This window comes from Schistocerca americana, chromosome 2 (genome assembly GCF_021461395.2).
Source record: "Schistocerca americana isolate TAMUIC-IGC-003095 chromosome 2, iqSchAmer2.1, whole genome shotgun sequence".
NCBI lineage: Eukaryota > Metazoa > Arthropoda > Insecta > Orthoptera > Acrididae > Schistocerca > Schistocerca americana.
Genome location: NC_060120.1, coordinates 591,570,284 through 591,791,925, shown reverse-complemented (window position 1 = coordinate 591,791,925; position 221,642 = coordinate 591,570,284). Strand labels below are relative to the sequence as shown.

The 221,642-nt window shown below is 38.7% G+C and overlaps 1 protein-coding gene across 2 annotated transcripts; it reads right to left on the bottom strand.

Moving 5' to 3' along the window:
- Nucleotides 1-29,297: 29,297 nt before the first annotated feature.
- LOC124596021 (esterase FE4-like) lies at nt 29,298-179,629 on the bottom strand. Of its 2 annotated transcripts, none has more exons than XM_047134980.1 (11): nt 179,600-179,629; nt 179,012-179,155; nt 134,431-134,565; nt 121,631-121,781; nt 112,372-112,557; nt 72,223-72,422; nt 67,671-67,836; nt 36,670-36,851; nt 30,392-30,524; nt 30,121-30,241; nt 29,298-30,012 (listed from the first exon to the last, which is right to left on the bottom strand). In XM_047134980.1, the coding sequence occupies exons 3-11, from the start codon at nt 134,473-134,475 to the stop codon at nt 29,859-29,861; spliced, it is 1,338 nt and encodes a 445-aa protein (XP_046990936.1). In that variant the 5' UTR covers nt 134,476-134,565; nt 179,012-179,155; nt 179,600-179,629; the 3' UTR covers nt 29,298-29,858. The 2 variants fall into 2 exon arrangements, with proteins under 2 accessions (XP_046990936.1, XP_046990935.1); XM_047134979.1 differs by lacking the exon at nt 179,600-179,629 and adding an exon at nt 179,431-179,538.
- Nucleotides 179,630-221,642: the final 42,013 nt, after the last annotated feature.

Below are 221,642 nucleotides of genomic sequence, written 5' to 3'. Positions count from 1 at the left end.
ATACCCTGGTGATGATATAACTGTAACATCAAATCTCTGCTGTATTGACTCTCTGGCCACATATCTCATGCAGATCCATTAAATATAAACAGATGATACCAGCAGTAATTTAGATGTTAAAATACATGTTGTCACATTAAGTGAAATGAGCTGCTCTTTCAGTATACTATTCTCTGTATGCTGTAATCCATAAAATTTGGCTGAATTCACATACGCCAACAGAATTAGGATACACAATCCTTTTGATTCTGAAGGGGCCAACATAGTAATGATTAAATTATTTAATTTCATATTTTATGTTTGAAGATTTTGCATGAGATTTGATGAAATTTCAATCATTTGTTACTCGTTAAAAGCTTCACTAACTTATCATATCTCTGTATGTGAACATTAGCTTCCTAATTCGTGTGGTCTAATACTTGTTGCAAGATTTCATCATAAGATTTTTTTATTTTATTTTCTTTTATTTATTTATTTTTTGAAAAGGGGATGGGGGTGTTTGTCACCTACTGTTAAAAAATTTTGGGTGACTTTTGATAGAATTAATTATGCATGGTGGCATAAAAATGCTCTCATGGCTTAACTGTTGATCATTGTTTCAAAGTCTTGAAGTTTCACATACTGATTCTTACGGTGTTTTCCATAGTATTAATGAAATAATCTTCCAAGTTCTTGCATAACTCATTCTACTGGATTCAAAGTTCTACAATAAGTAGAAATTAAAATTTGCTTCTCACCATGATTATCCATGAAACTCTTCCATAATTTTGATCTAAACTGTGAGCCAATATTGCTGAGGATGCATTCTGGTTTGGTCATATTCAGAAAATAATATTTTAATTTTTTGATCATTATATAACTGTTAAGTTTGCACAAAGAATAAAGATGTACAAATTTTGAGAAAAGTTCTAGTACTACCACTATGTGCATAAAATTGTCTTTATATCTTTGTGATAATTGTAGTTTTTCTGTCTGATCTCATTGAGGCAGTATAATTTTGCTAAAGCACATATATCCAAACAAATCTGATGATCCATTTTTCTTGTCTACTTCATGGATGGCAATATAATAATTCCTATCTGACCACTCAGTGATTGTGTAATGTGGCTTTTTTTCCATTTCTCAATCCACAGTTTAATGGTTTGCTCACAGAGTAGGATAAGGTCTGCTTCTAAACATTTCATGATCCTTCAAATGCCAGTAATTTTATTCATTTTTTCTGCTGCCACTGCTTGGTGAGTAACTTTTCTATCTGTCCAATTATATGATCTTCTGAAAACATGATCACTTTTCTTAAAATGTGATACCTTGCAGGAGGTTGAATATTTGTGTATCATGTTTTTGTGCCTTGCAAAGCACATCACAATTAATGTCAACTGCAAGTGCATGCATTCAATTGAGGTAGTCCTCCATGACATTTTCAGTGCCCTTGATGTCTTAGTGTGTGACCAACTGAGTTTAATTTGGACAAATATGTGTTGCACTTGATGGGTATATGCAAGTGACATTTGCAAAAATATCATGCTGAGATATTGGCATAATTCATGATAATTTGTAGGCCACTGAAGCTGAAGAATGAGATACATGCAGTGGCTTGTGGGGTAAACCCCTTTATGACTTACAGAATGGCCCAGAAATATTACTTTGAATTTACTAAGCTGGCATTTGTCATAACGTACCACTACATCACAATGCTCACGAGTCTCAAAATGAGAGACAGAAGTTCTTTGTATTTCCACAGCAAGACTAAAAATACCAAGATATCATCCAAGTACACATAACAGCAAGGGAACTTGAAGAGTTGCAATGTTTGGGATGCATTTTTAAAACCATAAGGCATGAACCAAAATTCATAGAATGAAAACAGGGTGATGACTGCTGTCTTGGATATGTCCTTAGTAGACAAGGAAATTTACAGGCAAGCTTTTCTATGATCTAGAATACCAAAGCACTTGCTAAGTAAGGTATGAGTAAAATTTTGAATGTTTGGTATTGGGTAGGTCGCAGGAACAGTGCATGTTTTGGGAGTCAATCCCTTTTTTTATGGGGGGGGGGGGGGGGGGGGGGAGGGGTAAATGAGATGTATGGGCAAAACACACAATCTGTCAGACTGATGGACAATGATAGCTTGCAGCAGTTCACTGATAGCAGTTTTGGCTGTTACTAGGTTATTAAGGGCTAGTTCAAGTACTTTGTGACAGACCAGAGGGCTGAATGTATTACTGATTTTATACACAGTGTCATGTTGAATACCATTCTGTTTAAATGTCACACATGTCCGCCCCTGGTAGCTGAGTGGTCAGCGCGATGGATCGCATACCTAACAGCCTATGTTCAATTCCCGGCTGGGTCAGAGATTTTCTTCACTCAGGAACTAGGTGTTGTATTGTCCTTATCATCATCATTTCATTGCCATCGACATGCAAGTTGCTGAAGTGGCATCAACTTGGAAAGGCTTGCACCAGGCGAACGGTCTACGCCGACGGGAGGCCCTAGCCACATGGCATTTCCATTCCCAATGTCACACATGGGTCCTGGTGGGCTATGGTACCATAAACTGAAGAGACATGCACACTGTGAGAAAAATTCATTGTATTGGCCCTTGTGTGTTTGGTGTATCATGTGTTACATTCTGTCTTAGCTGTATGTGTCTGTTGCTGATGTCATGCTTGTTGCTTCTCATTCATGTTGCTTATGCTGAAGCAGTGATGCTTGTCCTGTTTGATGTGTTGGAGACAGGAACATGCAGTGGCTAACTCAGCTCCTAAAGAAAGAACTGTGGACTGCTATTCATGATGCTCATTGCATAGTCTGTTTCTCCTTTCTCACTTCCTCATAGCACATTGTCATCTTTTGTATCTCTGAATCTAAGGTCTAACAGTCATTGAGTAGTGGTACAGGGTTGTCATGTGTGCAGCATGAGGAAAGTGCTTGCAAAGAGTGTCGTCTGAAGCTGGCCATGAATATGGTGGTGAACTACCATGGACGCCTCATACTAATTCTCCACTGTTGGTTTAGTGAAGAGTTCCTCGTGCTAAATCTGAGAAGAGATCTAAGATACATAGAAAATATGTACCCAAGATTGGCTCACAAAGATCTGTGACCAAGAACAGTTATAAAAAATTTTCACGTGGGCTGAGGTCTGTGGTTTGTGTTAAAGTTCCATAAAGAGTGACAGGAGAGTCATTTGTCACACACAGTTAGACATTCAGTGAAGGAATCTCCATTTTTGATTCTGCCTTGGAATTGTGCTGGCTCCCAAGTTGGTGTCCATCAGAAAGTTTTGATTTCTTAAGTGATCTAGCACTTATGAGACTACTGCTGTCACTTAAAACCAGGACAACACAGAATTAGACCACATGTTTTGACTGTAGGCAATCTAGAGCACTTATTGTAGACCATGTACTGCACAGTGTAGTGCAGTTGCACACATTGTCACTGAGGTGAATGTGGAACCAACACAACCAAGGTCACATCAGCTCACCTGCCAGTGGAGACTTGTCAGCAGGGGATGTGGTTGTTGTGGCAAGTTGGAGATCATTGCTCTCATTGTGGGGGCTAGTGAAGTTACTCCCAAAAGTGTCTGGAACTGCTCAGATCATTTTGACTGCTCATGGATGCAGCTGGCATTGAGCTTCAGGAATGTGCTGGATGCAACCATTCCTCTCCAAAATGTTTGGGTATTGTTGATATTGGGAAGTAGCAAACAGGGTGTCAGCCAGAACTTATTTGCATTTGACTGGGTCACTGTCATGCATGATCATTGCCAACTGTATCTCCAATGGTAGTTTGATGTGCCATAGCCACATAGTGCATTGTCCGGCATGAGATTAAAATTGATTAATGTATGGAAGTATCACCAGAGCTGACTTGGTATCTTGTTGCTAATCATTCATTGTAAATACTTGTTGTAACTGCTGTTCTGGTGTCTTAGAGAGCTGATGAAGCAATGCTGTTTGGCGGCATTGTATTTGCCACAAACTGGAGATGTGTGTGCATGACATCAATGATGGTGTGGGAATGCTCTCCAAAGCTGCATACTCTTCGAATGGATGCACCTATCTACAGAATGCACCAACCACAAATAACATTGCCTTGTTTCATTTCATCGTTGTTTTACAATTGGAAACCTGTACCTATTTCTTCATTATTGTTTCAGTTAATGCCATGATAAGTTTTGGTGTCATATGTCCAAGTGAGCAACAGTTATACAAGATAAACAATGAGCCAGATGAGAGAAAAACGATCTATGCAAGAAAAAGGACCAGATTACAAGCTAGCTGCAAAATCTCACAATGAGACAGTTATCTGCAAAATAATTAATAATCAAATAGGTCCTAGGCTGGGATCTGATGCAGTGTGCTTTTTAATGCTCTGTGTGGGTCACTACCGTGTGCTAATGCTTGTACATGGCAACAGAGTGATATAATGAAAGTGTATTTTATTATTATTTAGTTAAAAAGTGATTTAGTTCATACAGTATAAGTTCATTATACCATTGTTTAATTAAACTGAGATTAAACTGTAATTTTGCTCATATATGTTTACCATAATAAATAATGACAGCTATTCTTTGTATGTGTACAAAGTATGCCATGCGGCCACTTGTCTTTCGAAAGTCAGTACACCCACTTGAGGGACAATAGAGTGACAACCATGCAAGTGTCATAAAAGATGATGTTGCTTGTAGAATGTATTTGATGATTGTCAACCATGTTGCCAGATCCAGATGGAAGGACATCAGTTTAGGCTGAAAGTTTCACTGAAAATTTATCGTAGATGCAGTGGTACAATTGGCCAGAGGCAACAGCAGACAAAATGGATGGTAAACTGACAGTCTTCTTGCCTGGCACATATGGCTGGGCCATGCATGGGTTACAAGCAGTTATGACAGGATTGTGGCCATCATGGATCGACAGGTAAAACTGAACAATTTGCTGCTGCATAATATGAAAACATTCTGTGGAATACTGACTTATTGTTGGGAAGACAGATTAAACTTATTACCAAAGTAACTGAGAAGATCAAAAGTCATTGTACATCATTCACATGTACACAGGTCATGGATCATGTATCTAGATTGTTGCCACAGTGACCTCTCATCTGCATTTATCTGCCACCTCACCTGAACAACACCCCACCTTCTACATGCTCCCCAAAATCCACAGACCAAGCAATTCTGGATGGCCCACTGTAGTTGACTAGGTGCTCCCACTGAAAGAACTTCTGCTCTTGTTGACTAACATCTCCAACCAATTGCCCAAAACTTAACCTACCACATCAAAGAAATTAATCACTTTCTCCACTAACTCCCAAATAATCCTCACCCCTTACCTTCTGTATGCTTACTCAACATTGTTGGTGCCACCTAGTGATGAAGCAAGCTGTGACCTTTTAACTTCCTCTCTTGTTTTTCCATCTGCCTCCTTAAATTCATTTTTTCATTTTTGACTAATTACTATGAACATAGATGAGTATAATCTGCATTTCCATAAAAGAGAAAAGTTGGCCATTAGTCTTAAAGAAATATAGCACCAGCACTAATTTTGTGCTTAATTTTGTGTATGTAATTAATTTCCTAATTTATTTTGACCATTCCTAGTTAGCACCTTTGTTATAGGGTGAAATCAGTAATTGCTTTTTGACCTAGATTCTATTGTTGACTTAAAAACAAATATAACTATAAACAAACAATATTACTATAAACTAACTATAAACAAATATAACTATAAACATAAATATAACTATAAACATCTGGAAGAAGATCTACTAGGATTCTTAAATTATTTATTTGGCTCCATTCGAAAACATATCAGAAAAAGCCAGCCCTTACTTAATTCCAAATTAATTACCAAGTTTGTCAAAAGTATTGTTTATATAACTACATCTGTTAATTTCATTAGTTAAACAAATAATTCAGCATAAGATTGGTGGTAGAGGAAACTGTTAAAAATAAGGAACTTTTTGATGCATTCAGTTAATTGAATGAGTTATGCTTTAATTGTAATTTCTGTAAATTAAACATCAAACAAAATATAGTTTCAGTACCTATTATTGTGAGGATATATAAAGGCCTGATTTTTGATCCTGAGACAGTCAGTCCACAGCTGATTTTCAGACGGGAAGTCTGTATCAGTTAGAGTAACAATAATGCATTGACTTAACAGTGGAATTAGTGTAAAACAAATAGGCCATGTGTTAAAACAATGACAGTGTCTGTTCAATTTATTTGAGACATAGTGTCACACACACACCTTATTATTCTGCAAGAACTGTGAACTGTGTGGTTAGTTATTTACTGCTCATAGATTTTCAACAGCAAACTATTGTAGCAGTCTGCAGATGTTTGCCTGCAACCTATTAACGAGACTTATCATTTACCAATAGTGAACTGGCCATATAACTGTGTAATATTTGGGGGTTGTGAACAGTGAAAGCAAAGAACTGTGAAACACAACTGTGCAACTCTCGGCTCCATCATTTACAGTAGTCCAGTAGTCAGTGTTGAACTTCCACCTCCAGTTTTTCAGCCAGTAAGAAATTGCAGTATATTGATACTGAGAACTATCATTGAACACCTATAGCAGGTGAACGTCACAGCCTCCCTATACACCAACGTCCCTCATACCCGTGAGCTTGCCACTATCAAACAGTCCCTCAGACTTCAAACACACTGCTTCATCCCTCATACACCTTACTGCTGTGTCCTGACACCCAACTAATTTTCTTTTGAAGGGAAACTATACAAACAAATCTGCGGCACAGCCATGGACATCAACATGGCACCCTCCTATGCCAACCTGTTTATGGACCAACTGCAGGAAGCCTTCATAGTCTCTCAAAACTGGCAACCACTGGTCTGCTTCAGGTTCATTAATGATATCTTTATGATATGGACTCAGGGTCAAGACACCCAATCCTCATTCATTCACAAGTTCAACACCCTATCTCCCATCTGCTTCACCCAGTTCTCCTCAACCCACCACACCACCTTCCTGGACATTGACCTCCATCTCTCTGATGGCTCCATCCACATCTCTGACCACATTAACATTTGGATGCCCAGACTTTGCCTAACCCCTCAGTCGCCCAGAGGGGTCGTTTTGACCCCTACCATTTTTTTCTCAGTTGTATTTATGGTAACTCTAGGATGAAGGGAAGACATTACTAGCACATTTTTTGCTTTCTTTCCTTGATAGACTGTCAAGTAAATATCATCATGTTCTAAAACTTTTGTGGAATACAGAGGACTCTTCAAGGACTTCAGAGCATGTGGTATTTCTATTCTTGCTCTATTTACTGTTGATACAATGGAGGTTGATTTTTCTTTCAATTTTTTGGCTATTTTGAGTGAAGTGAAGTAATTGTCTGTGGTGACATTTCTGTCTTTGCCCAGAAATGGCTTCATAAGATGCTTCACTACATAATCTGAAACCCTTTTGTCTTGGAATTGTGCAGTATCCTTCCCAAGATAAGGGAAACCATTGATTATATACTTGCTTTCAATGTAACAAGCTAACCACTATTTTTGCCCATACTTGTCAGGTTTAGAATCCATGAATTGTGCGAACGGGCACCTAGTTTTACTTGGGAAGAGCTGCTTGTCTTTTATGTCATTTCCAGGTTTGTAACACATTGAACAGTTTTCCATGAATTTGTTCCAGGTAATAGTAACCAACATCCCTCATACCCATGACCTTGTCACTATCAAACAGTCCCTCACACTCCAAACACACTGGTGCAAAGATTGGCAACTTGCTATAAATGTTCAAATATGTAAAATTGTACACAAAACAAAAAATACAGTATCCTATGACTGTAATATCAATGAGTAACTGTCAGAGTCAACCAACTCACACAAATGCGTAGGTGTACCTTTTTGTAGGGATATGGAATGGAATGTTCACTTACACTCATTCAAGGTTAAAGCAGATGGTAAATTTCAGTTTATTGGTATTGTAGAATACTGGGAATGTGCAGTCAGTCTACCAAGGAAATTGCTTACAAATCACTCATATGACTCATTCTAGTATATTGCTCAAGTGTGTGGGACCCTTAGTAGATGGACTAACAGGGCTATCAAATGTCTACAGAGGTCAGCATAAATGGTCACATGCTTGCTTGATCTGTGGGAAAGTCTCACAGAGATATTGAAGAAACTGAACTGGTGCACTCTTGGAGATAGATGTAAACTATCCCAAGAAAGCCTACTAACAAAGTTTCAAGTGCCAGCTTTAAATGATGGCTCTAGGTGTATGGTACAACCCCTATGTATTGCTCACCTAGGAATAATGAGGATAAGATTAGAATAAGTGCAGCACTCACAGAGGTATTCAAACAATCATTCTTTCCATGCTCCATATGTGAATGGAAGGAAGAAATCCTAATAACTGGTACAAAGGGATGTACCCTCTGCCATTCACTTCATGATGGTTAGCAGAGTATAGATGCAAGACCTGCCCAATCTGCCTATACACCACTTCCTACTCTAGTCCTGTCACAGGCTTATCCTACCCAGTCAGAGGCTAGCCACCTGTGAAAGAAGTGTTGCAAACACCACACAGCTTTTTATGTCAGTATAGCTACCAACCAGCTGTCCACTAGGATGAATGGCCATTGCCAAACTGTTGCCAAGAACCAAGTTGACCACCCAGTGGCACAACATTCAGTAGAGCATAACATGATCATTTTCAGTGGCTGCTTCACAACCCAGACCATAGGCTATCTGTATCCTTCCCTCCACCAACAGCATTTCTGGATTACATAGATGGGAGGTATCCTTACAAAATGTCCGACATATCCATAACTGTCTGGCCTCAATCTCTGGCAACCCTGTATTCCCACACCCTCCTCCCAACAGTCTCCCTTTCCTTCCTCCTGTCATCCACTCAGAATTCGTGTCTCCACATCACCTTCAGCATGCACCATCACCAACAGCTCCAACAACTGCATATCACATGCCTAGCCAGTGCAACCACCATCAATCCCTCTCTCAGTGCTAACAGGCAAACCTGCTGCCGCTGTTCTGAGCCACTAACCACCCACCCCCAACCCATTTCAGTGCCTCCTACCCCTCTCTTCCTCTACCCACACCATCCAGTACAAAACTCACCCCAACCTAGTCCACCAGATGAAATGCTACACTGGCAGTGTGTGTGTGTGTGTGTGTGTGTGTGTGTGTGTGTGTGTGTGTGTGTGTGTGTGTGTGTGTAGTTATCTGCCTGTATTTGTACTTGATTACTCTGAAAGCTAGGGATATGCCTGTCAATCACTCAAGACTTCTGATTTTTGGTGAGTGGTCTCATTTACTCCAAAACATATGAAAACTCAATGATTTCACTCATTGTAGGTTTATAGCAACCCAGGGTGAATGGGGCCACTATGTTGTAGAGGCAATGGAGTGGCAGGTGGTGGAGGCAGTGAGGTTGGCCAGGAGTGCCTAGGAAAATTCCACTGCAATATATAACATTGTTGCTTAATCTTGAGCTACAGCGTTGAAGTGTTGCAATGCCCGTAGATACACTATCTGCAGCTGTGTGATCTACCAGCAATGGCATTGACATCAGAAGGTTGAGTCAGTGCACTGGACATCTGATGTCCTTACTTCACTAAGCAGTGTGTGCCAGAGTGAGCACTATGTGACCCTGAATGAGCAGTGCCAGTGATCCATACATCCACTGAATTCTCAAAGGTAGCCACTGCTACTGGATTAGAAGTTCACCCTGGTATGTAAGGATGGCAGCAGTACTGCCCTCTGTTGTTGTGTCATATTATTTTTTTCATTATTTTGTTTTTGTATATGAAAGCTATATGTAAACTAAATAGGTTGTACAGAGCACCAAAAATATTAATTAATGATTTGGTTTGTGGCAAGGGTAATGTTTTGATACATCTGTGTGAAATAAGAAATACACTCTTCAATTTGTTAATTCCTGTATCTGCACCCAATTTGTTACTATAAGTGGTAGTGTGCAGACATATGATTGGATCCATCATACTAGCATTGTTAAAAAATGTGTATTTCAACCGTGCATTAAAAGTGGTGTAAAAGTTATTATAAAGGCAAAATTTACTCACACATTTACAATATCCAGCTCTGTCTGTTCATCATTTTGCTCACTGCTGAGATCCTGCATCAAGAGGTTCGGAGAAGACAAAGAAGAATTTACACTATATTGGGAGGAGCGATCCTGCATCGACACTGTACAATCACAACTAAACACAATAGAATTCATGTGAAGCAGTATGTAATGCAAATTATGAATATTGACTTTGAATGTACTGGTACTGAAGGTCTGTTGATATTGGTATCAGTTAAAGTTCACCCAGGATTGTGCTCAGAGTCATAAATTACCTTCAGACATCTTTCAACTACTCTTTCCAATCAATTTTTCCAATTATTCAAGAAATTATTAATCAGTTATCTCCCCCCAAATATATATCACTATTCAGTGGCAACCATGACAGGATGGCACCGAGCAAAATATGAACAGACCTTTCAATTGATGAGATAAAAGTTTTTGAGACAAATGATTCATTTATTGTTACAAGAACCTAATGAAACTTTGATTGCATTTGTTACATGTCCACGAGATTGGGATTCATAAAAACTTGAAGGAGCCAATTAAAATTAAATTCTGCCTACAGACAAGATGCGCTGAGAATACTGATTCCAGCAGTTAAAGTAAGAAGCTGCTGTGCTGTACTTGTATATGCCCACGCTTGGTTCCATCTGTCTGGTAGTAGATAATTTCTTATACTTCCAATTAATATCCTTTACAGAAAGTGGAAAACACAAAAATTTATATAAAGTCATCATTAAAGTGCAAGATAAATCATAAAATTCTGTACGACTGTGTCAGATAGTAACCAGGTTTATTAGTGAATACGCAGGTAAATCTCTTTTAATTGAAAAGTATCGATATAGACAAAATTTGATATTTCAAATTTTTTTTCATAATTTTGTTAAAAACTGTCCACAATCGAGACAAAGGAAATAGCCATAATTGAAAATCCATAACAAAATGCAATATGCCAAGATGTTGGAAATCCAAGTTTGGCAACAGTTGAAGGTACATGCCAACTTGTGAACTGGTCAATGGCAATCAAAACAATGAGGCTGGCATTAATCATGATGTCACTCTTATAACACTCGATGAGACAGTTTTTCTGTTCTCACCAGGAAATACTTCTTCAAATAGTGAAACTGGAGGGCACGACAGCAAAAATTCCTTTGATTACTTGCTCTTGGCATCACAAATGCAAGAACAGGAAACAGTTCATAAAAACACTGTAAATATTAGTGGGATGCACAATATGACACAACTCATGCAACAAATAACACAACAGTTTATGAAACAACAGAAATATCAGAAAAGTGTAAACCGAAAACTTAAGGGCATGACACAACAGTTCACGAAACATCAGGAAAATACAGGACAACAGTCTACACAGCAAAATCAGGCATTTAACGATTTCAGTAATAGTATTAGTCAACAGTTCAGCGAGGTGAGCAAAACGATATGCACTGAATTCCCTGATGAACTATCAGGGAAGTTGACAGAGCTAGGTAAACAACTAAAGCAAGAAATAATTACCAACGTATCCCACAATTTAAACATGTTAATGGAAAAAGTATAATTCATAATCAATAAACAGGAACAACTTGCAGGTGAGTTACAAAGCCTTAGTGAAGCATATTCTCATGTTCAGGAGACACAGACACAAGTGGATGTGTCAGTAAAAAATATGACAGACACAGTCAGCAACCTACAAGACTTGCGAAAACTTACCTATAGAGGTACAAAAGTTAAGTCTAAAAGTGGATCAGTTAAGTTTAGAGTCAAAATTTGCCAAAAAACAGAGAGATAAGATATGTGCAGATGTAAAGGAAATAACTGAAAAAGCTGAAGCTGGGATGCTGGATAAGGGCAGAACCCTTGCTGAAACGGTAGTATCAGTGTGTAAGATTTATGTAGATAACAATAGAAAAAGCTCTAAAAGAGAAAGAAATTCAATTTCTAGCTAAAATAGATTCGGGTTTTTAAGGAACCAAAGGAAAGGTTATGAGGCAGTATTGTTAAAACTATTGACATTCCAAAACAACATTTGACTGACAACAAACCCATGCTTTTAGAGAAGATAGATACTTTCACTGGTTCTGCACAATATTTGGCTAGCCTGTTGAAGGAGATTAGTGAAGGTTGCAGAATGCAGCAACACTTGCCAGCAGCTGTACCTATCGAGCAAGCACAATTGCTATGCACTACGCCACAAGCAAATATAAACACGCCTGTCACTGACAGTAAGTTGTGTTTGTCAACATTACTTGCAGGTGAAGGATTACTGAGGCATAGACAATTTGAGTGTTTAGTTCTGAAGGTAAAAGACCAAACCCTGTGGTATTTATCAGAGCATTTTGTAATGTTTTACCTCTTAGCGGGACTAAATCCCAGAAAATTAGATTTATTGTTGGATACACAGAGGGTATGTTCTGCTATGGGCTACAGACTTGACGAAACGTTGCCACTACTATGAACAATCTGAGAGAGCCTTTCTGGATAAATATTGGTCTGAGACCATACAAGAGAGGTTCAGGCATGAAGTATTCAACCCTGCTCCTTTCAACAGTAACCATGGAAGCTTAAGCAGCTATTTTGAAAAATATTTGAATAAAACCAGATACCGGACAACCCTGGTATCCAAGTAGTACTGAAAATTTGAAAGGGCCATCTTCCTGCCCACATTGGGGAATAACTCATTACCATTCCAGAACATGACACCAAAAACTTTATATCTGTACTGGATTCAGCAGATTTGATATACGAAGAGAGACCAGTACAACCCAAGCCTGCTAGTAGGCAGATATTGCCACAGAGATTTACGGACCAACAAGTGAATAGCTGATTCATAGTACAATATGGATGGCAACCTTACCTCACACAGACCTATGATATTGGTAACAGTAATCACAATGGCAATGGCAAAAGCTGTAAATTCAAGGGTGGATACAAAAGTAATTGGCAAAAATTTAACAAAAACAACTACAATGGGCAAGTAGGGTATGGCAGCCTGTACAATGTGTTCAGACACAAGCTACTGGCAATAGCCAGCCAATTGCTTGGCAAGCACAAAACATTAACAGACAGCCAAATAATTAACAGACAGTAGTTTTAAGACTTTCCTTGCAGTAGAACTGGGTAAGTGTAAGATTGAACAAGCATCATACACTAAATTCTTGGGAGTATGGTTTGATGAACACTTAAGATGGGAGAAACATGTAATATCATTGAACAAAAAATTAAGTCAAACATGTTATATACTTATATAATAGAGGGAAACATTCCACGTGGGAAAAATATATCTAAAAACAAAGATGATGAGACTTACCAAACAAAAGCGCTGGCAGGTCGATAGACACACAAACAAACACAAACATACACACAAAATTCTAGCTTTCGCAACCAACGGTTGCCTCATCAGGAAAGAGGGAAGGAGAGGGAAAGACGAAAGGATGTGGGTTTTAAGGGAAGGGTAAGGAGTCATTCCAATCCCGGGAGCAGAAAGACTTACCTTAGGGGGAAAAAAGGACGGGTATACACTCGCACACACACACATATCCATCCACACATACACAGACACAAGCAGACATTTGTAAAGGCAAAGAGTTTGGGCAGAGATGTCAGTCGAGGCGGAAGTAAAGAGGCAAAGATGTCGTTGAAAGACAGGTGAGGTATGAGCGGCAGCAACTTGAAATCAGCGGAGGTTGAGGCCTGGCGGATAATGAGAAGAGAGGATATACTGAAGGGCAAGTTCCCATCTCCGGAGTTCTGACAGGTTCGTGTTAGTGGGAAGTATCCAGATAACCCGGACAGTGTAACACTGTGCCATGATGTGCTGGCACCAAGGCATGTTCAGCCACAGGGTGATCCCCATTACCAACAAACACTGTCTGCCTGTGTCCATTCATGCGAATGGACAGTTTGTTGCTGGTCATTCCCACATAGAAAGCTTCACAGTGTAGGCAGGTTAGTTGGTAAATCACGTGGGTGCTTTCACACATGGCTCTGCCTTTGATCGTGTACACCTTCCGGGTTACAGGACTGGAGTAGGTGGTGGTGGGAGGGTGCATGGGACAGGTTTTACACCAGGGGCGGTTACAAGGGTAGGAGCCAGAGGGTAGGGAAGGTGGATTGGGGATTTCATAGGGATGAACTAAAAGGTTACAAAGGTTAGGTAGACGGTGGAAAGACACTCTTGGTGGAGTGGGGAGGATTTCATGAAGGATGGATCTCATTTCAGGGCAGGATTTGAGGAAGTCGTATCCCTGCTGGAGAGCCACATTCAGAGTCTGATCCAGTCCTGGAAAGTATCCTGTCACAAGTGGGGCACTTTTGTTGTTCTTCTGTGGGAGGTTCTGGGTTTGAGGGGATGAGGAAGTGGCTCTGGTTATTTGCTTCTGTACCAGGTCGGGAGGGTAGTTGCGGGATGCGAAAGCTGTTTTCAGGTTGTTGGTGTAATGGTTCAGGGATTCCGGACTGGAGCAGATTCATTTGCCACGAAGACCTAGGCTGTAGGGAAGGGACCGTTTGATGTGGAATGGGTGGCAGCTGTCATAATGGAGGTACTGTTGCTTGTTGGTGGGTTTTTATGTGGACGGACGTGTGAAGCTGGCCATCAGAAAGATGGAGGTCAACGTCAAGGAAAGTGGCAAGGGATTTGGAGTAGGACCAGGTGAATCTGATGGAACCAAAGGAGTTGAGGTTGGAGAGGAAATTCTTGAGTTCTTCTTCACTGTGAGTCCAGATCATGAAGATGTCATCAATAAATCTGTACCAAACTTTGGGTTGGCAGGCCTGGGTGACCAAGAAGGCTTCCTCTAAGCGACCCATGAATAGGTTGGCATACGAGGGGGCCATCCTGGTACCCATGGCTGTTCCCTTTAATTGTTGGTATGTCTGGCCTTCAAAAGTGAAGAAGTTGTGGGTCAGGATGAAGCTGGCTAATGTAATGAGGAAAGAGGTTTTAGGTAGGGTGGCAGGTGATCGGCGTGAAAGGAAGTGCTCCATTGCAGTGAGGCCCTGGATGTGCGGAATATTTGTGTATAAAGAAGTGGCATCAATGGTTACAAGGATGGTTTCCGGGGGTAACAGACTGGGTAAGGATTCCAGGCGTTCGTGAAAGTGGTTGGTGTCTTTGATGAAGGATGGGAGACTGCATGTAATGGGTTGAAGGTGTTGATCTACGTAGGCAGAAATACGTTCTGTGGGGGCTTGGTAACCAGCTACAATGGGACAGCTGGGATGATTGGGTTTGTGAATATTAGGAAGAAGGTAGAAGGTAGGGGTGCGGGGTGTCGGTGGGGTCAGGAGGTTGATGGAGTCAGGTGAAAGGTTTTGTAGGGGGCCTAAGGTTCTGAGGATTACTTGAAGCTCCACCTGGACATCAGGAATGGGATTACCTTGGCAAACTTTGTATGTGGTGTTGTCTGAAAGCTGACGCAGTCCCTCAGCCACATACTCCCGACGATCAAGTACCACGGTCGTGGAACCCTTGTCTGCCGGAACAATGACGATGGAACGGTCACCCTTCAGATCACGGATAGCTTGGGCTTCAGCAGTGGTGATGTTGGGAGTAGGATTAAGGTTTTTAAGAAGGATTGAGAGGCAAGGCTGCAAGTCAGAAATTCCTGGAACGTTTGGAGAGGGTGATTTTGAGGAAGAGGAGGTGGGTCCCACTGTGACGGAGGACGGAACTGTTCCAGGCAGGGTTCAATTTGGATAGTGTCTTGGGGAGTTGGATCATTCGGAGTAGGATTAGGATCATTTTTCTTCGTGGCAAAGTGATATTTCCAGCAGAGAGTATGAGTGTAGGACAGTAAATCTTTGACGAGGGCTGTTTGGTTGAATCTGGGAGTGGGGCTGAAGGTGAGGCCTTTGGATAGGACAGAGGTTTCGGATTGGGAGAGAGGTTTGGAGGAAAGGTTAACTACTGAATTAGGGTGTTGTGCTTCCAGATTGTGTTGATTGGAATTTTGAGGTTTTGGAGGGAGTGGAGCTGGAAGTGGGAGATTGAGTAGATGGGAGAGACTGGGTCTGTGTGCAATGAGAGGAGGTTGAGGTTTGCTGGAAGGGTTGTGAAGGGTGAGTGAGTTGCCTTTCCGGAGGTGGGAAACCAGGAGATTGGATAGTTTTTTAAGGTGGAGGGTGGCATGCTGTTCTAATTTGCGGTTGGCCTGTAGGAGGATGCTCTGAACAGCAGTGTGGATGTGGGAGAGGAAAGATTGAGGACTTTTATTAAGGATAGGAGTTGACAGGGTGCGTTCATTGGCTGAGTTGATGTGTAGGTGAAGGATTAGATGGGTGAGGGCAATGGATTGTTCAGTTTGGAACTGGTATAGGGACTGATGGAAAGAAGGGTTGCAGCCAGAGATGGGAATTTTAAGTGTGAGGCCTTTGGGGGTAATGCCAAATGTCAGACAAGCCTGAGAAAATAAAATATGGGAGTGTAAACTGGCTAGGGCGAAGGCATGTTTGTGGACGGAATGTAAATAAAACTTAATGGGGTCATTGTGGGGGTGTTGTGTGGGTGACATGGTATTAGAAGGTGGAAAGTTAACATGAGGCTGAAATGAAAATGAAAATAAAAATATATGGGGAGAGATAAAGGTGAACTAGAAAGCAACTGGAGATCTGGTGTGAAAAAAGGCGAAAAAGTATTGGTTAAAGCTGGGCTATATTGATCCTGTGGTGAACTTCGGTTGGTAGACAACGACGTGCATAAAGGTTAGGTGGTTGTGTTGCCGCCAAAACACGTTAAAGGGTGTAGAAATTCGGGAAAATTTCAAAAAAACTACGTGTAAATGTATTAAAAGGAGTGGTTTTGTGGTGGCAGATTATGAAAATGAGGTTAACAATTGTCTGACGAAGAAATAATGACGTTAAATTCTGTGGGAAGCGGCTAAAAATGATCAGTGATGTGAGAAAAACGGAAATGGAAATAAAGCAAAAGTTATTTGAACTAGCCGAAATGGTTGTTTAATAGGTGAAAGGAACTGTTTGTGAAACCAAAATGTCTTTGAAAACAAATGCAGAAATTTCAGACTTAAGAAACACATTTTTGACTGTTCAAACTTCTTGTGTGCAGTAAGAAATGTTTGGTAATACTGCCACAGCAATTTTTCATGGAATGGATTTGTTGTGACAGCAGTTACAAAATAAAATTAGAGGTTTTCCATTAGTAGTACATAAATCTGAACTATTGATCAAAGAAGAGAAGTATGATTCATTGAAGAAACAGGGGGTTGGTACACATCAGAATGTACAAAGGACTGTGGATGAGGACTACCAAATGATATGAGTAATAGAGAGAAAATATAGTGACTGATGACCTAGCAGGTAATGTAAAAAGGTGGGGTTTGAAAGACACCACTAACATGATATTTGTAGAATTTAAAGATGAATTTTTGGAAGAATTCTGGTGTATCCAGAAACAAGACAGTCTGTGATTCAAATTTGTCATCATATGAATACCCAATAATAATGGAAGGCATTCCATGAAAGACTTTTGTGAGCCATGGTTTTAAAAACTTGAATACCAGGAAGACAGAAAGTCTGAATCTGAGATGGTATGGGAGTTTTGAAAAAAAAAAAAAATTTCCAAATAACTCAAAATGTTACACTGGGAGTAATCATAAAATGTTCAACAAATTTTTAGAAAAGCCGGAGAATGAAGATCGTTGAACAGCTCGTGAACAACAGAATTTCAGGCTGGTGAATCTGTGAGATAGGGGTGGCCAGAATGTGATGAGAGGATGTGGTGTAGGTAACTTTGCTACTCATGGACAAGATAACTTCCAAAATAATGAAGGAGTGCACAGTGATTAGGAAAACTAGTTTCCACATACACAGATGCAAATAAAAGTGGTTTGCCTGAAGACAAGAAAAAAATATGTGTTTTTGAGATAATGTTAGGGGCAGGAGGAAAAGCGTTGTCAGAATGGAAAATGGTTTTGAAAGAGGAGCTATAATCAGAATACAATAGGAGTGTAAACATTGTATTTAAGTACAGAACTGTTTATACAAGACCCATTTCAAGGAAAGAGCTGTGAATCAGAATTTAAGGCAAATGATAAGTAGCTGGTTGAAGAAAGGTATCTGTGAGAGGGTAGGTCAGAAGTACTGTTAGAAAGGCATGTTGGTGTTTCTCATGGATGAGGTGGAGGAGGAGGAGGTGGTATTTGTCAAGAAATTTGATCAAATGTATGACATGTTTCAAAATTGGGAAAACAAAGAAGGTAGTGACATGAAGGGGGCTCCTTCAGTATTGAAGGTAAGTGAGGAGGAAGAGACGCACAGCAAAAAGATGCTTGCTAGAGATGATATAGATGAAATAACCCCATTCCCACATTATGTAGAAGACACAATTCAGTTATAATGATAACTTTTGAAGAAGCAAACATGATCCAAACATAAGATTAGTGGAAAGCCATGCTGATTTCAATGTTTATGAAGTAAAGGTATGCTAATTGAGATGATTGAATTAGTGGTAGTGGTGACAAATTTATATTCCTGAACAAGAAATGTGTAATGAAAGAGACAAAAAGTGAATGTGCTCTAGAGTATAGTGAAAGTGAAGTAAATGCGGTGTCTAATGATGAAGTGACAACTTTGCCCCAGAATACATATGTTATTGTTGATATGATACAGGCAGATGTAATAACTATGTGGGTGGATGATAGTGATATAATTTACAATTCTTATGGTTTTGTAATAGGAGTGTGTGTTCAAGAAAGAGGCATACAGATTCACTGACGATCTTGCATTATCATTTCAGAATACGAATAAGGAAGTCCACCATGTTGTTGTTGTGGTCTTCAGTCCTGAGACTGGTTTGATGCAGCTCTCCATGCTACTCTATCCTGTGCAAGCTTTTTCATCTCCCAGTACCTACTGCAACCTACATCCTTCTGAATTTGCTTAGTGTATTCATCTCTTGGTCTCCCTCTACGATTTTTACCCTCCACACTGCCCTCCAATACTAAATTGGTGATCCCTTGATGCCTCAGAACATGTCCTACCAACCGATCCCTTCTTCTGGTCAAATTGTGCCACAAACTTCTGTTCTCCCCAATCCTATTCAATACTTCCTCATTAGTTATGTTATCAACCCATCTAATCTTCAGCATTCTTCTGTAGCACCACATTTCGAAAGCTTCTATTCTCTTCTTGTCCAAACTATTTATCGTCCATGTTTCACTTCCATACATGGCTACACTCCATACAAATACTTTCAGAAATGACTTCCTGACACTTAAATCTATACTCGATGTTAACAAATTTCTCTTCTTCAGAAATGCTTTCCTTGCCATTGCCAGTCTACATTTTATATCCTCTCTACTTCGACCATCATCAGTTATTTTGCTCCCCAAATAGCAAAACTCCTTTACTACTTTAAGTGTCTCATTTCCTAATCTAATTCCCTCAGCATCACCCGACTTAATTAGATTACATTCCATTATCCTTGTTTTGCTTTTGTTGATGTTCATCTTATATCCTCCTTTCAAGACACTGTCCATTCCATTCAACTGCTCTTCCAAGCCCTTTGGTGTCTCTGACAGAATTACAATGTCATCGGCGAACCTCAAAGTTTTTATTTCTTCTCCATGAATTTTAATACCTACTCCAAATTTTTCTTTTGTTTCCTTTACTGCTTGCGCAATATACAGATTGAACAACTTCGGGGAGAGGCTACAACCCTGTGTTACTCCCTTCCCAACCACTGCTTCCCTTTCATGTCCCTCGACTCTTATAACTGCCATCTGGTTTCTGTACAAATTGTAAATACCCTTTCGCTCCCTGTATTTTACCCCTGCCACCTTTAGAATTTGAAAGAGAGTATTCCAGTCAACATTGTCAAAAGCTTTCTCTAAGTCTACAAATGCTAGAAACGTAGGTTTGCCTTTCCTTAATCTTTCTTCTAAGATTAGTCGTAAGGTGAGTATTGCCTCACGTGTTCCAGCGTTTCTACCGAATCCAAACTGATCTTCCCCGAGGTCAGCCTCCACTAGTTTTTCCATTCGTCTGTAAAGAATTCGTGTTAGTATTTTGCAGCTGTGACTTATTAAACTGATAGTTCGGTAATTTTCACATCTGTCAACACCTGCTTTCTTTGGGATTGGAATTATTATATTCTTCTTGAAGTCTGAGGGTATTTCGCCTGTTTCATACATCTTGCTCACCAGATGGTAGAGTTTTGTCAGGACTGGCTCTCCCAAGACCGTCAGTAGTTCCAGTGGAATGTTGTCTACTCCAGGGGCCTTGTTTCGACTCAGGTCTTTCAGTGCTCTGTCAAACTCTTCACGCAGTATCATATCTCTCATTTCATCTTCATCTACATCCTCTTCCATTTCCATAATATTGTCCTCAAGTACATCGCCCTTGTATAGACCCTCTATATACTCCTTCCACCTTTCTGCTTTCCCTTCTTTGCTTAGAACTGGTTTTCCATCTGAGCTCTTGATATTCATGCAAGCGGTTCTCTTTTCTCCAAAGGTCTCTTTAATTTTCCTGTAGGCAGTCCCTATCTTACTCCTCATTAAATAAACCTCTACATCCTTACATTTGTCCTCTAGCCATTCCTGCTTAGCCATTTTGCACTTCCTGTCAATCTCATTTTTGAGACGTTTGTATTCCTTTTTGCCTGCTTCATTTACTGCATTTTTATATTTTCTCCTTTCATCAATTAAATTCAATATTTCTTCTGTTACCCGAGGATTTCTACTAGCCCTCGTCTTTTTACCTACTTGATCCTCTGCTGCCTTTGCTACTTCATCCCTCAAAGCTACCCATTCTTCTTCTACTGTATTTCTTTCCCCCATTCCTGTCAGGTGTTCCCTTATGCTCTCCCTGACACTCTGTACAACCTCTGGTTCTTTCAGTTTATCCAGGTCCCATCTCCTTAAATTCCCACCTTTTTGCAGTTTCTTCAGTTTTAATCTACAGGTCATAACCAATAGATTGTGGTCAGAGTCCACATCTGTCCCTGGAAATGTCTTACAATTTAAAACCTGGTTCCTAAATCTCTGTCTTACCATTATATAATCTATCTGTAACCTTTTAGTATCTCCAGGATTCTTCCATGTATACAACCTTCTTTCATGATTCTTAAACCACGTGTTAGCTATGATTATGTTGTGCTCTGTGCAAAATTCTACCAGGCGGCTTCCTCTTTCATTTCTTAGCCCCAATCCATATTCACCTACTATGTTTCCTTCTCTCCCTTTTCCTACACTCGAATTCCAGTCACCCATGACTATTAAATTTTCGTCTCCCTTCACAATCTGAATAATTTCTTTTATTTCATCATACATTTCTTCAATTTGTTCATCATCTCCAGAGCTAGTTGGCGTATAAACTTGTACTACTGTAGTAGGTGTGGGCTTTGTATCTATCTTGGCCACAATAATGTGTTCACTATGTTGTTTGTAGTAGCTTACCCGCATTCCTATTTTCCTATTCATTATTAAACCTACTCCTGCATTACCCCTATTTGATTTTGTGTTTATAACCCTGTAGTCACCTGACCAGAAGTCTTGTTACTCCTGCCACCGAACTTCACTAATTCCCACTATATCTCACTTCAACCTATCCATTTCCCTTTTTAAATTTTCTAACCTACCTGCCCGATTAAGGGATCTGACATTCCACGCTCCGATCCGTAGAACGCCAGATTTCTTTCTCCTGCTAACGACATCCTCTTGAGTAGTCCCTGCCCGGAGATCCGAATGGGGGACTATTTTACCTCTGGAATATTTTACCCAAGAGGACGCCATCATCATTGAATCATACAGTAAAGCTGCATGCCCTCGGGAAAAATTACGGCTGTAGTTTCCCCTTGCTTTCAGCCGTTCGCAGTCCCAGCACAGCAAGGCCGTTTTGGTTACTGTTACAAGGCCAGATCAGTCAATCATCCAGACTGTTGTCCTTGCAATGAGAGTGAAACAAAGGCTAGTGAGAATGATGGGGAAACATGCTTACTACATGATGCCTTTATGGAGGTAATTGCTGCTCATGAAGATCTAGTACTAATACAAATTAAAGCTGATGAAACAGAAAGACAGAAAACTGATAATGTTCAACGGAGAGAAAAGGCTGTAAAAGATGTAGAGGAGAAGATGATGAAGACATCTCCGGGTAAGCATTAAGCAGGAAAAGTTGAATGGATTTCAAGAAAAGACCTGGCAATGGAAAAGGAAAGTGAGGACATCAAGAAACATAAAGAGTGAAACTGACCAGAGAATTAAGTTCTACGAAGAACTGGAAAACAAAATGGTCCCACCATATGGAAAAAGAATAAAATATGTTGAAGAAATAAGGTGGGCAGATGGGTCATGAGACCCAAATGTCATTAATAAAATTTCCTTGATATAGTAAGATTTAATGTCAACCAAAATGTTAAAATTGTGCTTTTTGCATAAAGAAACAGTTAAAACAGCTTAAAAAATTTATGGAAGAGTTAATTGAGTTCCCTCCATGTACAGAAAGTAATGTTGATGAAGAAAAAAAGTTGCTTAAAATTCAGATGAGTAAGCAATCAGAAGCTAGGATCCATAGGCATAATAAAAAGCTAAAGGGTACAAAATTGAATATTTTGCTAACATAGGTTTGGTTAAGACTCATGAAAAATAAAGTGAGATCAACCACAAAATAAGTAAGTTCAAATTCATCTATAGCAGTCCATTTGCAATTGTAAAATCTCCCAACACAAATACATGCTACTTAGCATTTCCTATAACAAGGAAAAAATTGAATATTACAGATAAAAGAAAATATGAACGAAGAATCAATAGTTTTGCTTCTGTCATAATGATGCATTTTAAATATAAACTTTTTGATCAGTTAGTGGTATTAGATTGCCCACTACCAATGTAATGTTTATTTTATGTTTATTGGAGAAAGAGTTGATTATATGAAGCTATATATTAATAATGTGAGTGTGTACCTGCAACTGGTGAGCCAAAGGCTGTTAACAAGTAGTTGCAGCACAAGTTTACCCTTAAAAAGAGTGGTAGCACAGAGCTCAGATTCTCACAGCTAGTCAGTCAATAAGGGAAGGTGAAAGTTGTGATGGACAATACACAACATCTTAGATTAGATTAGATTAGATTAATACTTGTTCCATAGATGATGAATGTGACACTTCGTAGTGACGAGGAACGTGTCAGGTTAATAAAAGATGTCTGTACAAGATATTACATTACACAAAAATTGCACATGACACTAATGTGAAAGTTTTTTTCCCTTAATTTATATCTAAAAACTCAGCCAATGAGTAGAAGGAGTTGACATCTAGAAATTCTTTTAATTTATTTTTAAATGTTAGTTGGCTATCTGTCAGGCTTTTGATGCTGTTTGGTAGGTGACCAAAGACTTTTATGGCAGCATAATTTACCCCTTTCTGTGCCAAAGTCAGATTTAACCCAGCATAGTGAAGATCATCCTTTCTCCTGGCGTTATAGCTATGCACACTGCCATTACTTTTGAACTGGGTTGGATTATTAACAACAAATTTCATAAGTGAATATACATACTGTGAGATTACTGTGAGGATCCCTAGATCCTTAAATAGATGTCTGCAGGATGACCATGGGTGGGCTGCAGCAATTATTCTGATTACACATTTTTGAGCAATGAATACTTTTCTACTCAACGATGAATTACCCCAGAATATGATGCCATATGAAAGCAGTGAATGAAAGTAGGCATAGTAAGCTAATTTACTGAGATTCTTATCACCAATATTTGCAATAACCCTAATAGCATATGTAGCTGAACTCAGATGTTTCAGCAGACCATCAATGTGTTGCTTCCAGTTTAACCTTTCATCAATTTTGAAAATTCTACCTTAGCTACAGACTTGTGTTCAAAGTCTATATTTATTACTGGAGTTGTGCCATTTACTGTACGGAACTGTATATACTGTGTTTTATCAAAATTTAAAGAGAGTCCGTTTGCTGAGAACCACTTAATAATTTTGTGAAAAACATCATTTACAATTACATCACTTAGTTCTTGGTTTTTGGATGTTATTACTATACTTGTATCATCAGCAAAAAGAACTGACTTTGCATCTTCGTCAATGAGGAATGGTAAGTCATTAATGTATATCAAGAACAGTAAAGGACCGAAGACCGAACCCTGTGGTACTTGATAGCCCCCCAGTTTGAGGAATCAGCTGTTGTTTTAACACTACATGAACCACTTATTTCAACTTTCTGCATTCTTCCAGTTAAGTATGAATTAAACCATTTGTGCACTGCCCCACTCAAACCATAATAATTTAGCTTATCTCAAAGAATTCCATGATTTACGCAATCAAAGGCCTTTGAGAGATCACAAAAAATACCAATGGATGATGTCCAGTTATTCAGAGCATTTAATATTTGATCAGTGAAAGCGTATATAGCATTTTCTGTTGAAAAGCCTTTCTGAAAACCAAACTGACATTTTGTTAGTACTTTATTTTTACAAATATGGGAGGCTACTCTTGAATACATTACTTTCTCAAAAATTTTTGATAGAGCTGTCAGAAGAGAGATTGGGCGGTAGTTGTTGACATCCGACGTATCCGCCTTTTTATGCAATGGTTTTACAATGGCATATTTCAGTCTATCGGGGAAAACACCCTGCTCCAAAGAGCTATTACAAACGTGGCTGAGAATCCTACTTATCTTTGGGGAACAAGCTTTAAGTACCTTGCTGGGAATGCCATCACTTCCGTAAGAGCTTTTACTTTTCAGTGAGTTTATTATTTTACTGATTTCAGAGGGAGAGGTTGGTGGAATTACAGTTGTTTCAAACTGCACAGGTATGGCCTCTTCGATTAGTAGCCTTGCATCTTCTAATGAAGATCTAGATCCTATTTTCTCCACAACATTTAAAAAATGATTATTGAAAATATTTTCAATTTCTAATTGTTTGTTAATACACTTGTCATTCAGTTTTATGGCACCAAAGTCTTCCTGTGCTCTTGGTTGCCCTGTTTCCCTTTCAATAATATTCCAAATTGCTTTAATTTTATTATCAGAGTTACTGATCTCAGACATGATACACATGCTTCTGGACTTTTTAATAACTTTTCTTAGTACCGCACAATAGTTTTTATAATATTGAACAATTTCGGGGTCAGTACTCCCTCTTGCTCTTAGATACAGTTCTCTTTTTCGGTTGCAAGATATTCTTATTCCCTTAGTTAGCCAAGGTTTTATATATGTTTTCTTGGAATTATGTTTAACTACACTCCTGGAAATTGAAAGAAGAACACCGTGAATTCATTGTCCCAGGAAGGGGAAACTTTATTGACACATTCCTGGGGTCAGATACATCACATGATCACACTGACAGAACCACAGGCACATAGACACAGGCAACAGAGCATGCACAATGTCGGCACTAGTACAGTGTACATCCACCTTTCGCAGCAATGCAGGCTGCTATTCTCCCATGGAGACGATCGTAGAGATGCTGGATGTAGTCCTGTGGAACGGCTTACCATGCCATTTCCACCTGGCGCCTCAGTTGGACCAGCGTTCGTGCTGGACGTGCAGACCGCGTGAGACGACGCTTCATCCAGTCCCAAACATGCTCAATGGGGGACAGATCCGGAGATCTTGCTGGCCAGGGTAGTTGACTTACACCTTCTAGAGCACGTTGGGTGGCACGGGATACATGCGGACGTGCATTGTCCTGTTGGAACAGCAAGTTCCCTTGTCGGTCTAGGAATGGTAGAACGATGGGTTCGATGACGGTTTGGATGTACCGTGCACTATTCAGTGTCCCCTCGACGATCACCAGTGGTGTACGGCCAGTGTAGGAGATCGCTCCCCACACCATGATGCCGGGTGTTGGCCCTGTGTGCCTCGGTCGTATGCAGTCCTGATTGTGGCGCTCACCTGCACGGCGCCAAACACGCATACGACCATCATTGGCACCAAGGCAGAAACGACTCTCATCGCTGAAGACGACACATCTCCATTCGTCCCTCCATTCACGCCTGTCGCGACACCACTGGAGGCGGGCTGCACGATGTTGGGGCGTGAGCGGAAGACGGCCTAACGGTGTGCGGGACCGTAGCCCAGCTTCATGGAGACGGTTGCGAATGGTCCTCGCCGATACCCCAGGAGCAACAGTGTCCCTAATTTGCTGGGAAGTGGCGGTGCGGTCCCCTACGGCACTGCGTAGGATCCTACGGTCTTGGCGTGCATCCGTGCGTCGCTGCGGTCCGGTCCCAGGTCGACGGGCACGTGCACCTTCCGCCGACCACTGGCGACAACATCGATGTACTGTGGAGACCTCACGCCCCACGTGTTGAGCAATTCGGCGGTACGTCCACCCGGCCTCCCGCATGCCCACTATACGCCCTCGCTCAAAGTCCGTCAACTGCACATACGGTTCACGTCCACGCTGTCGCGGCATGCTACCAGTGTTAAAGACTGCGATGGAGCTCCGTATGCCACGGCAAACTGGCTGACACTGACGGCGGCGGTGCACAAATGCTGCGCAGCCAGCGCCATTCGACGGCCAACACCGCGGTTCCTGGTGTGTCCGCTGTGCCGTGCGTGTGATCATTGCTTGTACAGCCCTCTCGCAGTGTCCGGAGCAAGTATGGTGGGTCTGACACACCGGTGTCAATGTGTTCTTTTTTCCATTTCCAGGAGTGTATTTTCTTGGGAAAACAATTTTCAAATACCCTTAAAAATGTATCGTGAAATAAGTTATATTTCGAGTTTGCATCGGGTTCCTTATACACTTCATCCCCGTCTAGCTGCTGTAGGCTTTCCCTAAAGTTTGCAATATTTATATTGTTAATTGAACTCACTGCTTTGAAAGTCTGATTTTATATACTGCATGGAGCTATGTCATGTACTGTAACTAGCTGAGCACCATGATCTGAAAGACCATTCTCAACAGGATAAGCATTTATGTCCTTAAACTTATCTTGGTCTATAAAAAAGTTATCTATCAATGTACTGCTGCTCTTTGTTATCCGAGTAGGAAAATCAATGACGGAGCTCAAATTGAAAGAACTGAGTGATACTACAAGGTCATTCGTCGTATTACACTCTTTCAGGGAATCAACATTGAAACCCCCACAAATGATAATTTGCTTCCCCCTGTCTGACAGATAGCACAACAAAGCATCCAAGTTTTCTAGAAATAGCTGGAAATTCCCTGAGGGGGACCTATACACTGTTACAATTATGAAAGTGCCATCGTTTAGTTTAAGTTCAGTGGCACATGCTTCCATATGTTGCTCTACACAACATTTTTTAGTTTCTAAATTTTTACATTGTGGAAGCTTTTGACATATATTGCAACTCCTCCTCTCATCATATTATCTCTACTTACATGTACAGCTTATTTGTACCCATTGATGCTAACCTTTTGCATATCAGTGACAATGTGATGCTCAGACAGGCATAGTACATCTATTACATTCTGAGTTTCTATGTCTTCTAAAGAAAGCAGAAGCTCATCAGTTTTATTCTTCAATCCCCCAATATTTGATGAAATATACTAACATTATTTTTCACTTTACTTTTGTGAGTATCTTGAACATTTTTAACATCTTTAGTACTTGCCTGGCTGAGTTTCCCACTGGACACTGATCTTACACTAAAAAAGAGTTTCCACCATGAGATGTAGTTCCTCCCCCCTTTAAATTTCCTGCTATCAGCCCAGCCAGTTTACCCTTCCCTTTCTTGTTGAGGTGTAGGCCATGTCTAGTAGAGTCCCACCTACAGAGTGAATCAACAGGAACCACACCAATGTGTGACCCTGCACCAGATCCAAGTAGCCGTTCCAACTCCAAATTAACTCTCCTGACAGAAGAGCTCAAATGAGGTCAGTCGTGGCGCTCCAGAACCGACACAAACCCAACACTGGTATGACTCGATGTTGATGCAATCTTTGCCAGGTCACACTCTATGCTGTACCCCGGATCTCTGTCAATACTGTTGCCCGGCCCACCCACAATAACCCTGGTATCTTCCTTAGTAAAGCCTCTACATAGTGAACCTAAATCCTCTGTAACCTGCGCCAGTCCAGCACTAGGTTTGAAAAAACTTGTGACCTGGTATTCTGACCCTAATTCATCCTGCAGAAGTTGGCCCACACCCCTTGCATGTGAACTACCTAGCAACAAGACTTCCTTTCTCTTTGCAGACTTCCCTACATTCTTATTCAATTTGCTGCTGAAAATTTGTTGAGCCCTGTCTACATCTACTTCTGTGAGAGGCTCATCAGTTTCTGACTGAGGCAACAGGTCAAACCTATTTTGTACATTAATAATAAAGCTGTCAAAAGAATTTCTTGGCCTGTTCCTTATGCCTGTTGCCACTTCCCACCCCTGTTTACCCTCCCCCCTTAACCTGCCCAGTTCTCGCCTAGCGTCATCTAACTCAGCCTGAAGGGCAGCAATTTTCCCCTCCTGTTCCACAACCTTTCCATCTCTGCTGCATAGCCTACAGAACCACTGATGAGTCTCGCTCATTTTCCCAATTCCCATGCCACTACAATCACCCCAATGAAAGAAGTTACTACATCCATCACACCAACCCCCGGAGCTAATGATTCTTTTTTATTTTATTTTTTTATTTATAAACCAGCAGGCTTAAGTGCAGAAAAGATGAAAGAGGAGGAGAAGGAAGAGGAAGAGGAGGAGGAGGAGGAGAAGGAAGAGGAGGAGGAGGAGAAGGAAGATATGTACAAGACAACAGGAATAGTACAAAAATAAGAACACTAAGCAGACAAAACTGTATTTGCATGCTGCTGCACAAGTGACCATAAAATTCTTCCTCCAATTTTTCTCAACAAAATGCTGATGAAATTCAACAACATACAGTCCTGTGTATTACTGTTCCTTACTTCCGAATTACTTTTTATGAATCTTAAAATCTCCGTGAAATCACTGTACAGCTAGGTTACTAAAATAAAAATTAAAACATTTTAACTTTTTTCATGTTGACACATGGACCCACCCACTTTGTGCAAGGTAGTCTACTATCACCTAAGTGCAATCACTTTCACCAGAATAATAGGTACCATTATGCCACATCTGATAATGTAATTCCTGACCATTACATGTGAGTTCTTACAGGCTCATTCATTGTGGGGATAGGATAAAAATAGCGAACAGTGCTCACAACATATTGAATAAAGAATGAAAAAAATATAAGGTATAAAAAATTAATCTTTATTATATTTATTACACATTTTATGAATTCAAACAGTCTTTGCATTAAGTTGTCAGATGTTAGTTGGCAATAATGAACAAATTATACTTAATATCAAATTGTGATACTTGAAGGCAGGATTGGGTCATCAAGAGGGGCAAAAGAGAATGAAAATTATGCTAGCTTGGGGAAGAAATCCATTGTCAATTTTTTTGTGTTTGCCTCTTGACGACTCAATGCATGTGCTGTTTGGTAAGTATTTGTGATAGCTGAAACATATTTACAAGAAATTATGTAGCTCATTCATATAAATAATTTTAAAAACTGTGCATTTCTCCATCACAATACCTTATTTTTAGTGTGAAAATAGTCATTTCTGTTAGGTATAAAGTAATTTTAACTCATGAAGACAACAAATATACAGAATATATAAGAATGGAAAATGAATCTCTATGTTTGCATATAATGTTAAAATAATGGCAGAGGAAGGGTGAATGATATTAATAAATACATCACAGTTTTGCCAATAACTAAAATGACAACAAAAATTAACAATATTTCACATATATTCAGCTTTTTCTTATACTCATTATTTTCATTTTGTATGTTTCCTTGAACAATTTATCTATGGCATTACAGTGTGCCAGAAATCCATTCTTTCCTTGTTCAGTCCAGTCCCAGTATAAAGAGGTGAAACAAACTCTAAATAATTTGTGTTGTTTGTTTCATACTGATACCAGTCTTCTGTAAGTAGTTCATCAATAACTGGAGTTGGATCACTGCAAAAAGAAAATAAGAAGAGTAAAAAAAATTAAAAATTTAGTTTTAAGTTTCAAAAGTTGAATCATTGCTTTGATTCTGTTTTGATGAAGTGTTTAGTGACTCACCCGTATTTCACAAAATTGGCCCACATATGAAGCAATTGCAGTCCAACTTTGTATCCAGCAGAATCTGGTTCAAGATTAACATAGTTTTTTGCATATCTTGTATCATCCCCATGGCAAGCTCCTACGAGAATGTACAGCATTTATTGTTACAATTATATATTAGGAAGAAGTATCATAAGATATGGACACAAGCTACTCAACTTCTTTAATATGAGATACATGTACAAAAAAATAAATTTATATAGGTTTGGTGCTTCCAAGGACAATTTACCTGGAAAATCAGGGTATACATTGAGTGGTCCGTTGAATGAGAACTGATAATAGTACACAGGTTCCGGAGAACTTCTACTCATGTTACGTATAACAGTATCTACTCCTTCCGTAAAACTAAGATCTGATGCCAACTGTAAACAAAGGAAAAATTTTAGTATTATTAACAAAATGCTGCAGACAAAACTGAACACTGGAACCAAAATAAACAATATCATGATCAGTGCAAAATCCTGCCTAACAAGAGAATTCAAAATTATGATGTGATGTTATTTGCATTAATTCTTTCAAACATTCACACATCATGTTTCATAAGTTCCATCATCTTAGAGAACTTTACAGGATGTGAAATGAGCTGGTTTACACATTAAGAGATAGAAGAGGCCTCTGCAGACTATTCATGTAAGGTACATCAATAATCACTTATGATCAGTGTTAATCTACTCTCACTGATAATTATCAAAATAACTTCCACAGAACTTTAACAGCAGTCATGTTCCACACAGAATGTGCAGCTGAGTTTGGACTCCTTTTAAAAATAATATCCAACAGGTCTCTCAAATAAAAAATTGCCTTATGGTTGGAAGAAAGCATGGGCCACACCCTTCCACAAGAAAAGTAGCAGAATTGGTATACAAAACTACTTTTCATTGTAACTGAGAGCCATCTGTTACAAAATCTTAGAATGTCTTCTGAGCTAAAAAGTAATAAGATATCTTAAAAAGAATAGTCTTCTCCATGCCAGCCACCAAGGATTCCATAGACACCAGTCATGTAAAACACAACCCTCTCTTTCTCATATGACATCGAGAAGTTCATGACTCAGAGCACTCAGATGGACACAGCTTTTCTTGAATTTCAATGGGCATTTGACCCAGAGCCACACTGACACTTATTAATGAAAATCATCAACATATGTTGTTGAAACTTTATACATGATTAAATTTGGGTCCCATGCAGTTCAGTTTATGTATGCATTATGTCACAGTCGGTGTTAAAAGTAACCTCTCACTTTCTACAGCTCATTCAGTTATCTGTAAGGAAGTGCTTTCTGTAAAGAGTTGTGCTAATTATAGTCAATTTTTTTTGACATTAACTTGCATTGCTCAAGACGACTTTGCCATGGCACAAAATTCTATTGCTTTATGCAATATATAATCATTTAAATTGTAGTCCAACTTTTATTTCTCAAAAACAAAAGAAATAATTTTGATTCAATTTCTGAAAATCCTTTATTTAATACAATTAAATATTACAGACTTTAACCAATGCAGAGGTAAAACTTGGTTTACCCAGAATGAAGAAACTGACTTCAATGGGCTGCAAAAGTACAAGCTCATTAATTCCCATTATTGAATGTCCAGTTGAGATATGTGAGATTAGCTTCAAATAAATACATCAGAACGTGCCTATGACATCATTCAAAGGACCTTGAAAATTATTTTGCTATAACTGAGATTTTTATTTTCAGTCTGTTGTGGTGGCAAATGGAAAACAACAAATTTATTTAGACTTGTTTCATTTTACATACAGAATTAAAATTTAAGCTTACATAAATACAGTTCATCCAGCAGTATGTTGAGTTCTCACCAGATTTATTTACTTAGGAGTTGTGATGAAGCAAACTGGGATAATTTTACTTCCCTTGTTGTTTTGCCATCTGCCTACTTAAATTCGTTAAAGTAGGTGAAACACTACAGAGGTAATTAATCAGTCATTTTACTCTGCTGTCTATTTGCCCAATACACACTTTCTAAATGATGTTGTATGTTCATTATTTCATTTGCAATTTCACTGCTTCATCCCCCAGCATCATAAAACATGTTCATAATTCTAATGGTTTCTAAGGCATCATTCACAGTAGGGATAAGCACTTTCTTTCTTTCTTTTTCCTCTTCTTCTTCGTCTCCATCGCCATCTTCACCAACTTCATGTTCACTGTTGCCCTGATTCTACACATTGCTTGCTATTTCGTCTTCAGTTTGCACTTTGCTTGTAGCAAGGCCATCATCTACTGTTGCATATATTTCATAGTCACTCTGATTGAGATATCACAGTTGATTCCTGGCAGCAATGCAGATAGTGGCAGATCATCAGTGTCATTGAATGTGTCTTCAGTTAAAGGTGGCATTTATTCCTTCAGTTGTGATTCCTGTATGACAGAAACAGTTCTTTAATGTTTTGGGCTGTGGCCCAGCTCCAAGCTTTGGTAATGCATCTCATCACATCCATCAGTGTAATAGAACAATCCTGCTTTTTCTAAATGTATTGTATCATTTTCAGTAATATAAACTTATGATAGTGGCATTTCAGACCTCTAATTACTCATTCATCCAGGAGTTGCAATAAACTTGTTGTACTAGCAGGAAGTAAAACAAGTTTAATATTTACCAGATGAAAGAGTGTGGGATGATGGACAGTTGTCATCAAGAACCAGTATCTTCATTTTCTGACTTCTAAGCTCCCAGACCCAACACTTTATCTCAACTTCGAAGAGTTCAGAGGTCATCCATGACTTTTATTAGCATTGTAGTGCACTAGGAGAAGAACCAGTATCTTCATTTTCTGACTTCTAAGCTCCCAGACCCAACACCTTATCTCAACTTCGAAGAGTTCAGAGGTCATCCATGACTTTTTATTAGCATTGTAGTGCACTAGGAGATTTTTTAGATGTTTAAAAACACAAAGGACTTTTCAATTTACCTATCATGAGCAATTTTTTCTTCTCAGTTCCATCTATGTTAGCACAAACCAGAACTGTTATTAGTGTTATTAGTTTTAGATAACTTACCACAAACACATTTTTTACCCTTGAATTTCAGAGCTTAGTCAAGTGTCAGTTTCAAGAACATGCCAGTCTCATCTGTGTTAAATATGTCATAGTCTGCATATCCTTCACAAAATATAGGCCACATGGTAGTGAGCCATTGTTTGATTGTTTCAGTATTCACACTGTTGGCTTCACCACTCACTTTGCCAAAAGTAGTACTGTGATGTTGCTTGAATCTGTCAATACAGCCACTGTTGCACACAAACTCCTCATCTTTTAATTTATTGGCAATTTTTTTTGTTTTCACCATAAGGAGAGGCCCACTAATGGGTACATTGATGCTTCTCTGTTGCTTAAACCACTTAAGCAGCATTTCATACATTTCGCTTCATTCAGCTTTTCATAACCACTTAATTTTAGATCCGTTTTGTTCAAACACATTAACAATTTTATCCTTGTTCTTCCAGATCATTTGGACTATGGAATTTATGAGGCCAAATTGATGACACATGTCAACCTGTTTAGCTCCATTCTAGATTTCTTGAATCGCTTTTACATTTTCTTCTACTGTCAAAGCTTTTACTAGTAATCCTGTTCTAAATTCCCACACACTTCATAACAAATCGTCATGGGAAGTGGCATCACTTACACTGTTCATTAGTTCTGTGACTGTCACCACTACTGCAGTATGAATGCACTAGGGTAACAATAAGCTTATGAATCTATACTACACCTATTGTTGACAGAAGGGCAGAGAGAAGAATGTGCCAGGTTGCCATATAACAACAATAGATTTCCTTATACAGTACATTGATTCTCTGAAAGTCTTGTTGCAAAATGAGGCTGATATTGACACTACATATGATGTGCATGTGTATATATTTTTCACATTAAGCAAGAATGAGAAGTATGTTCCTTACGAGAAATATGGCCATATCACAGAAATCAGGATGTTATAGCCAAGTTGTCATTGTAACCAATTTCATTATAAGAAAGTTCAATTGTATTAACTTGCAAAGATGATAAAACAAATTTTGACAATTTTAAAAGATTTTACTATGAAATGTATACAAGACCAAAACTGCCATGAGATATATTGTCATTTGTCAACTGTTGAGAATATTTGAAGTTTATAATGCCAGTCATTGTATCACAAATTAATGAATGAAATTGTAAAAGATATTAAACAAATTTAAAAAAGGACTGGTATGATGAAACAGTCCACAGTGACAGCAGATATACCATCTATACAATTCCTGTCTACTGAGGTGGGCTCTGTTACAGTTATCATATTTTGACATTATGAATAGTTCATGGGTGAATGGCCAGATGTTGGTGTTCAATTGGCACAATATTTCAGCAAGCAACCACACTGCCATCATCATAAGCACACTTGATGTTGGGAATGTGGTTGCTTTCTGAAATACTGAACATGTTGGACCCTGACACTGAGCTGTTCATCTATGAGCTATTTCATTACAAATTATGTCAGGAGAAGTTGAAGAGTCATGCTCCGATGTTACTCAATACCAAAATTTCCTTAACTGTGACTTTTCTGTGGCCAGATGGTCAGCTTTGAAAAGTCATTTATCTAGTCATAAAATTAATTTCTTGTTTTAGTGTCATTGTCCTCGGAAATTCATGTATAGCATCAGTTAGCATTTGCTACATTTTGCTAGTCTATAAAAATCATGTACACATCTGCATATGCAATGAAGCCACACACCAAGTTCATGGTTATATTTCATGTTAACAGAAGGATGTGTAAGGAAGCAATGTTTATATGTCACACCATATCAACAGTGGTGTGGTGGCTGCACTGTCAGTACCTGTTACTCTATTTCCTTGGATAAGATGGAAATCAGCATATACTCTTTAGGAATGGTAATAAATAGACTGCTTAATTTATAATGAAGTCCTCTATTAGGTATTACACTGAAGAACCAAAGAAACTGGTACACCTGCTTAATATAGCGTAGGGCACCTGTAAGTACAAAGAAGTGGCACAACATGATGTGGCAAGGACTCAACTAATGCCTGAAGTAGTGCAGGAGTAAATTGACACCATGAATACTGCAGGCCTGTCCATAAATCCCTATGAATACAAGGGGGTGGAGATCTCTTCTGAACAGCGTGTTGCAAGGTATCCCAGATATGCTCAATAATGTTTATGTCTGGGGAACTCGGTGGTCAGTGGAAGTATGTAAACTCAGAGGTGTGTTCTTGGAGCCACTCTGTAGCAATTCTGGACATGTTGGGTGTTGCCGTGTCCTGCTGAAACTACCTAAGTCCATTAGAATGCCCAATGGACATGAATGGATGCAGGTGATCAGAGAGGACACTTCCATACATGTCACCTGTCAGAGTCATATCTAGACATATCAGGGGTCCAATATCACTCCAACTGCACATGCCAGACCCCATTATAGAGCCTCCACCAGCTTGAACAGTCCTCTGCTGACATGCAGGGAACATGGATTCATGAGGTTGTCTTCATAGCCATACACATCCATCCACTTGATACAATTTGAAATGAGACTCATCCAACTAGGCAACATGTTTCCGGTCAACAGCAGTCCAACGTTTGCATCAGACGGATCCAGGCAAGGTGTAAATCCTTGTGTTGCACCATCATCAAGGGTACATGAGTGGCCCTTTGGCTCTGAAAGCTCATATCATTGATGTTTCATTGAATGGCCCACACAATGAAACTTGTTGATGGTCCAGCATTGAAATCTGCAACCATTTGTGGAAGGGTTGCACTTTTGTCACTTTGAATGATTCTCTTCAGTTGTCATTAGTCCTGTTCTTGTAGGATCTTTTCCTGGCTGCAGCAATGACAGAGATTTAATGGTCTCCTGGATTCCTGGTATTCATGGTACACTCATGAAATGGTCATACGGGAAAATTCTCACTTCATCATTACCTCGGAGATGCTGTGTCCCATTGCTTACAAGCCAACTATAGCACCACATTCAAACTCACTTAAATCTTGATGACCTACCATTATACCAGCAGTAACTGATCTAACAACTGCACCAGACACTTGTTGTCATATATAGGCAATGCTGACAGCAGTGCCGTATTCTGCTTGTTTACGTATCTCTGTATTTGAATAGGCATGCCTATACCAGTTTCTTTGGCATTCCAGTGTCGGTGGTAAATGTTCATTACAATGGACAAGAAGAAAAAAATTATACATGGTTGATGCATGATAGTTTCAGCAGTATGTGTTTTAAGTTACGGGGCTAATTGCATGAAAATTATACCCTATACAATAGAAATGTACTCTACACATTCTACATTGTTATCACAACATGCCTATTTGTCATAAAAATGAAATTATATAGCTATTTGAGAAAAAGTACTTTTGTTTTAAAATTCAGTACTCTATTACATAGTAAATTACAAGATACCTTTTATTTATTTTACTGTGCAAACAACTGATTCTAGAAATAAATAACACGATGTATTTCTTGCCACATCAAATTTTAAAGAGTATAGGTTACCTTGGCAGTTGAGTCATTAAGTTGTAAAGTAATTTCATTGTCACCATAATAAAATTGTCGAATTTCTGCAGAGACTCTTAACTGCTCTTCTCTGCTTGACAGTCGGAGCTCATGAGCAACATAAGCATCAAAGTTGTCATTCAGATTCTTTACATCTTCTTCAGATGCAAATACACCACCTTCTGCAAAATAAAAATTCTGTATAATTAATGTTAATATTAATTAAGTTACTATCCTATAAGAAGTATCACTGTCATAAACAACTAATTCTAATGTGCTAGAATATTTGATAGAGCATATTTGTATGGAATTTAACTGCAAAGATCACAAACAAACTCTATAGGATTTCAATATGTAAACATATTACAAAGTCTATAAATAGAAAGCAGCTGCAGTAATTGAAGAGCATTATTTTCTTACCCAAAGGTGATTGCAAGAAAGAATATATCAATGATATGAGCATTTTGAAAGCTGTCTCTTGTATTTACACTACTTAAATGCCACTATTTTGCATACATGTTTAGCAATGTGTGATCTAACTTGTAGCTTCATTTATTTGGATACTAGCCTTTTCTCCATGGCTTTGCCCAAGTATGTATTACACACATGTACTGAACACACCTCATCCTCCTCCTCCTCCTTCTCCTCCTCCAAACCTCTCTGTGTCCATGTCTTCCTCTCTCTATCTGACCATGTCAACCTCCAGCCTCTCTCTGTCTATCTCCTCTTCCCCACTCTCGCTGTCTCTTCATTTCTGCCTCCCCCACTCTTTGTCCAGTTCCTCCAGCCCCTCCCTCTGACCATATCTTCCTCCCCCTGTGGTCCAACCACATCGTTCTCCCGCTCTCTCTTCCATATCTGTCTCCCATCTACCTTTTTCTCCTGCCCAGAACCCTCTACACTTTCCACTTACCTTATGCATCAGGCCCATCTCCCCTCTCTCTTTCCATCCCCCCCCCCCCACTTCATCCCTACCCTCCTCTATCCATCTCAGCCTGTTCCCAGCCATGCTTATCATCATATGTATCCCGTGAAATATAGTTCAACAATGCAGGCTGATACTTCTACAATAACACACCTGTCATGCAAGACAGACTACACATCATGGGCTTGAAAATAATTTATTTACCCCTCATGTGCAAGCCACCATGGAAAGAAAGTCAAAGCAGACTGATAGTACTCCAACACAATGTGCTTGGAGGTGTACATGTCCAGTTCCTGACAACCATTTCTTGCCATTCAAATGCAGGATGTGCTTCAAAGCAGGCTGATTTGGCATGCCGATACTGTTCCTACACAACATGCCTGTTTTGAAGGGCAGCATGTATGCCAGGGGTTGGAGAAAACACGTTTTTCCCTGTATATACACGCATCTGTTGGAGCTAAGAGGTAATAAACCCCACAGTGCTGACACTCATGAGGCCTGCTGTTTCTGTGCCAAATTTGACTCAAATTGCTCTTTAGGTTTCACACCTACATTCTGCTTTATATGTATAACAGACCGATTCTACATAAACTTACAGAAAAAAATCACAACACAAATAAATAATTAATGTAGAGTAATGAAATTTTCAGAATACATTTGTCTAGGTAACATTTGTCTAGGTAACATCTACATCGCAAGATCACATGTTAATGTATGTGTGAGATAAGCCATTGCAAATGTGCAATGTTGGTGCATTAATAATTGGTGTAACCACCAGAATGTTTAATGCAAGCTTGCAAACATGCAAGAATTGTGTCATACAGGTACTGGATGTCAATTTGGAGATGGAGTTCCAAACCTGTGGCACTTGGTCAGTCAATACAGGGATGGTTAATGCTGTTTGTGGAAGGTGCTGGACTTGTCATTTGATAAGGTCCCATATGTGCTCAATTGGAGACAGGTCTGGTGATCAAGAAGGCCAAGGCAACACGTCAAGATTCTGTAGAGTATATTGGGTCACAACAGTGGTATGGGGATGAGCATTATCGTGTTGGAAAACATCCCCTGGAATGCTGTTCATGAATGGCAGCACAACAGGTCAAATCACCAGACAGACATACAAATGTACAGTCAAGCTGCACAGGACAACCATGATAGTTATCCTTCTGTTGTATGAAATTGCACCATGGCTGATAACTCCAAGTATAGGTTCAGTGTGTCTAGCACATAGCCAAACTGATCACAGCCCTCAACTGGCCTCCTTCTAACAACCACACAGCTATACTAACACCAAGGCAGAATCAGCTTTCATCCAAAAACACGACAAACCTCCACCCTACCCTCCAATAAGCTATCACTTGAGACCACCGAAGTCACAAATGGTGATGGTTTGGGGTTGGTGGATTGCAGGCTTGGAGCTGTCCTTGAAGTAACCAATTTGTAAAAGTTCATTGTGGCACTGTGGTGCCAGCTGCTGCTCAAATTTCTGCTGCAGATGAAGTACAATATGCCAGAGCCATATGCTGAACACAATGTTCTTCCAACTTGGTAGTGTCCTATTGCCATCTGAAACCTAGTCTTCTTGTGACCATACATTCTCGTGACCCCTGCTGCCAACATGTGCAATGGTCACAGTCCTGCCAAGTCTTTCTGCAATATTCCAGAAGAAACATCCAGCTTCTCATAGCCTATTACTCAACCTCGTTTAAACTCAGTGAGGTGCTGATAATGGCATCTTTGTCATCTCAAAGGCATTTTTGACTGACATCATCTCACCAGATTCAATCTCAAAGGTAACTAATGCTCATGACCATTACATTATATATTTAAAGCAAATCTGATTTGCATCCTCATAGTGGCACTGCTAGTGGCACTCTTATATTAATGGTTGTATTGAATCATATTATTTTTCTTTCTTTCCTTTTCTTATATATAATCTATATGTAAACTAAATGAGATATAAACCAGACACACTGCCAAAAGTAAATTAACAAGTTGTTTTATGGCAAGGATAATGTTTTGATACATCATTAAATATCTGTATAAAATGAAGTAAGAAATATGCTCTTCAGTTTATTAATTCATGTATCTTCAGCCTTTTGTTTCAGGAAGTGGTAGTGCATGGATGTATGCTTGGATCCATTGCACCAACATTGTTAAAAATGTGTATTTTAACCACTCATTAAAAGTATCAGAGAAAGTTATTAGAAAAGGGATATTTATTCATATGGTTATAAGTTCAACTCCTATCTGTTCATCATTTCACTCACTGCCAAGATCCTGCACCAAGAGGTTCCAGGCAGACAAGAATAATTAGCGCCATATATGGAGGAGTGTTCTTGCATTGACATTGTCACACTCAAGACTTAATACACTGGAATTAATGTGAAGGTAATGACTAAGACTTGATAGGCACTTGGTTTACTTATACTAAAAATATTGTACTTTGTGTGTTTAAGAACTTCTAGACAGTTCAACAATTTCAATGGTTTCAGTGATTATTTGGTAATGCACACTACTGCAAGCAGCAGTACATAATGCAAATTATGTTAATTGACCTTGAATGTAATGATATTCCAGGTCTGTTGATACTGATATCAGTTAATGTTCACCCAAAATTGTGCACAGATTCATAAATTATCTTCAAAACTTTCTCAACTATTCTTTCCAATCAATTTTTCCAATTATTCAAGCAATTATTAATCAATTTCGATTCCACATCCCTATTCATGGTGGCCTATTCCGTGCCAAGTGGTCTAATATCGAGAAATGTTCCCACATGACCATAATGGATTTTGATGAAATTTTGTATGATCATTCACACATGCTCTCAATGAACACTGGTAAAGCTTCAGTTTCAGAAATTCAATACTTTCGGACATACAGTCACTTGTTTAAGACCATAGCAAAGCTTTCTATAGTGTGTCCTTGAATTTTCAGCAACTTTGAGATGAGATATCTCTGTAAGTATTTGCATGAAAGAAACAAAACTTGGCCATCTTATACAACGTTGTTTAGAGCTCTTTAAAGTAAAATATTAAGAAAAGGATTTCTGAGCAATTTTCATATAGATAATTTGAGGCAAAGTTGGGCGAAAAAATTGCTGTTTTAAAAAAAAATGCGAACTTTCGTTTTTTATATCTCCAAAAGTAATTGTGGGATGTACATGAAACTTTGCACACCATCACTCACCAACACAAGGTCTTAGAATATAAAATTTCATTCTCCTATTGATTTCCATTATTTCACAAATCTAGGGTAAAGTTGACGATTTTTCAAAAAGTGCTAAAAATGGGTATTTTTAGTCAAATTTCTCAAAAAAGTGTTTCCTTCAAACTCTTCTAAACTATGGTCATTAAAAAGAGCATATTCTAAACTATCTATAAAAGTGGATTTGGTTTTGCAATGCAAGCATATAAGGCCCTAAAAAGTAGCATCATCAAAGAGGCGCACTGGAAGTTTGAACACATTTTCCTGGCATTCAAATTATATCTGAAACCTTTTATTATGACTAATAAATGTTTATTAGTGCCTTGAATAATTGAAATAAAAAGATCTGGTAAATAGGCAATGAAACTGTCATAAAAACTTGAAAACTATGAGAAGTAGCCCTTCTGCTTTTATCATAAGTGTTCGTCTGCATAAAACTCTTCTCATTTGAGAAAAAAAAGAGAGATCATAAAGAATTCAATGAATAACAGCTTCATATTTTTTGTACTTATCAAAATTGTAAATATTTACAAGTGGAAAATGAAGACCTAATTTTTGGATTAAATTGTATAAAACATTTTTCCAATAAAGAATCGGTTTGCTTGAATCATGCATCAAGTGATGTAAATTTTCCAATCAATATTGCAGAGATTTTAATACCTAGGTGTTGTAGCCTGTGAATTTTTGTCTTAAAGTTATTAGGGAAACATGTGAAATTGCTTGGTTAAACATCTAAGAGTTTTAATTTTGTATTTAATCACACTTAAATGTAGCCTACTGCCTTGGTCAATAAGTAACCACTAGTTTCACAGAGAAAATTCAAAAGATTCACTGTTTATAGAAAATATAATGGCAACAATTACTTTAACAATCAGATTGTTTCATTATTGTGAGCCTTGTTTGAACAATCTGTATTTCAGTGGTGTGTTTGCAGCATAGTGAGTGGGTTCTCTTGACTGAGTGTGGCTTTTATTTATTTATTTATTTATTTATTTATTTGATTAGCCATCCGTAGACATTTTGCAATGTATGGATGTTGTCAGTTTGGATACAGTGATTTTTGCAGATACATTGACACTTTTATATGCATTTACAGAGTATACAAATACAATGACATTTATCACTTAAATTACATTCAAACAATTAAATATTCACTTATTGTTTAGAAACAGTGTTCCTGAAAATATAGTTTAAGGGTTTTCTGTAACAGTACATGTTGTTAATTTCTTTGATGTCCTGTGCAGCTTGTTATACATTTACAGAATATACAATACAATGTCATTATGTCACTTAAATTACATTCAAACATTTAAATATTCACTTACTGTGTAAAAACAGTGTTCCTGAAAATACAGTTTAAGAGTTTTTCTGAAACAGTACATGCTGTTAATTTCTTTGATTTCCTGTGGCAGCTTGTTATACAATTTTACACCCTGATACAAGAAACTTTTTTGGGTCTTATGCTTGTTTCTCCTATCTAGATGAAGGCAGTGGCTTGTTCTTGTGCTATAGCTGTGTAAAATGCTGTTTGTACTATAATTCACTATATTTTTCTTTATATATACTATAGTGTGGAACGTAAATAAACAGGGAACAGTTAGAATACCAAGTATTTTGAATAGTTCTCTGCAGTGAGCCCACTTACTGCTTTTAGTTATAATTCTCACTGCTCTCTTCTGCACTTTAAAAACTGTTTGTAAGTTGAGTACATTATTTCCCCAGAAAATTATCCCATAGCTTATGACTGAATGTACATAGCTAAAATATACAGTTCTTAGACATTCATCGCTGCATACTGAGGAGAGAACTCTAAGTGCGTAACACGTTGTAGATATCTTTTTTGTGAGTTTTTTAACATGTTCACTCCACCTAAGCTGGCTGTCAATATGCAACCCTAGGAATTTTGTGGTGGGCACTTCGTCTACAGAGGTGTTATGTAGCTTTAACTTTAGGGGACTGTTTTTTCTGTTTATTCTAAAGCGTATGCTATTTGTTTTCTTAATATTTAAGGTCACTTTATTCTCTGTAGACCATTTGTAGACATCTTTCAGTGATTCATTACAATTTTCCAACATTTGTGCTGATGTCTCACTGGTGATTATAATATTGCTGTCATCGGCAAAGAATATCTTCTCTCCATGTCGGATATATTGTGGAAAGTCATTTATATAAATCAAGAACAACACCGGACCCAGCACACTTCCCTGAGGGACCCCAATATTAATATGCTGTGGATCTGACAGGTGTTTTTCTATGAACTTTGATCTACTGGAGACATGCGAGATCTCTACCCACTGTACTCTATTTTTAAGGTATGAATGGAACCATTTGTTGATTACCCCTCTTACTCCTAGTGCTTCTAACTTAAGTAATAGATTCTGGTGGTCAACTGTATCAAAGGCCTTTGACAGGTCAAGGAATATGCCAGATACATAGTTGCCTTCATCCAGTGCTTCTAGAACCACTTTAGTGAAATGTGCTATTGCCATTTCTGTATCTCTGCCTGGTCTGAAACCAAATTGGTCATTTGAAAGAAGGTTGTATTTGTTTAGATAGCTCATAAGTCTGCTCTTCATTATGGACTCTATTATTTTGGAAAATGATGACAGTAGGGCAATTGGCCTGTAGTTCTCAATGTTTTCTACATCATCTTTTTTGTGTAGAGGTAAAATTTTTGCATGTTTCAGATAATCAGGGAAACAACCGGCTTTGAAAGATTCATTTATGATATTGGTTAGGGGGGGCTTTGATACTATTTATGCATTTTTTCAGCACAGACATTGGAATTTCATCTAAACCTGCTGAATTTTTGCTCTTTAATTTCCTTACCACATTACATACTTCTTCCTCAGTAGTGGGTAGCAATACCATTGAATTTGATGTATATTCCCGTGTTCGTGGATTATGAGATTTTGAAAAAATTTCCGGTAACTTTGTAGCTATACTACTAAAGTAAGAATTAACAAAGTTTGCTAGTTCTTTTGGGGTACTTGTTAGGTTTTCTTTGTTCCTGATTTGGGTGTTTATTTGCCTTTGTGTTGCTGTTCCTGTCTCTTGTTTCACTATAGTCCATGTAGCTTTACTTTTATTTTTAGCTAGATTTATTAGTCTATCATTGGCCTTTTTTTTTGCAACATTGAGCACCTTCCTATAGATTTTTTTGTAGTTTCTGTAGTAATGAAGAAAATCTGGATCACTGTTGTTGTTTTTTTATAGAGTTTAGGTATTTAAAAGTTTGGGCAGATTTTCTAATTCCTGTGGTAATCCACTTATTTTTGGTGGATGTTCCAGTAGAACTTAGTGCTTTGGGGAAGGCTTCTTCGAATATTATCTTAAACTCCGACATGAATTTGGAGAATTTCTGATTCACATTATTTTCTGAATATACTTCTTCCCATCTTTCATGTCTTGTTAAGTGATTCGTAAGACCATCAAAGTTTGTAATTTAATTTACAAAAAATTGTTTTGATTGTGTCTTTTATAGCATATATCTCTTACTAGATTTTTTTCATTGGTATTATACATTTTGTATAATTTCATTCAGTAGCAATTTGTCTGAAATTTAAACAGATTATAATTTGCACTTAGAGGTCAAATACATTATTTAGTTACCGATTAGAGATGGATGCAGAAGGGAACAGCACACCTTCCTGCTCAATTGGGCAAGGAGATAGTGGAACGAAGTGTCATGTCACTTTCTTTGCCAAAAAAGCTGCTTTAAAATGGTTTGCAGATTTTAGTGATGAGGAAAAAGAGTTGTTGGTCCAATGTTCTGAAGCAAAGCTGGACAATACCTCTCAAGTTTGCCTACACCATGAAGCCCTGTTATTGGCACAATATGAGAGGTTACAAAAAAATGCTTCAATCCCTTTGGGAAGGTGAATCATAATGTTAAGGTAGGAATTCACACTCTTGATACTGAAACAGCTAATAAGGCTTCTGATATGTTGAAGAAGCAGCTTCTTAATAACATAAAGCCAGGTCAGAAAATTTGTCTGGCTCGCAGGACTACCTTAAATAAACACTTGGACGAAGCTTTATCAGCCTCATCATCACATTCTGAAGAGGACTTTACACCAAAAGAAGAATTAAATAGTAGCTTATTGTCTATCGGTATATCACCCGTGAAGAGAACAGTAAGCTACAGAGATAAGCACCAACATGTGAAGAAGAAAATTGAAAAGGCTCAAAATGGTGTTTAAAAACAGAATTGTAAATGCAATGGGAGTTAACCGACAAACTGAAGATGCTAGTGAAATTAAGGAATGTGGAAACTGTGCCAAGATGCAGAATGCAATTCATAAAGAACAGATGCAAATTTTAACCTTGGCACCTGTAAGTTGTACAGTCAGACAAACAGCAGCTCAGTTCGGCATGTCCGAAAGAATGGTGAAGAATGCTCGGAAGCTTAAGAGAAGGGCATTCTGGCACTTCCCGAAAATAGGCAAAGCAGGAAATTACCAGCAAAAGTTGCTAGTAGAGTGCAAAATTTTTTGAAGATGATGAGTATAGTAGGGCGTGCCCTGGAAAAAAAGATAGTATTTCAGCTAGACTTTTAGATAGAAATACATGCATGCAGCAAATATTGTTACTTTGCAATTTACGGGAAATGTATGTTATCTATAAGAATATAAATAGTCCAGAAATAGGGCTCTCAAAGTTTTGTGAACTTAAACCCAAATGGTGTGTAACAGTAGGATCAGCTGGAATGCTTGCAGTTTATGTCTGTGCAATTCACCACAATGTTAAGCGTATGCTTAGTGGAGCTGGTATAAGTGAAAATTATAAGGAGATTCTCAGCAAGGCAGTTTGCAGTTTGAACTCTAAACAGTGCATGCTACATCACTGTGAAAGGTGTCCTGGGCCCAAAGCTATAGCATCTGAACTTGCCAGCTATCTCCTAGGTCATGAGCCACATGAAGTTATTGTGTTTAAGCAATGGATACATACTGATTGGGCCACACTGGACTTGAAGTAAATGGTAGTGGATGAATTTATTGAAGATGTAAAAAATAAAATATGGAGTCTGTCATCCCATCATTACATTGCCGAGCAAGAAAGCTTGCATCTTAAAGGCCTTAAATGTCATCTGAAAGATGAAGAGCTTGTTGTCCTGATGGATTTTGCAGAAAATTATTCTTTTATCATTCAGGATGCTGTGCAAGGCTTCCACTGGGACAATAGTCAAGCAACAATTCATCCATTTGTTATCTACTTCCGTCAAAATGAGAAAGTACAATCTTTAAGTTTTTGCATTATCAGTGATTGTTTGCGGCATGACACTATTACAGTTCACGTTTTTATCAAGGAGCTCATCAAATATATAAAAGCACTGTTTGTCCAGATATCCCACATTCATTATTTCAGTGATGGCTCCAAGTGCTCAATATAAAAATTTCAAGAATTTCCAAAATTTGTGCTATCATAAAAGTGATTTTGGAATGACAGTCGAATGGAATTTTTGCTACTAGTCATGGGAAATCACTTAGTGATGGGATTGGAGGTACAACAAAGCAGTTAGCAGCAAGAGCAAGCTTGCAACGGCCACTTAATGGACAAATTCTTACCCCCCTGGATCTGTTTCACTTCTGCTCTTAAAACATTAATGAAATTAAATTTGTTTTCGTCAGTAAAGATGAAATTGAAAAAAATATTGTGTCACAAGATGAGAGGTTTAAACTTGGACAAACAGTTGCAGGCACTAGAGAAAATCATCACTTTTCACCTATTGACGAAACAACAATTCAGGTCAGCAGAGTTTCAAATGATTGTTCATCTTTTCTAGCTAAAATGGGTCACAGTAATGAAGGAGGTATATTAATGTCTGCTCTCCAACAAGGACAATATATTGCATGCATCTATGAAAACGTGTGGCGGATTGGGAATATCTGTGAGACCTCCACAGAGCAAAGGGATGCGTCAATAAACTTTATGCACCCACATGGTCCAGCAAATTCATTTTATTGGCCACCAGGAAGTGACAAAAGCTGGGTTCCAGAACACCACATTATTGCAGTTGTTCCAGCTCCATCAGTAAATTCATCTGGCCGGCATTACACCATTCCTCTTGATATTCATCAGAAAATTAATGTAGCATATCAAAAATTGAAATAGGTTAGAGGAAACAATCTAAGGAACCCAAGAGTGCCTTCTAATTTTACACAGGGCACTTAAATAATTTTACTATCAGGCTTGGGAAACCGTGTAAAGAAACCCTTATCAGGCTTGGAATCCTTTGGTAAAGAAACCCACCCGTGGCTGTTGTTGCTAAGCTATCGGGCGTGGCCCCTATGGCAATGGGAATGCTGGTTTTCTCAGGTGAAATGAAACTAGCAGTGGTTAAGCCATCATGGACCATAGCAACTCATTTATACACTTCTTTTCCATCAGTAAGCTGGTGTTGTTCATTAAACAGGCAACTAATAATTAGATGATTATGCAAATAAATTTTACGATTTACATTCATCCTTAATAATAATTGTGTGTGTGTGTGTGTGTGTGTGTGTGTGTGTGTGTGTGTGTGTGTGTGTCTGTCTGTGTGTGTGTGAGAGAGAGAGAGAGAGGAGAGAGAGTGAGAGAGAGAGTGGGGGGGGGGGGGGGGGGGGAGGTGACAATTAAGAAATAACATTGTTGTTATTTTTATTCTTTTGCTATTCGGACTTAAGCTAGGTCCTCTTCATCAGGACTTCTTATTTCACTTATCCCAGACATTAATAAACTTATATAAGGCAAAATAAAAGATTTCAGATATAATTTGAGTGCCAGAAAAAGTGTTGAAACTTACAGTGCGCCTCTTTGAAGATGCTACTTTTTTGGGCCTTATATGGTTGCATTGCAAAACCAAATCCACTTTTATAGATAGTTTAGAATATGCGCTTTCTAATGACCATAGTTTAGAAGAGTTTGGAGAAAACACTTTTTTGAGAAATTTGACTAAAAATACCTATTTTTAGCACTTTTTGAAAAATCATCAACTTTACCCTAGATTTGTGAAATAATGGAAAGCAATAGGAGAATGAAATTTTATATTCTAAGACCTTGTGTTGGTGAGTGATGGTGTGCAAAGTTTCATATACATCCCACAATTACTTTTGAAGATATAAAAAACGAAAGTTCGCAATTTTTTAAAAACAGCAATTTTTTCACCCAACTTTGCCTCAAATTATCTATATGAAAATTGCTCAGAAATCCTTTACTTAATATTTTACTTTAAAGAGCTCTAGACGTTGTATAAGATGGCCAAGTTTTGTTTCTTTCATGCAAATACTTACAGAGATATCTCCTCTCAAAGTTGCTGAAAATTCAAGGACACACTATAGAAAGCTGTGCTATGGTCTTAAACAAGTGACTGTATCTCCGAAAGTATTGAATTTCTGAAACTGAAGCTTCACCAGTGTTCATTGAGAACATGTGTAAATGTTCATACAAAATTTCATCAAAATCCATGAGGGTCATGTGGGAGTCTCTAGACCACTTGCACCCTGGTGCAAAATTTGAATAGACATAATATTTCAGATGTAGAGACATGCCTACCAACTTTCATTTATGTCATACAACTCCTTCTTGATGCTGCATCCATTGGTGTAATTTCATTTTGTAAATTAACTTCTAATGTTCAGTATATTTAACAAATGATAATGATTTCTGTTGATGTTTTTGTTAAATCTATTACAAAATTTCATACCAGAATTATTTTGGATTTTATGTAGTTAACTGGAGACTTTAAATTCATGTTAAGAAAGAAAAAGTGATGTCACACTGTCATGAAAAAGGATAAAAGTAGTTATTTAGTTGACATATGATAATAATCAGTGTATTTGTAGCAAAAGGTTACTCTGTTGCACAAACAAATAGACAAAAATTTTCAAAGGCCTGTTAAATTCTGTTACCTCGAGACCTGGATAACAGACTATACACTACTACAGGCTGTAATACTACTAACATCTAGATGAGAGTAAAAAAAAAAAAAAAAATTATTAGAACAGCATTGAGCCTTATGAACTATGAGTGTGACGCATCAGTTTCATTAATAGTTTTGTCCTATGGTCCTACGTTTTGCTTGATATGGAGGCTTCAGTGACTGTCCTGTATGTTTCCTAAAAAAGTTTGTGTACATTACCATTCCTCATTTCTTTCTTATCTGAATAAAACTACAGTATATACTCTGTAAGCAATCATATGGTCTATCGTGGAGGGTGTCCTGTACCACTAGTAGTCATTCCCTTTCCTGATCCACTTGGAAATGGGTTGAGGAAAAAAACAGCTGTCTGTATACTTCTGTACAAGGCCTAAGTTCTCTTATTTCCTTCATGGTCCTTCTATGAGATGTACGTTCATGGTAGTAGGATCATTCTGCAGTTAATCACAAATGCTGGTGTTGTAAATTTCTTGATAGTCTTTCTGTACATGGTCTCGTTTGCAAATGAACCATATTTTCCGACAATTCTCCCAATAAACAAAAGTTGACCATCTGCCTTTCTTAGAACTGACCTTGAGTGTTTGTTCCTTTTTTTGGAAAACTGCGATGTTATCCCAGCAGCACTAATTCTATGTTAGAACACTACAGGATTGCTTTTCCTGCTCATCTTTGTTAGCTTAAATTTTTCCACATTTAGGTTTCAGAGGTTTCAAAATCTTTAGATCCCAATTCTTTGTTATTTAGTAATTTAATAGGACATGGGTTCTGCCTCTTTGCAAATGCACTCCTTTTTCTTTTTAGCAGTGAGTTTGGAAAAAGGTAGAATCCATATCCTATAATTTAACTGCAAATGTGGAAAGAAAGGACAAGAGCTGCATATCCAAAAGATGAATATTAATAATTTAAATACAGTCATTTTTCAAATGAGTTAATCAATCATTTAATAAACTGTTCCTGAATAATTACCTTGCACACTTTCAAATGTGAAGTATATAAGCTATTCTCATTCAGATTAACATTTCTCTTTCACCCTATCAACAAATTCATCTTGACAACTTTTCTGTGTTCCTACTTGAACTTCATTTCTTATGAGGAAGATTCAAACATGCATAATAATGCATATGCAAAACTGTGATGTTTACAACATTAAATATTGGACACATTTGTCAATAAGGACATTTCTAAACAATAAGCATGTTTTTAGTCTGTTGATTGCCATTTTATTATTTATTGATTACTAGCTTTAGGAACTACAGCTTATCTTTATATCAGTTGTAGTGACACAGTAACCCAGCTTACAGAAACACAATTGTTACTATGTCACAGATATTAAAACCAAACTTGTATAAAAAACAGCATAGCAATTTTGTTTTTATTGTGTATGACATTGAAACTGTTGTGTTTGTTTAAGAACAGTTACTGTGACAATACAGATGATGTGAAGATAGACTACAGTGTCAGAAGCCAGTAATAAATAAGTAACATTACAATCAACACAGTGAAAATAAATGTATCTACAGTTTGTGAAATAAATTACAAAAATATAATTTATTCTAAATTTGAGTGATTGTAATAAAAATAATTGATTAACATTCCAGAATAATATAGCAACATCACTAAAGAAAGTGAGGTTTTTGTAATATGATTATACATAAAGTCAGAAGTTTTCTTATGCCATAGAAGTCAATGGGACTTTCATTCTGGATTATTGCCTCTCATGCTCCATTGATCCAAGTGCACAGTTCTCTAGTACTGATTGATAAACAACAATAATAGCTAGCTGTTTAGTGACAGTATTGCATACAGATAAAATATATAGTACACCTGAGGAATGGATAATTTACATGAAAAGAGGCACTGACTGTTACCTCAAAATGCTTGGAGATGTTGCAAAACATGTCACCAAGATGCATAACTGAAACACCACCAGAAGCATCCTGCAGAAATTATATGACTTTTGGTTTCTACAGTTCCCTTGATGTTGAGTTTGTTGTTGGGGAAACCACCAAGTGATTTGAGATTTCAGTGCCAATGTACACCAAATACCATATATATGATAATGGTAAAAGAACTGCAGTGTTCTTTGAATGCTTTTTTTCTAAATTTATATAACAGTATTTCTCAATGTGTTACCTTTTTTCCTTGTGATTACTATCTGCATTCACTGGACACCTCTTTTACACTTTGATGTGGCCTACATTGACATGTTATGGTCATTGCTGAGTATCTTTGAATTCTCTTGATGACTGCTGCCAGGTTTAGCTGATAAGAACTTCAAATATTAGAACAGTGACATAGAACATCTTGTATGCCATTTCTTCACAGGTACACCATATTAACCCCCCATCACCACCTTCACACACCCCTACAAATTTAATTGTTTCATTTATTTCTCCTACTACTGATTTCACATTTTTATTCAATTTCATACTTTGTTGTAGTGTTACCCCCAGATATTGTGTTTTAGTGCTCCAAAACACTAGGCTCATAATCACTTGAAAAACTATAGTGTTTACCTATTGTAGATGCCCATGTTATATTATTTTGAATATCTGTATAACTCTCAAATATGTGTTAGGCCTACAGCAGCTAAATTTAATGAGCTCAGAATACAATCATATTTCTTTGGCTGCTGTACCTCAGATCTTTTTAAACAGTAATAGTATTAACAGGATGACTCTACCAGCATTGTGGCCTAGGTAACACAATATTTCAAATATGTGCAACACTGCTAAGCTGATTTTGTGTGTATTTTGTTTTTGACAGTGCCACTACATCTTCATTATATTAGGACAGCTATGCCTCATCATATTTTAAGGGCAAGTTTTCCACTTTTCATTTGTCACAATGTAATATTTTAAGGCGTAAACTATCCATTATTTGTATTTAGTTTTCCCATTTTTCTGTAGATCTGAAGATAGTCAGGCATTTCCCATAAATTATGGTCCAGTGGGTGCAGAGCTGGAGCCTGGTTGTGTCCAAGAGTTGTTGCACCACACTTGAATCAGGCAAATTTGGTGAGCAAGACATGCATGCGAGTTGATTATCAAACTCCTCAAACCACTGTAGCATGATTCTGGCCTCGTGAAATGGATAGTTATCCTGTTAAAAATTGTCATTACCATCAGGGAAGCCATTAAACATTAAGGGATGCAAATGGTCCACAACAATGTTCATATGGGCTGCAGCTATCACAATAGCTCTGATTACAACCACAAGTCCCATGAAAACACAGCTGAATGTTCTCCATAGCTTAATAAAGCCCCCACTGAATGCATCTGTGATATTATGGTTTTGAGAAGCTGTTTGTCTGAGACATGGTCGGATACAACCATCAACCTGGTGGAATGAGAAAAAGGATTCATTTAACAAGGTGACACATTTCCATTGGCCCATGGCCCAGTCTCAATGATCTCAGATCCAGTGCAGCCACAATTGACAATGTAATTTGATCAACATGGGAACAAATGGTTGTCATCTGCACCAGAGCCCCATGTTCAATAATATGCAGTGAATGGTGTGCGGCAAAGCACTTGGACCTGCATCAACATTATGCTCTGTCATCAGATCTTTCATCTGTCATAAATCTTTCTTTATCCTGATTTTCACAGTGGACAAGCCACAAACCTCTGTCTTCTGTGCCATACATGCTCATGACAGTAATGTATGTACAGCTGACCAGCATCAGGCACCAGGCCATTATAATTACACCTTGCAGAGTTGTACCTTGTATAATCACAAGAATGATTCCCCATTTCTCTCTACGCTGCTTTACTTACTTGCATTGCTGTGTCAAGGGCAAACATAAAACAAAGTTGGAGGGGGAAGTGGGGGGAAGATAAAACATTCATATTTGGAACCAGTCTTCTTAAATGCTACTAGTATTCATTCATTTAATCATTCACAAATTTTGTTCTGTCAGTCCTATCATGAAGGAGAGCCTTCAGCTACTTATTAACATACGGAAGTAACAACTGCTGGCTATCTCTGTAAAGTATATTAATAACAAACTACAATTACTCAAACTGATAATTATGGCAATTACTTCTAGCTTACTTTATATACACTTATGGTAAAAAAAATCACAACATCAAAAAGTACTTAACGTAAAATAATGAAGTTTTGGGAATAAATTTGTCTAGGAAACCTATTTAAGTGATTAACATTGCAAGATTACAGGTTAATGTAGTAAGTCATAATGGATGTGAAATGGTGGTACACTGATAACTGGTGTAACTACCACAAAGTTGAATGCAGGCATGCACAGTGTTGTACAGGTGCTGGATGTCAGCTGCTAGGATGGAGTTGCAAGCCTGTTGCAACTTGGTCAGTCAATATATGGACAGTTAATGCTGTCTGTGGATCACACTAGAGTTGTCGTCTGAATGTCTCATATGTGCTGAATTGGAGGCAGATCTGGTGATTGAGCAGGCCAAGGAAATATGACAGCACTCTGTAGAGCATGCTGGGTTAGAACAGTGGTATGTGGGTGAGCATTATCTTGTCAGAAAATCCCCTCTGGAATGCTGTTCATAAATGGCACAACAGACTGATCCACGACATATAAATTTGCTGTCAGGGTTAGTGGGATAACCAAGAGTGTGTTCCTGCTGTTATATAATATCACACCCTGGACAATAGCTTTAGGCGTGTCTAGCATGGGGAAAAGTTGGTTACAGGCCCTCAACTGGCATCATCAGACAGCCATCAGTGGCACCGAGGCAGAATTGGGATCAGTGGAATACCTGCTACAGGTCCTCTGGCTTGGAGCTGTCCTTGAAGTAACCAATTTGCAGCAGTCATTGTGTCACTGTGGTGCCAACAGCTGCTCACATTGCTGCTGTAGATGTAGTAAGATACACCAGAGCCATATGCCAAATGCAATGGTTTTCCAACTTGGCATTGCGACGTGACCATCTGGAGCCTGGTCTTCTTGCATCTGCACATTCTTGTGACCACCAATGTCACCAATCAAGTACAGTGGCTGCATTCCTGCTAAGTCTTTCTGCAGTGTCACAGAAGGAAAATTCTGCACCTCACAGCCTATTACATGACCTTGTTCAAACTCAGTGAGATGCTGATAATGGCATCTTCGTCACCTTAAAGCCATTCCTGACTAACATCAACCCACCATGTCCAATCTCAGAGGTAACTAATGCTCATGACCACTACAACATGTATTTAAAGCAAACTTCATCTGAATCCTTGTAGTGGTGCTACTAGCACCACTCTTACATGATTGGTGCAAAATCTGAAAAGACATCATCTTTCAGATTTATAAACATGCTTACCAATTTTTTTAACATCACAGAAAATGCTGCAGGGTAATTTTTATTGTTTACAGTTGTTCTACTAGAATTGCATGTATTAGATCATGTCTTCCATTCTCAGTAGATAGCCCATAACAGAAGCCAGACTGGGCTGTTGTTATAAGGTTGTTCTCAGAAAAATGATTCAGTATTCTGTGGTAATCTGGTTTCTCAAAATTTTTTGAGAACATATGAAAGAGGAAGATTGGTCTACAATTAGAGATCAGTTTGCTATCTCCACTTTTGCATACTGGTGTTAGTACTACATGCTTCACTCTTTTAGGAAAAGCTCCTTCACCTGTCAGTTGATTTCAAAGGCAAATGAAGGATGGCACTACCAACTCAAAGCAACTTTTTAGTACTTTGGTTGGGACATGTTAATAACCAGAAGATTGACATATGGTTTTTGTGAGCTATTGGTGTGGGAGTATGCACTGCCTGTCTAAGTATTCTATAGGGACCATAATATCTGCTATTTTCAGCTACTGTTAAGAAGAGTTCATTGAATTTAGTAGCCAACGATTAAAATTTTGTATCTTCTGTCTCACTGCTACTTAGCAAAATAGCTTATAATGCATTTTAAGTCATGATTACAATTAATCTCCTGCATTAAATAAACATCTCTCTTTCTAGTACAATATGTTTTAATCCCAGAAGGCAGGCAACCTTCTCAGATTCCACTGTAAATAACCCTGACTCATTGTGCAGAAAAACTGGATTCAAAATATTGTAAGAATATTTTGAGGAAAAAAGTTGTCATCAACCATGTGCCCTCGATACACTTCTTTCCATTTTTCATCTTGTAAATTGTCTCAAAATTGTGTGGCTGAGTTAGCATTTAAATGTGAAATTTTACTTTTTGTTTCTAAGTTAAACATCCCTGATGGGGGTCAGTTATTGTAGCCATTTGACCATAATGGTCAGATAAATCATTTACTATGGGTTTCACATTTATTGTACTAAAGACAAATGCATTTACAAATAAACCAGATATCCACCCATGTCAAACTCTTTAAAGAGCCAAAATTCTGTGTATAAATCAGCTTTTTTACAAAATTGTAACGAGCAATACACTTTTTTGCTTTCAATATTTTGTGGATGCTGTCAGGAAAAAAGTTTCAAATGTGCAAAACTTGTTGAAGTCGCTAAGTGCTCTCATTCTCAAACACTTTAAGAATATAGTCTGGGTACTTTGCATACCATGAGTTATGTTGTCTCAAGACAAATACCCAGTTTCTAACTTTAGTACTTGACTTATTGCATCATCTCTTTTATGTAAGATTATTCTCTTTAATTAGTAGAATATGACAACATTTAAAAATTTTTAATTTAATCAATAATTAAATGAAATACTGAAAATCAATTTTTTTGCCCCTAGAAGCCTTTAGGCAGGTAATCTGCAACTGGGTGTCAATTTTAGCCATTTGGTAATATAGATTATGAATTGCTGTTGCACTGTATCCTCCTATTCTTGTTGGGAATGTCACCATAGAAGTCAAACCAAATCTGGACTGCATTAATCCTCAGTACTCTTGTTTGGAACTATTCAGGATGAACACTATATTGAAATCCCCACATACAAGCATTTCCAGTAATTACTACTAAGTCTTTTTAATTGTCCCTTGAATTGCTTAATAAAGTTACCATTTACTGCTGGTGGCATATAGATTATCAGAACTACTATCTTGTAGGTTGGCAAGTATGTTACTGAAGCAGAACATTCAAGTAAGTGTTCAGCACAGTATTCAATAATGTCTATGGCATAGGACTTTGTAGTGCCTCAAGAATTTCAGCGTAAATTCTAGAAACACTTGGCCTTCAGCCATCTCAAACACCCGATATTTTAGGTACGACTGCGGGAGAGTGAAAAACATTTCTACTGATCCACCTGTTTCTATCTGCAGATCGGAAGTTTGTTATTAGAAGACTGTAAGAGGGGCAAGTCACTGATGACAACAAGTGTTTGCTGCCAGCATCACAGAAGATGGGAGGAGAACTCAAGGAATAATTATGTCATAATAATTGTGTTGGATTCTTTGATGTGTTAGTCTTTGTGGTGATTGTAAAAAAGACTATTTAACAGTTGAAGACAGATTGCTGTGCACATTCCTGTATTGAACTCGCTTGAGACCAGAGGCTTTTGAATTACTTCATGTCTTGGCTATGAACAAAACAAGACACATGTATGCTATTTGGATATGTGTAAATGGGTCTAACGTGTAAGGAATAAGTTAGTTTTTAGAAGTTATTATCTGTAAAAGTTGAAAATGTAAAGTGATTGATCCTGAAAGTATTATACGAGTACCAAAATTATTTCAAGGACAGAGAAGTATTTTAATAAATTCCCTTAACCCGCTAAAGTCTTCAGAGAAGAAGCTTGTGGGAGATCGATATAGCTGATTACTGAGGGAAGAGGATTGGCTACACACAGTTTTAGTCGTGGAAAATATCAATAGAGAGGTGTTGTTTGGCATAGACTGGCTATCAAACTTTATCTTCATACTGAATTTTGAGGAAAATCTTCATTATTTTGGAATAGTTGATGATAAATATTGTGTAAAGTTTGTGATGGACCACTATAATGGTAAACAAGTAACTGAGAATCAGTGTTTATGATTAACGGCTACAGCGCAGTTGTCACCAGAGATTGAAAACGCAAGTCATGCATCACACCGAGCTGACATACAAAACAAAGTAAATGAATCCCCAATGTTAACGAACAACCAAAAACTGGAATTATCTACAATTCTATTGGAATATGGAATGGTATTTTCTGATAATCTGGGTAGTATTAGTGACTATGTATGTAAATTTAAGATCAAAGATAATACTCCATTTTTTTGTAGACCCTATCTGATACCGGTAAGCCTGAAAGGAGTGGTTAAGGAAGAAATAGATAAGATGATTGAAAATAAAATAATAGAACATAGTACGAGTGTTATGAATAACCCTTTAGTAGTGGTAAAAAAGGCTACAGGAGGTGTGCGGTTAGTGCTGGACACTTGGACTTTGAGTAAGCATATAGAGATGGAACGAGAAAGACCAATTAACATTGATGAATTACTGTCCAAATTTGAGAAAGCACAGTATTTTAGCATGATGGACCTGACTGCTGGGAATTGACAAATTCAGTTACATCCTGATTCAAAGAAGTGTACAGCGTTTCTATTTGATGGGAAATCATATCATTTTAATGTGTTACTATTTGGACTGAATATCTCAGTATCCGTGTTTATACGCACGCTGCACAAGGCGTTAGGAAGGGAATTGTTAAGAGAATTAATAATATATGTGGACGATAGCCTTATAATCTCTGCTACATGGGAAGAACGCCTTAAGGAAAACCATGAAAAAATTTAAAGAACAAGGTATTACAGTAAAATTACCTAAATTGCATTTTGTGAGGCAAGAGCTTAAGTTTTTAGGGCATATTGTAGGAGTACAGGGAATTAAAACCCGATCTGGAACATATAAAGGCCATTAAGGAGTGTCCACCACCTCAAAACAAAAGACAATTGAAAGGATTTATTGGAATGGGCAGATATTATATATGATATATATGAAGTCATGAGCCGAACAACCCAAGACTTCTGAATTTATTACAGAAGGGAATCCCATGGAGTTCGGACCAAGAGGCTAATGATGCATTTGAAGATGTGAAAAAGGCACTAGTAGAATCACCTATACTATACTATCTGGTTATGGGTGAGCCATTTAAAATTTCAACAGATGCATCTGACAATGGTATAGCAGCGGAACTTTTTCAAGGAGAATGGAGTCTGGAAAGTACAAATCACAGATCTATAGCTTTTGCTAACCGAAGTCATAACAAACATGAATTAAACTATACAGCTACAGAGAAAGAACTTTTAGCGTTAGTATGGAGTATCCAAAAATTCCAAATGTTAGTATTGGGGTCAGAGATCCATATTCAGGGTGGTCCATTGATAGTGACCGGGCCAAATATCTCATGAAATAAGCATCAAACAAAAAAACTACAAAGAACGAAACTCATCTAGCTTGAAGGGGGAAACCAGATGGCGCTATGGTTGGCCCACTAGATGCTGATGCCATAGGTCAAACTGATATCAACTGCACTTTTTAAAAAATAGGAACCCCCATTTTTTATTACATATTCATGTAGTATGTAAAGAAATATGAATGTTTTAGTTGGACCACTTTTTCCGCTTTGTGATAGATGGTGCTGTAATAGTCACAAATTTATAAGTATGTGGTATCATGTAACATTCTACCAGTGCTGATGGTATTTGCTTCGTGATACATTACCCATGTTAAAATGGACCGTTTACCAATTGCAGAAAAGGTCGATATTGTTTTGATGTATGGCTATTGCGATCAAAATGCCCAACAGGCATGTGCTATGTATGCTGCTCGATATCCTGGATGACATCATCGAAGTGTCCAGACAGTTCGCCGGATTGTTATGTTATTTAAGGAAACAGGAAGTGTTCAGCCATATGTGAAACATCAAACATGACCTGCAACAAATGATGGATGATACCTAAGTAGGTGTTTTAGCTGCTGTTGTGGCTAATCTGCACATCAGTAGCAAACAAATTTCACGATAATTGGGAATCTCAAAAACGTCGGTGTTGAGAATGATACATCAACATCGATTGCACCCATATCATATTTCTATGCACCAGGAATTGCATGGTGATGACTTTGAACATCATGTACAGTTCTGCCACTGGGCACAGGAGAAATTATGGGACAATGACAGATTTTTTGCATGCGTTCTATTTAGTGATGAAGCGTCATTCACCAACAGTGGTAACGTAAACTGGCATAATATGCACTATTGGGCAACTAAAAATCCATGATGGCTGTGACAAGTGGAACATCAGCAACCTTGGTGGGTTAATGTATGATTCAGCATTATGGGAGGAAGGATAGTTGGCCCCCAATTTATTGATGGCAGTCTAAATGGTGCAATGTATGCTGATTTCCTACACAATGTTCTACCGATGTTACTACAAGATGTTTCACTGCATGACAGAATGGCGATGTACTTCCAACATGATGGATGTCCGGCACATAGCTCATGTGTGGTTGAAGCGGTATTGAATAGCATATTTCATGACAGGTGGATTGGTTGTTGAAGCACCATACCGTGGCCCACACGTTCACCTGATCTGACGTCCCCGGATTTCCTTCTGTGGGGAAAGTTGAAGGATATTCGCTACCGTGATCCACCGATAATGTCTGACAACATGCGTCTGCACATTGTCAATGCATGTGCGAACATTATGGAAGGCAAACTGCTCACTGTTCAGAGGAATGTCGTTACACATATTGCCAAATGCATTGAGGTTGACGGACAGCATTTATTGCATTGATGTGGTATTTACAGGTAATCATGCTGCAACAGCATGCATTCTCAGAAATGATAAGTTCACAAAGGTACATGTATCACATTGGAACAATCAAAATAAAATGTTCAAACGTACCTATGTTCTGTATTTTAATTTAAAAAACCTACCTGTTACCAACTGTTCGTCTAAAATTGTGAGCCATATGTTTGTGACTATTACAGTGCCATCTATCACAAAGCGAAAAAAGTGGTCCAACTAAAACATTCATATTTATTTATGTACTACATGAATATGTAATAAAAAATGGGGGTTCCTATTTAAAAAAACGCAGTTGATATCCGTTTGACCTATGGCAGCACCATCTAGCGGGCCAACCATAACGCCATCTGGTTTTCCCCTTCAAGCTAGATGAGTTTCACTCTTTGTAGTTTTTTCATTTGATGCTTATTTCGTGAGATATTTGGCCCAGTCACAATCAATAGACCACCCTGTATATACAGATCATCAAGCTCTATTTTTTTTAGTGAGTAGTCGCTTATTACATAGTAGATTAATGCGGTGGATGTTGTTTCTGCATGAATATGACATTAAAATACAGTATGTAAAAGGCTCTGAAAATATTGTACCTGACACTTTGTCTAGATTACCTCTAGATATGAAAGATTTAAAACTTACAGAAGGACCCAATGTAATTTTTGAGATAAATTTTATAACAATAGAATATCCACACAACAGGGTACAAGAAATGGCTCAAAGAATAACTGACAATATCCATCATGATTCATACTTTGCATAAATGTATGCTATGTGTAATAGAAAATCTTTACCTCCTAATCAAGCAGAGAAATGGAAAATTATAGGGCAAAATTTATTTTTGAGGGACGGTGGTGTTTATGCATACACGGTATGGACACTTTGGAATAAAAAAGTGTACAGCCCACATGAACAAGTTGTATTATTTTAAAAAGTTGGGACATAAGGTAGCATCTTTAATTAGTACTTGTGAAACCTGTCAGAAAGTAAACGAGAGTAACACTCATGTTAGATACAAAATGTATCCAATCATCCCTAAGGCATTACACGATCTTACAGCAGCCAACTTCTTCAAACCAATTCCGAAAGGAAAAGGAGGAGTCTTGTACATTTTTGTCCTCATAGAGTGTTGGTCTAAGTATGTCTGCCTAGCAAATACACCAACAGTGATACACTGTCTGCAACAATATTTTCTCGAGGTGGGCAAACCAAAACGAGTCCTCTCCAATAATGGACCAATATTTGTTAGTAACAACTTTAAAGAACTCTCAGCATGGGAAGACATTCATCAGGTATTAATCTCCAACTATAATCTGTCTTCTAACCTGAATGAAAGGGTTATGAAAGAAATTGGGAAATTATGCCATACATACTGCCATGAAAAACATACGTCATGGGCAATGAAAGTTAAAGACTTTGAGCTTATTTCAAATGAATTACCACATTTTTCAACTGGATTAACACCTTTTGAAGTAATAGGTAAACCCTTTGTGGGAAAACCCCTTGTTAAATGTTTTACTTGGCCAGAACAACCTACTGTTGATCACCAACTTAATCAAACAATAATTTCTAAGAACTTGGTTGAGAGAGCACAACGAGTGAGTAAATATAACAAGAAGGCTGTCAAACCTAAGTATAACATTAATGACCTAGTCTTAGTAAAACAGAATTTTCAGAGCTCTGCCTTTTTTTCAAAAGTATGAGGGACCTTACCGAGTGCAAACGGAGGTACATCCAAAAGCCTTAGTTTTAGTGGATCCTCTAACAGGATCAGAAAATGAAAATACAATGTAAAAGACATAAAGTTGTATATCCTCTAGTGATGTTAACGTTCTGTCATCTGTGTTAACAGGCGGAGTGACGACCATCGGATCCCTAGTTATTTTCGGTGTTTCTTCAAACTTCGTTTTCCTGCATCGAATTCCCTTAAATTCTTAAACTATTGGTAATCTATTCTTGAATTTTTAAACTATCCTATAATTTTAGTATGTAGGAAACTGGATATGACAACAAGATTAGGACCAGTTTAAGAGAATCACAGATGAACAGTGATCTCTAGACATTAAATGAAACAAATAGAATATAGTACTAGTATATAGATAATACCATGGTACTATTCAAACAAAGTGATACCCAGACATCATAAACTGAATGGAGTACTTTATATGTGTATGAAATATAGTGTAAAGTGAATAACTAAACAATTATGTTATCTTAGTGTATAATTTTCTATTTTTGTAGAATAGTTTTATACCTTTTGTGAGATGTAATGTAAATGGGAGGCTTTGTATCACTTTTGGAAGGTGTGGGTAGTGTAAGTACAAGCATGACTAACACTAATCACACACACCACTTTTCAGACAACCCTCGCAGACAAGTGTAACTGATTCTTCACCATTCGCCATTCCATAGGTGCTGCTAAGATTTTTATTTGAGGGCTTCAAAGGTGACGGTGAGAATGACCATTCTGTAGGAAACATTTAACATCATACCTCCTCGGCTTCTCACTCAAGTACCAGCAAAGTAGTGATCCTGGGGAAGGGGGATGGGAAGGGTTTTCCTGTCTTTGGGGCTGTCTTCTTTCTCTTCTTCGACCTTAGCCACCAGTTCTACTTTTTCCTTTCTTACTTCTCATCTGAGTACTGGTCTACCTTTCCCTCTTTCTGTATGCATATACTTCTATCGCTGAAGTCCTTCTTATTTTCCATGGTTTCCAGTAACCTTCAACTTATTTCATATAAGTAGGCTGAAGAATCAGGATACACAAACACACATCTTCATACACACAAAGATATACTTAAGCACAAACAGAAGAATTATGAATTAGAAACCTGAAGTGATGTCAGAACCGCCGAGGGATTTGGGGAATAAAGATATATGTACATCTGAGGCGATGCACATATTACATTGTTGATGTGTAATGGTTCTGCATCATTATCTTTTTGTCACATACATCCGAGTTGGTGCACTTATTACAGTGTTGATATGTGATGGTTCTGCATCGTTATTTTTTGTTGCTCTCAAAGATATATTTACATGTGCCATGCTAGTACTTTGAGAAAAGGCATAATATCAACTGGGAGTTGGTGAATACAGGTAGACATAGCATCTACTATGTGTGGGCATGATATCTGTTTATATGGTGAAAGTGAGGAGTGAAAGAGGACTCTGGGTATTAGATGAAGTATTAGAAAGTGGAAAAGAAGAGTAAAGTAGCTTTCTAATTTTACCAGAGAATATTTAAGAATAGTATTCATAAAGGTGTATGCTAGGGTGATGAACTAGGAGGCCTACTCAAGAACGATACCAAGGGTGCACTCGACATTCATTGGATGAGAAAAAGGGTGGATAGGCAGACCTATGAAAGGCTGACCTATACTGCATGAACAGGGGCACCAAGAAGGGGATTGACCTGCACCATAGGAGGATAGGAATAAGAAAGGGGTGTACCTACCAAAACAGAAGGAGAAAGGGTATTCCTAGGATCAACCCATGTAAGATATAGGTACTGTTTCTAAAGGGAAAACTGCAGTATTGTGACAGATACCACACGTTTAAAGGGATGAGTCTGGTAAGTTTGAATTCTATGCATCAATAGCCTTATTACATTTCAGGTTTACAAATGTCCAAGAAGATAACATTTTTATTCTACCCAGAGCTCTTCCAGATTACAATAAGTAATGAATAAGTACATTCTTAGGAAAAATAGTTTGGGAAGTATGAACAAAGTAGCATAGTATTCATGAGTTATGTGCACCTGGAATTTATGACTGTAAGAGGAATAGAAAACAAAGATTTTTTTTTGGAGATTGAAAAGAGCTAACTCACAACGTGGATTGAAAGGTTCACATTTTGTAATTGTGGTAAAATCTGCATGGTTATTAGTAAAAAAGAGAGGTACTGTTAAAAGATAAAGAATTATCATCTTGTGTAATATTATTGTACATAATGAATATGTATAAAATATTATGTGTTCGAGCTAAGGGAAGGAATATGTAGTGCCTCAAGAATTTCAGTGTAAATTCTAGAAACTCTCAACCTTCAACCATCTCAAACATCTGATATTTTAGGTACAAGTATGGGAGAGTGACAACATTCCTACCGATCCACTTGTTTCTATGTGCAAGTTGGAAGTTTGTTATTAGAAGACTGTAAGAGGGGTGAGCCACTGACGACGACAAGTGTTTGTCGCCAGCGTCACAGAAGATGGGAGGAGAACTCAAGGAATAATTATGTTGTATTCTTTGATGTGTTAGTGTCTGTGGTGATTGTAAAAAAGACTATTGAACAGGTGATAGATTGCTATGCACATTCATTTACTAGACTTGCTTGAGACTAGAGACTTTTGAATTACTTCTTGTCTTGGCTATGAGTGAAACAAGACACATGTATGTTATTTGAATATGTGTAAATGAGTCTAATATGTAAGAAATAAGTTATCTTGCAGAAGTTATTATCTGTGAAAGTTGAAAATATAAAGTGATTGAACTGGAAAGTATTATATGAGTACCAAAATTATTTCAAGGATATAGAAGTATTTTAATAACGTCTATGCAGGACTTTATTCCACGTTTTTGAGTTTATAGCCACTAATGTCACATTTGCTATTGTTGTTGTTATTATTATTGTGGATTTCAGTCCAAAGACTGTTTTGATGCAGCCCTCCATACTACCCTATCTATGGAAGCCTCCTCATTTTCTAATAACTACTGCACCCAACACCCTTCTGAATCTTGTTATTATAACTACTGAGGCAAAAAGGTCTTAACTGATGGACAGACAGACAGATAATAATTGACAAAAATATTTTTATCATTTGATATAATTAAAAATTAACAATTTTCAGATTTTTGCCCTTATCAGTACTGTGAAATTTAGTTTCTTGCCAAATTTCACGATTCTAAGCCAATGAGAACTACCTTATGAAGTATGTAGAGTGAGTTTGAAGTAGCCGAATATGTGACAAAAATGGCCATATCTATTAATTGAATTAACTTAGAACCTTACATTTATTACACTGCTAAGGGATCCTAGACTTAAGTGAGTGACAAATTTCAACTTGATATGTCTATCAGTTCCCGAGAAAAAGGGTTTATAACAGCTGGACAGACAGACAGAGAGCAAAGTGATTCCATAAGTTTCCATTTTTACTGACTGAGGTATAGAATTCTAAAACAATAAATGACTTGTGAAACCAGTATGTAGTTTATGCAAGTAACTTTTACATTAATAAATTTTTCCCACATAAGATGATTATTCTTGTGCATGATTAAACTGCCACAACTGAAGAGTGTGAGATGAGATGAAGTATAAAATGTGCCATTTCTTTAAATGAGATACAGTAATGCAACACATTATTGTTATTCCCTAAAGTGATGGGAAGCGCACCACTGCTCTATACAAATAGCGCTTTGGAAAATATTGACCATTTTTTACAATGCAGTCACTGTATCATGGAATTGTGTGTATGTGTGTGTGTGTGTGTGTGTGTGTGTGTGTGTGTGTGTGTGTGTGTGCGTGTGTGTGTGTGTGTGTGTGTGTGTGTGTGTGTCAACAAATAACTTTTAGACTTCCTGAAGGGAGAGGAATGTAGGGGGAAACAAACACTGCCTCCTCTCACATGGCCAGCAGCCCGCAAACATGTTGCATTTTTCTGTGAAAGCAGAGGTGACACATGGTCACAGGGCCTCCCAATTCATTATTGTATTGTAAGAGTCTTACTCAAATCCTATGATGTACCATGATTACTCTCTTCACTCGTTCAAAATAAGAAAATAAAATAAGAAGTAACACACAACACAAATCAAAGCAAGCTCAGAAAGCATTCAGTAATGACTACAGGACTATTGCTCACATAAATGTAAAATGTTGGAGCTGGATGTCTTATATGGGTGTAGGAGCTTCAGAATGTATCCACGTTAAGTTCAATTCAGCATGCTTGAACATTTTCTTGAAAATGAAATCATCCTTGGAGCTTGACTTTGGTACCCCAAAAGATGTCTCATTTACTAACATTGGAAAATCCAGCATAGAATATAACAATATAATGAAAAGGATTCTTGTTATTCAGCATACAGTGGAGATGATGAGTTACAGAAACGTACAACAAAAAGACTGTTGAAAAGTTAGATTTTGACCAACAGATTGGTTCCAGCTGCCAGAGACAGTGGTCATGTGTGTGTGAGTTGTGTTTGTGTGAATTTGTGTTTATGCATGTGTGTGTTGTCTATTTTTGACAAAGGGCTTGTTGGACAAAAGCTAACTTTCCAACAGCCTTTATGTTGTGCCTTTCTGTGACTCAGCACCTCCACTATATGATGAGTGACAACTATTCTTTTCAGTATATTGTCACTTACCAACATGATAATCATCCATCACACACTCGCATTAGTGTTCAGAACTGGTTTCAAAGGAGGCAGAATATTATTCAGTGCCTTCCATGACCTTCAAAGTCACCTGATCTCAATCCCATACAGCACATATGGGCTCAACTTAAGAAGACTTTGCAGGACAATTGGCCTCCCCTCCAGGAATCATGAATGTTCTATGGGATTTGGTTCATTCTTCATGGAAGATAGTTGCTGTGGATGAGGAGTTTTTCCATAGATTTGTAAATTCGGTGTCTCGAAGCATCCAAGTTGTTCTTGATGCCAATGGCGTATGGACAAAATACTGAAGCTATACATAGCCTACTCTTCATTTTGTTTTATTTCATTTTTCTATAAAGGGTCTATGCAGTTATTAGTCCAACAATATTTATTTCAAAATACAATCTACTTGCTATTGTAGTATTTGTACTTTTATGGGAGGTCAGATGAATATCACTCTTTAAAGAAGGTCATTTGTATTTTTATAGGAGATCATATGAATATCACCTTTCAAGGAAGATAATTTTTATTTTTATTGGAGGTCAAATGAATATCACCCTCTGAGGATGATTATTTTTTATTGTTACTGGAGGTCTGAAATATTACCTTCCAAGGAAGATTATTTTTAGGCATCAAATTCACAAACCAACATTAGTTATTTACCAAAGGGAATATTGAAAAAAGAAAAAATAGAAAATATAATTTAATAACAAAAAGTAAATAAAGCAGAGAACATTTGTGATGCACTAAAAAAGAAAACGCTGCAGTGAGATTTGAACTGACACATACTACAGCTACCAGTACAGTAAGCTGACAACCTACCAAGGAGCTACTGATTTTCTCTTATTTTTAGCCTAATAGATGAATAGGACTATTGTAGTTGAAGAAGGAATATTAAACTAGAAATAAGAGATATTGGAAGGCAGATCCAACTGCTCATGTAAATTGCTCCATAGGGACTTGATAAAACATGCCAATCAGCTGATACATTTCTCTTAGCTGAAAACTATAGAGACACCAGGTGATGGTCGAAGTAATTACAAATAAATACATCCATTTTCAATATTTTTACTATGACCATTTTTCTGGTTGTTTAACAATTAGGCCATTTTAAAATGGAATCTTTTGAAATAATGTGAAACCTACAAAAGCCTATAATTGCACAATTTGTCATGAATTAAACTTTAAAATATTAATTGCACAAGTATAAGAAAACGAAAATGACAATTGAATCCAGTTAGAACAGTTATATAATCGAACACTCACCGTTTATGTTTGTATACCATCAGCCTATCCATCAGCCATTGAAACACACATGAAATGATCATCATTGTAGTAATACTACCAATGTGGAGTTCTTATATATCAACTATGTCTACGTGATTGAATAATGATTTTCAAAAGAAATGATACGATGTGTTAAACTGCAATGAATCTTGACATATAGTCTGTTCTACCTATTATACTCCTCCTATTTGATGATGTTAACAACAAGCTGAAGCTCCACAGACCACTAGAGTTGTGAACATTGGCACTTATGAACTAGGGCATGTGCAATGCTCTGTTCTTGGACTCTAAATTATTTGGGCTGGGCAAACCTTTTGCCTTTCATTGGACATCCTCCCTAGTCTTATGAAATGTAAAGTTATTATCACCTGAAGATGCACTTATAATCATGTGTAACCTTTTTTATTGCCAAATAAAGAGAGCTCATGTGGCACTGAAGAATTTTCATTCATTTTCACAAAGTTTTTAAAGCATTTTTTAGGATTATTTTGGAAAGTTTGGAAATTTCTTTACAATAACAATGCTTAATTTTATTTGTTATATAATTATGAGACCAGAGTGTTTTGTGAACACTTATTAATAAAAACAAAGTTTAATTACTTAAAAGGATATTACCTTGTGTCCTAGCCAGCAGTTCATAACTTGTTATGCCTGCCAGATAAGGTACATAGTTATAACGTCCCTCTGCCATTAATATCCGTGGTTCCTCTGCCAGAAAAGCACCTTCATGTTCTGGTTCCAGAGTTGGTACCCATATAGTCATAAAGAAAGTTAGACGGTCCTGAAACATACGTTGTGCTAGATGGTAAGATTATTCTGAGATGTTTAAGCACATTACAGCTCATTACTGAAATTTATTTGCATTCCTCAGTTACAACCAATGACTCTTGCACTATTTTCAAACCTTACAAAGTTGGAAGTAATAATTAAAAATGATTTGTATTAGAAGTAACTCAATGAAGAGACTAGATTCCCTACAATGAGTCCACACATTAAAAAAATTGCTTGCATTATGATTCCTACAGTTTTTCCAAGGTGTATATTGTTCAATGTTTTGATTTCTGCTGATCATTAAAACTGCAACACCAGGGGAATATCAAATAACCAAATTTTACTTATTGTGTCTATGCAATATTACATTTTTGGCGCAAAATTTAGCATAAAGAGCCACTAACTCTTGCAATAACAATAGCTCTAACCTACATGGGTACTGATTCTAACTGAGGTTGAATGACAGATATGAGTATATTATTCCATCCTGCTTCAACCCTATACAAGGGCTCATCAATTGCACTGGCTGTTGAGTGGCGGCCTACCTGATTCTCAGCAAAGTTAATCAGGCCTGAACCTCCTTGGAGTATCTACTCTCCATCCATAAAATTCTCCTGATCTACAGTCCCTACCATTACATTTCCCAGACTGAAATCTTTGCCCTCCAGGAACTAAAGCAGCATGCACAATTCAGTCTGAAAACACTGTCTAATCTGTTCCCTGGAGACATGCAACTTGGACTGCTGCTACACACCACAAGAGTCTTCATTGAACCTCCTCCACATTCCATTGCAGTTGCCATATCCTGCCTTGCAGACCTACTATAGTTAGCACACTGTCAGAAGTTCCTTGCTGCACCCTACAGAACTCGGAGCTTAAACAGACCAACAATACACTCATGAACCTGTCCTCCAAAAGCTCACTTCCACAGAAGTATTGGTCCTTTCCAAAGGTCTTACCTTTTGCTCCACCAAACATCAATCATGCTATGAATGTTGAAGACCTTCCCTCCTTCTCCTGGTCTCTACTATGGAAACACTTTTTCATCACTATCCATACCAACCAGACTCAATCCAAAACCAATACTGAACCCTGTCTATGCAGTTTACTTCTCCATCAAACTGTTATCCACCCTCACTGTCCTCAGATCATCCTCTATTGATTTTCCAGAATTTTCTAACCGTGTGCCTTGCCTCACCATCATTCTGAGAATCATCCAACATGGAAGCCAACCTCACATCTGCAGAAAGGACTGCAATCCACTACCTAAAAGCTGAAACCACCCTTAAACAGCCTATCAACAACAGAGGTTCCACTCCTTTGGTTATGAACCACTGGGATTACATTGCAAAGGACTACTCCATCTGTCATATATGCCCATTTTTAAGCCCTTCCACAATGACCCCATCCCAAAAATCCAGCAGAACCTTAGGTACATCCTAGAACCTCTCCTAGGAACCCAGGAATCTCTCTCTCTCTCTCTCTCTCTCTCTCTCTCTCTCTCTCTCTCTCCTCCTTTCTCTCTCTCCTCCACTCCCTGTATTCCTATCTTCTGCATGCTTCCAAAAGTTCACAAAATCACCCAGGACACTACATTGTGACCGGTTACTGTGCCCCTAATCTCTGGACCAACACCTTCAGCCTGCAACCTACCATTGTATATAAAAAAATTTCAACCAGCTTCTTCACCAACTCTCCATAATTTCCATTCCTTTACCACCTACAACTCACTTCTCATTGTTGATGCCACCTCCTCTCGCAGCAACATCCCCAGTACCTATGGCCTTCTCATTATTGATTACTTCCTTTCCCAACTCTTGATTGACTTCAAGCCTACAACCACCTTCCTGGTCACTATGACCAGCTATACATTCAACCACAATTATTTTTCCTATGAAGATATCACCTCAAACAAATCCATGGTACAGCAATGAGTACCTGTGTATGCCATTCTATGGTAACTGACTCATGGTCCATGAAGAGGAAACCTCTCTAACTGACCAGAATCCTCAACTTCTTACCTGGTTCAGATTTACTGATGACGCCTTCATGATCTAGACCATGGGTGATGTCACTCTATCAACATTCCTCCAGAGCTTTGACATTTTCTCCACCTTAGTGTCACCTGGTCCCCATCAGCCCAACAAGCCAACTTCCTTGATGTCAACCTCTACCCAAAGGATAGCTGCATCAGTACCTCTGTCCATCTCAAACCTACTAACCATTATCAAGACTTCCACTTCAACAACTGTCATCCAGTCTCCATCAAGAAGTCCCTTGCATGTAGCCTAGCCAACCGTAGTCATAACATCTGTAGTGACAAGCAGTCCCTCTCCAGATATGCCAACTTGTCTGGAAACTGATCTCCCATGCCTTATCTCACTAGTCACCACACTCCCATGGAGCATTCCTTGTCATGACTCAGTACTGTCCAGGACTGGAGCAACTGACTCACATTCACCACCAGGATTTCAGCTACCTCCTATCATGTCCTGAAATGAAAAATATCGTTCCCCTATCCTCCCAACCATTCCCACCATGGTATTCCTCCATTTGCCCAACCTACACAATATCCTTGTCTGTCCTTACTTCATGCCTGTTCCAACTCTTTATTTCATGGCTCATATTCCTGCAATAGACATCAATGCAAGACCTATCTCATACATCTTCTCACTAGCACCTACTCGAGTCCTGTCACAGGCATTTCCCGCTCCATTGAAGGCAGGGCTACCTCTGAAAGCAGCCACGTGATATAGGGGGCTTGTCACAGCAGCCAATGCGCTGGAAGTAAATACAAGCTTTTGCTCCATCATCCTCTGCAAAATGGCCAACTGAAAGTGTGCACTCAGTCGACATCAATGAAGGAAGTTGGCACAGTGCAAAAGAGAATTTATTTTCCCTGTCACTCCTCCTCCTCCTCCTCCTCTGCCTCCTTCTAGGTCCTTCTGGTTTGTTTGCTGACCATTAGTTGTTGTCCAGTATTGAATTTGTTCCACTTGATCCATCTATTGTTACAATCTACAACAATCAAAAGTGACAACATATTGCTGCCCACTGGGGATGAATCATGCAGCATCTGCTTTCCCAAATCAAGGTTCTCACAGTACATTCTTTACACAAGAGCAACTGGAAAGCTAGGGAGCATTACTTTGATGGCAGAGCATCCCTATGAATTGGGCACTTGCGATCAGGCCAAAATGAGATTCTTGAAAACTGTGTATGTTGCCCATTCTGTACGTGACTTTCACACCAGCACCTGACACTCCAGTCATGGAACAAGCCAGTCTTTTCCATACGAGGTAGTGACAGCAGTGTTCCCGTTCAAACATTTCAATCGTCACTAGTTTCCAGAATGAGATTTTCACTCTGCAGCGGAGTGTGCACTGATATGAAACTTCTGGCAGATTAAAACTGTGTGCCGGACCAAGACTTGAACTTAGTTGTTGTCCAGTATTGAAAATCTCATCCTGGAAACATCCCCCAGGCTGTGGCTAAGCCACATCTCCACAATATCCTTTCTTTAAGGAGTAGTAGTTCTGCAAAGTTCGCAGGAGAGCTTCTGTAAAGTTTGGAGGTAGGAGACGAGGTATTGGCAGAAGTAAAGCTGTGAGGACAGGGCGTGAGTCGTGCTTGGGCAGCTCAGTTAGTAGAGCACTTGCCTGCAAAAGGCAAAGGTTTCAAGTTCGAGTCTCAATCCGGAACACAGTTTTAATCTGCCAGGAAGATTCATATGACTGTACACTCTGCTGCAGAGTGAAAATCTCATTCTGGAAACATCCCCCAGGCTGTGGATAAGCCATGTCTCCACACTGTCCTTTCTTTAAGGAGTGCTAGTTCTGCAAGGTTCACAGGAGAGCTTCTGTAAAGTTTGGAAGGTAGGAGACGAGGTACTGGCAGATATAAAGCTGTGAGGATGAGTGTGAGTCGTGCTTGGGTAGCTCAGTTGGTAGAGCACTTCCCGCGAAAGGCAAAGGTCCCGAGTTCGAGTCTCGGTCCGGCACACAATTTTAATCTGCCAGGAAGTTTCATGTCACTAGTTTAATTGCTCATGTGTATATTACTACACCATTATGTTATAACAAATACTGCTGTTAACATGTACAAGTTTAAGTTAAGTTTATACTCTAGCTTGGGATGCCTGAACCACCATAACAATCTGAATAAATCTGCTGACTAAAAACAAATAAAATCAATTGATTTATAAGGTAGTGCACCCATTGTGTTCAGGGAAATAAAGCTGAGGAACTGCAGTGGAAATTACTCCAGCTCATTATTGTTATAACTGACATATGTTCTATACTATGAAAATTAATACTGATTAAAAGCAAACTCCTCTCTATGGATTTAGAGTGGAGTAAATTTCAAGTATAGAAAAAAAGAGATCTCTTGTCATTACCTCTTCAGAGACACCCACAGACTTGTATTTTACCAGTTCTTCTGCTTCAACATTCATCAGAAAATTCATTAGATCTGAAGTGTTATTTGCTTCATATCCCAAATATGAAACATAACGGAATGTCCGATCTGTAATATTTTTTTTAAATGCCCAAGGATTGATTGCACATCCACTTTGTGATATAGCTTGTTTGAAGAGGCCTGTGAACAAAAAACACTTTCTATGAAGAACAAACTATAGACTCCTTTTGAAGAAATACTGAAACTGCAGTTGTTAGTATTTGTGAACTTAACTATAATGTTATGTACCTTTACATTTATATTTGTATGAGTTATGTTTTTGCCCCGGAATATGTTCTTGCTTTAGTACTCACTCCACCAACAATATTATCATTATTTACCTTTGCTCTTTTTGATAAAATTCTGATAGACACATTTGGCTCATTTTCTCTGGATACTATTTTCACATTTTTATGCAGCCCATCTGAGATTTTTACAGTATATAGTAAATAATTATTAATGTACATGACCTCTCCTGAATTCCTTGTGACACTGCTTTACTATCATTTAGAGAACCAGTATTTTTTGCAGCTTCTCAGTGTTATGCAACTCTTCAAACTTAGTCTCCCAGAGATGCTGACAGTAGGAAACAATCAGAATTCTGAATTTTTGCTACTTCTTCTCTATCACTGTGATATGTATTTACTCAATTACTCTGACTGATCTCATACAAAATCCTTTTCAACATAAATTGAGTGGCAATAAATGTTTACACAAAAAAACTCAATCATTACTTATGAGTATATCTTGATTTAGCAACTTACATGTTATATAAACTACTATAAGATTTTTTCTTCCACAGTAACACTAAATCTCATTATTATTATTCACGTTTGGGCCCTACTGGACCACGCGAAGTACAATCACGGGGCATTCAGTTATTTTCTTTTAGACTTTCTCTCTGCCCAAATTGTTTTCATTCTCTCGGAATGAGCTCTTTTCCTTTCATCAGACCATGTGGTTCCAGTTTTCTTTGGTTTTTCAGCTTGACCAACTACCCAGTCATGAATTTTTTGCCCAAATAATTTTCTGTCTTGAATTTCATCTTGTTTTATATCTGCCTCTTTCATGTCCTCTTTTATAGCAGCAATCCATTTTATTGTCTCAAATTTAGCTTTGCTTCGATTTTCGTAGAATTCCACTACTTGTTTAGTTAGTCTGGTAGCATCCATTCTTTTAATATGCCCATAAAATTTTAATCTGCGTTTTTTCATATCCGAATATATGGTGGTGTATTGTTGAATTTCACTATTTGCTATTAGCCTGTATGTTCCTTCTTCAGTATATTTTGGACCTAGAATTTTTCTGATTACTTTTCTTTCTCTTTTTTGGATTTCTTGAATGTCCTTTTTTCTGTTTAAAATTAGCGTTTCAGCCCCATAAAGGCACTCTGGTTTTATGACCGTGTTGTAATGTCTCAATTTAGAGTACCTTGAGAGACATTTTTTGTTGTAGATGTCTTTTGTAAGTCTAAAAGCTGTCTCCATCTTTTGACAACGAATTTCATTTCCAATTTTTTCTAGACCAGTCTCTGAGATTGTTTCACCTAAGTATTTGAATTGCGAAACTCTTTTGATTTTTCCATACTTAGTTTCCAAAAGTTTGGGTGCCAGTTTGTTGCTAGTCATATACTGCGTTTTTTCAAATGAGATTTGGAGACCTACTCTTTCTGCTGTTTCTTTAAGAATTTCTATTTGTTTCTGAGCAATTTGGATGTCCTGCGTTAGAATAACCAAGTCGTCTGCAAAGGCCAAACAGTCTATTCGAATATTTGTTCGTCCTAATTTCACTGGTTGGTCAATTTTGAACTCCAATTTTCGTTCGCGCCACTCTTGTATTACTTTTTCTAGAACGCAGTTCAATAGCAACGGAGAGAGTCCATCACCTTGCCTCACGCCTGTTTTTATTTCAAAGGATTCTGAAATTTCTCCTCTGAACTTTACTTTTGATTTTGTACCAGTTAGCGTGTCTCTGATAATTGCCGTGGTTTTAGGATCCAGGCCTTGTTCTTTCACAATTTGGAAAAGAGATTCACGATCCACTGAGTCATAAGCCTTTCTAAAATCTACAAAAGTACAAACTAGTTTTTTACTGTAAATTTTTTGATGTCTGAAAATTAGTTTGAGGACTAAAATCTGTTCTGGGCAAGATCTATTTGGCCTGAAACCTGCTTGATATTCGCCAATTTTCCATTCAAGTTGTTGTTGTGCTCGGTTCAGAAGACATTGAGAGAGGATGTTGTATGTGACTGGAAGAAGAGAAATTCCTCTGTAATTATTAACATCAGTTTTGTCTCCCTTCTTATGAAGTGGGTGAATCAAGGCGGTTTTCCATTCATCAGGAATTTTTTCAGTTTGCCAAATGTTTTGCATGATTGAAGTAATTTCTTTAACGGTTTTTGGACCAGCTGCCTTTAAAAGTTCTGCAACAATTCCATCTTCACCAGATGCTTTGTTGTTTTTCAACCTATGAATTTCTTTAATGATTTCCTCTTCATTTGGTGCAAGTGAAACTGGATTGCATTGTTGGGGAATTTTTGGTGGAAATCTTTCTGTGGGCTCGGGGCAATTTAGAAGATTCTTAAAATATTTAGAAAGTTCTTTGCAATTTTCTTGGTTGTTAAGAGCCAACTGTCCATTTTCCTTCTTGAAGCAAAGATTCTGGGGTTGGTACCCCTTTATTTTGGTTTTAAAAGTTTTATAAAAATTTCTGGTATTGTATTTCTGAAAATCTTCTTCAATTTCTAAGAGTTGACTATTCTCATATTGTCTTTTTGTTTGTCTAATTAGTTTTGAAGTGTCTTTTCTAGTTGTCAGGAATGTATCATATGTGTCTTCTGTCTTGTTGCTATTCCATGCTTTAAATGTCTCTTGTCTGGCTTTGATTGCATGATCACAGTTTTCATTCCACCAAGCATGTTTCTTGTGTTTTCGTAAAGGAATTTGATCTTGAGCTGTTTTGATAATCTTGTGTTTGAGTTGTTCCCAATTTTGTGCACTTGTTTTGTCAAATTCGTCTGCTAATAATGATGGTTGAATTTTACTGGTGTCAAATTTGGGGATTAATGGTGTCCTTTTGTTGAAATTTTGGGGTTTTAGCTTTAGTTTCACATGGGTTAAGTAATGGTCTGAGTCAATATTGGCGCCTTTACGAACTTGAACATTTAAAATTTCTTTGTGACATGGATACGAGATTGCAATATGGTCAATTTGGAATTGACCTATGCCCTTGTTAGGTGATCGCCATGTCTTTTGTTTTGAAGGTTTTTTCTTAAAATGACTTGACATAATTTTGAGATTGAAATTTCTGCAAAATTCTACCAGCCTCTTTCCATTTTGATTGGTCCATTTATGTGCAGGGAAATCACCGACCGTTTTTCTAAATTTTCTCTCTTTCCCTAACTGTGCATTAAAATCACCCATTAAAATCTTTACATAATTTTGAGGAATTTTGGAGACTGTATTCTCTAACACTTCCCATGACTTATTTACTTTTTCTGGATTTGTTTTATTCTCCTGGTTGATAGGCATGTGTGCGTTAATTAAACAGTACATTTTATTTGCACATTTCATGGAAATTGTCATTAGTCTGTTGTTTACTGGATTTACTTCGATTACGGAGCCAAGAATGTCTTGCGAAATTATTTATATTTACAATATGATCAAAGTTTATGCAAATCTTAGGATGCAACTCCATTAGTTTTGTGTCCTGGAAGATACAAAAACTTTTTTCCACAAAAACTAATTTCACAACTCTCACCTCCTCTCTCTCTCATCTATTATAGGAAGTACATTTCTCAGTAGTGTCACTGTCATGAATGGTGAATTATTACAGGGGTGAGAGCTGAACTGCATCTATGGAGGATAGCTCAACCAACTGTGTAAGTTTTATTACTTCAGAATAAATTAAATTTCCTTCTAACTACTCATTAGGAATTCAGCTTCTCACATTACTTAAAAATAGGTCAATTCTCTGTCATATGAGGCAACAGAACTTTTCATAGGTAAGTTAGAGATTTTTCCAATAAGAGTTAGATTAGATTAATACTAGTTCCATGGATCATGAATACGATATTTCGTAATGATGTGGAACGAGTCGAGTTTTCCAATACATGACATAATTAGGTTAATTTAACAACATACTTAAGTTAATATAACAACTTTTTTTTTTTTTTTTTTTTTTTTTTTTTTTTTAAAAAGTGCAAAGTTTTCTGTGTGGTACCCTCATAATCTATAAATGAGTAAACATGCTGTTTTCTAACATTATGTTAAAGTTTATGCACATTAAACAATATATTCTTGCATCATGTACTGTTATCAATATGATATTATATGTTAACACATATTTGTGTTGTATTATTATCTGATTGAAGTCCCCCTTGGGTGGCATGCAGTGGTTAGAGTTTGCCACTAGATGCCTTTACGTCACAACAAGTATGGCACCTAGCTTCCAACTCCAAATAAACTGCATAAGGTGTCCCTCAGAATAAGCAATCTTCAGGTTTTCCAATGAAGAATATCCAACAATAGAATTATGAAAACATTTTGTAAGATATGAGCAGATTATTTTTTAGAGTCTTGAGAATACTTTTATACTAAACGTTTGTTTGTACAGGTTCATACGTAAAAAATGTTCTTCTTTATACAATCCAGGGGGAATTTATTTTACAAGTGTGGAATAATAAGTAATACTTCAAGATTAAAACTGAATTAATACACATAAAAACTATTTCATGAATTTGCAAGCCAGAGCCCTCCCATGTGGCAAATTTTACCACAAGAATTAACTATGGTTTTGTTCAGCACATATCCTCTCAAGTGGCAGCTCTGTTGTAACATACCAATCTAGGAGGAAAGAAGATTGAATCAAAAATTTAAATATAAAATTCAAATAATGAAGAAGAATTTTGCTACAAGAATACTGAAGAATAATTTCTCTACAATTCATTTTATCAAAACTGGGGATTATTTCATTACGTTTGGAAGACAGTTGAATCATCAACTGCTGAAACCACATAAATCAAAATTTCAAATTTCACTTTTTCACTGAATATCACATTTAAGTCTATAGCCAATCATCTGGTGCTGAAATGAAACATATCATGGTACTAGAAATGATAGAAATGGAGGTGCATTTTACACTGTTCATTGCTGAAAGCAGATATGACACTGATTTATTTCATTTCAACATGCATTGCTTACATCTGTGCAGAAACTGTTGATTGTAATCTACAGTTGTTGACAAACTTTTTCTTCTTCTTTCTTGTTGCATCAGTAGTCACCATTAGCACTCATTCTCTTTGATTTGAGGAGATGTTGAAATATTACTATGGCTCCAAAAAGGAAGAATAACAATGCATACTACGATAAAAAAAGGTAACAGCAGCTACTACAAAAGGATTGCCTTTTCAAAATCACAAAGGAGATTATGTCCCAGGGAAAGCAGTTAGAGAATTATGTAGGTACATATTAATCCTACTTAGAACAGTAGTATGAAATGCAAGAGATATAAATAGGGGTAATATTGATCTTTATATGCAACACTACCTTTTGCCTATTAATATCCTTTCAGGTGCAAACTGGAATGTTGTGCTTCTACTGACATATTTTAATGTAATGATATTTTGGGAGAATTTATTGATCTTCTTGTCAAATACACCCAGGACTTACAGCGATGTGACTTTGTGAAGCAAAACAGAGGCATCCTCTGAAATTTTATCCAGAATGTGGCGAAAAGGGCAGAGATGTAATGTTTCTTTATCATGTAATGCATGAAAGTGAATGGAAACTAGTTTGCAAGAAGGTGTTCCTAGATGTACACTCAGAGACAAATTTATGAATGTCTTGTATATGTAATTTACTCACAGTATGATCAATGAGAAATATGCAGATTGTAAAGTAAAGTGTGATGTTTATTACAATTATTATCAGAATAATTTTAATTATTGCTTTGGCAGACCCCAAGTAGATGTCTGTTGAAAATGTGAAGAGCCTGAACTCAAACTGTTTATAAGTGCCAATGTTCCATATTTTATTTTATTTTATGCAAAATGTTCTGCTTCCCATTCTATATTCTAGTTGTACCAACTGTGGGTGTACAGTTTCAGAACACAATTTGAAAGCTGAGTCCTGCACCATGTACTAGGATCAAAAGGATCTACAAAATAAAGGTGCTAATGAACCAGCATCTCTCATTTCTGATTGCACAAAAAATGATTTCAGTAGGAGTGTGATTGTAATCCTTTAGTTTTACAATGTTGGTGTCAGCAAGAACAAAAATCAGACATTTATAAGCATATTAATGGGGATGATTCAAGAAGGAATACTCAATACACAAATTTCCAGAGAGTGCCCACTCACTCCTTCCTTGTGATCATGGCTTCAGACAATATAAGAGGAAAATAATAATTAAAAACACTCATGATTGCATTTACAACTGCATGAAAATATGAAACTAATAGTAGCCAGAAAAACAAATGTGACAGTATAATCAATAATACTATTATTAACAATTAATTAATAATACTAGATTTTGTCAAAGAGTGGACCACATATTCTAGAAAAAGTGCTGTTTCATGTGAAACATGAGAGAACAATGTGATTAAAAAATATTCTTTATTCTCAACAGCTTCATAGAAATACAGTACTTTGAAATAAGAGAGGTGGTTGGGCTTCTGTACATTGACAGGATAGCAAGACATACTTTTTGTTTAAGAAAAGCGCATGAGGCCATCATTCCAGGACTAATGGATAGTGATGCAAGGCCTATTCAACTTACCTATTTTCAGAATGAAGATGGAAGATTTTGACAAAGTAAAACACCTACAACTGTCCTTATGATTTGTTTTATTTTGTTGCAACCAGTTTCAACACTTCAATGTGTCATCTTCAGGCTGTTGTTGATGCGGTATGGGTTGCTATGATCCCTATATATATATATATATATATATATATATATATATATATATATATATATAAAAAAACAAAGATGATGTGACTTACCATACGAAAGTGCTGGCAGGTCAATAGAAACACAAACAGACACATACATACACACAAAATTCAAGCTTTCACAACAAACTGTTGCCTCATCAGGAAAGAGGGAAGGAGAGGGAAAGATGAAAGGAAGTGGGTTTTAAGTGAGGGGGTAAGGAGTCATTCCAATCCTGGGAGCGGAAAGACTTACCTTAGGGGGAAAAAAGGACGGGTATACACTCGCACACACACACATATCCATCCACACATAGACAGACACAAGCAGACATATTTAAAGACAAAGAGTTTGGGCAGAGATGTCAGTCGAGGCGGAAGTGCAGAGGCAAAGATGATGTTGAATGACAGGTGAGGTATGAGTGGCGGCAACTTGAAATTAGCGGAGATTGAGGCCTGGTGGGTAACGGGAAGAGAGGATATATTGAAGAGCAAGTTCCCATCTCCGGAGTTCGGATAGGTTGGTGTTGGTGGGAAGTATCCAGATAACCCGGATGGTGTAACACTGTGCCAAGATGTGCTGGCCATGCACCAAGGCATGTTTAGCCACAGGGTGATCCTCATTACCAACAAGCACTGTCTGCCTGTGTCCATTCATGCGAATGGACAGTTTGTTGCTGGTCATTCCCACATAGAATGCATCGCAGTGTAGGCAGGTTAGTTGGTAAATCACGTGGGTGCTTTCACATGTGGCTCTGCCTTTGATCATGTACATCTTCCGGGTTACAGGACTGGAGTAGGTGGTGGTGGGAGGGTGCATGGGACAGGTTTTACACCGGAGGCGGTTACAAGGATAGGAGCCAGAGGGTAGGGAAGGTGGATTGGGGATTTCATAGGGATGAACTAACAGGTTACAAAGGTTAGGTGGACGGCGGAAAGACACTCTTGGTGGAGTGGGGAGGATTTCATGAAGGATGGATCTCATTTCAGGGCAGGATTTGAGGAAGTCGTATCCCTGCTGGAGAGCCACATTCAGCGTCTGATCCAGTCCAGGAAAGTATCCTGTCACAAGTGGGGCACTTTTGTCGTTCTTCTGTGGGAGGTTCTGGGTTTGAGGGGATGAGGAAGTGGCTCTGGTTATTTGCTTCTGTACCAGGTTGGGAGGGTAGTTGCGGGATGCGAAAGCTGTTTTCAGGTTGTTGGTGTACTGGTTCAGGGATTCCGGACTGGAGCAGATTCATTTGCCATGAAGACCTAGGCTGTAGGGAAGGGACCGTTTGATGTGGAATGGGTGGCAGCTGTCATAATGGAGGTACTGTTGCTTGTTGGTGGGTTTGATGTGGACGGACGTGTGAAGCTGGCCATCGGAAAGATGGAGGTCAACGTCAAGGAAAGTGGCATGGGATTTGGAGTAGGACCAGGTGAATCTGATGGAACCAAAGGAGTTGAGGTTGGAGAGGAAATTCTTGAGTTCTTCTTCACTGTGTGTCCAGATCATGAAGATGTCATCAATAAATCTGTACCAAACTTTGGGTTGGCAGGCCTGGGTGACCAAGAAGGCTTCCTCTAAGCGACCCATGAATAGGTTGGCATACGAGGGGGCCATCCTGGTACCCATGGCTGTTCCCTTTAATTGTTGGTATGTCTGGCCTTCAAAAGTGAAGAAGTTGTGGGTCAGGATGAAGCTGGCTAATGTAATGAGGAAAGAGGTTTTAGGTAGGGTGGCAGGTGATCGGCGTGAAAGGAAGTGCTCCATTGCAGTGAGGCCCTGGATGTGCGGAATATTTGTGTATAAAGAAGTGGCATCAATGGTTACAAGGATGGTTTCCGGCGGTAACAGACTGGGTAAGGATTCCAGGCGTTCGTGAAAGTGGTTGGTGTCTTTGATGAAGGATGGGAGACTGCATGTAATGGGTTGAAGGTGTTGATCTACGTAGGCAGAAATACGTTCTGTGGGGGCTTGGTAACCAGCTACAATGGGACAGCCGGGATGATTGGGTTTGTGAATATTAGGAAGAAGGTAGAAGGTAGGGGTGCGGGGTGTCGGTGGGGTCAGGAGGTTGATGGAGTCAGGTGAAAGGTTTTGTAGGGGGCCTAAGGTTCTGAGGATTCCTTGAAGCTCTGCCTGGACATCAGGAATGGGATTACCTTGGCAAACTTTGTATGTGGTGTTGTCTGAAAGCTGACGCAGTCCCTCAGCCACATACTCCCGACGATCAAGTACCACGGTCGTGGAACCCTTGTCTGCCGGAACAATGACAATGGAACGGTCAGCCTTCAGATCACGGATAGCTTGGGCTTCAGCAGTGGTGATGTTGGGAGTAGGATTAAGGTTTTTAAGAAGGATTGAGAGGCAAGGCTGCAAGTCAGAAATTCCTGGAACGTTTGGAGAGGGTGATTTTGAGGAAGAGGAGGTGGGTCCCACTGTGACGGAGGACGGAACTGTTCCAGGCAGGGTTCAATTTGGATAGTGTCTTGGGGAGTTGGATCATTCGGAGTAGGATTAGGATCATTTTTCTTCGTGGCAAAGTGATATTTCCAGCAGAGAGTATGAGTGTAGGACAGTAAATCTTTGACGAGGGCTGTTTGGTTGAATCTGGGAGTGGGGCTGAAGGTGAGGCCTTTGGAAAGGACAGAGGTTTCGGATTGGGAGAGAGGTTTGGAGGAAAGGTTAACTACTGAATTAGGGTGTTGTGCTTCCAGATTGTGTTGATTGGAATTTTGAGGTTTTGGAGGGAGTGGAGCTGGAAGTGGGAGATTGAGTAGATGGGAGAGACTGGGTCTGTGTGCAATGAGAGGAGGTTGAGGTTTGCTGGAAGGGTTGTGAAGGGTGAGTGAGTTGCCTTTCCGGAGGTGGGAAACCAGGAGATTGGATAGTTTTTTAAGGTGGAGGGTGGCATGCTGTTCTAATTTGCGGTTGGCCTGTAGGAGGATGCCCTGAACAGCCAGTGTGGATGTGGGAGAGGAAAGATTGAGGACTTTTATTAAGGATAGGAGTTGATGGGTGTGTTCATTGGCTGAGTTGATGTGTAGGTGAAGGATTAGGTGGGTGAGGGCAATGGATTGTTCAGTTTGGAACTGGTATAGGGACTGATGGAAAGAAGGGTTGCAGCCAGGGATGGGAACTTTAAGTGTGAGGCCTTTGAGGGTAACGACAAATATCAGACAAGCCTGAGAAAATAAAATATGGGAGCGTAACCTGGCTAGGGCGAAGGCATGTTTGCAGAGGGAATGTAAATAAAACTTAATGGGGTCGTTGTGGGGGTGTTGTGATGGTGACATGGTATTAGAAGGTGGAAAGTGTAAGATGAGGCTGAAATGAAAATGTTGCCAGCAGTACAAGATAAGCACATAATGTGTTAGTACTCCAACCATCAGCTGCCAATATCAACTTAGTTGGCAGTTGATGGTTGGAGTGCTGATGCATTATCTGTGTATTCAGGAATGCTGGAAACTGATGTGATACATATAGAAATCATATCAATCCATACCACATCAACAATAGCTTGAAGATGATGAACTGAAGCATTGAAACTAGTTGCAAACAAAATAAAATAACATCCTAGGGATGGCTGTAGGTGTTGTATTTTGTCACAATAGTAAATGGTCGTTGTCTCAGAAATCTCCTGCCAAAAGGATGGACATACAAAAGATGGAAGATGTGAAAACAGTCATTGAATATGTGCCTGCTGCAATGTGATCATTCAATGAAAAATTGCTTTCTTGGCCAGTGATGGGCTAAAGTCATAGCTAATCCACAGTTAACTGTTACTGTTGTTAATAATAGTTGGTGCTTTTTTGTCATATCATGGCAATATATATTTAAGTGTTTGTAAAACTGATTCATAAAAAAAGAAAATAATGTGTTTGTATTGTCTGTCAGTTGTTGAAACCAATAAGTTAATAATCTTTGAAATCAACAAAAAGCAAAATGATGTACATTAAGTTGATTATTTCTCTTTCAATGAAAGCACAATAAAGTCACTTTCAGTTTCAAATAATTCCCGTGAAACCATAATAATACATATAAGTGACAGTATACGGTTATTCACATCTCATGAAAAATTTAAAAATGTGACTTACTTGACTTCAGAAATTGATATTTCAGTTACTGAGTGGAAACAATGTCATTGCATGTGTGAATGCTTTAGTGCAGTGAACAAGGATAGCCAACTGTACTAAATAAAAGAAACAGGAGGTTGTTTGATAACTTCAATAATACAACTGAATACTGGTCTTTACATCTCATTTCTACTGAATTACGAGATTAATTGGCATGAACACTGAAAAACTGTGATTACATGATGTGCTTTGTGAATATATAAAATTTCAAAGTGATATAATGTTTAATTGTTGCATCAAAAGGTTATTAAGAGCTATATACTAGAACTGAATACAATTTTCAGATGTCTATTATCACCTACAAAGAAGAAACAAAAGTGAATTTTTCTTGACAACATTAATCAACAAGCTGTTGTGAAGTGAATCAACAAGAAACAAATATGCCATTAGCCTTATCAAATGACTTTCGACATCAAACAGGAATTATATGGAACTTTTTAAATACATTGAAGCAACTATAAATGGTTCTCAAGAAGAATTTAACAAAAAATTGCATGTGAAAAGGAAATACAGAAGATTCATGTGCATTACAATTTCAAGGAACATAAGCTGAATCTGTAAGAAGATCAACCAGTTGGCAGCCTGCATTTTACTATCATCAACTTTTACGTGACATGACCAGGAGATGCAGTAAGCAGTAATCATGTAGAAACAACACTAAGAGCAACAAGTTATCAAACAGCAACAGTGGCCGAGGGTGAGTCAGCACTGTAGATGACAAGCAGCAATGGCAGACTGGATGTGCTCAACATCAACAGACAGGTAGACACAGACTGTGCATAACATAAGACATCCCAGTGGTGTATGTTTCATGAAAATCCAGTGGATTCACTTTGTTTAATGTATGTTACATTGTGACACAATATCTAAACTGAAAATCATACATCAATGGTGATTGTTTTAGCCAAACACCAGTTCACTCCATATTCTCTGGCCACGATCATGGAATTACTGAACTTTGAAGTATCATAATAAATGTGATCAATAACAAAATGATAACCACATCATCATCAGACTGTGGTATGAAAATTACATTTTGAAATAATCCATTATATTTAAGCAATAATTCATTATTTGAGAACAATCGCATAGCAAAAAAAAATATATTTTATTTTTTATCTCCTCTCTCTCTCTCTCTCTCTCATGGATTAAAATCGCTTGCTTGTGACCATCTGTACATGCATGCTAATCTCAGCAATTGCTGTAGGGATTTTGATGCAATTTTGCCTAATAAATACACTGATTCTCAAGGAAGATTTGTATATATAACCTACTCATATTTATTATACACTGTCTGAAATATGATGAGTTAAAGTCAAGTCCTGAAATGCTATGAGAACACAGCATGTACATTCTGATTCACATTTGGTGTGGTAGTCTAGAGGTAGAACATGTGGGATGGAATCCTAACTAGGTCACTTTTCTTCACTTTGCCTTTTAACCTATATTCACCTCTCAATGATGTGGAGATACGCATTTCAAAATATGATGGCAATTTCAGACTGACCACTTCTACTTTCCTCAGATGACAGTTTGTCATCCACTATGCTCCAGCAAGCGCCTTCAAAATTTGTGTTAACTGGAAACCATTGTGAAATACTTGGTTAGACTTCACACAGCTACAATGGTTGCCCAGAAAGTAATGCACCACATTTTTTCTCAGCTGAAAAGAATGCTACAAGTGTGAAACATTACATACATATTATTTGAAAGCTCCTGAGTGAGCATGCCAAGTTTTTCTCACTTCCGGCAGATAGCTTAGCTGCAGGACAGTTACAACATGGCATCTGTAAGTGATGTTTGTTACAAGCAATGTGCCGTCATTGAATTTCTCACTGCAGAGAAGGAAACTGTAGGGAATATTCACAGACACTTGTGCAAAGTCTATGGAGCATCTGCTGTTGACAGAAGTACAGTTAGTCACTGGGCATAGTGCGTGAGGTCATCAGAAGGTGGTTCGGCAGAGCTCCATGATTTGCAGCAGTCAGGGAGACCATCCATGGCTGTCACAGCTAACATGTTGCAGTGGGCTGATGTTGTCATTTGTGAGGATAGACACATTACAATTTGGCAGTTTGTACTGCATCTGTCAGTCCACAAAGGAAGTGTGGATGCAATTACTTACACTCTTGGATATTCAAGGATTGGTGCCAACGGGACATACATGCCCTGGTTTCGCGCTGGAGGAAGACCATAGAACACGATGGAGATTATGTGGAAAAACAAGGTGTGCAGATAGAACACCATTCTTTTGTGTGTGTAATTCTCATAATGTTCAATAAACAGTTACTGAAGAAAAAGATGCAGAGCATTACCTTTTGGACAACACTCATACAAAGAAACTAAAAAAATTACTTCGAGCTTCAGGATATTTTAATCAAAGATTGATGCATGAGTACACTCAGGATTTTATTAATGGTGATCTTCAAAATACAATTTACCGTTATTTTCTATTACTTTCCTTTGATTTTTAGGATTTAATGAGCTAGCTAGTTTGCCTAAAAACAGTATTAATTACAAAACATCAGTTGTTTCAGATTTCACTGTCACTGTTCATAGATAAACATATATCTGATTACTATCTCCCTGGTTAAGCAGATAGCAGATGAAGAAGATATAAAAATAAAGGAAGTATTCTTACAGCAATGACAAAAAAATGTTAGCAATACTGGAACTCATTTAATTTCTGAATACTTAAGATCATTAGTTAAAACACTGTTACTAGAAAAGAATCCCACATTTAAGCAAACTAGCCAGTGTAACTCAATATAAGTTGTAATTAAATCTACAACTGCTTTTTAAAATGAATTTCCCCTTCCATTCAGTTATTCAGAAACATATATCTTTAATCGTAATATGAAAATCTAGTAAACAAGAATATTTTAATTCAGTTTTCATCATTGTACAATTATTCAAAAAAGCTTGTTGGAAGCCATTTTAAGTCAGTCTGCAGTGAGTTTGAAAGGAGCAAGACCTATGTCAACTGATGTGGGGAAATAAACCACAGATAATCTAGTATCAATAGCAGTTTGGAAAATGTAGTGAGATTTATCTACATTCCATGTCTGGGAGGTTATTTAATAATCCAGTGACTCTTTTAAATGATTAATTGGACAGTGAATGTATAATTAATTTTATGGACTGTGTTAATCTTCCAATAATAGTTAATGCTAGGTGTGACAACAGGGTCAGACTGTGATATTTCCAAATGATAATTACCGTGCACTTCGTGTTGATAATGATTTAACTGCTAGATCTGGAAGACACTATGTTAAGATTATAATTCTGTGATTACATTAAGTATTTGTTCACCACATTTGAACCTTTCTTAATAGTTACATCAGTGTTAGGTTAGTGCACTTTAACAGCATTGCAGGGCATCACTGCATTATGTAGCCTTTACTCTAATTATAATAGATGGGGCTCAATCTAGCAACAAACAGTGGTTCAGTCACCATAAAGGCAAGTAAAGTGTCTAATCTGCAAATATGGTGTTCAAATTTAATGATTTCTGTTACTCAATGCCCCTAGACTAATACTTATTTCATTCATCTTTTCAGTGGTACAAGGATTGAATTGGGCCAATTCTCCTGCATTTTCCTTTGTAAAGGAACACTTGAAAATGTAGCTAAGCATTTCAGCTTTTGCTTAGCTACCCTCGACTGCAGTTCCTGTCTCTTTCACTAGGGACTGGACACTAACTTTGGTGCCACTAACAGCCTTTATGTACCACCCGAATTTCTTTGGGTTGAGTGAAAGATCACTTGACAATATCCTGCTACAATAGTCATTAAAGGTATCATACATTGCTCTCTTGACACCCAAATGTTTTTCATTCAGAATCATTCTATCTTTTCTCTACACTTTGTTTTACACTTATTATGCAGTAATCTCTCTTTCTTCAGAAGCTTTTTTACAGTGTCTGTATACCATGGAGGTATGAGCTGTTATGAACCGTTCTACTGCATATATACCTATCCAGTGTATAGTCAACTATTCTTTTAAACTTCAGCCAGAGCTACTCGACATGGTCCTGCTCTCTGCTGAAAGTTTCAAGTTCCTAATTGAGATATGATACTACTGATTTTTTATCTAGTTTACTGAGAATATATTCTCTCTGCTTGTTTTAGTTGTCATTTGTACTTTGATAATCATTGTTGCCACAACCACGTCATGATCACTGATACAAGTTTTGATGGAGACATCCTCAAAGAGGTTGTTGCCATTAGGTCCAATTCATTTCCATCATGAGTTGGGTTCCTAACTACTTATTCTAGCTAGTTTTCAGAGAAAGCATTTAGTAAAGTTTCGCAGGATGTCTTTTCAGGCCTACCACTGACAAAACTGTAATTTTCCCAATTAACTGTTGGATGATTAAAATCTTCACTGATGATTACAGTATGATTGCAAAACTTACATATGAGTGAACTGAGGTTTTCTCTTAAGTTTTCAGTTACATCAGGAGATGAGGCTCGTAGGTGACAGAAGGATCCAATTATAATTTGATGCACACCCCTGTTAGTGAGTCTTGCCCAAAAAATCTCTTGTGCTGCTTCAATTTCCATCTCAGTGGGTTTGAGTTTCTTGTCTACTGTGACAAATACACCACCTCCATTTCCCATTTGTTCCCATTTGCCTATCCTTTTGATATACACTTAAATTTGCCCCCTAAAATCTCACTGCTATCAATTTTGGGTTTCAACCAGCTTTCTGTACCTAGTATTATGTGAGCTTCACTGATTTTCATGAGCACTTCAAAGTCTGGCATTTTGTTGCAAATGCTGTGGCAGTACAACATTAGAATTTTAATACTCTCACCTGTGGGAGGCATTTCTTTTGATTTTACATGGATACTTCTGGGTTTCCTACAGCTATCATTATCTGGATTGAAAGAAGAGTCACCTCATCTGAGAAAAAAAAAGCCTTGTGTGTGTCCCACATACAATCAGCTACCTGAGTTACAGCCTCTGAAGTGTAGTGTACACTTGACCCATTTAGGGGGCCCACACAGTCTCAAACGTGTTGCACAAGTCGAGGAAGTCCCAGCCTAGCTTGTTACAGAACTTTTGAAGTCTCTGGTTCAGTTCTTCCACTTGACCCAGAACCAAACTGCTGCGATCAGTTCTGGGGACAATGCTGAAAATTATGAGCTCTGTTGAAACTCCATGCACAAGGCTTGTTCTCTCAAACTTCTATGCTAATCACTGGAATGACTCATGAATGACTTCAGTGCTGAGATGACAGGTATCATTTCTTCTAAAATGTGCCACAATCTACAGTTAGTTGCATCCTGTTCATTCAATGGCTGCTGGAATATCATCTTCAACATGTTGAATGAGGCATCCAGGCATACACACACCTGCACCTGGTGTCCTTTCCTGTCTCTTGCTCCCATTTTCCTAAGAGGTACAATCATTTGCAGTACGTTTGAACTGACAGTGATTAATAAACACCTACCATTTTGGATTTGCCTCCTTCTGCCCTTGGATAAAACAGGCTTCCTCAAAACAAGTGAAGTGAGTGCCACTGGCTCAGTTTCAGTTTCAATGAAAGGCATCACCTCAAACTTCCTGTACAAGATACCTAGATCAACCACTGACATGTCATTCACAGTCAAGAGGATGAGTAATGATATATTCTGTACTTTCTACAAAGGAGATAGGATCCATGGGAGAAGATAGCTTGAGGTACCTCTGGTACAGGTATCAAAGGTACACAACTCTCAGGAGCTCTTCCAACACACCAATCCACATCAGCTACCAATTGTTTGACAGTAGTCAGGGTGATTTCCAACTTCTTACAAAAGTCAGCTAACTCATTTTGGCTGGTGCAATGTATTATAAGGCAGTGAACAACTATCTTTAAATTAAGCCCACAGATTATCTTTTAATCTGTTGAGCTAAAAAGCTGCTAATTCAGTATAAGCACTGAAGCAAATACAAAAAACGATATTTCTATTAATGCAACACAAAAATCTGTGGTAAAAACTAACAGTTTCCTAAAACGTTTTTATGTTAATTAAATGTGTTAACAAACTTGAAAACAGAGTTAATTTATGATAAATGCAGATAATATGTGGGGGCTACTCCTCTCTGAGGGAAAACTATATGTAACACTGTATGTTAACTGAAAAATCTGCTACAGTAACTAAATCACAAAGGCCGATTTGCTACAAATTTCTTGAAGATTATGCAAAGAGAAATTCTCAAAAACACACATTTATTTGCATCAATATAAAATGAGGTTCAGAGGTGATGTTTTCTTTGGAAGAACTATGAACTACAAACACTGATTTGTTATGAAATTAATTACATAACCAAAATGCTGGTACCGGTAGCTTATGAAAATATAGTGTTTCTCACATAATTCTACAATGACATTAGAGAATGATTGTTTTGAACAAGGGTAGGTCTACTGTTCTCAAGAATTTTAAAAGAGCACAATTAAGTTTAAGCCTACAATTAATGATAACGGTATGAGTTTATCGCGGCACTCGCGAATGTTTGAGATTTCACAATATACTAGTATCACAGTACAAACTGGTATTGATACAATAAGTGAAATATTATGCAAAAACGACATGAACAGTAAAATATGTAAATCTAGAATTTTAAATCAGCAGTTGATCTTGACATGCAGTCTCACATAAAGTAAAATTCCCAGGTTGGCTTTTATATATAAACAAAAGTTTGTATTGCAAGTGTTTTTCACTTATCTGATTCTGTACACAGTTCCACACTGGCGTGCCAAAGAAGAACACTTTAGTGTGAGTTTATCTTGATCAAAATTGCTAAAATGCACAACTGTATCAAACAGGAATGGTAGAGAAACTATTGCAATGAGAGGATATTTGGCAAAAGAACTGGCCTACCTATATATTTGACTTAAATTCCATTAAGCATATGTGGAATCCATTGGGCAGACATTGTTCAGAATGTCCACATGCATCAGTGACCATCTGGCAGTAGTCAATTGTGCTGGTGGAGAAATGGAATGCCCTACCACAATAATAGCTTACCAACCCTGTGGTTAGTATGGGAGCACATTGCAGAGCATGCTCTGCCATGTGTGTGATCACATCCTGCTGAGAACCATATCCCAGCAGTTATAATGTAAAGAGGCCATCATGTTTCATGATTACTTGAGGATAATTATTGTCTTTGAATAAAAGTGTCATTTTTGTTTGTCTTATTGTGTATTTTTTGCATATTTTTCAGTTATCTCCCGGACTGTAGCAATTCTTTCTGTGTTTGTTCCAAGTTCTATCAAGCTACTTAGCAATAACACATCATCCAAATGTTACTTTTATCCTTAAGTTGTGTCATCAGTAAACATTACAGTTTTTGAAGAGCCCTCCAATGTCTCAGATAAATCATTTATGTAGATAACTAACACAATAAGGCCAGGCACTGAACTGTGTTGCACAAAATGCTGAATACTTTTGCAGCATGAATTTAATCTTATTCCTGTGTTGTTGTTGTTGTGGTCTTCAGTCCTGAGACTGGTTTGATGCAGCTCTCCATGCTACTCTATCCTGTGCAAGTTTCTTCATTTCCCAGTACCTACTGCAACCTACTCCTCCTGAATCTGTTGAGTGTATTCATCTCTTGGTCTCCCTCTACGATTTTTCCCCTCCACGGTTCCCTCCAATATTAAATTGGTGATCCCTTGATGTCTCAGAATATGCCCTACCAACTGATCCCTTCTTCTAGTCAAGTTGTGTCACATATTTCTCATCTCTCCAATTCTATTCAATACCTCCTCATTAGTTATGTGATCTAACCATTTAGTCTTCAGCATTCTTCTGTAGCACCACATTTCTAAAGCTTCTATTCTCTTCTTGTCCATGTTTCACTTCCATACATGGCTACACTCCATACAAATACTTTCAGAAACGACTTCCTGACGCTTAAATCTGCACTCAATGTTAACAAATTTCTCTTCTTCAGAAACTCTTTCCTTGCCATTGCCAGCCTACATTTTATATCCTCTCTACATCGACCATCATCAGTTATTTTGCTCCCCAAATAGCAAAACTCCTTTACTACTTTAAGTGTCTCATTTCCTAATCTAATTCCCTCAGCATCACTCAATTTAATTCGACGAAATTCCATTATCCTCATTTTGCTTTTGTTGATGTTCATCTTATATCCTCCCTTCAAGACACTGCCCATTCCATTCAGCTGCTCTTCCAGGTCCATTGCTGTCTCTGACAGAATTACAATGTCATCAGCGAACCTCAAAGTTTTTATTTCTTCTCCATGGATTTTAATTCCTACTCCAAATTTTTCTTTTGTTTCCTTTACTGCTTGCTCAATATACAATTGAATAACATTGGGAGAGGCTACAACCCTGTCTCACTCCCTTCCCAACCACTGCTTCCCTTTCATGCCCCTTGACTCTTATAATAACTGTTTGGTTTCTGTACAAATTGTAAATAGCCTTTCATTCCCTGTACCTTACCCCTCCCACCTTCAGAAGTTGAAAGAGAGTGTTCCAGTCAAAGTTGTCAAAAGCTTTCTCTAAGTCTACAAATGCTAGAAACGAAGGTTTGCCTATCCTTAATCTATTTCCTAAGATAAGTTGTAGGGTCAGTATTGCCTCATGTGTTCCAACATTTCTAAGGAATGCAAACTGATCTTCCCCGAGGTCGGCTTCTACCAGTTTTTCCATTCGTCTGTAAAGAATTTGTGTTAGTATTTTGCACCATGGCTTATTAAACTGATAGTTCAGTAATTTTCACATCTGTCAACACCTGCTTTCTTTGGGATTGCAATTATTATATTCTTCTTGAAGTCTGAGGGTATTCATCTGTCTCATACATCTTGCTCACCAGATGGTAGAGTTTTGTCAGGACTGGTTCTCCCAAGGCTGTCAGTAGTTTCAATGGAATGTTGTCTACTCCCGGGTCCTTGTTTTGATTTAGGTCTTTCAGTGCTCTGTCACACTCTTCATGTAGTATCATATCTCCTATTTAATCTTCATCTACATTCTCTTCCATCTCTATAATATTGTCCTCAAGAACATTGCCCTTGTATAGACCCTCTATATACACCTTCCACTTTTCTGCTTTCCCTTCTTTGCTCAGAACTGGGTTTCCATCGGAGCTCTTGATATTCATGCAAGTGCTTCTCTTTCCTCCAAAGGTCTCTTTAATTTTCCTGTAGGCAGTATATATCTTACCCCTAGTGATATGCTCCTCTACATCCTTACATTTGTCCTCTAGCCATGCCTGCTTAGCCATTTTGCATTTCCTGTCGATCTCATTTTTGAGATGTTTGTTTTCCTTTTTGCCTGCTGAATTTTTATATTTTCTCCTTTCATCAATTAAATTCAATATCCCTTCTGTTACCCAGGGATTTCTATTAGCCCTCGTATTTTTACCTACTTGATCCTCTACTACCTTCACTATTTCATCTCTCAAAGCTACCCATTCTTCTTCTACTGTATTTATTTCGCCCATTCTTGTCAATTGTTCCCTAATTCTCTCCCTGAAGCTTTCTACAACCTCTAGTTCTTTCAGTTTATACAGGTCTCATCTCCTCAAATTCCCACCGTTTTGTAGTTTCTTCAGTTTTAATCTAATAGATTGTGGTCAGAGTCCACATCTACCCCTGGAAGTGTCTTACAATTTAAAATCTGGTTCCTAAATCTCTTTCTTACCATTATATAATCTATCTGAGACCTTCCAGTATCTCCAGGCTTCTTCCATGTATACAAACTTCTTTTATGATTCTTGAACCAAGTGTTAGCTATGATTAAGTTATGCTCTGTGCAAAATTCTACCAGGTGGCTTCCTCTTTCATTCCTTAATCCCATTCCATATTCACCTATTATGTTTCCTTCTCTTCCTCTTCCTACTATCGAGTTCCAGTCACCCATGACAATCAAATTCCTGTGTATCATTTGTCAATGGGACCTTCTGTTTTCTATTGTTGAGATATAATTCCATCCATGGAAGGGGAAGACACTTAATGCTGTATAATTTTAGTTTCCCTAACAGAATTTCATTATCTAGAGAACAAATGGTCTTGACAAAGACGCAGAAAATACTGACAGAGTAATTTTATCATTTAGTTCAAGCAGAATTGATTTTGTGAGATCGTATATTGTCTTCTCAATACAAATCCTTTACAAAAGCTAAACTGAGGTGTTGTTAAGAACTTATTCTCAGGAAGACAGTTCAATATTTTGTCATAAACTATTTTCTCAAACACTTTTGAGAACACAGTAAGAAGGGACAATTGGTCTATAATTATATCCAGTTGCTTATCTCCACTTTTGTATATCATTGTTACTACTGCATACTTCACTCCTTCAGGAATTAAACCTTCTCTCTCCAGGTGTATGATGCTACAGAGTCAGCACAAAATATTTTACTTTGGCTGAGATACCATCATAGTCAGAGCAGTTACTACTTTTTAATGACCTAATGATTTTTGTGATCTCTCTAACAGATGAATTGGAAATACTGATGTCTGTTGGTGGTGAATGCATTGCCGGTCTAAGCAATTCTGGACCATTTTTCCCTCATTTTTTTCAGTTACTGTTAGAAGGAATTCATTGAATTTAGTAGCCAATGATTAAGTTTGATACCCTCTGTCTCCCTGCAGCTGTCGTCTCAGAGTTCAGTATAATTTGCTTTCCTGAGTTTCTTCATTTTTTGCCTAATAATTCTCCATATTGTCTTTGCCTTATTCTAGGAATTTGCCTTGTTTTGGAATTTTATTTATTTATTTTTTTGGTACATAGTTTTCACCCTCTTCATGACAAGCTCAATAATTTTACAAGACTGTTTGTAGTGCATGTCTAAGTCTTGATTAGAGCTCATCCTTTGTATTAAATAATGCCATCTCTTCCAAATACAATATATTTTGAAATAAAAAATGTCACTGACTGTTGTAACGAATTTGTAATGTTGACAGAATATTTTAGGAAATAATGGAGTGGGTTCCTGTTGTCATGTCCTAGTTCATGAACCGTGGGCAATGTATGAGTGGCCAAGTAAGTGGCCCTGACAGTCAGAATACCAGTTACTTTGGAATAAGGCTGGCCATCTCAGACATATTCTGAGTGCTCAGATGGCAAAGACTGCCAAACCCACTGGTTAGTCCCTCAACCTTTAGGGGTAAAACTCAATGGGACCTGGGGCAAGTAAGGCTAGCAATCTGCTTCCCTGGTACTTTAAATATTATGCTGGCAACAATCAGAGCAAAATGCCTTGGACCTTTGGAGGTGATGGAGTCCCACCTCTAATTAACAAACCAGGGACTCCTAAGATACGACTTGGCAAACAAATGGTAACGAGATGGGGAGCTGTTAATATCAATGGGGGCTGCTCTGGGAAGAAGGTAGAGCTGGCAGAGGCTGCAAGTAAGATGGGGTTAGACGTTTTAGCTGTTAGTGACATTAGGGTAAGGGGTGAGAAAGAAGAGGAAGTGGGAGAATACAAGGTTTATCTGTCAGGAGTCAAAGCAGGAATAGCACAATGGGGTGTAGGGCTTTACATCAGGAAAGAAATGGAACCCAGCATAGTAGCAATAAGGTATGTAAATGAACAACTGAGGTGAATAGCTTTGACAGTGTCTAGCAAGAAAATTAGGATTGTGTCAGTATATTCACGTTGTGAAGGGACAGATCAAGACAAGATGATAATTTTTGTGACACACTCAGTGATGTAGTTGTTAAAGGACAAGGACAGTGTTCTGCTCATGGGTGATTTTAATGCCAGGATTGGAAATCAAACAGAAGGGTATGAAAAGGTTATGGGTAAATTTGGAGAGGATATGGAGGCCAACAGGAACGGGAAACAACTCTTGGATTTCTGTGCCAGTATGGGCTTAGTAATCACAAACTCCTTTTTTAAACATAAGAACATTCACTGGTATACTTGGGAAGGCAGGGGAACCAGATCTGTCACTGACTATATAATAACAGATCAGGAATTCAGGAAGGCTGTAAGGGACACACGTGTATTCAGGGGATTCTTTGATGACACTGATCGCTATTTAATCTGCAGTGTAATTGGTATTATGAGGCTGAAAGTGCAGGAGGTAAGGTCCATATGTAGGAAGATAAGAGTGAAGAAAATTCAGGATAAGGAAATCAGGCACAAGTACATAACAGATATCTCAGAAAGGTACCAGTTAATTGAATGTAGTCAATTACAGTCATTGGAAAAGGAAATAAACACCTGTTTATTTTCCACAACACTTATTAACACCCCATGGAATCCATTTAGGAGTTTCTAATAACACTAACAAATACTTATGAACAGAATCTATACAAATCTCTGCTCATTGTTAGTTACCCTGTATGGCAGCTGTTGTGATCTTCCAGGAAATGCAACTTCACCCACTAGGAGCACTGCTTGATTTTTCCATTTCCAGATAGCATGTCCTGACCACTTCTTTTATGTAAATGAAAATAATTGTAGTGATCTCACATTTATGAAGTGGAGTTAATTTCAGTTTATTATATAAGAAGTCTTTGCAGGCATTAAGTGGCCTTTTATTTAAAATATGTTTCTGCAAACAATGGCTAAGAAGTGTTTAATTTGTAAGTGTGATGTTGTCTGTGACCTATGTAGTGTTGGTGCTAAACGATGGGATTGGTAAATGTGCTGCTCTTTATTTTTGTAGCATATTGTAAAGGCATGTAATTGTGTTGCAGTCACTCAGTGGTGAATTAATGAATGATCGTAAGGTTGCTGCAGTTCTCTCATCATTAACAGTGTTACTGGTAGGCTACATAAATCTTTTTGATTCAGGAATTGCTGCCATATTTAGAGTGGGCTGCACTGATTGGAGCCACTTACCACACATGCAAGTAAATCTTCCAAGATAAGTGTGAATATGACTGATGGATTAGGACTGATTATTTGGAAGTCTAGAACAGTATTCAGGTAGAATTCTTTGCTTGACTTATGTTTAAACGCCTGGGTGACCTATTTCTGTTGCATACAGATGCAATTTAAGCCTCTGGGTCTCTTCAGATATTGGGAGAGCTGAGGTTGGGGTGATGCATTTGATAACCATCACACTGTGACAAGTATTCTATACAGTGATCATTGAGGTAATGACATTGATATTGTCAGATACATATTGACAGCATGTTGGGATAGTCTCTTCAGTGGGGTAGACAGTTGACAGATCCAGCTGGAGGGATTTTTTGCATAATGGCTCACTTAACAACTGAAAATATGTACTCACTTAATCAACTGAAAATAACTCCACTATATAAACATGAGATCAGTGAAGTTATTTTGTCTACTTACATAAGGCAGGATATGCTGGGGAAATTTATAGTCTGTGTGTCAAATGAAAATCAAGCAGACCTCTCAAGTTTCCCACTCAATTTCCCTTCATCAGTGTAGAATATTGTGCATAGGTTTAAGCAGATTCTGTCCATATATGATTTTTGTGTTATTAGTAATTCGTACCTGTATTCTGTGTAGTGTTAAAGCCTTTTGTGGAAAATAAATATTCTCTGGGCATGACTGCACACTGTGTCACCAGTAATTCATACAGTACACATTGTGACATACTTAGAACCAATTTAATGGGATAGATAGAATGAGGAATCACCTGCTCAATCTTCAGTTTGATGACCTGTGAAACAGGGAAATGTATGACCACAATCCTGTGACCTACCTTCCTTCACACTTCTACCTCACATGTCCCCTCCCCCCAACCTCATTCACCCCATTACACCCCCAGAATATGATTAATCCCTTAATATGGCTTCAGTGCACTTAGACATGGTATGCACATTTAATATTTGTTTTTAACCCACTTTATATGAAGGTAAACATTCATTTTACACCATTAAACAATATTTTCAATAATTAGTGATTCATCTATCCCCTGAAATGTGTAAACCATCATACCTAGAGAAAAACTGAATAGGGCCTTTTCTGTAGGAAATTTAATGTAGTGCACTTTTGTACTGGAAATCACTTTAGACAGAAGCTGCAGTATTTATGTTACTGGAGACAATTTAAAAAGTGACTTTTAATTCCCCCCCCCCCCCACACCCACTCCCCCTCCCACCCAATCACAATGCTCACACCCCAATGGTCAGGATTTTTAGTATGTTGTTTAGGCCACTCCCTCCTAGCACTGTGCAAAAATTTGCAACTACATGATTTTTTCCCCTAATCAACCTATTTTGATCTTTGTTGTCTGGGCTAGATTGCTGAGTGGGAAGAACAATTGTCAGTAAGCCTCTGTATTAGCTCAAATTTCTTGAATTTTCTCATTATGGTCATTTTGCAAGATGTATGTGTGAGTAAATGACACGTTGTCCAGCTCTTCCCAGAAAGTACTCTCCCAAAATTTCAATAGTAATCCTCTCCGTGATGCACAATGCCTCCCTTATAGCATCTGTCATTGGAGTTTGTTGAGCATTTCTGTAATGATCTTGCACTGGCTAAATGATTCCTTGTTGAAATGCACCATTCTCTCTACCTCTTCTGTCAGTTCTACCTGGTAAGAGTCCCAGATTGATTAACAACACTGACAAACCAGTGAAACAAGTACCCGATAAGCCACTTCCTAGGTGGATGAGTTACATCACATTAAGATTCTTTGTATGATTCTGTTTAGCATCTTCTTTTCCTAATGTTTATTTCACTTAAGGTTGCTCCAGATAAATATTCCCAGATATTTAACAGCAGATACTGTTTCCAGTAATTTGTCATCAATAGCTGTATAGTAGTGGATTTCTTTTTCCATGTATCTTACATTTATTTATGTTCATGGTAAACTTCCAGAGCCAGCATCATTCATCAATCCTCTGTAAGTCATTCTGCAAATCAATATCATCTTCTGGCATTGCTACTTTTCTGTAGGTAAATGTATAATCTTTGTACAGTCTTAAATAGCTTCCAATACTTTCTACTAGGTCATGTATATACACTGTAAACAGTAACAGTCCTATTACACTCCCTTGTGGTATTCCAGAAATTACCATTATATCTGTTGATTTTGAATCTTGTTTGGTTAAAAGTGACATGTTGAGTTCTATCTGCAAAGAAGTCTTGAATCCAGTTGCAAATCTAGTCCTGTTCTTTTTTTCTCACTAAACACCAATGTGGAGTGGTGTCAAATGCCTTCCTGAAGTCAAGGAACACTGCAACAACCTGAGCTCCACTGTCAAAGCACTATGAATCTCGTGGAGGAACAGAGTAAGCCGACTTTTGCAAGATCTCTGTTTCCAAAACCCATGTTAATTTTTATAAGAGGAGATTTTCATTCTCCAAAACCATCATAATTCTTGAGCACAAAAGCATGTTCTGTAATTATGCAACAGATGGACATCAAGAATACAGACCTATAATTAAGTGCATCTGTCCTAAGACCCTTCTTGAAAACAGGAATGTCCTGCATTTTTTTTCTAGCAACTAGCTCTAGGTTCGGCCCCCCCCCCCCCCCCCCCATGAACCATAGACCTTGCCGTTGGTGGGGAGGCTTGCGTGCCTCAGCGATACAGACAGCAGTACCGTAGGTGCAACCACAACGGAGGGGTATCTGTTGAGAGGCCAGACAAACATATGGTTCCTGAAGAGAGGCAGCAGCCTTTTCAGTAGTTGCAGGGGCAACAGTCTGGATGATTGACTGATCTGGCCTCGTAACATTAACCAAAACGGCCTTGCTGTGCTGCGAATGGCTGAAAGCAAAGGGAAACCACGGCCGTAATTTTTCCCGAAGGCATGCAGCTTTACTGTATGGATAAATGATGATGGTGTCGTCTTGGGTAAAATATTCCAGAGGTAAAATAGTCCCCCATTCGGATCTCCCGTCAGGGACTACTCAGAAGGACGTTGTTAGCAGGAGAAAGAAAACTGGCATTCTACGGATCGGAGCATGGAATGTCAGATCCCTTAATCGGGCAGGTAGGTTAGAAAATTTAAAAAGGGAAATGGATAGGTTAAAGTTAGATATAGTGGGAATTAGTGAAGTTTGGTGGCAGGTCGAACAAGACTTTTGGTCAGGTGAATACAGGGTTATAAATACAAAATCAAATAGGGGTAATGCAGGAGTAGGTTAGTGCGGGTAAGCTACTACAAACAACATAGTGAATGCATTATTGTGGCCACGATAGACACGAAGCTCACGCATAAAACAGTAGTACAAGTCTATATGCTGACTAGCTCTGCAGATGATGAAGAAATTGAAGAAATGTATGATGAGATAAAAGAAATTATTCAGATAGTGAAGGGAGACGAAAATTTAATAGTCATGGGTGACTGGAATTCGATACTAGGAAAAGGAAGAGAAGGAAACGTAGTAGGTCAATATGGATTGGGGGTAAGAAATGAAAGAGGAAGCCACCTGGTAGAATTTTGCACAGAGCACAACTTAATCATAGCTAACACTTAGTTCAAGAATCATAAAAGGAGGTTATATACATGGAAGAAGCCTGGAGATACTGACAGGTATCAGATAGGTTATATAATGGTAAGACAGAGATTTAGGAACCAGGTTTTAAATTGTAAGACATTTCCAGGGGCGGATGTGGACTCTGACCACAATCTATTGGTTATGAACTGTAGATTAAAACTGAAGAGGCTGCAAATAGGTGGGAATTTGAGGAGATGGGACCTGGATAAACTGAAAGAACCAGAGGTTGTAGAGAGTTTCAGGAAGAGCATAAAGGAACAGTTGACAAGAATGGGGGAAAGAAATGCAGTAGAAGAAGAGTGGATAGCTTTGAGGGATGAAGTGGTGAACGCAGCAGAGGATCAAGTAGGTAAAAAAACAAGGGCTAATAGAAATCCTTGGGTAACAGAAGAAATATTGAATTTAATTGATGAAAGGAGAAAATATAAAAATGCAGTAAATGAAGTAGGCAAAAAGGAATACAAAGTCTCAAAAATGAGATCGACAGGAAGCGCAAAATGGCTAAGCAGGCATGGCTAGAGGACAAATGTAAGGATGTAGAGGCTTACCTCACTAGGGGTAAGATAGATACTGCCTACAGGAAAATTAAGGAGAGGTTTGGAGAAAAGAGAACTACTACTAAGAGTATCAAGGACTCAGGTGGAAACCCAGTTCTAAGCAAAGAAGGGAAAGCAGAAAGGTGGAAGAAGTATATAGAGGGACTATACAAGGGCGGTGTTCTTGATGACAATATTATGGAAATGGAAGAGGATGAAGATGAAAATGAAACGGGAGATATGATACTGTGTGAAGAATTTGAAAGAGCACTGAAAGACCTCAGTCAAAACAATGCCTCGGGAGTAGACAACATTCCATGAGAACTACTGACACCCTTAGGAGAACCAGTCCTGACAAAACTCTACCATCTGGTGAGCAAAATGTATGAGACAGGCGAAATACCCTCAGACTTCAAGAAGAATATAATAATTCCAATCCCAAAGAAAGCAGGTGTTGACAGATGTGAAAATTACCAAAATATCAGTTTAATAAGTCACGGCTGCAAAATACTAACATGAATTCTGTACAGACGAATGGAAAAACTGGTAGAAGCCATCCTTGGGAAAGATCAGTTTGGATTCCATAGAAATATGGTAACACGTGAGGCAACACTGACCCTATGACTTATCTTAGAAGCTAGATTAAGAAAAGGTATACCTACATTTCTAGCATTTCTAGACTTAGAAAAAGCTTTTGACAATGTTTACTGGAATACTCTCTTTCAAATTCTGAAGATGGGAGGGGTAAGATACAGGGAGTGAAAGGCTATTTACAATTTGTACAGAAACCAAACAGTTATTATAAGAGTCAAGGGGCATGAAAGGGAAGCAGTGGTTGGGAAGGGAGTGAGACAGGGTTGTAGCCTCTCCCCAATGCTATTCAATCTGTATATTGAGCAACCAGTAAAGGAAACAAAAGAAAAATTCAGAGTAGGTATTAAAATCAATGGAGAAGAAATAAAAACTTTGAGGTTCGCCGATGACATTGTAATTCTGTCAGAGACAGCAAAGGACTTGGAAGAGCAGTTGAATGGAATGGACAGTGTCTTGAAGGGAGGATATAAGATGAACATCAACAAAAGCAAAATGAGGATAATGGAGTTTCGTCGAATTAAGTCGGGCAATGCTGAGGGAATTAGATTAGGAAATGAGACACTTAAAGTAGTAAAGGAGTTTTGCTATTTGGGGAGCAAAGTAACTGATCATGGTCAAGTAGAGAGGATATAAAATGTAGACACAATGGCAAGGAAAGTGTTTCTGAAGAAGAGAAATTTGTTAACAATGAGTATAGATTTAAGTGTCAGGAAGTTGTTTCTGAAAGTATTTGTATGGAGTGTAGCCATGTATGGAAGTGAAACATGGACGATAAATAGTTTGGACAAGAAGAGAATAGAAGCCTTTGAAATGTGGTGCTACAGAAGAATGCTGAAGATTAGATGGGTAGATCATGTAACTAATGAGGAGGTATTGAATAGGATTGGGGAGAAGAGGAGTTTGTGGCACAACTTGACAAGAAGAAGGGATCGGTTGGCAGGACATGTTCTGAGGCATCAAGGAATCACCAATTTAGTATTCGAGGGCAGCGTGGAGGGTAAAAATCGTAGAGGGAGACCAAGAGATGAATACACTAAGCAGATTCAGAAGGATGTAGGCTGCAGTACATATTGGGAGATGAAGAAGCTTGCACAGGATAGAGTAGCATGGAGACCTGCATCAAACCAGTCTCAGGACTGAAGACCACAACAACAATCACTAGGCACTCTTTGTTGCTGAAGTGAACTACAATGGACTGCTGCTATATGGGGAGGAAGTCCTTGTGCATGACCTTTGTAGAATCTTGCAGGTATCTCGTCTAGATTTGATGCCTTTCCACTACTAAGTGATTGTAGTTATTTTTCTATTCCATGATTGTTTATCTTATTATCTTCTGTTTTGATGTTTGTACAATGATTGAAAATAGGGACTGTTTTACTGTCTTCTGTGGTGGAACAATTTTGGAAGACCAAATTGAGTATTTTGGCTTTCTCTTTGTTATCTTTCATTTCAGTGTCAGTATGGTTAGACTGACAGAAGAGATGATTTCAAACCACTTTTATGTTAGACTAAAACTTCTAAGGGTTTTTAGATGGATCAGTTGACGAAATTTTACTTTCAAAGTCACTGAATGCTTGTCTTATTGCTCACCATATGCTCATTTTCACTTTGTTCAGATTTTGTTTTTCAGCCAGGTTTTGACTTCTTTTGAATCTGTGATGAAGCTCTCTTTGTTTATGAGACAGTTTTCTAACACAGTTATAATCCACATTGTATCTTTCCCATCTCTTAAGACCTTGCTCAGAACATACTTGTCTAACACACATTGAACAATGTTTTTCAATTTTTTCCGTTTGTTCTCCACATCTTTGTAACCTCTCGCTCTGGCTAAGCAAAAATATTTTCCTATCCTTCTTAACCATTTCTTGTAGTACCCATAGTTATAGTTGCTATTGCATTATGATCACTGTACTTTTGTTAACTGATTCAATAAATTCAGGTCTCTTTGATATTAGTAGGTCTAAGACAATACCTTCTGAACTGATTCTCTAATTATCTGCTCAAAGTAATTTTCAGACAAGACATTCAGAAAAATATCATATGAATCCTTGTCCCTGGCACCATATTAGATAGCATCTAAATGTGGCACGCTGAAGCCATCATCTGTTACAATGAGATGACCAAAAAGTTTTTAAGCATATTCTGCAAGTTCTCTCTGAAGCACACTACCCCTACAGCTCCTCACCCATGCAGTCTATAAAAGCGTCTGATTACCATTTTTGACTGACCTTTGATGCTTAACTTCACCTTGGTTAGTTCGCACTCAGAATCCACAATAACTTTGCTAGATATTATTGAATTTTGTACTGCAACAAATACAGTGCCACCACTGGTGACTAACCTATCCTTACAATAAATATTCCATTCTGAACTTAGGATTTCATTGCTATTCACTTATATTTTTTAACCAATTTTCTGTTCCTGATACTATCTGGATGTAATAACATTCAATAAGTGACACCAATCCTGAAACATATCTTCTCCACGGATTTTAATATCTACTCCGAATTTTTCTTTTGTTTCCATTACTGCTTGCTCAATATACAGATTGAATAGCATCGGGGAGAGGCTACAACCCTGTCTTACTCCCTTCCCAACCACTGCTTCCCTTTCATACCCCTCGACTCTTATAACTGCCATCTGGTTTCTGCACAAATTGTAAGTAGCCTTTCGCTCCCTGTATTTTACCCCTGCCACCTTCAGAATTTGAAAGAGAATATTCCAGTCAACATTGTCAAAAGCTTTCTCTAAGTCTACAAATGCTAGAAACATAGGTTTGCCTTTTCTTAATCTTTCTTCTAAGATAAGTCGTAAGGTTAGTATTGCCTCACGTGTTCCAACATTTCTACAGAATCCAAACTGATCTTCCCCGAGGTCCGCTTCTACCAGTTTTTCCATTCATCTGTAAAGAATTCACGTTAGTATTTTGCAGCTGTGACTTATTAAACTGATAGCTCGGTACTTTTCACATCTGTCAACACCTGCTTTCTTTGGGATTGGAATTATTATATTCTTCTTGAAGTCTGAGGGTACTTCGCCTGTCTCATACATCGTGCTCACCAGATGGTAGAGTTTTGTCATGACTGGCTCTCCCGAGGCCATCAGTAGTTCTAATGGAATGTTGTCTACTCCTGGGGCCTTGTTTCGACTCAGGTCTTTCAGTGCTCTGTCAAACTCTTCACACAGTATCTTATCTCCCATTTCGTCTTCATCTACATCCTCTTCCATTTCCATAATATTGTCCTCAAGTACATCACCCTTGTATAAACCCTCTATATACTCCTTCCACCTTTCTGCCTTCCCTTCTTTGCTTAGAACTGGGTTGCCATCTGAGCTCTTGATAATCATAAAAGTGGTTCTCTTCTCTCCAAAGGTCTCTTTAATTTTCCTGCAGGCAGTATCTATCTTACCCCTAGTGAGACAAGCCTCTACATCCTTACATTTGTCCTCTAGCCATGCCTGCTTAGCCATTTTGCACTTCCTGTCGATATCATTTTTGAGACGTTTGTATTCCTTTTTGCCTACTTCATTTACTGCATTTTTATATTTTCTCCTTTCATCAATTAAATTCAATATTTCTTCTGTTACCCAAGGATTTCTATTAGCCCTCGTCTTTTTACCTACTTGATCGTCTGCTGCCTTCACTACTTCATCCCTCAGAGCTACCCATTCTTCTTCTACTGTATTTCTTTCCCCCATTCCTGTGAATTGTTCCCTTATGCTCTCCCTGAAACTCTTTACAACCTCTGGTTCTTTCAGTTTATCCAGGTCCCATCTCCTAAAATTCCTACCTTTTTGCAGTTTCTTCAGTTTCAATCTGCAGTTCATAACCAATAGATTGTGGTCAGAATCCACATCTGCCCCAGGAAATGTCTTACAATTTAAAACCTGGTTCCTAAATCTCTGTCTTACCATTATATAATCTATCTGATACCTTTTAGTATCTCCAGGATTCTTCCAGGTATACAGCCTTCTTTTATGATTCTTGAACCAAGTGTTAGCTATGATTAAGTTATGCTCTGTGCAAAATTCTACAAGGCGGCTTCCTCTTTCATTCCTTCCCCCCAATCCATATTCACCTACTATGTTTCCTTCTCTCCCTTTTCCTACTGACGAATTCCAGTCACCCATGACTATTAAATTTTCGTCTCCCTTCACTACCTGAATAATTTCTTTTATCTCGTCATACATTTCATCTATTTCTTCATCATCTGCAGAGCTAGTTGGCATATAAACTTGTACTACTGTAGTAGGCATGGGCTTTGTGTCTATCTTGGCCACAATAATGCGTTCACTATGCTGTTTGTAGTAGCTAACCCACACTCCTATTTTTTTATTCATTATTAAACCTACTCCTGCATTACCCCTATTTGATTTTGTATTTATAACCCTGTAATCACCTGACCAAAAGTCTTGTTCCTCCTGCCACCGAACTTGACTAATTCCCACTATATCTAACTTTAACCTATCCATTTCCCTTTTTAATTTTTCTAACCTACCTGCCTGATTAAGGGATCTGACATTCCATGCTCCGATCCGTAGAACACCATTTTTCTTTCTCCTGATAACAACGTCCTCCTGAGTAGTCCCTGCCCGGAGATCCAAATGGGGGACTATTTTACCTCTGGAATATTTTACCCAAGAGGACGCCATCATCATTTAATCATACAGTAAAGCTGCATGTCCTCGGGAAAAATTACGGCTGTAGTTTCCCCTTGCTTTCAGCCATTCGCAGTACCAGCACAGCAAGGCCGTTTTGGTTAATGTTACAAGGCCAGATCAGTCAATCATCCAGACTGTTGCCCCTGCAACTACTGAAAAGGCTGCTGCCCCTCTTCAGGAACCACTTGTTTGTCTGGCCTCACAACAGATACCCCTCCGTTGTGGTTGCACCTACGGTACGGCCATCTGTATCGCTGAGGCACGCAAGCCTCCCCACCAACGGCAAGGTTCATGGTTCATGGGGGGATTTTATGTGTTATACTCCCTATTTTATGAGCGTTCATCTGCTCCTGTTGCTGTGTTAGCCTAATTTTATGTGTCATGTCTGTGGCTGTGTCCAAGTGTGTGTCCTGCTAAAGATTGTGTTGCCATGTTTGTTGTGTGTCTGTTCAAGATCTGCTGTATGGATTTTCTTTTCTATAAACATCACACAGTATTCTTGAAACCTTATCAGCAATGCCTAGATCGCACCATTTGTCTGGATCTCATAACATTTCTGTGATTTTACTGTATTCTGTTGTAGGTCTTACATGTGTGAGGCTGTTGCAACATAATTCCACATGTTCAGGAGACCAATACATGTCACGTGTGCATGTAGTACTCTGGCTAAGGTCCACATGGTTCAAACTTGCTGGATATGGGCAATGGCAGTCAAAAAGTGAATCTGCCACAGCCTGAATATGCATGCTTCATCCTCAGTCATTCCCATATAGTTAGGGAGAAGGAGAAATGTGACAACCTCTGTCAGTTGTCTCCCACTCCCATTGCCATGTATCATGGGGCCAGCTGTTTAAGTGATTCTGGGGTATTTAAGTGATAATGTATTCTGTTATAGACCTTGCATGTGTGTGGCTGTTGCAACATAATGTCACATATTCAGAAGACACATACATGCCACGTGTGCATGTAGCACTCTGGCTAAGGTCCACATGGTTCATATGTGCTGGATATGGGCCATGGCCAGTCAAAAAGTGAAACTGCCACAGGCTGAATCTGCATGCTTCATCCTCAGTCATCCCCAGATATTGAGGGAGAAGGAGAAACGTGACAGCCTCTGTCAGTTGTCTCCCACTCCCATTGCCATGTATCAAGGGGCCAGCTGTTTAAGTGACACTTGTCTACAAAGTTTTCCCTGTTTTAAACCTTGTCATGTTTTCCTCTTTACCCAATATTCTACTGCTCTGTGGCAGATAGTGATGTCAATGGGGCAAGACCCCAGAACCACACACAAGGCTTTCACTGAGTGGTGCCAAAGGCATCCGACATTCTGAGCAGTATGCTCCTCTGGCCTTAACTCGCTGTGTGTCTGTAGGTCAGCAGGCTCAGGCAGTGCACCCATGCACTTGCTACAAAGCATACTGTGGCTTCCAAGGCAGCTGTGTGACACATATGTAGTGTCCTTAAAGGTAGCCTGTATAGTGTGGTGTTTAGCCTTCAATCTTGTGCATCACTTTTTTCACTTTGTCAATCACCAGCCTGGTCTGCACATTGAAAGTAAGTTGTTCATCAATATGTATTCCTAAATACCATTTTACTTGTTTCCTCTTTATGTTAACGTTGTCCAGTTTAACAATTGGGTTCCATTTCAATGCCTTTTTGTTTGAAACTATTCTGAATTTGTTTTGGCTTCACCAAATACTTGTACTAATGGGAAGTTGTGTAGTTTTATTGGTGTGCTTGTGAGTTTCTGAAAAACAATTAATAAGTCATCTATATAAATATCTAACCCATTTACACTGACATCCACAGCCATGTTTCTTAGGAGTGTCCTAAAATATTGGTCCACAAATTGAGCTTTTTGAGCATCCTTTTGGTATTTTCTTGACTGTTTTCTGGTGCCCTGCTCCCCACTCTGAAGTCCTATTTTTGTAGTACTCTAGTAGGCTATCATACTGGGCAGTTGCTAGTTACATCTCCCTCAACTTTGTGAACAATGCAGGACACCAAAGTTTATCAAAAGCACCTGCAACACTGATTAAAATTGCAACTTCATATTTATCATTTGTTGTGTGTATTATTTCTAATGTCTGCATTGTCTATTGATCTTTTTACCCTAAAATAGTATTGGTGTTGACTTAGGCCAAAGAGCTGACTGCATGATTGTAGTCGATCATGAAGGAGCTGCTCCCGTACCTTAGCCAACGTCTTTAGGAGGCAGACTGGCCTGTGTGTTTTGGGGTCAGTTGGGGCTGTGTCCTCTGAACAAGAACTTTGAACTTGCTTGGTAGTTTAATCATTAAAAACCATTCCCTTTTGTGAGATCATATGTTTTGAAGTAATGCTATCAGCAAGCCACACATTAGCACAATTAGTAACCAAAATATTCCTCATTTCTGCACTCATTGCTTGATGTTCAGATTCTTGACTTTCTCTTCACAACTTCATCAGTCTTTTCTTACACTCAGCCTTATAATGACATTTCTTATGACAATAATAGTACTCAGTACTCTTCTTATTCATAGAGCCTTTGCTTGAATTGCTTTGCAAACATTGACCCTGACTTTATCTTTTATTATTACCATTAACAGCAGTGAAATCAGTTGGTGTTTCTTCAGTTTGTGACAAATGGTACTCTTATTTCAATAACCTTGATGTTAAATTATCAAAAGTCTGCTTGCCTTCATCACATGAGTCATATTTTCCAGAAAGTCCACCTAAAACTTTGAAAATCTTGTCTGTATCTCCAACAGGTTCACCAACATCTGCAAGAGACTGTACTAATGCTTCAACTTTATTTATATGTTAAGCTGTAGTATTACAAAGTGGCATCATAATTAAAGAACTGTTGTTTCAATGCTACTTTATTTATTGCAGAATGATGGTCATGAATTATCTTATGCCAATTCCACTGTGCACATGATATGGCAGTTTGCAGCTGATCATTCCATACCAGATGAAATAAAGTGCATTGTTTTTGCATTAAGTTTATTCCAAAAGTTCTGTGTATCTGTATCTTCAACTGACCTTATTTTACTTATGTCAATGGCATCTATCAATTTCTCAGTTCAAAAGATAATTTTCATTTGATATTTTTTTAACTGAAAATTACTTTCATCAAATTTTTTGATACTGAAAAACTTTGTTCATTCCATCTTTTGCCTTTTCACTTTCAAAGCAAAACTCTCAGCGTAGCTGAACATGCTTTGGAGACTTCATTGACAGGAAGAAAATAAAATGTTATCCCAGTACTTAACACTTTTTTCTCAACCCATAACCAGTTGGACAGGCTGTAATTAAATTATAACAGTATATAATGAATGAGATTTATTTTTTGGATAAAAACAAAGACACTCAAACACAAGAAAGACAAAATTTCTTAGGAAAAAAATGCAAATGTATTCAATGGAATGAAGGACTGTGTTCTGGCCAGAATTGGCAAAAATAATAAAACATGACATACAAAGACATTATACTTGCACACAGACATGCAAAAGTAATCATAACAACAAGCTATTCCATGCAGCACTTCAAAACCTCCTACACAGTGCATACAAACTGCCAAAAACTTATAGAGAGCTACCCCTCTGATTTTGCAGCTGTGTGTCATAGCAGGCCTCCCCGCAGATGAAGTGTATTGCAATGGTATTTTCACCATCAGTGAGAGATAGTAACTCAAACCTATTATCAAGGGGGATGAATGAAGAACCTAGAGTTCTTCCTTGTCCCTGTGGTTAGTACATTGTCTATCTGAACAGTAGGCAAACAATATTGAATCATCTTTGCCAGTCCTATTCAATTCCAAAATCTGTTAGTCTATGAGATACAAGTTGCCTTTAAGAACTGAACCTACAAAACCCAAGAAAGTGATTTGTGTTATAATGAAAAAGAAAAACCTGGCATAAAATTTATTGTTTCCTTAAAGCTATATTTTGCCTCTCCAGTAATTGGCAAGGTTATGCTCACTGGCAGATTTATTTACACACACACACAAGCCACCTTCCTGGATGTTGACCTTCACCTCAGAGATGGCTACATGAGTATCTCCATCCATATCAAACTTATTAAACAACCAGCAATACCTCCACTTCGACAGCTGCCACCCATTCAATACCAGGAAGTCCCTTCTGTACAGCCTAGCCACCCATGATCATCGCACCTGCAGTGACGAGCAGTCCCTCTCAAAATATACCGATTGTCTCACTGAAGCCTTCACTGACCATAATTATCCTCCTAACCTTGTACAGAAACAAATCTCCCGTGCCTTATCTTTTGAGTCTCCCACCACCTCCCAAAGTCCCACAGTTTGGCCACAGAGGAGCATTCCCCTCGTAACTCAGTACCATCCGGGACTGGAGCAACTGAATTACATTCTCCGCCAGGGTTTCAGTTACCTCTCGTCATGCCTGAAATGAGAAATGTCCTGCCCACTATACTTCCCATCCCTCCTACCATGGTATTCCGCTGTCCACCGAACCTACACAATATACTCGTTCATCCTTATGCAACATCCAATCCCCTACTTCATGGCTCATACCCTTGTAATAGACCTAGATGCAAGACCTGTCCCATACATCCTCCTAAAACCATCTACTCCAGTCTGGTCACTAACATCACCTATCCCATCAAGGGCAGGGCTATCTGTGAAACCAGTCATGTGATTTACAAGCTAAGCTGCAACCTCTGTGCTGCATGCTACATAGGCATGACAACCAACAAGCTCTCTGCCCGCATGAATGGCCACCGACAAACTGTGGCCAAGAAACAAATGGACCACCCTGTTGCTGAACACACAGCCAAACATGATATCCCTCATCTCAATGACTGCTTCACAGCCTGTGCCATATGGATCCTTCCCACCACCACCATCTTTTCTGAATTGCGCAGATGGGAACTTTCCCTGCAATACATCCTACATTCCTGTAACCCTCCTGGCCTCAACCTTCGTTAGTCACTGTCCTCACCCATTCAGCCCTCTCTCTGTTCCCATTCCAGCACTACACAGCTGTCATTTCACCACCACACCCAGTCTTTTAATTTCTTTTATTTCTCTCTTTGCCACTACTTCCACCTCCCCTCTCCGCACCTTCTCTCCTGCCCTCCACCTAAACTGCAACACTTGACTGTCTGCCACTCCCACCATACTATCCCTCCCCCTCCCCACCCCAGCCTTCTCTTTACCTCCACCCAGTCACCACTCCCTTCATGCACTGGTGCTGCTGTTTGCAGGGTAGTCTCAGCTCTCTGAGACCACAGGTGTGTGTGCAAGTTGTGTTTATGTGAGTGGGCGAACATTCCATGTGAGAAAAATATATCTAAAAGCAAAGATGATGTAACTTACCAAGCGTTGGTATGTTGATAGACACACAAACAAACACAAACACACACACAAAATTCAAGCTTTTGCAACCCACGGTTGCTTCATCAGGAAAGAGGGAAGGAGAGGGAAAGACGAAAGGATGTGGGTTTTAAGGGAGAGGGTAAGGAGTCATTCCAATCCCGGGAGCGGAAAGACATACCTTAGGGGGAAAAAAGGACAGGTATACGCTCGCACACACACACACACACACACACACACACACACACACACACACACACACACACACACATCCATCCACACATATACAGACACAAGCAGAAATTTGTAAAGGCAAAGAGTTTGGGCAGAGATGTCAGTTGAGGCGGAAGTACAGAGGCAAAGATGTTGTTCTCACAAGAAATTAAAAATTTGCAAATCAATATAAGTATTGCGTGTCACATTGTGGAACTCACAGTTCAATATCTGCAAAAGAATAAAAAGAATCAAACTGAAATATCTCCAAAGGCATACTGATTTCCATAGCAAGATAAATAAATTATGAGGACAATACTTCTTATAATTAATCATCAAACTAAGAGTTGTATTCCTGTATTAATACAGGGGAAGAATCCTTACTAATGGTTATGTACTGCCTGAGCAAGACAGTCAAAGCAGACACCTGAGTGAAGCAGCACTATCTTTTTTAAGATAGCTTTCATTTAGATTCCTTTGAAGAGAAGGAAGAGAAGTGAAGTTCAACTCTCCACCAAACCGTCCTTATTTTGCTTCCCGATAGTGGCCATAAATCCCTTCAGATTAATGCTGGAATAGTTCTTTAACAAAGCTATGGATGGTTCCTCACCTTCACTTGTACACTTTTCCTGAAAATTCCATTATATCAGCTGTTTGGTAAATTATAGCATTCCTAGGTTTAAATAAAACAGTAAATTGTGTCCCTGAATCCATACAAAATCAAAGATAAAGTGAAATATGGTTCACAGGATATTCCATAAAACAGAAAATAATAAAAATATGAAGTAAAAGAAAATTCATATAACTGACAAAATAAACAGATAGTAACAAGTCATTTCTTATTGATCTTTTTTTAAATATTTTTGCAGTGTATTTCTGGCTCCAAAAAGCAATTATAACCTTATAATTTCCAAGAATCAAGGACACCCATACCTGGGGCCAAGGGGGGAGGGAGGGGGCAAAGTCCTCCCACACCTCAGCTCTCCAGGAAGGAAAAAAAAAAAAATGTAGTCAGGTGTTTTTCTGTCAAGAAAATTATTTAAAAGTCGGACCTAGACAGATTTTTAATAGTGTCAGAACTGAAACTTTTTTATGGCTACTTACAACTTAGTATTTGTCTTGCAAAATATTAAATATGCTCCATTCCCACATTTTTAGACTCCTCCCCCCCCCCCCCCCCCATCTGCAAAAAGAACTTATGTATTCTTCTGAATGCTGAAATGTGTCTGTCAAACAAAAATAAGTTACACGCCATTCTGTTGCGAAATACATATCTTCCAAATTTTAGTTATGTACCTTTTGACATGGGTGACAGCACAAGGAAATGTACTGAGGCTCCTCCAGCACTTTGGCCATTAATGGTAACATCATCTGGATTGCCGCCAAATGCAGCAATATTTTGTTGTATCCACTGGAGTGCAAGGACCTGATCCTTCATACCCAGGTTTCCAGGTAGCAGTAAGTCACCTGTACTCATGAATCCTGTTCATAACAAAAGTACTGTCAGTATGAAGCAGTTAAGTGTTGCATATCAACACCATTACACAAAAAAAACACCTATCAGGTACACAACCATTGAGAAACTGGTTGCAGATACAGCAAAAGGTTGATAATAAACCTAACATTCTCAGAATGCGTTTTTGTCTTTGCAATTCAAAGGAAAAAGGAAGAAAGATCAATATGTAGAAGAAGTATCTCATAATGAACAAGGGGAAAAGTGAAAAATAGGAAAAAACATTTGTTGTATTCCAAGGAATTTCATAATTAGCAATGAGATACAGGTGCACTTTTGGCAGATTTGGCTTGTGGAACAAGTTTATTAAATAACAGTTATCACTAGCAAAGACTAGAATATTTAAGTACCAACAAACAGAGCTGGAGGGGATGGTCAGTTGGTTGGCTGATTTGGGGAGGGGACCAAACAGTGAGGTCATCGGTCCCACAGTCTAAGGTGACAGAAACCAAGGGAGGAACAACACAAACAGCACAACCCAAACAAGGGGAAGGGAAAACAGGCAAACAAAGAGGTAAAAGTAACATCACAACATCACGGCAGTAGGAAGAGGATAAATTGGTGGGGGGAGGGGGGGGGGAGTGGGAATGGTGAGAGTAGGGGTGCCCCAGAAATGCTATGCGTGTTGGGGAATCAGCACCACTATTGACTCTTCCTGATAACCACACCATACCATAATCACAACATGATGAGGTCAAGATCAGAGGAAGAAGACACAGGAAAACGGGAAATAAAACAGCCCAAATGACCAGATAAAGCATAGGGAAAAAGAGGGCAGAACCCTGGTGGTGTGGAGGCAGAGCCAAGGCCTCCATAACCAACACCAACATTACTGAGGGTCCACAATTCCAGAGGGAAATTCAGAGACTCAAACCTGGGAGGGCAAACCACTTTCTTGGGGGGGGAAAAAAAACAAGGAGACATGTAACCATATAAGGGTCATCCACTAACACCCGGGCAAGGGTGGGAGGGCATATTTAGTGTGAAGGACCAAAAGGTGGGAGCAGTCCAGTAAAATATGGATCACCATGAGGGGTAGTCTGCCCTGGGACTACAAAGGGGAAGAGGCAGGGTGCAGCTCACTATGGAGTAAAGAACTATGCATCAGCCTAGTATTGCAGATGTGAAGACAGCAGAGTATAGGAGATTCCCACTGGGAGAGTTGGAGGGAAGAATGTCATGTGGTGGGATTCTCTTTGATTGCACAAAGTATGTTAGACAGAGGGGTAGCTCCCCCAAGAGTCAGCCCCAGATTGAGCAAAAGGGATTTGACATAAAGACACAAATCTATCCCCAGAGGGGTCGCAGAGAAGGCGGGCCACCCACTGAAGCAGGAAATCAGCAAGTTCATTACTCAGGATACCCATGTGGCTGGGAACTGAAAGAAAATCAGCTGAACAAAAAGTATCACCAAGAGCGGCAAGAAGATCATGGATGGCACACACCAAGGGGTGGTGGGAAAAACACCAAACAATAGCCTGAAGGCCACTCATTGAGTCCATAGATAACAAAACTCAGGTGAGGCACAACCATTTAATAAAACAGTGGGCTATCAATTCTGGAGTAAACACCAAACACATGGCAGGCAAAAGATGATGTTCCATGCCAACAGAAAATGTAAATGCATTTCCCAATTGATTGGTGAATTCAGAGCCATCGGTGTAAAAGCAATGGCATCCAGACTCATGTAAGGGCAGACAGAACAAACAATGGAACACCACTGGAGCAATGGTGACTTTCAGACACCAGAAGAGATCCATCCAAATCTGCAGCTAAGGAACTAACCAAGCTGGGGTGGTCAGGAGAGAATATGGGAAAAGGACAAGAAGAGAGATGGAAATCATGGCAGAGAGAAGCAAAGTAGAGCCCAACTGGTAAACCCAACAGAGGACAGACAGCAGGTGAGCAATGTCCCAAGCCACAAAAAGAATAGAATAGGAGGGATGAGCAGGGGAAGAGTGGGCAGCAATGGCATAGGCAACCAGGAGCTGGGACCATCAAACTGAAAAGGGATGGACCCCAGCATCAACCAGAAGACTTTTCACAAGACTAGTGCGAAAAGCACCATTGGCTAAATGGACACCACAGTGGTGGATCAGGTCCAAGAGAAGCAGTGTGGAAGGGGAAGCTTACCTATAAACTTGACAACCATAGCCCAGATGAGACAGAACTAAGGGTCAAACAATCTGCAGCACCAGATGTTTGGGCAAGGAAGCGAAGGACAATGAGTCTAAAAAAACAGCCAAGCTTCAGAACACAGATATGGGGCAACCAAGTAATCTTGTTGTCAAAAGGAAGATGCAAGAAATGGAACAGGAGGACCATGATCAGGAGTTGGGTGTTGAGGTAGAGCTTGAGATCATGATAGACCATAGTACGGTGGCAGAAATGCATCACCCTCAGCTTAAGGGGAGAGAAACAAAAACTGTGCAAGAGTGTCCACATGGAAATGCACTGGCTGGCACCCTTGAGCTGTCATTCTGCAGAGACCACTGAGTTGGAGCTAGCCCAAATAGAGAAATTATCCAAATACAGAGCAGGAGGACCAACAGGCCAGTGGAAGCCAAAAGTCCATTAATAGTAGTGAGAAAAAGAATGACACCTATTATGCCATCCTCCTGGGTCTGTGGAGAGCTGAGAACAGTGCCAATAGGAAATCTGAACAACCAGTGGGACAGGAACTGGTGAATTGAGTAGAGGCCTCAAAGACCCACTCATGCAGTGCAAGTAGGATGTCATGGTACCAATCTGTGTCATAGGCATTATGGAGATCAAAGAAATCTGCAACAAGATGGCAGTGCTGAGAAAAGGCCTGCCAAGCTGTGGTTTCCAATCAAAGCAGATGATCTATCAGAGACAGTTTCTCCCAAAAGCCCAACTGGTAAGGAGATAAAAGGTCCTGAGATTCAAAGACCCAACTGACTAATGAACCTCCATCCATTCAAGTAATTTGCAGGGGACATTGGTCAGACTGATGTGTTTATGATGGATTCTTGGCATGCTTGTGGTCAGGAACACATACATGGAGACCACAATGATGCATCAGGTCCAAGAGAAGCAGTGTGGAAGGGGCAGCTTATCCATAAACTTGACAACCATAGCCCAGATGAGACAGAACTAATGCCTGATCATCTTTGGCATGGAGATGTTTAAAGGTAATAAGGCAGTGGAGGACGGTGCTGCTTATGGTGGTGCCAACTACCTTATCAGGGTAAAATGCCTTGGAGCCCAAATATGGTAAAACACCTGGAGGCAATATTATCATTGTGAAGAAGTGATGTATTAAAGCAGTTGGTTATGGGTGGAATCAGGGGCAGGGGCTGAATCATGGGAAGAAGACAAGACCAGAAGAAGTTCCCATTCAGTAGAAGCTTCATTGTAGCATTCCGTATGACAAACGGTAAGACGTAAGTTGTAATCTTCAGACCACTGTTTCTGAACAAGAAAGATGCTGGATATGAGGCTGACACTCATGCTGAAGCTGTCACAAAATGGGTTGTGAGATGTTCCACAAGAAATGATGGATCCATACAAAGGTCACCTGGAAGGGCAGGTCTCAGAATAGAAGACTGCTACTGACGAGCCTGGGGTATGGATTGTAGCCCACACGCATAATGAAGGGACATAAGAAACTAGCACTTCCTTGCTCTGTTTTATTATGTAACAGTCTTTGGCATGAAGATGTTTAAAGGTAATAAGACAGTGGAGGACAGTGCTGCTTATGGTGGTGCAGACTATCTTATCAGACAGACCATGGATGTCTTCATCAATAAAATCTGACAAAGAAGTTGTAACTATGACCTGGGAGGTATATAGGGAACAGTCAGCATGATGGAAAGCCCAGTGGGGTAACCTCGCCATCACGAAGCAGGAAGAGAATGCGAGAATCAAAAGGAAGTGGTCATTGTCACAGAGGCAATCATGTGGTGACCAGTGTAAGGAAGGAAGAAAGGAAAGGTAAGTGAGCAAAAGATCCATGGCAGATGAAGTTCGATATGTGGAACTAAAATGAGTGGGGGACCCATCATTAAGAAAGTACAAGTGTTGGACCACAAGAAATTAGTCAATGAGGAATCCCCAGCTAGATGAAAAAGCACTGCCCCACAGAGAGTGATGGGCATTAAAATCCCCAAGGTGGAGGAAGGGAGGGGGGAATTGTTGGAGGAGGGCAGTTAGAGAAGGAGGTATAGGTGGCCAGTCAGGGGTGAGACAGAGATTACAAACTGTGACCACAGAGTCCAAGTGGATCAGGATGACAACTGCTTCCATTGTGGTCCAAAAGGGGATCCATATACTCACAACATCCATATGAACTAAAATGTAAACACCACTGGAAGCCCTCAAAGGGACCATCTGGTTCTAATACAAAGCATGGAACCCATGAAAGGTCAGTAAGTGAGCATCACTATAATGAGGTTCCTGGAGAATGAGACAAACTGCTGAGTAAAAGGAAATAAGCATGGAACAGGGATCCAAGTGGCACATGAATGGGCTGGAGCCAATCAATCCACCAGGTCACCATCCATCACATCAAGGATGAGATGACACCCATTCATAAGAAGTCAGACTCAAGCTGCAAGGGGGGAGATGGCACATCCAGGGGCATCAAGTGGGCCTATTCCTGGGACTTAAGTTTCTCCTTCTTCTCTTCCATAGCTCAAGGAAGGCAGAGCATAGAAGGAGATTAGACTTCTACAAGATTCGGAACTGAAAGAGAGTGGGCAACACTGAGACACACAGACTGCAAGCCCCTCGGCTGAATAGTGGCAGCGGGCCTCTGTCCTGGGAAATTCCAGGGTAGTGGTCCTGTGAGGGAGCATCAACACTGGCAGGTACTAAAAAGGGGAATACTTCTGTATCCAGGAAGCAGGAGCGGCACCCAGAGGGGAGGGTGTGGGAACTGCAGGGGATGGGGAGAGGAGAGGAAGGCAGGACTTGAGGGAGGAGGAGGAAAGGATGTAACAGAGGCAAAGTTAGATGTCATCGACACAGGGTGAAGTTGGTCATATCTGTGACAAGACTCAGTGTAGGATAGATGATCAAGAGATTTATACTCCTGTATCTCCTTCTCCTTCTTATAAGCCAAGCAATCTGGCAAGCATGGGGAGTGATGGTCATGAAAATTAACATACATAGGCTGCAAGACACAGGGGCTCCCCTCATGGAGTGGATGTGCACATTTACCAAATAGAGTATCCGCCATACAGCAGGAAGACATATGCCCACAACACAAGCACAAAAAACACCTCGTGGATGGACAGACATATGCCTTCATAAAACATTGTTAACATATAACCTTGACCTTGTACAAGAGGGTATCTCCCTCAAATACCGGAATAAAGGCATGGGTACTGGCGTCATTCTCCTTATGACCTTTCTGAACACACCAAACAAAACTAAAGCCCCGTCATTCCAGATTGGCCCAAACCTCTTCATCAGTTTAAAGGGTGAGGCCCCTATGAAGAATGAGTCCATGAACCATATTCAAAGGCTGGTTAGGAGTAATGCTCACTGGGATGTCACCAAGACTGTCACAAGCATGAAGGGCTGCTGATTGGGTGACAGAAGAAGTTCTGATCAACAGCAAACTTGATCTCATCTTACTAAGGGACTCCACTTCACCAAATTTTTCCTCAATATTTTCGACATAATATAATCTCTAGGTGGTGGTGAACACGTCCCTGTCAGTCCTAGTGCAGATCAGGTAGCAGTGAAAGTGTTTTACCCAAAGCTGGCAAACCAGGCCACCTTCCCAGGTTGCAGTCAGGGGAGGGAAGGCCGCAGGATCATAAGAAACAGCATTAAATGATCCATTATGAACCAAAGAGATGGCCATAGAAGAACAGTCAGTTTTTTGGAGCTTGATACATTTCATACATAAAGCATCTGCCTTGATACCACCCTATCATATCAGGGCTCTCCCCATGGGCACCATCCAGCCATAGCAAGGGTTCTCTCTCATGCTGGTGCCAGGAGTTCCAATGCTCTAGAATAGCAAGTGACCATTCCAAGGCATATATGGGGAGGCAACAGCTCACGTATCAGAAATGTGGTCCCTGTATTATCAGGGGGCTCAGCCAGATGGGTACATGATAGCCCCACCACACAGACTGGAAAATGACATCAACAGGAAGTGCAAAATAGGTAAGCAGGGATGGCTAGAGGACAAATGTAAGCATGTAGAGGCACATAACACTAGGGGTAAGATAGATACTGCCAACAGGAAAATTAATGAGACCTTTGGACCCACTTGCATGAATATCAAGAGCTCAGATAGAAACCCAATTCTAATCAAAGAAGAGAAAGCAGAAAGATGGAAGGAGTATATAGAGGGTCTATACAAGGGCAATGTTCTTGAGGATAATATTATAGAAATGGAAGAGAATGTAGATGAAGATGAAATAGGAGATGTGATACTACGTGAAGAGTTTGACAGAGCACTGAAAGACCTAAGTCCCAGGAGTAGACAACATTCCATTAGAACTACTGACAGCCTTGGGGGAGCCAGGCCTAACAAAACTCTACTATCTGGTGAGCAAGATGTATGAGACAGGCAAAATACTCTCAGACGTCAAGAAGAATATAATAATTCCAATCCGAAAGAAAGCAGGTGTTGATAGATGTGAAATTTACTGAACTATCAGTTTAATAAGCCACTGCTGCAAAATACTAACACTAATTCTTTACAGACAAATGGAAAAACTGGTTGAAGCCAACCTCGAGTAAGATCAATCTGGATTCCACAGAAAGTTGGAACTTGCGAGGCAATACTGACCCTACGACTTGTCTTAGAAAATAGATTAAGTAAAGGCAAACCTACGTTTCTAGCATTTGTACACTTAGAGAAAGCTTTTGACAATGTTGACTGCAATATTCTCTTTCAAATTCTGAAGGTGGCAGGGGTAAAATACAGGGAGTGAAAGGCTATTTACAATTTGTACAGAAACCAGATGGCAGTTATAGGAGTCAAGGGGCATGAAAGGGAAGCAGTGGTTGGGAAGGGAGTGAGACAGGGTTGTAGCCTCTCCCCAATGTTATTCAATCTGTATATTGATCAAGCAGTAAAGGAGACAAAAGAAAAATTCAGAGTAGGAATTAAAATCCATGGAGAAGAAATAAAAACTTTGAGGTTTGCCGATGACATTGTAATTCTGTCAGAGACAGCAAAGGACTTGGAAGAGCAGCTGAATGGAATGGACAGGGTCTTGAAAGGAGGATATAATATGAACATCAACAAAAGCAAAACGAGGATAATGGAATGTAGTCCAATTAAATCAGGTGATGCTGCAGGAATTAGATTAGGAAATGAGGTGCTTAAGGTAGTAAATGAGTTTTGTTATTTGGGGAGCAAAATAACTGGTGATGGTTGGAATAGAGAGGATATAAAATATAGACTGGCAATGGCAAGGAAATCGTTTCTGAAGAAGAGAAATTTGTTAACATCGAATGTAGATTTAAGTGTCAGGAAGGCGTTTCTGAAAGTATTTGTGTGGAGTGTAGCCATGTATGGAAGTGAAACGTGGTTGATAAATAGTTTAGACAAGAAGAGAATAGAAGCTTTCAAAATGTGGTGCTACAGAAGAATGCTGAAGATTAGATGGGGAGATCACATAACTAATGAGGAGGTATTGAATAGAATTGGAGAGAAGAGAAATTTGTGGCACAACTTGACTAGAAGGAGGGATCAGTTGGTAGGGCATATTCTGAGGCATCAGGGGATCATCAATTTAGTATTGGAGGGCAGTGTGGAGGGTAAAAATCATAGAGGGAGACCAAGAGATGAATACACTAAACAGATTCAAAAGGATGTAGGTTGCAGTAGGTACTGGGAGATGAAGAATCTTGCACATGATAGAATAGCATGGAGAGCTGCATCAAACCAGTCTCTGGACTGAAGACCACAACAACATCAGTCAGAACTAGCAAAACAAGTGGAAAAACATGTACAATAAATGAGCTCAAAGAGGAGCCCCTAACTCCATGCTACTCTACAAGCCCAACCATGTAATATAACTATGTCAACCAATGAAAACATAGCAGGAGAACTTCTCGATGAGACAATAACAGGCTAAAAGGCCTAAAACTTGAAAGGAAGAAGAAGAAGATGATGATGATAAATATCATGTTCCCTTAACTGTAGTGTCGATACTTATGTGATTAGTACAATATTTCTTCTTTTTTCCACTCACTGACCTGTTTCTCTAAATTATATCTTTGATAGTTTATGATAATGATATAATCATAGCTCTTGTCACGTTGAGTGCTGTAGCATTAAATTTGAACACATAATATGCTATAAGATTCTACTATAGATGTATGTCAATGGCAGTGGATGGGTGTTTTGTGGATCACTTCTGCTATAACTGTAGATGGGTGTACCTGTGCTTTTTTTTAAAACTACTAGGCATAGGTTTTTGTTTGAAGTATTTGTGATAGATTATGATCAGAATGATGAATCTTTGTATGAATCACCACAGACTGATGAATTTGTTAATATTCATCAAAGTTTAGTAGTATAGACCTTTTTAGACATTTTCACTCCAGTTCTTCCTCTATTACGTATAAGTAAAGGAATATATCAGATACATTTGCTGAAAAAAGTGACATTCTGTCAATGAAGAAAAGTGATTTACTTATTACACATTAATTTTTATTTTAGTCAGAATCATATTTATAATATGATAACAGTCATTATCAGTTTTGGCCACACACTTTGGCCATTCACTCTTCAACCAATGTCACTCACCTTGTCCCTGCATCTGTACTCCCATCATGCCCCAGGATTTCCATTTGTATTAAATCATTTCACCTTAATATCTTATCTCTCTTGTTCCATCAGAAAATTAACAACCCTACTGCTCAAACCCATCGCTTAGTTTGTCATTTTATCCTAAATAAGCTGACTTAGATTTGTCTAATTTATTATCATTTTAATGAGGAATTCCTTGGTTCCAGTCATCTACACACCTAAATAGAAAATACTCTGTAAAAGACAATTAATTTTAACAATCAAAATTTTGTCTATCACTACTAATTCCTTACCTAGAGGTCCAAGTCGGTACTGTATGGAAACAACTAAAATGCCACTGTCAACGTAGAAATCAGGTGAGTATGACTGAGCATAACCTGTTCTGAAGCCACCACCATGAATCATCACAAACACTGGTCTGGGAGTACTTGTATCTGATGGTAACTGTTGAACAAGGGAAAAAACTGATTTCAGAAAAAAATCTTGAAATTTTACCTTATATAAGGTGTAACATACTTTGTGGGTGGGTTCTTCATGTCAAAATAAAAAAAAGATGTACATCTAAATGTATGTCCAAAAATCCTTTGTTTTTGACTATTAATGAAAGTTTAAAATAAATAACATTTCAAGGTAGAACTATCAACTGATTTTTGGAATTCATTTTCATATCTACCATTTATGGATAGGTAAAATGCTCATGGCACAATTCATGTAAACTCAATAGCATCTCAAAGTTAATGTGTGATCTGGAATTGCTGGTGACTTGCAGGTCAGTACATTCTTCCAACTTAATTTTCAGGCATTCTATACAAAGACTTTACTCAGAACATTCTTTAACATATACTACAAGGAGTAGCCCTGCACCTACGAGGGAGGATGCATGTACTTTATGTGTGAAAGGGTTCCAGCAAGTTTTTATGATATTGCTCAGTATACATTGGAAAATTTGCATTGTGACAGATGAGTAAGTGGTGCAAGCCTATTTCTGAGGCCTACAGTTTCCTCCAGCATCTGTCCTTCAGTTTATTATATCTTGGATGACTTCATTTTTTTTATTCAAGATACACTCCTACTGCAGAAATGCTTGAACACTTTGTCATAGAAGTCTGTGAAAACACTTGACACTATCCAGAATATATGGAAAATGCTGGGTTCCTACTCACCCTAAAGATGACACATGTCATCTTAATGGTGCGTATCAATCTACCCTTTCCCTGTCATCTTAACAGTGAGTAGCAATCTATCTTTTTCCTTGTATTGTTGATATGCCAACCTGGAATTTCCATTGTTTTACACTGTCCAGGAGGTATTTGAAATGGCCAACAGTACATGATCTGATCAATGCATGCATATGTAGAAAGAAGTGGAAGACATTTTGAACATTTGTTATATGCTTATTCCATACAAACTTCAGAAAATGTTGTGCTCTTTATAACCCAAATAATATTTTTATTTTTTATTTATTTATTACATAGACTTGGTTTCTCATTTTTGTGAGAGAAATTTGCTCCTAAATATTGTACAAGCATGTCTCCCCCATCTTTTGTAACTCATTACTTGTTTGCTGCATTTTCATTGAATGAATGAATACATATTAAAACTGTCTAAGTTTAAATTATTTTATGAAATTTCAGTGTATGTTTGGAGTCTATGTAGCATAGCTCAATCTGTACACAAACAGCTTTGCCTGCTGACTAAGAACATAATAGAAGATTTTATATGTAACAAATGAAGCAAAAATACGAATATTACTATCCAAAGTTATATACTACCTGACCAAATGTATCAGTGCAAAGAGGAAATTGGCAGTTCCAGAAAAAGCATCCTTTCTTTATTTGATTTTTATTAAAATAATATTATAAAAGGAAAGTTGCTACTCACCATACAGCGGAGATGCTCAGTCATAGATAGGCACAACAAAAAGAAAAGACTCTCTCTCTCTCTCTCTCTCTCTCTCACTCACACACACACACACACACACACACACACACACACACAAAATCAAGCAAATGCAATTCACAAACACATGACTGCTGTCTCTGGAACTGAAGCCACACTGAGTGTGGTTTCAGTTGCCAGAGACTGAAGTCATGTTTGTGCATGTGTGTGTGTGTGTGTGTGTGTGTGTGTGTGTGTGTGTGTGAGTGTGTGTGTGTGTGTGTGTGTCATCTATTTTTGATGAAGGTCATACTGGCTGAAAGCTTATTTGTGACAGTCTTTTTGCTGCGCCTGTCTGCAACTCAGCATTTCTATTCTGGCAGAGATGAATGGGGAGTTGTTCACATCCTAGCAATAATATGGGCAGTGGGGAGAAACAGTGACATAAGTGCTTCAACAAAGGGAAGATTGTTATGGCCTAGCGCCTGGGCATAAGCATCTCAGAAACAGTGATGCTGGTTGCTTGTTTGTGTGCTACTGTCGCGAGCATTCATGGAAAGTGATCAAAAGACTCTGAAACTGTAAGTAGGCTCAAGCTGTTGGACATCCATTTCTCATCATGGAACATGGAGGTTGGAGGCTTTCCCACTCTGTAAAACAGGACAGACAGTGATCTATGGCACAGATACAGAATACAATGCTGGTGCAAGAAAAAGTATTTCAGACCACATAATACAGTGCACATAGTCGAACATGGGATGTTGCATCAGACAACACCTATAGATTCCCATGCCATCCCAGCAACATCATCAGTTAGGAATATAGTGGGCAAGAGATCATCATGACTGGATCATGGATTAATGGAAATGTGTTGCTTGGTTGGGTGATGTATGTTTCTTGATATACTAGATACACCATAATCCAGGTGGACAACTACTTGAAACACGCACTGAGCCATGGATGCAGGCCAGTGGGTGAAGTATTATGCTATGGGGGACATTCACATTCATTTCCATGGGGCCTGGGATAGTAATCAAAGCTACGATGATAGCTATGGACTATCTGCACTCTTTCATGTTCGATATCTTCTCCAATGGAGGTCGCATCTTCCAGCTAGATAGCTGTCCTTGTCACAAGGCCAGAATATGCTAGTGAACTCACACTTATTTCTTAGCAACCAAATGCCCCTCATCTGAACCTGATGGAAAACACCTTCAATGCTAGCATATGCCAGTTCTGCGACTACAAACAACTGGCTCATAATTTACTGGAAATGTGTGAACTGTGCTAGGCATCTGGTTCCATACACTTCCAGATACTTACCAAGGACTTGTTGAATCAACTCCATGCAGAACTGCTACTGTATTGCATTCTAAGTGTGGACCTCAATGCTATTAAGTAGGTGGTCATACTATGGCTCTTCAGTGTGTGACAATTACAACAAATTTATGCTAGCACATACACAACACACACAACTTGGTAATTGTAGTCAGTTACACATTTTCATGTTCCATAGATCATTTGAATGATTCTTGCTTCAAAATGATGTGGAAGGAATAAGTTTACAGGATATGTATCCATGATTATTGTTAACATTAACAGCCACATAATTTTTTTAGTTCTACTCACACAATTACAGTTACAAAACGGTCTTTTTTCTAGTTATCAGTTTTTAAGTAGAAATTTATCATTGGAATAGATGTTGTCCAGGAGAAATTATTTTAAGTTAGATTTAAATCTTATTTTGCTACCTGTCAGACATTTTATGGCAATGGACAAGTGACCCAAAATTTTGTTGCTGCTTATTGTACTCCTTTCTGAATCACTGACAGCTTTAATAATGGGTAATAAAGTTCATTTTTTCCTCTGTTGTTCTATGCAGATACAGGCATCTCTGTTTGCAAGTTCTGCAGGACAGATTTTGTGTAGTTTATAAGATAGTAGATGAGCTACAGGCAGAAGTAAAGCTGTGAGGAAGTGTCATGAACTGTGCTTGGGTAGCTCACTATATAAAGCACTTGCTCATGAAAGGCAAAAGGTCTGAGTTCGTATCTTGGTCCAACAAATAGTTTTAATCTGCCAAGAATTTTGGTATCAGTGCTTATTCTGCTGCAGAGTGAAAATTTCATTCGATCAATTTCTTATCAGCTAATAATTAAGTAAATTGTCATCTTCAATCCAGAATATGGAAGTTTTTCTGGAAAGATGTAACTTTTGGATATAGGTGTATATAATAAGAATTTAACAGTTGGTGGAAGAATAGTATCAATATTAATGAGTGAGGAAGATAAATAGTATTGTAAGAATGTGAAGCTTGTGTACTATTACAAAGAATTATACATTTTCATAAGCAGCTGAGGTCCATGAATATTGCTGTAGTGATTTGCACCTCCATGATATGGGTGGCACATATCTTTTATGATCTTTTACTACTAGTCAGCTAGTTTCATGTTCCATGGATCATTTCCACTATAAATCGTATGGTAAGGAATGAGTCTTTCTACTTTCACATGGCAAATTAATTTATAAATATGAGTACACACTGAGCAGTTAGTAATTACTACCCACTATCTTTTACATATTACACTAATATAAATTCTTCTATAGAATAGAAGGAGTTGTTAAGGAGAAACTTTCTTAGATTGTTTTTAAATTGTACTTTTCTGTTTGCCAGACACAGGAAGTTTTCAACACTTTAGTTGTAGCATTGTGCACTCCTTTTTATACTAAAGGCACCCTTAATATGTAGTAATGAATGTCATTTTTGCATCTGGTATTGTGATTATGTGCATCATTATTTATCCAACCCACTAAACAGATGTCTTCAAGGTGATCATGGATGAGCACCATATATTAATCTTACAGCAAATTTTTGAGCAATAAAGACTTTTTTTCCTTAAAGATGAGTTACTCCAGAATGGCATTATTGAATGAAAATGTTTAACGTACATCAACATACTGATTTCTCTCTCCTTTGGATTTGCAGTAATTTTAATTGCAAATGTGGTTGATCTAAGTTATTTTAAGAGTTCCAAATTGCATTTTTCCCATTGAAATACTGATCAAAATGGACACCTAAAAAATTTGCAGTTTTCACCCTAATTATTATTTCCTTGCCATGTACACTTATTGTTAATGTAGTACCCACAGATGTGCAGAACTAAATACGTTGTGTCTTTATAAAACTGAACATTGTAATGAATCATCCTCCTCTAACATTATCTTTTTTTATAGAGATAACCAATACCATGTGCACTATCGATTCTTGCATAGCTGAAAATTATCTCAGCTGTTTCCCTAAAAGAATTCATATGATTTTGTATAAAATGTATATATCTAAAAAACAAAGATGATGTGACTTACCAAACGAAAGTGCTGGCATGTCGATAGACACACAAACAAACACAAACATACACACAAAATTCTAGCTTTCACAACCAACTGTTGCCTCGTCAGGAAAGAGGGAAGGAGAGGGAAAGACGAAAGGATTTGGGTTTTAAGGGAGAGGGTAAGGAGTCATTCCAATCCCGGGAGCGGAAAGACTTACCTTAGGGGGAAAAAGTACGGGTATACACTCGCACACACACACATATCCATCCACACATATGTGTGTGCGAGTGTATACCCGTCCTTTTTCCCCCTAAGGTAAGTCTTTCTGCTCCCGGGATTGGAATGACTCCTTACCCTCTCCCTTAAAACTCAAATCCTTTCGTCTTTCCCTCTCCTTCCCTCTTTCCTGATGAGGCAACAGTTGGTTGTGAAAGCTAGAATTTTGTGTGTATGTTTGTGTTTGTTTGTGTGTCTATCGATGTGTCAGCGCTTTCGTTTGGTAAGTCACATCATCTTTGTTTTTTATATATAATTTTTCCTACGTGGAATGTTTCCTTCTATTATATTCATGTATAAAATGTATTATATTTCAAGCTAAAATGTATAAAAAAGAAATTAATGTGTTACAATTGATATGTACTAACAGTTAAAATTACTCTTCTATTACGACTAACTGAAAATATAAAATTTGTGGCGTACTTAAAATTCGTATTATTAATTTCACAATCTAATGCTAATTGTTAAATTTATTTTCAGACTCAGTTATAAAATAATGTTATATCTTGGTGATGATTCTCCTGGTGAAGAGAAAGTTTATAAACTCTTTTGCTTTGTAAACTCTTTGGAATATAGTTAGTTCCACAGAATGTAAGTAGGGGGGGGGGGAGTGGGGGTGGCATGCCTCAGATAGAAACAGCTGTATTTTGCTAATCTTGATTAAATTGTAATTTAAATTGTTGTACTGTAGAACTCTTTGAAAATGTATATTAAATTAAGCAAACTCTTCCAAGCTGCATATCAGAACATGTAGGGCAATATGTGGCCCATTTTTTTTATGTAAGTGTGGGGATCGAGATGTTATATATGGTAATATTGAACCCAACATTAAGTATTGGCTCGTTTATAATGAATTAACTTTATTTTGATCATGTCGGTACAAACACATCCCGTCAAATACAGAGTTCGGAACACACTGAGATCAACAGTTTTCAAATAAGTTCATTCTCAAAGATGAGGCAGCCGACTCTTGCAGTCGATAACCACCACAGAGCCCCCACCGGTAGTGTGGAGCACGGTAAGGATGATGAGAGGCGTGTGTGCACCCGGCCAGCTGATGGCACAGGTGCGCGTGACCGATCATGTCATGGTAAGCACTAGTGCGAGGCACGATCGGACTGTTTCTCGATGTCTTGGTAGGCACAACCAGTGGAGGGAAGGAGGCACGGAAGGCATCCACAGGTTGACTGTGCCATGCTGCTGATGGCACGGTGGAAGCAGAAGGCGGCGGCGTGTTGGTGGGGAGAACATCGTCATGCCGAGGCCGTGTGGCGCAGTGCGGTTTTGATCCAATCAAAGGTGCGGAGTGCGTCAAAGATGCGATGCGATGTATTGCCAAAGTATTTGCCAGCAAGATCCACAGTAAGTGCAATGTGTCTGGTAACAGTTTGTTATAGGCCGTATGACATAAAGGAGCAAGCATGCTGTGGCTTAACAGGTTGTGTAAGAGATGCTGGATGAGCAACACTCGCGGTAATGATGGAGTTATAGAGGCACTTGATGTCACAGCAGGGGAGAAAACAGCAAGCTGCACATGACTGACCTTGGTGGCGGATGACTTCAGTGTAGACGGAAGCATCACCTCAGAGTCCGTGGACAGTGAGTGTGTTACAGCGCTAGATGGCAGGATGTTCCAAGCGGAGTTGACAGTGTTGGTGTTTTGATCTGCAAAACAGCCGTGATCAAAGGTTGGGGGCGTGGCCGTGGGCCCTGTGCATGAGGCATGGCGATGGCGAGAGGCGGTGGAAGGCAGAGGTAGTTGGCAAAACCAAGAACGGAGCAGGAAGGCGATAAGATGTAATGTGAATGTGAAGAAGTCGAATCAGCATATGAACTACTGGTCCATGGCGGAGAGGCGACACAGTTCGATGGAACTGGAGCTGTGTGTGTGCTGTTGCTGTCGGCGCTGTGATCGAGTTGTTAGGCTGCAAGCTGCTCACGCAAAACAGCTGCACGGTCGTGTGTCGGAGCGGAAAGATGCTCACTCGTCGAAGCAGAAATGGCAGATGTGTTGGTCGTACATTGCGAAGGTAGTGAAGAGGGCGGTAAAGCAAGCGGCACTGGAATATGGCTGGTTATGCCATGGTACAGAAACGAAGTGTCTGGAACTACCAAGGAAAGGTGGCAGCGGTGTAAATAAGTTGGTTGTATTACATCAGTAACGTAGAATTTCCACTTGAGGCAGCATGATAATGACAGTTGTGACATCTGGGACACAGATCCATGTAGTGTGATCGTCAGGGTATTAGTTGTAGCTGGCAGTAATGGCAAAGGATCGTCAGCAGTCGGAGGCGGAACAATGACAGGAGCATCTCGTTGCATGTCGTGCTCAGTCGGTGTCGGCTGCAGCATGTGTAACTGATCTTGTACCAACAAGTTGTATGTCGCAATTTGCTCACGTAGCTGTTGCAGTTGTTCAGGCGAAAATGCATGTCATGAAGCAGTCTGCTGTGTATCACTGAGTAAGATGGGGTCGAAATCAGAATCTGTCTCTATCAAAGGGTAACCCGGCGCACAAGACAAGGTCGGCGGCACAGTATTGATGTAACAGTTCGAGTAGAAGTGATCGTGTGTGCGATCACGAATGTGAAACTCAGTACTCGGTGGTAGTGGAGTGAGAACATGTTCACTGCTGTATGAAGCATTGATACGGCTGAAATCGTCTTTTGGGGTGGGTGAACAAGTTGTGGGTGCGATCGAGTAGTGAACGGCCGGGTGGTAAGCATGCATAGTGTCGGCAAGTTGTTGACAAGATACGGGTGCGGTAGCCGTGGCAGGATCGTACATCACACAGCTGTTTGTTTTGACTGGGTCAAGGTCAGTGAGCCAGCAGGTGGCAGCCGTGACGTCGCTGTCAGTAGCGGTCGAGCAGAGTCGTTGCGGCTCGGGTGCTGTGTAGAGGGAGGCATGGCACGTCCAATGTTGCACTGAGAAACATCCGGCATTATCGTCAGTGTAATTGGTGCATTGTTGTTGATTGGTAGGATGTCCTTGATGAAACTGATCCTGTGAATTCAACGAGGCACACGATTTAGCTGTAGTTCGGAGTTCGTGCGAACTGGGATTTGCAACATAGTCCCCATTTGTTGCAGTCCACTGTTTGGTATGATTGTCCGATGTCGAAGCACTGCACAAAATTAATTCATTACACAAAAGCAAGTTAAAATAGTCCAAATTAATCAGTGAAGGAGCACTGCACTGTCCGGAAGTGAAATTACTGATGCATTGAGCGGGTTTCGACGTACAATGCGCGCACCTCAGTCACATTGTCGATATGTGAGAAGGTGACGAAAGTTACCAAAAAGCACGATTCACACAAGAGTCAGGAATTTACACACTAATTACACTTCCTGTACACTGCATCCAGATGCAGCATGATGTGAAGTCGATGGATGTAGAAATCTGACAAAGGGTTGCATGACGATGTTCCAGTACACATTTCTGGCGTCATAAGCAGTGTTCATGAGCGTCAGGGTCACCAGTGTGGAGATTGAGATGTTACGTATGATAATATCAAACCCAACATTAAGTATTCACTCGTTTATAAGTAATTAACTTTATTTTGATCGTGTCGGTACAAACACATCCACTCGAATCCAGTGTACAGAACACACTAACATCAACAGTTTTCAAAGAAGTTCATTCTCAAAGATGAGGTGGTCGACTCTTGCAGTCGATAACCGCCACATAAGTAACAGAAATCGTATACTCAATTTTAATTTTTATTTTGTATATCTTACATTTAACAATGCATTCAACTGTTTAGCTTTACATTAAAGGAAGTGGTGCATGAGCCATGCCAGTCAGTGAAGATATAGTAGTCAAAGACAGTCAGAGAGAGAGTCAGTCAGTGGGTCTGCTTCACTGCCTTTCAGAAGCTGTTTGTGTGACACTCTTTCAGAGGCTGTCAGATGATAAATTTATCTACCGTCAATGTATATACTAATCGATCGTAACACAAAACAGGAAAAGTGATAACTCTGTGTTTTATTTAAAACATTAGTACATCAGCAATGTCAAACACTGGGACTTTCCGAAGCAACAACCCCCAAGGATACTGAAGTTGAGTATCTGAGCATATGGAACAGCTAAGTTATTATGTGAACTTTTATTAACTGTGATTGAAATTTTCTAGTTTTCATTTGTCTTCATACTTGTATATGGTGGAGGCCCAAACTATTAAGTTACTCCAATGGTATGCCTGAGAATTCACTATTACCACTACCCAATTATAAATAGAACTATAAAAACTGTATATTTTATTCTCACTCATCATCAGCGATAATAAAAATGCTTCCTTCCTCTCACACATTTAAGGGTGGCATTTTAAACTTCTCTCCTGAATCTACCTCTCTCCTCACCCCCAGCATTCCCCCTACTCCTACCTTCTACATGCTTTCTAAAGTTCATAAACTCAACCTTCCAGGACACCACATTGTGGCCAGTTATGTTGTCCAAATGACCTACCCACTTATATAAAAGACATCAACTATTTCCTCCACTGGCTCTCCACAGTCCCTGTTGTCCTGTTTTTCATTATGAATGCCATCTCCTACTGAGACATCCCCAGTGGCCATGACCTTGCTGCTATTGAACACTGCACTTTACAATGCCTGACTGACTCCAGACCTACCATCGCCTTCCTGATCACCATGACCAACTATATCCTCACCCACAATTACTTCTACTTTGAATGGTCACCTACAAAAAAATCAATGGTACAACAATGGGCACCCACATGGCACAATCATATGCCAACCTATTCATGAACCATATAATGGAAACCTTATTAACCACCCAGAATCCCTAACCCTTCACCTGGTTCAGATTCATTGATGACATCTTTGTGATTGGGATTTAAGGTAAGTATACCTTATCTACATTCCTCCAGAACCTCAATATCTTCTCCCTCTTTCACTTCATCTGGTTCTCCTCAATCCAATAAGCCAACTTTCTCAAAATTAACCCCCACCTCAAGATTGACTACATCAGTATTTCCATCCACATCAAACCAACCTACCATTTACACTACCTCTGCTTGAGCAGTTGCCATCCAGTCCATAACAAGAAGTCTCTTCCATATACCATAGCCATCTGTGGCTGTCACATCTATAGTGATTAACAACCACTTTCTGAGTATACCAATGGTCTCACAGAGGCCTTCACAGACTAAATTTACCCTCCAAACCTTGTCCAGAAGCAGATTTGCTGTGCCTTGTCTCTCAGTCACTGACCACCTCCCAAAATACCCACTATCCAGCCACAAAGGAGCACTCCTCTCATGACTCAGTACCACCCAGGTCTGGAGCAACAGACTCACAGTCTATGCCAGGGTCTCAAGTACTTTTCATCATGCCCTGAAATGACAAATGTCCTAACCACTATCTTACCCACCCTTCTCACAGTGGTGTTCTGCCACTCACCAAACCTGCACAGTATTCTTGCCTGTACCTACTACACACATTTTCCTAACTCCTTGCCTTATAGCTCATATCCCTGCAATATACCTAGATGCAACACCTGTCCCATACATCCTCCCACTACTACCTACTCCAGTCTTATCACAGGCATCTCCTACCCCATCAGAGGCAGGGCCAGCTGTGAAAGCAGCCATGTGATCTATTAACTAAGCTGCAACCACTGTGCTGCTTTCTACGTGAGCATAACAGCTAACGAGCTGCCTTTTTGGATGAATGGCTGCCATCAAACAGTGGAAAGGGATAGCTGGAGCAACCCAGTTGTTGAACATGCTGTCCAACATAACATGCTCCACTTTAATGCTTTAATGGCTGCTTCACAGCTCATGTCATCTGGATTCTTCCTATCGACTCCAGTTTTTCTGAACTGCGCTGGTGGGGACTCTCCCTACAACTTATCCTTCATTTCAACAACCCCACCCCCACTCCCCCCTCCACCCCCTTTGCCAACATGTTTGTTAGCACCTGTCTCCAACATACCTGTCCTCTTTCCTGCCTCCACTCCACTACACACATTTTTTACCCCACCAATGTACATACAAGCTACAAGTCCTTTTCTACTTTCACATTTTTCCTCTCCTACCCACCCCACCCATGACAGCCTCTCAATGCTTCACTAACAGCCCTACTATGTCTTGAGCAATTCCCTTTATGCTGCACCAGGTGGCACTATTATTTTCACCTGTCCATATCTTGCCATTCCTCCCCCAACCCATCACATGCCGCCTTCCTACCCCACCACTCATCCTAGCAAATTTGTGCTCTGTCAGATGCAGTTGTAGTAAGGCTCTAGCTCTTGTGACAGTTGCTACGAGTGTGTGATTTGTGCTTGTGTGAAAGTGTATCTGTGTATTCTGTTGGAGAATAAGGACCTAGTAAAAAAGATTTAATATTTTAGCAGTCTTTTTCATTGTGTCTGTCTGTAACCCAAGGCCTCTTCTATATGGTAAATATCAATCAGCCCTCTCCATATTGTTGTTAAACTTAATATAAGGAAACTAGATGCCAATGTTTATTTACATCTACATGATGTGCATAACAGAAGATATGTCCCATTGTACTAGTTATTAGGGGTTTTTGCATTCCATTCTTGTATCAAACATGGGAGTAATGACTGCTCAAACACGTCTATGTGTTCTATAATTAGTCTTAATAATGTCTTCATTATCTTTATGGGAATGATACACAGATTGTCGTAGTATAATCGAGAATTTCTCATTTACGGCTGGTCCTTCAAACTCTGTAGGCAGGCTTTTGTGGGATAGTTTGTGTATCAATGTGTAATGATGCTCTCCAAAACAAATTTTTTGATCATTCCTGTTGCCCTTCTTTTGGAATGTCATATGAGAAAAGTAAAGTGCGGGTTAGCATGAGAGACATTTTTGGAATGTGTGGCAGATGCTACAGAGGTCATTCTTACTGAGATATCTCCTTATATTTGAGCTCAGAATATGCTCTAAGATTCTACAATTAATGAATGTCAAGGATGCTGGGCAGTAGTTTTGTGATCACTTCTCCTACCCTTCTTGAAGATGGATGGAATGTGCATTTTCTTCCTGCTGTATTACTGAGCAGAGCTTTTTTGTTTGAGGGATTAATGGTATAGTTTAGCTAAAAGAAAATCTGATAGGGATCCCATTAGACCCAGTGTATATTTGTTGTTGCAGGTTTTGAAATGATATATAAATCCATGGGTGTATTAAAAACAGTGATTAATTGAGAATTAAAGAATATATACCTAACATAATGCAGAAAAAAGGAAAAAGATCATACTGTTGCAAATAATATTTGTTTCTTTAACCAGATAAGATATTTCATCATCTAGAAAGAGGAAACAAGATGGTGTTAAGTGTGACAGTTACACAGATTTCCTGTTAAGGTAAACTGAGAAAAATATTGCTTGCTTTTAAATTGATTATGTGAATGACTCGCTTATTTACACTCCAATAATTTAAGGTTATATTTCAATTTTCTCTTTTATAAAATTATGCACCATATTGCTTGTAAAACTAATACTGTGTCACATTTTAATTTTGTTTAACTTCAGTCTTTTTGCTCATGTGTCATCATAGTAATCTTCTTTTCAGTTTTATTGTAATGGGAGATAATGAGACTGAATCTAAGATAAATACCTCTGGGCTGAAAATATTCAGATACAGGCAGTCTTCAGATCCCATTATATTGTCTGTGGAGACCAACTGTATGCATCTTTCAGGTGTCTGCAGAGCATCCTTCCTTTCAGTCCACGGGGTTAGAGGCACTGGGGGCTGTATTTGCAATAAACATAGATCACAATCATGAATTCAAATTATTGGTTGTATGAAACTGTATCAGTATCAGGTATTCTAACAAACAAAACAAAAATTAGACACAATGATGAATCATGAAAGCTTTCAAGGATTAACTGCTATCCAATGAGTACATAATAATACTTCAGCAAAATCTAATTTTTTAACACAAAGAAGAAAAAGTAACTGAGTTTCGTACAGGACACAAGAGCTGTGCTCTTTTTTTTCTTTATAATAATTTGAATACTCCATTTACTACAAAAATTTTTTTCATAAAATGCATCTGGGTTGTAAACTACACCATATAGTAAATTGTTGAACCAATGTTAAGGCTACAATTGCAAATGTCTTTCATCAATAAAAATTATTTTCTATTATCTACATCTACAGTCTACAAATCATTGTGAATTATGTGGCAGAGGGTACAGCCCATAGTACCAGTTATTAGGGTTTTTCCTGTTCCATTCACACATGGAGCATGGGAAGACTCATTGTTTCAGTACCTCTATAGGTGCCGTAATTAATCTAATCAAGCCTCCACAATCCCAATGGGAATGATAGGTAGGGTGTTGCAGTATATTCCTAGAGTCATCATTTAAAGCTGGAAACTTTGTAAGTAGGCTTTCTCAGGCTAGTTTGCAGCTATCATCAAGAGTCTGCCAGTACAGTTTCTTTAGCATCTCTGTGGCACACTCTCACAGATCAAACACACCTGTGACCATCTGTATCACCCTTCTCTGTTTAGTCCTATTTGGTATGAGACTGATTTCATTTCCCCAGTATCTGACCAATAAATCGAGGTCTGCCACCTGCTTTACCCAAGTCTATCTGGTTATTCCATGTCATATTCCTAAAAAGTGGTATATCCAAGTGTTAGTATGAGCTAACTGATTCCAACTTGACTCATTAATATTACAGTCATAGGATAGTTGGTTTTTTCATTTTGTGAAGTGCACAATTTCGCATTTCCAAGCATTTAAAGCAAGTTGCTCAGCTTTGCATCACTTTGAAATCTTATCAAGATCTGACTGAATTTTTATGCAGCTTCTTACAGACAGTACTTCATAATAGACAGCTGCATCATCCACAAAAAGTCTGAGGTTACTATTAATATTGTCTGCAAGGTTATTAAGCAAAGGGTCCCAATGCACTTCCTAGGGCACACCCTAAGTTACTTCTACATCTGTTGGTACTCTCCGTCCAAGATAACTTGCTGCATTCTCCCTACCTGATGTGGTACAGAGTGAAATGCTCTTTGGAAATCAAGAAATATTGCATCTACTTGACTGCCATGATCCCAAGCTTCTAGTTTGTCATTTGAAAAAAGAGTGACATGGGTTTCACATGATCGATGTTCTCAGAATCCTTGATGGTTGGCATGCAGGAGGTTATTCTGTTCAAGATACTTTATTATATCTGAGCACAGAATATGTTCTAAGGCTCCATAAGAAATCATTGTCAAGAATATAGGATGGCAGTTCTGTGCATCACTTCTACTACCAATCTTGTAAATGGATTTGACCTGTACTTTCTTCTGACAACTGGGCACAGTTGTTTTTGTCTGAGGGATAGTTAAAGGAGGGGCTAACTCAGCCAAAAATTCAATATAGAATCTGATAAGGGTTCAATTGGGCCCTGGAACTTTGTTTGATTTTAATTATTTCAGTTGTTTCTCAGCTGTTTCTCAGAACCACTGGCACTAACACTTACTTCAGTCATCTTTTCAGTAGTATGAGGATTAATTTGGGACAACTCTCCTTGATTTTCCTTTGTAAAAGAATATTTTAAAATGGAGTTAAGCATCTCTGCTTTTGCTTTGCAATCCTTGATTTCAGTTCCTGTCTCATCCATTTGTAACTGAGCACTAACTTCAGTGCCACTAACAGCCTTAGCACATGGCCAGAATGTCTTTTAAAATGATAATTAAATGAAGACCCAAAGCTGTCAACAGGTGTTGATATACATCAATTAGGACAGTTAAAAATGTGTGCTCCAACCGGGACTCAAACCCAGGATCTCCTGCTTACATGGCTGATGCTCTATTCATCTGAGCCACAAAGGGCACAGAGGATAGCGCGACTGCAGCGATTTATCCCCTGCACACTCCCTGTGAGACTCACATTCCCAACTTAGTGTCCACCCACTACATTCATAGAGCCCCTACCCACTACACTCATTACTTGTGGCAGACAATCTTGCCAAGTCTCATAAGAGTTTGGCCAATACATGTGCATCTGCACAAAGAAGGTCAATGGCCAGTTAGCCTTAACTATATGAAGATGGTATATGTTCTTTCAGACATGTCCAGAAGAACAGATCCATCAGTGACCATGCAGCTCTCTAGAATGAAATGATAATTAAATATAAAGACCCTAATCTGTCAATGGGAATTGATATACATCAACGGGGACAGTTGAAAATGTGTGCCCTGACTGGCACTCGAACCTGGGATCTCCTGTTTACATGGCAGACTCTCTATTCATCTGAGCCACTGGGGGCACAGAGGATAGTGCAACTGCAGGGATTTATCCCTTGCACACTCCCCATGAGTCTCACATACCCAACTTAATGTCCACACACTACATTCGTAGTGCCCCTGCCCACTACACTCATTACTTGTGGCAGACAATCTTGCCAAGTCCTGTAAGAGTTCGGGCAATGCATGTCCATCTGCACAGAAGAAGAAGGCCAATGTCCAGTTAGCCTTAACTATATGAATATGGTATCTCATTCTAGAGAGCTGCATGGTCACCGATGGATCTGTTCTTCCAGACATGTCCGAAAGAACAAATACCATCATCATATAGAATGTCTTTTGGTTTTGTGAAAAATCATTTGACAATATCCAGCTATGGTAGTCACTGAAGACTTCACACATTGCTGTCTTGACATGCAAATATGTCTCTCTCTATAGTTCTATGCTCTGTTTTACAACTATCATGCAGTAGTCTCTGTTTCTTTAGAAGTTTCTTCACAGTGATTCTATACTATGAAGGATCCCCTCCATTACGAACTGTTCTACTGCGCACATATCTATACAGTGCATGATTAACTAATCATTTAAATTTAATCCATACTTCCTCTACATGCACCTGTTCTGAGCTGAATGTTCAAATTCATTACTGAGATATGACACTACTGCTTTTTCATCTAGTTTGTTGAACATGTATAGCTTTCTACTTTTTTTAGTTGCCATTTGTACTTTGGTAATCACTGTTACCACAACTGCCTCATGGTCACTGATTGAGGTGGACATCTTCAGAGGGGTCAGATCTATTTGTTGCTTTTAGATCTAATATATTTCTATCAAGAGTTTGGTTCCAAACTATCGGTTCAAAGTAGTTTTCAGAGAAGGCATTTAGTAATGTTCTTCTGGATGTCTTGTGTCCCCCCCTCCCTCCCATTAACAAAATTCTAATGTTCCCAATTCATTTCTGGATGATTAAAGTCTCCAGTGATGATTACAGTATGACTGGGAAACTTATGTACAAGGGAACTGAGGTTTTCTTTAAAGTTTACACCAAGACGTGAGTCTGGTGGTCAATAGGATTATAATTTTATGCCCCCATATATACTGAGTCTTATCCAAACAGTCTAGCATGCAGCTTTAATTTCCATCTCAATGAATTTGGATTTCTTATGTCCTGCAACAAATACACCGCCTCCATATCCCATTAGCCTGTCATTTTGATACACACTTAAATTTTCCACAAAAACCTCACTGCTATCAAATTCAGGTTTTAATCAGCTTTTGTACCTAATATTGTATGACCTTCATTGCTTTTCAGAAGAGCTTCAAGCTCCAGCATTTTGCAGTGAAAGCTCTGGCAGTTTACTAGGATTTTAATACTCTCACCTGCAGGGCCATTCCTTTGGATCTTACATTTATCTTAAGTGGACCTGTCTGTAAAGGCTAGCATTCACCCACACTTAAGTACTAATTATGTTAACATTCTGTAAACTGGATTTTCCATGTCATCATGTGACCCATAGAGGGTGGAACTGTCTCACAATATGTCAAACTACTGGAGCATTAGAACTCTCCAACATACATTCGCATTGTCCTCCCCAATTCCCAAGTTATTCAACCCAAGGTTTGATGAAAACCATGCTGAGGTGTGCATGGTACATGGGAAGATGTGTCATGAACAGAGGCTCAGGAATACTGGGTCACCTCCCTCAATAGTAAGCCTTTGTACCACCTGGAGCTCTGTGGTGTCGACCTAACAAATCCCCAAAATGAAGAACACAGAATGAAACAAAGCAAAAACTGAGAGTATTGACAAGATCTAAAACACCAAATCATCAGGGTTGGAACTGATGGAAGCTATTTCTGCAGTGGGACAGGGTGATAGACCAATTCAAGAAGTGTAAATCATCCCTGAAAAGTTGGACCAGGTCAAGATCTAAACCTTGTTTGGGGCTCAGGAAAAAAAAAAGTCTCAAAGGATGAAAAAGAGAACAAGGGTTAAGTCTAATACTCCCACTTATCAGGATAATCAGATGCAGGAAAAGCTGAGGCATGAAATAGGAAAACAGACCTATGGTACTGCAGTCTCAGTTTTCAGGACAGTGACTATCCAACAGGGATAAAGGTATGGGAATGGTAGATCAGCTTAATGAAAGGAAGTCCAAGATACCTCCAGAGAGTGGGTGAGCTCCTCAGGACTGCAAAAATATCAATTTGCATACTGAAACTTCATAAGGATACTCCTCCAGAGACTCCATTCAGGAAAGTACAGCTGCAGAATCAGGAGGTCTCAACAAAGGACTGGAGGGTAATCAACCAAAAGAGTGTACCAGATAGTGGAACCCTTGCGGTGGAAGTCAGTGGAGAATCCGTGAGGGCAATATGAGAATGGGACCTGAAATTGTACTTATGGTACATGGTTTACCATCAGGATAATCAAAGACATTAGAAGTGATCATAGTTCCAAGTTTGTGCCTACAGTTGTTAAAGATAAACCTGCAAGAGAGTAAATAGAGAACTGCCACCCTCAGTCATCTTCTGGGAAGACAGGTAATGTTTGTGGCCCTGATCCAGGAACCCTGTTTATATAAAGGGTGCATATTTTGATCTTCAGAGGAACTGGAAGTAAGTTGGTTTATGTTAGAAATCTAAAGAACTCTAGATCATGCATTTACATCAAAATGGAATTTCATCCATGCTGATGGCAGACTTTTGTTCCAGGTACTTGGTGACCATCAGGATGAAGCAGCATTAGGAAGGTAGCACAAGTGAAATTGTACTGGACTCAGCTTGCTTTCCTCAAAAGGACAGTGCTCCTCCCTCCCAGGAAGTGAGGAGACTGGTAGACAGCTGTTCAAAGCTGAATGAACAACAGTTGGTTGGTTGTGATGCCGGTACCCACAGTCTGATGTGGGGAAGCAGTAACACCAACAGTAGAGGTGAGTACTTCCTTGAATATTTACTCAAGAGTAACTTGAAGATCCTGAATAGAGACCTTCAAGAACTTATGAAGGGGAGAAGTAATTTTGGGAAACAAGGTCATGTGACATTGGAGGTAGCCTTATTTGACCACAAATATCACAAGTTTGAGTCTGAAATAGCCTACAGAAATTCCACGAAAGTAAACTTTAGGAAAAACCTAAATTCACACAAATCTTATGTGTATCTAAAATCAAAATTTCAGTAAGGAATCCAATATGTCTTAAAGAAATGGTGGACGGAGTGACGTCTACCATTATGTCTTCCTATTTAGAAAACTGTCCTATCACCAAAGAGTGCACAAACAAGACTGTACCTTGATGGAACTATTAACCTGGAATTGCAAAGGAAGCACATAAGAATACTTCAACATTGCAAGAAGGAAAGGACAATGGGCAAAATATGGGGAGGCCCTTGCCAAATACAACCTTGCAATTAAGCAAGCAATGCTATCGTTCTGGAAGGCTGTCTGTGAGGAGGTGGAAGGTACTGCTACATGCACTAGACTTCATAAAATCCACAATAGAATATGAACTAATCCAGAAGGCACTCTAAGGAAGGAGGACAGTGAGTACAGAAGGACAGTGCATGAGATGCCAGGTGTGCTCCTCAAAACTCACTTCCCTCAGCACACACTGGTAGATAACACAGACCAAGATTCAGTTCCTGGGAGGTACTGGTTCGTAGGGAACTAAAGGGTGAAGTGAGAATTTGCCAGAAAATGTGTAGATTTCAAAAACATTCAACAGGGAGCTAGAACATTTCAACTGTTCATGACACCAAGTCATGAAGGAATATCTCCTGCTCTACTGCAACAATCAGGAGAGGAAGTAATTGGATTCCTATGCAGAGCATGGTAGTAGGGGACATTCCTAATGCTTGGCGGACAGTGAAGATTCTTTTCATTTTGAAGCCTGAGAGAAATGATTATATCAAGACTAAGGATATAAGACTGATCAGTCTGTCATTCTTTCACCTAAAGACATTAGAAAAAACTGGTTAGTGTGGATATTAGGGAAGGGAGGTTAATTAAGGTTCCTCTACATGTAAAACAACACACACATCAACCAGGAAAATCATGTGTAACAGCAATTCACCAACTTGTAGGGAAAATGGTAAGAGCACTACACTTTCAGAAAATTGCTCTCTACATCTTCCCAGACATCAAAGGGGCTCTTAGCAATACAGCCTATAACCCCATGGTTAAAGCTACAGAAGGGCGTGGTACAGAGACCATGATACATAGGTGGATTAAGACCATGGTGAGTACATGAAAGCACTGCCACAGATGACACACGCTTGAATATTAAGCTCGTGTAATTAATTCTATAATAGCTGTCAATTAAATTAATATTATACTGTAATGAAGTTAATTAGGGTCTGCTTTATATTATCTACTGAAGATTTTGCTCATTACAAAGTATGTCTCGGGGGGGGGGGGGGGGGGGGGGGTGACCTAAGGGCCAGTTTCCTTGTACTTTAGACGTAGGTTTATGTAAAAATTTAAGACATTTCTTTAAGTATTAAGTGAAGAATTTAGGTTGTTTCCATTACACATATATTTAGTAGTGCCATGTCTACTCAGGGAATTAAAGGTTTTAAGTTCTATCTTTTATTTCCTTTCAAACTTGTAAAGTATGTATGACACATATACGATCATAGGCCTAATTTTTCAGGTATACAGTTTTTGATTTTTAACATTAGTTTAACTGCATTACATTACTGTATTAATAGTATACACATATATTAGTGTTCCACATAACTTTAGTGACTCTTTTCATCTGTAGTTAATAGAATATTACTGTTATTGCCAGATATATTTTGTAAAAATATTGTAAACAACCATGAGCAAGAAGTGTTTGAGCTGCCATAGGAAAGTCAGTTCTGGGGTTCTGTGCAGCTGTTGTGGCAGATGGTTACATTGGGGTGAATGTAGTGGCATGGGAATTGGTGGAAGTAAATGGGACTCTTCCATGGTATTGCAGAGTATGTTCAAGGAATAGGAAAATAGAGGAACAGGAAGTGAAGATTAGAGTTCTTCACGCTGAACTGGATAGTGCTAGGGAGGAACAGATGAGTTTAAGGGGGGGGGGGGGGGAGGGTGAAGGCAGGTGGGAAGTGGTAGCAAGGAACAGGGGCCACTGAAAGAGAACTGTATCTGACAGTTTCGTCATTGGTACAAACAATAGATTTGCCTTGTTACCTCAGTCAACTAAGGAAGAGGCTCAAGTAGATGTAAGTGTATTCAGCACTCAACAGACTTTCACTAGGAAACCAACTGTTGCAACAAAAGTAGGAAGTAGGAGGAAAGTTCTGTTGTTAAGCAGTAGCCATGGAAGAGGTGTGGGCCAGATCTTGCAGGAAAAATTAGGTGACAGGTACCAGGTCACAAGTATTTTCAAGCCCAGTGCATGTCATAGCCAGGTGATAGAGGATGTAGGATCATTGTGCAAGGGTTTTACAAAGGGATCATGTTATGGTAGTGGGTGGAGCAGTAAAACGGTATTTATAGGGATCAGAGCAACAATATTGAGTGTGACCTGGTAAAAATAGCATCTGAAATGGACCATACAAATTTTGGCTTGGTTTCTGCTTTAATGTGGTATGATCAGCCCCAATTGAACAGCTCTGTCAGGAGGGTCAATATGAAGCTATGTCAGCTGCTTCAAGCATCTACTTTGTCAGGCATAGGTTTGATTTTTGTTGATGGTACTGGTAGGTGGGACTTCACAAGACATGGCCTGCATCTCAGTAATAATGGGACGGCTAAACTGCCTGGGATGATAGCAAAATCTTTAAGGGGGGGGGGGGGCACTGAAACTCATTGGAGTACTTTTTTAGGCTAAGATCAGTGTCCAATCACCCTACATTGATTGAAATTAAGCTTAATGAGAAGTTCAGACAGGCAGATACTAGACATGTGGAAATATCACAAGATTCTCATAAAAATACAGCGAAAAATAATGTTAGTATGTCACAAAATTCACATAAAAACACAGTGAAAAATAATGTTAATATATTGCATCAAAATGTCCGGGGGTTAAAAGACAAAGTAGATGAGCTTCTTGTTTGTTTAGATGATTTAGAAACTGAGGGTGGAATAGATGTACTATGCCTGTCTGAATATCATATAGTCACAGGTATGGAAATGGTAAATGTAGGTGGATATAAGCTTTCAGCACATGTAAGTAGAGACACTATGGAGAGAGGAGGAGTTGACATATATGCTAAAATCTGTCAGTGAGTGAAAAATTTGGAAGCTAAAAAATTTTGCGTAGAGCAACATACAGAAGCACGTGCATGTGAGCTTAAACTAAATAATGTCACTTTTATAATTGTAGCCGTGTACAGGTCCCCATTGGAAAATTTTCAACTATTTTTGAAAAACTTGGATTCTTTGTTGTGCTATCTGTCAGAGGAAAGCAAATTATTGTTTGTGGGGTTTCAACGTAGATTTTCTGAAAGAGTTTGATAGAAAGCTTGATCCTAAAGTATTACTTGGTTCTTTCAATTTGACATCAGTTATTGATTTTCCTTCTTGGGTGGTGCAGGAAAGCAGGACACTGATAGATAATGTTTTCGTAGACTAAGATATATTTAATCAAATAAAAACTTTTCCTGTTAAGAATGGTCTGTCTGATCATGATACACAGCTAGTTACAGTACATGATATAGCTCCATACAGTAATGCAAAACAAGCCTCCAAAACAGTGTGTTCAATTAACGATTTAAAAATTCAAAATTTTAGGGAAAGCTTCCAACAGTTGGACTGGGATGAGATGTACAGGGAAGATTATGCTAATTTAAAATTTAATCTATTTCATGATACCTTTATGAGTATATTTGAAAACAGTTTTCCTAAGAAAACAGTGAAATATAATTGTAAGAAACCATGTGAAAAGCCATGGCTTACTAAAGAGATAAAATTATCTTGTAAACAGGAAAGGGAAATGTATCTTATAGCTAAGAGGATTAATGATCCCAAAACAGTGAAACATTATAAAAACTACTGCACTGTATTAAGAAAAGTTATAAGTCCAGAATCATGTGGCAAACGAGAGCACAGGAAGACTGTATTTTTATCAAACACAATGAAAAGTTTGTTAACAAGAAGTCAGAAGCAGAAAACATTTTAATAATCATTTATTAAGTGTTGTAGAGAAAATAAGATCCAGCTATTCATTAGAAAATGCAAGGCAGTATATGGAAGAGCCAGTACCTATGCAATTTGATAAAACTGAAATTCAACCCACCTCTCCTACTGAAATTAGGAAAGTAACAAATTCACTCAAAATTAAAGGCTCACATAGAATTGATAGCATTTCAGACAGAGTACTAAAAGCTTGCTCTCAACAAATAAGTGGGATTCTCAGCCACATATGTAGTAGCTCCCTGAAACAGGGCATTTTTCCAGATAGATCTGATGCTAACAACTACCATCCAATCTCACTTCTGACAGCTTTATCCAAAATTCTTGAAAAAAGAATGTATTCAAGAGTAGCATCTCATGAAACTTCCTGGCAGATTAAAACTGTGTGCCCGACCGAGACTCGAACTCGGGACCTTTGCCTTTCGCGGGCAAGTGCTCTACCATCTGAGCTACCAAAGCACGACTCACGCCCGGTACTCACAGCTTTACTCCTGCCAGTACCTCGTCTCCTACCTTCCAAACTTTACAGAAGCTCTCCTGCGAACCTTGCAGAACTAGCATTCCTGAAAGAAAGGATATTGCAGAGACATGGCTTAGCCACAGCCTGGGGGATGTTTCCAGAATGAGATTTTCACTCTGCAGCGGAGTGTGCGCTGATATGAAACTTCCTGGCAGATTAAAACTATGTGCCCGACCGAGACTCGAACTCGGGACCTTTGCCTTTCGCGGGCAAGTGCTCTACCATCTGAGCTACCAAAGCATGACTCACGCCCGGTACTCACAGCTTTACTCTTGCCAGTACCTTGTCTCCTACCTTCCAAACTTTACAGAAGCTCTCCTGCGAACCTTGCAGAACTAGCACTCCTGAAAGAAAAGATATTGCAGAGACATGGCTTAGCCACAGCCTGAGGGATGTTTCCAGAATGAGATTTTCACTCTGCAGCAGAGTGTGCGCTGATATGAAACTTCCTGGCAGATTAAAACTGTGCTTCGGTAGCTCAGATGGTAGAGCACTTGCCCGCGAAAGGCAAAGGTCCTGAGTTCGAGTCTCGGTCGGGCACACAGTTTTAATCTGCCAGGAAGTTTCATATCAGTGTACACTCCGCTGCAGAGTGAAAATCTCACTCTGGAAGCATCTCATATTTGTAAAAATGAAGTACTAACAAAATGTCAATTTGGTTTTCAGAAAGGCTTTTCAACAGAAAATGCTGTATATGCTTTCACTGATAAAATATTAAATGCATCGAATAACAGAACATCACCCATTAGGATATTTTGTGATCTCTCAAAGGCTTTTGATTGTGTGAATCATGAAATTCTTCTAGATAAGCTTAAGTATTGTGATATGAGCAGGACAGTGCACAAATCATTTAATTCAAACTTAACTGGAAGACTGCAGAAGGTTGAAATTAGCAGTGCAGATAGTCTGCAAAAACCAGAAGAGTCCTCTAACTGGGGAGCTATGAAAAATGGTGTCCCACAGGGTTCAGTCGTGGGTCCTTTATTGTTCTATATATATATTAACGACTTGCCACTCTATATTCATGAAGATGCAAAGCTAGTCATCTTTGCTGATGATGCAAGTATAGTAATTACACCCAACAAGCAAGAATCAGCTGAGGAAATATGCAAATAATGTCTTTCAGAAAATTATTAAGTGTTTCTCTGCAAATGAACTCTCACTAAATTTTGAGAAAACACAGTTCATACAATTCTGTACAGTAAATGGCGTAACACCAACGATAAATATAGACTATGAACAGAAATCTGTTGCTAAGGCAGAATACTCAGAATTTCTGGCTGTGTGCATTGATGAGAAATTGAACTGGAAAAAACACATCAATGATCTGCTGAAATGGTTAGGTTGTTATGCTATTAGGGTTATTGCACATTTTGGTGATAAATATATCAGTAAATTAGCCTACTATGCCTATTTTCATTCACTGCTGTCATACAGAATCATATTTTGTGGCAATTCATCATTAAGAGAGAAAGTATTCGTTACACAAAAGCATGTAATCAGAATAATAACTGGAGCTCACCCAAGATCACCTTGCAGACATTTAATTAAGAAACTCGGGATCATTCAGAGTACCTTCCCAATATATACATTCACTCATCAAATTTGTCATTAATAAACCATCCCAATTCAAAAATAACAGCAAAGTGCATAGCTACAGCACTAGAAGGAAGGATGATCTTCACTATTCTGGATTAAATCTCACTTTGGCACAGAAAGGGGTGATTATGATACCACAAAAATCTTTGGTCGTTTGCCAAATATTATTAAAAGTTTGACAGATAGCCAACCAACATTTAAAAGCAAATTAAAAGAATTTCTGAATGAAAACTCATTCTACTCCATAGATGAATTCTTAGATACGAAGTAGTAATGGAAAAAAAAAATTAAAAATAAAATTATTTTTTGTAAAGGAAACTTATTTTAAAGTGACACATTCCACATCGTTATGAAATGTCGTATTCATGATCTATGGATCAAGGATTAATGTATGTATGTATGTATGTAACAGCCACCATGACGAATGAGAAAATGAGGATCAACACCACCAGAGGGTGTCTGCAAGGAGCGGTTCCATCTTCACTGCTGTGATACTAGTGGCAAATGAACACATTGAAGAGACAAATATTAGAGATTACTTTTGCCAAGGATCTGCAAATGATTTAGTCATAGTAATACTTGGCAAATATGCTAGTACCATTAGAAAAATTTTCATTGAACACTGACCATTGTACAAAGCTGGCGCAGGAAATAGGATCTAAGGGTCAGTCCCAAGAAAAGTATTGTAGTACCATCCACAAAGAAGCATGTCAAGGACACATACTGAAATCTTAAGCTCTTCAATAAAACTCTACCAGTAGAGGGGGCTGTGAAATACCTAGGGGGAGTTCAGCATGCAAAATTGTCTTAGATCCAACAAACATAAAAGCTATATGTTCCAAGGGGAAAGGTGCTCTTGTGTGCATTATAAGGGCCTGTGGTAAAAACAGTCTAAGCCCCAGGACATGTACTGGATATGCACCACAGTAATGAGACATATGACAAGACATGGGACTACAGTATGGTAGAATAAAGTGCAATTAAAGGTGACTACCAAGGAACTTTACAAGGTGCAGAGTTTGGCCTGCTTAGACATAACAGGCAGCATTAGCAGCACTCTCACTGCTAGGATGGAGACCAAGCTGGATGTCCCCCAATTACACCTTTGGTTACAATGGAGACAGCATCAGAGGCATATGGGTCAAAAATGGAAAGAACTGCTAATCTTTTGGAAGTCCAGAATCCCACACCAATATAGGGAATGTGATAAATTAGATATGGTCAGGCAAATCCTGGCTTATATACAACAGCCTCCAGCTGCTTCAATGAACCTTTCAGGGTAACAATTGCAAATAGGGAGCAATGGAAGAATAAACCTCAATATTTTTTAGGACTGAGCAAGGTGGTGCAGTGGTTAGCACACCACACAAACATTCAGGATAACGTTGCTTCAAACTCTCAGCTGCCCATCCTGATTTATGTTTTTCATGATTTCCCTAAAACACTTCAGGTAAATGCTGTGATGGTTCCTGTGCAAGGTCATGGCCAACTTCTGTTCCCGTCCTTCCCTAATCCATTGAGACTGATAACCTCACTGTTTGGTCCCCTCCCTTGAACCAACCCACCAACTTTTCAGGAGACAAATTCTGGTTTGCTAACAGACCAAAAACAGACAAAGGTGCTGGGATTGACATATACAGGGTACAGCCCAGACTGGAGACAGCACTCTATTTATGTAAACTGGCTACCATATTCGTGGCATTTACATTCATTCAGACAGCCAAGTAACTCTGAAACTGCTATAAGCATGTAAAGGGACACCCTCCTCCAGCATTATTTTTCCTCAACAGAAGTATGCGATACCAAAAATAATTACAAATTTTTAAACATGTTAATATTATCTCAACTGTTTTTCTAAAGGAATATTTCAGGCTATAATTCATAAAAAGAAATTACTTTATTTTTGTTGCCACAGATGATATGTATTAGTTTTGTATGTACAGTTAAAATTAGTTTTTTTAGAAATATTTGAAGTTACAAAATTGACACACACACAAATTTCTATTATTAATTGTGCCATCTGATGATATTTATTATGTTTGCTAATGTCAATAAAATTTGTAAACTCTTTGGAATATTGTTAGTGCAATGTGATCAGATGTGTTTTTATTTTTGGCAATAACAATGTAATTTTCTGTTTTGAAGTTGAAATTCTAAAGACAGTGTGAAATAGAAAAACGGGAGAGAATAAAATTAACTGCTCAGGCAATTCATTCAGAAGTTATTACCATGAAAACCTATAATATCAAAACTTTCAGCATCAGGAATCAGCCCCTAGACGTGAAGACATGGAGCCAACTCGAGAAAAGAAGATAAGTAAAAAGTTTATTGTAAATCTTACTCCCCTAAAAGCTCATTAAAAGAGTTAATTATGAAGCCAGTGACAATCAACAAATGATGTGAGACAGGGGTAGATTACAAGTGGTGGCATCACCCAGGATCAATTGACCGATAATGAAGTTATGTCTGTTGCAGAAGAAGGGAGAGTGATTTGTGTCCTTTGCAGTTTATGTATAAATGGATTTCTGATCACTCAAAGAAAGTAGACTGAGAGCTGCCCAACAAAGTTGTATCAACAGTGACGATGTACTACCAACAATGACAGACCAGATCAAATGAAAGAGACTTTTACAACTACAACGAGTGACGTCAAAAAGGTAAGATAGAGAGAGAGTGCGCGACCTGCGCCACCGGCTGGATGTTTTGTCCAGGGAGTTGCTGTATCTTCACCTAACTATAGCAGCTTCCTTGACCACTCAAGACTGGGACCAGGTTGACGGTGCCTCCTGGTCTCTAGCAGAATGCACCAGCAAGAAGTCAATGGCACGCCAACTAGCCAAGTTTGAGCGCCTCAACAACAAGGCGCAACTGACTGGGGACACACGCACGGTGGTCAATCTAAGTGACAAGCAGCTCGATGAGACCACCTTAAAAGTACTTAGCAAGGGCCTCAATTTCGCAGTGACCCCTAGAAATGTGCCTGTCACAGCTTTCATCAGTGCAGTTGAGCAAGTGGCCAACACGCTACCTTCTAGTGTGGCCGAAGAGATCCGAAGAGAGACCTGCAGGGCGCTCACCAAGACCAAGCCACCCAAATCCAACATTTCAGGTGATGAAAGGGTGGCCCTGAGGCGTCTCCGGGAGGATGACAGCATTGTGGTGTTGCCCGCAGACAAGGGGAACTCCACAGTCATCCTAAAGAAAACAGAATGTGACAGAAAGGTGCAACAACTTCTGGAGGATCCTGCATACAGGTCAATAGCAAGCGACCCTACAGAGAAAGTGGACAAAAAGACCAGGGCTCTGTTGAAGGAGATGGGCCTGCCTGAACAAGTCATCAAGAAGCTGTGTCCCAAAGCGCCAGCACCACCTAGACTTTATGGACTCCCCAAGGTTCATAAGGATGGGGTTCCACTGAGACCTATTGTCAGCAATATTGGCGCAGCAACTTACCCTACTGCGAAATACCTGAAGACGATGTTGACACCACATGTGGGTAAATGTGCACATCACATCCGGAACTCAGAGGATTTCCTGCAACGACTGGGCCAGCAACACATCACAGACATAGACATCATGGTTAGTTTCGATGTGGTGTCTCTCTTCACACGGGTACCACTGAAGGAGTCACTTGAGCTTATTGGAGAGAAGTTCGATGGGGCTCTCCTTGATCTATTCAGGCATGTACTCACCTCGACGTACTTCCTATATGGGGGTCAATTTTACGAACAAACAGAAGGGGTGGCTATGGGCAGCCCTCTATCACCAGTGGTGGCCAACCTATTTATGGAAAGGTTTGAAGAGGAGGCACTCTCTTCAGCCACATATCAACCCAAGTGCTTTTTTCGGTATGTGGATGATACCTTTGTCATCTGGCCCCATGGTAGAGAGAAGCTAGATGAGTTCCTGCTACATCTGAACTCTTGCCATCCGAACATTCAGTTCACAATGGAAATGGAGAAGGATGGACTACTTCCTTTCTTGGATGTTCTGGTGAAGAGAAAGGCAGATGGCACATTTGGACACAGTGTGTACCGCAAGCCTACGCACACTGACTTATACCTACAAGCCAGCAGTTGCCACCATCCAGCACAGAAGAATGGAGTGCTCAAAACACTGGTCCACAGAGCACAAACTCTGTCAGATACTGATAGTCTGGCCACAGAAATAGAACACTTACAATCAGTGTTCAGCAGGAATGGGTACTCCTCTAGAGATATCCAGAAGGCACTTCAACCTGCTAACTGGCCAAAGGATCAAGAAGAAGAACCAGAAGAGGCAAAGAAGATGGCATACCTGCCATATGCCGGACCTATCTCTGCCAAGATCAGCAGGATTCTCCAGAAATATGACATCAAGAGCATATTTTGCCCACCCACCAAAATTGGGGCTATGCTGGGGAATGTAAAAGATGACCTGGGACTACGCAAGCCAGGTATTTACAACATACCATGCCAGTGTGGGATGTCATACATTGGCCAGACCACCAGAACTGTGAACATCAGGTGTAAAGAACACCAGAGACATACCAGACTCAGGCAGGCAACTAAATCAGCCATAGCAGAGCATTGTCTGGAACTTGGTCATTCAATGGATTACAATGACACCAAGATTGTGACACAGACCTCAAGATTTTGGGACAGTGTCATTAAAGAAGCCATTGAGATTAAGGTCACAGACAATCTAATCAACCGTGACTCGGGATACCAAATCAGCACTGCCTGGAATCCAGCACTTGAGCTTGTGAAAACTCAGCGCAGGACACTCCGGGATTCTACAAGAAATAGAAGTGGAGACCGAGAGAACAGCCGTGAGACAAGGTGTCTGACATTGGAGACCAGATCTGACACACCCCAGATCATGAACTCGACTTCAGAAGACAGCCAGGCCGGGTGCGGACGGAGGAGGGAACACCAGCGACCAGAGAGGGACAATGTAGCCGCGTCTGACGGGCGCGGACCTCAGACGGAACACACGACGCGGCGTGGACCAATTAGGGAGCGCCCAGCACGAAACAGAAGTGGAAATCATAGTAACAGTCAGGAGATAGAGTACCCAACATCTCAGACCAGGTCTGACACACCTCAGATGATAACCACATCCGTTGAGGACGGCCAGAACGGGCGCCGACGGCAGTCGGAACATCTGCGACTGGAGGGGTCCATTGAAGCTGAGTCTGGCGGGCGCGGACCACAGATGGAACACTCGACCCGGCGCGGACCAATTAGGGAACGCCCAGCTCCTCCCAGGCATAAATACTGGACTCGATCAAGCCAAGGACCAGTCTCAGGTAGCACCTGAAGAAGACAGCGAGGCACGCTGTTGAAATATCGTGCGAGAACGATGCGAACATCCGGCTGGATTCCCGAATATCCAAGATGACAACAGATCGCCGGGAAAGCATGAAGAATTATTTGTGAAACTAATTTGTTTATGGACTCATGTGCTTATTAACAAAATGAATAGAAACAAGGGCAGGTGTGATGTAGAAGTGAAAGCTGTGGGACCCATTCAGGACATGTCTGAGCCAAGTGAAAGCACAGGCCGCAAAAAAAAAAAAAAAAAATAAATAAATAAATAAAATAAAAAAAAACCCTAGAGGAAATGAAAACAGATAACAATAGCAAATTTAGTGCAGTTAATGATCAGTTAACTGAAATAAGAACAGATAAAAATAGTAAATTTGTGCAGTTAATGATCAGTTAACTGAAAAATTTACTTTTCTGCAAAGACAAGTAAATGACCTCAAAACTGAAAACAATAGTAACATTGACAGGGTTAAAGAGCAAATGGACCAACTTAGTAATCAACTTTCAGAGCTAAAAAATGGGTTCTCAGAGGGGTTAAAAAGTATGAATGAAAAAGTTATTGTTTTAGAAAATAAATTTATTGTTTTGGAAAATGAGTTCGTTGTTGAGTCGGCAAGACATCAAAGTTGAACAGAAGGCTGTAGTGGAAAAAATGGAACAAAACATCACTAGTTTAGATCAAAAAATTTAAATGTTGAGAAAAATATGCAGATCAAAAAATTTCAGTGGTTCAGGAAAATTCCATTCACAAAAAATTTGTATTCAAACAATGGTATTGCATGGTCCAACACTCCAATCAAAAGTTTTCCATCAGACAATATACATCCGTGCACTGCTGTAGAAACAGTTTTGTGTCAGGCATGAGTGCCAATCAAAAAACTAAATTTGTTAAAAGATGTCTTGAAGGCAAAGCTCTATACTGGCTAAATTTAAATTTAAGTCATTGGGAAACACATCAAAGCTTTGTGAAAAGTTTTTAGATAAATTTTCGTCAGAAGCTGAACAGGGGAGAATTAAAAGGGAATTTCTGAATGGTCCTAATTATACGAATATGGATGGTACTCTGGACGAGTTTTCTAAAAACCAACTTTAGAAATTAACACATATTGACAAACCATTTGATGAAATGACCTAGACTGATGCACTAAAAAGGATATTACCAGAAAGGTTGGAGTGGGATTGAGTACACGGACCTAACGATTGTCTTGAACAATTATTACAATATGTTGAGAGGCTGGATAGTGCAGTATAAAGAAGTATGTACCATAACAATTGGAATGACAGAGATCACAGTGGGAATCACTACAGAAACAGAGATAATGGTAACTTCTATCAGGGTCAGAATGTTAATAGAGAGAGAAATTTCGAACATCAGCAGAACAGGTATAATGGGGATAACAATGGGCAATTTAATAGAAGAAACAATCACAGAGGTAACTACTGAGGAAATGACAGTACACCTCAATGAAAGTCCATAGTTTTGGGGCAAGGAAACACAAGCACAGGATCCCAATCTACACTTGCAATTAGACAATAGTAACAGTGTTAATGATATAGGACAGGTATCTGAAGTTGAACACATAAGATTTCTCATTTATGTTTTGATCAAAAGTTTTGGGATACTATGTTTATTTATGGTAATGTAGGTACTAATCACAAACCAGAATGTGAGGGTAATCAGAATTTTGATGTAGTATGTACTAATGATTTCTTATTTTGGTCAGAAAACAGTGTTATTGTGTTTGATCTGTACCTGGAAACACAAGTAACCAGAGTAATGCTATGATACCAGTAAGATTGATAAAATGTTGTAAAGACAGTGTGGATGTAGCATTTGATGAAATAAAAAGTGGTCTTTTATGTGAAGTGTCTAATAACAGAGATGATGATTTAGATTTTGGGTGTCCTTACATTGATATTAAGATTGATCAGTGGGAAGGGAATTTGTGGTGTATCTGAACAACTTAGAAACAAGATCGAATACAGCACAAATTTTGTGGAAAAGGTAAGCAAAGCAAATTGGTAAAATCTCAGGTACTTTTAACGTTTGGTTTAGAAGACAAAATCTCTGAACGTGGATGCTTAATGATCCCTAGTCTGGAAGAAAATGTAATTCTTGCTATGGATTGGATAGCAAAAAATGAGGCTCATTTAAGATGGCATGTTAAAGAATTGTTTATTTTGGAGCCTGAAAGTAATACTAATTTCTCTACTTTAAACTGTGGGAAAAGTTGTAACTATTTGCAAAACATCATGAACCAAGTTGATTACCAGTGGTTGATGATGATATAAACTCTGATGAGACTGAGGATCAAGACTTTGAAAGTGTAGTAGATTCTGAAGTAAGGGAAGCTACAACTCTTAATGACCTACAAAAGGAACAACTTAGAAGTTTGTTATTGGAGTTTATAAATGTGTTTAGTGCAAAACCAGGGAAGGTGAATGGCTGTCAGTGCATGCTTTACCTTAGAGATTGTCAACCTTTCTTTTTCAAGCCATACAAAATACCATTTTCAAAAAGGGAAGACACAGAGGAAGAAATTCATAAAATGGGAACATGGGGTGTAATTGAAACAAATAGGAGTGCTTACAATAATCCTTTAGTTGTGGTAAGTAAGAGAAATAGTGGAGTGAGAATTGTTTTGGTCTCTAGACATCTTAATAAATTTCTTTCAAAGAGAATGTCCACCCTGAGAATGTGGACAAGCTGTTACACAATTTGATTATGTAAAATACATTAGTAGTTTGGACCTGACCTCTGAATTTCACCAGATCCAACTTGAAATTAATACTTGAAAGTATACAGCATTTTTCTATGGAGGTAAGTGTTTCCAATACTGTGTGGTGACATTTGGGCTAAGTGTACCTGTAGCTGAGTTCATAAGAGCTCTGGATCAGTCTTGGGAAGTGAAGTGAGTTCAAAATTAATTTTGTACGTTGATGACGTTTTTGCCACTGAAAAGACTTGGAAACAACTTTTGGATCTGTTAAGAGATGTGTTTTTAAAATTAGAACCAGGAGGTATGTCTTTGAAAAATATTTTTGCATTCAGCGGGGAAAGTTGGTGATTGAAATATTGTGAGAAGATTTTGCCGCAACCAAAACCACTTTGTTTCAATGCTGTCCACTCCAAATTTTGTATCATTTCAATCATTTCAGTGCCACTCTCTCCCCTACTTCACGATAATACAATATGTGCCACCCTTCTTTGAACTTTTTCGATGTACTCCATCAGTCCTATCTGGTAAGGCTCCCACAAAGCGCAGCAGTATTCTAAAAGAGGATGGATGAGTGTAGTGTAGGCAGTCTCCTTAGAAGATTTGTTACATTTTCTAAGCGTCCTGCCAATAAAACGCAGTCTTTGATTAGCCTTCCCCACAACATTTTCCATGAGTTTCTTCCAATTTAAGTTGTTTGTAATTGTAATTCCTAGGTATTTAGTTGTATTTATGGCCTTCAGATTTGACTGATTTATCATGTAACTGAAGTTTAATGGATTCCCTTTAGATATCATGTGGATGACCTCGCATTTTTTGTTATTTAGATTCAATTGCCAATTTTTGCACCATACAGATATCCTTTCTAAATACTTTTGTTTTGATCTTTGGATGACTTTATCACTTGATAAATGACAGTGTCATCTGCAAATAATGTAAGACAGCTGTTCAGGTTCTCTCCCAGATCATTTATGTAGAGAAGGAACAGCAATGAGACTATAACACTACCTTTGGGAATGCCAGAAATCACTTCTGCTTTACTTGATGACTTTCAGTCAGTTACTATGAACTGTGACCTCTCTGACAGGAAATTGTGAATCCTGTCATGTAACTGAGATGATATTAATTAATTTTTTTGTGTGGTACAGTGTCAAAAGCCTTCCAAAAATCCAGAAATACAGAATCAATCTGAAATCCATTGCCAATAGCACTCAACATTTCATGTGAGTAAAGAGCTATTTGTGTTTCACATGAACGATGCTTCATAAATCCATGTTGACTGTGTGTCAATACACCTTTTTTTTTTTTGAGGTAATTCATAATGTTATAACACAATATATGTTCCAAAATGCTGCTGCATATTGGCGTTAATGATATGGTCCTGTAATTTAGTGGATTACTCCTACTACCTTTCTTGAATATTGGTGTGACCTGAGCAACCTTCCAGTCTTTGGGCATGGATCTTTTGCTGAGCAAATGGTTGTATATGATTGTGAAGTATGGCTCTATTGCCTCAGCATACTCTGAAAGGAGCCTAATCGTTATAAAGTCTGGACCAGAAGACTTGCTTTTATTAAGTGATTTAAGTTGCTTCACTATTTTGAGGATATCTACTTTTACGTTACTCATTTTGGCTGCTGTTCCTCATTTGAATTCTGGAATATTTACTCCATCTTTTTTGGTGAAGAAATTTTCGAAGGCTGTGATTAGTAATTCTGCTTTGGCAGCACTGTCGTCTATAATATTTCCATTGCTATCATGCAGAGAAGGCATTGATTGTTTCTTGTCACTAACATACTTCACATGCGACTGGAATCTCTTCAGGTTTCAAGACAAAGTTTTGATGAAAAAACTGTTATAACGATCTTGCATTGAAGTCTGCACTAATTTTTGAGCTTCTGTAGAACGTCGCCAATCTAGAGAATTTTGCTTCTGTTTAAATTTGACATGTTTGTTTCATTGTTTCTGCAACAGTGTTGTGAACAATTTAACGTGCCATGGGGGATCAGGTCCACTGTTTGTTAATGTATTTGGTAAAATCTCTCAATTGCTGCCGATACTATTTCTTTGAAACTGCTCTACACTTATTTTCTTAATTTGGAATGAGTGGAAATTGACTATCAGGATGGTTTCAAGTGAACTTTTATCTGCTTTTTTGAATAGGTTTATTTTTCTTTTTTATATATATATATATATATATATATATATATATATATGTTTTTTTTTTTTTTTTTTTGAGGAGTTGGGCCCTGTACCCATTTTGATGCTTGTTATTAACTCAGGATTATTTCAATAAAATTTTACTGGGTTTGTGACCCCATTGTCAATACATATATAAAACTACTGACATTTTGGTCCCTGTTACAAAACAAAAACACCAAGAAGGAGTTACCTTGCAACAGGGATTGAAATGTCAGTAGTTTTATATATATTGACAATGTGGTCACAAACCCAGAAAAATTTTATTGGATGTGACAGTGGCTGCAGAAGCCTACATTTATATCAGGATTATTTGTTTCTAAGAGGTCAAGTGTGTTTTCACAACTATTAACTATTCGCATGGGCTCATGAACTAACTGTACAGAATAATTTTCAGAGAACGCATTTAGCACAATTTCAGATAATGTTTTATGCATATCTCTGAAACTGAACATGTATTTTCGCCATAATATTGAGGGTAAATTAAAGTCACCACTAACTATAATCGTATGAGTCAAGTACGAATCTGAAATCAAACTCAAGTCTTCTTTGAACTTTTCAGCAATTGTATCATCTGAATTGGGAGGTCAGTAATAGGATCCAATTATTATTTTATTTTGGTTGCTGAAAATGACCTCTGCCCATAATAACTTACAGGAACTATCTACTTCAATTTTGCAACAAGATGAACTACTTCTAACAACAACAAACACGTCACCATCAACTGTTTTTAGCCTATCCTTTCGGAACACCATTAGGTTCTTCACAAAAATTTTGTCTGAGCTTATCTCTGGCTTTAGCTAGCTTTCAGTGCCTATAACAATTTGAGTATCAGTGCTTTCTATTAGTGCTTGGAGCTTTGGTACTTTCGCAACACAGCTATGACAATTTACAACTGTTATACTGATGGTTCCTTTATCTACATTCTCCCTGTGTTCGGCCTGCATCCTTTGTGACTGAAGACTTTTTTGTGTTTTCCCGAGACCCTCTAACCTAAAAAAACACCCAGTCCATGCCACACAGCCCCTGATACCATGTAGCTGCCTACTGTGTATAATGGACTCCTGAGCTATTCAGTGGAACCCGAAACCCAACCACCCTTTGGCGCAAGTCAAGGAATCTGCAGTCTGCATGGTTGCAGAAATATCTGAGTCTCTAATTCAGACCCTCCATTCGGCTCTTTACAAGAGGTCTGCAATCAGTCCTGTTGACTGTGTGCAAATGGTCAGTTCTGCTTTCATCTCGCAAGCAAGACTGGCAGCCTTTACCACTTCTGTTAGCTGCTTGAAACCAGAGAGAATCTCTTCTGGTCCACAGTGACACACATCATTGCTACTGATGTGAGCGACCACTTGCAGTTGGCTGCACCATGTACTCTTCACGGCATCTTGTTTCGAGTAGGGGGATTAACTTCCCAGTACATTATGTAACTTGAAATCAGTGTGTATCTTTTTTATAAATTATAAATGTATTTTCTAAGCTGCTATGTTCATAGGTTAGTTTGTATGAACCATTAGCAAATAGAGTGGAAGACATTTACTAGTATGGACAATATATCAAGATGTATACATGTCTGCTATCATACACTGATTTTGGTCCTCAAGCTACTTAATTATGTCATCATTCAAAGCTAATGACTCTGTTTACCTGTATTATTCTGAGTACTGCAATATTGTATCTCACTGGAACTTGATTGTGGGCAAGCTCATGCTTAACTGTTTTGGGCATCACTGGTCATCGCGACTGTGTGTGTGTGTGTGTGTGTGTGTGTGTGTGTGTGTGTGTACTCAAGTAGAGCATGCAACTGTTGATTGAGACTAGACACTTCTTATAATTACTCTTTATATGTGATTGAACCTATTGATATGTTTATGAACTTTATTCATGTTGTTGCATCAAAACATTTTTTGCTGGCTTGTACCCAGTGTGGTCTGGATCCATGGGTCGCTTCCCACATTGTAATATATTTTTGTTATATTGTCCTTCCATGAGTCAACATATCCTGAAATACTCTGGTTTATGTAGCTCATTGACTTTATGGTATATTACTACTCATGATTGAGTATATTCTATAGGTCTGTACCTGCCATTGTGAGTTTTCCGAGTCGGCTCATTCATCACACACTTAGGTTCTGATTTTTTTTCTCTTCTCTTTTGAAAACTTTGAAGGTGTGAGTTTGTGGATGTTAACCTGCAATTTGTAATTCTAGAAATTTACATTGTCTCTGTACATATTTCTAGTTTAGTGTTGTAATGATGTAGTTTTGACTTTGTATTATTTGTCTTGTGACAGTATTTTCCACAGATCTGAAAATATGAATGCCATGTCATGATATATGAAAAATTTTGACTTGTATAGTAGACATTTTTCTTATGTTTTCTGTAATATGTTATGTATCAGATACTTCTATACAGCTGTATTCTATCTTTTGGCTTCATTTTCTACACTGTTTGGCAAAGCTTCTAGTCTGTCACAAAATATTGTAAGCATATTGTTTCCAAATTCTGTGAGGGGGATATTGTAATGGGACACCCTCCTCTAGCATTATTTTTCCAGACCAGAAGTAGGCGATACTGAATATAATTACACATTTTTAAACAGGCTAACATTATCTCAACTGTTTCTCAAAAGGAAGTGCCTATGATTTTGCACACAATGTGGCATATTTCAGGCTATAATCCATAAAAAGAAACAACTTTATTTTCATTCTAACAATCAATATGTACTAGCTCTGTAGCTCTATTATTAATTGCATGATCTGAGGATGTTTATTATGTTTACTTCTGGATTAATTTATAAAATAATGATATAAATTGGTGGAGATTCATTTGTCAAGAAATTTGTAAATGCTTTGGAATATTGTTAGTGCCGCAGAACGGATTAGTAGTGGGCATACCTCTGATGTGATCAGACTTGTATTTATTTTTGGCAACAACAATGTAATTTTTGGTTTTGAAATGGAAATTGTAAAGACAGTGTGATATAGGAAAATGTGAGAGAATAGAATTAACTGCTCAGGCAATTCTTTCAGAAGTTATTACATCAATTGTAACCATGAGAACCTATAATATCAAAAATTTCAGCTTCAAGAATCAGCTCCTAGACATGAAGAATGGGAGCCAATTATGAGAAAAGAAGATAAGTAAAAAGTTTTATTGTAAAGTTTAATGTTGAGTTAATTATGAAGTCAGTGACAATCAATAAATGATGTGAGGGAGGGATAGATTACAAGCCGCAGCAATGAGATCAAAAATGATTGCAAAATGCTATGAAACCCTTTTGGGGCTAAAGAAAAGCAATGGGGTAAACCTGCAGGAGGTCTCTTGTTGCTCAGAAATCAGTGGTAGTGAAGGAACTTATGGTAGAACTTATGACTGGCTATGGGAACTTCCTGCACATGATGAGTATAGAGGGGTAAGTAACTGTATGCAGACTATGTGGTGAGGAGGATGAAATCAGATTATATTTAATCTTCCAATGCAAGGCACTGGAGGCCAAAAGATACAGAATATTTGGGTCATTAATTCCTGAAGAAACTGTGTCTAATGAAGAACTAATAGAAGGACTCCTAATAATGAGGGGGATGAAACAAGATAATATTTAATCTTCCAATGCTCCAAGCTCTCTCACGTAATATACCTTCTGATGAGACTAAAAGGTACATTAACTGACCAGTACCTTATAATAGTGTGTTACACTCTATTTTCATAGCCACATTAATCATGCACTGCTGTTATGAGGACACTGAAGCACAGCAAGTCCACATTCATCCTGTAAGAAAATGATCATTTTCAGCCAATATGTGCTTTTGTGCCTCATCAGTATAAAGGAAAACCTAGGATCTTTCAGCGTGAGGCAAGAATTACATAATTTTGACACTCACAACAAGAGGAATACTGAAATTATAAGCTGTCAGCTGTCTGGAACACAAGATAGTTTCCCAATAGTTCCTAGAAAAATGTTCAACACACTGCCCTGAGAAGTGAAATGTCTGCCACTAGCATTATTCAAAAGAGCAGTTGCACAGGACTTGAAACAGCATTCATTCTTGAAAGTCTCTTCAGATTTGCTGTCGGATACTAAAATCAACTTGACTCAATATTTTGGCAATCCAGCTGGTCGCCATCTTCAGGAGAATGCTGCTTCTGCTGATGAATCCCGCTGAGAACTGACGCCAGGAAAGCCTACATAGCCACAGCATTCATTCTTCTCTACTGGAAAATTTTTCAACAGTGAACAAAGTGACTAGACAAAATAATGTTTTATCTGTTATATATGTCCTGCTGTAGCCATTCCCCATCATCATATGGATGTACCAGCCACTCACCTAGCCACTGAATTCAGGAAAACTAAGTGAGGTGATCATCTCTAAGGTGGGGCCACCACAGATGAAAGCCTCTGCGGATGACTGTTACCAAACCGTCTGGAAATCTCACTGAAAACATCATCAATGGGCAACATGTCTCGGCTCTAGTCAACTGAGGGGCTTTTATTCTGTAATGTTGAATGTTTCTTGTCAGCAGCTAAAAAATACTATGTTACACAATATCTTCTTCTTCTTTCCCTTCAGGCATTTGTCCCACATGACTGCAGGGTCTGCTACATGGGTCCGTTGTCCGCATTTCACTCTATCAAGGGCTGCATCTGGGTGGATGTTCACACACTTAAGCCCAAAGTTGCTTAGGTCAGCCTTTTGGCCTTCTGCTGATGACTTCAAGTGTGTACCCTGCCTTGGCAATAGAGTCATCATGGGCCCGTAAAACATGTGCAAACCATCGAAGACGACTCTCATGCATCTTGTCTTAGACCGGTGCAACACCAAACTGTTTCCTAATGCTGTCATTGGAAACTTGATTTAATTAGTGAGGCCTGATGTCCACATTAGCATCTTCATTTCCATTTCCATTACACTTAGACAACATTCTGTCTCAAGTGTAGTCGTCCAGCACTCACAACCATACAAGGTGACTGGTGAGATTATAGTGCAATAGATTTTTAATTTTAAATTATCTTTCATCCTGTGGTCACAAGTGACTGCGGTTGTTGTTCGCCACTTCATTCAGGCTGCCTGAGTTCTGGTGCTCTTCAGTGAGTCGGCCGTCAACAGTGATTGTGGAACCAAGGTACTTGAACTTACTCACATGAGTCAGATCTTCACCATTAATTGTGATGGTTCCCATTTCATGTTTGTCTGATGTCACATACTCAGTTTTCTTCAAATTAAGGTGCAAACCCTTTTTCGACAACCAGTCACTCCATTTTTTAGTTTGGCTCTGCAGATCAAGTTTGTTTTCTGCTGCCAGCATCAGATCGTCAGCATAAAGTAGGGTTCATGGTAATGGCCAGTGCAGTCAGCTGTCACAGTGTCCATTATAAGTGGTGATAATGCCGAACCTTGATGGATGCTGACTGTGTTGGGGAAGTCCTTGGATAGTCCTGAGGTTGTATGGACATAACTTCTTGGCTGTGCATAAAGTAACTGCACCCAGTTAATAAGCTGCTCTGGCACATCATGCTGTCAAAGTGCTAGCCAGATGGGACTGTGTGGTACCCAATCAAAGGCCTTTTCAAGATCAAGCAATGCTAGATGCAGCGGCTTGGCTTTCTCATGATGTTTCTTGACTAAGAATCCACACTATGTTCCACAACATGAAAGCAATTATGCTGAATGTTGCAAATGGAAATAAACACAGGAACATATATAGTAAAAAGAACAACCCTTCAAATTTGTCATTTTAACAAAATATAATTATAATGTCATTCTGGGGTGGGGCTTCTTGCAGGCATCACAGGCACTCACAGACTGGGAAAGATCAGAGTCCCAGACTGAGGTAGCTACTCCAACAAACACGCTTAACAAAAATTGCACTGAATAGTTGTTTTTCACTGAAGACTTTGTCATCCCGCCATCATCAATGAGACAAGTTCCAGTGGTAAACCAAGATGCTCACTTAAATTTTTAACATTTGTCAGTTGTAAAAAGTGCTCAGGCTCACAAAAGAAATGTACATATGGTACTAGCAATGATCATAAGGATTGCAGGTGGTCCAGGACAACTCTGGATCATTGATTATCAGGAGCAACCATGCATGACTCATCCCTGAAGGTATGTGCATTGGAATAGCTGAACCAGTCCAGGATGGGCAGCTTGAGCCATCAATGAAGAACTGTGCTCTGCTATCGTTATAGACAATGCAGTGGAGGAAGATACTATCAAACTGCCAATAGTATCAAGTCTGACCAAGGAATAATGTTGGTGAGTGTTAACTGTTCTGTGCTAATTTTCAGATGCTTTTGAATCCAAATTGGGGAAAAGACAGAGAAAACAGCCTATTGTAAAATACTGTTTCAACACTGGGGATTATTCACCAACTAACCTGTACTCATGTAGAGTGCTGCTGGCAAGTTCCAGGTCAATTGAAGAATGGGATACAACCCCAGGACTTTGACCAATGATGTCGTGGTTTACTCAGACATATTAATGTCTTTATTTTTGAGCCATAGATAATAAATTGGTTATCTTCTGTGGTGAGGCATCATCATTGTAAATTTTAAAAAAATGAATGTTTTTTTTAAAAGACAAGACTAGACATCGTGTACGATATTTGTCACTTGTATTAATTTAAGTTGTTTGCTTGTTACAATTCATTCAGTATTTATTTTCATTCTTAGTGAGTTTGAGATATTTTGGAAGAATTGTTTTTCATTCTGGACTATTTTTACTTTTTCATTTTCATTTGTAGGTATGGATTTATCTATTCCTGTGAATATGGAAGACTTGAAGCAGGGTTTGTGAACTGCAGTATAGAACACAAATTTTACAGTTGTCACATTTTTTCACCTTCACCAGCACTAGTGTCCTATTCTTCACTTGACCGATATAGGTCAACTGAAGTACAGGATACAAATTTTATGTATCTCGAGTTTTTCTTCTTTGCTAACACTAGTATCTTATTCTTCAGTTGACATTCATAGGCCAGCTGAAATACGGGATACAAATTTTACTGTTGTAGGCTTTTTCACTATTGCCAATATTACTACGATAATTTCCAGTTGATATGGTTAGTAGCGAAGGCTAAAAAAAGATTTGTATCCCATATTTTAGTTAACCTACACAGGTCAACTTAAGTATGAGACACAAATTATATGTATGTCAGTCTTTTCACCTTCACTACTATTAGTATCAACTGAAGAATATGATGCTAGTAGTAACAGAGGTGAAAAAATTAGCACCTCTAAAATTTGTGTCCCATTCTTCAGTTGACCTACATGGATCAACTGAAGAATAGGATAATAGTGCCAGTGAAGGAGAAAAAGTTGACGTAAGTTAAATTTGTATCTCATACTGCAGCTAACCTACACATATCAGCTTAAGTTTGGGATACAACTCATATATGTCAGATGAGGTGTTCCATGCTAACATTACTTCTGTCACTTTTTTTTTCTTTTCTGCACTATTATCCCATTCTTCAGTTGAGCTATATAAGTCAACTGGAGAATAGGAAACTAGGATTCAAAGAAGTGATGTTCTTAACATTATATTTTTAAATATGAATGTACATGACATAGGCCTACCATCTCCTGCATTCCTTTGTTTCTTGGCATTCATCTTTGCTGTTAAATCTGTGCAATACATCATCTCTGGTAACTTCTGATGTAATTGGTCAAAGCTGATGGGTTGTATCCCAGTCTCCAGTAATCCCAAAGTTCTTGACAACATTATTACAGCAAAATGTGGGCCAATCAGGTTCGTGTATCAAGAATTTGGCCCATTTTATCAGTAAATTAAAGGGCATAGTGGTACACCTTAAGGACACATTAGTTAGTTGATGTGGTATTGCTACTCACAATGGTTCCACACATACATAGACAATACATTTGTTTTGTGGCAGCATGGCGGGGAGGAACTGGGTTGTTTTCACAAACATCTCAATGGGATCAGTCCAAAGATTGTTTACCATGGAGGAGGAGGCAGCCAGAAGATTAAATATTCTTGATGTGCTAATTTTTAAGGAAGAAGATGGTAGCTTGGGCCACATGAATTACCAAAACTCCATGCATGCAGGCCATTACTTACACCAGGATTTGAAGCACCATCCAGAACAACTGTGGGGAATCATAAAATGTTGGCAGGTAGAGCAAGGAAAATCTGAGAACCAGAGGTGCTTGACACAGAATTAAAACATCTCACCAACACACTGCACAAGAGCGTTAAGACCATCATGTATAAATCATAACAATGCTCAAGCAGCAGTGAAATGAAAAGTTTTCCTTTCTTTCATTAAGGATGTTACTGACCACATAGGGAAAATCTTGAAAACCAGAGCATCATGGCACTCTAAAACCTACCTGGAAGATATAACATCACCTAAAATCAGCCAAGGATGCTTGCCAACCACCAAAAAAAGCAGGAATTTATAGTATTTAGCACAGTTGTGGGGAGGGAACTACGTGGGTACTACAAAATAAATAGTCAAAAAATTACTAGGAGAGCACAAGGGTAACTGCAGAAGAGGGGAGACTGGCAAATCAGCTGTTGCAGAACATGTTATGCAGCCAGGAAATCACAACATAAATTTTGATAGGACTAAAGTAATGGCAGCCAAAAGTGGATACCATGAAAGGCTACGCAGAAAGGCCATAGAGATTGTAAAATGCCCCAGGAATTTCAGTAGGCAGGAAGAGGGTGCGAAATTGAATATCGTTTGGATTCCGGTGCTGAAGAAGATGTGTACCAGTCTTCCACCTTGGGGTGATACCAACAGCAGATGACAGCATTCAATAATGGCCAATTGTGCTCACGTATTCAAAACATTTGATGTCATACCACTGCATGGAAGCATGCAGAAGAAGAATTTTGCTTAGTCATTAGTGAGCCAGGGTGTGAACTGGACATTCAAAAAAAGCTGTGATCACACTTGAAAATGTCCTCCATAGATGGGGATAAAACATTGCATTTTAAGGTGAAATGCAATTGACCATGGTATAATACCTGAGAACATTTGATTAATTGTGGCATTTCCAGCCATGAAAGTTTACATTTCACAAGCAAACCATTCTGCCTTTCAAGCAACCCTTTGGCAGAACATAAAAGCACGGACAAAATCTCAGTCTTCACCTCATTACATGGCACTGATGCTGAATGCTGCTGAACAGAGGGAAGATTTAGCATCCTGATAACCCCAGAAGCCTTTGCAAAGTAGAAATCAACCAAAGGAGAATTGCAATTAATAAACAGACTACTGTATAAGAGGAATTATGATACAATGGGGCACACATGGCTGCTTATGAAACTAGCTCATCTACAACCAGCTATCTTGAAATATTTCCAAGAGTCTCCAACATTTGTTCACCTGAGATTCGTGAAGATTCTAGACCATGTCAGATGAAGGTAGCACAACCTAGATATTCACTGATCCATTAGATGCAATGTGAGACAATATAAGGAATGCTAGTGACTGAAGCAATGCAGCAGCAATCCTATTTGCAGCAATGCCATACCACCAAACTGGAATTGACCTCTTGGTACATGCCTAAATGCAACAAATGGCAATCAATGGACAATAGTTTGCACTGACTACCTCACATGCTCTGCTGTCACCAAAGACATACCAACTGCCAAAGTTCTGGAAATTTCAAAGTTCCTTACTGGAGACATCACTTTGAAGTGCAGACCCCATGTGATTATGTCTGATTGTGGAAAATTTTTTCAGTCCAGACTAGTACCAGAGATAATTTGACATTGCAGCATCACTTATGACAACAGCTTACCATCCATAGCCAAATGGTCTCACAGAAGTACACTGATGTCTACCAGAGAGATTGGGTACAATTAATTTGCATACAAGACAGGGAAGCAAAGCACTACAGGCTTCACACCATTCTTTCTGCTCCAATATTGTGAGGCCAAAACAACAATGGATATGCTGTTCCCATTTTATCCAGATGATATTCAGGTTGACTATGTGCAACACTTCATTGACAGGACAACTTCTTTGCATATGGATCTTGGACTCCCAGGTGAAGGACTGAGAGTACTATAATGCCATGAACCATCAGTGAAACATGGTCCCCTTGGAGAATTTGTATGGATTTTTATGACTGTGCAGAAAGTAGGTCTATTAGAAAACTAACTAAAATGCTACTTTGGACCATATCTTGTCCTTCACAGCTTAGTCACATGCATTGTCAAGGATCGTGACCCTTCATTAAGAAGACTGGACTGCAGACACATCCTCCAGGTCTTCCATATGAACCCCTACTACAGTCCTGAGGAACAGATCAAATATGGGGACTTTGCATTCAAGCTATCTGAAGGCACTTGATAATCACAAACCTTCAGTGCTCAACAAAATACAGAATCTATTACAACATGACCTAAATGCTACGATCATCCAATGCTGCCATATAAAGGACAAATGACAAGATATGGATCTAAGACACTGTAGTCATCTACAATGATATCTCCTGAAACAGAGGGGCCACTGTTTCTCCATGAGAGGGAGCAGTGCCATGAGTTGCATTGCATGCAGTGTGGCACAGTGTTTAGCATTGGTTATTGGTATGCTGTGGGTTGCCATTATTATTCATAATTTATCATTTGTAAAAGGTTCTTTAAATTTCTGATGCTTGTAATGTCTGAATATTCTGAAATATTCACTGTCTGTACAAATAGCAGCACTCTCTATCCAGGAGGTATTTCTGTTCTGTCTGGATGTTGGTGTCAATAATGAGAAATTTTCAGTATTAAGAGTGGTATGCCATTGACCACTCTGCTTTCAGATTTTGATTTGATTATGATTATGATGTGACAATATGACCCTCTGTTTTCTCTTGTTAAGGTATGACTTCACCTATGGAACACAAATGCCTTTAGCACCATACCATTATACTACCCCTAGTAGAATTTCATGATCTACACAATTAAAGGCCTTGACAATATTATAGAAAGTGTGAAAAATGTAATTTTAATTGTTTATTTACACTAGAACTAAGTTTGTAAGACCACATTGCTTTCCATGTAGGGAAGCCATTGTTGATTTTGTGGTCTTCAGTCCTGAGACTGGTTTGATGCAGCTCTCCATGCTACTCTATCCTGTGCAAGCTTTTTCATCTCCCAGTACCTACTGCAACCTACATCCTTCTGAATCTGCTTAGTGTATTCATCTCTTCATCTCCCTCTACGATTTTTACCCTCCACGCTGCCCTCCAATACTAAATTGGTGATCCCTTGATGCCTCAGAACATGTCCTACCAACCGATCCCTTCTTCTGGTCAAGTTGTGCCACAAACTTCTCTTCTCCCCAATCCTATTCAATACTTCCTCATTAGTTATGTGATCTACCCATCTAATCTTCAGCATTCTTCTGTAGCAACACATTTCGAAAGCTTCTATTCTCTTCTTGTCCAAACTATTTATAGTCCATGTTTCACTTCCATACATGGCTACACTCCATACGAATACTTTCAGAAATGACTTCCTCACACTTCAATCTATACTCGATGTTAACAAATTTCTCTTCTTCAGAAACGCTTTCCTTGCTATTGCCAGTCTACATTTTATATCCTCTCTACTTCGACCATCATCAGTTATTTTGCTCCCCAAATAGCAAAACTCCTTTACTACTTTAAGTGCCTCATTTTCTAATCTAATTCCCTCAGCATCACCCGACTTAATTAGACTACATTCCATTATCCTCGTTTTGCTTTTGTTGATGTTCATCTTATATCCTCCATTCAAGACACTGTCCATTCCATTCAACTGCTCTTCCAAGTCCTTTGGTGTCTCTGACAGAATTACAATGTCATCGGCGAACCTCAAAGTTTTTATTCCTTCTCCATGAATTTTAATACCTACTCTGAATTTTTCTTTTGTTTCCTTTACTGCTTGCTCAATATACAGATTGAAAAACATCGGGGAGAGGCTACAACCCTGTCTTACTCCCTTCCCAACCACTGCTTCCCTTTCATGTCCCTCGATTCTTATAACTGCCATCTGGTTTCTGTACAAATTGTAAATAGCCTTTCGCTCCCTGTATTTTACCCCTGCCACCTTTAGAATTTGAAAGAGAGTATTCCAGTCAACATTGTCAAAAGCTTTCTCTAAGTGTACAAATGCTAGAAATGTAGGTTTGCCTTTCCTTAATCTTTCTTCTAAGATAAGGTCAGTATTGCCTCACGTGTTCCAGTGTTTCTACGGAATTCAAACTGATCTTCCTCGAGGTTGGCTTCTACTAGTATTTCGATTCATCTGTAAAAAAATCGTGTTAGTATTTTGCAGCTGTGACTTATTAAACTGATAGTTCGGTAATTTTCACATCTGTCAACACCTGCTTTCTTTGGGATTGGAATTATTATATTATTCTTGAAGTCTGAGGGTATTTTGCCTGTTTCATACATCTTGCTCACCAGATGGTAGAGTTTTGTCAGGACTGGCTCTCCCAAGGCCGTCAGTAGTTCCAATGGAATGTTGTCTACTCCAGGGGCCTTGTTTCGACTCAGGTCTTTCAGTGCTCTGTCAAACCATTATGCCATTATGGAGAAGCCATTATGGAAGCCAAAATGAGCTGCTGAAATGTTATCATAATATGGGTGGTTCAATATGTTGGTATTAGTAACCTTCTAAAAAGCTTTTGAGACTACAGTAAGGAGGGGGATTGGTCTATAATTAGAAACTAGATTTTTATTTCCACTTTCACAAATAGTTGTTTCAGCTGCATACTTCAGTTTTCAAGAAATACACCTTGACTTATACAGTCATTTAAAAGATAACTCAAGGACATTACCAACTCAGCCCAAGATTTTAGTACTTTGGTTGAAATATTACAATAACCAGAAGATTTGTTGCTTTCCAGTGACCTATGCATTTTTGTGATCTCTTTAACAACTAGGTTTAGCAAAAATTATGTGTGGAGATAAAGTGCGCAGTGCATGTCAGTGTGTCTGCCCGATCTACTTTTGACAGTCCCATTCTTTGTCACTGTATTGCCATCAACTGATGGAAGAATTTATTGAATTTAGTGGAAAGTGCTTTTGAGCCTAGCAATATTCATCTCACTGCTAGTATTGCCAGGAGTTGAACATCATTTTACTTGCTGAGTTTATTTGTCTCACACACAATAATGTTCCAAACTGCCTGTACTTTGTTCTAAGAATTCTGAAAATTTTGAACACAGCACATGATTTTAGTATTTTCAATGACACACTGAAGAATTTATAAATACTGCTTGTAATGCACCTTCAAGTCTTCATTAGCACTACTCCCCTTCATTAGATAAAGCTCTATCTTTCTGGCACAAGATACATTGATCCCAGATTTTAGCCATCTTTTCTCTTGCCTTCCCTGGTAACTGTCCCTAACTCATTGTGTAGGGAAAATAGGTTCATAGTGGCCTGTACACGGTCAGAATTACCTTCTTGCATGTTTCCAAGTCTATAACTAAAATCCAGCAGTCAAAAAGCTGTTCAGTATAGTAAACATTTAAGACTTTATTCCACTTTTGTGTATATAGTCATTCACTCCTTTCTTATATTATGCTTACAGCAACTGGATATTATTTTGTATCCATCATGGAACATATATTACATTTTGGTCGCTTTGAAATAATGATCTGTTAGCACTTCTACATAAATACCTGTAGGTTTTTCAATTTCCTGTAGTGATAGAAGAAGCTCATCTTTCATATTTAACAGATTCCTTATAGTTTGGTGGAAAATTCAAAATTTCTTATCAGTTGCCCAAGGTTACTTTATAGTGATAGTTGCAATGGTATCTATAGTTATCCTTAAAACTAATGTGAAACAGGTTTTAAGAAATACTGCCAGGAGCTGTGGTGCATACAGTGTGGCTTAGTGATTAACATCACTGGCTGGTATGCTGCAGGATGCAAGTTTACACCCATCCACCAGCAATTATTTGTTATTCTGTATGCATCATTTTGGGAAGGTCTTTGAAATATCTTATGATTGTCATGTTTGTATATTCTGGTATATTTTATGCTTGTACAAGTAGCTGCATACTCTGCCTAGGAGGTCAGTTCTGTTCTGGCTGTACACTGGTGTCAGTAATAAATGTGCTTTCAGATCTAACTGTTGTACTTCACTGATGACCCTGTCTTTTGAGTTGGATTTGATTGTAGTTTTGATGGGACATTCTTTGGTGATGGTGACAGGTGCTTCAAAACATCTACAACATTGTGGCTCCAATTATACAACGTAAAAGCCATGGCACAGGTGGACAGGAACCAGATTAGAAGAAGTAAATTGTTCCTAAAATCTGTATATTCAGGTGACAGATGGATTACAAAACAGCAGTAAGTCAGCTGCACATCCATCAGTGTTTTTTGAAGATGCTTGTCAGGACCAAAGAAAGTGGCTGAAGGGATTCCACTGAGTCACCAGTTACAATAGATGAGATGACATTATGTGTTTGGCAAATGTGTACTTTTACTTGGATGGCACAGCACAGTGGTGGTTCAGAAACAACCAAGTAAAACTCAATACCTGAGACAAATTCCAGGCTGAACTAAAGAAAATGTCTAGTTACAAATCAACAGCAGGCCCAATAACAGACAAAAAAGTGAAGAACAGGTCTTACCATCATGGCAAAATGACACAGTCATACACACATAATGTTTTGGCACTTGCCACATTGTGAATATGACAGAAGCTGACAAAATCTCTCACTTGATGAAAGGAGTCACGAAAGACATCTACCAAACTCTCCTGGTAAAGAATGTCACAACAACTGAAGAACTCATCATGTGGTGCCAGTACATCAAAGAAATGCAACATGACTGAAAGAAGTGTGACTAACTGCTAAATGTAATCCCTGTGGTTGATATGAATATGATTCAACAGATAGTAAGAGAAGAGACACAGCAGTGTATGGTGACCACAAATATTGGACCATGTACACAACAGATAGCAGCCATAAATGTAGTCCACATACACCAGGAGGTAATACAGAAAATACCATTAGTCATATGCTCCATGAAGAAATGTTTCTGTCAACTCATACTTATGTTGCAATCATCAAACAGTAACTCAGCCTCTAACCAATGCAAGTGCAATCAACTCCTCCACCAAGTATAATGTCTCATGTGAAGAACAGACAGTTGGAGGATAGAGAACCACATGCCAGAATTTTTCCACTGTGGACATCCTGGACATGTTGAATGCTCTAGGAGGGGGAAAAGGTGAGTTTTCAACAACTACTATGCCACCAGATGTCACCAATCATAACAGTTTTGTTCATTCCACTCAACTACAGATGATTATAGTCAATCTATGGAACAAAGCCTGTTGCCATACCTTGGACAAGTTTGCTCCCCAACATGGCATAGGCATTTCCCATCACAGTGTAGAGATACCAGCCGCTTGCATAGCTGCCAACTTCTGAAAAATCAAGCAAGGTGACCATCTATGAAGATGAGGCCACCACAGGTGAAAATCTTCCATAGATGACTATCACCAAGATGTCAGGAAATTTCACTGGTGTCATCACTGATGGTCAATCTGTCCAGGTGTTATTTGACTCAAGGGTTTCTTTCCTATAATGTAAGATGATTATTGTCATCAGCAAAAGATGATTATGTCCTGTGATGCAAAGACAATTTTGCTGGAAGACCTAAATGGGAAATACAGCCAGCCAACAGTATATTGCAATAATAACTGTCAGTAACTGAACACAGCCCTTTGAATTTGTGTTTTAACATAATGTAGTCATAATGTTATATTAAGATGGGACTTCTTGCAAGAATCACAAGTAGTCACAGACTGTAGAAGATCATAGCTCCAGACTGATGAAGGTATTCCAACAAGCAAACACAACAAAGATTGCTCTCGGTGGTTGCTTGCCATTGAAGACCTTGTTATCCCAACCTCATCAACAAGACTAGTTCCAGTCATTGATCAATAGCCTCAGTAAAACTATGAAGGTTTTTTCAGCTGCAAATAGCTACTCAGGCTCACAAAGGCTGTTTGCATGCCAGCAATCATCATAAGTATTGTAGGCGGTCATGGAGAACTTTGGATCACTAATAGCTGTGAGCAGCTACAACTTAGCCCTAAAGGTATGTCCACAAGGACTGCCAAACCAGTTCAGGAATGTTGGCTTAGTCTCATTGACAAATAACTGTGCTCTGTTACCACTACAAATAATGCAGCAGAGGAAGCAGCTATTGAACTGCCAATAGGATCTGGCTTGATCGAGGCACAGCACCAGCAAGTGATAGCCCTTGTGCATCAATTTTCGGATGCTTTCAAATCTGGAGAGGAGAAAAGACAGACCAATTGGCCCATGGTAAAACACTACATCAACTCTGAAGATTATACACCAATTATCCAGCACTTGCATAGGGTATCCCCAGTTGAACAACGGATAATCCAGGGAGAAACAGAGAAGATGCTGCGAGATAGATCATTGAATGTTCCAAGAGTCTTTGCTCCTCTCCAGTGGTCCTCGCAAAGAAGAAGGGTGGCATATGCTCTTTCTGCATCAACTGCTAATTACTGAACAAAATCATGAATAAAGATGCCTATCCACTGCTGTGGATTGATGACACCCTAGACTGCTTGAGTGGAGCATAGTGTTTTTCAGCTATGGACATGCAGACAGGTTATGGGATTCAAGGTTGATGAAGCTGACAGGGAAAAGACTGCTATCGTAACTCCTGGTGGCTCCCTGAGGTTAAATTTATGCTGTTTGGACAGTGTATCATTCCAGTCACCTTCATACATATGACAGGCAATCTGTTTCAACACCTCAAATGGACAACATGTCTATGCTATCTGGATGATACTGTCATTTTTTGAAGACATCTAATCTGCCTGACAACTGTATCCAGATGGGTTCAGACCACAGGCTTCCATCTGAATTTGAGAAAGTTCCCATTACAATTCAGTTGTCTACACAGTTAATTCTTGTGGGGACGAAGATGGTTAACTGTTCCAGCTATCTCTGGACGACTGCAGCAACATAAGAAATCATGAAAGGCAAATGCCTGTATTTGTGCAAGCTGAAAGGAGTGTTGATAACTATTATGTTGTACATATCCTCATCCAGTAGTGTTTGCAAATATATATCAGTAAGAACGATCATAGAAAAATATTCTTCTCTGCCAAGATTTATGAGGAGGTATTCTGGGAGCGGTATGGATAGATGTTTACTTGTTGCTGGGAAGTAACTGTTGATTTAAAGTCTATCCATAACTGGAAGGCACCATTGGGTTTTTTTACCATCACCAGGGGTGTAGCCAAAAAACTTGTTTTAAATGTGTCAATTACTCCAACCTTTTGTGCTCGATTGAATTCCTGCTCTACAGCTGTTCATCAGGTGACTAGAATTGACCAGGTTCAGCAAAAATGGGGTACCACACTTGATTGCAAGGATATACGAGACTGGAAATCTGTATGCACCCAGACCAAGTTTGAGTAATGATTCAAATGTCAATGACATGTCATCACGTTTCTGGATGGGAACTGTGTCAGAGATGACCTGAAACCTGTCACTGATTGAGGATCCAAAACAATGAGAAGGCATCCAGACTGAAAATAGTATCATTAGTCAAGTGATCTTTTTGTAGGCTGCAGTGATTGTGAAGCAAGCCCAGATCGGAGTTGAACTGTCACCATACACTACCCACATGTGAGAGGGTGGGGATAAGACAGGAGAACCTAGACAATTACTAATTTGGATGTTTACCAAGGAAACTGCAGCCTCTGTGTCCAACTGGGAATAGATATCTTTGTTTGCAATTGTGAGGTTTGGCTGGGTACCCAGTAAATGCAGTTGATCCTTCAGAAGCTTAATTTCTTGATAGAGCAACTTATTTTGCTGCTGATATTGTTGTTGCTGTTGTTGAAACTGCTGCTGCAGTTTCTGCTGCAGTTGCAGCTGTTGCTTTTCCAAGAGGTTCAGAAGCTTTGCTCCATGGTATTCTGTTAACTTTTTTACCTTGTTACCAGTTATTATGATGGAGATTCAACTGAATGTCAGCAATGACTTGAAAGAAACCCAATGAGGCTGGATCAACTGGTCTGGAGCTGTAAACATCAGATCACTAAGTGGCAACAGAAAGGTTATTATAAGGAAACAGACAAATGGAGACCAAAAAGTAATGTGGAGAGAACGAGAGAACATAAGACATATCAGAAGCAAATACCAAGAACCAATGCATTACAAAAATGAGACAATAGTAAAGCAAATACAGCTCCGAGTGCCCTGTCACTGCCTTGCAGAACTTATCCATGACCTTTGATGGAGCAACAATATGGTGTGTGATGTCATGCCAAGATGATGCTAGGCACTCGTGTTTTTAACAGCTCTGCCTAGTGGCCAAGTTTCAATTCCATGTGCTTGGAGGTTTTTCAAAGTCATTTGTCCAGAATACCAGAAGGCCCACTTTCATTCTTACAAACACTTGAACTTTTAGTATTGAGTCATTGTCTAACATGGTCAGAGACACTGTTTAGGACTTGCCTAGTAGTTGTCTCATCTATTTTGATCTAGTCTAAAAATTGATTGTCAATTACTGTGCTTCTAGATGAGGTTATTCTAGTATGAAAACTGACTACAGAAGTAAGATATATGTGGACATCTAATTTTCCAGGTCTGATCTGTTCCTGGAGTTCATTAGAAAATTTACATTGAAGTTCCCAAGCACTATCCAACTTTTTGTGTTTAAAGACTTACTTTAGGAGAGAGTCTCACTGCTTTGAAAAGAGATTAAAATACTGTTACTATTGATAAATAAGAATTACTTAAAGGCAGTTCTATGGCACACACTTCCAAAAGTTTCTCTGGATAAAAACTTTGCACATCAATTGCACTGCATGTGACAATGCTCTTAACATAGATGGCTACACCACCTATTCTTTATATTATCTGAGAATGAATTTGCTAAGTTACAATTACTTATAGCAGAAATAACATTGTGCTCACCAAAATAAAAAATACGACCACAAACTATATCTCCCAATCCATGGACATTTACTATAAGCTCATTGACATTATTGCAAAGGCCTCTAATGTTTTGGCGATAAACTGCCAGTTTCTTTGCAGAAGTACTTATACAATTTTGCTCTAAAAAAAGAGCTCTCAGATGAAGCAAGATATTTTTCACTACTCATTTTGCCATGTCTGTTTCTATACACCAGTGGTTCTCAACAACGTTTTCTATCTGAAGTGCCCCCCCCCCCCCCTGTCAAATCTTTTTGCAACCACAGAATATCTCATGTTTTTGTTTGCTAATTTTTTGGTTCTTTCGACAAACTTTATTTGGCAATAATCTGCAATCCACACTTTAGTAAAAAAGAGTTATCAAAGGTCTCAGTAGCCTAAATAGAAATATCTTTAATGCTTATTTAAATACCTAGTGATACTATTTTTACTTAGGCAATACTTTTCACATCTAGTATCTTTTTGTGTGTTGAAAGTCACAAGAAAAAATCATATAATTGTCTTTCTTTAAGCAGCTCCTCAATATATGGCTTCAAACTAGTTAAAGCACATCTAAGGTTACTCTCCACATTAAGGCGACTGTTGTATTTTGTTTTAATGATGGCTAGTGTTGAGAGTCCAGTCTCATATAGGTATGCAGATGAGAACTATATATACTTAAGGCTTTCTTTGGATTCCTGGGTACTTAGGAAGGAAAATGGACCACAATTCTTCCAATGATATTTGTTGAAAATGCTTTTTAGCACTCAAATCACATTTCACTTCAACTACATCCTCTTGTACTTCATCAGGAAGAGTGTGTACATTAATTTTGATGGTTGATCATGCTAATTTGCATTGCCAGTCTTCTGGAGACCAATGAGGGAAATAAAGTTTGAACTCTTCTTGAAGTCATTCCAGATGACCATTGATGATAACTCCCCAAGTGTTGACATCATACTTTTGCCTACCTAGAAGTTCATTGAATTGAGGGAATGATGAAATGTCAGTAATGAGAGTATCCAGGTGACACTTCCACAGTTGTGACTTTTACAAAAAGGCCATTATGGCTTTATTGACAACCATTATAATGGTGTTTCTACCCTGTAGTTTCAAATTCAGATTACTCAGGGTTTCAAAGAAGTCTGCAAGATATGCTAAGAAAAATATAAATCTGTCATCAGTGAATAAATGATGATGCTCAGCTTTCCCTTTACTTGAAAGAAAAATATCTACCTATGATGTCAATTCTTACTGAGTGGATAGCACATTGCCCTTCAAAACCCACTGGACTTGTGTATGCAAGATTGAAGATTGGTGTTCAGAACTGAGATCATTACATGGAACTTTGAAAAAATTAGTATTCACAGCACTTGACTTAATTTTATCAACCACCCTGATAGCCACTCTCAGTGCAGCGTTCAGTTTGTCGGGCAAAGTTTTAGAAGTAAGAGCTTGTCTGTGGATCATAAAATGAGAGCCAATAGGATTAGGATCATTTTATTTGACAATGCTTAGGAAGTCAGAACACTGAACCTAACATGGCAGTGTCCCATCAGTAGAAATTCCTATAACTCTGTCCTTTGAACCAAAATGTCATTACCAGCAGAAAATATATCAGAAGCTTTTGATGTTGTTTTCAAATTTTTAGGTAACAATAGTTTCTCCATTATTTTCATCATGTCCACAAACTGGCCATCTACTATTAATTGACACTGTTGAGCTATATCAACAGAATCAACAAACTGCAAGGTAAAAATGGATACGCCTTTAGTCTTTTAATTGGCTTGTCTTGCACATTCTGGGCCATTTCCTTGTCCCTGCATTGCACATTATTGTTTGAAAAAAGGTATCTTGTTCATTTTTCACTAACTATCTTTTGCAAAGATGAATCTAGTTGCTTTAAGATTGGAAGGTTTGATTAATGTCTCATCAAAAGTATGAGGTTTTTTTTTTCTATAAATAGAGAACTTTCATGCACTTCATTTTGCTGCTGAAAGATCCCAGTAGACTCCAATGCCATGTGACTTAAAGAATTTCTTTTTCCAACAAAAAACTCTTTTGGTTTGTTTTTCAACACCAGCTAAGCTGTAGATAGACAACAGCTCACCTGGTGCTGAAAAACCAGATACATAGGGCACAATGCGTCATTACTGAGGATATTATGACATACATCACAACTGTAGCAGTTGTACTTGGTCTTTTTCAATAACTGTGAATCCATTCTACATTATATGTTCTTCTTTCAGCAGACTGTTTCCGTAGACGTACAAAACCAATCAAAATGCTACTCACTTTTAACAGAACAACAGGCATAACACTGAGCTAAGAATGCATAGCACAGACTGTAGAATGTATCATGTTACCAATAACCCGGTGAAGTGTGAGGCAAAGTTGGTGCTGCCAACTCTACTAAAATGCACACTATCTGTAATAAGAATATAAAATTTTTTGCTTGTCTGACCATATATTTCTGCTTTCTCCTGAGTTGCCTGTCCCCCTCTTCCCCCTTTGAATCCTACATGACTCTCCCCCCAGGTTGGAAACAACTGGCATACACTGAAGAATTTGCAAGAAGCAGAGTAGATGTAATTACTCAGCTCTTAAACCACATTGTGTTACCAAAGGACATTTAATATACTCTGGAAGAGAGATGAGTACATTAATATCCATGTACATATCTTTATTATCAAAATTTTCTGCTTGTGAGACGAGTTTCCCTATAAAATGATTTCATACCTCATTATGGAATATAACAAGGTGAATAAATTACTACTTGATTTTTATATCACTTATCTATGTGTAATCTGCAGTGTTTGCTAAATTACTGTGCTTCATTAATTGTAAGGTTTATCTGTAGTTCCCTAAAACTGAACACTGTCTACTTCTTGCAATTCATTGTTTCAATAGATTTTACTGAAAGTACGTAATTCTGTAAACTTACTCTTATCAAAATTTAATGGTAAAAGTCATTTGTCTTGAACTTATCTCTCGCTGTTCTCAATATTCTGTTACCTGCAATGAGTTTTGGAGGCATATGCTACTCACTAAGAGCCAGTTTAATTTTGTAGTTGTTTGTCTTTCATGTTTTGGTTTGAATATGCAGCCAGGCACTTGTATACATACTTCTTTTTCTTCTTCCAGTTTTGTTACAAAGCACCTGTGACTCATTCACTTCACAAAATAATATTTCAGCAATTTCTGTGTGCTACATGAGAGAAATGACATATCCGTTGTTCACAATTTTTTTTTTTCCTTTTATATCCAGCTTTTTAGATTAGACTATATATCCCCCCCCCCCCCTCCTCTCACCCTTTTCCGGTCCAAACACACAAAAACAAAAATTCATTACATGGTACACATTTCATTACCTTCATGAAAAATTCACTGTTAAATGGAGAATGTTCTGAAATTAAGTTTTATGACAAACTAAATCTATGTGGCTGGTCTAGAATTAAGGGTAATCCATGTCAACACTTGATTGGAAACTATTACAAGGAACACTGCTCTATCCTACTGTCTATTTAAATGCTTTACTCACCTTAAAACGAAGTGCTCCAACTGGAGGTTGAGCATATGGAACACCTCGAAAAATAAACACAGGATTACCAGATGTAGTGTTAAACTGCCGACCTCTAATAGGACCTAGAGGTGTGTCAACTGTTTTGTATATCCTTTCTGCACCCTGTACATGAGATCAGCATCAACAATATTTTAAAAAATGGTATGTATATGTGACCAAAATGTTAGCAGTAGTAGTATTCTTCACATAACTAATAAATATGTAGGAAAAGAGAAGTGCCTGTGAAAGATGTTAAAATGTAACAGAACAATTGGAATTGGATGAAAAGTTACAGAAACCAAAATACTATTGAGCTGCATCTCATGAACATTTTTAGTCTACAAGAATAAGAAAAAGAAGCAAAACTGTCTGACAGATGAAATCCAGTAGTTTTCTACCTGAACTTGCTCCAAAGTAATGCAACTTAACACAGCATAAGTTAGACATAAAATGTTGAAAAGAATCATCATTGGCAATGCTTCAAACTGCTAAACCCAGAAATGTTTATCTCAACACTGTAGTGCTCATATATAAATGTAATTATTGCATTATTCTGAGATAACACACCTATTTAGTGTCCATTATCACAAGCATGCCTGTTCTGACAGAAAAAGTGATAGCCACTTGTTTATCACCATCAAAAATCTTCTGTAAGATAATTCAAAGCAGTATCTTCTGTAGCTGTTGTGTGAGTAATTAGGTTGTATACATTAAGATAACTTATCATTCTTCAAACTGTCAGAACAGGAAGAAAAACTGGCCACTTGTTTTTTAGTCTCACACATTTGCTTGAAAGATAATATTTACTAGTTAAAAACCAGTAGCATGAACAGAAATTGCCCACTTGTTTATCAGGTTGATTCATTCTCTGAAAAGATAGTATATATAGGTTTAAAATCAGTCCGAATCCTGGTCCAGTTCTAGTGTGATACAGAATTTTAATCTGCCATGAGGTTCCTGAATTAAACCTGTCTAGCATTTAAAAATATTCTTCCATACTTTTCCATGCATTTCAGTCTTCAGCAATGCTCATGCATATTGTTCTTATATTCTGTGGCATTATTAGCTGCCTAATATAGAAGAAATTTTTTAATGTTTAATGATTATCACTGCTTTTAGTACGATAAACTAATTCTACAGTATCCATCTTTGGCATGAAACCACCTAAGTGCAAAATTTGTTCATTTTGCATTTTTATTTTCAAATACAAACTGGTTTCCAGTACAACCACTGTGTATTGTGAGTTTATGTGTGTCAGATAAACTCGTTTTAAAATCTAGACACTAACAGCTTAAACTAATTTTAAAACTGCTTTTAGTCACATAAAAACTCATGCGTGTGTGGTGATTAATGTATTTTTGAACAATGAGAACTGCAAAAAAATATATTTTGTACTATATCATCAGCTCTCATCTGCAGTTGGGCTTTATAAATTTTGGCAGTAGTATCTGCATTAGGCACTCATTCCTCAAAATCCAATGTATACACACACCTGACAGAAAAATGGTCATGATAGCAAGTTAACAATTACACATTCCACAAATTTCAACAGCAGTATCTTATTTGGCAAATTCTTTGCACTAAATAACAATTTTTGACCTTTTTCCTGCTCGTCCACCAGTTTTCTAACAAATCAAGACAACCTGAAACACACGTCATGGTAACAGGTGCTGAAACAGTTACATCAATAGACAGTGTGCTCCCTTCTCTTGCAGCAAAGCAGGCGTGTATTCTCACATACAAATGAACATAAAGCTGATCAATGGCAACCTACAGTAGATTGTTCCAGGCCTCTTCTGCCTTTTGTTGCAATTCAGCAATGGTTCTTGCAGGCCCTGGAGAACAAGTAAGTTTCCACTTAATCATGTCTCTTACATGTTCAACTGGTGTGAGACCTTATGATCTTGCAATCCTGAGCATTTTACACAGTCCTGCTGAAAAAGCACATCACCTTCCTATTGATGAAATGGCAGTAGCATGGGGATAACAGCTTGTGCAATGTAGCAGTCACAGTTTACTTTACCCTGCAGAAACATCAAATGTGATAGTGAGTTGTAACTGATGGCCTCCCATACCATGAAGCCTGCTGTGGAACCAAAGTGTTGTGGGCAAATTTGTATTTGTATTTGTATTTATTTATTTATCCTGTGGATTACATATTGTACAAAGTACACATGATATAGGACAAGTCATTTTTCTTAACAAATATGTAGTTTGGAGAAAAAAAAATAGGCAATGGACTGCCATTTAAAAAAATTTACACAAAATTGTTCATTGATGAATATAGTAACTTCACTTACAGAGAATACAAACAATTTACATGGGGAACTAAGAAACATGTAGGCAATGTAGTGCTACTTTGAATTTACACAATTAATCACTGAGATTACAGAATAGTGAAAATGTCAACTGGAAACACAACAGAAACATGTAGGCAATGTAGTGCTACTTTAAATTTACACAAATAATCACTGAGATTACAGAATAGTGAAAATGTCAACTGGAAACACAACAGAAGGACAATGTCATTTAAAAACTACATTAAACATGAAATTAACATTGAGATTTCACAGACAATTAAGGGGATACGGAATCACCTATCCCCGCAATGTTAATATATGCCTACTATAGGGAACATTTTCTCACAAACTACTGGAGACAGAGAGGTAAAAATTTTACTGTATGTGCATTCATATGTTACAACAATACTGAAACAACAGTTTATTGTCAAAGTATTTTCTTACAGAGATATTGTACATTTATTTTTAAGTAAATTTTTTCCATCGCTTTTTACTAGACTATCACCCCTAAGTCTTTTGTAAATCAAGTAATTAAAAAATCGTTGTTTCAGTATGTAATAGGGACCTATGTCACTACGTCATAAAAATTTCAGACTTCTAGGTTGACCAGTACCTGAGATAATGTTCCTAGATGAAGTAAAAAGTAAACTTACGGGAAACGGAGAAAGAAGATTAAAACATTCCTGATCCGTAGCTAATACCCCCTTCACAGTCTTCATAATCATCTTCACGTCTTCTTTTGGCACCCCTCTGCACCTGTCTTGCTTTTTTCACTAATGTCTTGATTATATTATCAGCATGCCTTAGTCTGTGCTGATCTAAAAAGAACATAGCACGTACCGTACGGGAACCAACACACATACCCAACTTTTGAAGGACCTGGCATTTAGTTATATTTCCAAGATTGAAGGTTGCCACAGCATCATACACACCAAAATGTAGTGTATTAATTCCGATAAACACTGTTTTTGGGAGACGATGCCATATCACACTATTCAAGCACTCGTTGGGGTTCTGCGTTTTTCCGTGAAGACATTTCATCAGAAGACTTCTGTCAGCCAGATCTCTGAAAATGGGCTTTATTTCTGCCATGATGGCTGATGGTAGACTGTGGTGGTGAATGTATTTCTCTTCTGTTGTTAGTCCCCTATTGTATTTACACCAGCTGTTTTCACCTTTGGGGCACAAACCATGTTGTGGATGCTCAGCCGTGGATGCGGTGTGGAAATATAAAGCCCATATAGCTCTCCTCATTTCTTCAAGATTGCCTGTATTTTGCCTGATTGCAAGGCCATAGCAGTTCTGAATGTGGTCTATTATGGAATCAGTCAATCTTCCTCTGCCATCCAAGGTTTTCCCATCATCTAGTTTTTTCCCTTTCATAACTGATTTTAACCTTCTCAGCCTGGCACCCATTCTCTTCTGCACATGTCCTATACATTCAAGTTTGCTTATATTTACACTGTTCCCATATGGTTTGCTTTCCAAAACTTCTTTGAATGCTTTAGAGTCACCATCTCCCAGAAATTTGACATAGCGAACATTATACCACTGTGAAGAGCGATGAAAAATTTTCTTCACCCCAGCAACCTCCATGCCACCACTACTACCATAATAATTAGCAATACAGTCATCACTGTGTTCATTTTTCAGCCTGCCTGTGCACCTACAGTATTTAGACATTATTGCAACATCAATAACCTTGCCAGTATCAACACTAGTTGCTGTTACAACACCATTGTTGGAGGTGTGGCCCCTTTTCTGCCACGTGCCATCAAACGCCACTGTGAGGTCACGACTGCCGTCATTTTCTTCCACTGCTTCTTCCACAGCAACCTGCATTGACTTCTGTGCTACATCTTCAACTGCAGATCCTAGTACATAATTGTAAGCTTCAAACTTTGAAGGTGCACTTGGAAGATTTAGAACACCACACAGCATATCACCAGCTGCTTTGCCCTTACCAATTGCTCGCAATCCATAAACTAACCTAATATTTACACTATAAAGTTCAGTTTTCTTGTATCCATTATTTACAGTTACTGAAACCGAACTTGGAAACTTACAGCTGTATTTACAAACACTGCATATTAAATTAAACTGGGCAGCCAGGCCAACATGGGATTCTACTTTCAGAGAAACGTTTCCATGACATTTTTTGCAGCACAAACTGTTTTCAAGAGCTTCACACAATATATTCGTATCAATGAGTTCAAAAACTTCATTCCCTCTATCAAGTAAATTATATTTCTCTTCCAAATCTCTTAGTTTTTTATGAGAAGCACTGTTTTCATTTGGTGTAAGTTCGTTCGGCAAATCAGTAATAAGTGGATTCACATTTTCCAACAGTGATGATGATGAACTGCTTTGCTTTGCTAATGAATCATTATTTCTTTTCTTTTGCCAGTTCACACGCTTTTTAAATACTTTTGCTTTAGCTCTCGGCATTTTCACTGCGAAAAATGAAGCACTAAATACGAAATAACTCAACAACAACTACTTTCTTATATCACACTGTTTACAAAACAGTCCCGCCACAAAGTCAAAGAGTAACTTGAGGAAACCAGAGAGAAACATTTTCGGGCAACTAGTGTATAAATAGTCGCTGGAAACCGGGATATTTGAATTCATGTCACTTTAAAGGTACTGCCAAAAAGTTCATGGTCAGCCACGAGAGACGTGTATAACTAAAGCGCAATACCCGATCTCACAAATATATAAAAATAAAATAGTTATAATTGTAGTAGAGCTATGTATGATACGTCATTTTAAAGAGGAAACATGGCAGAATATAATACGCCAATAAAAAAAAATTCGATTTTTTAACCCAAAATCCGATTCCGTGTCCCCTTAAGTTTTAAAACTAATAGAATGTGTACTTGTACATTCAAAAAGTGAGTTAAAAAATTTGGGGAAGTGAAAACTGAAACATAGTTGTGTATAGTAGAAATTAGGTTATTATTTTGCCTACAGAATGTTTTACTCTAATCACAGTATTTTACAAAGGAACTTTATAATTTTTCGTTTCCAGGAATTCTTGTACTGAATAGAAACAGTGCTTTGTCAGAAATGCCTTTAGTTTACTTTTAAATATTGGATCTGAAGCTGTTTTTATTTGTTCTGGAATTTTATTGTGCAATACGACACCCAGATGAGTTATATATTTTTGGTATGACGATGTCCTTGAAGAAATTTGATGGATATTAGATTGCCCTCTGGTATAATGAGCATGTATATCATTGTTTTGGATTAATTTGCCTGTTCTTGAGAGGTATTCCCTGGTGAATAGGATTGTTTCTTGAATGAATAGGGATGGGATGCTTAGAACATTAAGTTTTATAAATTGACATTTACAGGATTCCAGCTTCTTGAGGCCACAGATTATCCTCAGTGCTCTTTCTTGTAGTTTAAATATATTTATGCTGTGAGTTGAATTTCCCCAAAAGATGATTCCATAGCGGAGCAATGAGTGGAACTGCGCATGGTATGCTTGCATTAGTGTGGATTTACTTGTAGTAGATTTTAGTATTCTTAGTCCATAGCACAATGATGAGAGTTTCTTTGATAAGTTGTTTATATGTGTGTCCCATTTTAAATTTTGTTGGACCCATAGACCCAAAAATTTTGTTGCATTTACATTTTCAATTTTATCATTATTTAACTTTACTTGGATAGTTTTTTGATTGGATGTGGGAATTAGATGGAAGTTAATACATACAGTTTCCCCACTATTAACAATTAGGCCATTTTTGTTAAACCACTCAGAAAGTTTTTTCATAGAGTTATCAGATATTGTCTGAAGGGATTCAGGGCTAGATCCAGTCAACACTATGCTTGTATCATCAGCAAACAGGATAGTTTTTTGTGGGCTCATACGTTCAACAAGATCATCTATGTAAATGAGGAAAAGTAATGGCCCTAGAACAGAACCCTGGGGAACACCATATCTTATTGTTCTTTCCTCCGAGAGGAAAACTGTGTTATTTATTTTATTCTGTACATTAATATCATATTGAAGTGATACCTTCTGTCTGCAGTTTTGTAGGTAAGAGCATAGCCAGTTGTGAGCCACACCTCTTCTTCCTCTTCTTTTCAATTTAGCAAGCAGTATTTTATGATCTAGTACGTCAAAGGCTTTAGAGAGATCTAAGAAGATACCTGCAGCTATATTATGTTGGTCAATTGATTTCAGTATGTGGTCCAACAGTTCAAAAATTGCTGTCTGGGTGGATAAAGATTTGCTAAAACTATGTTGTTGAATGCTGATTGGTGCGTGGTTTTTTATGAAATTTATAAGCCTGTCATAAAAAAGTTTTTCCAGGATTTTTGAAAAGATGCTTAATATGGATAATGGTCTATAATTAGATACTAAATCAGGGGAACCTTTCTTTAGTAATGGTGAGACTTTAGCTATTTTGAGAGCATCTGGAAAAATGCCAGTTTTTAATGATTGGGTGTAGATGGTTGATAATGGCTTTACTATATGGGGAGCACACACCTTTAATATGAGGTCAGGTACTTCATCATAGCCACTAGAGATTTTATTGGGTAACAATTTTATTATGTTCCGAATTTCATCAGGGTTTGTTTCATAAACATACATTGTAGCATTAGTGCTGTTTGACGTATTGGTGGAATTGAAGAACGATACCTTGCAGTTTGCCTGAATGAGATCTTCTGCTAGTGAGGTAAAATATTCATTGAACTTGTTTACAACTGTGTATGGATCTGTGACCTTAGAGTCATTAAGTGTTAGAGAAATGTTTTCCTTTTTAGGTGTTGAACTACAAGTTTCTTTTTTAATAACTTTCCACATAGCTTTCATTTTGTTTGGAGAGTTTCTTATGAAATTGTCATTCCATAAAAGTTTTGCCTGTCTAATCACTCTAAGATAAGTTTTCTTGTAGGCTTTACAATAGTCAGAAAATTCTTCAGTGACTATGTATTTTTTGGAGCAATATTGGAGAAATCTGTTTCTCTCACTAGAAATTTTGATTCCTTTTGTTACCCACGACTTTCTATTTTGATTGCTTGAAGTTTTTGTTTCAAAAGGAAATGCTGTATTAAAGTAATAAAGGAAGGTGTTATGGAAGCTTAAGAACATATTATCAACAGTTGTGTGCATGTAAACACTGTCCCAATTTTCCTTAGCTAATAGGAAGTTAAAAATCCAAATATTGTCACCTGAAAAGTTTCTTCTTTGAAATACTTTTTTGGGGCTGATTTTACTGTTTTCCATGTCAACGCTCAGTAGCTGAGCATCATGGTCACTGTATCCCATGCTCAGTACTTCGCCAGTGAATTTGTAACCAGTATCAGTTATTAAGATTTGATCAATTATTGAATCAGTATGCTCTGTTGATCTTGTTGGAGAGTGTATTGTGGGGATCATATTAAAGGATTTGGTCATGTTTAACAAATCAAGTTTAGCATTACTGTTTTTTGATAAATCAATGTTAAAATCGCCACAAAGTATTATTCTCATATTTAATGAGCTGACACTATTCAGCAGAACTTCTAATTTGGTCATAAAATTTGGAATATTACTACTTGGTGCTCTGTATGCATTTATAATTATATAGTTTAGTTCAGGCAGCTTAACCATAGAAAGCTCAAATTCCTTATCTTCAGATAATGCAATCTGTTCATTTAGGCCTACCTCACTGAATTTTATCTGGTCCTTTACAAATATAGCAGTACCGCCATGTGTGGAGAAATTCCTACAATAAAAGCTTGTTAATGAGTACCTTGGAATAGAGGTTGACTGAATTTCTTCTTTAGACAGCCAGTGTTCGGTAATACATATTACATCTGGATTTATTTGAGACTGAAGTAACACTTCCAGCATTTGAATCTTATTTCTGAATGACTGGACATTATGGTGTAATACAAGAAATGATGGACTTTGTGACTTTTCAGTTAAGGGTTTAATTAATTTCTTTTCTAAAGGTATTTCTGACACAGCACTTACCCTAAAAAATTGGCCGAGATTTTATTTTTGTGTGTGGCTTCTTGCACGCAATTTTCAGTAGCAGAGATGGTTTTGAGTGGTTGACACAGTTCTGCTTCCATCAAAGCTTCTGTTTTTGGCCTAAACCATTTTGTAATTTGTGGTTGCTTGACGATCTTGATACTTGGGGCTGATTTCTTCAGCATATAATTTTGGAGTTTTTCTACTATTTGGTCTTTTCCTAATATATTTAAATGTAGTCCATGAGCTGTATGAAATCTTCTTCCTAAATTGTATGTATCAATTATCTCTACATTATGAAATGTAGAACATATTTCTGATATCAGTTTGTTTGCAATGTAAATTTCTTGGTTGACACAGGACCAGGAAGGCAAATCATAACGATAAGGAATGTTAACAACGAGTACATTTGTATGTAATAGGTTGTTTAAGCATTCCTTCATTTCTTTTGCAAACCCTTTTGTTTCATTCCTATATATATATCGTTTGATCCACCTAGAAGCACGACAAAATCACAATTACTTAAGTGAGATACATCAGTAGAATTTGTTAGTTTATTTACCTCACAAAACTGCGCTCCTGGCTTCACAAAACCTGTTACCATTAAATTACATTTATCTTTCAATAGTGCTGAAATTCCACGTCCATTACTGTCACCAAGCACACAAATTTTTTGTTTATCACAGTTTTCAAGACATTTGAGTCTATCAGCTAACACTCTGTTTTCTGCCAAGGATCTGCGCACAATTTCTTGCAACAAATTAATAGTTTCAACTGGTTTTGCTTTGTCAGGATGGACTTCACATGTTACACACTTACATTTTGATTTGGATGATTTTTCACTTCAGGTTTTTTGCGTGGCACTAGACTTGAAACTTTGCGAAGCACTTTTGTTGATCATCTTCTTCCTATTGATGTGTGTGTGTGTGTGTGTGTGTGTGTGTGTGTGTTTAACCTTTTAGCAACAAGGGAACACAATGTCTACAAATTGACTGGATGTTTCCAATCTTGTTTCTGTGCATGCCAACTGATCAGCATCTCAAGCACTCAGAAAAGCGGCTACATTATTTGTATTCTATCAGAGATTTTCTTATTTTATTTTTGAATAAAAGAAAGAAATGCAAACCACAAAAAGAATCAAGTCACATATCCCATGCAGGTAAAGTAAAATGGCTCCCAATTGAAGTGGAATACAAATGAGTTTGAGATTTGTATGTATGATTCTGATGCTTATATGACTCAGGACAATCAGTATAGTTTTCAACAAATTCCTCTCTTTGCTGATTCTTCACAGGACCTACACATTTCTCATTTATTAGTTGGCTTAACTTTCAGCACTCTTCTGAAACAAAACATATCAAACATTTTGATTCTCTTCTTGCCTCAATGTTCATAATTCACTTACAATAATATGCTCCAGGCATACATCCTCAAAAATGTCCTTCTAAAATTAAGATATATTTTTGATACTAGCAGACTTCTCTTAACAAGAAATCCATGCTAATATGCTTCTTCTATAGCCTTACTTTTTCCGTGGTTCATTATTTTGCTTCCAATGAAGCAGTTTTCCTACACATTCACCATTACATGGTTCCCAGTCCTGATGTTAAAGTTATAGTTAATCTCATTGCTCCTGTTCTGAATTATTTCTACCTCCTTTTTAGTATACCTTAATCCATATTGTGCACCCAGTAGAGTGTACCTTTTATTCAACAGGTCCTGCAGTTCTTTTCCAGTTTTACTTGGAATAACAATGTCTACAGTGAATATTATCATTGATATTCCATCACCTTGAATTTCCATCCCACTCCTGAGCCATCCTTTTATTTCTGTCACTGCTTCTTTGATGAGCTAGTTGGGTTGTAGAGGAGAAAGACTCATTTTCTGCCTTTTTAACCTAAGAACTTCTGTCTTGGTTTTCTATTCTTATTGTTCCTCTCTTGTTTCTTGTATATACTGTATGTTAGCCATCTTTGCCTAGAGTATATATCTATCTTTCTGATGATTCCAATCATTTTGCACCATTTCACATAACAGAACATTTTTTCTACTTCAAAAAATACTATAAAAGAGTCTTAAGCCTTACTTCCATTAACATGGGCATCAGAACTGCCTTTCCAGCACTACACTGATCATAATTTTACAGTTTCTCAATTTCGTTTTCCATTCTCCTGTATATTTTTCTTGTCAGTAATCTTGATGCGCGAGTTGTCATACTGACTGTGCAATAATTTTGAATTTATCTGGACTTTCTGTTTCGGAATTGTGTGGATGATATTTTTCCAAAAGTATAATAGTATCTCCCCAACCTCATACATTCTACACACTAACTGTAATAATGCTTTGACTGTTATCTTCTACAATATTTTAGAAACTCCATAGAAAAGTTTTCTTCTTATTCTTCTTCTTCCTCCTCCTCCTCTTCCTCCTCCTCCTCCATCTCCTAAGTAGAATGTTGTTCTCACTTGCAGGTACATACAATGTACTGTTTTCACCCATCCACAGTCTCCTTTGTATTTAACAGTGAAATCCTCTTTGCATCCACAATGTGGATGCTTATTCTTTTATATTCACGGAAACTTATTTTGAGTTTTCTGCATATTGGATCTGTCCTTCCAAAGATTATGTACTTTTCATTCTCTTCCTTTGTTTTCTCAAATCGCTTAAGCTTACTTGCATTTTAGTTTTATTACATTTCTAAGAGGTTTACATTGCTTTATTTATTTCTTTTCCTGTACATTTTTATATTTTCATGATCGACTGAAGTATTTCTTCTGTTATCCAAGGTTTCTTCACAGTTACTTTTCTTATGCACACAATTGTCTGTCTAACTTCCTTGATTGCTCTTTCTAGGGATTTCCAATCCTCTTCAGTTTCTCAAATAAATATTTCATTTTAAAATGGCATTTGGTTTTTTGTCAACATGGTAGCAGATGTGTGTGGTTGATATAGTTTTGACAAATTGCTACAGTTGTAGCTGATTTCTCCGATAACTTGATGTTGTAGCAGTGTAAAAGATGAGACAATAGCCAACAAAAGACAGCAAATTAGGGGCTTGGAGGATCGTAATAAGAGCTACCTTAAAATGTGACAAAATCTTTGATGTCGTAAGTAGTGATTTGCTCAAAAGCCAATTCACACTGGCTGTCATGTCACGTCATGATACCATCAAGATTTCTCTGGAGGAAAGAGTTGACAGCTGACATCATCTGTCTAATGCTGATCACAGGACCCAAAAGCTCATTCCCTCCTGATACACAGTGGTGGGCATATCTCCACATTTCATTTCAGCATGGTTTTTGTGGTTGGTATCTGTTGTTTCATTTCATTATTTCATTTCTTAATATTTATAATAAATGACAACAGATTAATTGAAGCTGTGAGACAGAAGCCTGAACTGTATGACATGAGCATACTAAATTACTTTCCCTCTACTACATTTATAAAATGGATTTTTATGGATACTGTTATCGTATTTCATATTTTACAATGAAATACATTGCAACATTGCAGCAGCTTGGAATGAAAAAGTACTGTGGGTAGAATCAGATTGATTAGTAGGTGGAATTTATTTGTATCTTGTCAAGAATTATTAGAATTACATAAAGAAATGCACTGAAATCTTTACACATTATATAAGTTGTTTGTTTGAATATGTAATGGTGGCAGGCCTATTTATTGTTAAGCAGCTCTCTGAATTGTCTATGAAACAGTTCAGCAAGCATCAGTTGTCAATATTTACGAACTTCCAATAGCTGACCCCAGTATAAATAAGGCATTTGAATTACTAAAAGCCAAATACAGTATGCAAAGAAAACCTATACATCTTGAAGGGAAAGGTATTGAGGGAGATATGACCAATGCACAAAAATTTGCACTGGACTAGCAACTACCTTAAACCAAGTTTTCACAGGATGTGATGGCAGCACATAACACTGTGTTCCTTTTAGTAATTATCAGTGCAATTTGACATAACAAATGAAAAAAACCAATGCTTCCACTTCCCAAAAATATAAAATGCAGATTCCTCTTCCTCATGCTCCTTGTACAATGTGTGAAATTCCCCTTTTGTACCATGTAATGACATTTTTCTGGACCTACACACTTTCTTTGTGCTGTTTTACACTTCTGCCTCCCTTCTCTAACACACAAGCTATCCCACAAGCTGCAAACCATTTGGCTCCAATAAATGTCATTTTCATACAAATGTGGACTCCAGCATCCATGCATATAAGCTACCACATTGTGTATGTGCACTTCATGCACAAAAACAGTTGAAAATAATATTGCAAAGATAGCAATTCCTCCAAAAAGAACAGTTGAGGACAGCAATGCCTTTTGAGATCATGAGACTTGAACTGACTTGACATGCATGACATGATGGCCAATGTGAAACACCTTTACGTGACAGTGCCTTGATGTGATGGTGCTGTGGTGGACAGTGTGAATTGGCCTTAAGCTAGAAGAAGGTGGACAAAATTATGAATCTGATCTTGCAAAATGGACTGAGGGGTTGGGTTGTTTTGGGGGAGGAGACCAGACAGCAAGGTCATCGGTCTCATCGGATTAGGGAAGGAAGGGGAAGGAAGTCGGTCGTGCCCTTTCAAAAGAACCATCCCGGCATTTGCCTGGAGCGATTTAGGGTGGACTGAGGCTAATGCAAAAGCAAGGACATGACTAATTCTATTGTTTGACACCAAGTCTTTACTTCATGATAAGTTACATAAAATTTATGATGTTCACTCAGCTGAAAACAGTGATCTGCTTTGACACAAATTTCATAACATTGTTGGGAAGCATCTGGTGGTATACAAGGCCATTTAGCCAAATTTGATGAAGTACAAACTCAACTTTCATTGTTAGACAACCGATTGAAGATGGTGACCTCTCTGCATGATTTTTGCAAACTTTGCCCAAAGAGTTCAATTACATTTATATTACATGGCACAGTTTACCTGCTGAAGAGAAGATGTGAAATAAATTACAAAAACAGTGTTTAAATTATGAACTGAGAATAACAGATCATGAAAACAAAAATGTTGCTACATTAGTGAGGTCGAAAATGAAGATTAACAAACAGCAACCAAGGCACAAACAATCTTAATCTGAAGCTGATACATTAAAAAATGTCTCATTATAAAAGGAATAAAAACATAAAATGCTTTTCACGTAGTAAATCAAAACACTTATCAAAACAATGTAAAACAAGGTTGATTTGTTTCAAATGTAAGATAAAGGGCCATCAGTCAAATGCATGTACTACCACAGACAAGAGAGAAGCCTGCTATATTGTCAAAGGTGTAGCATCAGTGGGACATTCAGGAAGTTGTGTTGCACTGATAGGCCTACATTAAAAATTGAAAAAAGAAGATGGCGGGACGCAACAATTTTTCTGTAGATGTAAATTCAAAAGACTGTGATGAGTGGTACATTGACAGTGGTGCAACACATCACATAAGGGCCTACATGACTGGTACACTTTGTATGAACCATTTGAAACTCTGAGTAAGATAATAGTGCCACAAATGACGTGCAAATTGAAGCACATGGTACAAAAATGGTTCAAACGGCTCTAAGCACTATGGGACTTAACATCTGAGGTCGTCATTTCCAGACTGAAGCACCTAGAACTGCTCAGCCACTGCAGCTGGCTGCACATGGTATGGGTTGAATTGATGTACAGGTATTCAATGGACAAACATGGACAGAACGATATTTTAAAGATGTTTGGTTTTGTTCTGATGGATCCCATAACCTATTTTCTGCTTTTTTTATAAAAAAAAATATAAAAAAGTAAAAAATACTGCACAAATAAGGATAAATCAAAAAATTGAAAATGAGGCCAGCCCTGATTATTTTTCAAAAACAATGCTCCAAATGCTGTTGCTACATCCAGTGTTGAAAATGAGCTTTAGTTTTTGGCTGTGAAGCTTGTTCATCAAGAAAAGTCTTGTGTTGTTGGTGAAACTAATGATACTTTACACAGATGGCATGAAAAAATAGGTCATCAAAATAAATGCTTTGTGCATCAGTATTTGAAGGATTGTGGTATACAAACAAAGACTGACAGAAGCTTTTGTGAGGGATGAGTCTATGGAAAACATCGGCTAGCATCTCATGAAAGAGTGCAGAAACCCACTAAACCTGGGGAATTACTTAATCTAGATGTTTGTGGACCAATGGAAGAAAATGATTTGCAGGGTCATTGATACTTTGCTTTTTTTAAGGATTATTTTTCCAGTTTCAGTGTAACATACTTTTGTGACACAAAGATGAAATTAAAGAAAAATTACCACTGTTCATTGAAATGTTAAGATTCAAGCTGATGGTACTGTGAAAGAATTATGCACAGGTGGTGGCTAGGAGTTCCATAATAAAGATGTACATAAGTTTTTTGACTCAACTGGAGTGAAACATTCGATTACTGCACCATATACTCAGCAAAATGGAGTTCCTGAGCGGGAAAATAGAATACTTTGTGAGATGGGGTGTTGTTCTTGGCTTTGCTCTGTTGAATACCTACCAAAAGTATTGGGGGGTGAGGCTGTTATGGCTGCAACATACTCTTGGAATCAATCTGGTGCAATCGAAATATTTTTGAAGAAAGAAAGTTTTTTGGATAATTTTGTGATAATTGGAATGGAATGCTATGCTTGTATTCCTACACAAAAATGGAAGAATTTTGATGCTAAATCTTTAATAGGACATGTGGCTGGTTATGATGATTGTGGATGCTGTGTTTATTTTCCTGGAAAGGTGTGCATACATGTGCAGAGATGTAAAATTCAACTGCAAACAATTACAGAAGCTCAAGAGACTAAAAGGATTATTGATATATCAGATGGAGATGAAAATGAAAATGTTACAGAAAATAAAGATGAAAATGTTGATTTTGAAGAAGAAGGGATTGTATGAACCAAGAAGTAGTAATAAGTGATGAAAGAGTTACTAATCATCTGATGACATTGAAAGACAAGCTTAGTGCAACTTGTAAGCAAGAAATGAAGACATAGGAAGTTACAATTTACAAATGGTGAAATTTGAAGAAACTATCATGTTACTATGAAGATTTAGCCCACCAACCAAGACAAATGCTTCTTTGTGAGACACTATGAAACTATAATGAAGCAGTACAGTCAGAAAATTCTGAAGAATGGAGGAAAAAATGAGTGCTCTAAAAGGAAATAAAACATGGGACTAGTTCACAAAACTAAAATGAACAAGACAATTGAAAATTGATGGTCTTTGCTACAAAATTAAATGCAAATAATGAAGTATTATATATAAAAACAAAGATGAGGTGACTTACCGAACAAAAGTGCTGGCAGGTCGATAGACACACAAACAAACACAAACACACACACAAAATTCAAGCTTTCGCAACAAACTGTTGCCTCATCAGGAAAGAGGGAAGGAGAGGGGAAGACGAAAGGAAGTGGGTTTTAAGGGAGAGGGTAAGGAGTCATTCCAATCCCGGGAGCGGAAAGACTTACCTTAGGGGGAAAAAAGGACAGGTATACACTCGCACACACGCACATATCCATCCACACATACAGACACAAGCAGACATATTTAAAGACTTTTCTGGTCTTTAAATATGTCTGCTTGTGTCTGTATGTGTGGATGGATATGTGCGTGTGTGCGAGTGTATACCTGTCCTTTTTTCCCCCTAAGGTAAGTCTTTCCGCTCCCGGGATTGGAATGACTCCTTACCCTCTCCCTTAAAACCCACTTCCTTTCGTCTTCCCCTCTCCTTCCCTCTTTCCTGATGAGGCAACAGTTTGTTGCGAAAGCTTGAATTTTGTGTGTGTGTTTGTGTTTGTTTGTGTGTCTATCGACCTGCCAGCACTTTTGTTCGGTAAGTCACCTCATCTTTGTTTTTATATATAATTTTTCCCACGTGGAATGTTTCCTTCCATTATACAAATAATGAAGTAGTTTGATATAAGGCTACATTGATGGCAAAAGGATACACTCAACATTTTGGAAAATATTATGTTGACATGTTTAACTCTCTTGCCAAATTTGAGATGATGAGAGCCATGTTGAGTGTTGGAATTCAGAATGATTGGTGTATAAGGCAATTTAATGCAAGGACAGCATTTCTCAATGGTATTCTGTAGAAGAAAATATACATGTATCTGCATGAGGACATGGATGTACTCATAAGTAACTAAAGAATCTGTATGGTTTAAAGCAAATCTCAAAATGCTGGTATGAATGTCTTGTCAAATTTCTTAATGAATGTAATTTAAGGGAGAGTTGTTCAGATCCATGTATGTTCTATGGTGAAAATCTGATACTGCTGTTTTATGTTGATGATGGATTGGCCATAGGACATAGGCTGACGTGCTTCTACAGTTTTTCGAATAAATGTTTTTTATTTCAAAATGAAATTTGGTGTTTTGTCAACACTTCTGAATCTGAAGGTTGGTGTCTTCCCTTGTTCCCAGGCTTTTGCCAGGTGTAACTTCTCCCCTTGTGACTTTGGAGCAGTATGTTTTTCATAACTAGCTGAAATTTATTGCAGAAATAAAGCAGACTCCCTTCTCACTCGTTTGAACTACTGAGCTCACATTCTCTTGAAACAGTGCCTTCTACTCCTTCCCCTACTATAATATTCCAGTATCCCATGATTATTATGATTTTCATCTTCCTTTACAAACTGAGTACCCCTTTCATTCACTCAGATACTCATCGTCTGCAGCTTGTGACAATGGCGTATATACTCTAGTTTACATCGATTAGTTCAGCAACTGCCTCCACAGCCAAGGCTACTAACACAATTGTGCAGTGACACTCAGCTTAGGAGTTACATCTTCAAATTCTGGTGGTGAAATAAATTCTTATCATCAGCACTTGGCCAAAGAGGAGAAGAGGTAATGGAATAATGTCTATAATTGCTGCACTTTATGCCAATATCCTGGTTTAAATTCCAAGTATATCCACAGCATCTCATGAATTGAGGACATAGAACACTGTTGACAGTGATTTACCTGCTGGATGGGGCTGTTAAGTTCTGTGGTCTACTTTGTGCTATTTCAGACCAGTAGACTATGTGCCAGCACTGCGTTTCACACTCTCCCTTCCCTTTTATCAGTGATTACTAAAACAACAACAACAAACTCAACAACAGCATGCCACTGTATTCCCCCCCCCCCCCCCCCCCACACACACACACACTGTGCATGACTGACAGAAAATATAGGAAATTACCACCATCTCTCTCTTCTTACACTGTTTCGGAAGCATTTGAAAAACTCACAAAATTCTATATGGTAATTTATTATGTCCAAGATGGCATAAAAAATACAATGTTTACGTAAATGGTTCCAGCACTTGATTTCCTGATTCAGATACTACTAGTGTGCTAACAGTTTCATTAAGGCATACAGCAATTCAAATTAAGCATTCTGAACAGCATGAAGTCTTATAAAATACATCAATGAATTACAAACCACATCATCAAAAATTAAGAGAGACAAAAATTAAAATATTGTCATGTGCTATTTAAATGGCTCTAAGCACTATGGGACTTAGCATCTGAGATCATCAGTCCCCTCATGTGCTATTTATATAGGGATTATGGAAGATAGTATTATGGCAAATGAGAGAAAAGGGAAGAAAACTGAGGCCATAGGCAAACTGGGGCAGATAGCAGCATACTCTATGTCCACTTACACTGAGGTGACAAACGACATGGGATACTTCCTAATGTCGTATCAGAGCACCTCTTGCCGGGTGTAGTGTAGCAACTCAATGTGGTATGGACTCAACAAGTCACTGGAAGTCCGCTGCATAAATATTGAGCCATGCTGCCTCTATAGCCATCCATAATCGTGAAAGTGTTGTCGGTGCAGGATTTTGTGTATGAACTGATCTCTCAATTATGTCCCATTAATATCTGATGGGATTCATGTCAAGCAATCTGTGTGGCCAAATCATTTGCTTTAATTGTGCAGAATGTTCTTCAGAAACTGTGACCCAGTGCACTGTCTTTGATAAAAATTTCATTGTTGTTTGGGAACATGAAGTCCATGCATGGTCTCTAAGTAGTCAAACATAACCATTTCCAATCAATGATCAGTTCAGTTGAACCAGAGGGCCCAGTCCGGTCCATGTAAACACAGCCCACATCATGATGGAGCTGCCATCAGATTGCTTAGTGACTTGTTGATAACTTGGGTCCATGGCTTTGTGGATTGTGCTCCAAACACTAACACTATCAGCTCTTATCAACCAAAATAGGAGCTTGTCTGATCAGGTCTTGGTTTTTCAGTCACCTAGGTTCCAACTAATATGGTCACAAGCCCAGGAGAGGCACTGTAGGTGACGTCCCACTGTTAGAAAAGGTACATGCGTCTGTCGTCTGCTGCCATTCAAATTTCATCACACTGCTCTAACGGACACTTTCATTGTATGTCCCAAACTGATTTCCATGGTTATTTCACACAGTGCTGCTTGTCTGTTAGCAATGACACCTCTCTGTTAGCAGTGACTGCTCTCGGTCATTAAGTGAAGGCAGTTAGCCACTGCATTGTCCATGGTGAGAATTAATGCCTGAAATTTCACTATCCCATGACTTGTCACATCAGCATATGTTTGCTATATGCAATTTTAAAAAAAAAAAAAAAATCTTAAAACATTGCTGTTGCTGTTGTGGTCTTCAGTCCTGAGACTGGTTTGATGCAGCTCTCCATGCTACTCTATCCTGTGGAAGCATCTTCATCTCTGAGTAACTAATGCAACCTACATCCTGAGTCTGCTTAGTGTGTTCATCTCTTGGTCTCCCTCTACGATTTTTACCCTCCACACTGCCCTTCAATACTAAATTGGTGATCTCTTGATGCCTCAGAACAAGTCCTACCAACCGATCCCTTCTTCATGTCAAGTTGTGCCACAAACTCCTCTCTCCCCAATTCTATTCAATACCTCCTCATTAGTTATGTGATCTACCCATCTAATCTTCAGCATTCTTCTGTAGCACCACATTTCGAAAGCTTCTATTCTCTTCTTGTCCAAACTATTATAGTCCATGTTTCACTTCCAAACATGGCTACACTCCATACAAATACTTTCAGAAACGACTTCCTGACACTTAAATCTATATTCGATGTTAACAAATTTCTCTTCTTCAGAAACGCTTTCCTTGCCATTGCCAGTCTACATTTTATATCCTCTCTACTTTGACCATCATCAGTTATTTTGCTCCCCAAATAGCAAAACTCCTTTACTACTTTAAGTGTCTCATTTCCTAATCTAATTGCCTCAGCATCACCCGACTTAATTCGACGACATTCCATTATCCTCGTTTTGATTTTGTTGATGTTCATCTTATATCCTCCTTTCAAGACACTGTCCATTCCGTTCAACTGCTCTTCCAAGTCCTTTGCTGTCTCTGACAGAATTACAATGTCATCGGCGAACCTCAAAGTTTTTAATTCTTCTCCATGGATTTTAATACCTACTCCGAATTTTTCTTTTGTTTCCTTTACTGCTTTGCTCAATATACAGATTGAATAACATCAGGGAGAAGCTGCAACTCTGTCTGACTCCCTTCGCAACCACTGCTTCCCTTTCGTGACCCTCAACTCTCATAACTGCCATCTGTTTACCGTACAAATTGTAAATAGCCTTTCACTCCCTGTATTTTACCACTGGCAACTTCAGAATTTGAAAGAGAGTATTCCAGTCAACATTGTCAAAAGCTTTCTCTAAGTCTACAAATGCTAGGAACACAGGTTTGCCTTTGCTTAATCTTTCTTCTAAGACAAGTCGTAGGGTCAGTATTGCCTCATGTGTTCCAATATTTCTGCGGGATCCAAACTGCTCTTACCCGAGGTCGGCTTCTACCAGTTTTTCCATTCATCTGTAAAGAATTTGTGATAGTATTTTGCAGCTGTGACTTATTAAACTGATAGTTCAGTAATTTTCATGTCTGTCAGCACCTGCTTTCTTTGGGATTGGAATTATTATACTCTTCTTGAAGTCTGAGGGTATTTCGCCTGTCTCATACATCTTCTTCACCAGAAGGTAGAGTTTTGTCAGGACTGGCTCTCCCAAGGCTGTCAGTAGTTCTAATGGAATGTTGTGTACTCCCGGAGCCTTGTTTCAACTCAGATCTTTCAGTGCTCTGTCAAACTCATCACGCGGTATCGTATCTCCCATTTCATCTTCATCTACATCTTTTTCCATTTCCATTATATTGTCCTCAAGTACATTGCCCTTGTTTAGACCCTCTATATACTCCTTCCACCTTTCTGCTTTCCCTTCTTTGCTTAGAACTGGGTTTCCATCTGAGCTCTTGATATTCATGCAAGTGGTTCTATTTTCTCCAAAGGTCTCTTTAATTTTCCTGTAGGCAGTATCTAACTTACCCCTAGTGAGATAAGCCTCTACATCCTTACATTTGTCTTCTAACCATCCCTGCTTAGCCATTTTGCACTTCCTGTCTCTCATTTTTGAGATGTTTGTATTCCTTTTTGCCTGCTTCATTTATTGCATTTTTATATTTTCTCCTTTCATCAATTAAATTCAATATTTTTCTGTTGGATTGGATTGTTTGGGGGAGGAGACCAGACAGCGAGGTCATCGGACTCATTGGATTAGGGAGGGACGGCGAAGGAAGTCGGCTGTGCCCTTTCAAAGGAACTATCCCGGCATTTGCCTGGAGCGATTTAGGGAAATCACGGAAAACCTAAATCAGAATGGCCGGACGCGGGATTGAACCGTCGTCCTCCCGAATGCGAGTCCAGTGTGCTGGCCACTGCGCCACCTCGCTCGGTTATTTTTCTGTTACCCAAGGATTTCTACAAGCCCTCGCCTTTTTACCTACTTGATCCTCTGCTGCCTTCACTACTTCATCCCTCAAAACTACCCATTCTTCTGCTACTGTTTTTCTTTCCCCCATTCCTGTCAATTGTTCCCTTATGCTCTCTCTGAAACTCTGTACAACCTTTGGTTTAGTCAGTTTATCCAGGTCCCATCTCCTTAAATTAACACCTTTTTGCAGTTTCTTCAGTTTTAATCTACAGGTCATAACCAATAGATTGTGGTCAGAGTCCACATCGGCCCCTGGAAATGTCTTACAATTTAAAACCTGGTTCCTAAATCTCTGTCTCACCATTATATAATCTACCTGATGCCTTCTAGTATCTCCAGGATTCTTCCATGTATACAACCTTCTTTTATGATTCTTGAACGAAGTGTTAGCTATGATTAAGTTATGCTCTGTCCAAAATTCTACCAGGCAGCTTACTCTTTCATTTCTTAGCCCCAATCCATATTCACCTACTATGTTTCCTTCTGTACCTTTTCCTACTATCGAATTTCAGTCACCCATGACTATTAAATTTTCATCTCCTATAACTACCTGGATAATTTCTTTTATCTCATCATACAGTTCATCAATTTCTTCATCATCTGCAGAGCTAGTTGGCATATAAACTTGTACTACTGTAGTAGGTGTGGGCTTCGTGTCTATCTTGGCCACAATAATGCATTCACTATGCTGTTTGTAGTAGCTTACTTGCACTCCTATTTTTTTATTCATTATTAAACCTATTCCTGCATTACCCCTATTTGATTTTGTATTTATAACCCTGTATTCACCTGACCAAAAGTCTTGTTCCTCCTGCCACCCAACTTCACTAATTCCCACCATATCTAACTTTAACCTATTCATTTTCCTTTTTAAATTTTCTAACCAACCCGCCTGATTAAGGGATCTGACATTCCACACTCCGATCCGTAGAACGCCAGTTTTCTTTCTCCTGATAACGCCCTCCTCCTGAGTAGTCCACACCCGGAGATCTGAATGGGGGACTATTTTACCTTCGGAATATTTTACCCAAGAGGACGCCATCATCATTTAATCATACAGTTAATCTGCATGCCCTCGGGAAAAATTACGGCTGTAGTTTCCCCTTGCTTTCAGCTGTTCACAGTACCAGCACAGCAAGGCTGTTTTGGCTACTGTTACAAGGCCAGATCAGTCAATCATCCACTGTTGCCTCTGCAACTACTGAAAAGGCTGCTGCCCCTCTTCAGGAACCACAAGTTTGTCTGGCCTCTCAACAGATACCCCTCCATTGTGATTGTACCTACGGTACGGCCATCTGTATCGCTGAGGTACGCAAGCCTCCCCACCAACGGCAAGGGCCATGGTTCACGGAGGGGGTGGGGGGACATAGCAAGAAGTGAAAAAAAAAGTCTCACATTATTTTTTTTTAACATAGCAAGAAGTGAAAAATAAATAATGTGACATTGCATATTTTACTTGTATCCTGCCAGATTCCAAAAACATGCAAACCACAAATCTCTCTCTGTTACTTTTTGAATCAGTTATTCATGATGTAATGTTACGGCAGAATGTAACAGGTCTCACCAGCCTATTAGTAATGTAAAATAAAATAATTAAGTACATATGTATTGCCAAGCAAAGGATGTAATTTCATTCACTAGTAGAAAATGTAATCCATCCACTTCTTGTATATTTATAAGGTCTTTATTTTTCCACATAAAAAGTAACACACATTTCAAACTGTTTGCTGAACAATTACTGCACTCAACATAAAGAGAATTTTAAACTTTCTAGTACACTTTTTAAATCTCTATGCCCCAACATCAGAGTACCATATATGGTGTTAAAAACTCACAGTAAACTAATAGTAGGAATATATTACACAAGCAGAAGGAGGCACTGAAAAGGTGACACTTTCTCTTCTAGTGGAAAAGGGCTGTTATTCTATTGAATTCATGGATGACAAACTCACAGCCGGAACAATGGAATTCTAAAGTGTTTTTCAAAAATATTGATCCGATTTCACAACACTATATCTTCTACAAGAATGAACATAGGAACTTGGAGTAAATTTTAGCTCATGAAGCAAAACTAAAAGTTTACCTTGGTGGCAGTTGTAAGTTGCTGGTTCATGTGAGTGCAAGTAGGATCTTCTTAGTGAATCTCACTGGTTCATTGTCCAATTTGCATCAAGTTAATATGGTGATAGGCCAAAAACAAAAGAAATTTTGCTTTCACCATTTCAACATATGCAATTCAATTTTAAATGTGCAGTATGATTTTCATCAAGAGCATGGCACTGCAAATCCTACAGCTCAAAGCTTTCAACAGTGTCACCAGCAATGTCAAGACATTGGTTGTTCATGTACAAGGAAATCCGCAGGTAAGTCCCAAACTCCATATTCGTACCTCCCATCAAACGACTGGGAATGAACTACGACAACACATAGAAACAGCAGTGGATGCAGTAACTTCACACATGCTCACAAAATCAGGGCATGAGTTTTTTTATAGTATGGATGTTTGCTGTGCATACAGTTGAGGGCAAATGGGACATATGTGAAAGGTAAATGAAAACATTGATCCTAAATATAATTGAAAAAAGCATTCTGAAGTTGTATTTGCATGCATGTGACAGGTATACCCTTGTAATACTGAATGGCTCTTTTGGAAATGGAAACTTTATATATCTAGGAATAAGTTATAGTTTACTGCAGGTTCACATCATAATATAGAAGATACATAATCTTGACAAGTCAGATGAATATTTTTGAAAGACACTGTATATTTTTTTGAAGACTGTGACACCTAAAGTAAGTACTGCACAGCTGAAATTTATGTAAAATAATGTTAAACTAACAAAAATTTTCATTGTAAATCTTTACATATCCTCTGTACAATAAATCAAATGATTTGAAAATTGTATGTGATGAAATGAGTAAATCACAATTCAGTATGAAGATTCTAGCAGAATGTACATAATTTAGGAGTAAAGAAGACCACACCCTCCACCCAACACTTCCCCCTTTCTCTGTCCTATCGCCTCATCCCAGCTCACATCTCCATGTCACCATCATGTGTTGCTCTCCATGGGCTCTGACACCTGCGCATCATATGCCTGGTCTGTGCATCTGCCACCCCTCTCTCCCTTAATCCCTGCCAGCAAACTTCCTGCTGCACCCCAAGCCAATAGTTACCCATTCCAAACCCCTCTTGACTGCCTCCCTCCTAGCTGACCAGCTGAAATGCACTCCCACCATTGTGTATCCAGCTGGCACAATGCATAACTCAACACTTCTGCTTATGCTCTCTTCTACTCAAAACTGATTAAGCAAGCACGTCTCATGCACACACGACCATCAACTCCAGCATCTCTTGGGCCAAAATGCCACCTGGAGTTTCCATAGTTTGATTAAATCACATTTCACCAACATCAAACAGGCACAAGAAAGATACAAGATTCAGGCTGCATATCTGTCCAATAGGTGTGAATAAAAATACTAGTACCATTATCAACTGTTGATAAACCTCCATATCAGCTGTAATTTTTCTGATTTTATTGTTGTACTCATTTTACAATGGAACTGCTGATAGCAAAGAAGTTAGTGTGATGTGTAGAATATGGAGTGCTGACAAATTCACTATTTGCAGACTTATAAAAGTTGAAACTTTATGCCAAAAGTTACATGACGTTTTGTGGTCACAATAACAACATGAACAACAAGAATTTAAATATGGCCCTCCACCATTTGAGATGAAACTATTTCTACAAATTGACTGAACTGAAAAAATGCAGAACTGTTCATTAATTTAGAGATGACACATTGTTACCAAAAATGTTCGTGAAATTTACATAACTTGTAGATCTTCATTCTTGAGGTGTAGCTTCACTGCAAATACTTCTTAGCTCTTCTGCTGTGCCGCTGTACATGCAAAACTAATAGTGTAATGTACAAAATAAATTAGAGGTACAGATTTTCCACAAAATTGCTTTATTCGCGTGCTAGATATTCGGTGGTGAAAAATATGTAGTCTCTTCAGAGGGTGACAAAGGATCCCCCAGGGGTTGTTTTATTAAAATTTTATTAGATGTATATGGGAGGTAGTTGAAAGTTCCCTGTCTTCTTGAAATGTACACTCTTGAAATGTCAACAGTAAACCTCTCCATGAAGCAAAGTGTCACTTGTAGTTTTTGCAAAGGGAATTTGTTGTACACCTCCACACATCTCACACTTAATGAACTAGCCAGTGATTAAGTACACCGCTCTACAATGGCTCTTCTCTCTCTCTTGCATTAATCCAATTAGGTAAGTGTTCCATACAGATGACTTCTTTCATGAATGAATTACATTGACTTAATAGCCTCCCAATGAACCTCAGCCTGGTATCTTTCTTTTCCTACTTCTTTTACGTATTCATTCTACTTTAGGTTGTTCCAGATGGTTACTCCCAACATATTTAAGGTAGTTATCGTTTCCAGTGTTTTCTTGCCAATAGTGTAAAAGAACAGTGGATATCTTTAGCTATTTATGATCAACAGATTCTATTTATTTACATTCCAGGTCAACTGCCAGGCCCTGCACCAACTGTTGATCCTTTGCAAGTCTTCCTGCTTTTTGCTAGTCTTCTGGCCTTGCAACATTCCTACAGACAACAGCATTGTCTGCAAATAGCCTCACAGAGCCCCCGACATTATTCACTAGATCATTAACATAAAATGTAAACAGTAAGGTCCCTACAATACCCATTCATATATTCCCAAAATTACGTTTACATCTACTGATTTTGTTCATTCTGTGTTTTATCTGCAAGGAAATCCTGACTCCAATCACTAAGATGATTCAGTGCTTGGTAAGCGCATATTTTGTTAACTAAAATGGCAAAGTGGAACTGTATTGAATGCATTCCAGAAGTCAAGGAGCACAGTACCAACCTATGTCTTTGGTGCTCAGGATATCTTGGATGAAGGGAGCAAGCTATGTTTTGCAAGATCTCCTTATGTGGAATCCCTACTGATTTTTACAAGAGAATTTAGTTCTTGAAAAAATCAATGTATGAGCATAAAACACGTTCCACAATTCTAAAAAAACAGACTAATGGCAGTGATATGGCCTACAATTATGTGCATCTGTTCGATGACCCTTCTTGTAACAGGAATGACCAGCACTTTTTGCTGCACTGATCCTCACTAAACTACTGCTACAAGGATAGCAAGTTCTTTCACATAATCTCTGTAGAACCTCACAGGTATCTCAGTGAGACCCATTGTGCCTTAATCGATCAATCAATCAATCAGACACTGTGTTTTTGAATGTCATTGTAAAAGACAGCCTTCATTGAGGTGGAATGAGTTGAATTACAAGCTTGTGGATAGATATTTTCTCAGATAGGATGAGTCATTTCATGGCAAAAACATACATTTACCTCTTGTATGACCTTTCAAATAAATCACTATCAAAGGCTCTTCTTTAATCACCGTGAGAAAGTGAATGTTATCTTAAAGTATGTGTTTGGTCCTCAGGCAGATTTTGTAACTAAGATCTTCAAATGTGATCTTGTATCAATAAAATAATACATAGGGCAATGACACCACACATAATGAGTTGTGTCTTAAAAAAATCATCATCATCCTCACAATCATCATCCTCACAAAAATCATCATCCTCACAAAAATTAGCAACCGAGCAGCATCCATTGCATAACTGGACTCATCTAATTACATTGAAAAAGAACACCGCTCATCCAAGTCCATTTTCAATTGAGAAAAAGCATCAATAGACATTGTTTCAACTCTTCTTACAACTGTTCTCAATGAAACTTGAAGAAATTAAATGGCAGCCGCCATTTCAGATTTGCTTTTGAAATTCTGAAACAACCAATCAGCAGCTTCTGGAAATGCTTCTTTTTACAAATTTATCACCTTCAAATGGTTTCTTCCTTTTTTCTGAAAGATTCAAAACATAAGAAGCAAGAGTGTCAAGAACACTTTTGTCAACCAATTTTGCAAACAGATTTTGCTCAAAACTTAATTGATTTTTATTTTTCTTTCCTCAGTTCACTGTATGAAGGAAACTCTGCCTTCACACTTCAGTGCACAGTTTCAAAATGTAACATAATAAACAAATACATGTGCCATTTCATTCTGTTCTGAAAAATTCATGTTCCATCAGAACAAAAATGATAGATTTTACATTTTTTTAAAGACATAACTCATTATGTGTGGTGTCATTGCCCTATGTATTATTTTATTGATACAAGATCACATTTGAAGATCTTAGTTACAAAATCTGCCTGATGACCAAACACATACTTTAAGATAACATTCACTTTCTCACGGTGAATTGTGAAAAAGTTCCTGCAAAGGGCATCAGCATATGTGAATGCTCATTGCTGATAGCACACACACAATATTTACAGTGTTCTGTCTACACCAATTCCATCGCAGTAGTTGGTAGTGCACAGTAATGGGATGAAACAGTCAGATTTCTCTCGATATGTACCAAACCAATAATTCACAAAGATACAAGGTGTACAACTTTGCTTCCACCATTTTTCCCCAACATTTGAGGCTTTAATGAAAAAAAAATTGGTTACACATGTATCACTGTATCATTCAGTGTATTTTCCATCGCTGGCCACTACTTTTTCCCATCTTTCGGGCAGTGTACAAATCCCGCATCATAAAAATTTTTCATCTTTTGAAGCAAACCACGAATCGATCCAATTTGTGACTTCATGAGATTGGAAGTGTTGCTCAGCCAGGCCATGTGCCATTGATCTAAACAGTTGATATTTAGGGAGAGCAATGTCTGGAGAATACAGTGGGTGGGGTAGGACTTCCCATTTTAACACTTCCAATTGAGTTTTGACCTCTTTTGCAACTTGGGATCGAGTAGTGTCGTGCTGCAAAATCACTTTATCATTCCTCTCGCTGTATTGTGGCCATTTGTCTTTTAATGCTCTGCTCAAACACATTAATTGCATTTGATAATGAGCACCTGTGATTGTTTCACTTGGTTCTTAACACCTCATAGTGCACAACACCAAGCTGGTCCCACCAAATGCATAGCATGATCTTGGAACCATGAATATTTGACTTGGCTGTCAACGTGGAAGCATGGCTGGGATATCCCCACGATTTTTTACATTTAGGGTTATCGTAATGAACCCATTTTCCGTTCCTGGTCACAATGCAATGCAGAAATCCCTTCCATTTTTGCCTCTGAAGCAACTGTTCACAAACACACAAATGCCGTTCAAAGTCTCTTGGTTTCAGCTCACACAGAACCCCAAGTTCCTTCTTTCTGAATCATGCCCATAGCCTTGAGACATTTTGATGCCAATTCTTCTTCAGTTTGACGTGAGTCTTCACTCAGCAGTGTCTCCAATTCTGCATCTTCAAAAACATTTTCTTCCACCACTATGCTGGTCTACGGCGTTAAAATCACAGTTCTTGAAGCATTGAAACCACTCACAACACGTTATTTCACTAATACCATCCTTACCATATGTACTTGAGAGCATTTGATGAGACTTGGCCACTGTTTTCCTCATAATGAAACAAAACAGTAACACCTGCCACAAATTACAAGAATTACGCTCGTAAACTGACATTTTCAATCAAGAACAACTTTATGATGCAGATACAAATTGACTAATGATTGTGTCTGCGATCTGTTTCTTTCAACTGCTACCTACTGTTGTCGCCACCTAGTGGCAAATGGCGGAAGCAAAGTTGTACACCTTGTAGACGAAATAATGTAGCAACGAGTGGCACGCTGGTGGCAGCTGATTGAACTAATACAAGAAACAAGATTCGGTATGATTAACATGGTTTTCATGCAGGTCACTCCAGTCTATCAGAAGGGTAAGAGAACACATTGCAAAATTACAGACCAAAGTCCTTATCATTGGTTTGCTGCAGGAATCTTGAACATATTCTGAGTTCAAATACAATAAATTTCCTTGAGATAGAAAAGCTTCTGTCCACAAATCAGCACAGATTTAGAAAGCATCACTCATACAAAACTCAGCTTGTCTGTATCTCACATGATCCTGCAAACCATGGATAAAGGGCAATAGGCTGATTTCATATTCCTATATTTTCATAAGGCATTTGACCCGGTGCCCCACAGCAAACTGTTAATGAAGTTCCAAGCGTACAGATTAGGTTCCCAGATATATGAAGGGCTCGAAGACTTCTTAGTAATAGAATCCAATATGTTGTCCTCAACAGTGAGTGTCGATCACAGACAAGGATATCATCAGGAATGCTACAGTGAAGTGTGATAAGGGTTGCTCTTATTCTCAATATACATAAATGATCTGATGGACAAGGTGAGCAGCAATCTGTGGCCGTTTGCTGATGCTGGTGACAGTGTGGTTTATGAGAAAGTCTTGTCATTGAGTGACTGAAGGAGGATACAAGATGTCTTCAAGAGTCTTTCTAGTTTGTGTTATGAATGGCAGCTTGCTCCAAATTTAGAAAAATTAAACTTAATGTGGATGAGTTGGTATACCAGTCTTGTAATGTTCAAATACAGCATTAGTAGTGTGCTGCTTGACACAGTCACATTAATTAAATATCTAGGCACAATGGTGCAAAGTGATATGAAATGGAATGAGCATGTAAGGATGGTGATATGGAAGATGAATGCTCAACATTGATTTGTTGGGAGAATTTTGGGAAAGTGTAGCTAATCTGTAAAGCACCACAAATAGAACACAAATGAAACCCATTTGTCAGTACTGCTTGAGTGTTTGGGATCCCTACAAGGATGGATTAAAGGAAGACACTGAAGCAATTCAGAGTCACATTGCTAGATTTGTTACCAGTAAGTTCGATCAGCATGCGATTGTTATAGGGATGCTTCATTAACTCAAATGGGAAGTCCTGGAGGGAAGACAATATTCTTTTTGCAAAATACCATTGATAAAATATAGAGAACCAGTGTTTAAAGCTGACTGCAGTACGATTCAACTGTTCCAATAAACAATTCGTGTAAAGAGCACAAAAGTTAATAAAAATGAGGCCTTACATAGAGGCATACAGACAGTCATTTTTCCTTTGCTCTTTTTGCAAATAGAACAGAAAAGGAAATGACCAGTAGTGGTATGAGGTACCCTCCACTGTGCCCCATATTCTGGCTTGTAGAGTATGTATGTAGACGTACATCCTGTACATGTCTGTTAGGAGGAAAACAGCTACTTTGAAAATAGCCACTGGATTTGCTTATACATTACTCAGCTGTTGTTTTAAGGTAATATTTCATACAAAGCAACTTTACACTGGCCACTACAGCTGTCTATATACTGGCAAAGTCAGTACCCAAATAACACAAATATTAACAATACACAGCATGATACATAACTACCCACCACATAGAGGTGGTTCTGAGCAGCAGCAGACAGGCAAATTGAAAGAAGACTGATAGGTATTATAAGCTATCTGACTGAGTACTTCCTCAGAATATAATACAGGCACCAATGCCCAATTGTGGTGAGCAGAAATCTTGACTGGGATGAATACTGGGGGGTAAAGAAGAGACATGGGCTGGGCCAGGAGGAGGATAGCAATATAGAAGTGGGGGGAAATGCTGTAGTGCTGCCTGTGGGAATGTACAGGGGCACTGCAGAACAGGATGGTAGCCTACGGTATGTTGATGATTTTCACTGTTAAGTGCTGGTCACAAGACATTTGCCTGGACCAATTTTGGGAAATCACAGAAAACCTAAGGCTGGCTGGATGCAGAATTGAAAGGTCATCCTGCTGAATACAAGTGTGGTGTTCTAACCACTGCACCACCTCACTCAGTACCATGGTTGGGAAGGATTGTGGTTAGGGTGTTCCTCATTTCTGGGAATAATTATAAATTATCAAAGCCCTGATCAAGGTTATGGTTCAGCTGTGCCAGTCCGGGATTACAGAGTGATGCAAGAGGTGCCCCACTGCTGCTCGTTCTTGGGGGTGTGGAAAGATTAGGTGTAACACAATTGGGTGCAGGGAATCTGTCTGTGGACTACACTTGGAGGATAGTACTTGTGTGTGAAGGCTGTAGTGCAGGCTGTTCCAGCTTGTCGGCTTCGTGGTGAGCCGTGGAGCGCTCCCTGCTCCAGGGAGCCGTGTCGCTCGCTGTGACCATTCAAGTGAGCCGCCACGCCGGCACGTGGCACGGCTGGCTGAGGCAGGCGGCAAGGCAAGCATTTTGATGTGCCAGCTGCGTCTTACAAGATTGACAACTTCATACTCTTAGCTGCTAAGACGTGGTGACATACAACAACAGGAAATACGATGTTCAGGAAATAAATAAGAAACAACTGTTTTACAAGAAATTGCATACTAAATTTATTTGGCCTTTGTAGCTCGACATCTTCTTTTCATTACAAGATCGGAAATACCAGGCGTCAAAATGTTCGCAGCGTTAATGCGGAGGATGGCCTTCATTGTTGCATCCTGAAGAAACGATCGTTCCTTACTTTTTACTCTTTTCATTGCTGAGGAAAGCTGCTCACAACAATACGTAGATCCAAACAAGCACATGATCTGAGCGGCATTGTGAAGCTTGGGAAATGTTTTTTGCTGTAATGAACGATACCATCGTGACAAATCCAATGTGTTGTTGTACCTCTCTTTCAACAAAGTTCAATTTTGCAAATCAATAATCTCCAATTGAAGTGATGATGACAAGTCATCAGAGGAAACTAAAGACGGAGTGCTGAACACCTTAAGTTCTATTTCCAAACTAGTGAGGTCTCGGAATCGTGTTTCAAACGACGTGATGAGCTGCATTAACTTTGCTTGGTAATCGCCAAAAGTAGTACCTTCAGGTAGTTTTAAAGACGCAAGACCATTAAAGAGCGTTAAATGTCCATTACTCATCTGCCTCTCAAATGAACGTAACGTTTCCATGAACGCTTTGATCTGGTCATGCATGTCAATGCCCTGCAATGACAGATTTAAATTATTCAGATGCATAGTTATGTCAGCTAGGAATGCTAGGGCTGATATCCATTTCACATCTTTCACACAACGCATTCTTCCCCTTTCATTTCAAGAAAAAGGGATATTTCCTCACGAATGGCAAAGAAAACATCAAGAGCTTTTCCCCGACTCAGCCAACGAACAGTACTGTGGTGAGGTATATCCCCATACTCCGCTTCCATATTTTCAGGAATCCGTTGAATTGGCGATGATTCATACCGTGACGCCGCTAAAATTCACACACTTCATGACATCTTTCATTACGCCACCTAGCTCTACTGTTTCAGAACACAGTGCCTCTTGGTGAATAAAACAATGAAGAGTCAAAATGTCTTTCCCGAATTCTGAGTTTATTTTTCAAATGAGAAGCAAAACCTTTGTGACGCCTGATCATTTGTGCTGCACCGTCTGTCGCTACAGAATGGAGCTTGTCCCATGGCAAATTCATATTGTCCACTGACTCACAAACAGCTTCAAAAATGTCACGTCCTGTTGTGGTGTAATCGAGTGGTACCACATCCAAGAGTTCTTCAGTTACTTGCAGTTCCATGTTGACACCACGCACAAAGACTGTAAGATGAGCACAGTCCGATGTGTTGGTGCTTTCGTCAAGCGCTAGCGAAAATGCAACACAGCTCTCCGCCTTTTTCCTGAGCTGTGTCTCTAAATCCGCTGCCATGTCCAGGATTTGACGAGACATTGTTTGCTTCGACAGGCAAACCCCTGCAGTTGCCTGCACCTCCCTTGGAAACAAACATTCTGCAACTGCTACCATGCACGATTTTACGAGTGGTCCCACCGAAAACAGCTTGCCACTCATTGCAATGATGTGAGCGACCCTGTAGCTTGCTCAAACTGCAGGTTCAGTAGTGTTTTCTCCACTCTCATTCACCTGAAAATTATAAACACATTACAGACACGAACTAGGTTGCATGTTTTGATACCCTCCATATTACGAAACCATTTTTAATCTTACGTCTCCTGGTATGTCGTTCTTAAGCCTGGCTACCAGTTCTCTGCGTGCAACGCCTTCTACCTGATCGGAGTGCGCTGCATGAAGATGTGTATAATGTCATTGTATATTGTACCTCTTCGCAGAATTAAATACTTTATGACATACAAGACACTGAGGACGACCATCCCTCTCAATGAATAGAAAAGTATCCTCCAATAGAGGTACAGGGCTCCCGCAGCTAGTCATAGCTGTAATTGAACACGGATTATTGCGTCAGTTGTGGCTGCATGCGGCCACGGGGCAGTGAGTTCGCTTTCCCCCTCCACGCAGGCTCCGAGCTGTTGTAGTGAGCGCTCTGGAGCACTCCAGCTCCCTGGAGCTCAGTTGGAACAGCCTGCTGTAGTGAGACCTTCAGCATATTGGACTAGGGAATTATAGTCAATGCAGATGTGCCATCCCCAGGTGGCCACAATAGATGGAAGTGATTTTTAGTTGTGGAAGGGATGACACCTGTCAAAATGCCAGTTCTCTTTAGGCTTAGTGGTCTCAATATCAACAGAAATATGGAGGGGGCCATCAGGAGGTGGAGATCAACATCCAGGAAAGTAGTACATTGGATTGAGGAGGACCAGGTGAAGTAAACTGGAGAGAAGATACTGAGGTTGTGGAGTAATCAGGATAGGATGAGTTGGTGCAAGTCTTGAAAATATCATCGGTCAACCTAAACAGATGAAGGTTTTGGGGTTTTGGAAAGCTAGAAAGGTGTTCCCCCAGATGGCACACAAATGAGGTGGCATAGAACCCATGCAGGTGCCCATGGCTGTATGCAAATTTGTTTGTATATTTTCTTCTCAAAGAAGAGGTAGTTACGTCTGAAGATGTAGATAGTCAAAAAAAACAAAGATGAGGTGACTTACCGAACAAAAGCGCTGGCAGGTCGATAGACACACAAACAAACACAAACATACACACAAAATTCAAGCTTTCGCAACAAACTGTTGCCTCATCAGGAAAGAGGGAAGGAGAGGGGAAGACGAAAGGAAGTGGGTTTTAAGGGAGAGGGTAAGGAGTTATTCCATTCCCGGGAGCGGAAAGACTTAACTTAGGGGGAAAAAAGGACAGGTATACACTCGCACATACCCATCCACACATACAGACACAAGCAGACATATTTAAATATGTCTGCTTGTGTCTGTATGTGTGGATGGATATGTGCGTGTGTGCGAGTGTATACCTGTCCTTTTTTCCCCCTAAGGTAAGTCTTTCCGCTCCCGGGAATGGAATGACTCCTTACCCTCTCCCTTAAAACCCACTTCCTTTCGTCTTCCCCTCTCCTTCCCTCTTTCCTGATGAGGCAACAGTTTGTTGCGAAAGCTTGAATTTTGTGTGTATGTTTGTGTTTGTTTGTGTGTCTATCGACCTGCCAGCGCTTTTGTTCGGTAAGTCACCTCATCTTTGTTTTTTTTATATATAATTTTTCCCACGTGGAATGTTTCCTTCCATTATATTGATGTAGATAGTCAGATATATAAGGAATGAGGTGGTGTGTTTGGAATCAGAAGGGTGTTGTGGGAGGTGTGTTCAATAGACTGAAGGCCTTAAGAATGAACAAGGAGGATGCTGATACGCAGGGAGGTACTGTAAACAGTGGTGAGTAGGGATCCAGATTATACTGGTGTGGAGGTGACTGCAAGTCAGTGAAATTAGTAGCTCGTATCTGTAATATGGGAGGTAGGCTGCGGCCCATTGATTGGAAGTGTTGGTTGACAAGAGTGGACGGAAGGAGGGAAGGATGGATGGAAGGAAGATTATGGTTTAACATTCCGTTGAACTGATGTCATTACAGATGGAGATCAAGCTCAGATTGTTTCAAGGATGAGAAAGGAAATTGGACTTTTCCAAGGAACCATAGTGGTATTCGCTTGGAGCAAGTTAGTGAAATCACGGAAAACTTAAATCACGATGGCCAGACATCATCCTTCTTAATGCGAGCTGAGTGTGCTAACCACTGTACCACCTCACTCGGCGATAGGAGTGGAGATTCTTTGGGTGAGTGCTTGGATCAATGGGTCTGCGGGTTTTGGGGATGTAAGTTTGTGGGATTTCAGTGGGGGGGGGGGGGGGGGGGGAGAGAGAGAGAGAGAGAGAGAGAGAGAGAGAGAGAGAGAGAGAGAGTATGTGTGTGTGTGTGTGTGTGTGTGTGTGTGTGTGTGTTTGTGCGTGCGTGCGTGTGCGTGCGTGTGCGTGCGCTTTAGTGACTTGTTTCTAAATCAGAACTTTCTGTACCACAGTAGTGTTACATTGTAGAAGTTGTTTACAATATTTTTTTAATTGAGCAGGTGTTACCTTTCCTTGGGGTGGATTTGTCCTGTGTGTTCAGTGATATGACATTTATATCAGGAATATGACAAATGGGGCTACAAATGAGTCTAACAAAGGTCAAATATCTGATAGCGAATAGTGACACTAAAAGGCAGGCAGAAAAACATAAATATCTAGGGATATATACTTACAAAAGTGGATATGGTAATAATAAAAAAAAGTAATAGGGCATATGAATTATTTTTGGTAGGACAAGAGCATTTCTAACACCAATAAGAAAAAGAGTGGGAAAGGTAATGATAGGATCTATCCTATGTTCTGGATCAGAACTATGGATTTTAATTGCTGCCTCAAAAGAACATTATCTATGAAGAAGCATGAGAATATCATGACTGAGAGAGGAAAACAAACTCATGGTAAAGTAAGAGCTAAGCCAAACAAAACAGTGACACACAGGATTGGAAGAAAGTCATTAAAATGGTTTGGTCATTTGTTGGGAATGTCAAATAATCAGTGGCAAAAGAATTTTTTTTAACAAAAACCATCCGAGACTAAGATTCCTGGAACATCCACATCAATGAAATAATAGAGCATTGTGACGTACACAAGGAGGATTCCCTCCCTGAACAGAGTGTCTTGGCAGAAGAGAAACGGAAAACAGCAAAATGTTATTACACTCCAAGACAAAAAACAATGCAGCATGAAGGAATTATCTGAATGGGACAGAATTTGGTAGGTATGATGAACATGTACAGACAAACAAATGATTACAATTTAGGAAAAAAATTGCATGATCTATTTAAGAGAAAGTGCTTCACAAATAGAGCAAGTCAATAATGTGTTGGTCCACCTCTGGCCCTTATGCCAGCAGTTATTCAGCTTGGAATTGGTTGACTAAGTTGTTGGATGTACTCAAGAATATTGTGCCAAATTCTGTCCAATTGGCAAATTAGATCGTCAAAATCCCAAGTTGACTGCAGGGCTCTGCCCATAATGTTTGAAAGTTCCAATTGCGAAAGATTTGGCGACCTTGCTAACGTTGTTAGGCAAGCACGAAGACAAGCAGTAGATGCTCTCGCCATACAGGGCTGGGCATTATCTTGCTGAAATGCAAGCCCAGGACAGCTAGCCATGAAGAGCAACGAAACAGGGCATGGAATATCGTCGACATATCATTGTGCTGTAAGGATGCCACAGATGACCTAAAATGGCACCAGACAGTCAGGTTGGCATCCCACTGCTGTCCATGGTGCCTCCAGACACATCTTTGCTAGGGCTCAGTTGAAAGCAGGACTCTCGCTGAATGCAATTCTACTCCAATCAATGAGATTCCAGGCTGAATAACTGGTAGCATATGGGCCAGAGGCGCATCAACGCATTACTGACTTGCTCAATTTGTGAAGCTCTTTCTCTTGAATATATGATTGAATTTTTCTGAAACTGTAAACATTTGTTTGCCTAAACATGTTCATCACATTCTGTACCATTTGGATAATTCCTTCACAAGAGTGTAATTAGTCTCTGTATTAATTAGTCTTGTAATAATAATAATAATAATGTTCAGTCTGCTTACAGCTAGCTAGGTCCATGTTAAACTGACCAAAACAGTTCTTACATTTAACAGAGTACTATTAAAATGCAGTTAAATCATTTATTGCCCAAAACTAAGTCAAATCATTAAAAATTAAGGAAATAAGTAGAAAAATGGCATTTAAGTTTATATTTATTTCAACAACCACTAGAAACATAATTCACAGGATAAAGCACTTTGTCTGCTCTTTTGGGCCTTGAACAATACAACACAACAGACCATAGTTATCTTCATAATTCTTAAAGGATACTTAAAAATGTATCACAAAATCATTAATGGCCTGTATTTGGGGTTCACTTTCTCTGTGGAAATAAAATCAACTGATCTAAATTTGCACTCCTCTGGCACTGAAAATATTTCATTGATATCAGCTGACTGTCATGGCAAATAATCAGGATCATTATCTTCAGAAGAGTTTTGTCTCATATTTGGAGGTATAACTATGGCCATCGTGGTTCCCAGGCTAGCATGTCAAGTGAAGCCACCTTCTCTTCCTCCACACCTTATACCTCCCACCTGCCGGACTACTCATAAAAACACACACACACACACACACACACACACACACACACACACACACACACACATATATATACATTGTATCTCACAGCCTGACCATTACTTGACATACAAATACTTAAATTAGCTATTTATCTCTAAATAAAGAATACTGTATACAACCCAAGGTAACTGAGTAAGGAGGAGCATGTGTTAAGACACTATGTTCGCATTCAAGAAGACAGCAATTCTGATCCATCTGGCCATCCAGATTTTCGTTTCCATAGTTTCCCTAAATTGAGTAATGCAAATGACAACATGATCATGGTTGCCACAAGTTTCCCCAAGTGAACTTCCCTGATATTTCCTTGATTTCCAGACAAGTTTTACCATTTTCCCCTGACAAATTTTGAGATTTCAAGGGTAAGTTATGATGTAATTTGACAATCTGTCCTTGTAGCTTTGGTACAAGAAAGAATAGTGCAAATGAGGAAATATCTAAAAAAAAACTTGCATGAAGATGGAGTTTCCTGATGTGAGCAAAAATCTTAAATACTAACATCAACGTCTTTTGTAATGAACTACTTCAGATGGAGAAAGCATGCCAAATGGTATGTGTGTTTCATGAAGACCACTGATGTTATTTTATTTCAATAAAACGAAACACATTTGGTGACAAACACACTCATTTCCTTGGAGTTGCAAGACAGATTTAAAATACTCTCACTGATTTCAGAAGTAACCTCAGAAAAAAGTAGGCCTCTTGAAAGAAGTGTATAAGGCGGGGAAAAATTGTGTAAACCAACACTGTAGGTGACTGGCAATAAAATGTTGGCTCTCCTATGTTCGTTATTGTCCACTATGTTATATCTATTATTTTACAGGTATTGAGTGATTTTTCTTCTGATAAATATATGAGTACATAGCGTACAAACCGCCAGTAACTGACACAATTTTCTTCTTCTTATCATCCATACTCCCTTAACACATAACATGCTTTCGAAGTGCCAAAATGTACTAGTACAAATAAAATGTTTATAAAATGCCACCCTGTACAATGTACTTGCGGTGAGACAGTCGCAATTCCTGAAATCCATCATCCATGGCCTCTGGCCTGCTGAGGAGCACTGCAGTCCTGGAGCCATGGATAAACCATGAAAATCCATTGCATTAAACCACACCACAAACAGACTTGGCATGCAGGCAGACTGGTGAGATTATATGTGACGGGCAGGGTATGTGCATTAGCGGGAACCGAATGGCTTCAGATTGGCAGGTCCTATCCATTACAGATACCTGCAGTAATGGCCTGTTGTTTTGGCCCATCGTGGAAATCCACTCATGTGGCCGGGAATTCATGAGCCATAGACAGCATGTTGATGAAATGAGGCCATGGTGATCAATCTATGCAACAGAAAACTTGTTCAAATACTTTGAGAATCAATAACAATGAGAATAGTCCCCCATTCGGATCTCCGGGCAGGAACTACTCAAAAGGACGTTGCTATCAGGAGAAAGAAAACTGGCGTTCTATCGATCGGAGCGTGGAATGTCAGATCCCTTAATCGGGCAGGTAGGTTAGAAAATTTAAAAAGGGAAATGGATAGGCTAAAGTTAGATATAGTGGGAATTAGTGAAGTTCGGTGGCAGGAGGAACAAGATTTTTGGTCAGGTGAATACAGGGTTATAAATACAAAATCGAATAGGGGTAATCCAGGAGTAGGTTTAATAATGAATAAAAAAATAGGAGTGCGGGTAAGCTACCACAAACAGCATAGTGAACGCTTTACTGTGGCCAAGATAGACACGAAGCCCACGCCTACTACAGTAGTACAAGTGTATATGACAACCAGCTCTGCAGATGATGAAGAAATTGATGAAACATATGATGAGATAAAAGAAATTATTCAGGTAGTGAAGGGAGACGAAAATTTAATAGTCATAGGTGACTGGAATTCGAGAGTAGGAAAACGGAGAGAAGGAAACATAGTAGGTGAATATGGATTGGGGGTAAGAAATGAAAGAGGAAGCCGTCTGGTAGAATTTTGCACAGAGCATAACTTAATCATAGCTAACACTTGGTTCAAGAATCATGAAAGAAGGTTGTATACATGGAAGAATCCTGGAGATACTAGAAGGTATCAGATGGATTATATAATGGTAAGACAGAGATTTAGGAACCAGGTTTTAAATTGTAAGACATTTCCAGGGGCAGATGTGAACTCTGACCACAATCTATTGGTTATGAAATGTAGATTAAAACTGAAGAAACTGCAAAAAGGTGGGAATTTAAGGAGATGGGACCTGGATAAACTGACTAAACCAGAGGTTGTAGAGAGTTTCAGGGAGAGCATAAGGGAACAATTGACAGGAATGGGGGAAAGAAATACAGTAGAAGAATAATGGGTAGCTTTGAGGGATGAAGTGGTGAAGGCAGCAGAGGATCAAGTAGGTAAAAAGACAAGGGCTAATAGAAATCCTTGGGTAACAGAAGAAATATTGAATTTAATTGATGAAAGGAGAAAATATAAAAATGCAGTAAATTAAGCAGGCAGAGAGGAATACAAACGTCTCAAAAATGAGATCGACAGGAAGTGCAAAATGGCTAAGCAGGGATGGCTAGAGGACAAATGTAAGGATGTAGAGGCTTATCTCACTAGGGACAAGATAGATGCTGCCTACAGGAAAATCAAAGAGACCTTTGGAGAAAAGAGAGCAACTTGTATGAATATCAAGACCTCAGATGGAAACCCAGTTCTAAGCAAAGAAGGGAAAGCAGAAAGGTGGAAGGACTATATAGAGGGTCTATACAAGGGTGATGTACTTGAGGACAATATTATGGAAATGGAAGAGGATGTAGATGCAGATGAAATGGGAGATACGATACTGCGTGAAGAGTTTGACAGAGCACTGAAAGACCTGAGTCGAAACAAGGCCCCAGGAGTAGACAACATTCCATTAGAACTAATGACGGCCTTGGGAGAGCCAGTCCTGACAAAACTCTACCATCTGGTGAAGAAGATGTATGAGACAGGCGAAATACCCTCAGACTTCAAGAAGAATACAATTACTCCAATCCCAAAGAAAGCGGGTGTTGACAGATGTGAAAATTACCGAAGTATCAGTTTAATAAGTCACAGCTGCAAAATACTAACGCGAATTCTTTACAGACGAATGGAAAACTGGTAGAAGCCGACCTTGGGGAAGATCAGTTTGGATTCTGTAGAAATGTTGGAACACATGAGGCAATACTGACCTTACGACTTATCTTAGAAGAAAGATTAAGGAAAGGCAAACCTACATTTCTAGCATTTGTAGACTTAGAGAAAGCTTTTGACAATGTTGACTGGAATACTCTCTTTCAAATTCTAAAGGCGGCAGGAGTAAAATACAGGGAGCAAAAGGCTATTTACAATTTGTACAGAAAACAGATGGCAGTTATAAGAATCAAGGGACATGAAAGGGAAGCAGTGGTTGGGAAGGGAGTGAGACAGGGTTGTAGCCTCTCCCCGATGTTTTCCAATCTGTATATTGAGCAAGCAGTAAAGGAAACAAAAGAAAAATTCGGAGTAGAAATTAAAATCCATGGAGAAGAAATAAAAACTTTGAGGTTCGCTGATGACATTGTAATTCTGCCATTGACAGCAAAGGAGTTGGAAGAGCAGTTGAACGGAATGGACAGTGTCTTGAAAGGAAGATATAAGATGAACATCAACAAAAGCAAAACGAGGATAATGGAATGTAGTCGAATTAAGACGGGTGATGCCGAGGGAATTAAATTAGGGAATGAGACACTTAAAGTAGTAAAGGAGTTTTGCTATTTGGGGAGCAAAATAACTGATGATGGTCGAAGTAGAGAGGATATAAAGTGTAGACTGGCAATGGCAAGGAAAGCGTTTCTGAAGAAGAGAAATTTGTTAACATCGAGTATAGATTTAAGTGTCAGGAAGTTGTTTCTGAAAGTATTTGTATGGAGTGTAGCCATGTATGGAAGTGAAACATGAACGATAAATAGTTTGGACAAGAAGAGAATAGAAGCTTTCGAAATGTGGTGCTACAGAAGAATGCTGAAGATTAGATGGGTAGATCACATAACTAATGAGGAGGTATTGTATAGAATTGGGGAGAAGAGGAGTTTGTGGCACAACTTGACAAGAAGAAGGGACCGGTTGGTAAGAGATGTTCTGAGGCATCAGGGAATCACCAATTTAGCATTGGAGGGCAGCGTGGAGGGTAAAAGTCGTAGAGGGAGACCAAGAGATGAATACACTAAGCAGATTCAGAAGGATGTAGGTTGCAGTAAGTATTGGGAGATGAAGAAGCTTGCACAGGATAAAGTAGCATGGAAAGCTGCATCAAACCAGTCTCAGGACTGAAGACCACAACAACAACAACAGCAACAACAACAACGACAACGAGAATAGGTAGCAACTCACCGTAAAGATGATTGCTGAGCTGCAGACAGGCATGTAGAAAAGACAATCACACTTTCACAACTAAATTTCCAGCCAAAGCTTTTGTCAGAAAATGAGAGCACAGACACATTCACAGAGTCACTCAGACACACATGACCTCCATCTCTGGTTGCTAAATTTCCAGCCAAAGCTTTTGTCAGAAAATGAGCACTCAGACACAACTCATACGCATGACCTCCATCTCTGGTTGCTGCATCTATTGTCTCTGAGAAACAGATCCAAATAAACCACTTCTCACTCTTCCCTGTCTCTCATCGGCAGTTGCCAGGCTAGAAGCAGGAAGTGGTGGCAGCACCGACAGCAAGCTGAAGCAGTGGTAAGGAGGAGCTAAGCAGTAGAGTTGAGGGAGTAGGGAAGAGGTGAATGTATTCAGCTGCACCCAGCCAGTGACACTGCATGACACCCTAGTAAACAAACCATTTCATCTACTGAGACGAAAACGAGATTTTTCCAGTGTTTTTTCTTTTTCAAATTTCCCCGACGTGTTTGAAATTCTCTGATATTCCCCGATTTCCAAAAACTGTGGCAGCCCTGATGATTCAATTCTTTCCCCATTCTTCCACTATGCAAGCTTTTGCTCTGTCTCCACTTTGTCATCAAAAGGGCATTAAGCCCTTATGTTCTTTTCCTTCCTTACTGCTCAAGGCAAATTTTAATGAACTACATAAAAATTTTTATGAACTCTGTATTTAACAAATAAGGTTCACTGAATGTT

Coding starts and splice junctions, on each gene's coding strand:
- LOC124596021 (XM_047134979.1), bottom strand. CDS start 179,502: ATGATGATTCTTTTCAACATTTTATGTCTAACTTATGCTGTGTTAAGT. Junction 112,558..121,630: donor GTACCGACTTGGACCTCTAG/GTAAGGAATTAG, acceptor TGTTATGAACAG/GATTCATGAGTACAGGTGAC. Junction 67,837..72,222: donor CTGTGGGTGTCTCTGAAGAG/GTAATGACAAGA, acceptor CGTATGTTTCAG/GACCGTCTAACTTTCTTTAT.